Source organism: Vombatus ursinus, unplaced genomic scaffold (genome assembly GCF_900497805.2).
Source record: "Vombatus ursinus unplaced genomic scaffold, bare-nosed wombat genome assembly UNPS02014946.1, whole genome shotgun sequence".
NCBI lineage: Eukaryota > Metazoa > Chordata > Mammalia > Diprotodontia > Vombatidae > Vombatus > Vombatus ursinus.
In genome coordinates this window covers 2,520,778-2,809,135 of record NW_020954724.1, presented here as the reverse complement: position 1 = coordinate 2,809,135, position 288,358 = coordinate 2,520,778, and the positions used below count along the sequence as shown (strand labels likewise).

General features: G+C 37.7%; 1 protein-coding gene across 2 annotated transcripts; it reads left to right on the top strand.

Moving 5' to 3' along the window:
• Window positions 1-90,422: 90,422 nt before the first annotated feature.
• On the top strand, window positions 90,423-287,207 carry CTTNBP2 (cortactin binding protein 2). Of its 2 annotated transcripts, XM_027845036.1 has the most exons (23): window positions 90,423-90,509; window positions 109,176-109,283; window positions 164,620-164,841; window positions 184,351-186,007; window positions 192,115-192,318; window positions 194,581-194,680; window positions 196,822-196,972; window positions 202,439-202,693; window positions 210,311-210,428; window positions 211,552-211,827; window positions 212,756-212,851; window positions 214,257-214,336; window positions 217,585-217,671; window positions 217,766-217,865; window positions 231,036-231,188; window positions 231,360-231,547; window positions 238,082-238,260; window positions 240,622-240,827; window positions 241,270-241,452; window positions 250,582-250,645; window positions 253,028-253,160; window positions 255,071-255,172; window positions 286,248-287,207. In XM_027845036.1, exons 1-23 carry the CDS (start codon window positions 90,423-90,425, stop codon window positions 286,494-286,496), a joined length of 4,998 nt encoding a protein of 1,665 aa, XP_027700837.1. In that variant the 3' UTR covers window positions 286,497-287,207. The 2 variants fall into 2 exon arrangements, with proteins under 2 accessions (XP_027700837.1, XP_027700838.1); XM_027845037.1 differs by lacking the exons at window positions 90,423-90,509; window positions 109,176-109,283; window positions 164,620-164,841 and having other exon boundaries at window positions 185,773-185,844; window positions 286,248-287,205.
• The last annotated feature ends 1,151 nt before the right edge of the window (window positions 287,208-288,358 follow it).

Sequence of the window (288,358 nt, the reverse complement as noted above, 5' to 3'; positions counted from 1 at the left end):
AGTCTTTTCTTGTCTACTAAGACAGAATCCTTTTATTTTTGGTGATACTATTCGGTTTTAACATTTACTACCTTCTGACTCTTCTTTAAAAAATATTTATAACAAATAGTCAGGAAGAATTGGAGGAGTCTGTAGGCCTTTGGCTTCTTTTTCTTTTGTGCTTATCTTTGCATTGAATTCCCTTAGAATTAAGCTTATATGTTGACTTGTTGTGGAGGATCTTGCTGATTTCCTTGTAGCATTTGCCTTCCTTTTCATCCTTGCAACTAGTGTTGGCTCATAAGCTTCAATTATCTTAATGGTTCCTTTCTTCTTATACTCGTTAAGAACACTACAAAGCAAAATGGCCAGTCATCTCATGAAATGAAGCCAAATATGTCAACTCTTTTATTTGCTTCTTAAAGGAGAATCTGTGAACCATCTTTCCATTAGGCTATAATTGTCTTGTCTTTAATGGTATGGTTTAGTTTCCTAGTATTTTGTCTAAAGAATACATTACCTGGTGGATAACCTACTGGGGTAAGAGGGAATGTGAATTTTGGAACAATTGAAATCTGACTTTATAAGTTAATTAATGGTATTAGCTTTGGAGAAATATTGGCTGAGTTGACCCTACTTTGTAATGGAAGGCATGAAAGTTAAATAGAGCTGTGGAAATTCAGACATGTTCTTACTTACTTATGGGGGCACCAATGACATTTATGAAGGCAGACTCTTTTACAGAATAAAATTATTATATTTGATAATATAGATGCAGCCCTAATTTGTGAATTTGCTACTTATTTGGTACCACACTTCTTAAGGGCAACTGATCAGTGGAGCAGGAAGGCAGTACCTGATACCAGTAACCCTAAGGAAGGCATTAACTATCCTCTCTTGCATTCAGAAATTGCCAACAGGGACTATGTAAAAGCAGGAAGTTTCAGAGACTCAGGATTGATATTCCCAAAATGGCTTCTATACTGTGGTTATAAAGCTGTTCAGAATGAAAGGAAGAAAAGAGACCCCAAGTGAAGCCTCTTTGTGACACAGCACCAAGGCTCTGCTGAATCTGTTACTTAAATGACTTCACATTTGTGTTTGTGTTCGTTTCCCCCATGTTTGTTTGTGTGTGTGTGTGTGTGTGTGTGTGTGTGTATTTGTGTTTTTCTGGGTAAGCAATGTACATTAGGCAATGCTGTAAGAAACCTGAAGTCTTAAACAGAGAGTATACCAGAAGATAGTATAATAAAGATTCTGTTCCTCCAAATCAGTAATAGCTCATCCTTGACCTCAGCTGGGCCTTCACTGAAACATGGCATTTCTTTTTCTCCTGCCTCATTGATTTCTTATTCTAATTCCCACAGAGACAGTTTAAAACCTCCTCTTCTCTGCTCAAACCTCTCATGTTTCCCCTTCTCCCACCTTCTCAGCTGAAGAACTCACCTCATACTTAACCGCAAAAATAGAGGCCATTTGCCGTGAGCTTCATTTTCTTTTATTGAAGAGCTGCTAGACACACCCCTCGTTTTGTCTTCTTCATCCTCTGATGAAAAGGTTGTTCTTTTCCTCACCAATGCCAGCCCCTTTTCATGTGCCCTTGATCCCATCCCCATCTATTTCCTTCAGCAGATTGTTCCCTTAACCAGCTTCTCTACCCTGCCCATCTCTTCCTGTGTACTCATTTCTTCCCTGCTGCCTATCAATTAATAAGCATTTATTAAGCATCTACTATGTGCCAGTCACAGCATTGAGGATCCAAAAAGAAAGAAAAGACTGCTTTCACATTTCTGCTTTACAATCTAATGGAAGAGACAATATGCAAACAAGGACATACAGAGTGAGATATATATATAGGATAATATGAAATAATTAACAAAGGGAAGGCATCAGAATTAAGAGGGGTTGAGGAAGGCTTTTTGTAGAAGGTTGGATTTTAGTTGGGACTTGAAGGAAGCCAGGGAGGTCAGTAAGAAGAGAGAGAAAGTACCAGCTATGAAGGTCAGCTGGAGAGAATGCCTGGAGCTGAGAGAATGTCTTGTTTGTGGAAGAGTCAGAAAGTCTGTCTCCCTCATACTTAAAAAACAAAAATGTAAAAATAAAAACTATCACCAGGTCCCACAATCCCCCCAACCTATAGTCCCATATATCTCCTCTCTTTCTCAACTAAATTCCTACTTAAAAGCTGTCTACACTCATTTCCCTCACTTCTTCACCTCATACTCAGTTCTGTGTACTTGCAGTACTAGCTTCTCACCTTACATTGAATTGAAAATGCTCTCACTAGTTACCAAGGATATCTTAATTGCCAGATCTTATGGGCTTCTCTCAGTCCTCATCCTTTTTGAGCCATTCTATACCATTTGATGCTGGATATTCTTTCTCCTCTGGGATTTTGTGATACTACTCTCTCCTGTTTCCTCTACTAACAATCCCACTATTCCTCTTCTCAGTCTCCTTTGATGGCTCATCATCTATATCATGTCCCTTCACTATGGATGTGCTCCTAGGCTGTGTCCTGGGCTGTCTTCTCCTCCCTTGCTATACTCTCTTATTTGGTGACCTCATCAGTTCACTTTGGCTTAATTATCATCTGTATGCAGATGATGAGAGAACCACAGAACCTTAGAGTAGAAGAAGACCTGAGAGGCCAACTAGTACAACCCAAAATGGAATGAGCTCCCTCTAAAGATACCTGAAAAGTGCTCATCTAGCTTTTCCCTGAAGACCTCTAATGTGAGGGATTGTCTGATGTTGGCTACGTGCCACGTGGGGGTTGTGGCAAGATGGGGCAGGGACAAGATATTAGGAAGTAACTGGAGCTTACGCTCCCGAGGCAGGGGGCTGTGCCATGTGGAGTTGTGGAACTGGGGTAGGAACAGGATATGGGGAAGTAGCCGGAGCATGTGCTCCTGAGGCAGGGGGCTGTGCCACGTGGGAGTGGGATGGCAGAGAACGAGCTCCCTTTGTCTAGTCCTCTCCCTAGGTGCAGCGCTAAACCCAGGCGCCTCCTTCCGGTATCTAGGCCTAGCTTCCTTTGTCACGTCCTCTCCCTTGGTGCAGCGCTAACCCCAGACGCCTCCTTCCGGTATCTGGGCCTAGCTTCCTTTGTCACGTCCCCTGCCTTGGTGCAGTGCTAACCCCAGACATCCCCTTCCAGTATCTGATCCTACAATCAATCACTAGTAGGCGGGCTGAGGAGGAGGGGCTAGGAAGGTATATAAGGGGCGGTAGGGGTCTGAGCTCGCTCTCTTGCTCCTGCTTTTGCTTTCCTGCTTGGCCTTGCTGTGATGGTCTCTGAATAAAGTTCAAGTGCTTGCACCTCCCGATCGGCTCGTCTCTATGTTTATCCAGGTGGCCTCCGAGGACTGGTGAGTATGACCCTGACATCCTGCTCCTGTTAGAAGGAGAGTGCATGGCCTGACCCGCACAAGTGGCGCCCAATGTGGGGCTAGAGGAAATAGGCCAGGGGCCCCGTGGATCAGCTGGTCTGGTCGTGGGAAGAGAGACGAGACCCATAGCCAACAGGGTGAGGGAAGGAAGATGGGACAGATGTTTGTTAAGGTCCCAGATCGGGAGGTGCTAGGGAAAGAAGTATATAAAACAGTGAAAGAAGCGGAAATCAGTGGTGAGGAAGAATCAGGGAGTGAGGCAGAGGACACCAGAAACAGGAAAGGGGAGAATAAGTGAGGGAAAAGAAAGGAAGAGCGTAGCAAGGAAAGCTCCGCCTATCACGCAGAGGGGTGGCCCCCTCCCCTAGACTTCCCTTTTGAGGAGAACGTCCTGTCCGCTCCTCCGGCTCCCTCTTATGGGGCCATGGGGGACACCCCAACCAGGCTAGGACAAATGCTCCAGAAGGCAGTGGCAGACGGAGACATGGACGCCAAGGCATGGCTAGATGCCTGCCCGGTGTTTGAATCTGACGGAGGGAGGACCTGGGCCCCTCTAGAATGGAAGAAATTTAAGGAGTTAAAAGAGGCAGTAAGTACTTATGGAGGTGAATCCCCCTATGTCAGGGAATTGATGGTCCTCCTGGCCAATAGTCAGGTACTGACCCCGAATGAGTGGAAAACCATTGCTAAGGTATGCCTTAAGCCAGGAGAAACCCTGCAATGGATGACTCTGTTTGCAGATATCGCAAAGAGCTTTGTTAGAGATATGCAGAGTCGCACTCCCCAAGATGACTTTCATAAGATAGTGGGGGCAGGGAAATATGAGAAAAAGGAAGATCAGATGCGATATGATGCGACAGTGTATGCAGCTGTCTCGCAATGTGCCCAACGGGCTTTTAGTAGGATTCAGGCATCGGGGAAACAAAGGCCCTCCATGACCCAGATTAAACAAGGTCCTGATGAACCCTTCCCGGATTTTGTGGCCCGCCTATAGGCGGCTGTTGAGAGATCTGTGGGCAGGGGAGAAGCCGCCAGCCTCCTTATACAGAGGCTGGCACAGGACAATGCCAATACAAATTGCCAGAACGCTATGCTTACATTAGATAATGAAGGTGAACTTCAAGAATGCCTTCGTTGATTTATTGCATTCATGGTATGGTGACATGACAACATGCTTCTGACCCAGGTAAATTACCTTTGTATGGACCTTCAAAATCACCTTATCTGCAAATAAAAATAAGCATCCTTAAATGACCTATGCTATTTTCTTTCCTACTTCAGATGCAATCTTAATAGATCAGCTTCTACATTTCCCCATAATAATAATGATGCTGGCTAAATGAGGAATCCTTAATTAAATAATTATATTATCACTGATACTAAAATAAGACAGATAAAGTACATTATAAATGAAATACACACACACACACACACACACACACACACACACACACACACACACGGGCCAACATTGATAATCCAAACATAATGTTGGATTGTAAGGTGACAGAGTTGATTCTCTATACAGAGCTGAGGCTCTCCAGACGCTCTCCAGCATCTGACCATGAAAGTTGTAACGATTACTCCTCAGGATTCAATCTGAAACAATCCATCTATTTTGAAGCAGAGCTTCAAGAATCTCCCTCAAATACCTCTGCTGATTTATTTTCCAGATTGTATTCGTGGTGTGGTAACATAACATTCCTCTGATCTACAGTAAGTTACCTGTGTATGACCTTCAAAATGACTTTATTTCCCCAGGCCCTCATTTCTCATTTGTTAAAAAAAAAACCATAAATCATATTTAAATGATCTTTAAGATTCTTTCCCGCATTGGATATAATCTAATTATTGGCTTGACTTCTAGCATTGCTCCATAACAACAATGCTAGTTAAATAACGACTTCTTAATTAAATAAGTGATTCTTAATTAAATCATTGTATTATTACTGATATTTTAAAAAGACAGATAACGTGTATTAATACCACAAAATATGCACACAAGGGCTAAAATTGATAACACTCAAGAATTTTGGGTGGGAAGGCAACTAGATGTGATCCTGAGATTACAAAGCTCATGCTTGTTAGAATGGCCGGCACCTGATCCATGAAAGGTAAAGACTGAGTTATATCCACTTGCCACCATTGCCTCTCAGGATTTAATCTCAAATATATCCCTTCATTTTGAAGCTGGAATTCAAGAGTCTCCCTCAAAGATCTTTGTTGGTTTATTTTTCAGATTAGTGGTATTGTAACATGACAAACACATTCTTGACACTGGTAAAAATTACATTTGACCTGTGTGTCAACACAACTTATTTTAACCTTCCTCAGAACTCATTTCTTGATTTGCAAATATGTGTGCATATGTGTGTGTGCATGTACACATATGTATACATGTGTGTCATGTACACATATGTATACATGTGTGTGTGCACACACATGTGTGTCCGTGTGTGTGTGTGTGTGTGTGTGTGTGTGTATTTGATGTTTCTCTGATCTCTGACATTCCACCCACTTTGGATGAAAATATCATTGGCTCAGATTCTATCGTTTCTCTATAATAATAATCTGGCTAAATAGGGAAATTCTTAGTTAAATAAACAATTTCTTTACTATTTGAATTATTATTGATATTTAAATAAGCCAGATAAAGTGTATATACCAAGAAACCTGACCCACACATATAAAACATACACACACATGAATGCAGGGCCATCATTGATAACCTAAAATTTGGGGGCTGAAAGCTACTAAATGTTATCCTATATGTAGTAAGATAGAGCCGAGGCTCTCCAGAATGTCCGGTATCATGACTGTTGAAAGGCAAAAGTCATTCTGTTATATAGTTGTCAGTTACCTCTCAGGATTTAATCCCAAATGTCCCTTTATTTTGAGGCCTGACTTCAAGAATTTTCCTCAAACATTTTTGATTTGTTTTTTAGGTTGTATTAGTGGTATGGTACACAACATGCTTCTGACACAGGTAAATTACTTTTGTGTTACTTTCAAATCCCTTTACCTCTCTAGGCCTCCATTTTTTCCTCATTTGTTCCTCATTTGTGAAAAAACAAAAGAGAACATGCACATTTAAATGGTCTGTTCGATTCCTTCGCACTTTGGATGTAATCTTATGGGTCTGCTTCTAGTGATTCTGCATAATAATGCTGGCTCTCTCTATATAAAAATAAAATATATAAACTATATAATAGTTTAAATATATGAATATAGTTACTGTATTTGTACATATAGGAATAAAATTGTTAAGCTATATTTTGATGATAAATATAGAACAGTTTATGTTAAGTATTATATCAAATCACACATACCCTATACACATATATAAACTATTTCATCATATAATATCATTTGATAAACATCATATAATATCATTTGATAAACATTTGATAAAAATATTTTGGGGTTGGAAGTTGCTAAATGTTATTATAGTAAGTCTGAGTGAGGTTTCTAGAATGTTCTGGATCTTGACTGTGGAAAGGTAAAGAGTCTGTTGTGTCCTCTAGTTGCCATGGTTACCTCTCAGGATTTTAATCCCAAGTGTCCCTTTATTTTGAGGCTGGACTTTAAGAATGTCCCTCAAAGAGTTGATTTGTTTTTTAGATGCTATTATTTGTATGTAACAAGACAGTCTGCTTCTGACACAGGTAAATTACCCGTGTGGGCCCTTCAAATTACTGTTACCTCCCTGGGCCCCCATTTCCTCATTTGTAAAAACAAACAAACAAAAAACAAAGACACACAAAAAAAACATAATCATGTTTAAATGATGAGACCTGTGAAACTCCTCATTTTGGACATAGCTTCTAACACTGCCCAATAAAATTTATAAGGCATATTAAATAAGAATTCTTTCTGAAATAGTAATTTTTAAAGAATTGCATTATTGATATTAAAAGAAGACACAAGGGATCTGCTTTATTTCCTTTATTTCATCATATTTGTACTATAGGATGATGAGCATTACAATGTATTATCTTGACGTCCTGAAGAATGCTGAATTTCTTTTTTGAACCTGATTTTCAGGCACAGTCCTGTGCCCCGATAATTCTGGAAAGGAAACTGGCTTGGCAAAGATTTACTGCCGTCACATCGAACACACACACATTTTGCTTCTTCTTGCTATCTAGTAGATCCAAATACTTGAGGCTACTCATGACTTTCTGGAAAACTACGCTTGTCAGTTTTCTGAACTCAGTGAGTTCAGGAGTGCTAGCGCTATCCATACTGCCACAGTTTAACTTCATTTATTTTTTGTCCCTCTGGATGTGAAGGATACATGAAGGGGCCAACAAAAGCCATGGCCATTTCCCCCCAGCTTCTGGGTCAGAAGGAGGTGCTAGTAGTTTTCTGAGAAGAGTAAAGGCCCTGTCCTGCAGACAAGCTCGAATAAGGCTACCAAGGTTTAAGGAGTCACTTTACAATACAAGAGCATTTCACCCTAAAGGGTATGTATGAACTTAAGACCTGTGCTCTAAGGAACCCTTGAGGACATTGCCATTTCCTTCAGCACAGAGTTTCTAGGGCATCACTCCCTTTTCTAGTGGAGGAGGTGTTACAGTGCCCCTCACTTCTGGGATTATGTTCCCACTGGGCTCCAGGGCCTCTATATATACCTCTCAGAGGGTGACATGCCAGCTTGCCCAACAATGCTGCTACATTGTGACATGATCATTACCCGGGACAGTCATTTTGACCAAAAATGGTCATCTTAAGTTTTACCAAAAATATGATCTGACCTTTTAACCAAAAATGGTAATAATACTGATTTTAAAATATATTCCCACTTGTGAGGGACTGTCTGATGTTGGCTACTGCCAAGTGAGGGTTGTGGCAAGATGGGGTAGGAACAAGATATTAGGAAGTAACCGGAGCTCACGCTCCTGAGGCAGGGGCTGTGCTAGGCGGAGTTGTGGTGAACTGTGATGGGAACTGGATACGGAGAAGTAAGCGGAGCTCACGCTCCTGAGGCAGTGGGCAGTGCTATGTGGAGCTGTGATAAGCTGGGGAAGGAACAGAATACAAGGAAGTAGCCAGAGCACGTGCTCCTGAGGCAGGGGGCTGTGCCATGTGGGAGTGGGACGGCAGAGAAAGAGTTCCTTTGTCTAGTCCTCTTCCCTAGGTGCAACGTTAACCCCAGACGTCTCCTTCCTGACTTCCTGGGTCACGTACTTTCCCTTTGTGTAGCACTGACCCCAGACGCCTCCTCCCGGTATCTGGGCCTGACTTCCTGGGTCATGTCCTCTCCCTAGGTACAGCTCTAACCCAGACGCCTCCTTCCTGTATCTGGTCCTAGCCTCCTGTGTCACTTCCTCTCCCTTGGTGTGCTAAACCCAGACATCCTCTTCCAGTATCTGATCCTACAATCAATGACTAGTAGGCGGGCTGAGGAGGAGGGGCTAAGTAGGTACTTAAGGAACAGTAGAGCTCGGAGCTCGCTCTCTCTTTTGCTCCTGCTCTCTTGCTCTGGCCTTCCTGCTTGGCTTTGCTGTGATGGCCTCTGAATAAAGCTCGAGTGTTGGTACCTCCTGATCGGCTCGTCTCTGTGTGTTTATCCGGGTGGGCACCGAAGACGGTAAGTAGTATGACTCTGGCAGCCTGCTCCTTATAGGAGGAGAGTGCACAGCGCGGCTGGCACAAGTGGCGCCCAATGTGGGGTGGAGGAAATAGGCCAGGGGCCCCGCGGATCAGCTGGTCTGGTCGTGGGAAGAGAGACGAGACCCGTAGCCAATAGGGTGAAGGAAGGAAGATGGGACAGATGTTTGTTAAGGTCCCGGAATGGGAGGTGCTAGGGAAAGAAGTACATAAAAGAGTGAAAGAAGTGGAAATCAGTAGTGAGGAAGAATCAGGGAGTGAGGCAGAGGACACTGGAAACAGGGATTGGGAGAATAAGCAAGAGAAAAGAAAGCAAGGCCAGGCAGGAGGGCAGGAGCAGGAGAGTAGGAGCAAGAGAGCAGGAAACCGTAGCAAGGAAAGCTATGCGGAGGGGTGGCCCCCTCCCCCAGACTTCCCTTTTGAGGAGAACGGCCCGTCTGCTCCTCTGGCTCCCTCTTATGGGGCCATGAGGGACCCCCCAACCAGGCTAGGAAAAATGCTCCAGAAGGCAGTGGCAGAAGGAGATATGGACGCCAAGGCATGGCTGGATGCCTGCCTGGTGTTTGAATCCGATGGAGGGAGGACCTGGGCCCCTTTTGAATGGAAGAAATTTAAGGAGTTAAAAGAGGCACTAAGTACAGTGTATGCAGCTGTCTCCCAATGTGTTCAACGGGCTTTTAGTAGGATTCAGGCTTTGGGGAAACAAAGGCCCTCCATGACCAAGATTAAAAAAGGTCCTGATAAACCCTTCCCGGATTTTGTGGCCCTCCTACAGGCGGCCGTTTTGAAAGGACTGTCAGAAGTGCTGAAAACAAAAGAGACTAAATTGTGCTATCTATGTGGCAAAGCTGGTCAGTTCAAGGCGCAATGCCACCAGAAACCTGGTGGAGCCCGCCCCAAGGTAATTTGTTACAATTGTAACAAATCCGGCCATTATGCTAAGGAATGCCGCAAGTCGAAGTCGGGAAACGGGGCAAGGGGCCCCTCAACAAGCTTACCAGATGGAAGCCCAACCCCCTCAGAATGCGCCCTCGGGGCTGCATCAGGAATATCTCCGACTTCTACCCTGTGGTTCGGACTTCCCCTTTACAGCAAAGGAAATTTCCAAATAGACCCCGGAGATACAACCATAGTGCCAGTGACTGGGCTTAATTCTGCCCTCCAAGCAGCCCTCATGGTAGGCCTTTCACTATATACCCCCGTTATTGTCCACACCACGGTTATTGCTCACCAACCCCAGCAACAGATTATAGTAACTAACCCACATGACTCGGCAGCTTACATAGAAAAAGGGGAGGTAGTGGCTCAAGCCCTCCCCCTGTTGGATGGCCACAATAATGATATTAATTGGGTACAACATATAGAACACAGTAAGCCATGGGCAACTATCCAAATTAAGGGGCAATCCTTCAAGGGATTATTAGACACAGGAACTGATCATTCTGTCATCTCACAACTATTTTGGCCCCCATCTTGGCCAGTCCAAATGGATGCCACAACGATCAGTGGGGTCGGAGGGGCACAACAAGCATGGGTATCAGCAGAGGATCTGCCCTGGCAATTCGCGGATAAGCAAGGGACCATCTGACCCCTAGTGGTTGCTGGTTTGAGATACAATTTATGGGGAAGGGATATTTTGAAGGCTTGTGGGGCATCTGTTTATATACCACCCCTGCAGGATTTTTAATTGGGGCCGTTGGGCAACAAGAGAAATTTTCTTGTATCAGACCCACTCCTCTAACATGGAGATCTAATAACCCAGTCTGGGTACCCCAATGGCCCCTCCCTGCAGAGAAAGCCCAGGCTTTACGTGATATAGTGCAGCACCAGTTACAGGTGGGGCAGACCCTGGAACAGCCCAGTGTTTGTAATAAAAAAGAAATCAGGGAAATTTTGAATGTTAATAGATCTCAGGGTGGTTAACACCACCCTAGAGCCCATGGGAACCCTACAGCCTGGCCTCCCCTCCCCTAATTTAGTGCCTTCTGGATGGCCTGTGACAGTCATAGACATCCAAGATTGTTTTTTCTCTATCCCATTATCCCCAGAAGATAGAAAGAGATTTGCCTTTACCATACCCACTACCAATAATGCAGGACCAGATTTAAGATATCAGTGGAATGTCCTGCCCCAAGGAATGTGCTGCAGTCCCACCTTATGCCAGGCTTATGTGGGGAGAGTGCTGGACCCTATCAGGGACAAATGGCCTAAAGCCACAATACTTCATTATATGGATGATATTTTATTAGCCACTAGCACTGATGAGACACTAGCAAGATTGGTAAAAGAAACCGTCTCTGCTCTTGCTCATTATGGTTTGGTGGTGGCCCCTGACAAAGTCCAGCAAAATTACCCACTCACATACCTTGGCCTTTGTATGGAGGCTGTTTCTATTAGCAATCAAATTCCTGAACTAGGGCTTGATAAGATAACCACCTTGAATCACTTCCAAAAGTTAGTGGGACAAATCCAATGGCTCAGGGCCCGCACACCCATTCCTCCTGCTGTAATGCAGCCTTTATATGATATATTAAAAGGAAATTCAGATTTGAACTCCCCTCGGGCATGGACTCCTGCTGCTAAGGCAGCAGTGTCCCAAATATTCTCACTTGCTGCCCAGGCCCAAACCGCCAGATGGGACCCCAAAGGTACAATAGAGGTCTCCTTGGTCAATCAACAGAGCCCTTTTTGTGTTATACACCAAGGTCCCAAATTATTAGAATTTGTATACGCAAAAAAGGCTCACAAGGTACTGCCAAATTATTATGAGATGTTAGGGGAACTAGCCTTAGCTGCTGTACAAAGGGCTGTCCACTTGTCTGGGCAGCGACCTTTACTTTACTCAATTTTTGAACCTGGACAGTGAGAAGCCATTATGCAAACCTATTGGTCTTGGGCATGTTGTTCCCAATGGGCCGAGACAAGTCCCCATTCCTCCTGCCTGCTACTCCCCATGCTAGAGCAAATAACCTTAGTACCCCCCCCAACGAAAGGTTATGGGAGAACCTGTTCAAGGCCCAAATGTTTTCACTGATGCTACAAAAAACCGAAAGGCCTCTATTTATCATGAGGCCTCCAAGGAAATAACAGTATTAGAAACCCCCTATGGCTCTACCCAGAAAAATGAGCTCTTTGCCATCCTCCATGCTTGCCGTAAATATCCTGAGCCTATAAACATAATCTCTGATAGTCTATATGCAGTAAAGGTTCTTAGATGCATAGAGGACGCTGTCCTCCAACCTCATAATTCCACCATATCCTTTCTCCTGAGTGAGCTACAGCAAATTTTGTTGCAGGGAAACAACCCCCTCTATATTCTCCATGTTTATTCTCATCAGTCCACCTCAGGAGGCATTTTTGAGGGCAATGATGTAGCGGATCGTGCTTTACAGTGCTCCCTACTGCCAGTCCTCACCCCTCCTGAACAAGCCCATGAATTTTTACACCTACCAGCGAGCTCCCTGAGATGCCTGTATGGTTTAACTTGTGAACAGGCTCGACAAATTGTGAGGCGATGTGTACGCTGTGTTCCTTTTCTCCCCCATCCATCCAGTAAGGGGATTAACCCACGAGGTCTTTTTCCCAATGACTTGTGGCAAATGGATGTTACTCACCTTGGCTGTGTCACTATCCACGTCTGCATTGATACTTTTTCCAAATTTATAATGGCCACTGTATCCAGTAAGGAGAACACCCCATCAGTTATTAAGCATCTGTACCATTGCTTCGCCTCTGTGGGGATCCCTCGTGCCATTAATTTATCTACACAAATGACTGCCTTTTTTACATCCTTTGGCATTAAGCATGTTACAGGGATCCCCTATAATCCCACAGGTCAGGCTATTGTTGAGCGAGCCCATCGTACCTTGAAAGCTACCCTCAGTAAACAAAAAGGGGGAGTAGGAGGTCGGGGCTCTGGGCGGTGGCCTACCCAAGCAGACGTGGATAAAGCTTTATATACATACAATTTTCTCTGTCTAGATAGAGACACGGGCCTATCCCCTAGCATGCTACAGCTAATAACACCACCCACTTGCAATTCAACTGGCCCCTTAAAAACAGCACTACATGCACCATCCCTTAACCAGAAAGTCCTCTGGAACGACGATGAGGGAAACTGGCAAGACCCGTCTGTAGTGTTGTGGAGAGGGCCGGGGTATTTATGTCTTACAGATCCTGATGGCCAGAGCCGCTGGGTACCAGAAAGAAGAACAAAACGAGTTGAAGAAGCCCCGGGAGAGACAACAAGGACGGGAGAAGAAACACAGTCAACAGAAAATTCAGAGAGAGCAGAAAGAAAAGACAGTTAGGATGACTAAACTGAGTAAACTGTTTTCACTTTTTGCGCAATCAGGACTTTGCCACAGGTTGCGTCAGCTCCAATGCCCTGGGACACAAGAGAGAATGGCTGGGGGCACTTGGCGTTGGCAGCATCCATCTTCGAGGAGTTCCAGATACAGGACTTATATAGTGGACAGCAATTGCTTGCCTCAAAAATAGAGGAACTGGCCAATAAATTCGCCCAAGCCCTCCAAGTGCAGGCTGATATTGATCAGCAGCTGGAGGAGCAGATTCATAAAATAGCATTGGCTACTCAGGACATTGGGAATGAACTTATGTGGCTGGAATTGAGACAGCAGTTGCCATGCGATGGCTGATATTGATCCATTTGTGTAACACCCTTAAACCATAACGCCACTTGCAACGCCCTTTCACAAAGCATAAATGACACTCTCCCTTTCTTTTCTATTTGGTGTAATGATACCCGTGCCCTTTCCCAGATCCAGGCTACAAATCTTTCCTCTGTACTCCAGGCTTTACGGGTGTTAATTAGACTGGTGCGGAACATATCTGACACTTGGCACCAGCACGAGACTGATGATATTGTTCATCACCTTAGTGATTGGATTAAGCATACCTCTTTCCCCATCCCCTCCCTTATAACCCATTGGGCATTTATAGCTCTTTTTGCATTTATACTGTTATTGTTACTACCCACTATATTAGGGTGTTTCCTTAGGATTCTTAGAGGTTCATTAGAGGCACTCAAAACCGAGGCCCTAGTCTTGAGACCCTGTCTCCACCCCCTCAATTAAACAAAAAGGGGGAATTGTGAGGGATTGTCTGATGTTGGCTACGTGCCATGTGGGGGTTGTGGCAAGATGGGGCAGGGACTAGATATTAGGAAGTAACTGGAGCTTATGCTCCCGAGGCAGGGGGCTGTGCCATGTGGAGTTGTGGAACTGGGGTAGGAACAGGATACGGGGAAGTAGCTGGAGTATGTGCTCCTGAGGCAGGGGGCTGTGCCACGTGGGAGTGGGACGGCAGAGAACGAGATCATTTGTCTAGTCCTCTTCCCTAGGTGCAGCGCTGACTCCAGACATCTCCTTCTGGTATCTAGGCCTAGCTTCCTTTGTCACGTCCCCTCCCTTGGTGCAGTGCTAATCCCAGACATCCCCTTCCGGTATCTGATCCTACAAGCAATCACTAGTAGGAGGGCTGAGGAGGAGGGGCTAGGAAGGTATGTAAGGGTTGGTAGGGGTCGGAGCTCGCTCTCTTGCTCCTGTTCTTGCTTTCCTGCTTGGTCTTGCTGTGATGGTCTCTGAATAAAGTTCGAGTGCTTGCACCTCCCGATCGGCTCGTCTCTATGTTTATCCAGGTGGGCTCCGAGGACTGGTGAGTATGACCCTGGCAGCCTCCTCCTGTTAGAAGGAGAGTGCACAGCCCGACTGGCACACTCTAAGAATATCCTAGTATGTCCCTGAGTCTGTCCATTTTACCTCTGGGATAGCTCCAATTGTTAGAAAGCCTTTCCCCACATCAAACTGAAATCTGCCTCTGTAACTTCTACCCATTTCTCCTAGTTCTACTCTCTGGGTTCTCACAGCAAAGTGGTGTGCTGGATAGAGTGTTGGACCTAGAGTCAGGAAGACCTGAGCTCGTATATGGCCTACTTCACTTAGCTCTATAACCCTTCACTTAGCTCTGTAACCCTGGGAAAGTCACTTAACTGCCACCTGCCTCAGTTTCCTCATCTGTAGAATGGGGGAAATAATAGCACCTACCTCCCACTGTTATTGTGAGGATAAAATGAGATAATATTTGTAAAGCATTTTGCAACCCTTAAAGTACTACATAAATGCTACTATTATTATTATAGATTATTATATTGAGAATGAAAGATTCCTTATATATGTCTAGCTCCAGTGACTGTCCTGAGCTCCAGTCTCCCATCATCAAATGCTCTATTGGATATTTCGATCTGGATGTCCCATAGACATATCAAACTCAGAATATCCAAAACAGAATCCAATATCTTTCTGCAAGAAACCCAACTTTTTTTCTAAATTTACCTATTTTTGCTAAGAAAATCACCATCTTTTCCATCTCCAAGTTTTGTAACCCCAGTGTTACCCTTGACTCCTCACTCTCTCTTACTCTACCCTAATCTAATCAGCTGGCAAGTGTTACTATTTCTACACCCCCAACTCTTCTTACTACTCCCACAGCCTCTACCTCAATTCTGCTCCTTATCAGTTTTTGCCTGGACTACTGTAATGGCAAAGGCAGCTAGGTGGTACAGTGGATAGAGTGCTGGACCTAGAGTCAGGAAGATCTATGTTCAAATATGGCCTCAAATGCTTACTAGCTGTGTAAGCTTCACCTCAGTTTCCTCACTGTAAAATGAGAATAATAATAGCACCTACCTCCCAGGGTTGTTTTGCCTGTCACATAGTAAGCACTATATAAATACTAGCTATTATTACTATTTTTATTATTAGTAGTAATAGCTCTTAGTCTCCCTGCCTTAAGCCTCTCTCCACTCTAGACGACCTTTCATATACCTGTCAAAATGTTTCTTTTTAAAAGCACTGACCTGGGGGCAGAGCCAAGATGGTGGAGTAAAAGCAGTGACTTGCTTGAGCTTTCCCCCGAACCCCTCCAAATACTTGTAAAAAAAATAACTCTGAACAAATTCTAGAGCAGCAGAACCCACAAAAAGACAGAGTGAAACAAATTTTCAGCCCAAGACAACCTGGATGGTAGACACAAAAGGTCTGTTGAGCTGGGCTGGGAGAAGAGCGTAGTTCAGAGTGGCCCCATTGGCAAAGACCGGGGCCCAGAAAACCAGAGCAGGCCTCAGGGGACTGAATTAAGGGGAGCTGTGGCAGTTTCTAGGCTTCTCAACCCACAAACGCCAAAGACAAGCTAGAAGATCAGTGGGAAAGGTCTGTCTAACCTGGGTGAAAGAGGAGCACAGTCTGGCCCTAGTCCTGGCTCACCCCTCGGGAAGGGATGGCTGCTTCCAGAGCTCTTGGCCCACAGAGAGTGGGGAAATTGAGAGGCTAATCAGAGGGGGATTACAGGGATCTCCTTGCTGGTGCTGAGGCAGGATTCTCTTGCTTTGCCTGTACTTGGATCTGGGTCCCAGTCCTGGGGTAAGGAGGAGCACTGGCATAGCAGAGTTTGTGGCAGCAATGGAGAGGAAGTCCTCCTCTCATTTCCAGGGTGGAAAAGAGTGCTTGTGGTCACTCACAGACCAGAACACAGGCCTGGAAAGGAATAAACAACTCTCCTTAGAGCATACCTCCTTGGAAGAGCTGAAAACTTACAGGTCCCTAGAAGTATCTCTGAAAATAGCTGCACAAAATCCCTGAAGTTTGGGACAGTACACCTCCACACTGGAAGCAGAGCCTACCTTAACAGAGAGTTTAAAAGTCAAGTAACTGACTGGGAAGATAAGCAAACAGAGGACAAATACTCAGACCATAGAATCTTACTTTGGTGACAAGGAGGATCAAAACTTACATCCAGAAGAAGACAACAAAGTCAAAACTCCAACATCCAAAGCCCCCCCAAAAATATTGGTCTCAGACCAATGAAGAGCTCAAAAAGGTTTTTGAAAATCAAGTAAGAGAAATAGAGGAAAAATTGGGAAGAGAAATGAGAGTGATGGAAGAAAATCATGAAAAACAAGTCAACAGCTTGCTAAAGGAGACCCAAGAAAATAATACCTTAAAAAATAGACTAAATCAAATGGCAAAAGAGGTCCAAAAAGCCAATGAGGAAAAGAATGCCTTAAAAAGCAGAACTGGTCAAATGGAAAAGGAGGTCCAAAAGCTCACTGAGGAAAATAATTCCTTAAAAATTAGAATGGAGCAAATGGAAGCTAATGACTCTATGAGAAATCAAGAAATTATAAAACAAAACTAAAAGAATGAAAAAAAAATCTCTCATTGGAAAAACAACTGACCTGGAAAATAGATCCAAGAGAAATAACTTAAAAATTATTGGACTACCTGAAAGCCATGATCAAAAAGAGAGCACAGACATCATCTTTCAAGGCATTATCAAGGAAAACTGCTGTAATATTCTCAAACCAGAGGGCAAAATAGAAATTGAAAGAATCCACCAATCATGTCCTAAAAGAGATCACAAAAGGAAAACTCCCAGGAATATTATAGCCAAATTCCAGAGTTCCCAGGTCAAGGAGAAAATATTGCAAGCAGCCAGCCAGAAACAATTCAAATATTGTGGAAATACAATCAGGATAACACAAGATTTAATAGTTTCTACATTAAGGGACCAGAGGGCTTGGAACATGATATTCTGGAGGTCAAAGGAACTAGTATTAAAACCAAGAATCACCTACCCAGCAAAACTGAGTGTAATCAATGAGGAGAAAAAAAGTTGATATTCAATGACATAGAGGAATTTAATGCATTCTTGAAAAGCTAGAGCTAAATAGAAAAATTGACTTTCAAATACAAGACACAGGAGAAGCATGAAAAGGTAAACAGGAAAGAGAAATCATAAGGGACTTATTAAAGTTGAACTGTTTACATTCTGACATGGAAAGTTGATATTTGTAACTCATGAGACCTTTCTCATTATTAGAATAGCAGGAAGGAATATATATAGAGGGCACAGGGTGAGTTGAATATGAAGGGATGAAATCTAAAAAAGAAAATTAAGGGGTGAGAGAGGAATGTACTGAGAGAAAGAGAAAGGGAGAGGTAGAATGGGGTAAATTATTTCACATAAAAGAAGCAAAAAAAAGCTTTTACAGTGAAGGGGAGGGGAGGAGGAATGAGTGAACTTTATTCTTATTGGATTTGGCTTAAGAAGGGAATAACACACACCCAACTGGGTATGGAAATCTATCTTACCACAGGAAAGCAGAAGGAAAGGGAATAAGAGAGGAAGGGGTGATAGAAGGGAAAACATATTGGGGGAGGGGGTAATCAGAAGCAAACACTTTTGAGGAGAGAACAGAATAAATGGGGGCCAGGATAGGATGGAGGGAAATATAGTCTTTCACAACATGACTATTACGGAAATGTTTTGCATGGCTGAACATGTATATAGCCTATGTTGAATTGCTTGCCTTCTGAATGAGGGTGGGTGGGGAGAGAGGAGAGGAGAGAATTTGGAACTAAAAGTTTTAGAAATGAATGTTAGAAATTGTTTCTGCATGCAACTGTGAAATAAGATACACAGGCAAAGGGGTATAGAAATCTATCTTAACCTACAGGAAAATAGAAGGGGAAGAGGATAAGAGAAAGGGAGGGTGACAGAAGGTTGAACAGATTGGGTGAAGATGGAAATCAGAATGCAAGCCGTCATGAGGCGGGGGAAGGGGAGTGCTGGGGAGAAAATTTGGAACTCAGAATCTTGTGGAAGTGAACATTGAAAACTAAAAGGAAATTAATTAACTTTTTAAAAAAAGTACTCATCACATCACTCTCCTGCTCAATAAATTCCAGTGGCTTTTTCATATTACCTTTAAGATAAACTATCCTCTGTTCTCCTTGGCTTTCGCCCTGCACAGTCAGGCCTCAAGCTACTTTTCTATCCTAATTATGTATTACTTCTCTTACCATATTCACTGGTCTAGGCAAATTAGCCTTCTTGATATTCCTTTCACACAGTATTTCCATCCTGTGCAACCGCCACACTTACAATGCTTTTCCTCCTTCCCCCTGCCTCATAGAATTCCCAGTTTTCTTCAAGACACAGCTCAGATATCATGAAACTCCCAACTACAAGTGCATTTCCTCCTTGTATTACTGCATATACTTATGTATGTACATGTTATTTATCCTAATAGAGTATAAGCTCCCTGAGGGGGGGAAGATTCCAATTTTTGTCTTTGTTTTCTCTAGCTTCTAACACAATGACTGACACATAACATTTGCATGTTGATTGATTGATGTCTTGAGCCCTTTCCTAAGTCTCTTGAATGCCAGTCAGAAGTCATGGAATCCTGATGTTAGTCACACCTTTAAAAGACAGCTATGGCCAGGTGGGTAGAGCAGTTTACTCTATATATAACCTGGATCTACCTACTTGTTTGCATGTTGTCTTTCTCATTAGATTGTGAGTTCCTTAAGGGCAGAAATTATTTTTGCCTTTCTTTGTTCCCCTAAAACTTAGCACTATGCCTATCACATGGTAAGTGTTTAATAAATGTTTGTCAAATTGACTTGACTTGACTTGACTTGAGTAGGCCTTGAAACCAAGAATGACCTGGGTTTAAGTTCTGCCTCTGACACATCCTGTCTGTCTGACACTGGGCAAGTCCCTTACCCACTCAGTGCCCTAGGCAACCCTCTAAGACTATAAGTTGTAAAGAATATATATATATATATATGTATGTATGTATATATATATATATATATGTGTATGTATATATATATATGAGTGAATGAATAAAAAAGCATTCATTAAGCACTTGCTCTAATGCCAAACATGGCACTAAGTGCTGGGATTATAAATTATATACAAATTATAAAAGGTAAACAAGGAGCTCACATTGGGTTCAGGGAGATAAATTGTATAAAAGAAAGTTCAGCTTCAGGGCAAATGGAAAGGTCTGGAAATCCTAAGGGTGCTTCAGTGGAGCAGATGGCAAGGCCCAGAACATTAGGCTATTAAGCAGTTAAGATGACAGTGTTGGGGCACTGCAAGGCAAGGCAGGTAGTAGTATCTGTTGGTCTTCCATCTCATCAGAAGACTTCCATCTCATTTCAAACCCTGTGAGTAGTCAAGCAACCCAGGCAAAGGGGAAAGAAAAAGGGTAGGCACCCTCAAGGGTTTCTCCTATCTGTCTAACCCAGATATGTTCTGGGATAGCCCCAGGAAAGAAGATGAAAGAGGAAAGCCATCAGTGAGATGTAGTAGGGTACCTCAGTGGTAGCAGTCGTTCCAAATGCCCAGTGAAATAACAGGTCTAGTCCCTATCTCTGTCCTTCTGAGGATATTACAAGATTTTTTCTCTTGGCATGTAGAGCAACCAGAAATATAACAGGACAGGAACTTCAAGGAATTTGTCAGAGGGAGACTCTCAAAATAGAAAAGACACCAGTATTTAAGAAGCATCAGAAGAGACCACATTAAAATGTGTATGCAGCTGTTTCAGTTATCCCAACTAATATGTTCAACTGAATTAGGTATACCACATGAACCATAGTGTTTGAAGGATACTGAGACAGCCAGTGAATTATCATAAACAAACAATCTTTGTCCTTAACCTTAATATAATCACCTGTCACAGTGGCTGGCACAATTTCTGTTTCATGTCTGGATCTGAAACAGATCCAGGATGCCACATCAATACCAATCCATCGTTCCAGGAAGAATTTTGAAAAATGACAGTCATTGGCAAGGTCCTGCAGTCCTCAGGGTTGTTACTTATACAAAACAGTGTGGGATTCATTCTGTCACCATCTTTTCTGATTTAAATAATCACAGAGGTCATGTTCAACAAAATGATATTGATTTCCAACAGTTTGCTTTTGATTCAGACATTCCACACATCCATTTTCAGTGAGAAAAAGCGACATTTCTGGTTTGGTATTAATCTGCATGAATCACTGCTGCATGCTCCCGATTATTTTTCAACAATGGAACAAAAACAAGTATGGGTGGAAAGGTTGATTAAAAAACTAGCTGTTAAATAAAACTATCATCCTCAGCTGCTATGCTGAACCACCTTAGTGAAGGTTGAACCAGCAAGCATGTACATACAGAGTGGTCTTTTAGCATCAGGACCATCCAAGAGTACATTTTGCAGCACTTACAGAAGCAAAGACCCTTCCTTTTTCCATTTGTGTCCTTGGTCTACTCCTATCAATCTACTCCATCAGTCACTGGTTTTGAGAAAGGCACAGTAACTCTCATGATTCATATATCTCCTTTCTCAGTAATTAAATCAACATTACCATTCCTGGAAAAGACATGTGAATGTGAATCCTTTGTCCTGTAACTCTACTCATTATCCCTGTGACTTTGAAGCTGCCCAAAACACCTTTTCCTAATGACCCTTCCCATATATGTAGGAGTTTATTGGCAAATATTTAATAACTGGGGAGGGGGGCACAGCAGAATATACATATGACATACTTTGAAGTTTATTCTTCATTATTAACTCCATCAGTTTCTTAAGTCTAGACAGTCAAAACAATAAATAATGTCTCGATTTATAGCCTTTGTTGATTTCTGAGATACAAATGCTGACATTGAAAATTTATCAATCAGCTCCCCAGCCTGTGTGAGCTAGCTCCAGCACACTCCCGTATTGTATTCTCTTTCCCCATTTTAAGTAAGCTCTTTGAGGGGTGCTGTCCTCTTTTTTTTTTTTAATTTGTATCCTTGATAAAGTACACAGTGCCTGGCAGACATAATAAGTAGTTAGTAAATGCTTTTGCATTCATTAATTCATTCCACTGGCTACCCCCCGCCCCTGTCCATCTCCTCCTGGATTCTCTGACTTCCTGCATGATTGAGGTCAAATTCTACAATCTGCGAGAGGCCTTTTCTGGTCCTTCCCCACTTGCCTAGTGCCTTCCTGCTAAGATTACCTCCAGTTCTGTGTGTGTCTCTGTCTCTCTCTGTTTCTCTCAGTGTCTTTCTCTCTGTCTCTCTCTCTCAAAATACATATGTACATATATGTCTGTCTGTTTGTCTGTCTTTCTGTCTATCTATCTATCTATTTATCTATCTTGAGGTTTATAGTTGTTCACATGTTGTCTTCCCTCATTAGAATGGGAGCTCCTTCAGGACAGACTGGTTTTGCCTTGCTTTGTATCCTCAGCACTTGGCAGTGTCTAGCACATAGTAGGCACTTAATAAATGTTTTTTGACTTGATTCCATTTTTATATTATATTTCCATGATTCTGTGATCTTACCAATATGAGTACCTTGCTTGAGTGATGCAGATTATCATCCTTTCATTCCTGGCCACCATATGTAACTCTTGCCCACTTCCACTTCCTCCTATAAAAATCCTCCCCAGGGTAGGAGATTGGACTGGAGGATGGGGAGAAGGTCATTCAATGTGCTCTTAGAGACTTTGCAAGTAATTCAATGAGCATATATGCTATACATCAGGTATACTTTGATTTTCCTAGCCTAGACTAGCCAGTCTCGTTTTTCCCTCAGTCTTTGATGAAATTCTTTATGCTTTTTTCCTGCTGATTTTTTTTATTTGTAAGATTCTGCAGCCTTCTCAGGCCCACTATGTACCTTACCACTTCCCTCTGGGTGATCCTAAATTTTAATCTAGTTAGGGAGCTTGTTCAGGGTATAGAGTGAAGGTCTTAGAATCAGGAAGACCTGAGTGCAAATCTTGCCTCAGACACTTACTAGCAATATGTCCCTAGGACAAATCACTTAACCTCCCCCAGTCTCAGCTCTCTCTTCTATAAAGTTACTGGACTGGACTCAGTAACCCCTTACGTCCATTCCAGCTCTAAATCTAAACTCCATTACTCATAGCCATGGTATTCATATATCTTTTCAATATAAGAATTTTAAATCATCTCCCATTATAGATATAGAAAATATGGCAAGGAAACAGGAGAGAGAATTTTAGTCTTTTGATTCAAAATAAGATAGTTTAAGGACAGGATCCTGACTGGTATTCTCCTTGACACTCAGCTCCCAAAACATACAAGAATTCTGTTATCTATCCTTGGGGAAACCTAGACATGAATTATACCTCAAAACTTTCTTGGAATAACTCTAGGTGACAGCAGTTAGCCAAAGTGACATAATGATCCTCTGGGGATAAGCCCTCAGAATCAAACACATGGTATAAATGCATAGTTTCAGGGACAATTGACCATGGGTATGACAACCAATATAGAATTCATGCCTTCTATCCTTCTATTAATTTAGTCTCTTGTAAGGCTATATTTATGGCACATTTGTTGACTATGGTGTGGAAAGCTTCATAGTCTCTACTTTGGCTTGGATTTATCCAAGAACCCCAGCAATCATTTGTTTGAGAAACTTCTGTCCTTTGCCTAAATGAAATGTTCTTTTAAAATAAAAAAAAAAAAAAGGAAATACCTTGTTATTTCCAGCATTGCATTTTGAAAACAGTCTGTTGTGGGAGGATTATCATTGGAGTGGAAGAAGGGGAATCATCCATCTCATGTAAAATTATTATATACAGTGCCATAGCTATGAAATATTTTTAACAGGAACTTCAACCAAAATAGGCCTTTTTAGGCTTGAAAAAAATAAATCAAGTCAACATCTTTCCTTGAACTGTATTTCAGAATCAAAAGCAGCCCCTGAATGTTTAATTTCTCTTTTTTTACAAGTCTTAAGGCTCAAGAATATAATTAGCACTCCTGAGCCAAGGAGCCAAGTAACTTCCTTTCCAAAGATAGGCAGGCTAAACAGAGAGAAAAATAACTCTTTGGTCCAAGTGTCTCTAAATTCCCTGTTGAAGGAGAATGAAGGAAACAGATAGAACAGCAAATTTAGATTTGTAAAGTCAAGGTCAAGAAACTACAGTTGAACCTCTCATGCTCAGTTGCCCAAAAGTGAATATGACCTGAGATTTTATCATTATGTGAAGGCCCTGGTAGCAGAGATATTTACATAAGTGATACAACTTTACCATGGAGTCTATTGGGCAATCACCTATGCTCACATAAGAGTTCTAGATGCCCTGTATTCAGAGTGCAGAGAAGGAAGCTATTTTGGAGGGAATTGTCTCATGTTTCTTTGAGCTGCTTAAAGGAATTGCAGAAAAGTAGATATAACCATACATTTCTATGAATAGCCAGTGGATTCATGAGCCTTAACAAAATTGCTTGGCTTTGGAATGGCAGAGCACTCTAAGCTGGCTGGTAAATTAACGTTAAAACATTTTGATCATTATTTTTATCCCTAAATTAATTTCAGTTTAAGATGTTTTTACTTATCCTCAACCTCCCCTCAAAATATTCATTATACATAATGCATTATACGTATATAGACATAACTAGGAAGCCACTGGGGCTTTGTCCTATGTCAGAAAACTTAGAGGGTACTGAAAGCACTCTCCCCTCCTTTCTACATCACTACCTCTGGCAACAGCTGTGGTTAGGTCTTCTAGGTTTCAACTCTGAAGTTGTCGTTTGAAATTTTCCACCCAATCTGAATCATTGCGACCATAGGATACTGCCTCCAAGGTCATGTTCCCTCCTTTCTCATAAAGTCCAGAACCTGACTAACTGTCTTGTTCTCTTTTCTAGCTCCTGCCTCTATAGTAGAGGACTTCAGTATTCACATTTATGCTTCCTCAGACTTCCTAATCTCCCAATTCCTCAGCTTCCTTAAACATATGATCTAATGTTTTACTCTACCTCAGCCATGCATGTGAATGGTCACACACTGGAGTCCACCATTACCCACAGGTGCTCTACTTCCACAATTAAAAACTTGACATTCCTCTGTCGGATTATAATTTCCTATAGTCCACCTTTCCTTATGCCTCATTCTTCTTAAACCTGTTCTCAATCCTCATCAAAAGTTCTAGTCCCTCCACACCCTTAGAACTTTCTTACTCCATTACCACTGCTCTGACTTACCTTTCCTCCCTTTCTAATCTCAATGCAAAAGTTAACCATCTAAACTCAACACTGTCTTCTGTTCTGAAACCTCAGACCTCTTGTCCTATTAGTACTCATCTCTAGCCAAATCTCATTTGTGGACTACTCCCAACATCCTTCTGCCTCCTGTCCAACTCACAGGCTGCTGAACAGAGCTGGAGGAAGTTTTGTAATCATTTCAATAAATGCATATTCTCCAACTTCAACGGGGCTCTCACTGCAGGAAGGCAATCCTTTTATTCCTTCTTAATTGATTCTCTGTCTTACTCCCCATATAAACTATTCCAAATTCCTTTCTCTCCTTAAACTTCCTATGCCTCTTCCTCCTTTCTCTCTCTCAAGTGTAGTACTTTGCCTCTTTATTATGTAAGGACACAAGCTTCCTGTCGTCTTATTTTCCATCTCAAAACTCTTTGACATCATTTCTTTTTCTCTCTCTCTACCTTTCCCCCAGTCTCCAAGAAAAAAGTGATCCTTCTTTCTAAAACCTACCCCTTTACCTGCACACTTGAATTCATTTTCTCACATTTCCTTTAACAGATTGAAACCTTAATCATTCCCCCCCAATCTAATAACAATAGCTAGCTTTTGTGTGCCATTTTAAGGTTTGCAAAGCACTTTATATGGCATCTCATTTGATCCTTACAATTATTATTCCCATTTTACAGATGAGGAAACTGAGACTGAGAGAGATTAAGTGTCTTGATCAGCATACAGCTAGTAAGTATCTGAAGCAAGATATTGGGCTTCTTGACTTCCCCTGAGTCAGGGCTTCCTGACTCCCAAGTCCAATACTCTATCTATCCATTGTGCCACCTACCTATCTACCATTTCTTTCCCTACTTCCTTCAAACAGGCCCACTTCTTCCCTATTCTTTCAAAAAAAAAAAAAAAACAACTTCAGTAGACCATACCATTCCCTCAAGCTATCACCCTACTTCTTTCCTCTCTCAACCAAACTCCTTGGAAAACCTGCCTTTATTTCCTCCCCATTCATCACTCACCTAAAATTGCTCTCTCCTAAGTCACTAATGATGATGCTATTGCAAATTCAAATGGCATCTTCTCATCCCACATCCTTCTAGACCTATCTATTGCATTTGACACTGTTGATACCTGTCCTACTATATTTCCTCTCCTTTTTGGGATTCTGTGACCCTGATCTTCCCTGGTTCTCATCCAATCTGACAGCTACTTCTCCATCTTCTTTGCTGGCTCACTTAATGCCTGCTAACTGTGTCATTAGGACTCAGGGTTCTGCCTTTAGCCCTCTTCTTTCTCTTTCAGCTCCTGTGGGTTTAACTATCATTAACTATGCAAATAACTCCCAGACTAGGTATCCAGCTTAGTTTATTCCAACAGCCTTCTGAATACTCTCTGCCTGAAGTTTCTCACCAATTCAGTTCGTCCTACATGCTGTAATCAAAGTAATTTTCCTTAAGCACAAATCTGACCATGCAACTTCTCTATTCAGTCAGTCCCACTGGCTTCCTGTTGCCTCAGGATAAAATAGAAATTCTTCTGTTTAGCTTTTAAAGCCCTATATAAGCTTACCCCAACCTATCTTTCCAGTCTTACTGGGTATTAGTCCCCTTCTCACAGTCTGTGATCCAATCAAACTGGGTTTATTCCTCACACATGCTACTCATTACCCCTTCTTCATACCTTTGCACTGGCCATTCCCTATGCCAAGAACATACTCCCTCCTGAGCTCTTTCTTACATAGTCTCTGTCTTCTGTCAGTAAGCAGCCTAAGCACCACTTTTTGTATGACATCTTTCCAACTGCTATTGCCCAGATTCCCAAACTACTTTGTGTGTAACTACTTAATGTACTTAGCACAGTATATATACAGTATATATAGTAAGCACTATATCAATATTAGCTATTATTATTAACTTTACATTCATGCTGTTTATACATGAATATATGCATATACATATGCACACACACACACACACACACACACACACACTTATATTTATGCGCTCATTGTCTCTCCCGTTAGAATGCAAGTTCTTTGGGAATAGGGACTGTTTCATCGGTATGTTTATAGCCTTGGTAGCACTGGACTCTACATGATCCCCTGGACTTTTTTTTTTATGTCCATGGAATTTTCTTGGTAAAGCTACTGGAATGGTTTGCTTTTTCCTTCTCTAGTGTGTCCCCATTTTTCAGATGGCGAACTGAGTTAAATAGAGGTTAAGTGACTTGCCCAGGGTTACACTATTAAGTGTCTGAGGCCAGATTTGAACGTAGCTCTTCCTGACTCCAGGCTCTGTGCTTTATGCACTTTACCACCTAGCTGCCCCTGCCTGGTACCATAGTAAGCTCTTAATAAACGTTTGTTGCTCTTGTTGTCCAAAGGAATGTTTTCTCCCCTCTCAGAAATACAGAAACATCCTGGTGTTCAAGAATTAGCTTCCCTAGCTCCAGGGGCCAAACCCCAAGTGATAGCCCCTCCCCAGCTTATTCCCAAAATCAAGAATGACTATATATAGCACTGTTTAAACCATTGCTTGTCCTCAGTATTTTTAGATAGAATTCAATAATTTAAATTCAGATGATCAATTCATACTTTTACTCTTTGCCTAATCCAAGTGACAATCCTCGTTCCACTTTTCCCACCCCATTCCCCTTCCTTTGAACTCCTGGGAGAGCCATACAAAAGCTAGGAATACAAAATAAAGTGGGGAAAATGGGACAAATGTTTGGATAATTCAAACCTCAGTCAAAACAAACAATTTTAATTATATGGATACATCGGACAAAAGCATTTAGGGGCTGAATTGTCTAATTGTTTCAATAGCTCTGGTTAGTTTTTGTTTGGATTTGTTTTTTGTTTTTTGTTTGTTTGTTTTTTGTGCACATTAAATATCAAATACGTTCAGGCAGAAATTCTGGTTTTGGGTTCTCAGTATTGTTCAGGACTTCTGCTCTTTGTCTCTTGAATTTCTGTGGCTTCTACTGGGAAAGCTCAGGTGCAGTGATTTGTCCTCTCTCTATAAGTGCTGGGGCTTGGCTTTCACTGTCTTTCTTATTGCTTCTCTTTTGGCCACCTTTAGTTTCAGTGAATGCTTCATCTTCCAGCTGCTAAAATCCCTTATTTGAATCGTTCTTCTGTGGAAAGCCCTTTTATTGCTCTGTCTTCTCCATAATCTGCTACTTGTGTTTTATAGCTGTCAGGGCATGAGAGTCACATTGGGAGTCACATTGGAAGTACTGATTTGTGTTGGATTCCATTTCTGCCGACTATAGTCTCTGTTTTCCATCTGGCACCTACTAGCAAATGTGCCTAAGAGGGACAGATGGCTGCCTCCTTTTTCCCGCCCTGTAAATGGCATTTGGGGGAAGCTCTCTGCTCAAGGTCTAAGTCTTAAAAACAACTTCCCATTTATGAACAGTGTTGACTAATAGACCTTTCCATGATTTCTACTTTGATTGGAATTTAGTTCCTGAGTATGTCTATGTTTGAAAAGTCCTAATTTTATACCATGAACCTATTTTCATACTTTACATTTTGCATACTGGAATCACAATTTGTATTTGGCAGTTGCTTAGGCTTAGCATAAAAACAGTCTACAACTAGAAGAAGCAACTTGGTGTTATAGGAGAAATATCTCCTCTTTGAGTTGGTGAAGTAGGTTACTGCTGCCAAATAAATCTATCACAACACAGATATAATAGAGGCAAAAACCTATGTTTTGTTATGCTTAAGCACAGGTTCAGGAGGTAGAAAAATAAGCATAAACAAAAATTAGAATTCTAAAGAGGCTTTTTATAGGCAAAATTACAGCAAAGAGACAGAAAAGTAATTTTTGACACATCTTCTTCGACCAGAAAAGTGGAACAAACAAATTTAGTTAAAAAGCATTATAATCCCATACATGCCTTAAGGGAACAGACCTAGTTAAACAGATTCAATAGGTGAGTTAAGTCAGTTTACAGGTTAAACTACATTTAGAGGGTTTACAATGGGTTGATTGAGAGAAGATTTACATGTGATAAAGATAACCAAAATTTCAGAGCCAAGAGAAAGAATCCTTCCACAAACAGCTAAATCATTTTGGGAAGCTCAGACTCCCCTTTGACTTCTTACTTGAGAAATGACAAAAGTCTTCCCCTAATACTATCATTCCATGAGTCAGGATTTAGCCAGCTGAAGTTAATATTAACAGAAAACAGGCTTCGGTTAGTCAAAATGTTCCAAGAGAAATGATAATAAAACTGAATAAAAGGAAATCTTTAAAGTTCCCATCACATTGATATGATGTCAAGAATGCCAGCTTTGGAAATAGAAGACCTCGGTTTAAATCCTATACCTGCTACTTACCTAGCTGGGTGAACTTGAGTAGGCCTGATTCTTCATCTTTAAAATGAGCAGGTTGAACTCAAACAATCAATCACTAAACATTTATCAAGTGTCCACTTTGTGCTAGGCACTGTGCTAAGTGCTGGGCATGCAAAAAGAGGCAAAAGACAGTCCCTGTCCTCAAGGAGCTGTAATGGACTTCTCATCTCTAAATTTGTGATCCTTGTGGTTTATACACATTGATATACATACCCTTATCCTACCTTTAAGACACTCGACTGAAAAATATGAAAATAGTAAAGAAACAAAAAAAACTTTCAAAAATAGGCATCGAGGTCATATTTGTGTAAGGGCATTATATTTGGTCTTGGGGCCAGGTTGAAAAATGTGGTTCCTTCTACTCTTTGAAGCATGTCTCTAGGGTTACATTGTGCGGTAGAGATCCTAAAAAAATCACCATATGTCCCATTTAGAGTTAACGGCAGCCTCCAGAGAACTCCACAGACCAAGGACACATCTATCTGGAAAAAGAAAAAAAGAAAAATGCAATGTTTTTCAGTGACTTTGATGGTTGGATATGGGTAAAGGAAGAATTGTTTGGTTCAGATTAGGGTGGGCCTGTGTAGCCCACAACATTTAAATGCACATGTTGCCTCCTGGTCCAGGGCACATTGAGTTTGTGTTCATTTGACTTTTTATGGATTGATATAATTTTTAATAGGTCAGTTCAATAAAGTTTTCAAAATAGCTTCATAAATGCTTGGTCCTATGTTTGAATCACTGTAAACTAGGTAAGGGAAGACATTTAGTCACTATGTGGAAAGTGCCTTTAAAGAGAAATATAGATGATTAGAATCTCCCTTAGAATGGAACAGTAACTGGCACACAGTAGGCACTTAATAAATGCTTTTTGATTAATTGATCTACTCGGACTCTATTGGGTAAACAGAGGAGATTTAAGAAACTCATTTCCCTTTGTATTTAGATGGTCTATGAGGTAGAACTGTATTCCTTTAATCATTAGTGATTTGGAGCATTTTTTCACCCACTCTTACACCATGACTGGCTCACCTTTTCTGTTATACATTTATTGAGGATGGCTTTTGTATCACTCTCAAGTCATCATTGATAATATGATGCAGCCTACTCATCCTCACCATATGTCTCCTATCACCTTTTGGTTCATGTTCAATTTTGATTCTCCAGAAATTGTGACAATTCTTGATTTGAAGCCATGTAACATCACTGGAAGGATATTGATTATTTTTCAAAAGCTCTTGACATAGTTGAACACAGTTTTACTTTAGCTGTAGAAACTCTCCTCCAACAATGTACCTTCTGTGCATATGTTAAGATAATGCAATGTTTCTTTTTACTCTTTAATTTATACTGTAGTAAAACCGTATTGTTGAACTGATATTAATACAACCAACATAGACCCTTATCAGAGATATCTGATGCAAAGACGTTCCACTTCCCTCAAATTGACTACTTCTCTTTTTATTCTAGTGATGTCCATTTTGTTTGTGCCAAAGAGAGTGTGTTTTAACATTGGTCATCTCATACTAAAATTAGAAATTACATTTGACCTGAATTTCGTCGTTTCTTACTGTTATCTTTAATTTTATCTTTGTAATCACTCTGTATGGATTCTTTGGATTCTGTTTTCTCTCATTGCTATCAGTCAACACAAGTCTTCATGTGTGGTCTTTATATTATTCTTTATAGCTCAGTACTACCCCATTATTCCATTCCATTTCATTCCAGTACTATTCCATTATAGTAGTATTCCACTACACCACAATTTTTCAAACATTTCCTCAATAGCCAAACACATAATTTGTTTCCAGCTTTTTCTGTATAATGTTTTATGCATGTGTTTATATTCTAAACTGGCATTGCTTTGGATGCATGTGTCTTGCTGCAAGGAAAGGAGATTAAGTGTTTGATGGCTAAAGTGGTTTCTGTGCTCTTTTGGACTCTTTATTGTGGTAATCACTTTTTAACAATTAAAGTTCTTACAGCCTATGGGGGCAATATCTTTTCCTTTATCCATTTCCCATTTGTCTGAATATTGTTGTAAATGCATACCTTATCTTCTTCTTGTCATTATCCTTTCTTATAATTTATTATCAATTTTGACCTTTGTTGTAAGTTTTGTTGACTTGTAAGTCATTGATTTGATTGAATACATACAACTGATTCTAAAATGACTCCCATGTAGGTATGATGTTATCTGGAACTTATTTACTATGTTCATAATCTTCTGACTCTTTTTAAAATTCATTACGCACATATATACCCATATATACATGTGTATGTATATGCATGTGTGTGCATATGTATATTATTTACACACATACACTCTCAGAATGGTTTCTTTTATTAATCTGTCCTTCCCACTTCTGCTCCCTATTAAGCAAATTTTTTAAAATAAAGCTCTCAAAACATAGATGCATAGTTTGGCAAAAACTGTGTCTCTTACTGAATTTTTCTTATATCTGACAGAAGTTGAATGGTATGTTACATCTTCATTCTTTTGGGCTTGTAATTTATCATTGTACTGATTAAAGTTCTAAAGCCTTTCATAGTTGTGTTTCTCTATAATATTATCTCTGCATTAGTTCAAAGAGGTCTGCTTAGTTTCTTGTCCATTTTATAATTTCTTATGACACAATAATCTTCCATTAATTCTCATACCACAATTTGTTTAACAACTCCCTAATGGGAGGATAATCCCTTGGTTTCAAATTTTTGACTGTAACAAAAAGGGATGCTATAAATATTTTTGTGTATGTAGTTCCTTTTTCTCTTTTTGGATTTATTTTGGGAGTAAGCCTAGTAGAGGTATAACTGGGTCAGAGGATATGGACAGTTCGGTAACTTTTTCAGCATAGTTCCAAATTGCTTTTCAGAATGACTGGACCAACTCATAGCTCCACCAATAGTACACTAGTGTACCTGTTTTCCAACATTTGCCTTTTTCCTCTTTTGTTATCTTTGATAGTTTGATAGGTATGAGGAATACCCTCAAAGTTGCTTTAATTTGTATTTCCCTAATTATCAGTGATTTAGAATATTTTTAGAATTATTATTAGAATGTATTATTATTTATTATATGTTATTTATTTGTTACATATTATTATTAGAATATTTTTTTAAAATATGGTTGTTGATAACTTGGATTTCTTTAATTGAAAATTATGTGTTCATATCAATTGGGGAATGGTAGTCTTATCAATTTTAATAATTTTCTTATATATCTTAGATATGAGATCTGTATCAGAAAAAAATTGTTTCAAAGATTTTTTTCCAATGACCAGTTTCCATTCTGATTTTAAATTTTTTTTGTACAAAACCTTTTAAATAAAAATTGGCCATATTTTTGCAATTCTCTCAATTACCTGTCTAGTCTTTAAGTCTTCCTCTATCCATAAACCTGAAAGGTAATTCCTTTATCATTCCTCTAATTTGTTTATAATATGACTTTTAATATCTAGTTCATGAATCCATTTGAAACTCAACTTGGTGTGTGGCATGAAGTGTATGTCTAAACCTAATTTTTGCCCAATTGCTATCTAATTTTCCTAATGGTTTTTTGTCAAAAAGTGAATCCTTCCCCAAGACTTTGAGGTTGTTGTTGTTTTTTTTTTAACACTGTGCTACTGTGTTTGTTTCATATTGTGTATCTAATCTTCCATTGATATACTGCTCTCTTTTTTAAACCAGTACCAAATCACTTTAATGATTATTGCTCTCTAGTACTGTTCGGAATCTGATTTTGATAAATCCTCTCTCTTCCCACCATTTTCCATTATTACCTTTGAGATTCTTGACCTTTTGTTCCTCTATATGAATTTCATTATTACTTTTCTAGTTCTATAAAATATTCATTTGGCAGTTTCATTGGTACATCACTGAATAAATTAATTTAGGTAGTATTGTATTGTACAGTACTGGCTCAACCTATCCATGGACCATTAATGTTTCTCTAATTATTTAGATATGGCTTTAGTTCTGCAAAGAGTGGTTAATAGTTGGATTCATATAGTTCCTAGATTAATCTTGGTGAATGCACTCCCAAATATTTTATAGTTTCTGTAATTATTTTGGATGTATAGAATTTCTCTTTCTAGTCCTTTCTGCCTGGTGATTCTCTTCTTGAAGCAAGTGTTCATGATATGTGTGCATGGAATTTCTGAGTAGTCTACATGTCCTTGGATTTTTTTTAGTCAGTCAATAAGCATCTTACCTGCTGTGTGCTGGGCTACAAAGAAAAACTAAAAAGAGACCCTACCTTAAGGAGTTCAGAGTGTAATGAGGGATACAACATGCAAACAACTATGTAAAAGCAAGATGTTCAGGATAAATTAGATGTAGTCCCAGAGGGAAGACACTAAACACTGGAAAAGGCTTTTTGTAGGGATTGGGACTTTAGCTAAGACTTGCAGGAAGCCAGAGAAGACAACTGGGGAAGGATTCACTTTTTGACAAAAAACCATTAGGAAAATTAGATAGCAATTGGGCAAAAATTAGGTTTAGACATACACTTCATGCCACACATCAAGTTGAGTTTCAAATGGATTCATGAACTAGATATTAAAAGTCATATTACAAACAAATTAGAGGAATGATAAAGGAGATAGCTAGTGAAAATGCCCAGTCAGGAAATGGAGTGTCTTGTTCAAGGAACAGCAGTGCTACAGGAATCCCAAATTATATGGGGGAGAATGAGATATAAGATGACTGGAAAGATAAGAAGAGGTCAGTTTTATAAAGCTAAACAGAGGATTTTGTATTTCATCTTAAAACTAATAGGGAACCACTGGAAGTTATTGAACAGGGGTTGACATGTTCAGACCTGTATTTTAGGAAGATCAGTTTACTAGCTGAGTGGAAGATGGATTATAGTAGGGAGAGAGGAGGCAGGGAAACCAACCAGCAGTCTACAGTAATAGCATGAGGTGATGAGGACCTGTACGAGGGTATTCATGAATCACAAAATATTAAACATGGAATCTGAATAATGAAATAAGCTCTAAGCCCAAGTTTGCTGCAAAGGGAAAAAAAATTGAAGGATATGTTTAGAACATGCTGGTGAATGGTTCACTGCCATTGCCTCCTAAGAATATACTGTTGCCTACTGAAGTAGGCAAAGAACAAACAAACCAATTGTTTCCTTTTTTTTCTGCATTTAGAGAACTCATGTGCTCTCTCTCTCTCTCTCTCTCTCTCTCTCTCTCTCATTTTCCCTCACCTACTTCTGTATTGTCTCTTTGCATTGTGATCAGGGTTTTATTGTTGTTAATTAAACATACTCTTGCAAAAGTGCAATATTTCTCCCTCAAATAAATTCAGCAAAAATGTATAGCAAATTTATTTAATTTAGTTTAGATAACAGTGATTAAATAGTGTTACCAGAGAGCCCTAAGGAGGACAACTTCATTTTCTTTCCAACTGAAACACTTCTTATAGAGTCCTGGTAATGGATGATTGGACATTTCAGGTAGTCATTTATGCATCATACATTTAGAAGTGCTCAAAAATGTCTAAACATTGTTTCAGTGTGCAAACTATTCTGCCTCCAACCTTGTTACTTCCAACATCTCCCCCCATAATTTTCAAAGCTCACATTTTAATTAAGCTACAGAAGAACAAGAGGAAAGAGAGCATGCATGATAACATACCTGGAAAATCTCACTACTATTCACCACAAAAACGGAACCTTAAGGTTGACTCATGAAATCCTTATTTGAGCCATTTAATGTGTCATTTTAAGAGGAGGGGAATATGATTTTTTCAAACTTGGACAATAACTCACCATGCACAACTTCACTAATTGTTAAAGTAGTATAAATTAGCATCATTTAGATTATCAACACTTGAACAAAAAGCTTGAATCCACCTTAAAGAATTTAATTTTAAAGTGTTCTGAAGATAGTTTAGTTATCGTTAGAGTTTTGTATGAGATCCTCATTTGAGGGAGAAGCATTTACATAGTGCCTACTATGTGCTAGGCACTGTAGTAGGTGCTTTACAAATATCTCATTTCATCTTCACAGGAACCCTGGGAAGTAGGTACTATTATTATCCCATTTTATAGTTGAAGAAATTGAGGGAAATGGATGGTAAGTGACTTGTCGAGGGTCACACAGTTAGTGAGTGTCCAATGTCAAATTTGAACTCAGGTCTTCCTGATTCCAGGCCCAGCACTTTATCCATTGCACTGGCTAGCTTCCTCAAGTTTCTAGAGAGCCTACTTTTTAAGATGCTGTATAAGTCTTGCTCTTATTAATCTTTACATAACCATTTTAAAGAGCAAGGCTGTGTATACTGGGCACAAGGAAATTTGGACATAAATGGAATCACATAGCCATGTGTCTATGTCACAATACACAGGCTAATGACAGCATAAGAATATTCCAGACGTATTGAAGAGTAGACTTAATGCAAGTTGTAATAAATAATATGAATAATACTGTTCTCACAGTTATAGAGAGGCAGCTAGTTGTCTAGGTGTTTAGATCACTGGACTTGTTGCTTTAAAGACCTGTGTTTGAATCCTGTCTCAGATACTTACTATGTGATATTGGGCAAAATATTTAACCAGTCTTAGTCTGAGTTTTGTTATTTAGAATCTCTTTTTTTTTAAGCTGATTTTACAGTTATAAATAGTTGGGATTATAAATAGTTTTGGGATTAATCTTGTTAGATACATTCCCAAATATTTTATAGCATCTATAGTTATTTTGAATGTACATACATTTCTCTTTCTAGCTCTTCCTGGTGGGTGATCCTCTTCTTGGAAAAAAAAAAAGTTCATGATATGCATGCATGGGATTTCTGGGTAGTCTGATTTTACAGAATTAAAATTCTTTTTAAAAATCAAATTCTACCTACTTACCAGGATTTCAATGATCAACAATTCATTTAACCTGGTATACCCTTATCTATAAAGTAAAGGATAATTATAGCACCTACCTCAGAGGTTTGTGGTGAGAATCAATTGAAATAATATATGTAAAGTGCTTTGTAAACCTTAAAGTGCTATGAGAATGCTAGTTATCATTATTAGTGGATAAAGTGCTTGGCTTAGAATCAGGAATAACTGTGTTTGAATCTTGCCTCAAATACTCACTTAGCTGTATGACCCTAGACAAGTCACTTAACCTCTCTCAATCTCAGTTTCCTCATTTATGAAATGGGGATAATAATATCTTTTTTTTTTACAGAGTTGTTAAGATCAAATGAGATAAGATGTAAAATGCTTTGCAAACCTTAAAGTCCCAAATAAAATGCCAGCTATCATTAACCTTGTTTGTTACCTTATAAACTGCATTTTACATTGGTGGGAATTCCTATACCCAAAAAATCACAGATCCTTGGCATTTTGACATATTATTATTATGCTTCCCCATCCTGGCCATTCATCTTCCTCACTTCTTTACCTTAAAGGAGGCCAAGAAAAAGGCAGAAAAAAGAAGGGGCAGGTGGAGGAATGTGGGAAGCATAATTACTAAGTAGTCTAAAGAATCAGTGTACCATTCTCCCTTCTTACACTCCCTCCTTCAAATTTTGGAATTCAGGACTGCTTCCCTTAGAGGGTGGTGGAAAATTTTCTAAAGCAAACATGGGACACTTTTTAACCAAAGTTATTCCATAACTGAAGGGTTTGTCTATTTATTTTTGAGTGAAATGGAATCTGGAGAACATACAAATGTCCTGGTAATACTAGGGACTTGTTTCTAATCCCATGTAGGGGAAAGGGTTATGAATCCATCCCTATGCATGTACACACATATGCAATAGCCAATTTTATAAGCAATGGGAAGCATATTTATGTTTGACTGGAAATGAGACCTTGCTGAAAAACACATTGCTGTGATGGAGTCATTTTCCCTTATTTCCTCATAGGAAATAAAATCATGTTCTTTTTGAGCTTAGAGACCTGTCGGCCTCTCTGAGCACAGATATCAGCTCGTAGCTCATTTGATGTGATGATTTTCACCTTCACCTTGAGACATCTTAGATGGAAATTTAGACATGCTCTTCAGGCTGTGTCTACATGCATACACACACACACACACACACACACACACACACACACTCCTAATTTGATTGAAAATGTTTCTACACAGAACTACATTTTTATTATCAGACTCCTTGCCAAAAAAAAAAAATCCTCTAGGATCTTACAAATACTGAAATGGTACAAGATATTTTAATGGGCATTTGATGAAACACAGAATATTTTTGAGTGCCTTCTGTCTTCCAATACATTAAAAAGCAATAGCGAGAGCAGCTATACAGCCTCAGACAAATGTCTCTCCTGGCTGCATACTCTATACTGTATCTTATTCATTAAAACTTCAGTTGATTACATATGCTGTCACATGTGATTCATCTAGGAGGCTTCTGTGCTGACAAAAGGGCTGAACCATCACCCTAGGGGCAGGATAGATCATGGAGGGTTGGTAATTGGCACTGGTGGAGAACATATCAGCATAAGTGATTCATAGATCATTGAAATGCTAAAGTGAGTAAGGAGAATTCAGGTTTTTTTTAAGAGTTTAATTCTGTAAAATCACTTTTTTTTAATAACAGGATAGTCAACATGATTTTAAATAAGTTTTCTACATTTGTCACTTCTAGTTGGCCTTTTTGAAATAAAAGAAATCTGCATTCAGGATTAGATTTACCGGGCTGATGGGGCTTTTGTGTGATGGGATTTCTTTTAGTAAATGGAAGAAATTAATGGATATAAGCACTTTTTATATGTTCAAAGGTCAGTGAGTCATGAAATTGGAGAGTTGGAAAAGACCTCAATGATCTTCTAGTCCAACCCATTGCAATTTGTTTTAATTGATTTAATTTTCAATTTGTCAGTATCTTTTGAACCCTTATTCTATCATCCAGATTTCTAGATTTATCTCCAAACTTTATGTAATCTGAATATTGGAACATCATATAGTCCATACTATCTTTTCCACAAGAATGGTATAAGATATTTGATCAAATGCTTGGCTAAAATCTAAGTAAATTGTATTTACGGTGTTCCTCTTATCTATACATTTAGTAAATAGATCAAAAAAGGGTATGACTAGTCAGGCATAATGTTTCTTTAATGTTCACTAGCTATCCCTCAAATGATCTAGAATCTTCCTTGGAATTCAAGTTAAGCTCACTGGCTTACAATTTTCAGGTCCTGTTCTTTTCCCTATTTTGAAAATTGGGATAATATTTGCCTTTTTCTAGTCCTGTAATATCGTTCTCATTTTCCATGAGTTTATTGGAAGGATACCATGACAGTGACCCATTTCAATCTTGTCAATATATGAACAATTCTCTTTGATAACAGAGCTACTGAATCTTAGACAAAGGGATAAATGGGAGACATGCAGATTCTGAATATTAACCAGGTAATCAACTGTTCTTTTCCTCCCACTTCCTAGGAGTGGTCTGTTAAGAAGGTATACTAAGTCACCCCAGCTAAGAGTTGGACTGAGGACTTAAAAGGACAGCTCCAAAATCCAGTGAACTTTCTTTGAGAAAGTCAGAATTGAGCCCAGGACTCACAGGACCTGACATCCCAGGGCAAGAACCCTGTTATCCTGGCTCCAATCCATTCAACAAAAAATCTTCTCAAGGACCAACTCCCCTGACCCAGGAACTTTGCATAGAGCAAGGCCAGAAGCACCTAAGTAAAGATCTACATCAGGGATAATTCTGAGTAGTTTCAGGGCCCAAAGGGAATTGGTAGCTTCCCTTTGTAGTAGAAAGGCTGAAACAGAATAAGTAGTAGAAAGATAAGGTAGAAAAAGGACAATAGTGACAAATTAAAACAGAAGGAGAAAGAGAAGCCAGAGAAGACAGTCAGCGTTCAAAGCAAGACCACTGAGGATGAAATGGCCGTGGAGCCCAGGGGAATGCATTTATATAAGTTTTATACTGAGCTTTAATGAACATTCTGTAAGCAAGTTGTTAATCAATAAACATTTATTAAGAGCCTACTATGTACAAACCACTGTGCCAGGCACTGGGATTGTAAAGACAGAAATGACACAGTGATTGCCCTCAGGGTGCTTACTTTCTTGTAGGGAGACTACGATATATACATAGATAATACATGACAGAGAATGTTGGCAGCAAAAGGATCCCCCAAAAAAGCGTTCTAGGAATGTTGGAGGAGTGAGAGAGACATTTTCTGGTGAGAGGAATCAGAGAATGCTATATGGACAAGAGATGGCTTCTAGAAAGAAAGTAAGTAAGTATTCTCGAAGGTAGAGGTGAGTAAGGAGCATTTGCCAGGATGGCCAGCTTATGACAAATGCACAGAGGTAGGAGAGGGCATATCTAGCTCTACTAGAGTACCATCCTTTTGTAAATCAAAGAGATGACTTAATTTAAAAGTTAAAGGAAATCCTGACTTTACTTTTCATCTTTTCCTATGCCAACATAATATATTTTGTAAATCTATATTTTTCCTCTTCTTAATAATAACTAATGGCAAATGGACTTTTGTTGTTTAACTGTTGTTTCCATCATGACTCTACTTGGGGTTTTCTTGGCAAAGATACTGGAGTGGTTTACCATTTCCTTCTCCAGCTCATTTTACAGACAAGGAAACTGAGGCAAACAGGGTGAAGTGACTTGCCCAGGGTCACACAGCTTGTAAGTGTCTGAGGCTAGATTTGAACTCAGGTCTTCCTGACTACAGGCCCAGTGCTCTATCCACTGTGCCACCTAGCTGCTTTAACTGTTTAAATATAGCCAGTAATTATTTTCTGTTGCAAGTATGATTCCTTTCACACAGCAGAAAGAGAACAATTAATACCCCTACCTTCTATCCTCCTCAAAGCAACTGTAGTTTGATTCTATTCTATATAATGGCATTTGGAAAATCTGTGTACATCTATCTCTCTTAAAATCAAATAATCTTCTAAAAAGACTTTTTAAAACCCCTTTAGCTACCATTTCCTCATTACATTTTGTTTTCTGGTTGAGCTAATGTAGCCCAACAAAGGACTGGCAGGATCCATCTTACCTAACAATATTGTTCACTACAGATGGAAAAAAATCCTCCATTGCAAAAGTGAAGAAAGCAATTTTGTCAAAGGGAATATGACTTATTTTGTGCTCTCAGTGGTAGGCAAATTCTACTTTTTTTTCTATTAAATTCAAAAGCAGTATCATTTATGAGGAGACCCAAAAGCAAGAGGTATTAAATTCACATCCCAGGTTTCCTTCTGTAATCTAGGATTCATCTTTTCATTCTTTACATTTAGAGGACAAAGTGAATAAATTATTCCAGGCTGTCAGGAGAAGCAGCTAAAATGGTAATTGGCATTTCTTCAACCTAGGAGCACAAATGTGAATTGTTCACATCTGCTTTCCTGAAAGCATGGGCATAAACACAAAATAGGGAAAAATAATATGATAAAAGATATTAGCCATTTTTTTCAGAACATTCATTGTACCTACTATAAATCATATCATTAAGATGTTTTCACTTCTGCATGGTCTGATGATTTGAACATGTGGGAAAATTACTCTAATTAATGAGATACTTCAAAGAAAGTCACTATAATAACAGCAAAAAAAGTTATTCTCCCCTGTAGGTCATACCACTCAATGTTATCTCATGGATTAAACACACAAAAAGCACAGAATAAAACAATATTCAATTAAGGATATGGGGATCGTTTTAAGTCTCACTAAAGGTTACTAAAGCAATGCCAGCACTTACAATACCAGGATTTCTTGCTTGTTAGATCATCAGGACCTATTTTGTTCTTCCATACATTTTTCCCATCCTGGTACGCAGAACACATCAACATTTATTGAGTGGGGAAATGTGTATGCTTTGATTCACATACTACAATGTCATCCTTCTTCCTATAATTTTTTTTCTTTTTCTGAAAGAACTAGTATGTACTTTTGGTCTGTACAGCATGGCACAGCATGCCCACCATCCTGGTAAGAAACATCTCCATGTTATCTCTCTTTCTAAAAGCTGTCTTTGTTTGAGGCACTTGACTTCAAAAGCAAGTAGTTTAACACAGTCGCTTTCAGTTAATGAGATATACTGAAGTGGTCTCAATAGCTGCTTGATAACATTTCTCAATAAAATATGTATTAGACACAAATTTTTCTAGGACAAGAGAAGGAAGGAAGGAGGAAGATTAAAAACATTTGAAAATTAAATTATGGTATATCAACCCACCAAATCATCATAACACATGACAGATCTCAAAGTTAGTATACTATTAGTATGCCATCTTTTTAGGGGACACTTTGATTGTTAGAGAATCAAGTAATTATCTCATAACATTAAATTGTTAGGTATAAGCCTGCCCTTTGCATCTAGACGTGATTTTCAGACTGAACAATGAGATAAACCCTGCCTCTGTGTTAACTAGTTCACTGCCATTCTCTTCCTTTGAAAATGGTGTTCTAAGTACCTATATGTCCCACAAGTCCATCCAGTGGCTTCATTCCATTCAATTCCATACGCATTTATTAGTTCCTGTTAGGTATAAGGCATTATGCCTAGTGCCAGGTGTACAATAGTAAGACAAAATAAAATAAAATAAAATAGCCCTTGTCCTTAGAGCTTCTGTTCCAATTGGAGGAAATGGCATACATTCAGAGAAGTAAAAATGATCTGAAGAGGGGGAGGGCACTAACAACTAGGGAGATGAGGAAAGAATTATTGGCATCTGATAGGAATCTTGGAGGAAGCTAAGTATTCTAAGAGGCAGAGGTGAGAAAGGAGCATGTAACAAGCATGAGGACAGTTTGGTAAAGGTAAGAAGGCAGGAGATAGAGTGCTGTGCATCTCTCTCTGTCTCTTTCTCTCTCTCCCTTCCTCCCTCCCTGTCACTCTTCCCCTCCCTGTGTCCCTCTTTTCTACGGGCTTCAGAGCTTCATCTCTTCAGTTCTCCCTGTTAGCAGACTCAAGTCAAGTCTGCTAGATTAGAGAGCTTTTTCTCTGATAAGGGCAAGCTCTTTAGTCATAGCCAGAGGCTACAAACCAACCCACCCAGCAAACAAAAGCCAGGCAGAGTACAAGATTAAGTACTTTGTTTTAACCCAGGTGTCTAGGTTTGAGATAACAATCCTTTTACCGGAAAACTATCTAATTGAGGGTTATAAATTCCCGAGATCCTATTCTAGTTTAGCATGACTAAGATCTAAAACAAAAGGGAAGGAAAGGAGACTAAGTCATCCAGTAAAATGGAAAGCCTTGAGGGCAGGAAGTATCTCACTTTCATATTTGTATCACTAGTGCCAAAGTGGCTTGGTGGCTAGAATGCTGGGCCTGGAGTCAGGAAAACCATCTTCCTGAGTTCAAATCTGGCCTCAAACACTAAACTGGATGTGTGGCCCTTGGCAAGTCACTTGACTCTGTTTGCCTCAGCTTCCTCATCTGTAAGATGAGCTGGAGAAGGAAATGGCAAACCACTCCAGTGTCTTTGCCAAGAAAACCCCAAGTGAGGTCACGAAGAGTGGGACATGATTGAACAACAATAGCAACAGTACCTAGAAAAGTTCTTGGGACACAGTAGGCATTTTAATACATTCTTGTTGGTAGATACATCCGCCTGGCCTGAACTCATACAAATTTGTCAACAGCAAAACCTCCTAGGTTTGGCGTCATGTTTTGGTCAGGCAAAAAATGTTGTCATCTCCATATGCCAGTTTGTGCTGAAGTTTAGTTTTGAATAGCCCAAAATGGTCCTTCCAACTTAAGCAGGATACATATAGCCATCTGAAGTGAGGCACATGAGTCTGCAAATGGACTGCTTCCCATGAATAGAGAGCAGGACAAGCAGACCACAGTTTGATCAATCTATTCATCCTGGCTGTCCTCACCATGGATATTGATTGATAACCACCGCCAAACCAAATCGTTGAGGACTCCCCACTTCACTGAAGGCCATTGAAATGAATGGCGTCATTGTGGTCTGTTGATTTCCCGGCCATGGATATTGCTTTCATTTTCTGGCTGTTCTTGAATCAGTAATTTGCCTAATAATGCAGGACCATTAGATGGTAGCCTAAATAAGTAAAAACTCAAATCAAGAAAGATTTACCAAATACAGTTTTGACTTTTGACTGGAAGTGTGCTTTTCTTGGACATTGAGGCACTCTTTGGGGATCAGAGGGAGAGTGGGGGAAGAAGAGGAGTCCAGGGATTTTTATTTAGTATTATATATCTTCAGGTAATTTATTCTAAAGCGTAGCTATCCTTGGCCATATCTGAATTAGAAATAATTCTGGTTATCCATAAATTGAGATAATGAGATTACAATATATGCATAGTTCAACATTCTAAAATTAGGATATTTATATTTGGATAGGTTCTTAAAAAGTGGCTTCCCTGTGGGACCCTCATTGTGGTTGCTCTGTGGTTCACCATGCCATTATGTATGTTTTACTATGAATGCTAAAAGGAGAATTTTTCTTTTTTTCTTTCTTCCTTTTTTTTTTATTAGAAGAATTCTCTTTGGAGGGAATTTAAGGATTTTATTGTGACTCTCACAGTAGTCAGTTGCTCTTTGCTGGTAGCCTTTGTGGTTCACACACAGGGTGCAGCATGGAGGTGGGAATTTCTATGAGAATGTACAGGAAAAAGAATAACATACCTAATGCTTTCAGCATCAGTACATTTTAATGCTGTCAACTTTTTATGTCAATGTGCTATCACAAGTTTAAAGAATGAGATGGAGTGGAGGAAAAAGAGAAAAGTAACGTGAAAGGGTGATCAGACATAGTACCACATTTTTTCACATTTTCACATTTCACATTTCAGCTTTGACCTGCAAACACATCACACACAGACAAAATGGGGATCTGTAGGATGACTGAATCCCATAGAGATGAAAAAGGCACACAAGAAAAGGTACTTATGTCACATTGTATGTATGTGATCTAGATATGCAATTTGACAGTTGGACAGAAACACTATGGCAAAATTTTCAAAGACATCAGTGGGAAGTCTCAATACTATAATCTAAGGAACCGACTAATATGGTTAGCAATTTATTCTAAGCAACTGAGAAGTTGTTTAGGAAGAAACACATTTGTCTGTGTTTAAAATTACATATTTCTATGTAAATATCCAATTTTGTAAATAATTAGGCTTCTTTAATGAGAATGCCTAACCACACAAAACTTAAACTCTCAATGTAGCTACCTCACTGGGCATGTTGCCCGTGCATGGATCCAGGAATTTAATTAGTGCTTAAGGATTTTTAGAAAACTGGTTTAAGCCAGTTCAAGTTCCCATTTCATCTCATCACACAGATGAACAATGAATAAAATCAACATTATACCTTGAAGAAGGAAGGAAAAAATGGAAGAAGCCCATATCTATGTATATATTGCCTTGATCTCTCTCACATATTAGTCCCATTTCGTCACATTCTTATTGGATATTTTGAACTGGATGTCCCACAGGCATATAAAACACAACATATCCAAAACAGAGCTCATTATCTTTTACCCCTAAACCTAGCCCTATTCCAATTTCTCATCATCCTTCCAGTAACCTAGGTTCACAACCTACCAGTCATCCTGACTCCTCACCTACCTTTACTCCAATCATAGTCATAACTAATCAATTGAAAATTTGATCAGTTTTACCTGTCCAACATCTTGTATATTTTTTCCTCTATTCATATCATACCACCCTAACAAGGTCTGATCACCTTGATAACAAATAATTGTAATAGCCTTTTGATAGTTTTACTTAACTTCAGTCTCTTCTCTCTTTAATCCATTCACATACAGCTGATAACATGACCTTCCTTAAAGCACAGATCTAACCATGTCACTCTCCTGCTCAAGGAGCTCCATTAATTTGGTCTCTATAATCTCTATGATCAAATATAAACCTTCCTTGACTGGCATTTAAAGTAACTTTTCGGGGGCAGCTAGGTGGTGTAGTGGATAGAGCACCGGCGCTGAAGTCAGGAGGACCTGAGTTCAAATCCGGCCTCAGACCAAACACTTGACACTTACTAGCTGTGTGACCCTGGGCAAGTCACTTAATCCCAATTGCCTAAAAAAACCCAAACAAACAAAAAAAATAAAATAGCTTTTCACAACCTGGTTCAAATTTATTCTTCCAGACTTATTACACAGCATTCTCCTTCATACCTTTTATGGTCCAGACAAACTGACTTTCTTGCTGTTCCTCAAACATGACAGCTCTATCTCCCTTCTTAAAATGCATTGCCTTCTTATCTATGCCTTTTAGAAACTCCAGTTTGTGTTAGGACTCCGTTTAAAAGCCATCATCTACAATCCAGAATTTCTTGATAACCCAGCTGCTAGTGACTCTCCCCAAAATTACTTCATATTTACTTTATGTATGCTTGCAAGTATGGACAGCTTGTGTCCCCTGATAGAATGTAAGCTTCTTGATGTCAGAGACTGTTTTGTTTTTGTCTCCTCCATCCGTAGTATTCACATTATTTATATGTAGTGGGTGCTTAATAAATGATTATTTATTAAAGTAAGGGAGGAAAGAAGAAAGGAAAATCTGTGATCTACATGTCATAATCATATGCAATCTCTTTAGTCAGCTCTTCACCATTATAATTTTTCTCTCACATAATTATTTTTTGTTTCTATGTTTGTTCTTTGACTTATTATTTAGGATTTCATTGGTAAGTCTCTATTTGGGTCTGTATCTTTATTTGTGGTCCCTGAACCAATAACTTTTTATTGGATTATGGTGTGTCATACATACATATGTATATGTGTGTGTGTGTATGTGTGTGTGCATATATATATATATATATATATATTTACTATTTCTTCCTTTTTTACATTTGTTTGTAATATCTCTATGCCTTAATATATGGTCAATTATTGCAAAAGTTCCACATAGTACTAGGAAATATATACATATCTGTGTGTGTATACATATATATATTCTTTTTCTGTTCTATTTAGAAGATGCCATAAGTCTTTTAAGTCTTTTCAGTTCAGTTCTTTATTTTCACAGAACTGAACTGAAAAGACTTAAAAGCCTTACTTTTCTTATCTTTCTGTTAGACTTAATCTAAAACTGAGAGAAAGATTTTGTAGACACAGCATTCTCCGTGTCATCAACTATTGGATCATTTTTCTTTTTTTGCACTATTTATTCGTAGACATTTGGACTTTCTTCCTAGATCTTGAGGCTATATTACTTTCTGCTAATTTATTTGCTTATGTTTAGTTCACAGTTATGTTATATTATTATTATTATATTATGTTATATTCAAAGTCTTTGAGTTTTCTTCTTCCCAAGAGCTTTGGTAATTTCAGACTATTCCCTACCTCCCTTATCTTCCCCTATTACTCATTTTATTACCCCTTACCCTCTGATTTTCAGATTTCCAAGGGGGCTGCATCTCAAAGCATCTCAGCCTCTTCCCATGCTGGGTAATTTGCAGTTTACCCACCTAAGTCTCTAACCTGAGTGACTTTTTGGGGGACAGAACTGTCTCCAGTTAGATGCTGGGCTCTTTCCCTTAGGCTTATTGGAGTGTCACATAGTGCTCCCTGTCCCAGTGTCCTGTCCCACTCCCTCTGTTCTCTGGTCTAGAACTGGCAGTTCAGAGAGTTGCCACACTGATGCTATGGGGCTGATTTCCATCATTCGGATCTCCAAGGCTCTGGGAGGAGGAGGAGGAGGAGAAAGGTCAAGGTGTAGATGTTGAGCCCTATTTCAAGTCCAGACACATGGCCTGCCTCTCCCTCTATTCCTTGCTCTCCCACTTAGATCTTTTCCAACACAGAATGTTGTTGACTGGCTGTTATAGCTCCAGAAAACTTCCATAGCTTAGAGCTCAGATCTCTATGGCACTAGAAAGAGGAGGTATGGTAAAGAGACCAGAGTATGGAGTTGTATTTTTTTTTTAAGCCCATGGTTCAGGTCCTTGGGTCAACCAGTGTAGCCTTGTTGCTGGTAGTATGATGAGCAATAAAGGAGAGATTACTGAGTAAGCTCAAAGTAGCCTTCAATTCATAGTTTTTTTTAACCTTCCTTTGTGTTCTGTGTGTCCTAGATCATGGACAGAGATGATGTGTCTCTTTGAAGCATAATTTCTGTTTTGGAGAGGTTTGAGAAGTCATCCAGACCAGAAAAGATGTCTAGTCCTCCATTTTGCTGGTCCCATCTAGACAGCTGTTCATATCCATTTTACTTTTTGGCTCCCTCTACCTTCAACTGGCAGGTATGTTAAGAAAACTCAAACCCATTATGTGCCACTAAGGTCTTTAACTTCTTGCTCAGTACTTAGTAAGCTCTGTTTTCCCGTTCCTCCTGGTAGTATCATTAGTCCCCCCGTGAATCACCAGAAGTAGATAATGGTCATTAGATCTGACAGTTTTGGGGAGGCTCTTCGTCATGTCTCTGATGAATAGCCCAGGAAGATCCCGCACTTCCCTATGTCTCATGTCAAGTAGATAAATGACCACCTTCCAGTTCCCATCTCTGTGCTTTTGCACTGGTTGTTCCCTGAACAGGAAGTTGTTATCTACTATAATTCATTTTTCTTTGCTCCGGCCAGTACTGGATAGCTTAACACATTGGTGATGGAGTGAAGAGCTAAAAAGATCTAGAAAAGCTACATGTATGGGTCATATTAAATAAGACACATTATAGTAGAAATAAATGTTAGGTTCAAAAATCAACTCTACAAATAAGACCTTAGTATTTTATCACAGTAATATAAGTCAACTGTGTGATATTGGCCAAAAAAAAATCTAAAGTAACCTTTGCTGATAGAGGCAAAGTATTCAGGAAAAATTAAGAACAGGGTGAAAAAACCACTGATACTCTATCTAGTTATACCACATTCAACGTATTCTTTTCCATCCAATTAATCAACCAGTAATATTTATTAAACAGTGTGATGTATCATTAATACAAGGCACTGTGCAAGTGGTTGAAGATATAGGGATGAATTAATAGCTAGCATTTAAATAGTGCTTTAAGGTTTACAAAGTGCTTTATAAATGTTGCATTTTGCCATGACAACAACACTGAGAGATAGGTGCTATTATCTCCATTTTACAGATAAGAAAACTGAGGTAAGTAGAGGTCAAATGACTTGCCCAAGATAACACAGCTAGTATGTATCCAAGGCAAGGTTTGAATGGAGGTCTTTGTATCTCCAAGCCTAGCACTCTATCCACTTACACCATCTAGGCTAGGAGGGCATTGACAAAAATAATTGCATCTAAAAGATGTTTGAGGTGGTAAGAAGACTAGAGAACATACCATATAAAGTTGAAGGAACTGAGAATGATTAGAATGAAGACTTAAAGGTCAGGTGATGGCTAGCTTCAAATATTTGAAGAGCTGTCTTGTGAAAGAGTGTTCAGACCCGCTCTGGTTATCTCCTAAAGGCAGGACAAGAAGCAATGGGTAGAAGAAGTTAGCAGTGTGGCAGGTTTCTGTTCACTCTAAGTAAATACTTTGAAAAGCTTAGAGTAACCTAAAAATGAGATGGGCTGCCTCAGAAGGTAGTGAGCAGCCCATGAAGGGAGTTTCTCAGGCAGAGGGTGACTGACCACTTGCCAGAAATGGGGTAGAGGGAATACCTGTTCAGAGAGGAGCTGAAATAGTTGTCTTCTGTACCTTTGAAGTCTGAAGTTCTGCCTGTCACTTGGCAACTGAAGGAGCTGGTCATATTTACTTGGATAAAACAAGAAACTTTTTCTCAGAGGGTTCAGGTCTACCTTCTAAGTAAAGAAATTAAAACCGGAGGATTCTAAAGTTTCAGGGGTCTTTTTTCAGTTTCTTCTTATAGTCGTAGACCATAGGTCCCTAGATTAGATCTAGAAAGGGCCTTAAAAGTCCTTTAGACCAGCCTTTCATTTTTTCAGATAAAGATACTGTGTATCAGACCAGACCAGACCAGACCAGACCAGACCAGTTCAATGACTTTCCCAAAGTCACAAAGGCAATAAATAGTATAATGGGGATTAAAAATTAGGCCCTCTGGCTCCAAATTCAGTGTACTTTGCACTACATCACATTGCCTAAGCTCCCAACATAGGAAGAGATTGCTTCTTCCAATTCTTTTTCTCTTTGCTTTCCCCTTGAAGCACTTTCTCTCCCCCCTCACCCCCACCCCCCATTTTTTCCAGGAACACTTCATTCTCCTTGATAAAGCAGAAAGCAGAGAAGCATTCCCCCTTGACTGTCACTTCCATTTTTTGTGCATATAGCTGTTATTGGGCACTGGCAGAAAAACAAATATAACTCAGTCTCTGTGGGTCAATGGAGAATTCTTTTTGGTCTCCATACTTTTCTCTGTCTCTTTTGTTATGGATTCTTGTTCCTAGCTCTACTAGCTAACTGCTTTTTTGCCCTGCTTGCAGTTGGTGGAGTTGGTATGTGTCCTGAAAAAGGCTTTACCAGCAATGAGCTTTCATGAATGCCAGACTATTATTCTCTGGGCAATACTGGGTCATACCACACCTCTTCTCAAATCTTTTAATGGTTTTTGTTCAGTTGTTTTTCAGTCATGTCTGATTCTTCATGTCCCCTTTTGGGGTTTTCTTAGCAAAGATAGGGGAGTGGTTTGCCCAGGGTCACACAGTTAGTAAATGTCTGAGGCCAGATTTGAACTCAGGAAGAGGAGTCTTCCTGACAGCAGGCCCAGCACTCTATCTACTACACCAACTAGCTGCCTTCTTTTAATGGTTCCCTACTCCCTTAATGAGGAAAATTCATACACCATAGCCTTGCCTACTATTTAAGGCCTTTCAATATGCCAACTGATTGTTAGAAGATTAGGATCCTGTAGGGCTGGTAGGAGGAATGGGAAAATTCCATCCATAGCCCTCATCACTGATGGTGATGGGGTGGGGATGGTTCATTGCAATATCGTTAGGGTATTTAGGAGTGCCGTGAAGACTGTGTATGATGAAGTAATAATGAATACGATCAGCCTTCATGTGTCCAGATCAGACTAACTGTTAAAACACTGCAGAATAATCAAGGAATATGTTATAAGTACCAAAATAAGATCAGTGTGAGGAGTGAGTAGCGTGCTTGCTTGGTGGGGGGGAAATCTGGAGAAGCTGGGAAGCAGGTGGGACGTATTGTAAGTTCTCAGCCTTTTGTCTCATCTCTTCGAGTTATAATTTTGGGGCACAGAGGTTAACCGCATTGTTTGTGTTGGCCTCATGAAGCTTAGAGAGAAAAAGCATTTTTAAGTGTGGGAACAAGTGGTGATCAAACTCTAATACCGAATCCCGTCTAGTACTGCTTATCTGAACTGTATCAGCTGAGCTTGCTCCCAGTTCCCTTCCCTTGAGGGGAAAGTGGGGGTGGAAAGGCACATTGGGTAACCATACACACCTACCTGTCTAGCTTTATCTCATCTTACTCTCCTTATATTCCGTGACCTAATCATATTGAACTACTTACTGTTCCCCAATATACTTCCACTCCCCATACTTTCCTATCTCTGGGTCTTTGATCAATGTTTCTTCTTCTTGGAGTGCTCTTCCCCAAGCCTTCCCACCCTCCACCTGAATGTTTTCTCATCCTTTAAAACCCACCTCAGTGCCTGCTGCTCCATGAAGTTTTCCTAATCCTCCCCATCCTGTCAATAGTGGCTTCTTTTCTGCCTTTTGTTTGCACCTTTCATCCATTTATCAAATATTATTATATGTTGTAGTCATTTATGCATATCTTATAGTCTCTAATTAGAGAAAAAGCTCCATGAAGGCAAGGGCCCTCTCCTATCCAAAGAGTATGTCCTGTAGAACCAGCATATCCCATACTTAGTAAGTGCTTAATGAATGTTTATTGAATTTGTTGGATTGATAGGCAACCCTGGCTTATTCTGGGGATTACTTATCATGGGCTGGGAGGGCGCTAAGACCAGTAAGCAAGGGGCTTAATATAGATTCTGAAATCCATAAAACTTGCTTAGCCCAGTGCCTGGAACATAGTAGGAGGTGCTTAATAAATGCTTGTGGATTGGTTGAACAGAATTTTCATTAATCACTGTCTGTTGTTGCTGTTCAGTCATTTTTCAGTTGTGTCTGACTCTTCATGATCCCATTTGGGATTTTCTTGGCGAAGATACTGAAGTGGTTTGCTATTTCCTTCTCCAGCTCATTTTATAGACAAGGAAATGGAAGCAAACAGGGTTAAGTGACTTGCCCAGGGTAACACAGCTAGTAAGTGTCTGAGTCTGGATTTGAACTCAGGTCTTCCTAAGTCCAGGCCCAATGCTCTATCCACTGCACCAGCTAGCTGCCCTAAGCACTGTCTGACTAGCTCCAATTAGAATAATAACTCACTTCTAGAGCACTTGGTCTTCCCCTCACAACCACCTGGTGAGGTAAGTAAGTACAATGATTATTTTACAGATGAGGACACTAAGATTCAGAATGGTTAAATGGATTGGTCACATTTCTAATGAACAGTAGAGTTCATACTTAAACCTTAGTCTTTTAGTTCTAAGTTCAGTACTTAGCACAATGCCCAGCACATAGTAGGCACTTAATAAATGTTTATTGAATGACTAACAGTGTTCTTTCTATTAGATTATGCTGCTTCTCCATTTTTAAATGAATGAACAATTAAGAAAAGGAATGTATGTGCTAACAGAGCTATCTTAAGTCCAGAGGTAGGTGGGATGTAAATTATAAATAAACAAATTATAGGGTAAATGTATTGACTGCTCTTGCTGACATTCTACCTTCCCTGTTGGTAGTGGTTAAAGTATCAGAACAGCCGAGGCATGTTAAAGGCATACCTTGCTTTACATAAAACATGGTGCCAAAAAGTCATATGTAAAGCTTTTTTTTCTCTAAATTGAGTCATGTTTTCAGTGTACTAGAAAGCTCATTATTTTTGTGAACTCTACTAAAAGAAGTTAGTTAAATCCTTTTATATAGGGAATAATCCTCATTATGTCTCAACCTTTACCACCACCTCAATCCCCATTGATCTAACGTTCTAACCCTGCCCCCATGTCATCTACTTTCAGATTGCCATCATCATCATCATCAGTCTTTCATATAAATATATATGTAAAATATATATGCCTGTATATCTATATCTTATGTATACCTAGTGATTTACAGGTTATCTCCTCTCATAAAATGTTTTGAGGGCAAGGACTATTTTTTGCCTTTTGTATCCATAGCATTTGCCCTCAGTGGCAGACACAAAGTAGGTGCTTTATAAATGTTTGTTAGTTGACTGGTCAATTTGGTGTATATTTTCATAGGTCATGTTTTCTTGAAGTAAAGCACACCTGTATTGCAGATAATACAATGGGGCCTGACCACCCCATTAGTAACCTATTTACATGAAGATCACTTCAGGTCAATAACGTATGCAGGTATCCTTGGCCCAAGAACCTCGAGGCTCTTCTAGGACCAAGAAAAAGCAGAAACCCCACATGATTATTGTGAAATCTTTAGAATGCTACTTTTGAGCATAGTTTAAGAAATATCATGAAATTATGTGCCAAGAGGTCAGATGCCTAACAAGCACTACTTGGGAAAATTGAATTATTCAGTCCACACAGGAATCTAGTGTACAAAGGCCTTCAACAAACTCACATCTATTTCTGTCTCTAGCTTTTCCTCATACTAGGTCAGAAAGCTGCCGAAAGCATAACGTTCTTGCTCTGTCAACCCTGGCATTCTCCTGTTCCTCTGACAACAGCCACTGAAAGCTGTTATTAAGGGATAATCTTATAATTCCCAGAATGAGTTAGAGCAGAAAGCATGTACTGTTTCTCTCTGTTATCTAGTTGGTTGCAGCAGGTTAATTTTCTTTCCATTGTTCTGATTCTATAGTTTCCCTGTCAAAAAAAAAAAAAAAGAAAGGTTAAGTCACAAGCCATACAACTAGTTTCCTTTCTGCTGAAAGGGCAGGATGCCTCATTCTTCTCACAGAAAGTTAGTTAATTAGGAAATTCAGAGAAGTAATTTGATGTGCCGGATCTTCAAAACATAAGTGATTTTTTTTCAAACATTTCCTTTTTCATCATCAAAAAAAACACAAATATATTAATGTATAAAAGGGGAAGAAAGATTTTAAGAGGCAACATGGCACAGTGGATAGGGCACTGCTCTTGGAGTTAGGAAGACCAAGGTTCAACTCCTGCCTCAGACACTTACTGGCTGTGTGAATCCAGACAAGTCATTTAGCCCCTCTCTTCCTCAATTTCCTAGCAATAAAAAAAGGAGTTGCGCTAGATGGCCTCTAAGGTCCCTTCCAGCTCTGACTGGGTGTCTTTATGATTGTATAAGAAATCAAGACCTTCAGGCAGGTAGGTGGTTCAGTGCATAGTTTTGGGCTCGAAGTCAAGAAGACTCGAGTTCAAATTCTGCCTCACTCTCCTACTTTTCATTGAACTTTGTCCAGCCTGTTTCCAAATCGATAAAATGGGGATAATAATAGCATCTATCTTACAGGGTTGTTTTGAGGAACAAATGAGTTAACATGTAAAGTGATTTTCAAACTTAAGCACTAGATAAATGCTAGCTATTCTGTTACATATAATTTGGTTTCTTAAGTGTCTATTAAATTTAACAAAGATGTAACAAAATTGCCCTTTTTGTGTCCTCTTCTGAACCTTTGTGTTTTTCTCCTTGTATTTTTAATGTTTTTCTCAGTGTTCTTTTATTTCTTTATTTTAATCCCTGTCACTACCCATTAACTCACCCCCACCTCAAATAAAAGCTTTCCCACATAACAACTAATTTATACCTTATACCCAGCAAAGCAAATCAGCACCTTGGCTAGGCATGGAAAACATGTCTCATTTGGCTTCTCTAGTCCATCATCTTTTTGCCAAGCAACAGTTTTCTTCATTATTAGTTTTCTGAAGTCATGACTGGCCACTGTATTGATCAGAGTTCTGAAAGTCTTTCAACATTTCTTTCCTCTATATTCTTATGGTCATGCTATAAGTTGTTCTGGTTCTGTTCTTTTTTTTTTTCAGTTCATACAAGGCTTCCCAAGTTTCCCCTGAATCCTTCATTTCTTTCTTTCTTTTTCTTTCTTTTTCTTTCTTTTTTTTTTGGTGGGGGGGGGCTAGGTAATAGGGTAAAGTGACTTGCCTAGGGTCACGCAGCCAGTAAGTGTCAAGCTTCTTAGGTCATATTTGAACTCAGGTCCTCCTGACACTAGGGCCGGTTCTCTATCCACTGCGCCACCTCGCTAACCCTCATCCTTCATTTCTTAAGGCACAATAATATTTCATTAAATTCCTAAGCTACAACTTGTTCAAATCCCCAAGTGATGGGCATCCATTTTGTTTCCAGCAAAGTTCATAATAAAAAAAATAAATTTTTACAAAAGAAATAAACTATCTACATTTAGCAGTCATAGTTTTGCATTTACTAATTAACTGACAGCAAGAAAGAATAGCCATCTTTCCTTTTCTTTAAATACAAAAAAGTACTGCTGTGAATATTTTTCTATGTATGGCTTACTGCAATAAGCCTATTGAGTAAGTGGAAGCATGGTAGTAGGTAGCATCATGATATGATTGTCATAATGTCATATTGTCTATGTCTATGGAACACATGTTTTGCTTAGGGTCATTTTTTTGCCAGCCCTATCACACGAATTGTTTCTTTTTACCATTTGCAATTGTTAATCATAACACCGAAGGTTTCTTTCACTTCTGTTTACCTAGTGGTCAATGGCAGATATTCTTATTCAAGTGAAAAAAAGCTAGTGCTAAGGTGTCAATGACCAACAAGTTGTTGTTGTTCATTTATTTCAATCTTGTCTACCTCTTCGTGACCTCCTTTGGGGTTTTCTTGGAGTATTTTGCCATTTTCTTTTCCAGCTCATACTACAGATGAGGAACTTAGGCAAATACGGCTAAGTGATTTGCTCAGGGTCACACAGCCAGATTTGAAGTCAGATCTTCCTGACTCTAGGCTCAGTGCTCTACCCACTGCTCCCCCTAGCTGCCCAAACAACCAACAGGTGGGTTAATTTTAATTATAAGTATTTTATTTAAATCAACTCATGTATGATTTTTAGGAGGGTCTTACATTTCTAACAAAGGGGTTGCTGTAAACTGTATGTACTGATCCAACCTTCTTACCCTAGAAGTTTCTAAAGTTTCCAGGACACTTTTTAAATTCTAATAATTCTGCTCCTATATTGGAAAGAAACAAGGAAGGGCCATACACAATAGTGAAGTTTAAAAACGTTACAAACAGAGAAATATAAACCAGAAGGTAGTAAAGAAAAGACAGTTTCATTTCATTGAATAAATGTTTAAGGCAAGACAGAGGTTTGATTAAAAACATAAAAGGTTTCTCATACCAAGAGATTTTTTTTCCTTCTTTTTTCAACCTGTTGTTGCTGTTGAGTTGTTTCAACCATGTTTGACTCTTTGTGACTCCATTTGGGGTTTTCTTGGCAAAGAAAACCACTAGGGTGGTTTGCCATTTCTTTCTCCAGCCCATTTTACAGATGAGGAACTGAGGCAAACAGTATTAAGGAACTTCTCAGGATCACACATCTAGTAAGTGTTTGAGTGCAGATTTGAACTAATGAAGATGAGTCTTCCTGATTCCAAGCCCAGTGTTCTTTCCACTATATCACCTAGCTGCCAACCTATTAGGGGTTATGTAAGGACTCACAGCCCCTGCTTATTATAACTTGTTTATATTACAATTATAGGACTAGTATGATGGGCTAACCCATATTTTCAGTGTCAGTCAAGTAAACCCTCTCTCTGTCTTGAAATTAACATACTTTGTATTTATTTACTTTCATACATGTATCCCTCAAATAGAATATAAGCTCCTTGAGGTCAGGAACTGTTTTGCTTTTGTCTTTCTACCCCTCACCCACCCCAAGTCTAGTGCAGCACACATAAGATAGGGATAGGGATTGTATCTGTGGTTCCATTCATTTACGGAACTCTTACATGAGGAAAATTCCTCTACCAACATTGGTAGACTCCATCTCTGCAATGTTTAGTTTTAGAGAGTTGCCTAGATCCCTGAGATGTTCAGGTACCTGCCCAGGTTACTTACACATAAGCTAGTAAGAGTCAGAGGCATAATTTGAACCCAAGGTTTGCTCATTTCAAGGCTAGCTCTCTGTCTACTATGTCATGCTGCCTTTAACTTAGCAAGTACTTAATAGACATTTGTTGAATTAAACTATATTCTGTGGTTAAACCACAGTGTTCTAATACTGTGCAGTAGGGGAAAAAAGCCGCCCCTAAATAGACAAATCAGTAACTGTAAAGATTAACTAACCCCTAACAATTAACACTAATTAGCACTAACTCCTTCAAGTGTAAGATCTTCAGTCTTCTCACCAGTATCCACTGCATGAATGTGTACAAGACATGACTATCAAGTGTTGAAACTAATTTTCATATTTGGGTTTATGGAATCAGGGGTGTGACTTCATAGTCATACTTCTTATACTATGATCCATTAAAATAAAGTAATAATAGGCTACGAATGCCTTTCATATATAGTGATTGTTTCATAACTAAATTTTTCAATACAATGTAGTACACTAGAACCTTCTTATAGAATAATGAGCAGGTATTTATTGAGCACCCACTATTTACCTAGTACTCTATTATATCCTGCAGTTAGTCACTAAACATTTATGAGCATTGACTATGTGCCAGGTATTAAACTAAGTGCTGGAGATACAAGGAAAACAGTTCTTACTTTCAAGGAGTTCACAATTTAATGGGAGAGGCAACATGTAAATAATTATGTACAAACAAGCTATATACAAGATAAATTGGAGATCAACAAAAGGAAAGTACTACATTAAGAGAGATCAGAAAAGCTTCTGGATCTGGGACTTTATCAACTGCCATATTACAGCCATCTGTATTTTCTTATGCTATGTGACCCATGTCCATGTCTTATCATAAATTTCCCATGGGGGCTCCATTCTACATGCTGGGGATATGCCTCTAGATCTCTTGATTCTGTATCTTCCTGCACTATCTCTAGCTCTTGCCACATTACCAGCCCCTCATCCACTTACATGGCCATAAGTTTCTCTGATGATATCCTTTATGTCTGCCCCCAAAAAATTTGGTTGATGATAGGTTGCAGTCTATTCACAGCCACCATGGACCATACTATTGTCCAGAGGGTGACCCACCATTTTAATTCTTCAGAGTCTGTAGCATTCCATGATATATAATCATATAGCATCGTTGTTTCAAAGCGAAGTTTGGACTTATTAGAAACACTATGTGGTTTCCCAAAGGCAGTACAACCCACTGTCTTCCTCTTATTCATTTCTAGGTCTAGTTCAATGTCCATCCACTCCATCAAATATATATATGTATGTATATATACATATATATGTATATATACACACACATACATACATACATACATACACACATATATATGTCTTTTAACTGAAAGACCTGGGATATTTAGAAGATATATGTGACACAGTCTTTGCCCTCAAGAAGCATGTATTCTATTTGAGGAGAACATACTAGGCCATGATTATAGAACAGTTAAGTATTAAGCTATATGGTAATGGCTATAAAGGAAAACCACTCCAATATCTTTGCTAAGAAAACCCCATGGACAATATGGTCCTCAGAGTCATGAAGAGTTGGACACAATTAACAACAGCAACAACATAAGTATAATAGGAATTTAGAGAAGGGAAATATCACTGGTGTATTTGAGGTTTCATAGAGAAGATAGAACCTGAGATGAGCTTTGAAGAATGCATATAGAAGAAGGAGGAATGGTGACATTCCAGGTACAATGAACAACTCGAAGAAAAGCATGCAATTGAGCTTAGTTTAGGGAAGGGAATGAGCATGTGTAGTGTCTACTGTGTGCCAGGCACTATGCTAAGTGCTTTTTTTTTTTAACAAATATTATCTCATTTGACTTTATAGGGGTAAGAAGTAAGAAGATGAGTCTGATGAGAGCAGACAGGATATGTTTGATATGGCCGTTTGTAGACTCTGTAATGGTCAGGTGTACAGGCAGGATAAAGCACCATTATAGTGAGACTTAGAAAAATGGATAGGGAATTTGTTCTTGATACATTAGGCAGTAGGAAAAAAATGATACTTCTTGAGCAGAAAAGTTTTGATTTCCTCATTGAAAAAAATGGGACAGGGAGGTTGAACTAGAGGATCTCAAAGGTCCCATCTGGTCCTAAATCTGTTATCTTAGTCAATTTCATTTTTGTGATGTTGTTCAATGCTTGTCACATTCATCACTTTCCTATGCTCTTTTTGAAGAAAGTAATCATAATAGACAAGCATGACATCTGAATACAAGGTTTTGATCATTCATTTCTTAACTCTGAATGTATTTCCCAGCTTAATTATTTTTAATCATCTCCTTTTCTCACCTTAGCACTGAAATAACTGAGTATCAAAGCACATACTGATTGGATTTAGAACATCTTGTGGGTTCTTTATAGAATTTTTTCACTTCATCTTCCCCAATAATTGGTGCCCATAAATTACAATTTTTTCCATGGTGGTCTTTTTGCTTACATATATCACCATTACTGTAAGCTGAGATAAGCACAGGCCATGAATTAGGCTTTTGTGCCATAGGGCACATGACGGCATCAACTCCACCAATTCCTTCATTCACCTCTCCAAGAAAAATTGTGAACCATCGTTCCATTTAGCTGCAAATTCGTTATGGTTTCAGGTTTCATTTTAAGTGAGAATGTCAAAATTGAGGGTTTTTTTTAGTTATTATAGTGCAGGGATTCTTAACCTTTTTTTGTGCCATGGGCTCATTTGACCATCTAGTGAAGCTATGAACCCCTTTTCTTTTTTTTTTTTTCAGCCAAAGACAAGGTTTATTACTACATCTGTCATATTGGGCAGACTCTTAAGGAGTCTAAAACCTGGGTAAGCAGTGTCTAAATTATAAGAATCTAAGCCTGAACCCCTTTTCAAAATATTGTTCTTAAATGTATAAAATAAAATACATAGGATTAGAAAGGAAACCAATTATAGTGAAATAAAGTTATCAAAGAATAAATAAACAAGATCACAAACCCCCTGAAATATATATATGGAACTCTTGTGGATTCCATCGACCCCAAATTAGAAGCCCCTGCTCTAGTGGCATATGAGTTCATTGGACATTGGATAAAAATGTCACATTTGAAGTAAGAACAATTAAATTACCATTTTTCAACAGTGGAAACTGGGTGATTCTTAGTGTCCTCTCCTTCCTTTTCTGCCACTCTACCATCATCACTGTGGAAGGTGGAGGAGTTGCACAGGACCAAAGACCATTTTGATCTTTTTGTTTGTTTTTGGTCTCATGGATGCTCAGGTCCACAGAATCCATATCTAATGTCCTACTGTAGACTTAACTAGACTGATCCTTGAACAAGCAGGTATAGTCTGTTATCACACAGTACATGAAATGTTTCTAGGTTGGTTGAACCTTCCAGGGCTTGTGTGTGATTAGGGTACAACATTCAAGAGCTCAGATTCGCCTCTACACATCATGAGGCATCAGAAGAGGGTTTGTTGTTTTTTTTTTTTTTTAGTGATAGACATGATATGTTTGATACTTATTGAATCAAATATTTGATGTAATCTCATCTCCAAATTTTTAGGGTCTTATAAATAAGATGAGTTCTGCCTAAATTTAATAACATTTTAAAACTAAGGGTTCTATAAATTAAGACTCCCTTCAAATACATTCAAGTTATGGAAATGTTATGTTTTGATGTAATGACATTTAAGTATATTGTGAATTATTATGGATTTTTTCAGTTAACTTGGTTCACTTTATCTAGGCTTTCCTATTTTAATTAAATATGTATTATACTTAAAAGTAATAGAACTTCATGTCATAAAAAATTCTCTAACTCAGATTTCACATGTGCTAAATCAAACTGGCCTTTCCATTCATAATTCTAATTTATTGATACCTTCTATGGTCTCTTTCCTAAAAATTCAAATTTCATATAAATTACCCAATCAGAGCCTTATAACTTTCCTCCAAGGTATGGAATGCCAGCTACTATAAACCCTTTTATGCCATCAAGCATAATGTAGGTGTTGTAATAGAGGGTTTTGATACAAAAATGGAACCAACCTAATTAGGCTATAATTTCAGGGGATGATTTGACTTGTAAAATAACCAAATCAATGAAATAATGAGCCATGTTATAATGAAATTCTACTACATTAATTTATTATTTCAAAGGTCTGAGATTTTAGTGGTACTAATGGTCCACTAACGCATATCACAGCCCTTCAGTGCTTTAGTAGACAGTCTTCATGAATAGCTTTGGCAAAAACAACAACAATAATAACAATAACCAATCCCACCACCACCAAAAACAAACAAACACATAAATCCTGTCATCACCTGGTGGTCAGCCTTCTCATGATGTACTTAACCAAGCTGGTCCTTGAATGACAAACAAATGGGAATTCTAGACTTTCTGCTATGGTGTTAAAATCTTCAAGGACTTTGCATAATAACCTCAATGCCACAATGGAACATCAGTGTAGGAAATTAGTCCAATTCTATTATAATTCAACCTCAACTTTATAGATTGGAAAATTGAAATAGAGATGAAATTATTTGCTTTTGGTTCCATAGGTTTGGAACCCAGGTCATTTGATTTAAGCCATGTGTTGAGTTAATCACAATTGTGTAACATAGTAGAAGAAGCATTGGACAAGTAGTCAGGAGATTTTGATTTAAATCTTAGCTCTGCCAGCTGTCTGACCTTGGGAAGGTCATTCAGACACTCAAGGGACATTTATAAAATTAGGGATTTTGACTAGATCAAACCAAGGCCTCTTCCTACTCTAAAATTATCTAATCTTACCTACTTCTTCTGTATTATGAATTGACAAACAATCAATGAGCAAATATTTATTGAAAATGAATTTTATTCAAGGAACTGTATTAGGTGCTTTGTTGTTCATTCATGTTTGACTCCTTGTGACCCTATTTGGAGTTTTCTTGGCCAAGATACTGGAGTGGTTTGCTATTTCCTTCTCCAGTCCATTTTACAGATAAGGAGCTGAGGCAAATAGGGTTAAGCAATTTGCCTAGGGTCACACAGTGTCAGAGGCCAGATTTGAACTCAGGGTCTTCCTGATTCCAAGCCCAGTGCTCTGTCCACTTTGCCACCTAGTTGCTCCATACTAAGTGCTTTAGGTAGGGATAAAAAGTAGAAGATATAGTGTCTGCCTCAAAGTAGTTTACAATCTAGCTGGGGAGATAGGACATAAGCACATGGGAATTTATATAATACTTTAAGAAGTAAAGAATAGTTTGATATTCAGTTCCCTAAGCACTGGGCTAGGCACTGGAGATATAAAGACAAAAACAACATAATCCGTGCCTTCAAGGAGTTTAGGGTTCACTAAGGGATACATGTATACAGATGCATAAGTACAAAGCTTATACAAAGTAAGCATGTTTTGGTGGTGGAAGACTGGAGAGCAAGAGAGAAATCAGGACCAAGTATGGAAACGTGGTAATCATCTGCATGGAAATGACTGCTGGATCCGTAGGAGGTGATTACCAAAGGAAAGAGTGCGAAAAGAGCAGCTGATTTAGTACAGAACCCAGCCCCCTCTCCCCACCCCTGCTTAGGGGCAGGACTGAGATGACAGTAAACACCTACCAAGGTCATTGAGGAAGAACCATCAAATAAGTAGGAAGAGAATAGCCTCACTAGATCCAAATGAAGAACAAGTATGGAGGGACAGGGGGTGGTCGAAAGTGTCAAAATCTTCAGAGGCAATAAAAAAAAAAGAAGAAGAAGAAGACTGAGAGGACTGGATTTACCATTTAAAAAATCTTGGTAATCTTGGAAAAATGTGTTTTCGGACCAGTAGTTGGGTCAGAAGCCAAATTACAACGGAGGTAACTATGTGGTTTAGCTGATAGAACAGTGGGCCTGGAATAAGGAAGACCTGAGTTCAAATCCAGTCTCAGACATTCACTAGCTGTGTGACCCTGGGCAAGTCAATTAACCTATGTTTGCCTTAATTCATTGAAGAAGGAAATGTCAAACTGCTCTGGTGTCTTTGCCAAGAAAACCCCATTAGGGTCAAAAGGAGTTAGATATGACTGTACAACAACAACAAAAACCAAATTGCAAAGGTTTGAAAAGTGAGTGTGAAATGGAGAATTACAACTGTGATTATATAATAATGATGATGATGATGATGATGATAGTTAACATTTATATAGTGCTTACTACATGCCAAGTACTACATGTACTAAGTGCTTTACAATTATTATCTCATTTGGTCCACAAACAACCTTGGAAGTAGGTGCTATTATTACCTCCATCTTACAGATGAGGAAAGTGAGGCAAAAGTTAAGTGACTTGCCCAGGGTCACACAATTAATAAGTATCTGAGGCTGGATTTGAATTCAGGTCTTCCTGACTCTCTTCTCCAAATTTTTAGGGTCTTATAAATAAGATGAGTTCTGCCTAAATTTAACAACATTTTAAAACCAAGGGTTCTATAAATTAAGAATCCCTTCAAATACATTCAAGTTATGGAAATGTTATGTTTTGATATAATGACATTTAAGTATATTGTGAATTATTATGGATTTTTTCAATTAACTTGGTTCACTTTAGGCTTTCCTATTTTAATTAAATATGTATTATACTTAAAAGTAATAGAACTTCATGTCATAAAAAATTCTCTAACTCAGATTTCACATGTGCTAAATCAAACTGGCCTTTCCATTCATAATTCTGATTTATTGATACCTTCTATGGTCTCTTTCCTAAAAATTCAAATTTCATATAAATTACCCAATCAGAGCCTTATAGCTTTGAACCCAGCAATCTATCCCCCTGTATCACCTAGCTGCTTCAATGAGTACAAGGAGAAATGAGTATAGTGAGCTTTTTTCTAGAATTAGGGTGTGAAGAGGAAGAGGGATATAGAAGGGTAGTTTGAGATAATAGCAGAGTCAAATGAAGGTTTTACAAGGATGATGGTGTATTTTTTTGGCAGCAGGGAAGCAATCAATGAATGAGGAGAAATTTAAGATTGGAGAGATAGAAGGGGCACGCTCCTAGAAGGGATGGGAGAGGATGAGATAAGACACAAATGGGGCAGATGAGGACTTGGCTAGAGAAGAGTCATCTCATTATTAGAGACTGGATCAAAGTAGAAAGTGGAAGAAGATGTCAAAGAATTTTGAGATTTAGAATTGGTTAGAGAAATGGTCAAAGTACATAAATAAACAGTTTTCAAAGGAAAAAATCTAAACTACTCATATGATTATAATCAACAATCATATGAAAAAATTCTCCAAATCACTAATAGAAAAATTCAGATTAAATTAACTTTGAGATTTTGCATCATACCTATCAGACAATCAAAAATGACAAAAGAGCAAAACAACAAATATTGGATGAGCTGTGGGAAAAATTTTTGTTTTAGTAGTGCATTGTTGGTAGAACTGTGAATTGGTCCAGACATTCGGTAAAACAACTTGGAACTATAATCAACAACTTACTTAAACTGATCATACCCTTTGACTCAACTATATCACTACTAGGCCTATAACCCAAAGAGATCAAAGAAAGGAAAAGGATCTACATATATAAAAATGTTTATAGCAGTTATTTTCATGGTTGTCAAAAAGGAAACCAAGGGGGTACCCTCATATTGGGAAGTAGCTCAACAAATTGTAATATATAAATGTAACAAAACACTTGTGTGCCATAAGAAATGACATGAAGAATTTCAGAGGAAATTGGGAAGACCTCTGTGAACTGATGCAGAGAGAAATGGGTAGAATTAGGGAAACAGTTTATACAATGGTAACAACATTATACAAAAAATAACTTTGAAAAACTTTAAAACTCTGACAATGCAGGGATAAAACCACAAATCTTAAAGATGAATCATGTCCCTTACCTCCTGCCAGAGACCTTATGAATTTAAAATGCAGAAAGAGGCATACATTTTCAGACATGGCTAATGTAGGAATTTGTTCTGCCAAACTATGTAGCTAAGTATTGAAGGCATTTTGTGTGTGTGTGTGTGAGGCAGTTGGGTTAAGTGACTTGCTCAGAGTCACACAGCTAGTGAGTGTTATGTGTCTGAGGCCAGAGTTGAACTCAGGTCTTCCTGACTTCAGGGCTGGCGCTCTATCCATTGCACCACCTAGCTGCCCCCAAGGGCTTTATTTTTAAGGTTGTTTTCGTTGGTTGTTTGTTTTGTTTTGCTCATGGTGGGTAGTAGGAGGAAGAAACAAATTTTTAAAATGCTTATTAATTGAAAAAATTAAAATAAAAATGAACCTTTAAAATTACCTTGTAAACCTCAGGATGCTAAATAAATGTGTTATAATTATGAAAAAAAATATTTAGAATTGAGAAAGACCTCACTATGAGTGACTTCTATCCAAGAAATGTCTTGAGAAAAAAAGTGAATAATTGCCAAATGAATTATATAGACAATAAGTACTATAGGAATTGATAAGAATGAGAGATTTTTGTGGGCTTCGGTAGACTGAGAAATTATCAAAACTAAGAATTTGATTTGTCTTTTGAAAAGGGAATAGAATTTAAACACCAAAAAAAAGGAGGGGGTTAAGGCGTGGTGATAAGGAGCAGGGAATAGAAAATGATATGAACAAAAGCAAAGGCGTCATATTTAAAGTCTCAGCCTCTCTTCAGTTTTCCTTCTGCATAAGAAAGGGGAAAAATATATACTGGGGCAAAACAAGCTGAAAGCAATTACTTGTTATAAATTATTCTGTTTTCCTCATCAATTTTTGACCACACAATCCCCTAACTTCTATTGCTCAAAAGAGACTTGATAATTCAGAATTCTCTTGGAATGAAGCCCTAAAAATGAACATTAATGAGTTTTCCCCACAGAAGCATGTGGTATTAATGCAAAACATTTTTAATAACTGAAATTTTGTGATTCAATATTAAGGCAATTAGTAGCATTGCAAGAGAAATTAAGGTAGAAAAGTTAATGCAAAGTCAGCCAGTATTTATTGCATTTTGATAGAGACATTGCATTTATTTCATAAATGAAATCTACTGACAATAGGCTTTATACATTTGTTTTTCCATTGAGATATAAAAAAGTGGTGACCTTTTATTATTTGGACAGTTTTATTAATACAAAGGAAAAGGAACAAAGACAATTGTGTAAGAAACAGTGAAAAGTAATCCCACAGAGAAAAGGTACTCTTCCAGAATAAAGGTGGCCAATGTCCAGTTTTCCAGCCTCTAATTCTTATGTGATAGATATGAAGACTTTAAAATGGAAAGCTAGGAAACCCTGATACCTAGACCTGTTTGGTGACTATGGGACAACTGTAAATTGCCTATTTGTGTTATGGCTTACAGAAATGTATATTTTATTTTCTTACCATAGGATAAAAGCGAGCCATTTCTCATAAGAGATCCTGCTATAGAATAGTAGAGTTGAATAAGACTATAACCCAGAGGGACAAGACCAGACTTTCCCATGGGTCTAATAGACCTCAGATCTGGGTTCAAGAAGCAACTTCAGATCTGGGTCACAACAAGACTACAGAACCTACCCTGCCAACTGGCTGCTTGAAGGAAAAGCTTTGCTGCTAGGAATTGATAATTGAAGGAAAGGCTTTGGTGCTTGGCAGAGGTTATTAGAGGGGGGAAAATTCTACTTTTGCCTTTCTCTGCTCTGTGATTTAGTGCCTCAGAGGCAAAAACCCAGCAGAGCTCAGACGAGAGGATGGACCTGGAAAACCTCTACAATTTTCATATGGAAGGTTCCAAGCAGGGAAACAGCCTTACCCAACATGAGAGCAGAGAGGCCCAGAAGAAGAGCAGCCCCTCTCGTCAGTAAATTGGAGTGCTGACTGTTCCTGAAAGAAATCAAATACATAGAGACCTGCAGTACAAATTTGTAAGTTACCCAAGGCACATGTGCTCTGTATGCATGTGCCTCTGTTCTATGTATTTGTAAGTTTGTACCCACTCTCCCACACAAACATTGTGTGTGCTGGGGTGGGGTGGGAGAAAGGGAATGCAATCCCGGTTTACGGGTAGAATGTCATGTTTTAATTATTCTTGCTTTGCCTTCACTTTAATAAACATTTCTGATATAATTAATGCTATGTTGACTGATTTGTTAAATAGGAAACATACCAGTGAGGACTCAGTGCTACAGCTGTTAGCAATAAAATTATATGTCTTCCCCTACATCAGGGTTACTTCAAGAGCACTGAGATTAAGCAATAGTAGTTGTTAGACATGCTTCTCCTTGCTGAGAAACCCCAACCTATCAGCATGCAAGTGAAGGTTGCAGTGATTAAACTAAAACTCAGAGAGAAAAAAGAGAGAATAGGGAATTGGGGTATTCAAGCTTTCTGCTTGAGTTAGATAAGCTAAATTCTTTTGAATGATTATAAATATCATTCAGGTGGTTCTTCAATGTTCAAGAGATTGAATTCTTCATTAGAAAGTAGGCTCCTTGATGGCAAGAACTATTCTACTTTTGTCTTTATATTACCAGTACACACAACGCCAAGCAGATGGAATGTGCTTAGTGAATTTGTTGACTGATTAAATAGATAAATGATCAAGGGATATGAACAAACAGTTCTTAAAATAATTATAAATTATTAATCACCATGTTAAAATTTACTCCAAATCACTAATTATCAATAAGATAATTCAAATAATTGAGTTTTACTTTTTACTCAGAAAATTGACAAAGATGGAAAAGGATAGAAATGATCAATACTGGAAAGATTGGGGAAAGACAGGGATACTGATACTATATTGGTGAAGTTATTAATTGGTCTGATTGTTCTGAAAAACATTTTGGAATTATGTTAAGCAAACCACTAAAATGTCCATGCCCTTCAACTCAGAGTCCTTGCTGCTAATCGTATACCTCAAGGATGTAAAGGATAGAAATAGAAGTCTCATATGTACACAATATTCATTGCAGCACTCTTTAGTGGTTAAGATCTAGAAATAAAGTGGGTGTCCATCATTTAGGGATGGTAAAACAAACTGTAGCACATGAATGTAATGGATTATTAATGTGCCCTATGAAATATGAAGAATATAAAGAATTCAGAAAAAACATGGAAAGACATATGAACTGAAGAAGTGTGGAGTAGTACCAGGAGTAGTACCAGGAAAATTGCAACAATGAAAACAGAAAGAACAATAATGCCCAGTCTTGGTCCTGGAAAACAGATGAGAAAATGTACTTTCTTCCTTTCATTGGAGAAATGGGGTATTATGGGTCTGGAATGTTGCATATTGATGTGTAGATTGGTTTTGCCAAACTTATTTTTATTTTTAAATCTTTTAAAATTTTTTATTAATATATTTATTTATTTTTAGTTTTCAACAATCACTTCCATAAGATTTTGAGTTCCAAACTTTCTCACCATCTTCCTCCATTCCAAGACAGCATATGAATTGATATAGGCTCAACATATACATTTATATTAAACCTATTTTCACATTAGTCTTGTTGTAAAGAAGAATTAGAACCAATGGGAGAAACTATGAGAAAGAAGAACCAAAAAAAAGAGAGAGAGGGAAAGCAAATAATATGCTTTGATCTGCATTCAAACTCCATAGTTCTTTTCTGGATATGGACAGAATTTTCCATCATGAGTGTTTTGGATTTGCCTTAGATCCTTGCATTGCTAAGAAAAGATAAGTCTATCAAAGTTAGTCATCACACAATGTGACTGTTACTATGTGCAGAGTTCTCCTGGTTCTGCTTACTTCACTCAGCATCAGATCATATAAGTTTTTCCGGGTTTTTCTGAAGTCTGCCTGCTCATCATTTCTTATAGCACAATAATATTCCATTACATTCATATATTACAACTTGTTCAGCCATACCCCAATTGATGGGCATTTCCTCAATTTCCAATTCTTTGTTTTTTTGCACTGGATTGTGAGGTTTTTAAGCCCTAGTACATGGTCAATTTTTGTGTAGGTGCCATATACCACTGAGAAAAAGGTATATTCCTTTCTATCTCCATTCAGTTTTCTCCAGAGGTCTACCATATCTAACTTCTAAAATTCTATTCACCTCCTTAACTTTTTTCTTGTTTATTTTATGGTTAGATTTATCTAGCTCTAGAGGGGAAGGTTGACGTCCCCCGTTAGTATGGTTTTTTAGTCTATTTCTTCTTGTAACTCCCTTAACTTTTCCTCTAAGAATTTTGATGCTATACCACTTGGTACATATATGTTTAGTAATGATATTACTTCATTTTCTACAGTGCTTTTTAGTAGGACATAGTTTCTTTTCTTATCTCTTTTAATTAGATCTATTTTTGCTTTTGCTTTGTCTGAGATCAGGATTGCTCCTCCTGCTTTTTTTTATTTCAGCTGAAGCATCATATATTCTACTCCAGTCTTTTACCTTTACTCTGTGTATATCCCTCTGTTTCAAATGTGTTTCTTGTAAACCATATATTGTAGGATTATGTTTTTTAATCCATTCTGCTTTCTGCTTCCATTTTATGGGAGAGTTCATCCCATTCACATTCACAGTTATGATTATTATCTGTGTCTTTCTCTCCATCCTGTTCCTACCCCCCCACTTGTTTATGCTTTTATTTCTCCTTTTTCCTCCTCACTAGAGTTTTGCTTTTGACCACTGCCTCCCTTCTATCAGCCCCCTCCCTTTTCCCTTTTCCCTTACTACTTCTTCCCTCCCTTCTAATCACCCCCTCCCTTTTCTTTCCCCTTTCCTCTCCTACTGCCTATACAACAAGTTAGATTTCTGTACCTAACTAGTATGTTATTCCCTCCTTGAGCCAAATCTGATGAGAGTAAGGTTCAAACAATGCTCATCTCCCTCTCTTTTTTCTCTCTACTATAATATGACTTTGTGCCTCTTCATGTGATATAATTTACCCTTTTCTGCCTCCTCCTTTCCTCTTCTCCCATTACAATCCCTTTTCATCACTTAATTAGATTTTTTATCATCACATCAAAGTCATTTTATTCCCACACCCTCTGTTTATATATATTCCTTCTAAAAGTCATAATAAAGATGGTTCTCAAGAGTTACAGGTATCAACTTCTCATGTAGGGATGTAAACAGTTTGCCTTTATTGAATAACTTTTTTTTCTTTCCTGTTTATCTTTTAATGCCTCTCTTGAGTCTTGTATTTGAAGATAAAAATTTTCCATTAAGCTTTGATCATTTCATCAGGAAGGTCTAGAAGTCCCCTATTTCATTGAATGTCCATCTCCTCCCCTGAAAGATCATGTTCAATTTTGCAGGGTCATTGATCCTTGGTTGTAATCCAAGCTCCTTTGCCTTACAGAATATCATATTCCAAGCCCTCTGATCTTTTTATTTTTTATTTTTTTATTTTTTGCTAGGCAATGGGGTTAAGTGACTTGCCCAGGGTCACATAGCTAGTTAAGTGTTATGTGTCTGAAGGCAGATTTGAACTCAGGTCCTCCTGAATCCAGGGCTGGTGCTCTATCCACGGAGCCACCTAGCTGTCCTCCCCCCCCCACCCCATCTTTTAATGTAGAAGCTGCAAGGTCCTATGTAATCCTGACTGTGCTTCCATGATATTTAAATTGTTTCCTTCTGTCTGCTTGCAGTATTTTCTCCTTGACCTGATAATTCTGGAATTTGGCTATAATATTCCTTGGCATTTTCAATTTGGGATCTCTTTCAGGAGGTGATCAGTGGATTCTTCTGATGACTATTTAACCCTCTGGTTCTGGGACCTCAGGGCAGTTTTCCTTGAGGATTTCTTGAAAGGTGCTGTCCAGCTTCTTTTTTTGATCATGGTTTTCAAGTAGACCAGTGTTTCTCCAATTATCTCTCCTGGATCTATTTTCCAGGTCAGTTGCTTTTCCAATGAGGTATTTTTAAAAATTTTCTTCTTTTTTTTTTCATTCTTTTGATTTTGTTTGACTGATTCTTGATGTCTCATAGAGTCTTTTGCTTCCACTTGCCCAATTCTAATTTTTAACAAATTGTTTTCTTCAGTTAGCTTTTGTACCTCCTTTTCCATTTGGCCAATTATACTTTTTTTTTAATTTTTTAAATTTTTTTTTTGGTGAGGCAATTAGGGTTAAGTGACTTGCCCAAGGCCACACAGCTAGTAAGTGTTATGTGTCAGAGGTCAGATCTGAACTCAGGTCCTGCTGATGCCAGGGCCAGTGCTCTATTCACTGAGTCACCTAGCTGCCCTGCCAATTCTACTTTTTAAGGAGTTGTTTTCTTCAGTGTACTTTTTTTTCCCATTTTGTCAATTGTATTTTTAAAGGACTTGTTCAATTTTTCTTCTACGTCTTATTTGAGTTTTAAAATCCTTCTTGAACTCCTCCAAGAAGGCTTTTTGGACTTGAGGCCAGTTCATATTCCCCTTTGAGGTTTCAGGTGTGGATATATTGACAATTCTATCCTCTTCTGAAATTGTGTTTTGATCTTCCCTGTCCCCATAGTAAGAATCTATGGTCTTTGTTTTTCTTCGTTGCTTTTTGCTAATGGTATTTGCCTTTTTTCTGGATTTTAAACTTGATCTCTGCTTCTGGGGCACAGGGGGAACTGTCCCACGTTTCTTGTGCTGGGGGCTGGGGCCTGGTTACTGGCTTTGTGTGCTGGGGCCTCAGGTGCTGGCAGCTGGAGGCTATAGGGGTCTGATAGCTTACCTGGTGCTGAGCTGGAGCTGGTGGTGGTGGCTGATGTGTGCTGAGGGCAGGTGGGGTCTGGTCTTTGGATGCCTGTCCTCCAGCACGTGTGGTGGTTCTCCATGTTGGCACTTGTCTGCTCCAGCACCCTAGGGCTCAAGATCTCCTGCTGGTTTGCTGAGGTGGGGCTTGCCAGGACACCTCCCTTCTTGTACTGGTCCCCTTTAGCCACAGCAAGAGGGACCTTTTCCATTAATCCCCCTAGCCTCACAAGCTACAAGACTGCATACCCCATCTTTCTGCTGGCTCCACTCTTCCAAGATTTTTCTGGGGGTGGTATTTTTTGGGTTTTTCAGGTTCAATAAGGGAGGGTGAGAGCGACTTACTGCTTCCTCTGCCACCTTGGCTCCTGGAAGTCATTAAAATCTTTTTTTTTTTTAAGAAGGGAAATTTTAATAGGTAACAGAAGGAGAGGGGTATATTTGGAAATGAATGAGATGTAAGAACAAAAGGCATAAAACCAGTAAAGTCTAAAGGTAGCTTCTACTCCCCCTTGCCCACAAATGTTTAGGGGCTTAATACAATCTTTAAGATGTCAGCCCTAAACAGAAACATGTGGGGGACCTCCTTGTATATTGGGAATCCCCTTTTTGCCTTGTACTTCATATTATACCTCTCCAACAACAGAAGCAAACACATTTTGTGAGCATATCTCCCTATTTTATGCTTTCCTTGATATTAATAATTAGAGGGTCTTTGTATGAAGACCTTCATACAAAGTTATCTTTGCTAAATTTTTCAAGGAATCTCATGATTTTTAATCAATCAATTCCCCTGAGATTACCTTTCATCTACTTGGCATATACTTGTATGAGCTATTACCATGTTGTCCTTTATGCCACGCACCATCCCTGTTATAATGTAAGTTTCTTGAGGGAAAGTACTGATTTTGTCTTTTTTGAAGCCATTGAGCATAGCATATAGTAAGTACTTAATAAATGTTTGTTGCATGACTTAGCTGACTAATCCCTCCAACTGTTGGTACCTTTCCTCCTAAAATACCTTGTACATGATGTCACAAAAGTCTTAGTGCAATTCTAAGCATCAGTAGTTTTAACCTTAAACTAAGATTTTTTATGACATCTGTATTTAACTATTTTGTGTTTACTTACATATTCACATCTTCGGTGTTCGCATATAACTCCTTATAAGTAGGTATTTTTTTTATTCTTTGTATTTGGACCCTTAAGACCACAGTTCCTGGCTTATAGTTCATACTTAACCAAATACCTATTGACTGATTGATTGAGTACCTACAACAACGAGCACCTACATTCGTCACAGATCCAGTGGAATATTGGAATATTAAGCTAAGCAACATTAATCTAAGAACATCTGTGGACTTTCACTCCTTCATTCTTCTCTGAGCTTGAAGTTTCATTCTTCAGATTTAAAACAGTTGGCTTGGGCAAATTTCTGCGTTTCTTTAGCCTTTTACCCTGGAAGATCATACCACCTCTGATTGGCTAGTTCCTCCAGGAAAATGCTCAGGCCCCCATGGTCACTCCTCAGCTCCTCTCTTGACTTCACTTCTGACTCTCCAAATTTCTTTCTCTACTGTTGGATACCCCTTGATCTCATTATGTTTTGGCTTTTCAGTAGAATATAAGTTTCTGGAGGGATTGGTTTTATTTTTTTTTCTTGTGCTTGTACCCTGCTTAACATAGTGCCTGGTACATAGTACGTACTTAATAAACTGCATCTTGACTTGACTTGTAGAGAAATGTGAATTACTGAAGTTGCACATCGTAATAATTTCCCACTCTTAACCAGGATAAAGAACTAATGAGTCTTTAATGAAGGCAACCCTTAGTAAATATTGGGAGGACTGGGACCCTCTTCATGGTTTTAAGATATTTAGAGACCCTTAATGTAAGAACGTCACAACCTTCCCTCCCTGGAAAATGTTACAACATTGGTATCCACCCGGAACTTTATTGGCTGTAGTTGTTCAATTCGGTGGCAGGCTATGGCTAGTATCAGCACCTATCGGCTTCCCAGTCACAACTTGAAAAAAGAATGGTGACCAGGACTAATGAACTCAGTGATCCCTGCCCATTAATCCTGTTCTGCCCATCTTCCTATTAATGACCTATGATTTTGTACTTAAATTTCAATTCCTTGCATTCTTTTCAGTATTGTTAACTTGTATATGGACTCTCTCTTGGCCTAAAGGACAAGCATCTCTGTTTTTCTAAACACATAGAATTTTTTTTTATTGTTTCATGGTTCAGAATATTAACTTCCTTCTGCTCTTCTTCTATAGGATAGACTCTACCCCTTTCCACTCACTCCCACTAATATACCCTGAAGTCAATACCCACCATTGAGGGCAGCTCATAGGACCTCAGCTATGGCCCTTCCCTTGCCCCTAGATGAATTCTAGAGTCTGTCTCATTTCCTACCCTAGCAATCTGCTGGGTAACAATGATATACTAATCTAACAAAGATGAAATAACCTGAAGGATGGCATTTATAGAACTGAAGTGACTAACCCTTGGCTATACATCTAAGTAGTATATTGGAGCCCATGGGCTTTGAATCTTTGAACACCTTGAATCTAAGGTCTATGTTCTTCTATGCCAGGTTGTCTCTCAATTATATAAATATGAACAGTCTTCAGATTCTTGAGGGGCAAAACTAGTCATATGAATATTAGACATTGGGGCAGGTCAGTGGTGGTGATATTTTGAGACAGGGTCCTCTTAGTGTCTTTCCAAGGATGTTATATGCAGGATAGGACTGTCACTGTAGCTTTACTCAGTTCAGTAGGCACTAGAAATAAAAAATGGGATTGAAACCAACTGAAACATTTTCTAAATCTAACATTTCTAGAGAGCTTATCTAATAGAAATTCACACACATACCCACAAATATATAGGTATATACTAGAAGAGAAAGCCTTTCTCAAATATATACATATACATACATATATGTATATATGTGTACACACATATATATATGCTATACAAACATGCACATGTGTACATACACACATTTTTACATATACATATACACGCATATATCTCACTCAACCCAAAAGGGGCTTCCTCTTCTTTTTTCTATGTGTGTATGTGTGTGTATATCTTTGTGCATGTGTTTAAGGGTCCTATGTACATATATGTATATCGATACATATACATATGCATACATAATATATACGTGTGTGTGTGTGTGTGTGTGTGTGTGTGTGTATAATTTGTCTCCTGTACTTTAACCTAAGAGGGGGTTGACTGAGTGAGAAGAGGTCAGAATCTAAAATGTGTATTGGATAGAAGATCCCAGATTTTGGGACCCGAATTAAGTGGTGACTCTAGTCAAGAGATAAATATATTCCTGATGATTTGCCCATTAGAATTAAGGTTAATGGTGTCAAACTCTGCTGACTGAATCTGACCTTGTCCCCATTCCCAGACCCATGAGTTGCCTGAGGCTAACCAGACATTATCACTCCCAGCTTCTATCTATTTTATAAAGGTCCCAAACTCTCCCCTCCAGAGATTCCCAAGTTTTCTCTATGGACTTTTGCTTGTTATGCAAAACAACTTACCTTGCAAAACTGTGAGATCCACCTAACCCCTCCCACCTGCAGCCTGGCCATTCCCTCTGCCTAAATACCTTCTATAAACTTTCTTCCCACCCCCCTCCTTGGGTACCTGTGCACTTGCTATGCAGCACCCTGAGAAGAAGCTCATTTGTCCCCTTTAAAAACCTCCATTTTGCTATGTTGGCTGTTTTCTCTTGAATTCAGGTTGACAGTGGCAATGTGTTCTACCTGCTGACCTCAGCTGAAGGATTCATAGAATCCTAGAGTCTGGAGAACTCAAGGTCTTTTGTGCTTTGGTTCTGATTTATGTTCATTTCAATTCACATTTGCTATTACTGAGTGATATAAAGTCACTTAGAGGAGGTCAGGGTCTGACAGAATCCAATGTTTATCATACTGAAGGATCTATTGAATTTAGCCTTGGACTGAATTGTTGACATGGATTTTGAAGATGCGAGGAGCCAGTAGAGCCCTGCTCTTTGTAGGAGTCTGGGATGCTTGGAGAAATGAGCCTCTTCAACTTTTCTTTGAATTAGATAAGAGATTTCTTATCTTTTAGAGCTGAGTTATGTTTTAAGCCGTTCCTGTTTCTGTCCAGGGGTTCTGGGAACCCCAAAATTCAAAGGCAAGCGGGCACAGGTCTGCCTGGAAAGAATTCTACCACTCGAGCCTTCTTTCAGTCAGAGACAAGGTTTATCGTGTTGCCAATAGAAGCGGGCAGGATTTTAAGAATCTGCACATTTGGTAGGGACAAAACTGACCTTTTTTATAGGGAAAAAGATTGCGGGAAGATTTGGGTGGGATCTGGAGGTAACAGACAATGGAGGGCTGGGCTGGGTTAGAGATAACAGAGAATTGAAGGTTGGGCTGGGTTGCATTTTTGGGGTCCAGGTCCTATACCCCAGCATTCCCAGTGCTGTTGTTATGGTTGACGTGGGATGCTACTAGTTAAAATGTTTACTTCCACTGGGGGTAGAGAAATTTTCTGTGAAAGTAATAGAAGGCAACTAGAATTTCCAATCCATTTCAACCATCTATTGTTAATGTTATGACTTTTACGTATTCCTCATAAAGATTTTTAATATTTACTCATGAGAAGTGGCTTGACTTAGCAGATAAAGAGCTAGAATTAGAGTCAGGGAAGACCTGTCATCACCTCTACCATGGTCAGCATGACATTTTGCACATAACTCTTGTATCTACTCATTTGATCTTCTTGCTCCAGGGTTTTCAGGGTTCTATCTGTACTCTTGAATTTAGGAAATCCATTGAAAACTCATCCATAGGATCCTTCTTCCTTCTTATCACTGTGGCCTTTGGTAATGAATAGTCTTGATCATTGTAGGAGGTTATTTCTGTCTCTCAAGTACCTCAATTTATTTCTGGCTGCCCAGAAAAAGAACTCTGAGGGGGACTATTCCCTGCATTCTGTACTTGGAATACTTCATGAATACTTTCTCTGCATGAAGTTTCTCATTGCCAACTGTCAGTTCCTTCCAGTCAAAGTTCTGTGTCTAGGTACAGGTCTTATGGGGTTCAGATGTCCTGGGGTTTCCCTCATGAATGGTAGCTCTTTTGCCTCAGCCATCATAAATAAGGAGGTGGGATGGATGTCGGCCCATATTGGTTACAACCTCTGTGCCCCGTTATATCACTATTGAACTTTGTAATGGTCTAGTAGTCTCAGTGTCAGTGAGCATAAAATATAGTAACTGGTTATGAATGAGTGAATTTCAAAGGATTTATTAAGTGCTTTTGTTGCTTCTGTTGTTGCTGTTGTTCAGTCATGTCCAACTTTATGATCCCATTTGGGGTTTTCTTGGCAAAGATACTGAAGTGATTTGCCATTTTCTTCTCCAGTTCATTTTACAGATGAGGAAACTGAGCCAAACAGAATTAAGTCACAGAATTAAGGCTCACACAGCTAGTAAGTATCTAAGGCCAGATCTGAACTCATGAAAATGAGTCTTCCTGACTCCAGACCCACTGTGCCACCTAGCTGCCCCATTAAGTATTTACCAGGGAAATTTTGTTAATTGAGTCATTTCCATTGTATCTAACTCTTCATAACTCCATTTGAGGTTTTCTTGGCAAAGATACTGGAGTAGTTTGCCATTTCCTTCTTCAACTCATTTTACAGATGAGGAAACTGAGACAAACAGAGTTAAATGATTTGCTCAGAATCACACAACTTTTAAGTGTCTGAGGTAGGATTTGAGCTCAGGTCTTCCTGACTCCAGGCCCAGCACTCTATCCATTGAGCCACTTAGCTGCCCTTACCATGCCAAGCACTTTTCTAAATACTAGGGATACAAATAGAGCTTAGTGAACTAATATAAAGTAGTAGATAACAAACTGGACTTAAAGTCAGCAAAGACCTGTCTTCAAATCCTAGCTCTGAAGCTTATATACTGGGTGACCTTGGACAAGTCATTTACTCTCTATGAGCTTCAGTTTCTATATCTGTGAAATGTAATGTACTAGGAGGATCTAAGTCACAGGACTGTCATTAGAACCAAATGTATACATATGCACATATGTCCATAAAAACTTTTGCAAACTAAGGTACTATATGTAGTAAATGTCAGCAATTGTTAATTATTGACCATTAACTAAAATAATTGGCTACTTTAGGGACACAGCTAGGGGAAAAGGGAGATATTTTCAGTTACAAAGGGCGAGGTATTCTATAGGTAGTCTTTCAAGCACCAAAATAGACCCATTATGAATACTAGGCAAGTAATGACCTTTGATAAGTTTTGTAAAATGTTCTTTGTTGAATTTTCATAAGTATGTATTTGTGAAATGATTGAAATTTGAGCTTGTCATTTTGGGTCATTATAAGATCTATGTCATGTGGACTTTACTGACATTCTTTTGTATAGTATGGGGGAAAGCATTCAAAAAGTTTAAATGATTGAGTCTTCATGGGACCTCAGAGACCTGTTCTGGATTGGGAATATGGACAACTAGTTCAAACGTATCTCAGCTGATTTGCTGAGCACAGGACATTTTTAACAAGGGAGGGGTAGGGAAGAATGTAATGAAGGGTGGAAAGAATGAGAACTTAGGACTTGAAGCCTGCACAGATATTTCCCTGCCTGGTCAAGTCTGAGTGGCCTTGAGGAAGGTTGGGAGTGGGAGTGGAGGTAACAAGGTGGGGGCGGAATTGTTTCCAACCATGCATGATTGAAGGTCTGGTGCTGTGTGGTGATGAAGCTTTCTAATTGGCTGGAAAGCTGGAATTTCTGATGACTCAGAAGTTTCTGAGCCACAGCTCAGTTTGCATACAAAGGGGATAGCTAGAAGATTTCTAAGTCTCTTTCCTTCCTTGTGGAAAGTGAGAGAAGAATTTCTGTGATATACCAAGCAGGGAAGCAGCAGCAAATTGTATTACCCATAAGTTCATGACCAAACAGCACCTTGTTTCTTTTGTGTTTGTTATTCTCTGATCTAAGACAACTAGGCATCCATAGACAGAATTGTTTAGTAGCAAGCTTGTGTGTTAAGGAGATCCGTCAGCACCATCAGAATCCCACTGTTAACTAGAATTAGGTAGCAGAGTCTACCAGAGGCAGGAGCAATGGCCACGGAATGATGGTTGATGACAGAAGAAGTGCCTGATGGAGGATATGAAAAGGCGGTCACATGAGGATAGGGGCAGCTTCAGGGAGTTCACAGAAACTTTAGGGGAACCCCATGAAAGGACAAAAGAATTTCCTGTGTCAAGAGTCAGAAGGTAGTCCTTTGCCATTCATTCTCTTACATATGTACAATTATACTTTATATTTAAATCTATTTTCTCTCTCTCTTTTTTTTTTTGGCTAGGCAATGGGGTTAAGTGACTTGCCCAGGGTCACACAGCTAGTAAGTGTTATGTGTCTGAGGCCAGATTTGAACTCAGGTCCTCCTGAATCCAGGGCTGGTGCTCTATCCACTGAGCCACCTAGCTACCTCTAAATCCATTTTCTCCAGTGACCCTATATGCACAGGGGGAGAATATATCTGAAGTTTGGGGGTGAAGAATGTTTTTGTAATTACTTTTTTTGGTACAGCTCAGTAAATCTCTTTTCTAAAAGCATAATGGAATTCAACCAATTCTGTTTGATAATGGGGAGCATACTAATGGGGGCTTAGGAGCTACAGTGTTAAAAGGTACAACTCTTTAGGGTTATCTGTAGAATGCCCAAGGTAGTTATACTTAACTACTCTCTGAGAACTCAACCTGCCGGGGCCAGTGGGAGTTGGGGAACTGTGTGTATATGTATGTGGGGAATACTCCATGCGAAATTGTCAACATGGTAGGACTGAAGTAAAAAGGTGACAGCCTTTGGCTCCCACTGTCAGCATTGAGGGTTATGGAAACAGATGCCCTGAGATTTAGGCTCAATATCCTTGACAGCTGAATACAAAGAAGACTAAAATTGAGCTAATACCAAAGATAAGAACTTGCAGAAAGAGGTCAATCAGGAGGGAAAAGGAAACAAAGACAAATTGACCTAGTTGCTATGTTAGGACATTGCATGAGGGTTAAGGCTTAAGAGGCTTTGAGATTTGTAAACTTTACCCAGTTTCACTACTGCCTCTCTCAATTCCCACCCTGCCCTGCCATATATTTCCCATAGAGTGTGCTCCATAGTATATTTCCTTTTAACTGGGAGTTTAAAAGAAATGGATATTCAAGGTAAATCTGACAGATATTCAGAAAGCACCTAGCTGCTCTTGTTGAGTTTAAGGCATCAGATCCAAATGACCTACAGCCTCAGATACTGAAAGAAATGGAAGATGTAATTGCTGATCTACTGTTAGTGATCTTTTCAAGATTATAGAGGGGCGAAGTGGGCCCCTGTCGGAGGAAAGTGCAATACAATCCTGCTCTGGCCTTGAAGTGAAGTCTGTAAAACCTAGGTTTGAATTCCACCTTAGATACTTACAAGCTGTTGTAATACTACACAATTCACTTGATTTCTCTGAGCCTCAGTTTCCTCATCTGTAAAATTAGGAGTTTGGTTCCTCAGTGACCTCTAAAGTCCATTCCACTTCTATATCTATGATCCTGAATGGTCCTGGTGCCAGGGGAGGGACTTGCTAGTTTTCAGAGAGTGAGACCCAAGTGGGATGGGGACTCTCTGTGGTCCCTTCTATGGGTCGTGCTTACTGAGGCCCCCTGCTTATCTTGCAGCTTTTTGCCCCTCTTTAAGAGGAAGGAGTGGCTGTGTTCTAGCAGCTTTGGGGGTGGTGGGTAGGTAGCTGATATTCAAACCTTGAGATTCATGTCTTGGGATAAGCACAGGGCCTAAAGAGAAAGAAAGTTGGTGCTTATAATTTTGGTGAGGATGAACAAGGCATTTTGAGATTTGGATGTTCTTAAAGTTCAAGCCAGAATCTCAAGTAACAGAAGCTGCTCAAAAGAAGGTATTAACCTCATTACACAGGAAGTTAGAAAGAAGCTTGATATTCTAGTCAAGGAGAATCTAAGAGACCAGGAATTGGAGGTTTGTGAATAGGTAAAATGGAAGCTTTGGGAAAATCTCTATGGTATTACTGAGCAGGCTAGTGCTACTCATCACCAAATAATGCAGAAGCCAAATTCCTAGGCAATAGGCCTTGTGCCTATTACAAATTCAAGTTTCCCCAGGCTTTTCCTGTAGAGAATAGCACAGGAGCCAAACTGTTATTTTTCAAAGTGCTAGTAGGAAATGGAAGTCTCTCTCATGCAGGAAGGGTCAGCAAGAAGGAACTGGGTGTCCACTTGAAACCAAAAAACCCAGCAAACGTTAGGAAATTTTTTTTTTTTCTGAACAGTTGATAGACAGAAATGCCCTTAGCACAAACCCTCTAGGAAGCACCTGTATAACTCTGGACAGTCCACTTAACTACTTTCATTTTTCTCATCTGAAAAATGTAGGGATGGGAATTGGTGGCCTCTAAATTCCCTTCCAACTCTAAGTGTAGGATCCTAAAATAGCAAAAGTCCAAAGTATAGAGTATGTAGTCAACTCTTATTGATCCCCTACCCCACCCTCAGGAACTGGCAGGTTAGGTCCCTGGAGGACTGGAGACTACTTCTCTCCTTGGAGTCTTAGGGGACTCTGAGAGGTTAGAGGGGGGTTTCTCTACTATCTCTCATGAGGCCCTCACAGGTGTGTTTTCCCCAACCCCCATGATTACCAGTCAATTAGTTAAATATGCTTAATTAACCTTTAGAAAGGGGGTATTTATTAAGGAAGAACAGTTGATACAAAAAGCTCCCCCCTCTACCCCCCAAACTTTGTGACTTATTCTTCTACAGTACATACAGAGTCTAGGAGAAAGTGGGATCAAACTTAGAGACCATATGTTGCAAAGGGGCAACTGACAGACCCTGTTTGTTGGAAACCCCCTTTCTCCTCATTGTAGATACTCATGAAGCTCTCCTTAGGCATGGTATATCTTCTCTCCTGGACTCCTTGTAGAGTCTTGAAACTGCCTTTCTCCAGTATGTCTTATTTGTCTTTGGCTCCCAATGTAGACATTGATGCATTGGGAGCCAAATCTGTAGACAACTGCTGCCATTCCAAGGACACTAGTAGGATGTCAGCCAAGAAGTCCAAATTCTCTAGAACAAGGTCCTCTTCTTATTAAAATGGGGAAAGAAAGGTTAAATCTTCTTTTCTTCTGCCTCTTATATTTCCTGTTAAGGGCTTTGTAGGAATTGCTCTCCCCTCCCTTGCCTCTGGAATTACCAAAGTTCTGAAATGGACCACTATTTTATACAAAACCCATTGGATGAGTTTCTGCAGCTGATCCCAAAACAGCTCTATCTCTGTACAGCTTGACTCCATTTCATCCAATGGCTTCCAAGGACTTTTCACACATAGCCTAATATCCCTGATTGATTAATTAATTGTTTCAATCTAGATCTTCCTCACTTGATAAAGTTACTAGGGCCAGAGAATTTTGTTAGTTACTTTAAGTGAAGTGGGAATAACTGATCCATTGATTCATTCTCCTCCCTCACCCTTACACTATAATTTGACATGCTGTGTGTGGATCATCAGGTAATAAGCAACTTTTTCTGGAAAAAAAAAAGATGAAATTGTGGAACGGAGAAGGACAAATGTTATCCTAATTTAAGGAGGGAAAAAAGGAAGAGAAGGGACTCTGAAAACTATAGGCCAGTGAGTTTGACCTCAATTGGGAGGGGGAAATTCTAGAACATATTATTAAAGGCATGATTAGTGAACATCTAGAAAAGAAAGTGGAGATCACATAGAGCTAGCATGGCTTCATCAAGAATAGATCATGTCAGAATAACCTCATTTCCTTTTTCAATAGGGTTATTATACTGGAAGATTGTGGGAATGTTTTGTAGTTTACCCAGATTTTAGCAAAGTGCTTGATTATGGTTTTTTTAATGCCATTTTTATGGAAAAGATGGAGGATATAATCTAGAAAATCATATAATTTGGTAGATTTAGAACTGTTGGAATAATTAAGCTCAAAAAAGAGTTCCATGTCCTTTTAGGAAGTCTCCAGTGGACTTCCCTGGGGATATGTGCTTTTGTTAAAAAAAAATGGATAAAACTATAAATAAAAGTATCTAGTATGCAGATGACCCAAATATGGAAGGAACTGCTAACATTGGATTACATAGTCAGGATATTAAAAAAAAAATCCACTGGGAGTAAGCACTAAATAAATACTTATTGATTAATTGGATTAAATGTAATAGCATAAAATAGAAGGACTATAAATGTAAAGTCTTACACTTGGTTTCAAAAATCAGCTTTTTTTTAGGGGACAGGATGAGGAAACTATGGCTATATAGTAATTCTTCTGAAAAAGGATCTGGGACTATTGCTGGACTGCATTTCAATATGAGTCAACAATATAATATGGCAGCTACAAAAGCTATTAACATCTTAGTCTACAAGAAGAAAGACCTGGTGGCCAGAGCAAGGGAGGTGAGCATCCCACTGCATTGTTTCTTGATCAAATCACATCTGTTTTATTGGGTTTAATTATGGGCACCACATTTTAGGAAGGATGTTGCTAAGTTGGAGAACATCCAGAAGAGAGCAATCTGAATAGTGAACCCTTAAGGTCATCTCATGTGAGGGTCAGTTGAAGGAATGGGAGAAGAGAAGACAGATGTGGGAGGGGAAGGTGACAGTAAAAGTTGAAATGTGGAAGAGGGATCAAACTGACTTAGAGGATAGGCTTAGGAATAACCAAGGTCCTGGGGTCACTTGCCCCAACAAGACAAGTATCAACACTAGGCACTTCTCACCTGGACTATTGCTATAGCTTCCTATTTGCTCTCCTTGCTCTAAGTCTCTCCCATTTCCAGTCCATCCTCCACATCACGGCCAAAGTGATCTTCCCAAAGTGCAAGTCTTACCATTTCTTTCTGCCTACTCTAAGTCCTGTCTCGTTTACCTTCGTTACCCAGTATGATATGGTTTGGTGGAAGTCTTCCACCACAAATACAATTTGGTATATGCACAGGGAATACAAAATACTTTTAATATTAGCTTAAGCAAAACATAATTGGAAAAGTAAATCTCCAGCATATAATGCAAGCCAGAGTCTCTCCTTTCTAGGATCAGATATGAACTCTTCTGTCCGGCATTTACAGCTCTGCTCCTACATTTCCAGGCTTGTTTGTTACATTATCACTCCTCGCCATGCATGCTACAGTCCAACCATAGTGAGTGTCTACTTTTGTCCTTGTATCCCTAGTGCTTTGAATAGTGCCTAGCAAATAGTAGGCACTTAGCAAATGCTTATTAGTTGATTGATAAGTTGATGTGTAGCTGTGATTCTGGCTGGTAGCTCCCTTATAGGGAGTGAAAAAAAAATGTGATCTCAACACAACATTTGAACAAGAAGTTATATATGTCTTCAGTAATGCCAGAATATCACAGTACAGGGCAGGCTGCCTAACATTAACCATAGAATTAATTTACCACAAACATTTTGACATTAGCTACTACTGTTCCTCAGTAAATGATTTGACCTTGCTCAGAATGAAAATGACATCACAGAAGCCCTCCTTTTATTTTCTAATCCTAAAAAGGAAATTAATTCTTCAAGGCTGCTCAAGTCTTTGTTTTGCAGAATTCTTAAATGTATGAAATGGGTAGCTAAAGTGAGAAAATGAGAGTAAAGTGTATATCTAACTGGCAAATTGAATCATGTAATGTGCTGCCTGTGATATTTTAGAGTGATATTTGAAGCAAGGATCAGCATTTCTAGCTGATATTAAATAGTTGCAGTTTTATCAAACTGACACAAAAATGGCCTGGTCCATGTAAAGGAATTTTTCACAGGTGAAGTTTGGGGTTATATAAAATGATAATAAGTGGGCTCAAGTGGAACAGAGGCATGTCAGGTTTTGAGAGGTAGTTTCTGATGTATTGTTATTGCTTGTGTTGGGCTGGTTGATGCTGATACATTAACTTTATTTCACAATTTTAGACTGGAGGGACACACATTTATGGCCAATCTCCTTTCAGTTGCAAGAGAAATAAATCCTCAGTGAGTCAATCTTGAAGGCTGTCTGCTTGACCATTGAAATTGAAGGGCCCAATTCTGGTTTTCCTCATTAATGCTTCGAACATTATACTTCGTCTTATAATTGAAAAAATATATATCTTCTAACCTGGAAGGCAAAATCTTGTTATCTGACGTTGTTTTTAAAGACTGAACTATCTTATCAGGGAGGAAGAATGCCTAATCTTATGACCTGACTATTTATGTAGTTTTTAAACTTTCTAAGAAAAAAAAAAGGCTATAATTAATGCCTAATGGTATAAACACCATTGCTTTAGTAGTTGCCTAGCAACCAACATATTGCAGGTCTGTTGGATTGCTAAAGAGACCCAAATAAATGAAGATTTAGATTAATTTAAAATTCAGGTGGATGAGAGACAGTTCTGGGCCAGACTGCTGTGTAAAATTTTTATATTTATTTTTAAGTTCAAGATTGTACTTGTCTCACATTAAAATAAATATCCCTTGTGGTCTATTGCTTTTAAACTACTTAAATAAAGAGAGAAAACCAAAAAGCACTAGAATACAATTAAAAAAATACACATGATGACATTGAACAAACCAGTGTATTCAGGACCATAGGAAAGCCTTTTCTATTAATAAAATCCCAGAAATGTTTTTGGGACACATAAAATTGCAGGTAGGGTGTTTTCGAAGGGAGTCTAGGCATTCCCAAATTAGGCAATGCCCCGAAATGTGTTATAGCTTTGATTGTGTAACAGGGATAAAGGGGCCAGAGCATTTGGGTCACCAGATGTGGCAAGGTCATGAGTGGGCTCTGATCCCTCCACCCCCTGTTAAATTAGTATTATAGTTTTTCAACAGAAAGTTTCTTTACTAGGAATGGCCATACCCACACCCAGAATATTGGCACAGATGATAAAAAAAAATAGAAATAGGCAATATTGCAGGGGTTGTAGAAAGAATGGCATAGTAATATATTATTGGTGGAAATGTGAGTTAGTATAACTATTTTGGAAAGCAATTTGGAATTATACAAAATAGCTAAAATGTCTATATCCTTTGACTTAGAGATTCTATGCCTAAGCATATACCCCAAAGAGGTCACTGATAAAAAGAAAGGCTCCATATACCCCCAGATATTTATAGCAGCATTCTCTCTGGTACCAAAGAACTAGAAACAAAGTAGGTACTCACTGATTTGGGAAAGGATAAACAAATTATGGTACATAAATGTAATGGGATATTGCTAAGCTAAAAGAAAGGACATGATGAGTCCAGAGAAGCTTGGAAAGACTTAGTTAGATGAACTGATGCAAAGTAAAGAGAGCCAGGAAAGCAGATTTTTATATTTTATATTTTATTATACACAATGACTACAACACTGAAAATGGGGGGAAAAACTACTATAAAACAGTTGAAAATGAATGTTGTGAAATGATAAAGAACAAGCGTGGTTCCAAAGAAGAGCTAAGAGAAGATATCCCACAACATTAATATAAATTCAATTTTTTAATGTATTGATTGGTTTTGCCAATTTTGTATCTCTTTTTCTTTTCTTTTTTAATAAAATTCTTTGTTATTCAGGATGACTTTCTGGGAGGGAGGAAGGAGACAAATACACAGGAAATCCATGTAATTTAAAAACAAAAGCTATCAATAAAAATCTATTGAAAGAAAAAAAAAGAACAGGCAGACCATGGAAGCAGTTCTCTCACTGTATCAGGACACATGTAACACTGTGTTCTTCTTGCCCACCATTTTGACAAGTCTACTCTCACTTTTCTGTATTATTAGAAAGGAACATTGGTGGTAATAATAGATTATCCAAAAGTCATTTGTAATTGATTCTGGCTTGCATTATATGCTGGAGATTTACTTTTCCAATTATGTTTTGCTTAAGGTAATATTAAAAGTATTTTGTATTCCCTGTGCATACACCAAATGATATTTGTGGTGGAAGACTTCCACTAAACCATACCATACTGGGTGGCAAGGGTAAATGAGACAGGACTTAGAAATTTTCTAAGTAAAATTTACCAAATATCTAAACCACATGTGGATAACCAGTGGTTGACTGTTGGGGAATTATGGATATGTCATAAAAATGAAAGTGGGGGAAGGAACTTTATTTTTTCCACAAACAAAAATGTGTGTATGTATAAATACATGTATATTAATTCCTAGTGCTTTGGGTTTTGCTCTTATAAAGCAGATACAAGGAGCTCAGGTCTCAGATGCTTTCTTTTTTAATAATGAGAAAAGGAGTGGAACTCTATCATGTCAGATAATAGGAAACAGAGAAGAATGACAGTAATCTGGTACTTTCTCAATTTTATCACTAAAGCCTAGAGTTGATTTGATAATCAGTAATTTTGTCCTATGACAAGCACAAAGTCTGAGTAAAAAATGGTTTACTCTATAGAGCTAATAACACCTCCTCTCCCAATTTAGTGAGACCACAGAGACCACAATGATTACAGTGTTTTTTATTCAGGGAGGAAAAATACTCTTTAAGATCAGTGGAGAGTCTTTATCTCAGCATAGGATATTGGGAATCCTAATGGCTTTATCATATAAAACTCTCTGGGTTGTTCAGCTCATTTAAGTGGAGAATAATGCCAGTTAGGTCAAGGTCTCGGGTTCAGGGAAAAACAACCAAAAAACTGTTCCTCACTCCCAGACTGAATTCCTGACTCCAGCCTGTCATCTTATAGGTCACAAGGAAGACTGGCTCAATAGAAACTCATCACTACTACAAAAACAAATCCAAATAACAAATCCCAGTCATGTTGGATACACATACAAGAGAGACTAGTTGGTTCTCCAGTATGATAAATAGAATTCATGATCTTTCCATTTTAATGTTAAATATAATTGATTTAAAAATAAGATTCGTTCTTATTCATTGCCTTTTCCTCCTCCTCCATTTTTGCCCTACTATCTTTCCAAACTTGCCAGCGGAAAATTTACTTCCTTAGCTTTGGGATGAACTTTCTATTTAAGTATTTAATGAAGCTTCAGAAGATTTAATTTACAAAACCAGCCTGTTGCTGTTGCTTGTGGTTCTGTGCTACCTCACACTAACAGAAGTTGTGCTTTGTGCAAAGACTCTTTCTGAGAAAGGGTTAATTTTCAGTCTCCACACAAGCTGATTCTCAGAAGAGAGTTTAAACTAGTAAGTGTCCTAGTGGTGATGCTGCACTGACTAGGCCATTTTAGTAGTAAGGGCCTTAACTCATAGTGGTCTGGCTACTGGGTGAGCAGAGCAAAAAAGTTGTCAATTAACCAGTATACAAGTGGTATTTTAGAAGTGAAATTACCTTTATTTGTAAGTCTTCTCCTCTCCTCTGATCAAGTTAAGCCTCTTGAACTATCATTGTGGGGATAATTCTGTTTTTATAGCCTTAGCACTAATGAGTCTGATTCACAACATTGGACATTTTCATTGGGGTCATTAGTGAATCTGCGAACATTTAGTCTTAATAACAACAATATAAACTCCTCAGATGCTACTTCCTGAAGAAACCATGTTACAATATTAGACTATTTCTAGTTCTTAACTCCTCATTGAAGGTTTTCCATTTCAGCAGTGAGATAGTTAACTCTCTGGTTTATAATCCAATAGCAATACAAGAAAATTCACTCCTTTTTGTTTTGCAAGAAAATGTTTCTTGAAAAGAAAGAGCAAACTTCTTTCATTTCTCTTAATTCCAAGTTCTTCAGCATATAACTTTTACTTATTAGGTACTGTTGTATCATCTTGTCAGCAGAGTTAGGATTTTAGGGGAAGGCATCAATTTAAGAGGAAGATTTTTTTTCTTTCTTTTCTTTTTTTTTTTGAGAAATAGAGATGGTAAATCCAAAGAGCTAAAGGAAGAAGTACCTGTCCATGCCTCAAAGAAAAATAAAAAACTTGTATTTATTTAAGAATTAATTGTGCCCCAATCTCTTCAGTGAGAAAGTACCCAGACCATTTGACTGATCATTAGCACTGAAATTTGGTTTGAGAATCTTCCAGAAGGTTGAAATTAAAGAGTTAACATTTCTTAGGCAATGAATCAACTTCATTTCAGGACCCCACAGGAGATATTTTCCCTGCCCTGGTTTGTGTCACATTTGGGCCCAATTTGTAAATTGAGTGATTAGAGTGTGAAGAACCTATAATTAGAAGTCCCAATATGGATATGTACCTGTCTAAAAAAGGAACATTGGTCCCAGTTAGTCAGAGCCCAGGGTTGGAAATTATAATCTAATGATCTCTTAGAATTTCAAGTCTATTTTTTCCTAAGGAGTCAATAAATACTAGTTCATTGCCACTTTACTGAAACACAGCTTGGATGCTTGGATTTGATTTCATGCTTTCAACACATTTTTAGGATATCTAGCAATTCTAGAAGGGTTTGTACCATATGGTCCTGATAAAGGGATAGATTTGCACGACATGGTAGTTGGCAGGAAAGGGCATGAACTGAATCAGGTGTGAGTGGGGGCAAAGGAGTATGGGGCAAACTCTCTAACATTATGCAAGATTCCTTGTGAATTATATAGAAAAAAGTGATCTTTTTAAAAATATTTTGTAAATTCATATTTGAAAAATCTCATAAAAATGCCCCCTCCCCCAGTTGTTAGTATTTCAGATTACAAGGTTAATTCCCCCAGGCTTTTTTTTCAGCAATACTCGTTTAATGATCAGAATAGAGAGACTAGTGCCTGGCACAAGGTTGAGACTTCATAAATATTTGTTAATTGTTTGGTTGACTGGAATATTAAAAAAAGGTACCCCATCATCCCCAGGGAAAGTCAATAGGAGCATAGTCATAGAGGGACTAAATCTCTTTATTATGTAGGTAAGGAAATTAGGGGCCAGAGAGGTTGTAACTTGCCCAAGATCACTCAGTTGTAAGAAGCAGAACTGGGATTAGAATCTAGATTTTCTGACTCCAAATTTAGTGCTTTTCTCACAATATCACACTTCTAAGAAATGTTTAAGAAGTAAGGTAGACCAGTGTCTTGTCCCCATAAGAGGACTCCTTTGCTAGGGCTGGAATCATCCTCATAAAAAAATTAACATTCATATAACACTATAAGGTTTAGGAAGCCAATTGTCTCATTTTCTATTGACTGCTGGTCACACCCTACAATAGTATTATCCCCATTTTACATTTGGGGAAAATAGCGGCCAAATAGCTATCAAGCAATAGTGTAGTAGACACTAATAAGTATCTGAGGCAGAACCAGAACCCAGATGTTCTCGGCGTCAAATCTAGCACTCTATCCGCTGCAGAATGATAGAAATGGAAAAGACTTTAGAGGTCATTTTTCAGATGAGAAAACAGAAGTACTTGTCCAAGGACAGGTAACCAGTTCTTTAAAGTCTAAGTGACTGCAGCACAGTCAAGAATGAAGTGGGATGGGCAGCAGTGGAATGGTTAATCAACGCAGTGGAAAGTCCACTGGTTTTAAAGTCGGAGGACCGTGGTTCAAATTCTTCTTCATTTACTACCTGTGTGACCTTGGGCAAGTCACTGCATCTCTGGGCCCTACTTCTTGATCACTAAAACGAGGGGGTTGGAATAGATGCTCTCTGAGGGTCCTTACAGTTTTAAATCCAAGATACTATGAATAGGAGACCAGGAGAGAAAATCTTCGGTTTAAAATTGGTGGCCATTTGGAATAGGGAAATAGTCGATCGTTTGAGAGATAGGAGATTTGACAAGTGACTTTTGTCGGAAGGATAAAAGGAAATTGCTGAAGATGAAAACAGTGCTTTATCCCAGTTGGGGACGGAAGGCGATTACTCACGACCTAGCTCGGAGATAAGATTTGGGAGACCTGAAACTGAGTTTTCACTCTGCAGCGTTGTCGCGTAGGGATGTATTGACAGTTTATATTCCGTGCCTCAGATTCCCCCATCTGCCTAGAGGATAGACCCATAACCCCAGAGCCCTGCTTATCTCCAATCTGTTTCACTGCGAAGAGAAAGGAGTGGGGGTGTGCTTTGGAAAGACTTGGATTGTCTTTCAAACTGAGGAGGCGGGTATACGATCAAGGTCACCCACCCTCCCCAGAGACCCTTCCACCGGGATGCCTGGCGGCGTGGTTTTCTGGAGCCGGAAAGAAGTGAGGCTCGCAGCACGAGAAAGCGGGGGTGTCCGCCTGCGCCCTGCCGCGGGCCCCTCCCTGGCACAGGGTGCCGCGCTGGGCTGGACTCCAGCGCGCAGCGGGTTAAAGCGCGGCGGGGGCGGGCAGGCGAGGGGAGGAGTGTGCTGTGCTTTGCGGACTGGGGGTGCGGAGCTGGGGAGGTGTGCAGAGCACGGCGCTCCCGACTCTTTCCTCTCCTCTCGGCTAGACTGAGTGCCCGGCTCTCCGGCGCGCAGGGGGTTAAGCACCTCCCGTGCAGAGCGAGGGGGCTGAGCTGGGGAGCTGCAGCTCGGTGCTTGCATTCAGATCCGCTAGAGCAGGAAGATGGCGACGGACGGGGCGAGCTGCGAGCCCGACTTCTCCCGCACCACGGAGGACCCAGCGGGAGCCCCGGCAGCGGCGGCGGCGGCGGTAACCAAGCTCCTGGGGCTGGCGCGTTGCGGGTGGCGGTGCGGGGTGCTGGGGCTTAAGGTGGCGGGTTCCGCGGTATACCAGGCTCTGAAACCTTCCTCCCTCCCGGGAATACCTTTCGTCCCCACGCCACACCCCTGCAACCGGAGGGATGGGGCGGGAGGTGGCCGAGGGTTGCTCCCGATCTTCCCCTGCAGCTGGAAAGCACCCCTTCCTTTCCTCCTGCCTTCCTTGGCGAGCCTCCCCTGCGGGGCACCTCTCGGGAGCCCTCCCCTCAAGCCTTCTGCACCCTTTCTCTAAGCTTGCTTTCCCGGGTCCCACCCTCTTTGCACGCCCTCCTCCTGTTCTCCCCCAACTCTTCCCACTCCCCCCAACCCCTGCTGGTTTGGGCGAGGGTGAATTGTGTTGTATTTCCCAGCGAACTTGACCCCCTATTGTTTGTATCTCTGCCGCGCGTGTTTGTGGTGTGTGTATGTGTATGTGTATATGTATGTATATGTATGTATGGGCGAGCCTTAGATGTGGTCGCTTGTCACCTAGCCAGGGATCTTAGAAATCTTTGGAGAAGGAGATGGGGAAGAGGACGATCCATGGTTAGGTATAGGACAGGTGTGCAGCTGCCTATTGTGTGTTTGAGGATGCTTGGAGATGCCTCTGGGGAAAGTCACTACAGAAATCCACGGGTGGGTTGGGCTTGGGTCTGCCAGTGCCCGGGCATTGGCACTTCCTTTGACTCCTTGAAACCCCCTCCTCACCCTTCCCTATTCCCCCTTTTTGAGTGCTGACAAGCTGGGGCGGGGGAGAGACTAACAGAGACAGAGACAGGCTTTGACGGTCTCAGAACGAGGTTTTGACATTAAATCGCCTTCGTTTTTTTCTACATGCCCCGTGATACCTGCCCCTCTCCTCCTCCGTCTGCATCTTTTTACCTTGTGGGTGGAAATCAGAGCAGGTGACAAGCCCCTGCGGTTGAATAGAGCTGAACCCCACGTAATGGGTGGAAAATGTTTTCAATATTTGAGGAGAGCAGCATGGAGCCTGTTTAAAAAAAAAAAAAAAAAAAAAAAAAAAAAAGGACGGCTCTGCCTGCTTGCCTTTCGCCCCTCTCTCACTTTAGTTATTTCTAGTGTGGGGTTCTGATTAAGTGAAGGAAATAAAAATCTCTGTCAACTCTTCTGTTTTGTACCATGCAGTCTTCCTTCTTGTTTCTTACTTCTTAAACCGAGCTTACATTTCAGTCAGAAACAGGGGACGGGGCCAAGAGTAAACAGCTAAAATCTTTTCAACTTTCCCTAGCTAGCCTGCTCAATGTTATTTCACTCCCTTAGAATCTTACCACTGGTGTAGGGAGGGATAAAGGAAGGGGTGGGGGTAGCGGGGGCCTGGGAGGTAGTGGGTGCACGGCGGTAACAAGGACTGAAAGGAGAAATATGCAAGAGAAGTGAGGATTTGGGAGAGAAGTAGGAGGATTTCTACTTCTGCAGTTGCTAGATTTTGATCTCTAGGTTTTTATGGACATTGGAAATTTTTTTAAAAGGCATTAAGATTGCAAATGAAATAGTCCAATTTATGATGTGGAAAGCAAACCAGTAGCCCTACGTGAAACACAATCGAGACTGCTGTTAAGCCAGAAAACATTATGTGTTACTGAAAATGACCAGGGATCTTCCTGCTGTGATGATGGATAAGGTGAGGTAGTGAAGGTGAAAAAGATTTTTTTCTTTTTCTTTAAAAAAAAAAAGGTTTACTTTGTAGGTCTCATTGCATACTTAGAATGGGTTTCTTTGTTATGACCCCCAGGACTTTAATCACCTGCTGAAAATAAAGCAAAACGTAAATACATGATTTATGGACTCTATCTGATTCATTTATTTGTTTAGGCCATAAATCCAGATGGGGATGGTTAGGTTGATTTTTGTGATGTTGATGTTAGTTCTCTTTTTTATTGTTTAATAATTCATAAAATCCCAGGAGCCAGTTTGTGTGTGTACCTCTGTGTGTGTTCAATTAGTTTGAGGTTTAATCCTGAGACTTGTCAAAGAAATCTTAACCTGCTTTTTATTTCCAGAGATTCCTTTAGGCAAGATATATTTTGGTGAGGTTAATCTTTTAGCATTTTGCAACTTAGCTTTTAAGTAATCCCTCTTTTTTTTAATAGCTGGGAAAGCTTTTTTTCTTTAAAAAATGTTTTTTTTAAAGGTTTGTTTACTCATTATGTCAGCCGCTCTCCATTGTCTGTTTAGTTGATGCCCTGAAAGCTAATTTTAAATTAAAGTAAGAAGAGCTGGAGAGGTGATATTTTCACACAAATGCAATTTATCACCCAGTGTTTAAAAGCAAGAGATATTTTCACACTCCTACATATTCTTGGCTGATTGAATTCTTCCTGCTAGGTTTTAAATTCTGTATATTTTAGAAAGTATAGCTTTTTATATCTTTTTTTAAAAAAAACATAGTTTCCATTTTATTTCAAATTGGGTGTGTATTTCATTTACTATTGAGGATTTAAATGATCCTTAAAAGCAAAGTAGGTTATTTTTTGGAAGTTTTTTTTTCTGAAAGTTAATCTATTTGGATGGTTGCCTGGAAACAAGTTGAATTTATAGTTTTTCAGTTTAGTATGATTTCCAGGGGAGTGTTCTTAATTCAGGTAGTGAAAGTTTTGTTTAGCTATTTAAATCCTAAAAGCATAGCCAGTGCAATGAAAGGAATGGTAACAATTAAGACAGCCAGTATTATTGGTGCTATCATATCAGTTATCAAGTGCTGTCAGCCATACCAGGGGTCCAGTAGTGTTTTCAATTTCTTAGCCAAATATTGTGATTCTGGGAATTCATATTATTATTCCACAGTGGAAATAACTCCTAATGTATAGGATAGCATGGAAAAAAATGCTTTTTTTATTGTCACCAAGAATTTGAGAAGCAGGAGAGAGAGAGACCATTCTGGGCTTTCCTGGACCACATGCAGGAATCGGTATATGTGCAAAAGATTTAGTGTATATTCTTTGTTGTCATAGCGATAGTGCCAGGGGAAAACTTAGGCAAGGATTTCCTTAAAAAGTGCTAAATATCATGAATGATTTACACCTGCAATGACAGTATTAATAAAAAAAAAATAGCTGTCACATTTTATAAATTTTCCTGATGTCTTGCAGGTGAGTTTTGGGGTAGAGCCAGTGATGAAAAGATGTGTCTTAACTGAAATGAAAATTATTGCTAAGCCATTTTCTTTCAAAATACAGCAAAAATATAGCTATCAAATAGCTGTATGTGATGGATGCCTTACCTCTTATCACTTTTTTCAAAGGGGAAAACAAAGATTTACTGGATTTAAAGCTGTGGAATTACTGACTTATATTCTTTCCTAAAGATGGGAAAGGCATGATATTTAGCATTTTTTTTAAGGTTTGACATTTTCCTTTTTAATAATCATAATTGACACTTCCATTGCATTTTAAAGTTTGAAAAGTGCTCTGTGGGATGTATTATCTCCTTTTCAGACAAACATTTATTTAAGTGGCTGCTATATACCAGGCACTGTGCTAAGATCTAGGGATACCAAGAATGACAAAAGACAGTCCCTGCTCTCAAGTTGTTCATACAGACAACTACGTAAAAGCAAGATGCATACAGGGTAAATTGGAATTAATCAGCAAGGGAAGGTACTAAAATTAAGGGGATCACCTAGGTTTCCTATAGAAAATGAGATTTTTGCTGGGACTCGTACGAAGCTAGCAGGTAGAGATGAAGAAGAAGAGCCTTCCAAGCATGACAGATAGTCAGTGAAAATGCCTGTAATGTCTAGACAGTGTATGCTAGAGAAAAGGAGAAACGCTCACTTGACATAGTCATATATTTTATTGCTTGAAGAGACCTCAGAAATAATTTTATAGACAAGGAAACTGAGGCCCTAAGTGTCTGATTTGGTCAGTCACACAATTAGTGGAAACATCTGGGATATTGTTAAGTATCCTTAGGTTCTATAACTGGAACCCAGATTAGAATTGTTTTCTTACTCTATAAACTTTACCAGCATAATAGAGTGGCAGTAGGTAGGCAGCATGGTACAGTGGAATGAGGGCTGGAGTTTGGAGGAGTAGAGTCAGAGAACACCATGGGTTCAAATCTTATGTCTAATACTTATTATCTATGTGACCTTAGGGAAGTCACTTAATGTCTTTGGGCCAGTATCCTCATCTGCAAAATAAGGGTGTTGGACTAGATGAGCTGAAATGGTCCTTACCACTCTAAATCTATGATCCTTTGAAGAGTTTAAACAATAGAACTTCAGTGCAGTATTGAGAATGTGGTTACGTAAGTATCTTTGTGCATACCTTAGTACCTTCATGGTCTGTTGTGAGTAATTTCTCAGCTGGTAGAAATCACAGCCCATCAATGCTTTCTTAATCCTGTGTGATTTTTGTCCATACCCTCCCATAAATTTCCAAGGAAAATTTAACTAACATCCCCCTCTTGATTTTTAACATTTCATGAATACTAGCTTCGAGCTTAGGTTGGCCATATATTATTATCCCTCACCCTTCATACTTGACCAACCCACCTTTTCCAATATCACATTGCCTTGCTTACATCTTTATTGCTCTTTGATGTCCTCAAGTAATCTCTAGCTGCTTTTGTCTACTTACATGCACCATTCATCTCTCCCTTGCCTTTTACATCAGTCTGTATTTTGATTCTTTAGCTATCCTTAATTTGAAGCCATCTGTGGGGGAAATATCAGTGTGTTTTTAAAAAAAAACTGAATTTTTATGTCAGGGGACATCTTAGAGGATATTGAAAGTGCTACTTAATTATTCAAATATAACCCAGGCCACACTCTTCCTTGTATTCTGTCCTGGGACTGGCTCATTGCTGAGCTGCAATGCTTGCCTGATATATTCATTGACTAACACAATGGGCTGTCCATCTAACCACCTGTCTTCCTCTAGACAATATCTATTCTTCATCAACTTGTTTTTTTCTTGTGTGACTTACAAGGCTAATCTTTTTTGAATGGTTATAGATCTCATTAAGGAGACCTGTAGTGTTGTAAGATGATGCCATCAGTGCACTATCTATCATCTACAAACAGTAGCATGTAGATGACACCTTGCCATCTACAGGAAATCTGTGCCTTATTTGGACCCTTTGCCGGGTGAACTCCATGACAGTAGTGTAAACCTTGGTGAGCATGCAAAGGTGTAGTGTGCTCCCTCATCTCTGACTTGTTTATCATCGATAATCAGAGCGTCACTGAGCAAAATTATCACTGTGGTTGCAACTATCCAGGCTTCTTGTTATCATCTTAAAATATGCTTGAAGGACACCTTGTAGAAATAGAGCCTGTAAGGCTATAAATTGCCCTACCAAATCAAATGCTTTTTTTAATCAGAAGATAATAAATACATCTTGTCTTCTTTGTACCTGCTAGACTGCTTAGTGATTGGCAACATGTGGTCTGCTGCACAGAATTATCAGCAAAAGCCTATCCCTTCCCTTCTCATACTTTAACAAGGATATCCTCTATATAGACACAGATCATTCTCATAAAGATTTTATAGACATCAGAACATAGTAGGCATATCTGTCAGCTTAACCAACAACCTCTTATTCACTTTTCCTCTTCCCTTTCATATTAATTCTCCCCCCCCTCCCCATATTGTTTTTCCCTGTATTATTTGTTGCTGTTTTGTTAAATGCTCCTGTCTCGTACCTTAAACCAGAAGTGTCAGATTTTCAGCCCACTGGCCACAAGCTGCCCCAAAACTACAAATGGAGCCAAAACAGGTTAAAATGTAATTGGGAAATGCTTAACAAAGTAAATAAAAGTGCAATACAACATAGATTATGTTAATTTGTGGCTTTCTAAATCATTATGCTGCCCAGCAGGATCTCTTTCTATTTGACTTTGACACTACTGCCCTAAATTGTCATGGAGCTAGGATACTGTGTTGCTTTGCATAGCACTGGAGTCCAAGAATCTAGCTGCAGTGGTTTCTGGGATTTTTTTTTTTGGCCTCCATTTTGTGCTGCCTGTTGTATGTGGGTTGAATTTTCCTCAGAAATAGTGAGAACTACAGTCATTGTATACATACAGGCAGTATGGTATAGTGGATAGAGACCTGGCCTCTCCCCAGTCAGGGAGAGCGGAGTTCAAGTCCCTCTTCTGACTCATATTGATTATAGTGTCCTAGGCATGTCATTTATTCTCACAATACCCCTAGACAACTCTCTGATCATACACTGCTGGAAAGGTACTGATCTGCATTGGTCAAAGAAATTCTTCCCTGGGAGCTCCCTATAGCAATGCAATCATAGATCTGGTTATATATCTGTAAAGCTGTGTAGGTATAGTACTATGGAAGCTAAGATTTAGTCCCAGTAGAGGCCAGATCATTTTCCACAGTGAATATGGTTCACAGGCACAGATCCTTATCGGCAATTTGAAAGGTACACACTGTTCTACCCAAGCACAGAACAGATGAGTATTAGATGAATTAGTACAACTCACCTGATTATAGAAAACAGGGAGTGTGCATTCCTACTGATTTCTTAGTTTAACTTTGTGTATTTATGAGTATATAAAGAGAAATATTGACCAGCAGGTTAACAAATGATTGACAGTGGATCATTGTAGCTAATTCAGTGAACGTCATAATTGGTCTTTCCCTGCCTTTTCCCAGGTGATACTCTTATCATATTTAAAATTTCCCCTTTCCCATGTCTGACTTTATTTCTTCTCTTTTTACTTGGTTATTTTCTGCCTGCCTTCTGCCTCCCTTTTCATTTTTGTTTATGTGACTACCAGTTTTCCCCTTTTGTTCTTTTATTAAGAACAGGGATGGATATGTGGGAATGACAATTCTTCCTTTTCACCCTCTTCCCCCATTGCCTCCCAAGGGTCTTGAATTCTCCTTTCAGTCTTGGTAGGCCTTTTGATGGGTCATGGTTATCACTGAGATATTGAGATTTGGGAAAAATACAAATAACAAGAGGTGGAGAGAAGTCATGAAAAGTTGGTATGAATCATTCAGGAGACATTGTGGTCCAGTAGAAAGATTTGACTATGAATTGACTAAATTCAGAAGTCCTGGGTTCACCTCTGATGCTTACTACCTATATAACCTTGTAGAAGTCACTTAACCTCTTTGTCTCCCCTGTAAGATGAGGGAGGCTGGACTACTAGGGGGCTATTGAGGTCCTTTTCAGTCATACTTGATTTGTGGTCCTATGTTCTAATTCATAGTGGGGCAAATTTAATTAATTAAATGGACTCAAAGCAGAAGTTGAATAATACCCTCCTTCATGTCTTTTCCGTGTTTCTAACTTATCACAAGTACTGGTTCAGAGGCTGGATTTCTCTATCTGAATACCTTAAGCAAGGCTGACATAACATTAAATTTCCTGTATTGGGTTGTCCTTTTTGGAAATGGACAACAGCAGAAAGAAGATAATTTTGTTACAGTCCTCAGCACAGTGAAAAGAAAAGAAGCAATTTATCAGTCAAGGAGTATTTATTAAGTACCTACTGTGCTCTGGGCACTAGAGATAGAAGTAAAACAAGTGTGTTAATGGTAGTCATTCTGCTGTCATAATTGTGACCATGACCTGACTGTTGATGTTAGTAAGAACTATGTACACAAGTATTGAGAACCATCTTAATGCCATGTGATTTCCAGTAGGTAGCCTTTTAATTCTTTTTATTTGCTCACGCTGAAGGCATTAAATATTTGCATTCATTCAGTGGGCTAAGTGCCAGGTAAAATGTTATGTCCAGCAAATGCAATATAGCCGAGTTAATATTGCTGTGGGGACTGGATGTTTGTTTCCTGAGTGCCTTTGTTTTGAAATTTTAATGTTCTATTTAAACAACGACAGCATTTCTTTAGAAGGTCTGAGTTTCAGCTGAAAGTGCATCATTTAATCTCTAGGTATCTCGGGTTACTCTTTTGAATATTAGTGTTGGGATTTGCCATCTCAAGCTGGATCTTGGAGAGAATATTTATAAATGCAATTTGAGCTTCTTAAATAAACCTTTATTTCATCTGATTGCTGACTCCTGCAGGTTATTTTAAACAAAGACCCTCTACAGGGCTCTTGTAACACTGAAAGACAAAAAACAGAAATAGGCACATTGCTTTGTGCTATCTGAAATACCCTTTTCTAAAACAGTGATGAGCTTAGGGAGAAAGGAGGAAGTAGCCCTGGTTGTCTGAGACTGGCCCCATCATTTGCTTGTTCTCTGGTTTTCCTTTTAGTTTTCTCTTAGTCAAATTTAATCGTACCCAGCAGCAGGTTCTGGTCACTTTCTGTTTCCTGGTCAGTTTTATTGCTTAATGATCCTGTCCTGATTACATACAACGTGCTGCTTTGCTGTCTTAAATATAAGTGCAAATTGTGTTTATGTGCATGTATATGTGGATGTATTTTATCAGAAAGAGGAGTTTCAGAGGAGATCAGAGAAGAGCTAACATGGACAAACTTGAAATATTTAGATTTATTCATTTTAACCCTATGATTTTTAGCATTGTAAAGCTTATGTCAATTGTACTAATTTCTAATGGAGACACAGTTTTCATCACTTTGTAGTAATAGAGGTTGACCACTTAGTTGCTTCTAAGAATCATCCATGATACTATGAGTGTGGCTTTGAAGTGTATGAAGACTGCCACGCTGTTCACTCTGTTTGCATAGGCTTTTGCTTTATACCAAAGTGGATAGACAGATTATACCCTACCTTGCACAAAGGAGGCAATAATATAGTTTTCAATGGACCAAAGACCTAGGTTCTAATTCAGCCTTTGACCTTACTTGACTGCATATCATTAACTAAGTCATTTAGTCTCCTTGTATTCTAGTTTCTTAAACTTAAAAAAGAGAGGATAGAGGTATTAACCAATGAAGCAGTGTTAATGTGAAGAGGGATTGTGTGGTTTGAAAGTGCCTGAAAAGATCTAGCATTTTAGAAATATTCAATGCAGTTTTCCTCCCCACATTTTTCTTGAAATATTAATTCTACTAGAGCACCCCAGCACTGTACTTGGATACAATGTAAATTTTGTGACTTAGAGAAAATGTATGCTTGATCTCTCTGGGAAGGTGAATTTGGGGATGTTAATATTTCTCCTTATTCAAAGTTTTCAAAACTTCATCTTTGCCCACACATTTCAAAAGACTCATTATTGCTTTCTTCTCTTTTTTTCCCATCAGTTCTTCCCAGTTGCTACAAAACCACATATCCTTAGATAAAAATATTGAATCAGCCAGAAGAAAACAATGTGGGCAGTTTCTAAATGTTACAGTAATTGTTAACACCACACGATCACAGATCGTGGAATTTTAGAGCTGAAAGGAAGGAACCTTAGTGATCACTCTCGTTTCACAGATGGCAAAATTGGGCCATAGAAAGATGAAGTGATCTGCCTAAGGTCACACAGGTTGTAAGTGACAGAATTCAAACCCAGGTCTTCTGACTCCAAATCTTGTGGTCTTCCACTGTCTCATACTTTTTACCCAATAATCATAAAATTTATAACAAAGTTTTAAATACTGAGATGAAAAGATGAGCTGGTAGAAAGTGGCTTAAATGAATTTTCTAGGCCCTTTAGAACAATGTTTTAGGCACAGATAATTATGTAAGAAGTTTCCTGCAATCTAGTAGTTTATCTGGGACAGTAGCCCCAAGGAATGTTCTACAGGTCAGCTGCCACTCAAATTCTCTTGCGTATTGCTTTTGTATTACTGGGAGGAGGGGCAGTGAGCTCAGAAATCCATATTTTAAAACAACTAACAGGCTGTGTGTCATTGTTAGTTGTTTTTAAAAGGATACAGACTACACACATAGATTTCTAAACATGTGGGAAAAAAAATTGGATGTCCCTGATCTAGCTCAACCCATTCTAATTTTACAGATGAAGAAATTGAGATTTAGAGTGGGTGTGACACACCCAGATTACACAACTAGCCAATGGCAGGCCTGGTACTAGAACCCATGCCACCTAACTCCCATCTATTTCCTTTCCACTACAACATGATGTTTCCTGTGTTAACTTTCAAGAACAACTAACTGGGTTCTGAATTGCTTTTTTCAGAATTCACTGTTGCAACATGTAGAAAGATGCAGTTCATTCTTTTGCTTTGAAGTGCAACCTTGCTTCATAGTTTCTATTCATACAACCAGTGTTTCATCCTAGGAGTAGACCTAAGAGGTGATCCCCTTACTGTGCGGTCTCATAACTGTACTTTGTGAGGAGATTGGTTTCTCAGCTGGCAGACTTCAGTCTTGCCATGCCATGTCTGACAGAATGCTTCCCAAAGTAAAGAGGCAGTTATAGTTTTGGATGAACAGCCCTAACTTTGTAGTCAGTGTACCCTGGCTTCAGATCCTACCTCAGAGGCTCACTGGTTTTTGTTGCCTTGGACAAGTCAGTAAGTCAGGAAACATGTATTAAATTGCTCTAATGTGCCAGGGCTTCTGCTAAGTTCTGCGGATACAGAGAAAGGCAAAAGACAGGACTTACCCTCCAGGAGCTCACTTTCTAACCGGGGATGGGGGGTGGGGTGTGGGGTGGGAGGACAATAGGCAAACAGCTATGTACAAACAAGCTATAAGCAGGATAAATAGGAAATAACCGAGGGAAAGAGCTAGAATTAAGAGATTTTGAGGTAGAAGGTAGGATTTAAACTAGAAAGTGAAAGAAAACCCCGAAAGCTAGGAAGGGAAATGGAATGTTTTGCTCAAGAAGCAGCAAGCAGGCCTTTGTCACTGGGTGCAGTGTAAGGTGTAAGAGGATTGGAAAGGTGGGGAGGGGGAAGGTGTTTAGAAGGGCTTTGACAGTTTAGTCTCCCTGGAACTTCATTTCCTGTGAGTTAAAATGAAGAGATTAGACTATGTGGTTTCTTAGGTCATTGCTGTCTGCCGACCAGTGATCCTCATCCTCTGACACCACATGGCTGGAGCAATAGGCTGTTACCATTGCATCTGCTGGCACAGTTAGTGCTTTACTTTCACCTGGGAGGTGTCAGCTTGGTTTTTGCAGAAATTCAGCAGTGGCAATTAGAACGTACTTAGCTCTGTGACTTTTTTTTGTCAATCTGCTCTGGATATGTGTCTACCCAGAGAAAGCCAAGATAGAGGTTATTTTTTCCTTCTCAAATGATCCAAAGCAATTGAAAACAGAACTGTCCTGAATGGTTTCTGTGGGTTTAATGGACTGCTTTTTCTTAAGGATGTACTTTTGTACATAAGTGCTTTGCTGTATGGGTGCGTTTGTGTCCCCTGCTTGTTTCTCCAGAGGCCTGCTGCCAGAGTACCTTTAGTTTGCTACACACAGGCTTTACAACTAGGTGATAAAATAAAAAGCTTCCCACCCCCCCAGTATTTTTCTTGGTAGATGTTATGGGCCACAAAATATGAGAGTGCTTTTTAGGCCTCTGTAGAATTGAGAAGTAATTTTTAATTGAAAGGAAGTGGGAGAATCAAGCACCATCTATAAAGTTTATTCTTTGAAACTTTCCACTGAGATTCCCTTTAATGTTTCACTAAGCCTCTTCTTTTTTACATCACTATCGCCTTCCAATGATGGATCCCTCCACCTTAGCCACCCCTCCTCACTTCCCTGATAACAAATAAATACAGCCTAGAGAAACAAATCAATAACTTGACTGTGACAGAAAATGTATACTTCATTCTGCCCATATAATCCACCATCTCCTTGCCAGGAAGTGGGAGCCATGCTTTACTTTACCATAAGCCTGCCTAAGTGACAGTTGGGCATTGCATTCATCAGAGTTGTGAGGTATCTGACTGTGATTTTCTTTTACAATGAATGTGGTCATTAAATATATTGTTATCTTGGTTCTACTGATCAATGCCATTTTGAATGATTTAGTATGCATTCTGTTTTAATTAATTCAGCAAGTGCAATTAAGATTAAGAATATATATGCCAGACACTGTGCTAGGTGTCAACATGAAAAAAAAAAAAAACCTCAAAAATTAAATAGTTCCTGCTCTTAAAAAAGGTATTTTGTTGGGAGGAAACATGTAAAAATTGATAACTATGCAAGCAGCTGCAGGGGTCCAGATGGGATATACTTAAGGAAGGAGGTTGGCTTCTGGACTGTAGCTCTGGTGGAAGCGAGGGATCCTATGAATTAGAGGTGACGAGAGAGTGCATTTCAGGTTTGTGAGACAGCCTGCTCAAAGGATTAGAGATGGAAGATGGAATGAAGTGAATGGGAAGCAGCAAATTGTTCAGTTTGGCTAGATCATAGCATCCTTGAAAGAGAGTACTATGTGGAAAAGTTAGCTGGAGGCAGATCAGAAAGGACTTTAAAAGCCAAAGTAGTTTGTTTTTGAGCTTGGAGACAACAGAAGGAACCACTGGATTTTCATGAGCAGGGGGAATGAGATGGTGAAACCAATGCTTTGAGAATACAGATTTGACAGCTGTGTGGAGGATGAATTGGAAAGGAGAGACTGGATCCTGAGGGACCAATTAGGAGGCTGTTGTAGTAGTCTAGTAGGGTGGTGAGTGTCTGATCAAGAGTGGTGGTAGTACAAATGACAAGAAGGGAATAAACAGGTCTTGGAATCATAGGCTTAGAATTGGAAGAGACCATTGATTCCAAGTCCTTTATTTTAGGGATGAGTACACAGAGGTTCAGAGGGTTAAGTGACTTACCCAGAGTTTTATATAGCAAGTAGTTGTGAGAGACAGGATTTGAACCCAGGTCTTTCTTAATCCAAGTCCAGAACTTTTCAGACACTACTCAATGGTGAGTTTGAGAAGTGTTACAGGGCATTCAGTTGGAGATGTCCAATAGGCAACTGGTTATGCAGGAAGTTCAGGAAGGATATGAGCTGGAGAGATACAGTTTTGGGAATCATCTGCATAGAGACAATCGTTAAAAATATGATGGTTGATGAGCTCTTCTACAAAGGGCAGAGTCCTGGGGAACTCAAAACAGGGATGTGGAAGTGGCATAGGGATGATCCAGGAAAGGAAAATGAGAAGCAGCCAGATAGGCAGGATAACCAGGAGAGAGCCACGTCATGAAAACTCTGGAATGGGAGTTTATTTAGGAAGAGGGGGTAATCAGAAGTGTCAGATGTTCCTAAGAGCTTCAGAAGAGTAAGCACTGTGAAAAGGCCATTTGCTTAAAAAAAAAAAGTTTTTTATTGTAAACCAACCAACAAACATTTCAGTGTACAAAACACACACACACACACACACACACACACACACACAACATGAAAGAGGATTATGTAAGGTGCTGTGAACTATTGCAATTAATAGATCATTAGTAATGTAGAGAGCAGTTTAATGAGTGATAAGGTGAGAAGCCACAGTGCAAAGGGTTGAGAAGCCTAAATAGCTTTTTCTAGCTCTTTGTTGAAGGAAGACAGGATAAAATGATAGCTTAAGAGGATGGCATCTTCAAGTGAAGGGTTTGGATTTTTTTTTAAGAGAAATGGGGACAATGTATAATGTTTTTCCCTTCCAAATTATAGACAACATTATACAATAACTCTTGTCTTATATCTCTTCCTATGTAGATAAAATTCTTTTGAGAATGCTTAGGGGAAATGAGGTTAAACAGGTTTTCTTATCATCTGAAGATACAGAAAATTCATTTTTATTTGAACTTTTCTTTGTTCTTTTCTGAATGTTTTAACACTTTTTTTCTTGAGGAACACAAAAATATATAATTTGAAAAATAAAGTTGGAGAAGAAAACTCCCAGATTTAATGGTAACTGTAAGAACAGATTACAATCAACTTCTCTTCATCTGGCAATTCTGTTTGTGCAAAAGTAAAAGGATCAGCAGGACAGAGTAGATGGAAGGCTGGCCTCAGTATCTTGATGACATGAATTTGTGTGACTTCCCATATACACTGAGCTTGTGACACTGGACAAGGCAGTTATCCCTCTTGGGATCAACTCCCAGGCAATATCGAAAACTACATTTTTAAGTTTTATCAGTTTTATATCCACAACTTCTCTTATGTCTTTGTTCATGGCCCCAGTCCTCTTTTAGGCCCTCATCACCTTCACCTGGGCCATTCCAATAATCTTCTCATTAGACTTCTTTGGGTCAGGTCTCTTCCCCAGTTGACCTTCCAAAGTTGCCAAAGGAATTTTCCTACAGCATAGGTCTGACAATATTATTCCCTTACTCAATAAACTTCAGTGGCTCCCTGCTACCTTTAGAACCAAATACCAACACTTTACAACCTAGCTTCCAATTGCCTTTCCAGATTTGTTGTGCATTATGTCCCTTCTTACTCTCTAGAACCTTCTTGTTTCTCTTCAGGCACAACTTTCTATGTCCCATCTCTGTGTATTTGCATGGGTTAGTCTCCTGCAGGGAATATCTTCATCTCTACCTTTAAATTCTCAATTTCCTTCAAAATTCAGTTCCAGTGCCACTTCCTACATGAAGTCTTTTCTGATCCCCTGCCCAAGCTCAGTAGTGTGTCTCTTTTCATTCCTCTTTTCCCCCTCCCCCCAATTATTTATGTTTTATTTATTTTGTATATAGTTATCTATGTACATATTGTCTCTGGCTAAAATGGAAGGTCCTTGCAACATACAGAATGTGCTTAATAAATACTTGTTGATTGATTGGTAGAGGATATTTCCTCATCATTTCCTGTCTATACTGATAAAACCCATGTCCAAGAAAAAAATTTTTAGTTATATTTCTCTTTTTTTGCACATTTCTCTTTTTTTAAATATATTTCCACATTAGTTGTGTTGTAAACAAGAATTAGAACCAAAGGGAAAAACCACAAGAAAGAAGCAAACAAACAAAAAAGAGAAAATAGTGTGCTTCGATCTGCATTCAGACTCCGTAGTTCTTTCTTTGGATATAGGTAGCATTTTCCATCATGAGTCTTTTGAAATTGTCTCAGATCCTTGCATTGCTGGGAAGAGCTAAGTCAGTCATAGCTGATCATCACACAGTGTTGCTGTTACTGTGTGCAATGTTCTCCTGGTTCTGCTCACTTCACTCGGCATCAGTTCACTCAGGTCTTTCCAGATTTTTCTGAAGTCTGCCTGCTCATCATTTCTTGTAGAGCAATAGTATTCCATTACATTCATACCACAACTTGTTCAGCCATTCCCCAATTGATGGGCATCCCCTCAATTTTCAATTCTTGGCCACCACAAAAAGAGCTGTGAAGTTATATTTCTTGCTGATAGTTTGTGGTGCAGGGGATAGAGTGCTGGGCTTGGAGTCAGGAAGACCTGAGTTTAGATTTGGCTTCAGATATTTTTTCTGTCTGTGTAACCCTGGGCAAATCACTTAACCTCTGTTTGCCTCCATTTCTTCAACTATAAAATGGGAATAATAATAGCACCTATCTCACAGGGTTGTTGTTAGGATCAAATGAGACAATATTTGTGAAAGCACTTAACACAGTGTCTGGCATATTGTAGGTGCTATATAAATGATTATTTCCTCTTTCCTTCCCTTCCAGTTTGGTGAAAATACCTTGAATTTATTTGTAGAATACCTTGAAACTTTTAGTTATTTTCATATACATGCTTTTTAATGTTGATAGCATGTCTATGGGGGTGGGAATAAAGAGTTTTAAAATTACATACTCTAATAAATTAGAATAAAGTATAATTTATTCTAATATGAGCATGTCCTTGAAAAGACAAGGAATACAGTAGTGGTTTATTCTTGGGATACATGTGTAGTATATCACTTTGTTCATAGGCATTGGACTTGTAGTATGTGTGAATTTGTGGTGTATCAAGGTTAATTATGCCAGGATTCTATTAATGTTCCATCTTATTGATAGGAAACCTTAATCATATAGTGATATATATATGTGTGTGTATATATATATATATATATATATATATTATATATATATATAATGAGATATAACCAGGTCAGATGCCTTGATCTCCAATACAAATTAGAATCCTTGTAGTACATTATATTATTTGTCATTCCTTTATTCAATAGACGTTTGTTAAGTGCTCATTCTGTGTAAGGCATGGTGCTAGGTGCTGAGGGTACAAAGACCAGAACTGAAATAGTCTATGCTCTTTTTGGCAAGATATAACATATAAACAAATAAATAAAGCCAATGTATATATAAAGTAATGCAAAATAATTTCAAGAGAGAATGTAAATAAATAGGGAGATCAGGAAATGCCTTGGGTAGGAGGTGGCCCCTGGAAGGCAGAGATTCTATGAGGGTGAGGTGTGTAGGAATTATATTCCAGATATGGTAGATCACTTGTGGAAGAACATGGAGGAGGGTTGTTAATGTCTTGTACATAGAGCAGCTAGTAGTAGGCTAGTTCAGCTGAACAGAGAATATGAGAAGTGAGTGTATTGGTGTAAGATGGAACATTTGGTTTATGAAGTTTTGGAAAATAATTAACTCAAGTCTTTAAAAGAAGCTGAAGCAACATTAATTAAACATGACAATCTAAACAACATATAAATAACAGCTCCTTCTCTTAGCTCAATGGGAAAAGCAAGTATCTGTCATTTTACTATGGTCAGAATGTTGAAGTTATTGGACCAGACTTAAAAAAATTTCCCAAGAAATGGGATCTTAGGAAGATCCTGTCTTTACCTGTCAGCAACACATTTTCCTGATTTTAGCTATTTTCACATGTAGAGGGCAAGGCTCTAAGGTAGATTGGGAAATAGTTGAGCACTAATGCTACACATTCTTTTTTGTTTCTGCCAACAGTACTTATTTTCCTCTTCTTATTTCTCCAAATACCTGTTGTTGATCCAAGAGCAATTAAAAAAAATGACCCAAACTTACCTTAAGAACATTAACAACAGGGGCAGCTAGGTGGTGCAGTGGATAGAGTTCTGGCCTTGGAGTCAGGAGGACCTGAGTTCAAATGTGGTCTCAGAGACATGACACTTACTAGTTGTGTGACCCTGGGCAAGTCACCTAACCCTGATTGCCTCACAAAAAAAGAACATTAACAACAGTTAACTACACCTTAAAGATTAGTAGCCTGTGCTCCTCTCTTTACTTTAAATATTTCCTTGTTACAGCAGTGTGTAGTGCAAAGTGCTGAGATTGGAGTCAGAAGACCTGGGTGCAAATCTTGCCTCTGTTTCCTATTACTATGTGACCTTGGTCAAGTCCCATAACCTCTCTATGACTTAAGTCTGCACAGGATCACAGGGAGATTTGGTTCATTATAGTATCCTTTACAACTCTATGATCCTATTGTGGGAGTATAGTTTCATGTATAGATGGCAGGAAGGGTCCAGAGAGATACTAAGGTTAGATTAGAAGCCACTTGTGGGCTGGGAACCATATTCCCTGTTCCACCATAGCATAATGCTATGTTTTAGAGCAGTCACTTGTTGGTTGATAGAAACACTCTCTTGGAAACTTAATAGCTCTATTTATTCTTCTTCTTAAAAATCTTATGTAAGAGCATAAATGAAATGAATTTAATGATCTGAAAGATGCCTCCTGTAGAGAAGATGCACTAACTAGTCCCATTAAAATAGGCATCTAGATGGTGCGATGGGTAGAGTATTGGACCTACAGTCAGGAAGACCTGAGTTCAAATCATTTCTTAGGCACTTAATAGCTGTGTGAGCCTGGAAAAGTCACTTAACCTCTGCTTTTTCAGTTTCCTCAACTGTAAAATGAGGATAATAATAGCATGCTAATCCTTGTAAAGCATTATGAAAACCTTAAAATGCTACATAAATACTAGCTATGATTATAATTATTAGAAAAATTAAGTTTGCCACTTTTAGACATTATGTGGATAAAAAATGAACTCGGCATAAAAATGAGGGAGTATTTATTGGCTTTATGAAAATATCCACTGCAAGGCTTTAAAAAATCTGATTTAGAAATATTCAGATTATATACTGCGCTACATGAATACATGTATTGTATTACTGGTGGCAGGTTCTGTTCAGGTCATGGGAGATCCAGGGATTGAATAATCTTGAGGATCTTTCCTATTGAGTTCATTCTGGAAATCAAACTCAATCAAACTCAATGAACATCATGAAATGTGCCGGCTCTCTATATGCTTCAGCCTATTCTACCTCTATCTTCTAACAAGAAGACTTGACAGGTCACTTAGTCTTTAAGAGATTTAGTTTCTTCATTTGTAAGAATGGGGTTAATAATACTTGCAAAATTTGCCTCACAGTATTGTTGTGAGGAAATGACTTTGTAAGCCTTAATTAAAGTGATGTGAGAATGTGAGCTTACTATAGTTAGGCTCAGTGGGCCTGAGTACTCGCCTGGGCTCTGGGACCCTTGAACGTGCCTGAGTGGTGGATGTATGCTGATATCGTCCAAATAATCCCATTTAGAAAATATTGTCCATATGCTGGGGAAGCTCCTTGGAGGGGGGGCTTTTGATGATGATTGATGGATTTAAGGGCAGAAATGGAGTTTGGCGGCTAGCCATTCTGTTTCCACCTTCCATTCCTGAAGGATGAGGACTACCCAGCTGCCACCGGGCAAATATCCAAATGCCTGGTGGGATAGTCCAGCCATGGATGTGCCAAACAATTGGAATAAAAATTGCTAAGCTATTTTTATAACATTTGGAGAGTGGAAATGTTGAGCTGAGCCACATAGTTCTTTTAAAAAGTGGTGTTTTCAACACTTTGCTTCTCCTTTGCAGAAAAAAGAATTTGATGTGGACACACTCAGTAAACCAGAGCTGCGAATGCTCCTCAGTGTAATGGAAGGAGAACTGGAAGCTAGAGACCTTGTCATAGAGGCCTTGAGGGTAAGTTGCTTTTAAGATTCTAATGCCATGTTAACATTCAGATATAATTAATCCTTCCACCAAGGGTAGTCTCCAAGGTTCTATGATTTTTATTTGTTCAAACAGCTCCAAGTGTCATATTCCATTTATGATAGTTTTGGGGTTTTTTGAGTAACAAATTTTATTGATGGCTGTAGTTTTCACATCACATTCATTTCCTAATGTATCCCTCCTCTATCTTACCCAATGAATCTTCCCTTGTAACAGAGATTTTTTTTTAAAACTTGAAGAATTTGAAACTACCAAACACATTGACTCTGACAGCATGTGAAATATTCCATGCCTCTTCAGGGAAGGGAACACGGTATGTTTTCTCATCTCTCCTTTGGCCAAGATTGGCCATCATTATTCTTTCCATTTACATTGTTGCAGTTTGTGTGTGTGTTGTTTTCTTGATCATTATTCTTTCCATTTACATTGTTGCAGTTTGTATGTGTTGTTTTCTTTCATCACTCCATATCAGTTTATATAAATCTTTCTTTGTTTCTCTGAATTTCTTATACTTGTTGGCTTTTATTATGGCACAAAAATATTCCATTATATTCTTGTAGCAAACGTCATCTGTCCATTCCTAAATGAATGGGCCTCTACTTTGTTTCTAGTTCTTTGCTACCACAAAAAGTATTGCAATGAATATTTTAGATGGACTCTGTTTCTGTCTTCGACCTCCTTGGAATTATATTCCTAGCAAAGGCATTACCTAAAGGGCTTAGATATTTTGTATATTTGTGGGGATAATTTGTGGGAAAAGGGGAATAGCTCCATAGACCCAATTCCCTTAGCATGTATGAGGCTGAGAACAATGAGTCCTGAAAGCCCCTGCTAGGTTTGACAAAGGTCTTAAGGGGAAGGGAAGCTGGCTCAATCAGTTTAGATGATTGATGGCTCAGCTGGTCACCTTCATCAATGTCCCCTGTTGCTTATTATTGTTATGTTATTTTAAGCACATAGTAAGTTTTAAAAATAGTGCTGTATTATCACTTTGTGGCATTATACCTAAGTAGATAGCTGCTTGATAATTCTTTATTTCTTGGGTAATTAGTCCCCAAAACTTTGAATTGGCTGCCCCCATCCGTGGGACTCTCTCCTTCCTTGCCTCTGCCTCCTGGTTTCCTTAGATTTCTTCAAGTTTCAGTTAAAGTTCCACCTTGTGCAAAAAGCCTTAATGTCTTCCCTCTGAAACTACCTCCAATTTATGCCCTATAGATCCTGTTTGTACATAGTCATTTGGAAGTTGTTCCACTTTCCCCACCCCACCCCACCCCCATCACCACACCCATTAGATTATGAGTTCCTAGAGATCAGGAACTGATTTTTTTCTTTTTCTTTTCTTTGTATTTATAGCACTTGGTATGTTGCTTGGCACATAATAAACACTTAATAAATACATGTTGCCTTGAATGTTCATTTCATGGCTCAACATGTAAAAGCATATGGGGAAGACAGTGTGCCTTGTGAGCCAAAAGTGAGCTTTCTTCTCTAACTAGTGCTGAAGGAAGGCAGGTGAGAAGATGGGCCAGGTGGATAGAAAGATATGGATTATAGCAAACCTTAGAATGTGCCAACCTCTAACTAGTGGAACATGAAGAAAGCAAGCATGGAATTCTGAGAAAGTAGGTACCTCCTGAAATTGGTTGCAACAAAATCTCGCCAGAGTTGGTGAACTAGAAACAATAGTGTTGGTAGGAGTCATCCAGTTCAAAGAAGGAAGTTAAGATGCTTCAGGAAAGAGTATCAGAGTAGTGATACATGAGTCCAAAATTACAAGGATTTTTTATGACAGGTCTTGCTGAACATTTACATTGTTGACTTGGCACTGTGGTCTTCATTCTGTTTCCATGTCAATGTGTAATGATCACTGAGTAAAGATATACTTACTGGAATGTTTAATTTGGGCACAGAACAGAATGATGACCATCCAAATAACCATCATAGATTAGATTGGAGAGGGTGCAAATGCACAGCTCCCTATGGCAGCTGATTGAGTCATTTGTTCTGACCAAACAAAAGTGGAATAATCTGTCTGTAGCCTAGTCTTTTCTCTATCCTTTTCACAATTATCCTGGGAGATGTTGTCTAGTATGTAACTAACTCCTTGGGATAACTTATTTCTGTATCTGGCATACAAACCTTAAGGGAACTTAATGGGGTTTGTTTATTTATGCATTTTGTAAGCAATTGCATGTAATTTTTGGTAAACTTTAAAGGGCAATGTTGTCATGTACAAATAGCAGTAGGGGGAAAAAGCATATGATTAACATGCTCAGGGACGTAGGAGATCATCTAGTCTGACCTCTCCATGTTACAGATGAAGGAGTGGGAGACCTTGAGTGATTAAATAACTTGCAGTGGGTTTATACCTACTGCTGTAACTGGGGTTAGTTGGATTTTTTTCCCACTGTGCATACAGCTGCTTCTAAATGATGGTGATTTTTCTGAATGATGGTGATTATAGGTATTTAAAATATGTTTATACATTGTGTACTTTCTCCCATTTTCTCTCTATTATGTTCTGTTGCTTGTTGATCATATCAGCTTCCAAGAGTTCAGCTCTCACCTCCATGGAGATGACTTCCAAATCTACTTATCCAACCCTTATTTCTCAACTGAACTCCAGTCTCATATTGCAAACTACTTGAAGGGTACCTTCACCTAGACGTCCTTTCAAATTTAAGTTATCCAAAACAGAACCCATTAACTTTGTTCCCAAAGCCATCCCTCTTTCTCGCTTCTCTGTTTCTCTCTAAGGCAATACGATCCTTCCAGTCACCCAGGCTTGCAAGCTAGGATTTACCCTTATCTCTTCTTTCTCACATACTCCCCCATATCCACTCTGTTGCTACATCTTTTTTGATTTTACTTCTCCAACATCTTTCTCCCCGATCTCTTTCTTTTCATGCACTTGGTTACTACCCCATCACTCACACGGCCCCTCCCCAGTTCAGATTGTTATTACCAGTCACCTGTAGTATTACAGCTGCTTCCTAATTGGCCTCCAGTATTTCCTCTTCAATCACCCCTCCAATTGCTGATAAATTGATCTTCTTAAAGATCAATAAAGACTATCTCATTCCCCTGTTCAGGAAACTTTAGTGGCTCCTTCTTGTCTCTAGGATAAAAAAAATGCATCTGTTTAAAATGTAAAGCCCTTCACAGCACAATTTCATCCTATCTCCTCAGGCAGCACTACCCCTCATGCACTGTGTGTTTTTTTTCTGGCCCATTTACTGATTTCCATACATGATGCTCCATCTCCTACCTTCATCTCTTTACAAAGGCTGTCCTCCATCTCTGAAATGGTCTCCCTTCCCACTTCTTCCTCTGGAAACTCCAATCTCCCTTCAAGTGTCAGCTCAAGTTCTAGTTCCTTCCAGAGGCCTTTCCTTTTCCCCTAGTTTTTTTTTTTTCCATAACATGGTATAATAAAGAAGATGATTGCACGTGAAACTGCAAATCTATTATGTGCAACTTGCTATTCCTTTTAAACATATAATAAAATTATTATGTCCTTATTTTACTCACCCCTCCAACAGTCCCTTCCTATCTTCTCCCCTCTCCTATATCTTAATCTATACACCCTTCTAAAAGTCCCTCCCCAACCCCATCCCCCAGTTTTCTCACCTCTCCACAAGTTCAGGAGACTTTTACGCCCTTCCAGATGTACACATTGTTTCCTCTTCAACTGAGATGAGAGTGAGGTTCCAGTATTACCAGCCCTCCACCCCTGCCTGCTTCCTTTATTAGGTCTTCTTTCATGCCACATTTTTATGAAATAATTGTTCCTTTTTACCTTTTCCTACCTTCTCCAAAATACTTTGTATTTTTAAGTGTTTAATAAATATTATACGTGCAAAAATATGCATATGTGGTGTACATGCGTATGTGTCTGTATATATGTGTGTATGTAGAGAGCATATATAAGAGCATATATATGTGCTCTATATGCATGTATGTAAAATATGTATTTGTGTGTATATGTGTGTGTATATATATGTGTGTATATATGTATATACATATATATATACATAAATTTGCATATCTGTGAACATCTCCTTTTCCTCAGTATAATGTGAGCTCCTTGAGGGCAAGAACTGTCAGCTTTTGTATTAGTATCCTTGGCACAATGTCTGACAGTTACTAAATAAATTCTCGTTAATTGATTTATGAAGTAAATTACTTAAGAAGAGAGGATTTTAGAGGTTGAAAGAACAATAGAGGCATTCAAATCTAATGTTATCTAAAAGCAGTTGGGATCTTCATCATATCATGAGTATTTTGGAAAATATAAGTAACAGTTACAGAAAATTCAGTTTTATGATTTAATGACTGTTTTTCATTAACAATCAATTCTTTACCATTGAGGAGTACTTGGAGCCAGCAAAAATACTTGCTCTATGTCATTTTAAAGGCTCTGTGCCTTTTTTCTTAGGTAAAGAATGCCATTTAGAGAAAAAATGATGTCTGTGGAGAAAGGAAGAATGATATTAACCTTTATTATTATTTAGCATTAGGAGAAAAGAGATAAAATCTCTAAAGTAAGAAGTGAAATGTCCTGATTTCTGATCAGTCACCAACCAGCCCCATAATGAACCGTTTTTATCTGATAAGAATGAAAAAAGTTACATATTTTTAAAATCACTAATAAATTTTCTTTAAATGCTCATACCATTCTGTACTTGTGCAAATAGTGTTATTTCCACTTGTCAAATTTTCACACTATGTACTAAAGTGGGATAGATAAGTGGGCTAGCAATCCAGTCATGGAATACTGCATCAAAGATTCACTTTTTATTTTACAACAAAAGCTGTGTTGATCCCAGCAATAGCACAAACGAATGCTGGGCATTTGTAGTAATGATGATTCTTTTCAAAAATATCAAATTTCAGAATTATACTAGATTCGCAAGTATGAGTTTACTTTTTCTAACTTCTAAGGGTTTTCATTCCTCCAAGTACTAAAAAGACCTTGTTATCTTGCAATCTGTTGTGCAACATTGTGGTATGGACCCAGAAGACAAATTTGTAGTAAAGCTTTGTTGAAACTTAAATGGCTTTAGTTTATTACTAAATTCAAATTGTGGCCATTAAAATTTTTATGCATTTAAAACAAATGGTTTTGAATGGATGCTTTAATCTTGAGTTAATTCAGATTTACTTACTGGGTTTAGACTCTTTCTCTAAATCAGTGCTTTTAAATATTCATGTGAATACATCTTTTTTTTTTCTACTTGCAAAATCTGAACTGTTTTTTTAAAAGTTTAAAAAAAGAAAAAAGGTTATGACTTCATTTCAAGGTAATGTCATTCAAAGACAGGCACATCTTCAGACTAAATTAATAAATCTGGTACAATTTTATGATGCTGACAACACAAGTCATTATTTTCCCTTAAGGGATATTGCTTCTTTCCTTCAATTACATTCTCAAATTTAGCAATTCAAGATTCCTCATGTTATCAGTTTTCACATATTTTTCAGTAAAAGCAAAATGTTTTAGCATTTAAGTAGATAGGAAGATCTAGGAAACACTTGGCTTTCTCATCTTTCACATTAAACCTTAAAACTTAAAAACCCCCAAAAATCTTTGTTCCAGGATAGAACAAAGAGGTCATCTTGGAAAGTTCACTGTATCTCACATAACAGGTCACCACAGAGAATTAAATACACGTTTTTCTCTTATGTCATGTCTCCTGAGTAGCTATAAAATGATATGTCATTCTGTTGTTTTTATTTGCTTACTGGAAAGTGTGGCAGTTTAATGGTTCCAGGGGTAGGGAACCAGCAGCCTCAGCAGATTCAGTCAAAGAGCGGCTCCTGAGGACCTAGAGGGCCACATGTGGCCTCAAGGCCACAGGTTCCCCAACCTGGTTACCCTTTTATCAGAACTGTAGAATCCCTCTCTTCCTGTAAGGCTTGTCTTATGTGCTGCCTCTGATTGGAAGACTTTCCTTTTCCCTTTCCTTATTAATGCTTTCTCCATTTCCCCCAGTTATCCTGTATAGTCTTATATATTTATATATTGTCCTCATCTTAGTTTCATCTGAAAAATGAGGATAATAATGGCACCAGTCTCACAAGATTGTTGTGAGGCTCAAATGAAATAATGTGTAAAACACTTTGAAAACATTAAAGGACCATATAAATTTAGTAATAATATGTTATTATATTGTGACATGTTATAATATAATTATAATTAATATATTATATCATAATAAAATTTAGTATTACTATTATGTTGTTGTTGTAGTCTCCCAGAAAAAAACTCAGTTAAGCTCCTTGAAGGCAGAAACTCTTTTTTTATTTTGTTTCTGTTTCCCCAGAACCTCACACAATGCTTCACACGCAGTAGTAGATTAATAAATACTTACTAGGTTGAATCAAGAAATATATAGCCATTTTGTAATGCTGAAATTCTCTTATAACTTCAAAAGAAATCATTTTTTGCTGAGCAGATCTGAATTTATAGAAATGTAAATTGCTTAAGTTTGCATCTCTGCTCTGATAGCCCTTTTGTTCTCTTTTTGGGAAAAGGAAAAGGAGGGTCAAAGCTGGCCACTCCATTGTTTCACAGAAACAAACCAATGTTTCCCAAAATGTCAGTAGCTGGTTTTTGAAAGCAGTGTTAAGTTCTCCTACTCTGCAGCCCATTTGAATACAGGGAGTGAGCATTCTTTCTGATCCTTCTTCAGCATTAAGGAATTTGCTTTTGCAAAATTTACAAAGCTTAAAGCACTCTGTAATGTGAAGTGATTATGATTGTTATTTTTGCTTTTAGAAGTAAATAAGTAGCAGGCACAATAGCTACTACATCTATCCTAGTGAAATGAGACTGATGGCCCCATTAAAATTAGTAATTGGTCCTGCCATTTTGGGCTGGTTGGTGTGTGTAAATGTTGCTATCCTTCTTCTCTGTAGCAGCAACAATAACTGAATTTTACCAGCATTTTCCTTTTGGCCATTCATGACAAATCTCACTATTAGCAGGATGGCTGTGAAGAGGGCAAGCTATGGAAATCATTTTTCCCAGATAAATGACATTTGTTATCTGATATCCTAGAGCCTCTTAGGTACATGAGACATAACTGTGATGGCAAATGTCATTCAGACTCACATTAGTCCTTTGCCTGATTATAGACCAGCCAGCATATTTATTTTCATTGTGTAGCCTTTAGGGAGATGCGTCCTTCTGTTTAGAATTACCCTAGGAACAACAGAGCTGCAAACCAAGGGCCACTTACATCCTTCTTCTTTTTTCAGTTGGCCTGTATTCCCAGTGAGGTTTAAAGCATGGTTAGCATGATGCCTCCTCCCCTCTTACACTGAGGTACTTTTGATTTCATTGTGCTTCCTGATTTCCAGGTTCTGGTGAAATGAAAAGTATCTCTCTCAAAAACTTTTGTCCTGAGAAGATTTCAGTTCTCTGCTGGGCCATGTACTAAGTGGATCTCCTGAGCATCTGAATCCTTTTTCTCAAAATGATCAAAAAATTCAGAAGTTCCCTGGAGAATTCCCTGTCTAGAACTGGACCAGAGGTTCCATTATATTTTTTCCCAAAATATACTTTGCAAATAGTTTTTTCCATCAAGACATTCAGTTGCATGTTCACCTACACTTGACTATAAGATAAGCTAAAGGTTCCAACAGAATAAAAATGTGAAGGGCATATTTGCCTAATTGAGTGGCATTAGTCAAATTAAGTCAACTAGCATTTATTGAATGTCTGCTCTGTGCCAGGCACTGAATTAAGTTCCACTGGGCATATATAAAGAAAGGCAAAAAAAACCGGTCCCTTCCCTCAAAACTCTGATAATCTGATGCAGGAGACAACTTGCTAACAGCTATATACAAACAAGATTTCTATGTCTATATAATATATTAGAGAACAGTCTCTAACTTTTATTATGTGATTTTAGAAGGAATTGCACAATCTGTAACTATGCCCAAAGGGCAAACTGTACATGCTCTTTGATCCAGCAATACTGCCACTAGATCTGTATAAAGAGATCATAAAAAAGGGAAAACATGTACAAAGATGTTTATAGCAGCTTTTTTGTGGTGGCCAAGAATTGGAAATTGAGGGGATGCCTATCAGTTGGGGAATGACTGAACAAGTTGTGGTATATGATATAATGGAATACTATTGTACTATTAGAAATGATGAGCAGGGGAGGCTAAGGGACACAGTGGATAGAGCACTGGCCCTGGAGTCATGAGGACCTGAGTTCAAATCCAGCCTCAGACACATAATACTTACTAGCTGTGTGACCCTGGGCAAGTCACTTAACCCCAATTGCCTCACCCCCCCCAAAAAAAACCCCAAAATAAAACAAAAAAGAAATGATGAGCAGATGGATTTCAAAAATATCTGGAAAGACTTACATGAACTGATGCTGAGTGAAGTAAGCAGAACCAGGAGAACATTGTATACAGTAACAACAACATTGTACAGTGAGCAACTATGATTGAGTTAGCTCTTCTCAGCAATACAATGATCCAAGACAATTCCAAAAGACTCATGATGGAAAATGCTATCTATAATCAGAGAAAGAACTGATGGAGTCTGAATGCAGATCAAAGCATACTAATTTCACTTTCTTTGTTTTTTTTCCTGTTTTTTCCCTTTTATTCTGTTTTATTCTTTCACAACATGACTAATTTACAAATATATTTTACATGATTGCACACGTATAACCTATTTCAGATTACTTGTCATCTTGGGGAGGGAAGGGAGGGAGGGAGAAAATTAGGAATTCAAAAGCTCATAAAAATGACTGTTGAAAAAAATAAAAAAAATAAAAAGAAACATTAAAAAAAGAGATTACACAATTTTTAAGGACTTAGATGCTTTTAGTCACTGTATTTACAGTGGTTAGAGTATTAACTCTACCTCAAGGCTAAATGGATAGGCTCTATAGAGATTGCTATAGGTACCCACATAGGTTGAGGAGCAGCCTAATTTGCTTTGCAGCATATGCCCATGAGCAGGAAGCACTGATCAGCTGAAGGAACCCCAATATCCCCTCCTTTTGGTGTGTTAACTTGGGGAAGACATTTGCCCTCGCTGGGGAACTGGTTTTCTCACATAAAATAAGTGGGTTCAGAGGGAGTCAATCTACAGCTTCTAGATCTAACACTTCAGCCTACACAGCAATATCTACACCAAAAACTTATACTGATAAAATGCTTTAGAATTTGCAAAATACTTTCCTTACAGTTCCTTTGAATTGTGTACCTCTACTGAAAGTGTAATTATTCCAATTGGCAAGTTGGGAAACCAAGGTTTTCATAATTCGAGCAATTTGTCTAAGGTCACGTAGCTAGAACTTGGCAGAACTGGGTCTAAAACCCAGGTATTTTGATCAATATTCTTTTAATTCTACCATCCCAGTTTTTAAAATTATGTTCATTTAAAAATCTATTCTCCCCTTCTCCGGAAAAACAAAAAATCCCTTTTTGTTTATTGTAAGAAAGAATAAAGTAGGAAGGAGGAGGGGAAAGCCATTCAGCAAAATTAGTCAACAAATCAATAGTCTGGCCATATACACAATGTTCCATACCTGTAGCTCTCCAGCCTTTTTGTAGAAGTGAAGGAGGTATATTTACTCATCTCTTCCCTAGAGCCAAGTTTGATCATTATAATTTTTAAAATTTCATTTACTTTTTAATTAAAAAAACGTTTTCTTTCTTTCCCTCCTCCCAATCCAGCCCCCAAGAAGAAAAAAATGAAATACAAAGCTCTTGTAACAAATATGCATTGTCAAGTAAAATCCCACGTTGTCCACATCTGCAAAATATGTCCCAGTCTGTGCTTGGAGTCCATTACCTCTGTCAGGTGGTAGTTACCATTCTTTGTCACTTGGTCCTCTAGCATTATGGTTGGCTATTACATTGATCAGAGTTCCCAAGCTTTTCAAAGTAGTTTGTCTTTACAGTATTGCTGTCATTGTATAAATTGTTCTCCTGCTTCTGCTCACTTCCTTCTGTATCAGTTCATACAAGTCTTTCAGGTTTCTCTGAAACTGTCTCTTTTACCAATTCATATAGTACAATAGAATTCCATTACTTTTATATATGATAACTTGTTCAACCATATCCCTGTTTCTAGTTCTTTGCCACTTCACACGGAGCTTCTATAAATATTTTTGTTCACATGGATTGTTTTCCTCTTACTTTGATCTCTTTAGAATATGGGCCTACTAGGGGTATTGCAGGGTCAAAGAGTGATGCACAGTTAGGAGCTTCTTGGGTGTGGTACCAGATTGCTTTCCAGAACGGTTGTACCATTTTATAGCTCCACCATTAGTGCATTAATAGGTCTGTTTTCCCACAGCCCCTTCAACAGTTGCCATTTTCCTTTTTTGTTAGCTTTGCCAATTTGGTGAATATGAGTTAGAACCTCAGAATTTGTGTTTCTTTATTAGTGGTTTGAAGCATTTTTTCATATGGCTATTTTTAGCTTGAATTGCTTTCTTGGAAGACTACCTATTCGTATCCTTTCATCATTTGTCAGTTGGGGAATGACTATTAGTGTTACACATTTAAATCAATTCCTTATGTATCTTGGAAATAAGTCTCTTATCAGAGAAACATTTATACAGTGTTCATTTTCTTTTTTTGTTTTTTTTTTCATTTCATATTGTAGTTTACATGTTTATGCTTTTTGGTTCTGCTTACTTTATTCACATTAATTAATGTTGGTTTTTAAGTTTTTCATATTCATCATTTCTTATGGCATAATAATATCCCATTAGTTTCACGGATAAGTGTTTGTTTAGCCATTCCACAATTGATGGGACATCTACTTTGTTTCTAGATCTTTGCTACCACAAAAAGTGATGTTATGAATAACACCATGCTGTATTTGGGGCTTTTTTTTGTTTTTCATTTTCTTGGGTTAAATGCTTAGTAGTTGGATTATCTGCTTCCAAGTGTGTGGATATTTTAATAATTTTTTAAAAAGCATAATTATATATTTCTTTTTTCAGAATTGTTAGACTTATTCACAGCTGCACGAAGAAGGAACCACCTTACTTGTCTTTTATTCAGCCATCCAACATTAGCTATTTCCATCATTTATTTTCTTTGCCACTTTGCTGGTGTGTGGTGAAAACTTATAGTTGCTTTTGATTTTCACTTCTTTCATTATTAATAGTTTGGAGCAAAATTTCATAGGTTGTGTTTGCAATTCTTTTTTCTCTCTTTTAACAAGTTTTATTGATCTTTTTAATGTAATTTTCAAATCTACTCTTCCCTATCTGCTCCCTAACCCCATTAAGTCCTTCCTTGGAAAAAAAAAAAAGAAAAAAAATTTTAAACCAGTTTGATAAAACAGTTTCATTTTGAAAATCGTTTGCTCATAGTTTTTGACCCTGACGTCAATCTTTGTCTTATATGTTTGTGTTAGATCCTCATATGTGTTTGATATTAGACCCTTGTCATAGGGGTTTAACACAAAGTTTTTTCCCCAAGTGGCATCTTCCTTTTGTATTCTGGATGCATTGATTTTATTTGTGCAAAACTTCTCAATTTATAAATTTTCTATCTATATATTTCTTTTACTTACTTGAAACATATGCTTCCTCTTTTCTTTTTCTTTCTTTTTTTTTTTGCCTAGTTGCTGAAAGCTTAGAGGATAACTTTGTCATGAACTTCAATAGTAATTTTTGAAAAAATAGAATATCTATGAAAAATGTAAATTCCTCCCATTTTGGATAAAATAATGCCTTAATAGGGAGCCAGAGAAGAAATCAATTATCAGTTCTATCAATGTTCATTTTCAATTGTTGATCATAGCTAGCAAGAAAAAATTGTTTCCTCAGCTTTCATACTCCAGTTAATTTGCTATGATGAAGTAAAGAATTAGTAATAAAAAGCACTATTCAGCTTAAGGTTAAATAATATGGAATCTAATACATCGAGAATTTGTATATTGTTTAAAAAGTTATTATCCTTTTCCAAAGCAAAATTTTAATTTAAAATCATATGGAAAGTGTCATAAATATGCATCATGTCTTTTTTCCTTCCATTCAAGTTCATTTCCTTATGTTAATATAAGTCCTTCATTTTAAGAGTTTCATCCTTTTAAAACACATGAAGAGAAGTGTTTACTTTATTGAAATTCTCATTGACAAACTAATTTAAAATAATGAAACTAAATGTTCTCTGTGCTGTGGAGAAACCAGGTACACTCATTTAGTGCTGGTGGAATTTTGAACTTATGAAGTCTTTTTGTTTGTTTGTTTGTTTTTTTCTTTTTAGGCAATTGGGGCTAAGTGACTTGCCTAGGGTCACGCAGCTAGTAAGTGTCAAGTGTTTGGTCTGAGGCCGGATTTGAACTCAGGTCCTCCTGACTTCAGGGTTCTATCTGCTGCGCCACCTAGCTGCCCCCTGAAGTCTTTTTTAGAAAGCATTTTGGCAGTAATTAGTAAAAGTTAAAAAAAAATAATAGTTTTTGACTCAATAATTCTATTTGGGAAAAATCTACTGAAAGTGTTAGCAAAAAAAAAACAACAAACAACAAAAGCTGCCTATAAAAATTCATAGTGGCTTTATGTATAGCTCTTCTCAATTTGGTGGCACAGTGCACTAGGCTCGGAGTCAGGAATTGGAATTGGAATTGGAATCCTGCCTCAGACATTTGTTAGCTTTGTGACCCTGGGCAGGTCACTTAACCTCTCTGTGCCTCATTTTCCTCACCTGTAAAATGGGAATAATAATAGCATCTACCTCCCAGGTTGGTTGTATCAAGTGAGATAACATTTATATAAAGCACTTTGCAAATGTTAAGGCACCACGTACACGCTACCTATTATTTATAACTAAGGAAAAGTGAAAGTAATCTAAATGTCCAACAAAAGGGTAATAGTTAAATAAGTTGTGGTACATTGATTGAGTAGTTGAAAGAAATCCGGAAAGACCTTTAAGATATAATATCCTAGTAGGTCTGTCACCTCATCAATTTGGATATACTCTACTAAGTGGATCACAACCCATCTATACCTGTCCATGCTATTTTACTTTTGACCCATGTCTACCTGTACCATAGGCACCCATGCTAAGAACCTTATTTAATTTTTTCTGACATGGAGAGGATGCCATTGTAGTACTCAGGATCCCTTTATTATCTCTTATTCTTGCTTTGTTACCAGCCCATCTTCTTTTTTAATCAACCTTTTCTCGAGTGATGTCCTTTACTCTAGTTCATCTTTGAAATAAATATATATATGTGTGTATCTATATGTTATATATAATAACCTTATCTCTGTTTTATATAATGATTATCTAAAATGTTGCATATACATACATATTAACATAGATACAAAGACACACACACACATAATATATATTCACATGGATATATTATAGTCTACTCACACACATCATGTACTTCTCCATTACCTTCTGGATCCTAGAATCAAAGATGGAGAGCTGGAAGGGATCCTGATGATCTCAGGTCTAGCATTCTTATTTTGCAGAGGAAGAAACTGAGGCTGAGAGAGATTAAATAACTTTCCTGGGGTCATATAGCTAGTAAATAACTGAGGGAGCATTTGAATTCAGATCCTTCTGATTCCAAATCCAGTATTCACTATTGCATGATGTGATACTTACAGACCGTAGTATTTCATGACTCACAACCATAAAAACAGTAGTAGGATATTGGTTTTTAAAAGTTGGGCATTTGTTTCTAGGAGAAGTTTGGAGTCATTAAAAGAACTTTATAGTTTCCTGAAAAGGACAAAGTACACACTGTAAATACAATTATATAAGAAGAAAAGTGAAAGAGAATGAATGGATAAACAACAATACCAATAGAGACCCAGAGGGAGTGACTGAATATTATGCATTAAAATTTAAATATATTTGCTAAGCAAATTTACTTGTATAGATGTTGAAAATCAGGTTTAAAATAAATAGTTACTATGTTTTGCCCACAGCTTAAATTTAATAACCAAGTTCATTTCTCATGCTATTTGAAGTATGATGGGTTGAAATAGCAAAAGTAGGACATACATAGTTTTAAAATGTCCTGATAAGATCAAAAAACATAACTCAGTGACAACTGAAACCATTCTATGCTAATAGCCTCATGATGGCACATCTTAAATGGATAGCTGCAGTGCTGAAGTTCACCCAATTACTTCTTGTTAAGGAAAAAAAAAAGATAGGATCTAACAATGTCTAGAAGCACAGGACTCAGCAAGTCCAAAAGCAAATAAAGAACTTAGAGAACTCAGTAAAATGGAGAAATGATGACTCTGGAAAGTCAAGGAGTGTGCATGCCCTCCAGATTCTTAAGGTTCTTGAACCTTTAAAATTTGGCATCTACATTGACACATAATGAATATAGATGGGCATTCACTGGTGACCTTTGTGGCAGGCATGAAACAGTCCAGGGACTGAATGCAATAGGAGAAAAACCTATTGAAATTCAGGCAGCTGGCTCAAGTTTACCATCCACCACTTTCCCTTCCTTTTTCCTTTTTGGTTTGTCCTGAATGGAAATCTGTTTATTGGAGGACTCCTGAGTTTGATAGCTTCAGCTGTTGCTTGCTGCTAAGATGTTATCTTACCCAAGATGATAAGGCTGTCTGTTTTGGATGGAAGGAGGTAACAGTGGTAAATGGTCACAGGACTAGTGAAGTTTTAAAATGATCTATCAAATTTTGGTGGGCTAAGTGAATTTTGAACTTTTTCAAATAGTTTTAAGGAAGATTTGATTTGGAGGGTCTTGTGTTTTTCCTAGAATTTCTTCACTTTCATGTCATTGGTAACCAGTGTTGGTGCATGAGCTGAAATTATTTCCTGTTTTTTTTCCCCAATACTTATCATGAACACTATAGTACAAGATGACAAAATGTCCAATGAAATGGTATTTCTTGTTATTGTTAGGTCTATGATAAAAAACAAATTCTCCTTTATTTGCCTTCTCCAAGAAGAACTTGTGAGCCATTCTTCCACTTAACTATAACTTTTTCTCTTCTAGTTTAATATCAAGATTGGTGTGATTCATTTCTTCTAATTGTGTGGCTGTTCATTTGTCATTGGAAGAATTAGATTACTAACAGCCAAGTTAAAGTATATAGACAGTTGAAAAACTGTTATTCTTAGTACCTTCTATACCCCTTTTTTGACATTCTGCAACTATAGAAAAGGAAGTGGTCTGCATCTTTCTTTTGTTCATGAGTTGTCATGGCCAAAGAACTCATCACCAAGTGGCCAACCTAGTGGTACTGAACCTTTTTATATTTATCTGGATGGTGCTTGCCAGCACTGTTAAGAACAGTGGGGCCTCTGCATATGGAAAGCAGACACAGTTTATCACCAGCACTTTACTCAGAGCCCTGGTGTAGGAAAACATGCTGGACTTGTTCTTGGTTGTCATAACCTTTGAGAACCAAGGGTCACCCCCACAATAGTGATGTTTCAGCATAGGATTTTGATGCTTGTTGACTTCAGTACAAAGGTAGGCATGAGGAAGAAGGCCAAAAAAAGTTGGAAAATATGGTTCAAGACTAAGGAATAGGAAAAGTTGGAAAATATAATTCAGGAGTAAGAATTGGAAAAGCCAAAGACTTATACACTGAGTAGAAGCTTCATGCATATGTACTGTTAATATTTTCTTTAAGAAAAGAGTTGTGATGTGCTGGAAATGGCAAGTACCAAATATCTGAAAAAGAAAAAAAATATATTTCAGTTGGTCAAAATGATCCATTACTGATGTAGGAGACATCCCTGAGTTAACTGTCTGGCAAACTGTCTATTTGTTAGAATAAAGACCAGAATTAATGCTGAACAATCAGTCAGTAAACATTTATGAAGCACCTACTATGTGCCAGGGACTGTGCTAAGGTGAGAAAATATATGATGTACATTTAGAGTAATTCCAATCCAATGTATTTAATTTTTTATGACAAAAAAGGTAACTGGATAGATGAATAGACATTGACGTTGATTGTAATAATTTTCTGAAGTTGAGCAAATGTAGATCGCCAGTGAAGAGGTGGAGAAAGATACAAGTAACTACCTGATCTTGGAATACTTGATGTCCTTCAGCAGAGAGATGTCAGTTTTTAGTCACATCTATCTCTTTATGACTCCATTTGGGGTTTTCTTTGCAAAGGCACTGGAGTGGTTTTTCATTTCCTTCTCCAGCTCATTTTACAGATGAGGAAATAGGGTTAAGTGACTTGCCCAGGGTCACACAGCTAGTAAGTGTCTGAGGCCATATTTGAACTCAGGAAGATGCCAAGCCCAGTGTTCTATCCACTGCACCACCTAGCTGCCCCAGATGGCAGGCGTGGGCAAAATCAACCAATGGAGAAGGATGGTAAATAATTCTGAGCTAGACTGTTTTATGGGGGGAAAAATGAAACATTGTGTAGAAAAAAAAAAATACATTTAAAGAAAGGTTGGGGAGAGACCCAATGAAGCCAGGCCATCCAAAGGACATTTAAAGATGAAGCTGGAAAAAGGACAACAGACAAAAAACCAGATATGACCTATAAAGGTGTTTATAACAAACATTTCATTATTAAATACAGTGGATCCTCTACACTTGTGTTTCTGGATGTATTACTTGAGGAAGTGGAGATGACATCACAGAAAACAAATGAGAAAAGTAGTTAAACTAGACCAAGTACATATGGAGAGGAGTTTGGTGCTAGAGGCAACACAATTTTGAGGTCATTGAGGTTCTGAGTCTCCAATTCTAGGGAAGAGGAGAGGACACCAAAGACGTCAAAAAGTTTCAAACCTTATGCCTCTCCCCCAAATAAAAAAGTGACCAAGAGGATAGTAGTAATTACTTAGTCATATGCATGATTTCTCATCCGTACAAAATGTTTATGGTGATGAGTTACGTGGACGTTTAAATATTCCATGATGGGACTGAACTAAATCACCTTTAAGGGCTCTTCTAAAACTAAATCTATGGTCTTACTGCTATTTTTATATCACCTAGAATTGTCATAATGAATTCTTAAATAATTGGATATAAAACTTGTAAAATGTCATCTTATGTGGGTAATCTAATCCACTAGGATGCTCCTTTCGTATACAATCAGCTCCAGCCGAAGTGGGTGGGGGGAGGAACAGTGCAAAGGATAATTCAAAATGGTATACAATCTACAATGTCATTTTAATGTCCCTTTAAAAGTGTCCTTTATCTTTAGCATTGATTATGGATATGTTTGAAAGCCATTAGCATAATGAAGAGAAGTATCAGTATCTTTAGTTTTCTATTTCCCCCTCCCACCCTGCCCCAGCTATTTTATATTATCACAAAAGAAGTGGATTGATCCTATCTATAAGGAGAAGGGCATGACGGTGTATGCCTGTAATTGATTGCAGCTACTGAAGAAGCTGAGATGGCCGATCTCCTAAGTTTGGGAATTCTGAGCTGTAGTGGACTATGCTGGCCCAGAATCCACACTAAGTACCAATATGGTAAGGAAGGTACAGCAGGCCGCCTAAAAAGTAGTGAAATAGCTCAGGTCGGAGATCCCATGCCAGTCAGCAGTGGAATTGAACACGTGAATAGCTCTTGCATTTCCAGGCTGGGTGTCACTGGGAGGCCCAATCTCTCTCTTTTTTTCTTTATTCAATTTTATTTTGTTTTTAGCTCCAATTTTCTCCTCTCTTCCCCCGATCCTCCTTCCGTTGAGAAAGCAAGTAAAATTAAAAACCCTTTACAAACAACAGAGTAAACAAATTTGGCCTAGTTTTAAAAACAGTGTGTGTGAATGCGCGCACGCACATGCATGAATGTACACACACAGACATACATACATACAGACTGACGGAGAGAGAGAGCACATCTAGGTGGTACAGTGGATAGAGTGCCAGGCCTGGAGTCAGAAAGACTCCTCTCCCTGAGTTCAACCCTGGGCAAGTGACAACTCTGTTTGCCTCAGTTTCCTCAAATGTAAAATGAGCTCCAGAAGGAAATGACAAACCGCTATAGTATCTTTGCCAAGAAAACCCCAAATGGGGTCACAAAGAATCGTACATGACTGAAACAACTGAACAACAATGATACATATATGCACAAATGTGTGTGTAGCATGAATTTTTTTAAATAAGAAAATGTCTATCTTGAAGCATAAGATGAGTAGCTGTTGAATTACTGGGACTGTCCCTTTAATACCCAGGCCTGTTAGAGGTAGCCCTAATAATTTATGGACTGGGTTTATGTGTTTATGTGGACTTAAACAGAAGTAGCCAGTAGAGTAAGAGTTTAAGGAGGACGAAAAATCCCAAGCAAAGAATGGCTTGGAAAGGAGGAATGAGGAATTTCTGTGGCACTGGTCATCTCCAGAGTCATTTATGGTGGTCATTAGTTGTATGAAAGTGAGAAATTGCCTATACATTGTTTCTCTGGGAAAATAAGGCTAGATATTCTTTTGAAATGTAGCACTCGTTGCCAGTTACAGGAATGTAAACATGAGTAAGTGTTTGGTTGCTTCTATAGGACACTTTGTATAGTGTATTCTTCATTTCTTTACTTTTTTTTTCTATCAGAACATTTTCAATAAGCAGTATCAAATTCCAGAGGAAATATGTACCAAATTGCAAAGGTAAATTTCTCTGTGTACATGTAGGATTTTTCATTTAAAATTGTATCAGAATATACCCATAAGGTGAACTTCTGAAATATACTCAATATGGCAATGCCAAAATTGCGTGGAAAGACCATTGAATGTGGAGCCTGAGAACTGGGATTCAGATCTTGATTTTCATGACACTGAGCAAGCTATTAAACCTTGTGGGGCCTCAGTTTCCTCATGCATAAAATGGGACAGTTGGAAGTAAATGACCTCCAGGTCCCTTCCACCTAGAAATCCTTGGAATTTATAATTCGACTTTCAGTCTTTTCCCCCATGTTATTTTCCTTATTTGGAACAATAGGTCCACCTTCGTCACCAAGGAATTGCTTTGTTATGCCCTACCCAAATGAATGTGACCCTTGCCTTCAACCATTTGTGGGTTTTCTGTTTGTTTTAAATAAAGGAAAATGACAAAAAAACCTGAGAAATGGTGTTTGAATCATTATAAGGGGCATATATCACTACCAGGAAAAGACTTGGGGAGACCAAAAGGAGTCATTAGTACACACCAGCTTGTGGGAGGAGCGTCTCCTTAAACCTGGTCTCTGGCAGATAAGATGACCTATTTCAGAGAACAACTTAGGAAATTTATTTAGGAAATTATTTTCTGACAATGTCCAGGCAGACATTTAAGGCATATAGTTTTTCAGTAGCACAGTAGTAGCTAATTCAGACTATTAAGAAGTGTTTGTAAAGCATTTGTGCCAAGTGATGGGAGCACAAAAATAATGCAAAAACTGTCACTTTTCAAATGTAGAAAGATTGTAATTTTACCAAGTGTATGTTCCACTTTCCATTCATTTGTCTTTGTCCTATCAAGCTGCATCTATTATGGACTTTTTTTTTCCCTTTGAAATCAGTTTGTCATAATATCTTACCTGTGGGATACCTCTAATGTATTTTTTATGAACCAAAAATGGTTTAAGATGACTCAAGCACCTTTTTCATAATGAAGAGTGTATTGATTTTGAAGAACTATATTACTTCTTTTAAAAAGATGGGTGGCTCAAAGGATTAAGGTGCTGGACTTGGCATCAGGAACACTTTGAGTTTGAATCCTGTCACTTCCTAGCTATGAGGCTAGGCAATTCACTTAACCTCTGTCAGCCTCAGTTTCCTCCTCTATAAAAAAATCACAGTTTTTATGAAGATCAAATAAGCTAGAACATGTAAAGCATTTTGCAAACCTTAAAGAGCTAAATCAATGCTAGCTGTTATTGTTATTGTTCTTAATATAGCTGTCCTTTTATGAGAGAGTTGGTCTGCAAACAATAACTGTAAGTGTAAGATAGCTGCCTTTCTACAGAATTAATTAGCACTGTATGGGTCCAAGGAGCCTTTTCCCCAAATAGTTTTCTTTCTCTCCACAGAACTGGAATCCTTTCCACCATTGCCCCCAGCATTCTTTACCCATTCAGAATAACATCTGGGATTTGTGCCTCATTAGCAGAGCAGGCCTTTGGCTCTTCCATGTCAGTTCACTCTTATGGCTGTATCACCAGGTCATGGTTTTCTTCATGCTCTCTGTGGTGTTTGACTTTGAACAGAATTTGAGACATAAGCAGAATTAAAATGTATGTATTGTATTAGGATTACGAGTCCTGAATAGTGCCAGTAGGGTCAACTTAGTCATGAGATTTCTTCTGTAATAACATTTTATGTTTTGAATGAAAAGTTGCTCTACAAGTTGAGTTTGACAGTTGTCCAACAATAGAATAATGCCCCTCTCCTTAAATAAACTTGTGGTTCTAACATGATCTTTCATGGAAGCTACAGAAAGGACCAAGCATCTTTATCATTTACATGCCATAAACAACTGGTAAATATGTGGCACCTTCAAAAACTCTTGGAAGATGTAGTTTTCTACTGAACAAAGGTTTTATTTAGTTAGAGTCTGTATCATTAGCATATATGAAAAAGACTCAATTTGTTCTTATTCTCCTTCTGCCTAAGGAGATTTGATTTGCTGTCACTTGACAGGTTAGAAAATGGCAAACATCAATTTAGACCAATTCTATTATTATAGCAAAAAATATTCTGAGGGCAGTAAGAAATAGCTTCCATGTAAAAACCACTCGCTTCTTCTGTAGGGTTATAATTTGCAAATTCCTTTCACTAGCTCTGTCTAGCCTTTTAATGCTTTTTTTTTCACTTTGAAATACTGAAGCCACCCTTGCAGAAATGTGCCTCTGTCAACTGAATTTGATTTCAAAAACCCAGCAGCTTTTTAATGAACATTGAGATAGGGGTACCCTCAGATCTTTTCACTGAAAACTATTTCTAAACACTTTGGGCTGAATTCATTGCAAGAGGGGCTGTTTCATACCTTCACATCTCCCAAATCCTGAATCGGTTTTCCAACAATTGTCCTTTCTTAGGATACTGTTTAATATTTCCCTATGTTCTTCCATTTCAAGTCATGTATGGGCCATCTACCTTTTATTTATGATTAGCATCAACTTTTAATTATTTTGCCCTTTGTGTTACAAAAGAGGCTGATTAGAATCTTTGTCATAAAAATAGATTCCATAATATAGGTAGTTTTGTTGTTTTGCTTTTATGTATGCAATCTTGGAGGCTAAATTACTTTATTACATTCTGGTTTAAATTGTTCAATGGTCTTTATAAGGCAAAACATCCCTGACAATATTGGTCGGAGTGCCTTTGGTAGGGCATATTGGCAACTTTGGGCTACTGAGGTAAAACTACAGTTCCCTCCACATTCCTTTCCCCAACCACTTACACAATTATTCTTTGCCTTTAAGGGCTAGAGCACTGAAATGTACATAGGTGGCTCTTTCTTTCCCCCAGGCAGACTGCAGAGCTGTTCAGTCTTCTGTCCCTTCATCATTGCATTTCTTCCACTGCCAGATTTTTTTTGCCACTCACTTTCTGTCACCTTTTCTGATCATCACCACCACTGCTACTGTGGATTCCTGTACTTTTCTTCATTTTTGCATCTCTGTCTCTTGGTTGCTTCTTCTTTTTATTCCTATTCAGTTTTCTCCAGAGGTCTGTCATATCTAACTTTTCTAATGTTCTATTCATCTTTTTTTTTAACTTCCTTCTTATTTATTTTTTTTGTTAGATTTATCTAGCTCTGAGAGGGGAAAGTTGAGGTCCCCCACTAGTATGGTATTACTGTCAATTTCCTCCTATAACTAATTTAACATTTCCTTTAAGAATTTGGATGCTATGCCATTTGGTGCATATATGTTTAATAATGGTATTATTTCACTGTTTATGATACCTTTTAGCAAAATGTAGTTTCCCTGTTTATCTCCTTTAATTAGGTCTATTTTTACTTTTGATTTGTCTGAGATCGTGATTTCTACTCCTGCCTTTTTTTTTTTTTTTTTTTTTTGCCTCAGCTGCAGCACAATAGATTCTGCTCTAGCCCCTTTCTTGATTGCTTCTCCTAAGCTTCTTGGGATCCAGAAAAAAAAATATTGGTAATTTTTAGACATATATAACCATTTGCTTTTTCCATGACAAACCTAAAAGCCATAGCTTAATTGAAAATGTCTCTGATGTCAGCTTAGTATCACTTATTTACAAAATGGGAGAAAGCAGCTACATGGTCCTATGTAAGCTTTCAGCCTTTGACTTTTCTCATCTATGCTCATTTGTTTGTGAGTGCTCAGAGGTGACTGTTCTACTCCCAGAAGCTTATGTATGTACTTTTCTGGCTACTTTCAGACTTAGAACTATTCCAGGATATACTGTTTAAAAATCTTTAAATATTTAAAAAAATTTTAATGTAAATTTTAAAGATTTAAAAAATTCTTAAATATAATTCTCCAATTTCTATAAGAATCAGACTACAAGTCCTTGTTGCTTTACAATCTTTTCACCCATATGTCAAACTTGGAAATTTAATTGGTTAATACTGCATTATTGACTAAGTGTTTTATGAAGAATTGCTAGTAGATATCAAAGCAATTTACAAATTCAATGTTAGGTAAGGACCTCATTCAATTTTCCACAGAATATCTTTGATTCAAAATTGTAGAGTTGTAGAGACCAGAGAACTGTAGAGATAAAAGGGATTATCAAAGCCAAGCTTATCATTTAACAAATTAGGAAACTGAAACCAAGAGGAGTTGTGGGGCTTTCCCAGAATTGCGTAGCAATCAAACAATGACTAGGATTTATGTTCCTGAGGGCTAGTCCAGTTCTTCCCACCATGCCTTGCTGGTTCTTAAATTTAGAGTATATTTCTTTGAAAAGAAATAACTTTGAGAAGAAACAGTTTTTATTGCTTCAGACACATCTTTTAGGTTTTAATCTCCTAAAGGTTAAGACTGATGCCTTATTCATTTGTATATCTCCTTATAATGCCTGGCATTGTACCTATAACATAATTGTGGAATTGGTAAGTGGGTCAGCTGTGTGGTGCAATGAATAGAATGCTGGGTCTGAAGTCAAGAATACTCATCTTTGTGAGTTCAAATCTGGCCTCAAATACTTACTAGCTATATGACCCTGGGCAAGTCAGGTTGCCTTATCTGTAAAATGAGCTGGAGAAGGAAATAGCAAACCTCTCTAGTATTTTTGCTAAGAAAACCCCAAATGGGGTCACCAAGAATTGGACGAGATTGAAGTGACTGAACAACAGCACAACGATGGAAATGGTAGGTGATATTAACGTTTGTAAGCTAGAAGCTTAATAAACATTTGTTGAATGGTTGTGACTGTATCAACAAGAATGAAAATAACTAAGATTAAAATGTTGATCTCATTTTTAGATAGTGTTTCTTCAAATTACATGCATATCTAGATTCATTTTAGTTTATTCTTGATGACTTTAACCAACATGGATAGAGTTTTTGTTGTTTTTCTTAGAAGACACATAGTGTTAAGCAAATTCTGTGAGTTTTTTCAGAACTTATAAAAAGATACATATATTTTTAATCTAGGTGTCTTTTATTAATGCCATTAAAGCCTATGTTTATTACCCTTAAAATGCTTGTGGGGGTTCCCCCCCATATTTATCTATAGGACAATTATAGTTACTCGTTATTTTAAATTCTCAATTATAGGACTAGAAGAATTCAAGTAGAGTCTAGCACAGAAACATGCACACTTAGGCATTTAGTAAGTTGAGAGAATGGTTGAGTAATAAGACAGTTGCTGCTTTATGTAAATTTACCCTAGACAAATGCACTCTCCTGTGGCTGGGGGTTATAGCCCTGTGCCAGGGGTCTTCCTCCAGGCACTGAAGCCACTCTGTCTGTGGGACTGCGGGGCTGGGGAGGGGGCAGGGCCATGCTGAGGCCTAAGAGGGGAGGGAGAGGTCTTCAGAATCTTCTTAAATTAAGCAAGAATTGGGTTTATGTCACAAAATGACCGTTTAGTTTGAATATTACTAAATATCTCATGGAGAATGTATATTCATTAATTAATAGAACTTACGGAATCTTGAATTGTAAGGGACATTAGAGGTCATCTAGTCCACTTCTACAGAAACACAAAGAACACTAGACTTGGGTCCAGAAGATCATGGCTGAAACCGCAATTCCATCACATATTTATGTGACTTAAGAAATTTGTCTGACCCCTCTGGGCCTTGGTTTCCTCATCTTTAAAATAAGAGGATTGGCTAGATGATTTATAAGGTTCTTTTCAACTCTAAATCCTGTTAATCCCTCCCTGAATCATGAACATTTATTTTTTAGTCCTACTCAGGGCACACACATGCATTCTTGACCAAAGTGGAAGGAAGAGAAATGTTAGATGCTAAATAACGACTAGAGCATGTGATTACCAGCTGCTAAACAAATACCACAAAAGACATTTTGTCACTTGAAATTGCCGATAAACCGTAATAAGATATGGAATCCTTATCCTTCATATAGTTTTTTAAAATGTGTGCTGTCATGTCTAGGTTTTTCGGTAAAGACATTTTGACCAACAATCGGATGTAGAAGATTTAAAAATATCACTACTTAAACCATATAAAAAGGCAGATTTCTGAATCTGTCTTTCTAGAATATGTCATGATTGGCATTTGATGGATTTCTTCATTAGATGTCTTTCAATCAATAAGCTAAGTGCTTACTATAGGATAGGTACTGAGGATAAAATGAGAAACAAAACCAGCCCCTGTCCTCATTGGGCTCACATTTTATGTGCCACATTCAGAGCTATAAACCTGTAAAAATGGTGTGAAAGGTTTTCAAAAGTATGACTAGTGCTGCTAGGTTGATTCTGTTCTTTTGAAAGAATATTACTTGAATTTCTTCTAAGGTGCTCTAGACAGCCTGGAAGAGAAAAACTTTGAGAATCTTAGAGTCCAGGTTGTTTGGAATTGTTGCATAAAAAGTACTAAAATAATCTGATTTATGAAAAGAAATAATCCTATATCCTGGTGATGCTACACCTGTGTTAATTTTGACTGAGTAACTTACATATTTGTGGAGGTTGAGCATGGACTATGATATCCATCTTGCCTACCCTGTATTTCCAAATCACCGTTTTTGCTTGACTCTGCCTATTCAGTTATTGACAGGCAACTCATAAAGATGCTGTGTCAAATGAATGAGAGCTAAGTTACATGGCTTGAAGAAACCAGGGTAGAATATAGAAGGGAAATGAGAAAGGATATTAGATATCATGATACAAACATTCACAACATTAATTCACCATTTATTAAGCATCTACTAAGTATGGTTTCTCATGAGAGTCAGTGAGGAAGATTTGATTGCTAGCTAGCCTTGAAATCCCGAAGAATGGGTTAAAGTCTTGTCTCTGACACTCACCAACTGAGACTCCATGAATCACTTCACCTCTCAATGCCTCAGGGGGTGCATGTGTGTACACACACACACACACACACACACACACACGCACGCACACACTTGCATACACACATACACACGTACAGCATGAGAGAGTGTACTACGCTGGGTTTGGGGATGGATAGAACAATAAATCTGCCCTCAAGGAACTTACAATGTAATAAGAGAGGTAAAACATGTATACAGATAAACATAACACAAACTATCCATTTAGGAGTACAAAGTACTGTGAGATTAGATGAGAGAGCAATCATTTATATCCAGAGAAATCAGGAACAGTTACAGAGAAAGTGGTCTTTAACTTGGATTTTGAAGGATGGGTAAGATATCAACAGGTAAGACAGGTAAGAGAATGTGAGAAGCAGGGAATTTTAGAAGTTATAAAGCATTTAATTTTTTTCAGGCAGATATTAATAAGTAAATATTTAGCTTTCTATGGAAGAGTAGAGCAAAGTCCCCTTGAAAGATATGCCATTGGAAGGACTGCCTGATTCATTTGATACTACTACAATTATTCATATCAAAGATAATTATGTAGAGATTTTTTAAAGATGTAATGAGAAAAGTGTGTGGAGGTAGCAAGAAAATAAAAATCAGTCACATTTAGTCATAATAATAGTTTATGCTTAGCAAGAATTAATATACAAGAGAACTTATAAATAAAAGTTTGTTATACTGCATTAGTCCCAGACTACTCAGAAATTTTAATTCACAAGCAGATCCATCCCTGCACCTGTTTCCTAAAAACAACCCACCTGAAATATGTAGTTTTCCATCCTTAAATTCTCTAGTTTCCTTCCTACTTCTCCTCATGAATTTTGCCTTAAGCTACAAGATAATGAGTAAACAGAAATCATGCCTGTTTTTCAAGATGTGATGTGGACAAGACAGACTAGTGATCATCAAGCTGTCCTCAAAACACAGAGGAAGGAGACTGAGTCAGAAACACTTGAAAGATGTTCGTGTCTCAGCTCTGCCTAATTGGGAGTTTTACTTTTTCAACTAATTTATGTAGTGGGCATGCTTTATTAGGAAAAGCACTTCAGCTCAGAGCACCAGTATTATAAACTATTTTCTATTTACATACTAGCAAAGTAGACAAATGCAAAGAATGCTCTTCTCCATGTAGCAGAAGAAAGTTGAAACACAGTCACATATAGCTGAAGGGAGTTCAGAGAGTTTTTTCTAGAGAAACAAGTCAAACCTGTTCTGGTTTTCTTGAATTGACTTTTGAAAAGCCAGGACCATCTTATTTGTTTTTGAGAGGACAAACAAATCTAGCCTTCCCTCTTCGATAAGCACTGTGCTACTGCATTTTCTTTTTACACAATCAGAGCTGAATTAAACAAAATTGGAAAATTATCCTAGTATCTTGAATAGCTAGCATCCTTGAAGTGTTCATGTGAAAGTTTTCTTTTATTTCAATAAAGTTGGGATAGTTCAGGTTGAATTTTCTCAAAATATGTCTAATCTTAAAGTTATAGATATGATTGAGTGCTAAAAACATAGTTTTTAGACCAGCTATACATATTAATTTTACTTAATATTCTAAATAGGAATTTTATCCATCTTTTTTGCCTTTCTTTGTATCCCTATCACTTAGCATAGTGCCTGGCACATAAGGAGTATTTAATACATACTTTGTTGGCTGAGGACAATTGAAGAGATATACAACTGAATCAGTATTTATAATGTTGTTGCAAATTGATCTGAAAGACATTGGGAAAATACACCTAAATGGAAGGAAGGCTCATTAGTTCTCTTTGGAGAAGCAAATGCAGTTGTTCACAAAATTAATTTCATCATGCCCTAAGACAACATGAAGCATCATTGCATGGGCTACCTATTCATCTCCCCTTCTTTGCTTATAACTGGTAAGCAAAGTAACTACTCTGATGATACATGACATTTGTGTTGCACTTTAAGCTTTATTTTTATTTTGTCCTTTGAGCCCGAGAAGACCCTGTGAAGAAGTTAGGAATTGTTTTCATGCAACCCCAGCACCTAGCCCAGTGCCTGGCACAAAATAATCACTTACCAAATGTTTATTGGTGCATTCATTGATATTATTGATTCCATCTTGATATACTTGGAAATTGAGATGTAGGGAGATTAAGTGGCTTGTCCATGGTGACGGCTACTAAGTGTTACAGGCAGTATTCGGACCCAGGTTTTCATGACTCATTTCTTGTTCAAATCCAACATTCTATCCATACTGCCATGATACTTCTTCAAAATGGTTATAGCTTATAGACCAACTTATGTTGCAGAGGATTAAATTGGCACCTTAAAGTTCATTTTTTTCTTTAAAATTTTTACTCAGCTAGAAGCCCAGTAGACTGTAATACTTTGAAACCTGAACACACATCCCTATTCTAGGAAAGATGATAGCTTTGCTTGTATTGGTGCTTTCATTCATTTTGGCAATTTGATACTACTCATTCCTGTAACAGCACGAACAGGTAATAGGAAGAGTTGATCAGGAAGGTAGAATGGAAAACTGCGTAGCTTCTCATTTCTGCCTATCAGGTATTAATTGTGTACTTTCATTTTTTTTCCTTAAGAGGTCTAGTATTTTTCATTCCTTTATCCTAGAGAGGAATCTTATTTTAGTAGTAGAAATACTGGATTTTGAATCCATAGATTTTAGGTTTTAAATCCTGATTGTGACATTTTACCTGCAATATGACCCTTAGTTTTCTTATCTATGAAATGTGAATAATCCTGTTCAATCCAGTAAATAGAGCACTACCTACCTCATAGATCAATTGTGAGGAAAATGTCTTGTACACCTGGAAGCATAAGCTACGCAAATATGAGTAGTAATCAGAAAGATATTTAAACATAAGTATAAAAGAATGTTTCTAAGTCAAATATAAGCGATAAGTGATTATCTGCTATTGGGGATCATCTAGGCCTCGAATGTTCTCTCTTAACATATGATTGAACGTTGATTGTGTTCTTAGTTCTTTTTATACACAATAGATTAGAATGTTTTTTAACAACAACAACAAAAAAGTTCTTTTGAAAGTCCTTTTCTAAAACTCTGAGGAGAGACTTTTCCACCACTGGGCCTGGAATTAATCACAAGCATTTCAATTTATGGAAAGTATCTCATATAATGCTAATTTTATTTGGAAGTTCTTATAATTGTCTTTCTGTATTTGAATAAAACCAGTAATTAGCATAAATGATTTTTTAAAAATCGTAGCTGGGATTAATATACCATTACCTACCCAGAAACTTTTTTATTTTGACAAAATACAATTTACGTATGGAGCCATCATTACCCTATCTCTAGCCAGTCAGATCCTTAGACTATTAGGATGTCCCTGTGGCTTTACCTACAGAAGAAAATTGGAATATAAATTCAGATTGTAATCTTGCGAAGCAAAACCAGTTGTGAAATTCTCACTGATTCAAACTGAGAGGCCTTTTAACTTCCTGTGTAGATAGAGCCTACAGTGTCATACAGCCAAGGAAGAACAGTGTTTATTCAACTGAGGGGACATTCATACTGGAGAAATAAAAAGCAAATGCTGTAGCAAAACAATCCGCTATTTAGTGAATCTAATGCCTCCCTTGATCTTCCCTTTCTAAATAATGTAGCTGTTCTGTAGAAAAAAAATTTCTCAGAGTGGTAGTATTCTAGCTGTCTAATTGTATGCTCTCATTCCCAAATCCAATCTTTACATGAGGAAAGTGAGTGGAAAGAAATCAGAATGCCAGATACATATTGGGCTTCAATCTCTCCCTGCTGTGTTTGACTCAGATACTAACTAATTTGGTTAATCCTAGTTGAGCTTCTGTGCTGTGCTTTGTATGGTGGTACCAACATGGTCCTTCCTCAGCAGCAGAGTTTTGTTGTCAGCGGAGCAGTATTAAGATCTTGCAAGCCAGCCTTCTGGTGTGGCCTTTTGGCTCAACAGAACATATAATGTAATTAACACAGCCAAAGCAAACTTAGAGGATGGGGGTTATTAAAGTTTAAGTACATTTGTTGAATAACTCATTTATTTAGTACTTTTGCCTATACATTATGGGATAGTCCTGGTGTTAGGAAGACCTAGGTTTGTGTCCTGCCTCTGACACACACTGTCTGTGTGACCCTGGATAACTTACTTAATCTCTTATTGCTTGCTGTCTGGCAACTCCCTGAGAAATGGCTTCTTAACCTGAAGTCTGTGAACTTGATTTTTAAAAATATTTTGCTCACTGTTTTTCCACTTATTTGGTTTTCTGCAATCCGCTTGATTTTATTTTATACATTTAGAAACTTTATTCTGAAACAGGGTCCATAGACGTCACACTACACTACCAAAGGGAATAAACACTTTCATCAGTCATGGATTACTCCCCTAACTCTGCGTAGTCTTCCTGTGAATGTATGGCTTCTCTCAGTCAAATGGGCAGAAATGTTTAGATTCCTTTTCAGCACTGCTAGAGAAACAACTCAAGTGGATATATCTTCAGAGAGGAGTTAGTATCAATATCTTTCTTTATGCGTAGGACAACTCTGAGACCACAAATAGGACAAATTGATATTATCTCCACAATGCTATGGACAATGGAATTAGGAATAGAAATATGAGGACTGATTTTCTGGAAATATTCTTTTTTCCCCATAAATGACCCCTCTAAAACCATTTTGTTGAGATATTTGTTAAGCTTGTTGCAAACTTTAAAGTGCTATATAAATGCCACCTATTATTCTTTTTATCATTTGAGATATATGGAACAGATCCATTGCACTATTTTAGGGATGATCTTCGTTTCTATTTTTTACTCTGCTTTTGTGAGCCAGGACTCTCACTGGGAGTCTGAGGATATTCAAGTACATAAACAGATGCCTCCATTCTAGGGAATAGCTGATCCAGGATAGTGGGGGAGGAAATGGAAGGATCCTGAACTTCCTGCATAGGATTCCATCGAGAGCTGTAATGTGCCACCTACACGGAGAAAATGCTGTCATCTGGGCTGATGCCACCAATGCTTTCAGACTTTGCACTCTACTTTCTATTATAAAGTGGGTGTTAGAACTTGAAGAATTAAAAACAGATTCTTGCTTGTAAGGCTAAAAAAAGCTCTATTCAAGGTTGTTGGTTTTTTTTTCTCTCTCCAGAAATGTGTAGCCATTAATACTTCTGAGGAAAAGAATCAAAGGAAAGGTTAAATATTTTCTAATATGGAAGTGCTAAGTCGCTATCATGTAGTGTAAAGAATACCATAAGACAGGAGTTCTTAACCTGGGTTCTGTGACCTCTTTTTAAAAATTTGATAACTGTTTCAGTGTAATTGGTTCTTTTTAACCCTGTGTATATAAAATGTCACTCTTGAGAGGCATCCATAGGCTTCATCAGACTGCAGAGGGGGTCCATGACACATAAAAAAGGTTAAGAGCCTCTTCTGTAGGAAAACGAAAGATCTGAGTTTGAGTCCTTGCTTTGCTACTCACTAGGTTTGTGACTCTGAGCAAGTCACCTAGCCCTCCTGAGCCTCATTTCCAAAGTGATGAGGGAACTGGACCACACAACTTTTTCCAATTTCTAAAATACTACTATTCTTATTATATACTATTATTATCGTGACATTTTCCTGTTCTGCATTGTATTCCACAAGGTATCAATAGTAATATTTTGATATTTTGGTTTTTCTTTACATAGCAATCACTTCTCAATTCACATCCAAATATCCCCTCTCCAAAAAAAAAAAGTTTCCAAAAAACAGCTAAGCAAAACCATGTGGTAGAATAATTTATTGCCACTGATAGTACATATAATTTTCTGTTTTCATATTTTACCTTTGGTTGAAAGAAATGAAGGATCAGTGCCACCCTTGTCCATCATATCTGACATGACTTTTGTTGTCTTCATTTACAATGTCATCATTATTGTGTATATCGTACTCAATTCTGCCTCACTCAAATCCGCTTCACATGCAAATCAAGACATCATGATGTCTGTTGATGTCATTGGTCCTCTTAGAGAATGAAGGGTAAACAACAACAATACCACTGTACATCCTTCAGTCTGCATCACTTAAAATATCTTCTCATGTTTCTGTCAGGTCTTCATATTTGTTATTCTTTATAGGGCATTGTGATATTACATTCATATACCACAATATGTTAAGCCATTTCTCAAATATTGTTTCTAGCATTTTGCTATTACAAATACCGCAGTGAATATTTTTTGTACATGAATGTTTTTTTACTTTCGTTGACCTCCTTAGGTATTAGCCTAATGGTGAGATTGCTGGCTCAAAGGACATAAACAAGTTAGTGACATCCTATTAATTGAAATTCAAATTAATTCAAAATTCACAATTTTGTGAGCCCTGATTTGTTGTCCATCTCTCCTAATAGGTCCTCTAACTTTAAAAAAAAAGATCAGTATTTTTTCATATTACCAATTTGATGGATATAAGGTGATAATTCAGTTTTGCTCTTCTCCACTTTAAATATTTTTTCAGCCGGTCACTGAAAGCTTCCCCCCCCCAAAAAAAACTGTTTCTTCATATTATTGACTATATCTAATGAGGAATAGATCTTAGTTTTATATAATTATATAAATTCACTATTGATTTTGTATATCACACTATTATGAGTGATGTTTAATGAAAAGATTTCCCCCTAATCTATTCCTTTCCTTCTTATTGTAGCTGCACTAATTTTTTTGCAAAGCCTTTTCATTTTAATATAATAAATCATGTTTTGTCTTTTATAATTTCTACTTTCTCATTTGATTATGAATTTTCCCTCTATTCACAGTTGAATGGAAATAGATAATACAAATTGTATTTTCATCTCAGTTTTTAGTGCTATAATTTAAAATAAAATCACAATTTTTTTATCCATTTGGAACTTTTTATAATATTTGGGATATACTCTTACAAACTCATCTTGTGCCAAACTACTTGGTTTTCTAATCAATTTTTGTCAAATAAAGTGTTGTTGAGGTAATCAGAGAATAGGATTTGGTCCACATCTATTCCTATATCTTGCTTATCTAATCTATTTCAGTTGTGGGATTGTAATTGTTTTAATTCAGTATCAGATTGGCTTGATAATTACTAATTTAAACATAATTTTAGATGTAGTAATTACAAACTGTCTTCCATTTTACTTTTTTTATATTATTTTTACCCTTGATATTCTTGACTTTTTATTTCTCCATGTAAATTGTTATTTTGTCTAATTCTATAGCATATCTCTTTAGTAATTTGATTGGCATAGCCCTAATAAGTTAATTTGGGTAGCATAGTCATTTTACTGTATTACTATGATCCTGCTATGGGATATTTTACTATCTCTTCAATTGTTTAGGTGTTCCTTTATTTCTCTTAAAATTCTTTTGTAGCGGGGTAGGTAGGTGGCACAGTGGATAGAGCACCGGCCCTGGATTCAGGAGACCTCAGTTCAAATCCGGCCTCAGACACATAACACTTACTAGCAGTGTGACTCTGGGCAAGTCACTTAACCCCAATTGCTTTAAAAAAATAAATAAATAAATAAATTGTTTTGTAACTGTCTCTTCAAAAGGCTTGTGGGTATATTGCAAGGTTAACTTCCAGATATTTAATGAATTTTGTATTAGTTTAAATATAATTTCTTCTTTTTTATTTCTTTATAATTTTTTCCTAGCAGTATGGTGATAATATTTGTGGATTTATTTTGTATCATTTTCCTTGCTGTAGCTATTTCCTAGGTTAATATTTTTGTTCGCTTTCTAGGCTTCTCTTAGTAAATTATCCTATCATCTACAGATAGAGATAATTTTGCCTCTAATTTGCCTATCCTGATTGTCTTAAGTTGTTATAAATAGCACTTCTAATACTATATCAAATAATTGTCAGGGAGAGTGAACATTCTCACTTTACCCTTGGTTTTTTTGGGAAAGCTTCCAATATTTCTACATTGCCAATAATACTAACTCTCGTTCTTGAATAAATACTTTTGATCATATTAATGAAAGTTCCTTTTAAACACTTTGCTCTTTACCATTTTTAAAATAAATGATTGCTCTATTATGTATAGATATTTGAGGGGGAGGCATTTGTGATCCTAATGGTATGATTTTTTTGGTTAATATTATTAATTATAGCCATAGTTTTCCTAATATGTTTTTATTATATATTTTTGTTATTATTCCTTTCTCCTGAATCTTTTCCTTAACTGTCTTTACCCTGTAATGTTTGTTTGTAGTATTAGAGCCCCTTTTTGCTTTCTCATTTTTTTTCCAGTCTATATATTGGGGTTGGTTTTTTTTTCCTTGTGAGGAAATTTTTTTTCCTTCTCTTTCATGTTGTTTTATTTCATATGGATCACTTAATTTTTAGTGATAAGGGGAAACTAGATTTAGTTACAACCATTCATTTAGTTATCTTCCTGGCTATGAGTTGCTTAATTCAGTGCTGAGAGAAAGCAGGGCCCTGAGAATGGGTAGGTAAGGAAGTAGGAAGGTAGAGAAAAGTCTAGGTCCTAGGACAGTGGTGGAGAGGGGAGGACTGACCTGTACCTGTGTCATTCCTACCCCATCAGCAACATCCTTTCCAGTACACCTAAAATTAAATTAAAGAAGCATCTCTGGATGAAGGAGGGGGCAGGAAAAGAACCACACACAGTTAATTTCAGGAGTAGCAGATACATAAGAATTGTTTGTTGGGAAAATATAGGTAAAGAGCAATTAATTAGCCCTGCGACCTTGGGCAAGTCATTTTTCTTCCCTGGACCCTATTTTCTTCTGTAAAGTGAAGTTTTTCTTAGATAATTTAAAAAATTCTTTCCACTTTTGATATTCTCTCATTTTATGATCTAATTGCATCAATGTGACTAGATACTGACAGATTAGTCAAATGTAACCTATTGATCAATAAAAACAATGAGGGAAAAACAAAACCCCAGAAATCAGCATATGATATTTAACTCTTGCCAGGTCTTCCACCTGCAGAAAAGTTCCACTCATTCTCCACTTCCGCCACACCCCCCAACTCTGCCTTCATTTTTTAGGAGGATGACAGCTATAATAGTCACTCCAAGAATTGGGTCATTCACCCAGTCTGTGTAAAGTATTCATCTCCCTAAATTTAATACAGTGAGTATTTTCTCCTTGAGTGACCCTGCTATCAGTGCAGGGCCCAGAACCCCTTCAAAGGATCTACAGATTCTATGCTGTGTTGTACAGTGTGGTACAAGGTGTGGATTCTTTCAAGAAAGGGGAAGGAAGTGGTGGTGATAAAACCCCTGGCAGGGGTTGAATAAAAACTGCACTGAAATCATTGACTTTCCTTTTCTCCTCATTGTTTTGATGCAGAGTGAGTCATCTTCAGCTGGTAGATGGAGAACACTTTAAACTCTGTTTATTTTTCCAGCTGCTCAGCAATTCTTGTCATTGGTGAATTATTCCTTGGTAATGATGGCTGGATTCTGTAAGGAAAATTACCAAGAGTAAAAACCATCTAACCCACTCTTATTTTTAAGTCCACATCTAATTTTTAAAAGTTGTATTTCCTGGGACAACTAAAAGAGACCATGGTTTTAGATTTTCATCAGGATTAATGACAACTTCTGCCCACAGAGATTATCTGCTATATTATCCTCAATGGATTAGATACCATCTTGACATTCTTGGTTTTTCATTTCAGCGTGGAGAGACTTAATGTCATCACTGTTCCGACGTCCTTGTAATTTTCACATTCATTTTTTTATGTCACAAATAGACAGGGCTTTCCAGAATTATGCCCTGATGAACCCTCTTTAGCCCTAGAAGACTGATATATTCCCAGAAAAGATACTTATCATTCCTTTGAGATTCTATTGTGCTATGCTCAAGATACCTCATCTAGGCTGAGAAGTTTGTCAGAGGTTAAAAACAAACAAATCGTGACTACACAAATACAGTTTTTAATTCCAGAAGGGCCAGGTACCTTAACTGATACAAAAAATATTACTTTGAAATAAAATTTTTTATCCTATGATCTCTATTTGCTTTAAGGGTAAAAAGAAATGCACCACATCAATTGACTTATCTGAATCCTTCAAGGTATTATTAAATTCTGGTCCCTTTAGTAAAAATAAGAAATGCTTTTGTTTTTTTTAGGAGGTAATACCTGTTAAAAAGCTTTTGGCTTAAGATTTCATCAAAAGAAGTAATCTAAAAGTGTCCACCATCGGTGATATCAAACCACCTTTTCCCCCCAAACCCTCTTATTCAAAGAGACAGGTAGTGGAAAGGTGGTCATCAGCCTTATTGGAAAAAGTATTCCCATCAGTCAGATCACACATACATTGGAGTATTATTCAAAAACTTTTTACATTTTAGAATCAAATCTAGGTTCATTCCCTACTCAGTTATTATTAAACTGTTGAGTTCAATAAATGCTGAAAATTTTTGCCTTTGTCAGGTCATAGGATCCTAGACATAGAACGAGAAGGAAGCTGTGAGGACCTCAAGGCCAACCCCCTCATTTTAGGTCCGAGGAAACTTACAATCTAGAAATGTTAAGTAATTTGCCCAGGATCACACAGCTAGTGTCCAAGGCAGAAATTTGAAATCCAGTTTTCCTGCCTCCAACCTAATATTACACTATGCCACTCTAGTTGCCTCTATAGTAATTTTTATTGATTTATTTTAACAAAAATAATCATCTATGGGAAACTTAGTGGTGGGGTTTGTGTTTTATTCCATTTACACACTATTTGTTGTCTCAGTGATTTAATCAACGTGGATACTCCCCATATTTGTATAGAACTCAATTCCTCTGTGATATAGAATGCTGGATTTGGAGTAAAGAAAACTTGAGTTTTAATGCCACCTGAGACACTTACTAGTTGTGTGTCCCTGGGCAAATCATTTAACTTCTCTGCACCCCAGTTTTCTCATCTGTGAAATGAAAATTTATAGTCGATGTCCTCAAAAGTTCCCTTTGACTCTAAATGGGTGATTCTATGGTCCTATGGTATTCATAAATGGCTAGGGCTGAAAGAAAAAGAAAGAAAGAAAGAAAATCATCTTGTGGCCAACTTTTTGGTAATAAGACTCACTGAACTTATCAAGACTGGTACATAGCTATCACAGAAGTGGCCTCCATGCCCATATTCTAACCCTTTTCAGCTTGAGACTATCAGTAACAGCTTACGCTCTGCTGACTTAAAGTTCCAGAATTCATGTTAACTTCATGCCATGAGAAGGCATCAGAGTAGTGCTTTAGTGGAAAATTTAGGAGAATTAACCAACTCAAGACTTTGGTTTGGAACTGACATGGGGTTTGAGGAAATTTGTTGTTTTAGCTAGAGGAAATGGGAAAATTTCTGATTGTCTCTTTTTTTTCTTCTCAAAGAAAATCAGGGTATTTACTCAGTAACAGGTAAGAACAGGTAGTACTTTAATTACCTAGGATCTATTTTGTAATACTGGTTTCCAATGTTAATTAGGCCTTTTCTATATATAAGCAAGAAGTGGTGTTTAGTTTATGGTAACCTCTCCTGTCCCTTCTATGTTCCATCACTGATACCCAGGGACTCTGAAGATCTCATTAACTCTGTACCCTTTGTCTGACTATATCTATATCACCAACAGTAAGCTCCTTAAAACCTCCCCCCTCAAAGTTTTAAGCTATATGAATTTTTATCTGTAATGTGTCTTAATCTACATGATAGCAAGTATTACTTTTCAAAAGTCTTTTTTTTCTGCTTTGCAGTCTCATCCTTTATTTTCTGAAAAAATATTTCTTTAAAGTCCTTTATTGAATTTTATTATATTTGTTTCAGTGATATGCCTCACGGTGGCATGGTAATGACCCTGGGTTCTCAATGACCATGTCAGGAGACCATGTCAAAGATTTAGAAGATTCTACCGAAGAGGAAAGATTTCATATATGGGCCAGTGGCATATTGTGTGGCAATCATCCACAGATTAGTCTGGTGTTTTAGAGAGGCAGATTGCCAAAGGGTTGACTATTTTGTAATTGTTTTGGGGTACAGTAATTCACAAAGGCATGTACTAAAATATGGAGGGGTTGTAGTCTTTGTCAGTGGGGTGACTTCCCACACAAATGAAATCACAGATCCTTGTTACATGTAATTACCTCTACAGTACCATATTCATATGGATTCATAAGATGTAATGAAGGATTATAATAGACTTGCATCCATCACATTTTGATAGGTATTTAAACCATTAAAAGTTAATTTGAGTCTCTCTGCTGTGTATTCAACACTATGTTGGTCTCTCTAGAGAGTTATGGGAATTAGGAGAATCTGTTCTTGTCCCTGAGGGGCTTGTGGTCTGGCAGAAGAGACTGAATAAAGATGAATCTTGCAAGATCTAATTATTAGCCTTGCTACTCTTGCCCCTGCACTCCTTTTCAGCTTTCTTCTTTGCATTGTCTGTCAGCTCCTCGAGGGCAAGGACCGTATTTTGTGTGTGTGTGTGTGTGTGTGTGTGTGTGTGTGTGTATCCCCTGCACTTAGTACAGTACATGTAATAAATGTTTACCAATTATTAACTATTTACATCTATATACACTCATGTAGAGCATTAGTGCCTAGTACATTCCCTTAACCATGTTAAGTAACGCATAAATGTTGATATTGAAAGATGCTAACACTGAATAGAGCTACAGAGAAATGTTTGAATTGAAGAAAAGTAAAGTTATGTAAGTACCTGAGTCAATATTGATTTAGTCTGGAAGGGTTTCATGAAGGAGGTACACATGTACCATCTATATCTGTCAAGTTGTTACTGACTTCAGAGCTAATTCAAGGAAAGTACTACATTCTTGGAGCAATTCCTTATTATAAACTATGCTTAGATGTTCTTTATATAGCATTGTTTTTAGATTATAGGCTTTTATGAGAGTAAGAGTCTGTTCTTACAGAAATACGTACCACACCAAGGACAACCACATTCTTTTCCAAGAAAACTCTTCAACTTTGTGTCTTATAGAATTTATGGTAACTTCTCTTGCCCCTTCTATGTTCCGTCATTGATACCCAGGGACTCTGAAGATCTCATTAACTCGGTACCCTTTGTCTGACTACATCTATATCACCAACAGTAAGCTCCTTAAAACCTCCTCCTCAAAGTTTTAAGCTATATGAATTTTTATCTGTAATGTATCTTAATCTACATGATAACAAGTATTACTTTTCAAAAGCCTTTTTTTCTGCTTTGTAGTCTCATCCTTTATTTTCTGAAAAAATATTTCTTTAAAGTCCTTTATTGAAGTACTGTTCATTCAAATGGAATGTCGTCTAATCACTGTCATCCCACTTCCAGGTAATATGGCAGTATTTATGGCTTTCTGAGGATATAGTGTCTAGCATACTGTTTTGCACATAGGTGACTTTCAGTAAATGCTGAACTGAATTTGTTAAATAACAATACAGTGCCTAATAGGAAGTGATTTATTTTGCTTATAGAAGTGTTATGTAAATAACTGGACAAGCATCAACATTTTAATGGTTGGGGTCCATTGCTGGTATTAAAAAGGGCTTTTTGAAAGCAAATTCAAGGAGCCATTTGGTGCCAAAAGCAATCGTTTCTTTTGCTTGGAGCATTTAAAAGGAAAACCATGTAATAAAAACAGAAATGCTAAATGAAACACGGAGGAAGAGAAGGGGCACCAAAGAAAAAGCTTTAGGGTAGCCTTCATCCACAAACTGAGAGAGCAGCTACCACCTCCAAAACTAGACCCGTGGATTGACATTTGCACCTTAAGGCAACTTATCAACTTCCCACACGTTGGTACCTAAGCTGAGACTTCAAAAGAAGGGTAGGGAAGAGCAATGAAGGGAATCACCAGGGATATTTTCAGGGAGCCTTGAGTACAGTGTTTTTCAAGCCATTGTGTGAGAAAAGGAAATTCATGATGGCATTTTGACATACTGCTCCTATGAATGGACTTTTGCTAAGACTTCTGGGCAATCATCATTCCATGCATCAGTGCAGCTCAGGATCAGGGCATTTTATAGGGAGAGTTGGTTTATTTCCCACTCATGACTTCAGAGAGGTGTTAGTCACCTAAGAAACTGTAAATTTCTAGCTTGGATGGTTCCAAGCCTGGAAGATTCCAGAGAAGGAGAGTTCCTGAAAAGAGACAGCAGAAGATGAGCCTGGATTATAGATGGCTTGTTGGACAGAGAAAGATTAGACCAGAAAAAGCAGAGTTGTTGTTTTTTTTCCAAACTATATACAACAGGAGGAATATTTTTTCCCTTTTTCAGTGTAATGTCAAATCACTCTGTCTTTTCTAGTGATATATTATAGTTCCTGTCCATCATATGTAACTCTTAGAACTGTGAATATCAGAAAAATAAGGCATTTATGCATGGTGCTGTAGAAAGAACACTGATCAGTGTTTTTTCAAAGGATAATTAAAGAATATAAATTTTGTTCAAAGTTCTTAAATATTATATATATTATATTTATATATACATATATATATTATTAGTCATATGTTTGTCTCAGCCGGCATTTATTGAACACCCAGAGAAAACTTTGTGTGTTACAGGGACTATAGAATAAATTAAAAACTTAAAGACAGAAATGAAACACACAGACCACAGTTAAAAAAATTTCAAACCAGTGTGTAAGTGAATGTAAATTAATATCCAAGTTGACTATAAGTATAAAGGATTGATTAGATGGGGCTGGTCAGGGAAGACTTTTTGGAGAAGACAGTTTAAATGTAGTTTTAAAAGAAGAAAAGCAAATGTATTGAGAGGGAATATCAAAGGATAAGAAAGATGATGTCTAATTCCACATGATAGGCTGATTAGTTTGATTGGAATAGGGATGTTTTATAATAATATTTCAAAGCTTTGGTACATGTAATAGTTTAATGAAATTTAAAATTAATTTAAATTTTAATAAGATTGAAATAGCCACCTATTAAGTATATGTATGCTTATGTGCTATTTTATTAAAAATGTTACAAGTCAAGCTTTCCTGATGGTGCTAAAAATCTAGACTTGATTTAATTTAGAAATTTAGTAATATTCACTTTTTACCATAGGCTTCAGCTAAGAAGACACAAGCTAAGAGACACAAGAAGACAGTTGTTTCATACTTGGAGTAATAGTGTTTGGGGATCTATTGATTTATTTTGCAATATGGATGTGGTAATTATGGGTACTTATTCAAATCAAAGATAGCATCTTTTAACTGGAGAATATAACAAAAGCAAGAAGGCCCTTTTGGATGGAATGTTTATGGCACATAATGGTAATAGCTTTAGGAAAAAGTTAGCCTTGTTTTTGTTATCATTTTGCAACTTCTTTGGGAAAATCATTTGTATGTATAATTAAGTCTTATAGTAGTTATCTTTTCCAGTTCAAATAAGCACAGAGCTAAGGAGAATGTAATGGGATCGCTTACACTTTTGCAAATAATCTTATTCATCAAACTTGGGAGGGATGTTTGAAGTAGAAAGGGTTGTATTAAATTGCTTGTTTTTCCCAAGTTAGCGAATTGTTTCTCTAAAAATGGAATTTTCAGTGAAATTTAGTTAAGTTTTAAATAGTGAGAATATTGATGACTGCAGTAGTTACATCTGTCTGACTATATGTTTGCCTTTATGTGCTTAAGTAAAATTATTCTGTAGAAGGTATGTAAATCATTTTATTTTTGTCCAGATTAGACAGAATGGGTAAAATGGCCATGTGCCAGTCCCCAGTCATCATTGCTGCTTATCAGCAGGATGTCTTAACAGAGTGATCCCCCTTAGGTCTATTCAAGGATTTGTACAGGGTGTTTAATGAGCAGGCAGCCACATGGTACAGTGGATGGAGCATTGGGCTTGAAGTCAGGAAGACCTGAGTTCAAATTGACCTCTGAAGTTTATTAGCTATGTGATCCTGGTCAAGTTACTTAATCTTTGTTTGATTCAGTTTCCTCAATTGTCAAATAAAGATAATAATAACACTTACCTCCCAGATTATGAAGATCAAATGAAACAAATGTTTACAAAATTCTTAGTACAGTGCCTGGCATATTGTAAGCACTATAAATATGTTAACTATTGTAATTTTTATTGTTGGTGATAAATCTGACTATATGGGAAAGGAAATCAGGTGACACAGAGTTCTCAAGCATTTCTTTTTTCATGCTCTAGACTCTTCAATTACAGCCCAGGACAATTTGTTAAATACTTCAAAGCAAAATTGCTTTTAACTCAGCCACCCTAGCTAAATGTTAGAGGGATCTGGGAGTAGAGTTCCCTTCTCCCTTGATCCTTGTGATGGGAAGGTATATGACTCCATTTCACTCCATTTCATCAGATTACATTCTTGCATCCAGGGGAGTAATTTAATAATCACAAATTACCAGTGTTTAGGACAATTAATAATCATTTCAAAACATTTATGTTTATGGATCTTATTTCTTAAGAGGACAACCTTTTACCTTCCAAGAATCTCTTCACTCTTCCATTATCTATCTACTCCTCACCCCCATCTACCTCCATCCTACTTTATATATCCCTTCTCCATTAATCAGAATGTAGAGGTCTAATCATGTAACTTGGCATTCAGAGCTCTCCATAATCTGACTACTACCTTGCTTTCCAGTCTTGCCTGGAATTACCTCTTCCTTACTTGATGTACTAACCAAATTCAACTATTTGCTGTTACCTAAGAATTCTTTTGGTCTCCTGCTGCTTTACCTTTGCTCACATTATTCCTTATGCCTGGAAAGCAGCCTTATGTTCCCATTTTCATTTATTGACAACCATTCTTCCAGGCCTGGCTCAAATGTTGCCCTCTCTGTTAAGCCTTCCTTCATCCCATCTCTCCTAGCTGATTTCATAGTTCACTGTTTTTCTCTTAGAAACACCTATTCTGTTACTGAATTACTTGTGCCCCATTCCAGACACAAATTGACTGTGACATGCTGGCCACATCAATTAACTTGTCAGTTTCTGGGCATGTCTCTAAGGCTACAAATGGCAGAGAATATGTGAATCTGCGGTAGTATCAGGAGCTTCTTAATTCTGAGTTTCCTACACAAATGAAAACAGAGACCTAGTCCCTGTCTCTATTAATTTTGTGTCTCTCCCTGTCATCTGAATCACATCATCAATCCCTTAAGGATAGGGATTGTATTCTACTTATTTTTATATTTTTCCTAGCCCCAGCATAGTCCATTGCACAGAGTAGGTATTCACATATTTAACAAATGAATATGTAGTGAAATCAGAGTTTCATTCAAGAAACACTTGAAAAATAAAGATTCGCACAATTAAAATAAAAGGCTGGAGCAAATTCTGTTATGCTTCAGGTAAGCTAAGAAAACTCAGGAGTTGAAATTATGATCTCAGATAAAGCATCAGTAAATTTGTAATTTGGTATTTTCTGATTTGCTATTTATCTAGGTGTGTGTTGGAGGAACCATGGCCTCGAGGTCACATGTGGCCCTCTAGATCCTCAAGTGCAACTCTTTGACAGATAAAGGCAACAGTAAAAATAGACGTGAATAAGAGAGATAACCATGGAAACTATAGTATGCTTAACAGTACCATGGATAATGAAAATCAATATTTGAAATACTTAAAGGGGAAGTTGATCAAATTACTGGGGAAAATAAGTAATGAAGCCATAATAGTAGAGGATTTTAGTGTAACCCTTTTAGACCTGAGAGGGAGGCTAAGAGGGGAAAGAAAAATCTAGTAAGATAAATAGATAAATAACAAAATTAGAACTTGAATATAATTTTAGAAAAATTAGATATAATGGATTCCTGGCAATTACTGAATGGGAACAAAAAGGAATACACACAATTCTCAATTATAAGTAACACCTTGACAGAAATTCACCGTGTTTTGGGACATAAAAAGCTCACAAACAAATATAGTAAAGCAGAAATATTAAAGTATTACTGACCATAGTGTAATAAAAATTATAATCAACAAGAGGCCTTTGAATATAGGATTAAAATCAATTGGAAATGAATTAATTTAATCCTAAAGAATTTGTGAGTCAAAGAGAAATCATAGAAACAATGAAGTAATAAAAAATAATGACATCAACATGCCTAAACTTTTGGCATGTAATGAAAAGTCATTGGGGGAAGATTTATATATCTAAATGCTTTTATCAGTGAATGTGTGTGTGTGTGTGTGTGTGAGAGAGAGAGAGAGAGAGAGAGAGAGAGAGAGAGAGAGAGAATGAGAAAAGAACAATGAATTGGGCACACAACCAAAAAAACCTGAGGAACCTGCAGCCTCGAGGCCACATGTAGCCTTCTAAGTCCTTGGGTGCAGCCTTTTGACTGAGTCCAAATTTTACAGAACAAACCCTTTTATTAAGGAGATATGTTCTCTGAAGTTTGGATTCAGTCCAAGGGCTGCACTTGGGGGTCATATGTGACTTTGAGGCCAGTTCCTTCTGATGCGGTTTAGGGGTTCAGGGGGTCCTGGCACTCCAAAATCACAGCACGCAGGTCCCGCCCAAAAGAATTCTATCCAAGCCTTCTTTCAGCCAAAGACAAGGTTTATTAGAACATCCATCATATTGGGCAGACTCTTAAGGAGTCTGAACATGGGTAAACAGTGGCTAGATTATAAGAATCTAAGCAGTGGCTAGATTTTAAGAATCTGAGCATCTTAATGGAGACAAGATGGACCTTATATACAGAAAGACTGTGGGAGAGTGGCCAAGTAGTCCATGAGGTAATAGAATTCCCAAGGGTGGGAAATGGAGTCTAGGTGGGACCAAGGGTGGGAAGTGGCCTGGAGCCATAGGCAGGCAAGACTGTGGAGGGGAGATTGGTTATAGTCACAATGAAAGACCAGTTGATGGGACCATAGCCTCAAGGGAACGCCGGGAGACCTGGCCATGTGGGAAAGTCCAGGGCTTTTCCCTTCTGGGGCCCAGATTCCAACTCCGTCATTCCCCCCTCAAACAAATGGGACCCAAATTCTTTTGGAGTAAGGGGCAAAGGTCTCAGCTTCTGAAACTGCTTCCTGTTGGCAAGGGGCGTAGAGCTGTCCCTGCCTTGAAGGGGTCCCAAAGAGGAGGTTGACTGGAACCGAGCACAGGCTGCATCCAGGGAACGATGGGGGGTCATTGGCTGGTATTCGCTGTTTGCTACCAACTGTAAGTGAATGGCCCATAGTCTGGAAGACAAATCTGACAGAAAAAAAGTGCAGGACCCAGATATAAAGCAGGGACTAGATTTAGGGCCCAACCTTGAGAGGATAGAACATCCTTAGCTCTGCTTAGATTCAGATAATTCAGTTTACAGTATCAAATCCACCTCATAGCCAGACTCAGGAATAGCCAAGTAGGTAGCATTCCTTTTCAAAGGAACATAATGGGGAAACTGAGCCAGGAGGATCCCATCTTAGACTGAGGCTAAAATTGTCCTCTCAGCTTTTCCCAATGCTGACTTCCCACCAGTGAGTGTCACCTTCTCTGAGTAGCTTGTGGCATTTCTCTCAGATGGTGGATTATTAATTATTGATGGATTATAACCCATCAGACAACTCAAAATAAAATCCTATGACCTTTTACCTCAAACAGCAAGTTTTAGTAATGACAACTTAGGAAAAACTTTTCCAAGATTTACATCTCAAACTTAAAATTTATCCAATCATTAGAGATTTCTATACACTTGAAAATTCTCAGCAAGCCATACATAACCCAAACAAGCTTTTTGGCTAGTTTACACATTAAAACGATAACCAACAATAACTAAATTATTTTAGCGGTAACCAAATTATGAAAAGTTGCTTGGCATAACTGATACAGAAAGTTCACCAGTTTGAAACTTGAAACAAACCCATTACCAATCAGGTGACTTCAGTTTTGTTAAATGCACTTCCAAATTACTTTACACAGAGAATCAACATCTCATCATTAACGGTTAAAACTACAAATTTAAAAGAGCATGCTTACCCAGGTTTGGAGGCTAGCTTCATTACCTTGAGCAGGATGTGCTGAACCTGGGTGATGCTTCCAGGCAAAGGTTGCCCTGGGGCCCAAGGTCATTGCCAGTGAGGCCCATGCTGTAGCTGCTGCCCCTTCCCCCTCCTTCCTTTTCCCCAGGTGAGGGAGGGCAAAATCAAAAGTACTCAAGCGAAGGGAGTGGAAGAAAAGAGTGACCAGGGTTGTAAGGAGGAGTTCTAAACTCCTTAATGATCAATCACAAAACCTCCAGAATCTGCCAAGATATTTTCAGGTGTTCTAACTTTCCCCTGTAACCTCCATGAAGGAGAATTCAGGGGCGTAGAGGGAAAGGAGTAAGTGAAGCCTCAGGGAACCAAAAAGCAACTGCAGTTTTCCCCAATTCACTGGTGCTGAGGGAATTCACAGATACACTTCAGGATAGGGCCTCCATCCTTGTCCTCTATGCTGCAGAAGGTGTACCCAGGTCCATGGCCTTGAACCTACCCAGTGGACCGAGAGCCTAAGAGCATCAGGCCAAGTGCAAGACAGTCTCATAACTGTCTGCCTGAAAAGCACCTCCAAGCCTTGGTGCTTGGAGAGTGACCCCAGCTGCAGAGCAAGAAAGGGAGGGAGAGGAGGCTTACATACCTTCCAGTCTTGGCTGGAGAAGAATTTGGGGTTAGTCAGTTTTCCCGTATGGGCCACTAAAATGATGCGGTTTAGGGGTTAGAGGTCCTGGAATCCCTAAATCACGACACCCGGGTCCTGCCTGAAAGAATTCAACCCAAGCTTTCTTTCAGCCAAAGACAAGGTTTATTAGAACATCCATCATATTGGGCAGACTCTTAAGGAGTCTGAACATGGGTAAGCAGTGGCTAGATTATAAGAATCTAAGCAGTGGCTAGATTTTAAGAATCTGAGCATCTTAATGGAGACAAGATGGACCTTATATACAGAAAGACTGTGGGAGAGTGGCCAAGTAGTCCATGAGGTAATAGAATTCCCAAGGGTGGGAAATGGAGCCTAGGTGGGACCAAGGGTGGGAAGTGGCCTGGAGCCATAGGGAGGCAAGACTATGGAGGGGAGATTGGTTATAGCCACAATGAAAGACCAGTTGATGGGACCATAGCCTGTCCAGGGCTTTTCCGTTCTGAGGAATCATTTCAGATTCCAACCTCCTTACTCCCACATACGCACACCTAAATAAATAGCAAATCAGAAAATATCAAATTACAAATTCTGAAAATCAAAGAAGAGTTAGCAAAATTGAAAGAAAAAATGAATTGATAAATAAAACTAGAAGATTTTTAAAAATAGTATGATTTTTAAAAAAGAGAAGAAAAATTGTATCAAAATTGAGGGGAAAAAAGAATTCACAATTGAAGAAGTAAAGGAAACTCTCAGAAACCATTTTGCTAAATTATATGCAAACAAAAATGATCACTTTAGTGATTTATGAATATTTGCAAAAATATTAACAAAAGTAGAAAATTCAACTTTAGCAAAAGAAATTGAACAGGCCATGAATGAATTGCTAAGGGAAAAACAAAACAAAACAAAACCACAGGACCAGATGGATTTAAAAGTGAACTCTATTATTCAAAGAACAGTTGATTCCAATGTTACATAAACATTGCAATGATGAAAATAAGGGATATTTCCAAACACCTTCAATAATACAAATATGATTTTGATACCCAAGCCAAGGAGAAACAAAGCAGAGAAAGAAAACTAAAGACTAATATCCCTTATGAATATCAACATAAAATATATTATAATAAAACATAAACATAGAGGCTCTAACAACATATTTAAAAGATTTCACATAACAACTAGTTTTGGTTTTATATCAAGGATGCAGGATTGGTTTAATTTAAATAAGACTAAAACACAGTGTTGCATAATAACAAAAATAATAAAAACCGCATGATTCTATCAGTAGATGCTGAAAAGCTTTTGACAAAATTCAGTATCTATTGCTGTTCAAAAAAAATTTTTTTTAAATGTTAAAAAGCATAGGATTCAACAGACCTTTCCTTACTATGGTAAAAAATAGCCTCTCAAACCATATACTAACCCTGTGAGGAAAGTAGTGCAAGTATTTTAAATCTTCATTTTACAGGGTTGTGAAGCAAGCATTTTTCTAAAATTCGAAGTACTCTTTAAATGTGACTGAGTAGTTGATGCTTAGAGCAAATCTGTGGGATACAAGAAAAAGACCATTTGCTGGGTTTGGAGATAGAGGTTGCTATTCAGTTGTTTTAGTCATCACCAATTCTTAATGATCCCATTTGAGGTTTTGTTGGCAAAGATACTGAAGTAGTTTGCCATTTCCTTCACCAGCTGATTTTACAGATGAGGACACTGAGGCAAACAGGGTTAAGTGACTTGCCCAAGGTCACATAGCTTGGCAGAAGATCAGGGTTCAAATCCCACCCCTTTCACTGAACTATGTATGTGATCTTGAGCAAACTGTTTAACCTCTCTAGGCCTCAGTTTCCTCATCTGTAAAATGTGAGGATTAGGCTGGATTTACCTCCATGATTCCCTTCTAACTCAAAGACTATGATCCTATGTGATACAACAACAAATATTTACGCAACGCTTTTAAGGTTTTGCAAAATCCTTTTCATTTGTCATCTCATCAAATGAGATCAAATGACAAGTGGATTACTCAGCCAGTTATTCTTGCTTTTAGTCTCTTTTTCTGAGAAAATAAATGATTTGTTGAATATAATATGGGCAGTCAGACTAGATGCGTGATGCAACGAATGGTCCATATTTCTGAGTGAAAATTGGATGATTAATCTCAGCTAGAGTTCCATTTTTTGTCCCCAATGTCTGAGTGTCCCTCAGCCTTGATATATAGCTCTTGCTATAAACTTTGTTTATTTCTGACATGCAAATCACTGCATGCTGACAGCCTGGGTATGGGGTGGGGGGTGAAGAGGGAGTGACCTCAGGGGAGAATGGAGCTTCCCACAGATAGAAGGGAGAACACCCTTTTTTTGACCTACCTTCTACTGCCCCTCCCTTTGGGTGAGGGCCTGCACATCAAAGGGTCGGTGGCTAAGCAGGTTAAGCATTGGTGGCTAAGCAGGTTAAGCATTGGCGCTCCCTTTCATTTCTGTCCTCCTTACTTTGAATTCTAAGCATACAAAGGAGGTTTTGAAATATGCATGTGGGAGGGAAGGATGGTTGTTCTTTTCATTCACTTGGCAGTCATAAAAATTAACTAAAAATATAGAGAAAATCCAGGAGTTTCTAAATTCCCATCAAGATTTTTCTCAAAAACTGGTAAGCTCATGGGTTTAGTGTTTCTCACATGAGTGATGGTAATCTCTTTTCCTCTCATCTTCTCCCACTTTTGTACTCTCCAACTCAAGCTCATCCTGTTCTCCCCTCCTAGGAGCCTTCATTCTTTTTGTTTTTGTTGCTTTTAAACATTGAATTGATAAGATGTAAACAAATAGATCCATTTAGATGTGTGTGTATCCAGGCAGGCACACTAACACATCCACACTTAAGAAGATAAGATAGAAACAAAATGCTAGGAGAGCCTAGAGAAAGAAAGATCACTTTTGCTTGGGGCTGGAATCATAGGGGCTCATCAAAGACTTCCTGGGAATGATGCGGTTTAGGGGTTCAGAGGTCCTGGGACCCCAAAATCACAACATGCGGGTCCTGCCCAAAAGAGTTCAACCCAACCCTTCTTTCAACCAAAGAGAAGGCTTATTAGAATATCCATTAGAACAGACTCTTAAGGAGTCTGAATATTAGCAAGCTATTGGCTAGATTATAAGAATCTAAGCATCTGAATGGAGACAAGGTGGACCTTATATACAGAAAGCCTGTGGGAGGGACCTAGAGTGGCCAGTAAAGGGGGAGGGGGGTGAGGGGTGGGGGGGTGTGAACAGAACTCCTGGGCCTGGATTTAGTGGACAAGGTAGAATGTAGCCTAGCTAGGATTAAGGGTGGGAAATGGCTGGGGGTCATGGGGAGGTAAGACAATGGAGGGGAGATTGGGTGTAGCCATAATGAAAGGCCAGTTGATGGGATTATAGCCTCAGGCTAATGCCAGAAATTTGGTCTTGTGGGAAAGTCCAGGGTTTTTCCTTTCTGGGGCCCAGATCCCAACCCCATCAGGAGAAAATAGCTTTGGACTTGAATCCTTTTGGAAAAGTAGGATTTCAGCAGGGAGAGATGAAGGAATGGATTAAAAGCTTAGAGAATGACTTGAACAAAGACAGGTGGCAAAGTATGGGACACATTAGGGTGTACTATGTATTTTGATTTGGTTAGACCAATTTGGTGTCAGGAGATTTTGAGGTTTGGTACTGGCCAAAATCTCAGTGTCTCTGTTCATTAATCTATGTCTCCTCTTGGTTGAATGGAGTTGTAATCCCAGAGATTGGTCTATGTTCAATGAATTTGAGGAGCTAGGCAGTATGGTAGATAGAGCACTGGCCTTGGATTCAAGTTGGACTGAGTTCAAATTTGGCCTCAGAAACTTACTAGCTGGAAGTCATTTAACCTCTGTTTGCCTCAGTTTCCTCATCTAAAGAATGTGAATAATGATAGCATCTACCTCACAGGGTTGTTGTGAGGATCAAATGAGATGATATTTGTCAAACGCTTTTGTGAACTTTAAAGCTCTACATCTATGGTTGTTATTATTATTATTGTCATTATAATATTTGCTTTTATCCTTAACAGTTTTTTGTAAGACATTTATTCTCAATTTTCCTACCTTTTACTTGCCATAAGCCAGACATTGTTTAGGGAAATCACAAAGGTTTCATTTTTTTAACATTTTTTGTTGGCTAAAGATTCAAGGGGAAAAAACTGTCTGCATTTGTCTGAGAAAATTAGGTTAAAACAATGTTAATGAAGGTGAAATTACAAAGAAAATCAAATACTACACCCAAGGGCATGAAGTGACCAAATGATCCCCCCCCTCCCTTTTTTTTTTTTAATTTGTAGCTCTATGAATTGGACTCAGTGAAATAACTCTTAAAAAATCTTTTCAACTCACTAGTAATTTCTGAAATATTGCAGTCATCATTTCTGATTTACAGATTGTCTGCATAGGGACCTAATCATATTCTAAAACACTGTCATTTTATTATGGTAACTTTCCCTTCATTTCTCGAGAGAAATTAACATCAATTTTATGTTTGTGTATTTTAAAGGAGTTTTCATGTATGGATGGAATTATGTGTTAGCATATACTTTTAAGCTTTTGCCTTTAGGGAGAATTACATAAAAGAAAACTGACTGAGTATAGTGGGTTGTTTTTAATTGTATTATTTTAATAGCAGTAATTGTTCTCCCAACCTGTCCAAATACTTTTATTACATAAAAAAATTTAAAAACCAAAGGCTAGAACTCTACCTCTTCTCTGAAAATCCTTTCATTTGAGTGAATAATTTCCATGTGAAGTCTTATAACAGGTCTTTAAATAAGGTCTTTAGAAGACCATTATTTGTAATGAAAATCCCCTTTTTAATGGATAGACACAGTGTTTGAGAAACATATAAGGTTACCTTGAAGAACCTATTTTTATGATCATTAAAATAAAAAATCTCTCTTTCATAATGACTTGTTTTCCTTAATGAATATTTTCATTCTTAGCCCTCTTCTGGTTCATGAATTAAGAAGTTATCTGTAATTTCATTTATCTGCTTCCTTAGGGAATATCTTCTTTGTGTTCAAGATGATTACTTCTCAGCATTAATAACTCATTTAGTTTGAGACAAATGAACTCACAAATATCAAGCTAGAGACATAGAGCATTTATTACGCACTTAACTATGTACAAGCACTATGCTGAGTGCTGGGAAAAGAAATATAAGCAAACAAAATAATCTCTACCCTCAAGGAACTTACATTTTAATGGAGGAAAATAGTAGGGGAACTGACAGATGGCAAGGAGAAGTATGGAGAGTTGTCTTGAATGAGGAAAAGCATGTCTGGGATCCTTTCTGAAGTCGTGGTCTGGAGGAGTTGAGTCACCAGTTAGTTTAGCTGAATCTCAGGGGAAAGGTTCCTCCAGAGTGATAAGGCAGGCATAAAATAACATAAAGGAACAAAATAAGTCCAGAGAGTGGGTTGAAGCAATGAAATTAATGTCCTTATTAAACATATCCTGTATTATCAGGCAGAAGCCCTCTGGAAAGTTGAAAGATGAAATTGCTGAAAACACCTTATCTTAGATTACAATATGCAATTCATTGAGGTCAGGTGGTTTGGATACTATTTCAAAGTTTTAGATGCTTATTTGACCCAAAATGAATTCAGAACCTTTTGAATAAGTAATGACTTGAAGAAGAAAAAAAACAAGATTTATTAAAGTAAGTCCCTGAAATCTTGTTAGAAACACCAAGAAAGAGTGTAGAGAGACAAAAGAAGATGACCTTGAACAGAGCCTTGGGAGATGCTCATGCTTAGTTGGCAGGAAGAGGAGGATCCCAAGGAGGATGCTGAGAGTGGTCAGACAGGTGAGAAGAGAACTAAGAAAACAACATTGTTTTGGAACCCAGAAGAGGAAAATATATCCAATGGGGCGGGAGTGATCAACTATGTTGAAAGCTAAAGAGTAGTAAAATAAAATGAGGACTAAGAAAAGACCATTGGTTTCAGCAGTTAAAAGATTATTCATAATCTTGGAGAGAGCAATTTCACTTGAGTGATGGTATCAGAAGCCAGTTTGCAAGAGAATTAAAAAGTGCTCAATATGTGCCAGACTGTGCTAAATGTTAGGAATGCAAATACAAGCAAACAAGACAGTGCCCTTAAGGAGCTTACATTTTCAATGGGGGAAAGATAGCACATAAAAAGGATGGTTGACAGGAGAGGAAGGATACCTATGTGGGACACATGAGAAGAATACAGGGAATATTATGGAGGCCTGATTCCTGGCAAAAACAGAAAAGCTTAGCAGATAGTAACAGTTATTATTCCTTTTATAGTGGGGAGAAGCCAAGAGTGAAGCCAGAGTTTCCTTTGGGATGGAAATGAAAGCCAAAGTATAGACAACCTAGCTAAAGATTTGGCTTTGAAAGGGAGAAGACATGTAGGATAATAGCTTAAAGGAATAGTGAGAACAAATAAAAGCATATAAAAAGGAAGGGGGAGAGCTACAGAGAAAGTGATGGGGTTGGGATCTGGACCCCAGAAAGGAAAAACCCTGGACTTTCCCACATGGCCAAATCTCTGGCATTCACCTGAGGCTATAATCCAACCAACTGGCCTTTCATTGTGGCTACACCCAATCTCCCCTCCATTGTTTTACCTCCCTGGTCATTTCCCACCCTTAATCCTAGCTAGGCTCCATTGTCCAGGTCCCAGGAGTTCTGTTCACCTCAGTTTACTGGCCACTCCCATCCAGATCTCCTTAGACCTGTCCTCCAGTCACCCCAAACTACTTGACCACTCCTAGATCCCTCCCACAGTCTTTCTGTATATAAGGTCCATCTTGTCTCCATTAAGATGCTCAGATTCTTAAAATCTAGCCACTACTTAGGTTCTTATAATCTAGCCACTGCATGCCCATGTTCAGACTCCTTAAGAGTCTACCCAATATGACAGATGTTCTAATAAACCTTGTCTTTGGCTGAAAGAAGGCTTGGGTCGAATTCTTTTGGGCAGGATCGCGTGCTGTGATTTTGGGGTTCCACCACCTCTGAACCCCTAAACCGCATCAAAAGGAGCCAGTAGTTAAGGAGAGATTCTAGATGAGAGAAGTGATGATGGTTATTTCATAGGAATAAAAAAAGTACAATAATAATTACGTGAAGATTATATGGTATGAATAAAATTATCAACTCTTCAGTGGAATGTATGTGAGCGCATAAGATGTAATACAATATGTGTGTATACTTGTCTTTACATTGGAACAACAAATATTTTAATTTGTGAATTCATCAGTTGTTGAATACTACACTTTTCTAATTATTTTGTGAACTCTGAAACATAAAGTAACCTTTAGTTATGTCAGTATGGTATATTAGAAAATATATTGTTGGTTGTCAGTAGATGGATGTCTATGGTAATTAAGGTCAGAGGATTTAAGAATGCTGGGGCTTGTAACTCAGTTGATTCATCCTTTAAAAGTCAGCAGAATTTCTCTCATTTTTGTTATGCAGTGGTAATGGCTAAAGAAAAAGATATTAGATTTTCCCATTTGCTATATGGAATATGAAAGTGGCTAATTATTGGTTTTCTGATCTTGGCTTAAAGATGGAAGCATAATTTGTTTAATACAAGTGCTAATAAAATGCCCAATACATCTTTACAACACCTATTATTTAACGTTTTGAACAACAAAAAACTTGGGGTTTTTCTTTGGTTTTGGTGTTGGAGTAGTTTTTGTACTAGAGATGTCAGTATAACATTTTCATTTTTATATATTCAATTAAATTTACTTCTATAGTTAGGTCCTGATTAGTGGGAATGATGAATCCCATGAAGTGGTCCTGTTACTCAAATTCGAAATGCATATTTCTGTTGGGCTAGAACCAGTTACCCTACTTTACATAATTATAACTTCAAATAATGCAGCCACTTCATAGGATTAATTATTCACACTAATTGATGCCTAATGTTATATATCTATTCTAGAAATATTTGGACCAGGAAAATCTTGGTAATATTTAGTTCTATTCCTACTGCTATCAGCTAATCTCTTATTGTTCAGTGGTTCAGTCCTGTCCAATTTTTCATGACTCCATTTGAGGTTTTCTTGGCCAAGATACTGGAGTGGTTTGACATTTCCTTCTCCAGATCATTTTGCAGATAAGGAAACTGAGGCAAACAGGGCTAAGTGACTTGCCTAGGGTCACACAGCTATTCAGTATCTGAGGCCAGATTTGAACTCACAAAGATGAATCTTCCTTACCTCAGGCCCTGCACACTATCTACTGCACCACCTACCTGCTAATCTCTAATTTACCTTTTATGTAGGAACTGTTCTGGACTAACTACAGAAGATTGCATTTGGTGGCCACTGAGTAGACGTGAAATGGACTATGACTCCGATAGCTTGCCACCTTTCAAATCAGACAGAGATTGTGTTCTTTCATTTAATTTAGAGAACTTTGTCACAGAATCTTGACATTCTTGGAAGTACTGAACTAGTGAATATGAATAGGGTGGTTTCCCATCATAAACCATATTTTTATAAATATCTTTCTTCTTTGGTAAAAATGAAAATGCTTGGAATCTCTGTCTGGGTTTATTTCAAGCCGTTGTAGACAATTTGTTTTGAGCTTTGTTTAAATTGTCTTAGAAAACTTCAAAGTATTCTCAAGTAATTTTATGTCTTTGTGTAGTAAGTTTGTATCTCATTTTGCTTTGTGATTAATGTGTTTTTATTTTTACTTTCCTATTAATTTCAAAGAAATATTGACTTTAAAAAGTCCTTTACAAACCTCAATATTTTAAATTGGCATTTTTGATTAATTACAAGGGCAGCAACTATTTTTGCCTTTCTTTGTGTCTTCCATGCTTATACATAGGGCTTGACACATAGTAAACATTTAATAAATGCTTATCAATTAGGACTAGGTATCGTCTTCAAAGAGTAGTAGAGGGTTATGGAAAAGCAACGTTTCCAGGCAGAAATAAAACATTTCTATACAATTTAAATAATGATTTTTAAGCAAATAAAATTCAGTGACAAAATGAGTGAGATAATACCCCCAAATCCTCACACCTAATATAATATTTTCTTAGTTTCCCTCTGGTGTAATCCAGAACTGATATTAAGGGCTGTTAAGGGGTCCCTTGAACTTGTGTCTTTGAGTTGCTTTATTTTCCAGAGACTCTGGACTCAGAGTATGCAGGAGGCCCTGAATGTGTCAAGGACAAAGACCGTTGACACTACTAACAGCATTCATTTTGAATAGCTTTTGGAGATGGGCCAGGGAAGCCACCAGTAGTCTATTTGTTAATGATGTTTTACAGAAAACTAATGGTTTATTAAGTTGGTCCTATTTTTCTTTCAGGCACGAAGGAAGGAGGTGTTTATTCAGGAACGATATGGAAGATTTAACCTAAATGACCCATTCCTGGCTCTGCAGAGGGATTATGAAGCAGGTGCTGGTGATGCAGAGAAGCCAGTTTGTACCAACCCACTCTCCATTTTGGATGCTGTCATGGCTCATTGCAGGAAAATGCAGGCGAGAATGTCTACACAGCTGGCTGCTGCTGAAAACAGACAAAAGAAGGTACTTCAACTCTTTAAACAAATTTCTATTTCCATTCCCCCCTGCTCCTTAGTCTAAACATTCACTTTCAACTACTGGTTCTCTTGTCTCCATGCAGCTGAGTGTCTTTCCAGGTCTGCTCTAGCAAACCAAAAGTGGTAGAGGTAATAGACTCTTAAGTATTAACACTTCTGAAAGGTAACAGATGGTGGTATTGTGTATCTCGGCAGTGAGAATAAGCATCGACTAAATGAAACTGAACCCTCTCATACCATCATTTATGTAGTTCAGATGTAGCTTTTGCATCAGGATAGAGCAACCTTCTAGTGGTGTGTTTTGTTTTTAAAACCAATTCTTAAGTGATCTCTTTGCTGTGGTACATGTGTTAGAAACTGATTTTACATAATATTCATTTGATTTGTTTTCATAAATGTCACCTAATGACAAAATCCATAATTCACAATGTTTCTAGAGGATTTCTCAGTTTATTTTTTTAATTAACACATTACAACAATGTATTTATTAACTAGAATAATACTAGAACAGAGGAAACTATGATTAAAAAAAAGCTACAATATGCAAAACTTTCATGCAGATATGGAAGAATTAACCCTTATCTTCTGAAATCCTGCTGCTGATCTGCCATTTGAATGCCACTTCCTGCCTTACTTGTATTTATTCATTACATTCATATGTAATAGGCCAGCCAGAGTAAATTCTGCCTTATGCCCAAATTCTCCAGTAATATTTAAGGTATAGTAGAGCTGCTGATAGTTTTTCTTGTTAACTGACAAATACTGGCAGGCAAGGCCTTGGAAGTTTCTTTAGTATTGTTCATTAAGATCAACTTTAGGCCCCTCCTAGTCTAATCCCTGAGGTAACTAAAACTGATAGCAAGCAGTATGTATTTTTAGATAAATGGTAAGTAAAATAGAAATCCTGGAGACATTTTTGCAAATTCAAATTTTGTGAAATGCCTTTTTTATACAGAAATTATATAACTGCTGAAGTAGTTATATTCTGAGTTGCAGTTTTATTCCTTACTACTTTCTTTGCCCTGCCTTTCTGATTTAAATAACTCAGCATCATAGTACCTAGTTAGGCTCCTGGATTTACCACCCACCTTCTATCCTAGTTTTCAATCCTGGATTCCCCCCCCCCCCAATTTGTTGCTTCTATTCCTGTCCCTGCTGTGTTAGAGGACAAATCCAAGAACCATGCTTTCTCATCATGATATGTGGCTGAATGAATGATTACTCCTATGAATTACAATATATGAATGAATGAATAAAAAGCAATTATTAAGTACCTATAACATACCAAACACTGTGCTAGGTTCTGTGGGGAGGTGGGTGGCATATAAATACAAAAATGAAGCAATCCCTGTCCCTGTAACGTGTGTATTCTAATAAAGTCTAATGAGGGAATGGTGATAAAGAAAGGAGTTTCAGTCTGGGGAGTTATACAAATGGTGAGTAAAGACATAAAGTAGTCAAATGTCTTTCCCTTTTCAGAAAAAATGATGGTATTTATTCTATTACCATTCAAAGTAAAAATTGGAAAAAGGGTTTGGAGGTTATGTGTGAATAGCAGAGAGGATGACAAGATATTTAGGTCAGATGAGTGGAATGTGAAGCAGAGTCTGGGGTGAGCTAAGTAAAGTAGGTTGGATGAATTTATACTCCTTTGGGCATTGTAGCCCCAGGGAAGATCACCAAAGCTAAGTGGATTATCCTCATCAGGGAATAGTATTAGAATGGTCTCAAGAAGTCTGGTCTGAAGGATCACTGGTTCAGATGGGGAGGAAAGGGGACAAGTAGCAGTAGGTGTCATGGTACCTGAGGTGGATCACTGGATGGGATCTGATGAGCACATGAGTATTTGTCAGCCTTTCTTTTGTACATATCACTCTCTGCTATATATAATGAAAAGATGAAGAGTTATCCTACTTATTTGATTTTTAAGTTCCTGGCAGGCAGGTTTAGGGTCTTCTTCCATCTCTGTTTCCCCAGATCCTATGTGTCTTGCACATAGTAGATGTTTAATATTTGCTGAACTGAATACTCATGTCCCATCTCTAATATAGACACTGCTTTGAACCACTACTGTTTCTTCATCATTGATTACCTAATCTGCAGTTCACCCTAACTGCTTTATAATTGCTTTTAAAGTTATTTCCTTCACAGCTGGTATCTAATTCTTGGAAAAGATGGAGACCAGGAGACATACATTCCTCTGGCTTTAAATCTCTGTATTCTCATCTTCTTCCCTGCCCCACTCCTGTCCCCTTATATCATCTAATCTTATTTCCCAGGAGCTTTAGGTCAGAATATTTCTTTCATTGCCTTCATGGGAACACTCAATAGCTATACTCTAAAAACGTATCTTCCGCCTCCTGAGAGAACTCATGCCCTACTTTATCTTTATCTTCCTTGCCCTTATCAACTTACATTGTTTTTTCAGACTTATCCCTCTAAGGATATATCCCCAATTTTGAATGTCTCTTCTTCCTCCCTGCCCTCAACCCCAACATTTATGATTTCTTTTCACTCCATTTCCTCCCTTCCTTCCTTTCATCAAAGTTATCAATTAATTACTCCTGGACAAATCCATTGACTTCTCTGCTTTTGGCAAGACTTTTCATACCATTAGTCACTTTTTCTCCTTTAAAGCCTTTTGTGGTCTTGGTTTCAGATATATTCATTCTTCTTTCATTTGTTGGGTTCTCCTCTTTTTCTAATGTTAAATTTTGAGTCTCTGTGATTTAGTTTTGAATTCTTTTCTCTCCTGATGTACTTCATCTGCTTGCATAGTAGCATGACATTACTTTCCTGATGTCATGGTCCTCTTTGAGAACAAAGGACAAACAACAAGAGTTTTAGCTACTAGCTATGGTGGATGATACCCATTTTCTCTACTGATCAGAGCCAGAAGGGACCATAGAAGGTGTGTGTGACACTATACCTTTCAACTTCGCTCAGTCATCACCTCCCTAACTTATCTAATGCTCCATATGCTATTTCAGCTATTGCATTCTAGTCTTCAATTATTGTCATTTTTGTCTTCCCCTTCCCCCCTCCATCACCTCTTCTGTTTTCAATTTCTGGCATTTTTTTCTATAATATTTATGATACTCCAATAAAGTCCTACTCCATTGTCCAGTCACAACATGGAGAGTAACCCTGGCCTCTTAAAGAATTTGCCAACAGAACATCAACTCTATTAAGAAGTCCTACTGAGCTAGCAAAAACTTCTGGGTATGTACCCAGTGATAGATTATACTCAGTGGCAAGCCAAGGACCATATTTATTAAATTCAGAGAAGCCCATTCCTTTTTTGTCCTCAGAAATTCATAAAGACATTATATTAAAGTGTAGAAGGTGGAAGGAGTACCTAAACTGATAAAGTTATGGATTTTTGAAGTGTATAAGTATTTATGGCATCTATTTTTTTCTTTTCATTTCCATACCTCTCACCTAGACTTTCACCATTCTATGCCCAAATTTGGTGATAGTTTCCTTTTCCCCTCTTCTCTGAGTTGTTGCAGTATTAGTAGGCATTTTTATTTTTTTGCTAGACCTGAGATTTCACTAATGAAGAAGTCTTGCAGTAGGGAATTTCCTCTCCCAAGGCAGGTCAGCACCTTCTCTGCAGCTTAAAATATTAAAGAGTTTCCTGGGATACTAAGAGACTATTTGACTTGCCCAGGGGTCAAAACCTGGGATGTGTCAGAGGCAAGACTGGAACATGGACTTCAGAGGTTGGCTCTATCTCTACTACAATCCATCACCTCACTAACATGTATATAGCAAATTAAAGCTTGCAATTATATATACACAGGATCATGTAAGCCTTATACCAACCCTGTGAAGTAGGTTCTCTAGGTACTATTATCCCATTTTACATTTACAGTTGAGTAAAATGAAACCGAGAACTAGATTTGAATTCCTGAAGATGAATCTTTCTGACTTCGGGCCTACCACTCTATTCATTGCACCACCTAGTTGTGCCATGGCTCTCAGTTACGTTTCAAATAAAGTAAAAGGCCTCCATGGGTAATAGTGAGGTCTGCTTCCTTATCTCATATTTAAGGAAAGGAAAAAAATAGGTATTTTTACATCCCAAACATATTTTCTCACTATTATGTAATTATCAATCTAATATATGTAAGTACAGACTAAAAATTCTTGTTAACCTCATGACTGTTTGGCTCTCTCATTTCTGCTCCAATTAGGAAAAGCATTCTTCTGACCTCCATTTGCTTTCCTGATTAATTAAAGCATCCAACCCATCCTTTCCCTTCAGGCAGATAATATAATGATCATTTTATAGATGAGCAGAAGTTAAATGACTTGCCTAAGGTCTTCTGTCCTTGTATAGTATTGTCTGCTATGCCATACTGTCAAACATGTCCCTCCCACTACTTGTCTGCAAATATGGCACCAGTACAATACTATTCTCTTCTTCCATGCACTACCCTCCCCTCTTCACTAACTCTCATATTAATCACACTATCGTGGCAGAAAATCTCTAGTCCTCCTATATACTTGTACATTTTGGGCTACAATTATTAATGTATGAATATTTGTTATGAGGATTTTAGATCTATCTGTATTTAGATCTAAAATTCTTATTAAATGGCTAAGTTCCTTCAAGTGTAAGGACCAGGTATTCAAATTCCTTCATCACTTTCAGAGGGTCTAATACAATACTTGATACATAGCAAACATTCAGTCAAGGTTGTCATTGACTGCTTGGAAAAGTTTGGAATTATTATGTTGCATATATTATGTTAACATATTAATATGATACATTATATTAGTACATTATAGTTTCCTTGTAAGATTCTGCCACTATTGTAGTCTGTAGCCTTTTCTGCCCACTAAAATTAAGTTTTTGGTTGACAGCTGTGTGACAGTCCACTGGGCTTTGCTCTAATTCCTAGGCATATATTCTAAGGTCAGTGATCTGCAGTAGCACTTGATTAGAACAGAGAGTAAATTTAGTGTAGCATAAAAATATACAAAAGAATAATAATGGGAAAACACTTTGTTTTAAATTTTAATAAGATCATCAATGAAAGGGAAAGATACTTCAAGGAAACTTGAAAGGAAAAGATTGTGGAATTACTTGTGGGCCTTGTTAAAACTTGGTCCTTATGCTTTTTTTTTTCAAACTTTGATATCTTTGTCTTTTTTTTCATTTGTTTGAGTTTTTGGACATGGTCTTCTTTGTGGCCCATAAACTTATTACATATATAAAATTTGAATTGTTCTGCTCTTGCTGTTCCGTTGCTTTAGTCGTATCCAACTCTTTGTGATCCCTCTTGTGGTTTTTGTGGCAGAGATACTACAGTGGTTTGCCATTCCCTTTTCCAGTTCATTTTACAGATAAGGAACTGAGACAAACAGAGTTAAGTGACTTGCCCAGGGTCACACAGCTAGGAAGTGTCTGAGGCCAGATTTGAACAAATGAAGATGGGTCTTCCTGATTCCAAGCGTAGCACTCTATCCACTGTGATACCTAGCTGCCTCTTGAATTGTTTTACAGCGTAAGAAAACAGGTTTTGGCGTTGTGGTAGGTGCTGAATATTTATTGACCTTCCTTTAGGAGAAGAAATAATCTTAGTTAACATTGAGTCAGTGCTTTACATTTTGCCATGTGCTTCACCTATATTATTTAATTTTATTTCCAGAATAATCCTATGGAATAGATACTTAGATTATCTCCATTTTACAAATGAGGAAACTGAGGCTTAGAGATTAAGTGACTTGCCATGGGTAACATATGGGTAAAAAGGCATTTACCATGGGTAAATGTCTGAGGCAGGATTTGGACTTGGGCCTTTTTGACTTCAAGTCCAGTACAATATTTATTATGTCACCGAACCACTTCAGTGATGTAATAAGGTCAGAAAAGCTAAATGTGCTTCCTTTAATTATTTAGAAATCACTGAACTGTTAACTCTGATGCTTCCTCATGGCAGCTTGGTAAGCATAATGGATAGAGTGTTGGGCCTGAGGTCAGGGAGACTTAATTTCAAATGTGGCCTGGCCTTAGGCACTTAATAGCTGTGTGACTCCTGACAAGTCACTTAACCTCTGTCCTCAGTTTCCTAAACTATAAAATGAGGATCATAGTAGCACTTACTTCCCAGGGTTGTTGTGGGGATAAAATGAGATAATTGTAAAATGTTTAGCACTATGCCTGGCACATAGTAGGCGCTTAATCAATGTTTATTCTCTTCCTTCCTTCACCCATTTTTAAAGTATAATAGAAATAGTTCTTCTGTTTTTCCTTTTCAGAAGACTTTAACATCTCATATTTAACATCCAGGCAAAAAATTGACCTAAGCATTACACTGAATATTAAGGACTTTGTTTCAGTTAGCTTCTGGTGTCATGTTTGTACATATACAAAAACATATATAAATGTATTTAGGGGACAGGGCCAAATTTCATTTAGTTTAGGACTGAGTAAAGATAGCAAAGGGGGCACTTCTACGATGAGGTATATCTTGGGAACTTAAAAGAACCAAATAATGTATCATGTAGTATAATAATGTATCATGAAGTGCTGTCCAATGAAGTTTGGCATATTCATACAAATTTTACTCTGGACTTTTCAAAACCTCTACAAAGCCTTGTAGAAAACCACTAAAGTCTCCAGAGGTTTAAAAAAAAACAAACAAACCCACAAACCACATTGACAAGATCCAGTGCATTTCAGCTGATGTCACTGAAACATACTTTGTATTTCTTGGATATAGTACATTTCAATTATGTTCTTAAATTTTTAAATGTCCTATTTTATAATAACTTATTTTTACTGGCTTTCTAAGTTGTACAAAGCACTGTGTCAGGAACTAAGGATCCAAAAATTCAGAAAGGACATTATTCCTCCAGCTGTAAGTCAGGTGAGGTGGAAAGATGTTTACTCATCACGGATATTTATCACTGAGATGGTGGCGATGCAGTGTCAAGTTCAAAACAAGGAGGGATTTCCAGTGGATTGTGAGGCTCTATAACTGTTCTTATTTGTAGATAACATTGTGTTGATAGCGTCAAGTACTAGGACATTGCAAAACTACTTGGAAGAGATCTATAATCATTTAAAAGTAGTTTGATATATCTGTCCATCCACACAAGAAAGACCAAATGGATGAAAAATGTCTCTTGTCCATATTCCACATACATCTGACTGGATATCTTTCAAAGTTTTCCAATAGATGGTCAGTGATCTGGGCCCAGAGTTGAAAAGGAGAAGATGAGCAGCCTGGAGATAGATAGATAGACATATATGTATACACACACACACACACACACATGTGTGTGTGCATATGTATATATGTGTATATATGTATGTACGTACATATATATACATATTGTTTATATACATATATATACACACTATATACATATAGTCATTTTTATCAGTTTTATTTTATGGCAGTGAGACCTGAAACACTACTGCCTTTGACATTTTAAAGATAAGCAATATATAGAGGGCAGTGGAAAGATATATAGTGAATGTTAAAAGGCTGTAGCATACAACCGATGAGGAAGTCTGAAGAAAAAGAAAAAAGGTTGTCATGAAAGAATTGAAATGAGTAATAGGCCCTTAGTAAATGCTTATTTCCTTCCCACTGAATGACAGAAAAAAAAGATAGGCCAGTCATGTGGTAAGAGGGAAGATGGACTAAGGTAGACGGACTAAGTGTTCCTCTGGTACTCTCACAATGTTGAGAGTAAGTGATGAAGACTTCAGGTACATCGGGTGGGCCCTCTGTGGTGACCTTTTGGGAGGACATTGACAGAAGTTGTGCAGGATGGGCAGACGTGGATTGGTTGTCATCTGCATCTGTGGTAGGAACTCCTGAGTTTGTGAGATCACAGATCCATTTGAGCATTTTTAAGATCATAAATGAATCAAGAGATCAATATTTGAAAAAGTAATATAGGAAAAAATCCCTCACAAGATAATTCCCATGAATGAATAAGAAGATATAGCAGCATTACTGGTTCCCCATTGTATTTGTCTCTACTTCCAGGGTTCAGGAGAGCACTGCATAGCTGTTTATTGTCTCTCTACTTATCATTCCTACCACAAACTTGACACTGAGAACTTAGGGCTTCTTGTAGCTGGTGTCAACACCCTACTCATGGCTCTACACTAGAGATCTTCCTCTGAAAGCTAAGGGCTCTCTGCCTACTGATGGCTCCTTGATCACTGTCCACACTCTGAATGATACATAACAATGGCCATTAACACTTTCCAGCTCACCATCCACACTATAGCCCTCTGTTCTGAGGACTTTTCTTGACAGATGCTTATGCAGCTTCAGAGGCGAGAGAAGTCGGAAAGTAACAACAGGTGGGGTGCACCTTAACCAATAATGTTTAGTATAAATGCTACCCAAAAGTGACTCAACTACAGCCTTCCAGTTTTCATCAGGGGAAAGCTCAGAAGTTAAGCTTCATCATGGTGGGGGTTGGGGTGGAACATGAGAGAGAAGAGAAAAAGATACTGAAGAAATAAGCCTACAAAGAGAAATTCCAATTAAAATAAAGAAATACTAGTTGTTAAGAAAATCCCAGGATTAAAGTTCAGAAGAAGAGAAAAAGTATAGATTAATTATTTGTGGTCCTCCAGAAAATAGAATGGATGGTCTACAAGAAAGTCTAGGGTAAAAGGGCAGAAAACGAACACACACACACACACACACACACACACACACACACACACACACACCCCACCCTCAAAGAAGAATAAGGAATGGGATGACAGGTCTTGCTGGAAAAACAAAAACTGGAAGAAAAAAAAAACCTTAACATAATACCCTGAAAAAGAGAAAGGAGGAAATCCATCTCAGAATTTCAGTGATGCTACTAGATATATTAAAGTTTAATTTAAAAATAAAATGTGAAACTAGGCAGATCATCAGGCTGCCTGAAAGGTATGATGAAACAAAATAACCAAATAGCATTGTTAAGATAATCATAAAAGAAAATTGTCAGAACCAGAGGGCTACATTAAATTGATAGATTCCAAGGTTACCAGCAGAGAAAACCCCCCAAAATAATGCATTTAGGAACACGATTGACAAACTGCAGGGTACCCCAGGTTGGAGAACAAAAACTACAAATGAAAGAAGCTGTAGGACTAGGCATCAAATACCAGAAAGTAAAGAATTGGCAAGGATATATATATAAAAAAAAGGCAAAGTATCTAAATCCAAGAATAACTTATCTTGTAAACCAAATTGCAATATACAGATGTGTGGGAGGCTAACTTTTAAGAGATTTGATGCCTTCCACGTATTACTTTTGAAGAAAACAGAACTGGACAGGATCTTGACGTGGCAAATTCAGTGAAAAAAAGATACTTAGTGATTTGTGCTTAGAGACTGATGCAGAATGAAGAAAGGAAAACCAAGAGAATAATATACTCAGAGATCATAACAATATAAAGGAAAACAACACTAAGAGGCATAATAATTCAGATTAATGACCAGTCTTGATTTTAGAGGACTGATGATGAAACATTTCCCTTCTCTAGATGTGTGATTGGCAAAGAATGTGGAATATTTTATCTGCTGTCATATAAGGTTGATGGTCTACAAGACCATCATTTCTTTTGCTGAACTATTTCTCTATATTATCAGAGAGCATTCCTTGGTAGTAGGAGGTAGTGTTGTTGGGAAATAATGGTGGTGCAAAACAAAACAAAAACATTGATATTTTTTTCAAGAAAATGACACTATAGAGAAGTTATAACTCTAACTTAGTTATAGCTCTAACTCTCGCTACAATTTGAATTAGTTGTTAACCCTGACTGATGGCAAGTATATATAATTAAAGACATTGACTGTGATATTTTCTGTTTCTTTGATGTGTGTAACAGATCTAAAAAACAACCATTACCACAAGGTCATCAAAATAGCCCAGAAACTACAACATACAGCAAACTATTGATCTCTTGCTTAAGAGGAAAGACAGACCTGTTTAATGCAGTGCTGTTTTAGAGTATATGCCCATAAAAAAAAAACACATTAAGGAAGAAGATTGTTGAGGATTACAAACAGCAGCATTTCACAAAATGGAGAAAGTAGTGGAGAACATAAGAAGCCTTAAGGTCGTTTGGCACAAGATCTAATAAAATTAGATCATCCTGAGAGCATTTATAAATGAAACTAGATGAAAGATTCCTCTAGGTGATGAGATTCCTAGTTACAGATGATAACTTGCTGATTATATTGAACCCTAGAATATAAGTTCTACTAAATATTTATGATTTTGATGACTTCATTTTTGAGCTTTAAATTTTTTTTAATAGTTTTTATGTTGATGATCCTTGGCCTTTCCAGGGGATGGTCAAAGATTCTGGCAAGCAATAGATGTTGCTGAAAGCAATACATTCATTTATCCTCTGGCCTCAGTAAAACCAAATAGAAGATTTCATGTTACTGAGATTATGGCATGCAGATTCATGGACAACTCACTGATTTAGAACATTTTTGGCTGTTAGGTAGGTCCTGGCTTTGGAGGAAATTGTGTGATTAGATTTCATTTGGAAAGTTGCATGTACTTTTAATAATTCAAAGTTGTTCTGTGATCCAAAAATCCATCTTTTAACACTGGAATCTTCCTAGTGGTGCTACAGGGGTTCAATAGTGGAACATTGTTATCTCTGAGGAATTAAAAGAAGGTGGACCAGTCATGTAGTGAAAGTAAACGACTAACAACATATCTATAAAATACTAGGAAAAAAAACCCAACAACCTTCAATAAATTGATTAGATAGGTCTTCTGTGGCGGATTTATTGAAAGACATAGATAAGATTAAAAAAAAGATACATAGAAGGGGCTTGCTTGGTGCTAGTGGAAAGCATACCTACACTGATGAGATTACAAATCCATGAAATGAAATGTAGATTGAAGAGAGAAGAGACTGGAGGTAAAAAGACCAGATAGGATGCTCTCACGAAAGCCTAAGTGAGAGATGATGAGTTCCCAAAGCATTGTGTTATAGTGTGATTGAACAGGAAGGGATATGAAAAATTACAGATAATACCAGTGTTTCACATTTGTATGGCTAGTAGTGTGGTGCTGACCTCCAGAAACATAAACATATTAGGAGAAGAGGCAGATTTGGGGGTGAAAGAGAGAGATGATGATAAGCATGGTTTTTTACTTTCTGAGTTTGAGGTCATACCAGGACATCCTGGTGGAGGTAGAGAATTTGAGCTGAATGGAAATAACTGGGCTTCCTACATAGATATGGGAATCACTGCATAGAAATTTTATTTGAAAGTGGATAAAATTACCAGGGAAGAAAGTGTAGCAAGAAGAAGAAGACTGATAGGGCATTAAGGCATGCATATTTCGGATGACAGCAAAGGAGGCTGAGTAGCAGTTCATGAAGAAGGCAATAGAAAACAGAACCGGTAGAAAGCACAGGTGATCTGTGACAAATGTTACAGGAGTATCACAGAAGATAAAGACTGAGAACAGGTCATTAGTGACCTTGGAGAGAGAAATTTCAGTACAGTAGTAGGGGCCAAATTGCAGCGAATTGAAGACTGGTTTGGATGGTAAAGATGTAGAGCCAAGAAGAATGAATTATACTTTCTAGAGAAAGAGAAGAGATATAAAACAATAGATGGAAAACTAGGAGAACTGTAAGACAAGAATTGATTGGGTGGGAGTAGGAAGGAGTCTTCTTTAAAAACCAAATTTGCTTGCTCATTGTTGCCTGAAAGTAAATACCTGACCTATATATTTTCATTTTTATTTGAATTGCAGATAAAGATGTTTATTTACTATTCTGGAATACTTGAATTAGAAAATATAATTGTACATTAATTCCCTCCTTGCAGCCTATAACAAAATGAATGACTGAGAAAGTAAAGTCCTCTTCATCTGCTAATGAAGAGTCTCAGCTGAAGCTTTGAATCCCTCTGCTGTAGTTTCAGGACATTTACCTTGAACTCTGACTTCATTGCCTAGCTTTAATGCATGACCTTCTATGTACTCGTTTCTGTTAAGGATCCTAAGAACAAGGTTAACGATTTTGGATTTTTCTGTGTGTGGTGCTAAAATTTGTACAGCAGTCAATTTGGAAATGAACCAAGACTGTTAATTACCTAGGAACTTTGTCCCTCTTAACCTACTAGGGATTTGTCAGTAACCTAAAGCTTTGCCATTCATTTTTTCATCTTCTTTAATAGATTTCTTAATTTAATTTGAAGTTGAAGCTAGGCTATGTATTTTTCCAAAACATATGAAAAATACCTAGCCTCTTTTCTAACCTTTACTGAGTAAAGGGCCTTGAAAGCAATATTTTAAAATAAGAAGGCAAAACATTCTTTTTCTGCAGGGAAAGAGCTAACGGTAGCTTACTGTATCAGACACAGCTTTTCCTCAGTAATAGCTCTGTGTAATTAGGTCAGTTGCATGACAGAGATTCAATTTTGTTTTTCCTTTATACAGCATGTTTTGCCACCTCATTTAAATAAGTGTGCTTTATTACGGTATACTGATTTATATTCATTGTAGTCAGCTGCCTTACAGTATTCAACTCATAAGGTCTTATAAAGATTACCATGGAGGTTTATATGGAGAAATAGCATGGCACAAAACCTTGTGTAACAATGACATTTTTGGGGGGCAGCTAGGTGGCACAGTGGATAGAGCCCTGAAGTCAGGAGGACCTGAGTTCAAATCTGATTGACACTAGCTGTGTGACCCTGGGCAAGTCACTTAACCCCAATTGCCAAAAACAACAACAGCAAAAAAAAAAAAACAACTAATGACATTTTTTTGCGAAAGTATTTGTGGCATTTTTTACATTTGCAATTGCTTTTAGCTCATTCTCAAGACTTTTTTGTGTAATTCGTTGTTATAAATCAGACTTTCTCAAATTGAATATTGGAATCCCAACGGATTTGGTAGATTTCCTTTGAGGGTACAGCAGAGACATCAGGTTGTACCTCTAAACAGGGACGTGTGCTATATGAAAGAAGAAAGAACAACTTCTTCTACCTCCTGACCCTTTCTCCTATATCTCTCCTTTCCATCCCTGAAATTCCTCAATAATAGCAATACACAGCCTGCGAATGGTTAGTTCTGACCTGATTGGCCATAGTCCCTATGCAAACAACTGCGAAATTGTTGTGCTGCAGGAAAAGACCAACAGTTATAACATAAATACATATGAATAATAAAATGAGTTTGTTAAGAATCTTTTACAGTTATGACTTACTTTTAAGAGTATTCTTCACGTTTTCCTAGTCTGTCAATGGCCACATCATTTCACATTCTTTAGTTTGTCTATAGTTTCTCCTTTGTATTTCACATTGAGTTGAAATTAATTGGCTTTGCATTTACTGCTATACATCCACCCACATAGTTTTCTTTCTTGGTTTTGCAACAGCATGTGTTCAGTGTTCCTCTTCATTCATTTCTCCCACTTTGGCTTTGTGAGCTATTCTTGAAACAACCACCCACTTCGTTCCTTCCAACCAACTTAACATTTATTCTTGCAAATTCTTCTGCAAAATCTCTTTCTTTTGTGAAGGCCCATACCACAAAAACCACCCGAAACCACTACCTAGAAGTAGTTGTGGGTAGACATACATCAGTGAGACATTAATGGTACAGTGTAACAAAGGCAATTTTCATCTCTTTCTCCTGACTTTTTTCAAATCCCAGCTAATATCCCATTTTCTAAAAGAAGTCTTTCCCCTCCCCTTCCCCTTTAATGCTAGTGTCTTCCTTCTCAGGTTATTTCCAGTTTATCTTGTATGTATGTGTGTGTATGTGTGTTGTCTGTGTGTAGTTTTTGTATGTTGTCTCCCCCGTTAAACTATGAATTCTTTGAGAGCAGGGACTGGTTTTTTTGCCTATATTTTTATCTCCAGTTCTTTGTACAGTGCCTGACATAAAGTAGGTGCTTAATAAATGTCTCTTGACTTGACCAGACATTGCAGGCAGTCATACGTCTAAGCTGTAGTCTCGTTATGCCCGTACCTAATGACATTCTGCATCCGTAGGAAAGTATTTTTTTAATGTATATTTAAAGAACCAGTGCTTCCCACTATCAATGTCATAACTTTCCTTGCTCCCTCTCTCCATCCAAGTAACCTTCTATGGTGACAAGTTTTTTAGGAATATTTTATAGCAGTAGTGTCAAACTCAAATAGAAAAAGGGGCCCTTAATCTGTACATAAGAATCCCTGAATACCACATATTGACTTAGTAATGTTATCTATGTTCTATTATATTTTTATTTATTTTGTTAAATATTTCCCAATTACATTTTAATCTGGTTCAGATTGCACTCAGGTATGCTGAGGGCTGCATGTGACCCAAAGGCTGCATATTTGACGCATCTGCTAGATCGCATAAACTGTACAGGAAGACACTGTAATGAGGTAGAGCTGTTAGCACTAATCCATACCAAGTTTGATAGTTCTGGCTCTTTGAAAATAGAATGGTAAGCATGTTGTTAAACAACAACAACAATAACAACTAGTTCTTCTAAAATCCCTTTTACCATCTCTCTCAAATATAGCAGTGAACTCTGTCACTCACATACCACATTGGACTGCCTCATTCTTATATGAGTATATGTTTCGTTCCCTCAACTAGATTTTAATACTCCTGGAGGGCACTGACCATGTTTTATTCATCACTTTATCCCAATATTGTTGTTCATTTTTGTGTTTGTGTGTACCCAGTGCCAAAAGTGCTTTGCACATTAAAAAAAAAAATTGGTCCCATGATTAAACCAGTGTAGAGAGTGCCTGATGAATAACTCCCTCTACCAGTACAAATCTGCACCTTCTCCATAACTTAAAGTCTTAGAGGGTTACCGGGGCATTGAAAAAAGTAAATGACTTTCCCAGGATTACACACCCAGTAGAAAGCAAAAGTGGAACTTGAACCCAGATCTGTGGAACCTCTTTGTGGCCATCTTTCTGTTTATTGTGCTACACTGCCTTTCACTTTGCACATGGTGAATAGTGGATGAACTACTAGTCTAATTAGTGGATAGACTGCTAGCATTGGAAGAAGGAAGACTTGAGTTCAGGTCTGTCCTCGGAATTACTAGCTGTGTCACCCATGGCAAGTCAGTTTAAAAACTCATCTGTAAAATGAAGATAGTAATAATAGCATCTACCTTCCAGGGTTGTTATGAGGGTCAAGTGACATAATATTTATGAATCATTTTGCAAATACACTGTAAGTGCTGGTTGTTAACATCAACTTCATCATCATCGTCGTCATCATCACCACTCATGCTTACTGAATTGAAATGAAATCTCCTGACTTACTTAAAATGAGGAAATAGGTATTGAATGAATGGAGCAAATATTCCTTTTAAACATTGTTCAGAGGGTGTATAAAAACATAACACTGAAATTATTTGATCTGAACCAAATGTAGATAGCCTCCTAATATTTCACCTGAACAGTACAACAAAGAAATGTGTTCATGACAGTTATGAAAAGAGAGCACTTTGAGCTTTTGCCTCTTATGCTCCCTATTTTTATTTAGTTCTTTGTCCCTGTGTCCTGCCACTTGTTCTCTCTGGGCCCTCTTTTCCATCCCCCACACCCCTATTCCAGTTACTTGGAGGTAGGAACTGTATGACATTTTGATTTTGGTATCCTCACTGCCAGCAGGATGCTTTACACATAGCAGGCACTTAAATACACGTTGAATGACTTGAATGCTGGTTGATTATTTCTAGGAAAGATGAAATAATAGTTTATGAAATCATTGAATGTCAGAGGTAGAAGGGATCTCAGCAGTCACCTGCTTATGGGCTTTGAGAATTGGAGGAAACCTTATTGATTATCTAGGCCAACCTCATCATTTTACAGAAGAGGGAACCAAAGCCCAAAGGAGTGAATTCATTTGTCTAATTCATATAGCTAATTAATGTTAGAACCAAGACTAGAGCCTCTGGTCTGATCTCCTAACTTTGTCTTTTTCTTGTATTATTCTGTAACCTTAATGCTAGAAAAAAGTGAAAAGAATACATGAATAATACATACTTCTTTCTACTTAAGAAACTAAGCTGTTCTTTTAAACGTTTGCTCCATGCTACATGACTCTTTCATTTCTCTACAATCAAATTAACCCTTGGAATCTTAGAAAAGTTAAAATATATTAAAAACTGTCCTACGGTGCATTTTGAGGGATCATCTCCTTAAATAGTCTTTAGCAAGAAAATTGGCCTCTTTTAATTACACCCTATATAAAAAGTACCTTAAAATGGTGACTTCTAGCATTCAAGAAAAGAGAAGTAGATATACATCTGAAAACAGTGCTAGAAATAGTGATACTGGAGACTGTGTTAAAGTACTAATATGTACATAGCACTATGGTAGACAAACATACAGGAAATTAGCTATTGTGTCAAAATTAAATAGGCAAAATTGATTATCAGCACTTGACTATAGTCAAAATCTCTGACCTACAAGTACACTGTCTGCTTCTGTCTCCCTTCCCTCCTACTTCCAAATAGTTTTCAGATCAGAATGCTGCTTTTTATGCAACAATTTAAAAATATGTACTTTGGAATGCATAAAGCTGGGAAACAATTTTTACAGCCAGTTTGTCTGATAAAGGCCTCATTTCTGAAATATATAGAAAACTGAGTCAAATTTATAAGAATACAAGTCATTCCCCATTCAATAAATGGTTGAAGGGTATAAATAGGCAGTTTTCAGATGAAGTTAAAGCTATATATAGTCATATAAAAATGCTCTAAATCACTATTGGTTAGAGAAGTGTAAATTAAAACAACTCTGAGGTACCACTTTACACTTATCAGATTGGCTAATACGACAGAAAAGGAAAATGATAAATGTTGGAGATGTGGGAAAATTGGAACACTAATGAATTGTTCCTGGAGTTGTGAACTGATCTAACCATTCTGGAGAAAAATTTGGAACTATACTCACAGGGCTATAAAACTGCATACTCTTTGATCCAGCAATACCACTACTAGGTCTGTATCCCAAAAAGATTGTAAAGAAGGGAAAAGGACCCGCATGTACAAAGATATTCATAGTAGCTCTTTTTGTAGTGGCAAAGAATTAGAAATTGAGGGGATGTCTATCAGTTGCGAATGGCTGAACATGTTGTGCTATATGCATGTAATGGAATACTATTGTGCTCTAAGAAATGAGCAGGCAGATTTCAGAAAAATCTGGAAAGACTTACGTGAACTGATGTTGAATGAAGTGAGCAGAACCAGGAGAACATTGTATACAGCAACAGCAACATTGCGTGATGATTAACTGTCAACAGACTTAGCTCTTTTCAGTGATACAGTGATCCAAGATAATTCCAAAAGACTGGTGATGAAAAATGCTAACCACATCCAGAGAAAGAACTGTGGAGAATGAAAGCAGATTGAAGCATACTGATGGGAAGGAGGGAGAAAAATTTGGAACTCAAAATTTTACAAAAGTGAATGTTGAAAACTATCTTCACGTGTAACTGTGAAAAAAAATAATATTAAGGAAAAAAAAAACACAATAGCACCTACCTCCTAGGGTTTTTGTGAGGATAAAATGAGATGAGATTTGTAATGTGCTTTGTGAACCTTAAAGTTCTACATAAATTCTAGCTATTACTACTGTTATTATCATCATCATCATCATCATCAAATAAATCAAAGACAGTTTGTCCATGTAAAAATAAACAAATAGATTTATAGCATCCTTTAAAGAAAAAAATATGTGCTTCATTCTCTACATGTACTGTAGAAATACTTTTCCATGAATTAAATGTCTCCTTTCAATGTACTGGACAATTTCTGCCTTTTTTTTTTTCCTGAAAAGATTAGGAAGATTATTCTTATCTGTAGCTTGTAAAATTCCTGGGGCTGCCAGGTGGCTCAGTGGGTAGAGTGCTAAGCCTGGAGTCAGGAAGACTCATCTTTCTGAATTCAAATCTGGCCTGAGGCACTTAGTAGCTATATGACCCTGGGCAATTCACTTAACCCTGTTTGCCTCAGTTTCCTCATCTGTAAAATGAGCAGGAGAAGGAAATGACAAACCACTTCATTATTCTTGCCAAGAAAACCCCAAATGGGGTCGCGAAGAGTCAGGCACAACTGAATAACAACTGAACAACAACAAATAGGTACTTATTGGGTTGAATTGAATTGATCAGAGTAACTGAACACATTGACTCCTTTGACTGTCACAAAGTTAAAACATACTGAATATACAATTCAGTAATCTTGTCCCCTTCCTCACCTTCCCCAGTTCTTTTTTTTAAGACAAACCTATCAAGCCATGTCTCCTCCATCTTATACTTTAGTTAATTTTTAAAATTCGTGTTATACTTCATTTTAATTCAAGACCTTATATTTGTCCCTGTTCAATATAACTATAAGACCTAGCTCAGTGATCTTTTTTGTGTCCAGGCTTTGTCCTTCAGGGTGTTAGCTTGTATAGACTTTTGATAAATGTGTCATCTTTGTTTTCATCTAAGTAATTGATAAAAAAAAATTTTAAATCACACAGGGCCAAACATAGATTACTGGTGCATTCCACTGAGGACTTTTTTTCTCCCAAAAAATTTGACATGAAACAATTAATTATTACATTTTGAGTAGATCCAATACTCCTTGTGGTTGAATTAGCAGTCAGCTAACATACACCTGACTGATTTGTAGTGTGGTGGAAAGAATACACAATTTCAGAGGATCTGGGTTTTCTACTCAGATTTTATATTTCCTTGCCATGTGATGATGTGTGAGTCAGTTAAGAGCTCTCTGAGCATGTTTCCTCATCCATAAAATGGGATAATAATATCCATGCCACTTCCCTAGCAGAGATGTTGTGAAGAAAATGCTTTGTAAATTTTAAAGTGCTATGGAAATGTGAGAACTTCTTTATTTTTTGCTGTTGTTAATCATAGGGCTATACTCCGAACCAGCTGAGTGGATTGCTCACTCTTTTCCATACCAATATTTTCCTCTAACATTGGCTAGAGAATAAACATCACATAATACACTTAGGGTGTAAACATGTAGTTAACAGGGAAACTCTCCTTTTTATATCTCTGTCCAACCAGTTTTACTTTAAAACGTTTACCTTTGAATCAGTTGTTTGTTTCGCATGGATATATGCTAATACAGTAAATCAGCCTTCACCTATACTAAGACTATTCCATAACCTACAATGATCAGCTAGACAATATAAAATATGTCAAAGTGAGACAGAAGAATCCTCTCTGTATAGCCACTTTTTAAGTTAGGAGTGAGAAATACATTCCTGACCTCGATTTTTTACTTTGAAGTTGCCAATTAATCTTGTAGGTTTTTCAAGAGTTACCCCAGTAGCAAAAAAGAAAAAGGAAAAAAAAACCCTTCAGTCTACCAAAAACACTCATACCACGTAAAAAAAATTATTCATATACAATTATATAGTCCTTCCTACACATTCAGCTGCATAATTTTCTATACTTTAATTAAAAAATCTACTTTTCCCTTCTCTTTCAGCTGGAAATGGAAAAGCTGCAATTACAGACATTGGAGCAGGAGCACAAGAAGTTATCTGCTCGCCTCGAGGATGAACGTGGCAAAAATAAGCACGTCGTCTTAATGCTGGTCAAGGAGTGTAAGCAGTTATCTGGTAAAATCATCGAGGAAGCCCAGAAGCTGGAAGAAGTCATGGCCAGTCTTGAAGAGGAAAAGAAAAAGACAAACCAATTAGAGGAAGCACTTTCTGCAGAGAAACAAAGAAGTGCCGAGATGGAAGCACAGATGGAAAAACAACTCTCTGAATTTGACACAGAGAGGGAGCAGCTCCGGGCCAAGCTTAACAGAGAGGAAGCGCACACAGCTGACCTCAAAGAAGAGATAGACAAGATGAGAAAAATGATTGAGCAACTGAAGAGAGGGCATGATAGCAAACCTAGCCTTTCTCTTCCCCGCAAGACAAAAGACAAACGTTTGGTTTCCATATCTGTGGGAACGGAAGGATCTACATCAAGGTCGGTTGCTTGCCAGACCGACACCGTGGTGGATAGTACTGACCATGTTAAGAAGTTGCCTTTGACTGTACCCATAAAGCCTTCAACAGCAAGTCCCCTCGTTTCTGGCAGTGCAAAAGGGAGTGTTTGCACCAATGCCACTTTTGTAAAGCCAGTTATCGACAGGCAGTCTTCCTACAGTGACTTGATTCCTCCCCCTACACCTACTATCACACCTCCGAGTTCGAACAGAATGGAGGAAAATGGACCAAGTACTGGCTCAACACCAGTTTTACCAAGTAGCACATCCCCCCTTCCCAGTAATGCTGCCCCTCCCACCTCTCCAGCACCAAGCATAGCTTCTCAGAACTATTCACTAGCTTCATCTATGCACAGTTCACATTCACCATGTGCCAATGCATCTTTGCATCCAGGTCCAAACCCGCGTGTCCAAGCAGCTAGATTTAGATTTCAGGGCAATGCCAATGACCAGGACCAAAATGGAAATACTACCCAAAGCCCTCCATCAAGAGATGTCTCTCCCACGAGTCGTGACAACCTAGTAGCCAAACAGCTAGCTCGGAATACTGTAACCCAAGCACTGTCAAGATTCACAAGCCCTCAAGCAGGGGCTCCGGTGAGGCCTGGAGCACCCCATCCAGTAGAAGCTGGCACCTGTCCCCCTGCTGGTAGAATGAGTTTAAAGACTCCCAGTGTACCAAGAGTTGACCGAGGAAATCCTCCTCCCATCCCTCCAAAAAAGCCAGGGCTCTCCCAAACACCTTCACCACCACACCCTCAAATCAAAGTTATTATGGATAGCAGCAGATCCTCTAATTCAGGGGCCAAAGTTGATAACAAAACCACGGCTTCATCTCCTTCCAGTTCACCACAAGGAATTAGGGTAATCAATGAGGAAAACCTCTCTAAGTCACCCTCCCCTCAGCTGCCACCAAAACCAACCATAGATTTAACTGTGGCACCTGCAGGCTGTGCCATTTCAGCCATGGCCACTTCTCAGGTGGGTGCCTGGCCTTCTGAAATCCCTGGACTGAGCCAACCTGCATGTTCAGAAAATCCCCTTGTCATTCCCACCACCATTGCCTGTAGCTCCTCCATAAACCCCGTTAGTGCCTCATCCTGTAGACCATGTGCCTCAGACAGCCTCCTGGTAACAGCATCAGGTAAAGGGATTGAAATGTTGCAACCTCTCCTGAGAATGTTTTCTGTCCTCTACAATTGGTCTCTCAGTTGCTTCAACTTTCTTTACAATGTCTTGAAATCTTTCCTTTTTGATTTCAGTTGACATTTGTGATATTTCTTTTTCTTTCCCTCCTTTTCCTTTTCTTATTTCTTCTTATTTCTTTTATTCCTTGAAGGTTCAAGGATATGGTGATTCATCTTGCCAAATAAAATCTAGTTTTCTCATAAACTTTCTCTTTTTTAAAAACAAAGATCTAAAAATAGTGTTTGGAGCACACAGAGAAGCTTGTTTTGGGTACTTGAAACAGGAGGAAAGATGAGAAGTTTTCCTTAACACATATTTATTTTACAAACCTTGAATTTTAGTAGGATACCTTAAGTTAATATTGTCTTTGAATTCTAAAAGTGGATTATAATGGCACTTTCCAGTATTACCAACTAGAAAATATCAACTAGACTTGTTTAGAAATCAGACTAGTTCTGTCTTTATTTATTTTTTGTCTAAGGTTTAATTTTATTGCTTTAGGGTGCTTATGGTTAGAAAACTCCTTCTACCAATGCGTATCAACAAGTAATAATATTAAAAAATTACACAGTGGGAAATGAGAGGTTAAGAGATTGTCCAGGGTCTCAAAGCTTGTGTTAAAGGCAGGGTGTAAACCCAGTTGTTGTGTTTTTTTTTTCCAGACCCTGAGGCCAATTCTCCATAATTTATTTATTTATAGGGTAGTATTAATGTTTTTGAATATTTAAGTTTCACTATTCTTTATGGTAATTTTTATATTTTTTAAGAAGGAAGTATAATATATTTATACATCTTTGATTTAAGTTTAGATTATTTCAAATGCTGTTTATCTAACTTGGCACTCCATCCTTCCCAACAATTCATCACAGATGGACTTCCTGATATTTTGGAATATATCAAGAAAATTACCATTTCTGGGCAATTTGTGGGGTTGAAGGAAAGTTAGGATTCCATCTAGTCCCTTCCAAACTCATTATAGATTATTGTGGGGACTTGGGGGAAAGACTGAGGATAACCAGATGGCCTTGGAATCAGAAAAACTTACATTCAAATCTTTCCTCAGACACTTTTGAGCTGGGTTTGTTTGGCCTTGAGCAAATCAGGTGACCTCTCTGGGCCTCAGTTTTCCAGTCTGTAAAATGAGAGAGTTAGATTCAGTTGTTTCCAAGGCCCTTCTCATTCTAGGTCTATGTTGTCCCGTGTTGATCCTTTAAGAAAAAATAAGGTGATGAGATAGTGATTTCAAAAAGTATATCAGAATTTGTACATCCAAATGAATATTACCCCTTTCAGATCTTGGGCAGTAATATATTTAATGCATTGATGCCATTGTTCACAGTGCTTTTTGGATTGACTCTTTGGAAAAAATGTCTGCTAGTTAGTGATAATCCATAAAAGAAAATCTGTCTCTTTTTATGATAGCATCTCCCATTTTTGGCCCCAGCCTACATTGCCTGGATTGATCTATAGTATGTGTCAAACATAGTTCTTGTTGCCGTTTTGCTGTTTCTCAATATCTAAACCCACCCCCACCTCCTACCCCATTCCCCCGGACCTTGAGTATGAAAATTTGCCACCAGTGAGATATGTAAAATAAGGCACTAAGACTGTGGGGGCAGGTTCCAAAGAGACATTCTGAAAATACTTGGAGCAATGGTAGGTAGCATTTTTGGAAGAAGTGTATAACTTCTTAAGAAGCAGTGTGATATAGTGGAAAGAGAACTGTCGTAACACTCAGAGGACCAGGGTTCAAATTCCTCCTCTGACAGTTATTAGCTATATGACCTAAGGCAAGTCATCTTTACTTTGCTAGGCCTCACTTTGTCAATTGGTAAAAAGCAAGGTTGATCCAGAAGGCTTGGGATCCTTTCCAGCTTGAGAATTATGATCCTAAATATCTACTCAATTTATTTAGCCAGGTGGCTAAATAACTGCTCTTTTATGTTCTTTGTAATTTAAAATGTATGTATTTGTTAATAATTACATTTATAATATTTTTAAATGGTACCTCTTACCCTTAGAAAAATTGCTTAGCTTCCCAAGATTACCACTTTAAAGGATAATACTCACATGTGTTTAATTTTCTTAACATCATAGTTTTAGAGCTAGAAGTTACCAAAGAGGGGGCATCTAGTCCAGCAATGACATGTTACAGGAAGGACATGGGGTCTTTAGAATTTAACTGACTTCCCAAGGTCACACAGATATTAAGTGTCATAGCCTGGAATCAAACTCAGGGTTCTTTCCACTGTGCCATATAAATTGTCCCATTGCTCTAGTCACATTTTGTATTTTTGCCTGGTCTCTCCAGTGTTACTCCTGTGGCTCTGGGGGATAGCAACGATGTGCCCAAGTGTTCTGAGATCTGACCTCACAATGTAGAAGTGTTTTTTTAGCCGGGTCTCAAGAGCTATAAGTCTTTGAGTATTTGTTCTCTAAAAGTGATGACTTTCACCAAGTGGTCATTAGGTTCTAAGAATGGCTTTTGTAAATGATAGGATACAGCACTGGACTGCAGACATTACCTACAGTGCTTCAATTCTCCATCCTTTGAAAAACTACCTCAGTTATAGCTGAAGAACAGAACTTATAAAGGAGAGGGCCAGAGAAGCAACAGTGGCAGCAGCTCAAGATTATCTCAACTAGTTTCTCCATCGATGCCCTCCTTTTTTTTTTTTTTTTTTTTTTGTATTCCCGAAGGACAAGATTGCAAGGCACAGAATGGCAGTCTTTTGTTGTGTTTAGTTCTGAAAGGATGGGAATTACTCTTCTTGCCACCATGCATTATAGGATAGAAATCATCCCTGCATGTAGGCTTACTTGAAATTTTCTGTATAAAATCCAGATTTTTTTCACATACTACCCAAATAGGTCAGTCTCTTTCTTACTGCTCCAAGAAACAAGGCAGCATAGCTAGTTTCCTCCAGCCTACTGTTTTAACAAGGGAACATTCTGCCTTTTCCCTTTCCCTTCCCGAAATGGTAGTCATGAGCCTGCTAAATACTGCTTATGAGGTCATTACTGAGAACAGCTATTCCACTACACTTCATTATATATTGATCCTAATTAGTATTTTTTAGCTTCAGAAGGTCATTTTACAATGGGATATAGTCATATTTATCATATGGCCGGATGAAATAAAACTACAGCATTTGTAATGACCACAGTGTACTACAAATTAATGTAATTCTTCATTAGCAATATTCTCAGGGGGAAAATAGTTGAAGCATTTCTGAGGAGAATGAAAATTCTCCTCATGGTCAGGCCCCCCAATAATCATGTTTCATTTGACAGATGAACAAGTGTTTAAAGTGGAAATTACTCCAGGCAGATGAATTTCCATACCCTTGGCATTTTTTTTCTTTCCATTTTCTTTGTTCGGTATTCTTCTGTATCTCAGTTTAGTTCATTATGATTTCTCTATTATTTGTATGCGATTGGCTTAGGGACTAAATCAGAAAAAAAAAGGGGGAGGGAATTGATGTGGGCTATGAAATTAACCATCTCCACATTCTGAAGCTGGTGCCAGAAGCTGTTTTCTGTCCTCATGCCCTTCCTCATTGCATGCTTTGCAAGCTTTCACAGTGGCTTCACGTTTACTAACTTTCCAGTATGAAACTGACCTTTCCTAACACTACTAAAATATCCTGGATGAACACAGTCCTATTCTGTCATTTCCTAGATATTATTTACAAATCAGTTAAGGCCTACCATTTTTTATCAATGTATAGGAATTTTAAATGAAAAATAAACTTTCTGTGGTGGTCTTTTACTTTATTCTTTAGAAGGGTTGCATCTATTATATTTCAATGGGTTTCCATTTATCTACTTTTCTCAAAAAAAAAAAGTAAAGATATGACATTTCACCTTATGTTAAAACATGATAGTCAGCCTGGATATTTTTTAATTACTTTGTAATTAAAATTGAAAATGTGCTTCTACCTTCAAAAAAAATTAGAGAGTATGATTAAAATATATTCGTCTTTCAAACCTGCCTGGCTGCTAATTGTGAGACTGTTCATTTATCCAAAGACTCATAAAAAACACTGCTTCTTAAAACAAACCAAAAAAAAAACCCTTTTATCTTTCTGATGCTTACATTTTAAATGCACTGTATTCTCAGGAAACCACAACTAAAAGGCTCAGAGTAGTTTACATTAAAAGGCCGTTGTTAAAATGTTTATTTTGTTGTAGTTCAAAAAAACTTAGCCTTAAAGTAAAAGGCAAATCAAGTAATGTTAGTGCTCTTGAGGCGCCTTTGGGTTCATAACAGGCCTTCAGTAATGAAAGCCCCTTGGATTGATGCCAAGCTCTCTTGGACCAAATTCTACAATTTATTAAAGATGATTATAGTGAGATAGTCTAAGGAATCTGGTTTGGGGCCAAGGTACTGCTGCTATTGTTTGTATCCTGTTTCATAGTTAATGTCTCTAGTTTGTAACTTTCATCTCTGCAAACTTTGTGAATCAGTAAAAGTTCTACCTGATTTAATTTTGTGGTTTTAAAAAAATATAAATAGATAACTCCACAAAAGGGAGAATTCTGGAGAGGCAAAATAGTTAAAGTATGTATATGGAGAAAGGACTATAGTGTTTTCATAAATATTTAATTTTATAAATGCATGGGTTGTGTATGGCTCTGTAATCTAGTAAAGATTAAAGTCATACATAATTAATATACCTAAATTAATACCCAGATTTTAATTTGAAGCAGTACAGTAGCTTAAATTATACATATAGCTTCTGTTTCTTTGTGTTTACTAGCTAGGAAAATAATTTAGTTTCAGCTTTGCTATTTTCTTTTGAAAATAGAAACTATGTTTTAAAAAAATTCCACGTGGGAAGCTAGTTAAATCAACTAGTCGAATGTAAGAACCAAATAGATATAATGTCTGCATACATAGGCATACCATTATCCTAGTGTTAATATAATGGAAGCATAAAATTTGCTAATATATTTTGTATTTTGTCAGGGTATCACAGTCACACATATGAAAATAACATACATATACATATTAGTTAAGGGTGTGGTTCATTGAGTTTTCTAGGAGAATAACTGTAAAATTATTCATTTGGAAGTTTGCACAGAGTTCATAAATACTAATTTCACATTAAGCATTTATACTTTCCCTTTTTTTTTTTTTTTTACAGCCTTTTGACCAAGGAAGAGTTCAAAAAGTTTTCCATAGCATTTATGGCAGGCTTCACACACTCAACAAATTCTTTTCTAAGGCTGCAAAATACTGATAAATACTATCTAACTAAGATAACTCTTGAAATTTCTATTAAAATTCTTTTCTATACTCTGTCCTATTTTGTTGGGTGACTTAAGCTTTTTCCAGACAGTGATCAGCTGACAAAGTAATTCTTTTCATATATTTTTGAGATATAGTGAATGTATGTTCTATTAAGTTGTAGATCATGTATATCTTCCATCAATCATTGCTATGGTATCATATCTTACGTCAATTAGATCTTACTTCCAAACTGAGAATTTAAAGTCATATGTCTGAAGTCCTTAGCCATGCTTGGACTTTTCATGGATAATATCACATTTCTCAATTTTATTGTGAGGGGCTAAGGCAGAGGGGGAAAAAGGCCCTTCATTTCATATCACAATTATATTTTGATATCTGCAATATCACTCTTGAATTAAAATCTTGAATTAAAAAAATAGAACACACACAAATGTTCTGTTTTTCATATTTGATTAGCACTGGAATTTGGAAAAGGAATTTTAGAATTAGCATCTGTGATGTTTTCTAAAATTGCTCATTACATTAACCTGTGATAATAATAAACTGAGAGACTGTCTTAACTAAAAGTAACCTATCATCACTGTGTGCAGATCAAATTAATGACTGATAGAAAGGAGTGAAATAACAATAGAGACTAAATCTTAACAGATCAATTAGTGTTAGAAATTGTGTACCCCCATGTGGGTGTGTGTGTGTGTGTGTGTGTGTGTGTGTGTGTGAGTGTGAGTGTGAGTGATTAAAAGAGAAGAGGATAATATTCATTTTCTGTCACCTCCCCATCTAACTTGGGTCACTTTAACTCACAGGCTGGTCACCCTCCCTAACCCCTTTGCTAATGAGTGGTGGTCCTGCCTCCCTGGCTGGCAGGTCCACCCTTCTTCAGCAAGCTGCTGCCCAGGGAAATGTCACTTTATTATCAATGCTGCTTAATGAAGAAGGACTGGACATTAATTACTCCTGTGAAGATGGCTCTTCTGCCTTGTATTCTGCTGCTAAGAATGGACATACAGGTAAAGAATGTGTTATCTCAGTACTTCCATCTGGTACTCGCCTCTCAAAGGAGTGGAACAACTTAGATAAAAAAGAACACTTCGTTACTACTTTCGTGCTGTTAGTTTAGTGTCCATTTATATACTTGATCCTTGTAACAAATTCTGTGGAAGAGAATCAAATTGAATATCTATATATACATATATATGTGTGTGTGTGTGTGTGGTATATACATATGCATACATGTCCCCAAATATCTTTCCTGATGAGGAGATTTGTCAGTTAATGAGAAACAAGTTCTGTCCTCTTAATTCCCAACACCAGTGAATTCTGTATGACTAACTTTAGTTTCTCGTCAATGCAAAGTGCTTTTCTAGCTCAGTAAATCGTTCCATCTGGGATATCTTTGGTTTAGCATGAATAAATAGGCAGAATTTAGTCTACATAACAAGCAAAAGAAGAGGCTTTAGGCCCTCACTAACTTCTGATTCAATTACATCATTTTTAAAAGTTAGAAAAGGTCCTAGGTCTAGAATCTTAGAGCAGCTTGGCAAAGTGGATAGTTAATTAGATGTTTGTTTGGTATTTTTTTTTAAGAGGATTGAATGCGATGATTAGTTAAAATGGCATAGTGATAAAATCTGTGAATTATTTTTGTTCTTAAAATAAGAGTCTCATAGTCAAGTATGTCACACCATACTGTGTTAGTGTGTGTGGGGGAGCAGTATTTGGCTACTGATGCAGCATTCATGGATATTTAAATTAGCATTAACTATCCACTTCAAATGATAACATTATAACTCAGATAACTGGGAGGTTTTTGGTTTTTTTTTAACTTTACCCCCCACCCAGTACTTTAGAGCATTCAACCAGGAAACAGCTTTTGATAATGTTGGAGCTCATCTATGCGTCATAAACTGGTCGAAGAGACGTCTCAGAATAAATAAGAGAGTTGTTATTAAACAGAGCTTTAGACTAAAGGAGCAAGGCACCTGCCTTTTTTAGTTGTGCCTGACCCAGGTGATCTTATACTTTTTCTTGTTATGAATAAATTAACAAAGCATTTATTAAGCATTTACAGTGTGCAAAGCACTGTGCTAAGCTCTAGTGTTGGAAGTAGAAAAGCAAGACAGTTTCTGTTCTTAAGGGAGAAAACACAGAAAAAAAGGTTTCAGCTATGTGTCAAATGGAAAGGCCCTAGGGTCCTTAGGGTGGAATGGCAAAGTAGACATTAATCCTTCTTTAGTGTCATTTCCACTGATAAAATCCCATCGGCTTATCTTGTTGAACTATTTTAACAGTGCCTAGGACTTTGTTGCAACACAGTTATCAACAAGTATTTATTTAAAGAATGTTTTTATTTTATTTTTTCCTCAATTACATGTAAAAACAGTTTTTAACATTTTTTTTATATTTTTTGAGTTCATAATTCTCTCCATCCATGTCCTCCCCCCTCCTTGAGAAGGCAAGTACTTTGATATAGAATATACATGTGGCAACAAGTATTTATTAAATGTTCACTCTGTGTAGTGTGATGTGGGAGTTAACTGAGGGAGTTAGAAATTTAAGAAGCCAGTCCCTGACTAGGCAGCTCACAGTCTGGTAGGGAAATAAGACATAATTTAAACAAAAATAAGAAACAACTCCAAATGTTTTCAAGATAAATGTCAAATACTTCAAGGAATGCCGCAATAATATAAGATGATGCATAGTACTTAGACTTATTGCAGAGGTTTAGTTGTGTACGCTAAAACATTTTCAGTGAGATGATTGTGATAAAATCTACTAAACCACTAAGTGAAAGGAGGATTTTTCAGTTTAGGTGACAGCTGTCTATACCTAGCCCTTCCCAAAGCAACTGAAAAAATATGTCGAGATACGGGGGTGGGAGGTAGGGAAAGGGGAGGCAGGGTTTGTTAGTTGAGCCTTTTTTATTTTTTTGAGTCCTTAGTGCTTTCAACTTTTATCATAATCTTCAAGAAAAGTAATTAAAACCAGAGGGAATTGTTTCAGATTTAAACAGAACACTCCCATTTTGATTTAATGCTCAAGTCTGTCCTCATATTGGGGAAGAGAATTTGGGTGACCCTGGAAACTACTGCTAAGTAGATTATGAGAAATCCATCATGACATGTTTATCAGACCAACAGCTCATCCACCTGCCCTGTGGGTTTTTAGAAAATATCCTTAGTTTGGATATCATTTGGGGCAAGGGGAGGGGTGTTTTTCTTTTTAACTACTGAATTAGAGGCATTAAAATGGTTTTCTGTTAAAATCCTTAGACTGTGTGAGATTGCTGCTGAATGCAGAAGCACAAGTTAATACTGCTGATAAAAATGGCTTCACACCCTTGTGTTCAGCAGCTGCTCAGGGACATTTCAAGTAAGTGATATTCTAAGATTTCTCTCTTTTATGAAAAGAGCCCCTTCCTTCAATTTACATACACATTTGAGTTCTGGCCAAATGTGAGTCAATAGCAAACAAATATGTTAACTAAAGGAGGGCTTAAATTCAAAGAAATAAGCCCAAAGGAACCGAAACTCCTTCTACTGCAATATTTGAATAACAGCATTATGTACGGAGCACATAAATGTCTTAGTTCAGAAGTTAGTATGAATTAAACATTTCTAGAACCATACCTACCATAGGTATTTTATGTTAGCACTTTCTGTTTTATAGTGAGCACTGAAAGATGTTGAGAAGACTTGTCAGGTTAAAATCACTTGCAGTATCTTTTCTATTAAGAAAAAGAAAGATTTATTTGCACTGAATTTGACCTTCAGAGTACTTGTGATTGTGGGGTAGTAGCTGATGAGCACTTATGGTAATAGATATTTTATTCAGAATTACATCCCGAATACTCATCCTATTTTGAGCTTTTATTTTTAAACCATGAAACAGGAACTTGACTGTTCTGAAAGGGGGTCAGCATAAAGCCAGAAGCAATAATTATGCATTCCCCAAAATACATATGACCTTAGGAGTGATTGCCTCTGTAAGCTTATTAGGCCAGTTGAATAACTGGTGTAATTTAGGGTACAATATTTTCATGTTGAAAATAGAATACAGTTCTTCACCCAGCTTTCTCTATATATTCTGGCTCTAAAGCTGATGGTCCTTATTATGAGAAATAATGGGAACATAAGCTTTTCTGTTCTTTAAGTTTGGTAAAGATTGCTTAGAACCATTTTATTTGTACAACTTGAAATTTTGAATTTGATGTTCAAATTTAGTTAATATCTTAATGTCATGAAAATTTTAAAAGATTGCTCTTTTAAGGTATATCTTTAGTCATTTTTCAGACCTTCTAATATATCTTGTCCTACTGAAATCAACCTTAAAGAGACTTTGAAAATCAGTCACAGAGGAAGGTCATAGGGATGTTAGGGGTATAAAAATTTAACTCAATTTTTAGCAAATGTTTTTTAAGCTTCTACTATTTGCAAGACACTTCTAGGTCTCTGGGAATACAAAGGCAAAAACCGAAATGGCTCCTACCTTCAAAAAGCATACGTTCTAGTGAAGGGGGATACAGTAAGGCATGGAAGTAGAAAGCAATTTCCAAGGGGAAAGAGAATTAACTATTGGGCAGATCTAGGAAAAGGCTAGGAATTTGCATCCCAAGTGGGACTTTCTCATCTCCTCTAGATTACTCTAGTTACTGCCTCCAGGTGGCCTATGATCTCTGTAGTAGGCACAGTATCCTCGGTGCAGTTACATTTAGGACTAGAGAAAAACGTGCACACCCCATTGTGTTAAGGAAATAAATATATTTATAATAATACGATATTAAAACAGCTTACAAGCCAAGCATTAATCAATAAACAATACCAAGTAAAGGGGTTTGGCCGGGGGTGGTGGTGGTAATTTTCAACTTTATAAGAGGCATCCCATCTAGAATTTACTTGGTATTATTCTCTAGATTCTCAGAACTCAGCCCTACTCTTTCTAGAGCAAATGTCCCCTTTCCCTTTTCTAGTGGAGTCATATGGTGTCACTTCTTATCCCCCATCCCCATCTCTCAAGTGATGTAATCAGCACACTGACTTCTTAGAGGGTTTACTATTTTGAATTACAAACCATGGACTATTTCACATAATAATCATAAATTAAACATAAAAAGATTTTTTCCTTCAAAGACTACTATTTTAAATATTGGAAAAAATGCAAAAAAAAGTTGTGATCCTAAAGTTTTTGGCCAGATTGTCACACTTTATGAAAGCTACTAATTTCACAGGTTTTTTTTTTTTTAATTTTCACAGCTCTAATTTTTTTTTGAGATTTTTCCCCCCAGTCTGCAAAAAATACATTCTCCAGTTTAATTTTGTTTGTAACTATTTTGAGCCTATTAACTTGTAGTATCAATTTAACCATATTGTATATCTGACCATAAGCATCATATTATTAATGAATACATTTTAATACATCATTACTTGACATTGCTTTTCCATTTTAATGCCCTTACCATATAATGCATTTGCTTTCAAAGACAGAATTTTTTTTCATTCCATTTTTGTGTTTAGGTGTGCAGAATTACTAATTGCATATCATGCTGACATTAACCATGCTGCTGAAGGAGGACAAACACCTCTATACCTGGCCTGTAGAAATGGAAATAATGAATGTATTAAACTGTTGTTGGAAGCTGGAACAGACCGAAATGTAAAAACCAGTGTAAGTAAAAATTGTTATTACTCTTATTTAATAATAGAAACAACTTTCATTTACATAGGGTTTACAAAGTTCTTTTCTAATAAGAAGGTGAGAAGTGCAAATATTATTCTCCTCATTTTACAGATGAGGAAACTGAAGCAAATCACTGTTAAGTGACTTGCTCAGGATCTACCCAGGTAGTAAGTGTCTGTTGGATTTGAACTCAGGTCTCCCTAACTCCAGCCTCAGTGCTCTATCCACTACATCACCTAGCTGTCCCTGGGATGAGTGTTATAAAATTTTTTGAATTGTAGGAGGTACCACCATATCCCCTTACCAAGAGTTTAGTAATATGTCTTGGGCACTTCAGTGCTAGAAGGATGTCATTGTGCTACACTAATTCAAATAAGAAAATATTTATTGGATACCTTCTGTGTGCAAGATAGAGTGCACAAAGATCAAACAATACTCCAGCCCCCATACCTCCACCTCCACACTTTAACAAAGCTGACAGTCCCTTCCCAAAGTGGGTAAAATTGCCCCCTGGAGGATCCTGGAATGATGGGGGAGCGGAAGTAGCCTCAGGTGCAATTGAGGAATGTTGGATAAAATAAGGGAGTGGTTGAAGCATAAGGAAAGAAGAGAAGATAAGAAAATTTTGAAAAACCATTTGTAATTTGAAAAACCATTTCATCTGTTGTGTAACAGAATTAAAGTCTAAAGCCATAGTGATTACATTATTTTCCAAAAAAACATGCAAAATTCAAGTTGTAACTGATCAGTGGTCAAGTCTGCCAACAGGTCTTAACAAGCAAGTGTTGGCAGGTGAGCATGTCATTCATTGTTGGCAAGTCTAGTGTGCATTGGCAGGAATATGTGCATGTGATGACTTGTTTACAATACAATACTATATAGTTACATGATGCAATATTGTGTCGTCAAAATTTCAGTGCAGGAAAAAACCCACACATTTACAATAAATTATTAGATTTAAGGTGCATCATTTTAAAAAAGTATATTTTATTATTTTTGAAATTATGCAAATTAAAAAAACTGTTGAAGGGTTAAAGAATAGTTTTCTGGGGGCTACCGAGTAATTTTGTTTTTTGAAAGGGGTATGTAGGCCAAATAATTTTGGGAATCTCTAGTGAGTATACAACATGAAGGCATCTATGTATGAAACAAGATAAAATGTAATAGAGGCAAAGAAGAGATACATAGAGTAGTGTTGTTGTTAATTGTTCTGAGAAAATTCAATGAAGGACAGATCCCCTTCAGCTGGGGTAATCAGGGAAGATTTCATGAAGGATGGCCTGAGCTGTCCCTTTAAGGAACAGAAGCTAGAGAGGAGGGAGGGATGATTTCCAGGTAAGATAACTTCCCTAAAAAAGGAAAAAGGAGGCAGAATGATACATAGGAGTAGCTACCAGAAGTTCACTATTACAGGAATGAATAGTGCACAAAGTATATGAATTAAGGCTAGAATTGTTGGTGGGAGAGAGAGACTAAAAAAAGTGCTTAAACATTAGCTTAGAGATTTTGTTCCTGGCCCTAAGGGAAACCAAGGGTGTAACCCATGAGCCTGGTATGTGATGGTTAAGGCAGTGGTTGTAGAATTGAGAAGACCCAGATTCAAATCCTGTGTCAGACACTAGATGCGCAACCCTAAGCAAGTTATTTAATCTCTCTGGGCTTCAATTTCCTTATCTGTCAAATGAGAGACTAGGACTCAGTGGTCTCTTCTTTCCCTTCCAGCTATAAATCTATGATCCTATGATGTTACATGGTCATGCATGTACATTCGGGAGATTATTTTGGTAACTGTGTTTGTGAAGGATGAACTGAAGAAAGGGAGGCTAATTAGCACACTATTGCAGTAGTCCAAGCGATGAGACCCTAAGCTGATGAAGTGGCAAAGGGAGGTGGGGAGTGGAGCAGAGATGAGACATTAGAGGCAAAATTGACAGGTCTTGATAATTGATCTAATGTGGGAAGTGAGGGACTAAGAAGAGTCCAAAGTGATTATGTGGTATCGAGTTGTAAGCTAATGGGAAGTGGGGGGTGCTGGGGAGAGAAGTCAGGGCTGAACTGTGTATGTCAATTCACATATCCTGTAGATGCCTTTCAATAGGATTTTTAGAGTTTTGGTGATTTCGCTTCACTTAATTCTTTTTCTTTTGTAATCTCGTCTGTGACGTTTAATTCAGGAAGTTGTTGTTCAGTCATTTCAGTCTCAGTGACCCCGTTTGGGGTTTTCCTTGGCATAGATAATACCATTTCCTTCTCCAGCTCATTTTACAGATGAAGAACTGAGGCAAACAGGGTTAAGTGACCTGCCCAGGGTCACATAACTAGTAGGTGTCTAAGGCCGGATTTGAACTAAGAAAGATGAGTCTTCTCGAGTACCAGGCCTGGTACTCTATCTACTATCTGTGTGACCCTGGGCGAGTCACTTAACTCTGTTTGCCTTGCTCCATTATCTTTGCCAAGAAAATCCAAATGGGGTCACAAAGAGTAGGACATGACTGAAAAACAAATTCCAACAGCAGAGAACTCTATCCACTGCTTCACCTGGCTGCCCTATTCATTCTGCTTTACAAAAGGAAAGCAAATGAACTGTATGATGATTATATGAAAATTTATGCACTATCAAGCTTTCTTAGTGTTGGATAGCAGGGGGTCAACCTACACAATGACGTAAGGTATTAATGAGCTGTTGTTCGACAACTTGAAGGTAAAGAAGCTGAAGCGTCCAGAGAGATGAGGCAGTGTAAGCAATGGGGCTTAAAGGAAGCAATGAACTTTTATGTGGCCTTTTAATGTAAGGACATCAAAGGATATTGGAAGATGGAATGTTTTTCTAGGAGCAGCTATGTTACCTTCAATATGGGAATTTAAGGAAGAGTTAACATAGTACCTTTTTGAAAGAAAAGTGCTAATGAACAAGGACTGATCTCTCACCCCCCCCCCAAAATAGCTTATCTTTCTATAAATCTTGAGGGTTTACGAAGCACTTGGTATACATTATTTCATTCATGTAACAACTCTCTGCTGAGGTAGATAAGGCAGATATTACCTGTATCTTACATATAGATGAGGAAAATGAGGCTTGGAGAAAGGACACAGCTTACTGTTGCTCACATTGCCGTATGTGCAGGCCTAGAGACCGTGTCGCTCCAGATGTCAGGTACAGTGCTCTTTGCACCGTGCCGCACTGCTCTGAACAGTATTAGCAACTTGACAGAGACTGAGTCATGAAGTTTTATTAATTGCCTGGAGCATGAGGGATGTTGATTCATTTATTTAGTTCCCCTCTTGCTTTGGTCTTTTCTTATCTGCTGACTTCATCTGGGATTATCAGCTGAAAGGACAGGGAGAGGTAAAAACATCCATTTTCAGTTTTTATTAACAAGCATTTATTAATCGCCTGATATGTACTGGGTGTTAGAGATTTTTTTAAAAAATAGTTCTTTCTCTCAAAGAACTTAGATTCTACTTTGGGGAAGAATACAAGATGTGTCCAGATAAATAAGAAGTTATTGTGAATGAAGAGGTGAAGGTGAATCACAGCATTTTAGAGTCTTGGAAGGGGCCTCAGAAATCTTCTGCTCGAACACATTCAGAGATAGGGCACTCACTCCTTATTCCAGCTGCTCATTCCAGTTGAATATAGCTCTCATTCTTGGGGGGCTTTTCCTTATGCTAAAAAAAAATATATTCATTGCTTTTAATTCTGTCTTCTGGGGCAAAATAAAATCAGCCAAACCCTTCTTAACAACCCTTCAAATACTTGGAGGTAGCTATCATGATCTCCCTACCACATGTGAATACCATCTTTTGTTCAGGCTGAACTTCCTTAGTTCCTTCAACCGCTTCTTGGGCTGCATGGTTTCCAATGGAATTTCCAATTCTAATCCAATTCAGTCCTGGTTGTCTTCTCATTTGAAAATGTTCATGGCACGCAGAACTGAACAGTTGTTCTTGTTTAGTCGATTCAGTCATGTCTGACTCTTTGTGACCCCATTTTTGGGATTTCCTTGGCAAAGACACTGGAGTGGTTTGCCATTTCTTTCTCCGGCTTGTTTGACAGATGAGGAAATTGAGACAAACAGGGTTGAGTGACTTTCCCAGGGTCACACAGCTAGTAAGTGTCTGTGGCTGGATTTGAACTTAGGAAGATGAGCCTTCCTGACTTCAGGCCTAGTTTTCTATACACTGTGGCACCTAGCTACCCTCAACTCAATACAGCAATGCTAATTGAGATTCATTGTTCTCTCTCTTTTTTTTTTTTCACAAGGCAATTGGGGTTAAGTGACTTGCCCAGGGTCACACAGCTAGTAAGTGTCAAGTGTCTGGTCTGAGACCAGATTTGAACTCAGGTCCTCCTGACTCCAAGGCCGGTGCTCTATCCACTTCACCACCTAGCTGCCCCCTCATTATTCTCTTGAGACAGTATCTGTTTTTCTTGTATAGGTACATTATCCCCTTAAATTCTGGTATACCATGTCAAAAGTTCTTCATACTTAGAATGTTATGAGAAAGCAATCCATTCCCTGTCCCCTGGAGCTTGACGTGACAGTTGTGTAATCTTATATGGGTGCCCTCTCCACCAGTGAAGCACGATCAAAGCCCGTAAGAAGCATGTCTTCTATTCCTGTGTAGTTATTGTCCACATCCTTCCTCAAGCTTCCATTGAGTGTCCACCTGATATGCTCCCAGCGTCCTTCACCTAGGCCTTCTAACATTTTGTGTATACTACTTAAATGATTGGACTGACTGTAATCCTTTACTTTTACCGGGAGCCCACCTCCTTTTCTTGTCATACTGGCCTCAATGAAATATTTTATTCCAGTTCTCACATACAAATAATCATTGACAATATGGGGCATCTCATCTTTGCCCTTTGGGTTGCCTTTAGTTTCAGTTGTGAAATTTACCGTTACATAGCAAATCAAGTATATGTATATAAATAAATCAAGTGCCTTGGAATTTTACTATAAAATTGTCTTTGGGGTCCATTCCCTGTTACTCACTACTCTTTCTAGAGGGACTAGCTTATAACAATGGAGCATTTTCATATACAAGTAAATGAGAGAAATATCCCTTGGATGGAACATAATAATCTAGCATTAATACCACATTTTGCTTTCTAAGTAGGGTGAGATTCTAGTATGCCATATGCAACATATACCAGACAAACACAGTGTCAGAAAATGCCTTCGCTCATCAGATTGTTCTCTAATAGGCCTCTTTATCTAAAGTGGAAATAGTAGACAACTTTTATCATAGCAAAATGGGAAATAAAACTAACCAAGGTCAAATCACTTTCCTTTAGCCCATCCTGCTAGACATGATTGGAACTCATGCTTTTTCCAGCTTGCAAACTCATCCTAAAAGCCCACTAAAGGTGTACTTGGAACAGATCTGTTATAAATATCATAATACACTATTTTATAAATTTTCCCCACCTTGAATTTTTGTTTGCAGGATGGTTGGACCCCAATTCATGCTGCTGTGGATTCTGGCAATGTGGGTGGCCTGAAGCTCCTTATGTACTATAGGGTACCTGATAATGGAAACCTTATGAGTGACATGGAGCCCCATTCAGGCATTTTTGACTTGGATTGCAGAGAGGAGAATTCCGACTGTCAAGCCAAGCCTGTTGTTCCTACAGCTCTCATCAACCATGCTGACAAAGAAGGCTGGACTGCTGCCCACATAGCTGCATCCAAAGGCCTTAAGGTGTGTTCATTTAAGCCCGCTTCTTTTAGACGCAAGTGAGTTGTTGGGGAGAAAATATTTATACATGTTTATATTAAATAATTAGAGAGAGTGTTTTTGAGGGTTACTCTTAGGAGTTAAAGAAAATTTCCCTTCTTGGCATCCAACAGACATTTGTGGAGGTGTGAACATGGAAGAAAGGGAATAAGAAGCAGAGCCCTTCCTTAAATCTCCTCCTCTTCTTGGAATTTGTGGGTAGAGTTTTCAGTAGGAAATGTGTGGGCTATTTGGAAATATTTCCTAATGTTCATAACATAGGAAAAAAATACCCAAATCAGACTGGGGTTGGTTTTTAGAAATTGAGATTCCTGACAATAGGATTATGATGTGGCCAAATAGAAGGATTCTCCTTGGGTTGGAGGCTTGTATTTTCCTTCCTTTTCCTCCCATCACTTCCTGGTTGTGTTTCTGAGCATAGTTACATACCTTTCCTGAGATTCAGTAAAAATGTAGATAATCTCCCTTCCCAGGTGAGTTGGTGTTGTCATGGGAAGTTCCATGAGCAATTTGGAAGAAAAGCAGTGGTTTAGTTTAAGGTGTTGGTATTAGTCAATAGCAGTCCATTCTTCAGTCATTCTTTAAGATCAAAAGTCATGAAATAGTAGGTAGTCAGTAAATGTCGAAAGAATTGAATGTAAAATAATTCAACTGTGTAAATGTCAGAAGATCCAAATGAAGTTTTTTGGAGGAGGGAATTAGTATGAAAATACATATTGATTCAGTGATGATGATCAGTTCTACTCACATGTAGCATTTTCTACAAGTCTGTGAGTGCTCCTTCATTAGAGGGTTACTGTTTTTGTAGTCTTGGGGGCAGAATTTTAAAACTATTGTTGTTCACTAGTTTTAGTCATATCTGAGTCTTTGTGATCCTATTTGGCAGTTTCTTCTTCTTCCTTTTTTTTTTTTAAGGCAATTGGGGTTAAGTGACTTGTCCAGGGTCACACAGCTAAGTAAGTGTCAAGTATTTGGTCTGAGGCCAGAGCTGAACTCAGGTCCTCCTGACTTCAGGGCTGGTACTCTATCCACCGGGCCACCTAGCTGCCCCCTATTTGGCAGTTTCTTGATAAAGATAATGGTTTGCCATTTCCTTCTCCAGTTCATTTTATAGATGAGGAAACTGAGGCATACAGGGTTGAGTGATTTGTTCAGGGTCACACAGCTAGCAAGTGTCGGAGGGCAGATTTAAACTCCAGGAAGGTGAGTCTTTTGACTTAAGGCCCTGCACTCTATCCACTGTGCCACCTATTATCATTGCATAAATCTTCAGATGCTGATACATAATAACTCTTTTACTGTGAAATATTTCTACTTCAACATCAGGAATTCTTATTCTTTTTGGGGGATGGAGTGGGGGATAGGCCCTGAACCCGTTTTATAGTCTGCTGAAACCTCTGAGCTCTTTCTCAGAACAAATGTTTTTAAATTCATAGGGTTATAAAGTATATCTACCTTGTAATAGCTATGTAACACAATTTTGTAAGACAGAGAAAGGAAGGATATAAATAGTAGAATTTGAAGACCCTAAAGCATAAAAATTTGAAGCATCATAAAATTTCAGAGTTGGCAGGAACCTTGGTGATCATTTCACAAATGAGAAAGCTGAAGTCCAACAAGGTTCTCACTTGCCTGAGATCTCAGTGGCAAAGCTAGAGCTAAAACTTTGGCTCTTTCCATGATGATTTCCATCGATTCTCACTGCCCTCCATGTTGATTTAACTGCTTGGGGGAAAGTACAAACACACTGCCTCTCCTACGAAAAAATTCTGACTGGGTCGAAGTGAGGAAGCTTTATCAGCTCAAGAATAATTTATCTATAACTAAGTGCCATTCTTCTGGAAAAATTAAATATCTTACATTTCTGACTAGGCATAACTAAAATATTTTAGCTGGATAGCATGGGCAAGTTGAAAACATTATTTTTCTATGTAGCATGGATTCTTTCATATCTATCAGGTCTTATGCTTTAAACCCAGGAAGCAGATTTTCAGGTGATTTAGTCTCTAAGTTACTCTCCGCTCCTCTCTTTTGAGACATTTTTTGCATTTCTTGGGGTAAAGTTATGGATGTACCAAATAACAGGATGTTTGGTAATAGGAGTACTCTCCTAATATGTGGACCATTTCTATTGTAGAGAGATTGCTGATCTGATATAATGGCATCCTTTACCTCACTTAAATGGAAAAGAGGCACAGCTGTGTGATTATATGTTTAATTACCAGTACTCTGATAGCATCATTTCTAGCAAGAGAAGCAGGTTGGGCAGATGCTTTAGAGTTTTAACTTCTCCATTGAGGAAGTTATGGTACATTCTGTACCTTCTGATTTGTTAGTATGTTTCCTGATGTCAAACCATGGACTGGAGTTCTCAAGATTCCGTTTTGCCAAATTCCCTTTCATCTTCTCAGTCTTGGGTCCTCAGACTTCTAAGGCCTCAGAGACATAGTAGATAGAACAAAGGACTTGGAGTTAGAAAGACATGAGATCAAATCTGTCCTAGACCCTTATTAGCTATATGACCCTGGGCAAGTCCCTTAACCTTTGCCTGCTTTAGTTTCCTGAACTGTAAAGGTGAGGATAAAAATAGCACCTATCTCCCAGGCTTGTTTTGGGGATCAAATTAGATAATATTTGTAAAGCATCTAACAGATAGTAGGCACTTAATAAATACTTATTTCCTTCCTTTCTTCCTTCTTCTTTCCCCTCTTGTTTCTACTGATTAGATATGAAAGAATACATGTTACCTCAGACTCAATATGCCCAAAACAAAATTCATCATTTTTCAAAACCCCTATCCAACAAGGCAGAGCCCTACCCTAACTTCCAGCTTTCTGCCAAAGAGGGCATTGTTGTTTTGTTTTTTTTCCCAGCCTTCCAAGTTAGAAACCTTGAAGGACTAATAGTAGTGGGCATTTTTAGAGTGCCTTACAAAATGTTTTACATTAGCTATTGCATTTCATTCAATTCTCTGAGTATAAGTAGTGTGATGTGATAGAAAGAGTAGGCAACCTAAGGTTCTAGAGACTTGAGTTTGAATTTTGGCTCTGCCACTAACTAGCTGTTTCACTTCTCTGCATATCAGTTTACTTTTCTGAAAAACCCAGGGGTTGGATTAGATGACTCTAATGTTCTTTCCAACTCTAAAAAGCTATGAATTTATATTTTGGATTCTGCATATATGGAAATTGAGGCACAAGGATGTTCTATGCCTAGAATGCATTCCCTCCTGATCTCATAGACTCCCTAATTTCCTTGAAAAGTAGGTTTCAGTGGTATCTTCTACATGAAGTTTTCCTTGATTCTCCCCAGCTGCCGGCATCTTCTCCTTAAAAAATTACCACATATTTATTGTGCATACATTTTGCATGTTCTTGTGTATATGTTGTCTCCCGCAGTAGAATGTAAACTCCTTAAGAGCAGGGACTATTTCATTACTGCATCCCCAGTACCTAGCAGGTATGGTAGTAGGCATTTAATAAATGCTTAATGATGGGGAGATGAAATGCCTTGTGGAATTGATAAGACCAGTAAGTGGCAGAGGCAGGATCTGCACCCAGATTTTCTGACTCCCTAGCCAATGCTCTTTCTACTATACTATAGCTTTCTATCCTTTGACTTTCCTCTTTCTTTTATCCTTTACATTCAGCCTTGTCTCCAAATGTTCTTACTGCCCCCCCCCCCCCACAATGTATCTTGGACCCACTTCTCCCTTTCCATTCTGGATCTTTTTTCTATCTTATATCTCCTAGTAGAATGCAAAGTTGCTGATGGTAGGGACTGTTCTTTATTTTCTTTTTGTCTTTCTATCCCCAGGGCCTATTACACTGCTTGGCACATAGTAGGCATTTAATAAATACTTGTCAGATGCTTATCAAATTGAATTAAACCAGCTTAGATCAGCCTTTCACTGCACATCTAAATTGCTAGAGCAGCCCACTAGCAGACCTCACGGGTTTTTTGTCTTCTCCCTTCCACCCCATCCTCCAGATCACTAATAACCTAAGATTTATTAATCATTGTTTTCACTATGTTGCTCTTCTCCTCCAGAACCAGCTCCTGGTACATTACCTTACCTAGAACAGGTTTTTGTTTTTGAATTGAGTCTGTGGTTGTTCCTGTTGCCTTGTGTACTGAATCCATACTTCTCTGTGTAGTCTTTAAAAATCCTCTGTAATTTGTCCCCCGACTATCTTATCTAAACTTATTTCCCACTACTGCACAATATTATACCTGGAGTCAAGAAGACCTAAGTTACAGTCTTCAGAGTGACCCTGGGCAAGTCACTTAGCCTCTGTCTCCCTCAGTTTCCTCATATGTAAAAACAGGGATAATAATAGCTACCTCCCAGTGTAGTTGTGAGAATAAAATGAAATAGTGGCTATAAAGGACTTTTCAAACTTTAAGCACTATATGAAATTAGTAATAACAATATCATCATCATCATCACTTTGAATTCTTCTTAAGTGTAAAGTATTTCTGACTGATTAGCACATAGCAGCTTGTATGACCTGTGATTGGCAATGATCCTAACACAATGACTTCAAACACACTTTGCTGAAAAAAAAAAAAGAAAAGAAAAATCTACATTTAAAAAAAAACAGTCTTCTCTGCATGTTATGCTCATTTCCATACCACACCTTTGCTTTAGAATCTGTCACCACCTGCAATGCTATCCCCTTCCTATCTGTCCACCAAAATTCTACCTGTAATGCAAATCTTGCTTCTCCTATGTAACAGTCACCAACTATTTGATCCTATACTGACTTCCTCTTACTTCCTTAAACTCCTGTAATGAATCAGTGTCTGAAGTTTAGCTCATGGTTTTTTTTTTTCTGTTTCATGTGTTAGCATTGGTTGTCCAACTAGATCGTAATATTGTGAGGGCAGATAGAGATAGCTTGTGGAATTTTTGTATATTCAATAGAGCCAGGAGAGATGCTGGGTACATTAGTGCTACATCCATCAGGAAATATTTGTTAAGCAGCTAGATAATGAGGTGGATAGAGTCAGGAAGACTCATCTTCCTGAGTTTAGATATGATCTCAGATGCTTACTAGCTATGTGACCCTGGGCAAGTCACTTAAGCCTGTTGGCCTCAGTTTCCTCATTTATAAAATGACCTGGAGAAGGAAATGGAAACCACTTTAGTATTCTTGCCAAGAAAACCTCAAATGAGGTCATGAAGAGTTGGACATGGCTGAAAAACAACATTTGGTAGATAACAGTTGATGACAATAACAAGTTTTGAAATTTGAATGTGTTTCCATCTCTACCACTGACTTTTTAAACTGCATCTGATTATCTGATCAATAAATTAACAAGAAACTTTTTATGAAATAACTTATTATATGTCAGAACTGAGCTCTGGGGGTACAAAGAAAGGCAAAAACAGCCAATTTCCCTCAAAAAATTTAGATTCTAATGAGAGAGACAACATTTAAATGGAAGGCACATAAAAGATAAGTAGAGAGCAGATAAAATATAAGCTTAGAGGGTAAAGCTTTAGCAGCTGGGAGAGAGCAAGGTATTTATCCCTCTCTGACTGTTTATCAGACTGTAATGAGATCTCTTCAACCTACTAGAATTTTATAAAAATGAAAGTTAAACACTTTGAAACTTAAAGATGTTAAGGTCCTCATATAGAGGTTCATCTTCCATTCTTTCCATTTGCATTTTGAAAGGACACCACTCAGGACTATCTTCAGCCTTAAATATTAATTAAGCAGCTACAATATACAGATGCGCAGCTAGGTGGCAGAGTGGACATAGCACCAGGCCTAAGTTATGTAGACCTGAGTTCAAATCCAATTGCAGACACTACCTCTGTGACCCTGGGCAAGTCACTTTATCCTCTTTGCTTCAGTTTCCTCATCTGTTGTTGTTTGTCCTTGGTTCTCAAAGAGGACCATGACATTAGGGAGGTGATACCATGACATGCAAGTGAATTAGATTGTGCAAAGTCACCAGCCTCACTTTCTCCTCCCGAGCCATCTGGGTCCAGTGGCAAGATATAGATCAGAATGACTGTAATGACCCTGGATACAGTGGGAGACCTTGGCTTTTTTAAGCTAAGGTCTTCAACAGGTCTCAGTTTGAGTGAGACAATTCAGTGATTGAGGCTAGGTAAGAACTGAAACAGAGAATGGCCTCTTTAACTGGTCCCTCCTCCCCACAAAAAAATCAGTCTGGGAGGGAAAGACCCTCAGGGTTTCTGGCCAAGACACAAACAATTGCTGTTACATTCACTCTGAGCCAATCAGGGCCCAAACGATGACCAAGTGGGGCTTGGCTTGGGCCCTTTTGTTGGTCAATTAATCAACATTAGCTATTTTTATTAGTATTGCACTACATCATATCTAAGATATCTTCCTGCTCTAAAGCTAAGACCCTATGATTTCTAAAGGAAATAAAACATATGGAAAAGAAAATTTTTCACTGGAATCCTTCACTAGAAAACTTTCACAAGAATCTCAAAAAAGATGATGCATTCCCCAAATTGCCATCCACTTACAAGCCTTTTTACCATAGAGATTGTGGTCCATTTGTGGAGAAATTCCAATGATCATCTAGTCACTTGAAGAGGGACCTTTTTTGGGGGGGAGTGGGGAAGGTACAGCCATAAAATGCCATCATGTAAGTAGTCACTTACTTGGCCTATGGATAAGATTAAACTTGTGCTGTTGCTTCAGCATAATACCAGAGAAAGATAATGTAATTCATTGTAATTCACCAAACATTCAGAGTAAATGTGTAATTCATGAAATTCATAGCATACTGGTATCATAGATCCAAAGTCATGAGATTTTAAAATGTTTATCAAATTTAACTGCCTTCTTATCTGTGAAATGAGCCAGAGAAGGAAATGGCAGACCACTCCAGTTCTTTGCCAAGAAAACCCCAAATGGGGTCACGAAGAGTCAGGCAGGACTGAAACGACCAAACATCAGCACAATATACAGAGAGCATCCTTATAAGTGATGGGGGGAGCACAACTAATTCAGTAAGACACAGTTTATCCCTTCATGAGTACAAGCAACGTCTTTTGTTTCCAGGTCTGTTGTGACCTTCAGAAGGCATGCAAATGGGAAGCATAGTGTTGTTGGATTTTGTCTGACAAATGCAGATATTTTTATAACAGTTGTATGGAGAGCTACCACGAGTCAGGTAGCAGGGACAGTGGCGGTAGAGGCATATGCTGCTGCCACCAGCCTTCAGCTTTGTGTTGCTACAGTACCACAGAACTAGAGAGTTCTGCCTAGAACCTTTATTTGCTTTCTTCACTTCAGTTTTCTCATAAATAAATTAGTAATTATTCTCAATCTTTTTTTTTAATCACTTGACACCTGAGAGACTTTTCTTGCCAAATTCATTTGATCCAATAATTCACATCCCAGTGAAGTACCCCCTTTCCTTCTCACCTCCAGCCTTTGTTGGCTCTGACTTAATCTGCATATTTTGGCAAGCTGGAAATGAGAGATTATCACAGTGACTTCCTGCAAGCAACCAGCACTTCTCTTGGGAACATAGCTGAAGCTAATTTCATTAGACTAGCAAGTAATTGAGCTCTTATCATTGCAGAACTGCCTAGAAATCTTATGTAGCCACGGTGGACTTGAGGCTGAAAAGAGAGATAAGTGCAATCGGACTGTGCATGATGTTGCTACTGATGACTGCAAACATCTCCTAGAGAACTTGAGTGAGTGACACCTTATAGCTTTCTCACAATGAAGTATTTACAATCCTGGGGCCTAGGGGAGAATGGAAAGGATATTGATTCAACCACAGTTTTCTTGTATGCTTCTTATTGCCTGAATAGGTTGTTTGAACCCTAAGTAATACAAACCTATTTCATTGATTTTTAAATGCAGCAATTGCTTTCCATTTTGAAATTATAAAACGACTCTATTAGAATAAGTTCCTGTTGTTCATGCTGGGCTAGGTTTTTGGTTTTTTTTTTTTCCAGTAATCCAAAAATTGACATCAACATAAGTAACTACTACTATTTATTTCCTCTTCCTATTCAGATTTCTTAATAAATGTTTGGGTTTATAGTGTGACAGCAACTTGCCCCTAACTCACTTTGGGCAAGATGCTTGTCTAAGCCTCAGTTTCCTCATCTTTAGAATGAAAGGGTTGGACTGGATAATCTCTAAAGTCCCTAATAGGAATACATGAAGGAACTGTGATCTCAACAAGCAGAGTCCCAGTGTGGAAACTCCCTCCACCTATGTACCTCAGAATCAGTCTTTGATTTAGTAAATATATCCCTAGGGAATTGCCTTCAAAGATGAGAAGTTAAGTGACTTGACCAAAGTCTCTTAACTGTCAACATTTATTTAGTTACTTATTTTAATTATTTGATTTTATTTAACATGCTTATTTAGGCTCTTCAATGCCAACATTATACTTGCATATCAATGTCTGAACCCTAAGACCTGTGCTAGATTCTATTTTGAAACTCCTTCCAGCTCTAAGATCTATGATTTTGTAACTGGAACAGAGTGAAATGATGAGGAAGACAATATAGATGAGTCATCTGTATGTAAGCAGTGGTGTGCCCTACAGATTTAAGTATAGGAGAAGTAACTCTAGAGAGAAAGTCAGGTTTAAAGGGAAGGAGGCAACCACAGTACACATAGTTCCATATAAATTAATTGAAAAATGAATAAATAAATTGAATAATAAATTAATTGAACAGTATTTAAAACCTTGTGATAGTTAATTTTTTTTAATAACCAGTTTTATTAAGACTCAGTCTTTTTCACTATTATTTTTTTCCTCTCATATTTTGTCTTTACATTCTCTGATTGTCTTAACAGATGCTCTTAAAATACCTTTAAGGATCTCAATTAGTGAAAAACAGCCAGCCAACTACGGTTCTGATGATTTGGAAACAGAAAACACGATATGTGCTTTAAATATCCGCAAACAGACAACATGGGATGACCTTTCGAAAGCAGTGAGTCAGGCTCTGACAAACCATTTCCAGGCAATCTCTTCTGATGGATGGAGAAGTCTGGAGGACTTGACATTTAATAACACTACTGAATCCAGCATCGGCCTAAATCTGAACAGCATCCAATCCATCAAACTAGGTAGCTGAAGTCTTGCAACAAGAAAAAAAGTTAAATCTGGGGCCTCCTTGGTGTATGTGGGGTATGAAGTACAGTGCCTAATTTGTTAATTAAGTACATTCAGTGCCTGTTTAGGGCAGCTGCTAGCTTTGAGCACCTTGAGCTTATATGATATATGTCAATTACATAAAGTAGCTTCTTCATATTAAAGATGTTTTTATACCTCAAATGATACTTAAATACTAACACTTTTTGAAACTTTGCAGTGTATTTGCTTTTCTAGCTGATGGTAAACCGAAAAATCACATTATAGATGCCATCTTATAAACCTGAGAACAAAGTCTCAAAATCTAGCTCCAATTTTAGATTTTGAGGAGCTTCATGGTAGAAGTAGGGTTCTGGAATTGGAGTCAGGAAGACCTGGTTTCAAAATCTGCCTCCGAGCACCTCTCATGCTTTGCCCACATTCTTGTAGAGCCATTCATACACCAGAGTGAGTGCTCCTCCGAGCCCTTTACCTCTGGCTATTAAGTCTAGCCACAACCGTTTGTGCCCCATCTAACTGAAGTTATGGAGTCACCATTATTAGCATCCCCCACCCAGCAGTGGTTAATGGGGCAGAAAATATAGTGCATTACTGTAAGCACTATCTAAGACTTCAGGGTCAGCTCATTCAGTGAATAATGAGTATTAAGTTATCAGGAAGCTGAAGGAGCCAAACTTAGTGACAATGGCATCACCTAAAACCTTGTTAGGTGGGGATGTCATTTGCTTACCACTTAAGAGAGTTTATTTTTGTATGACTAAGAACTTGACCATTAGCCTGCCTTCAAATGTCATATGGATTCATAAATTTGATAACATGGTAAATAATAATAATAACAATTGATGATGAAAACAATAGTACATTTTCCCTTTAACATTTGTTTTATTTTATTTTTTCAACCAGGAAATATGTCATGGTCAACAGGCCAGATTTTGCCCCAATCGCCATGGGATTTTATGAGGAAAAATAAAGCTGACCATATAACTGTGTTTTTATCAGGTAAAGCCTCTTGACACAAATTGAATGGTTGAAAACTGTTTCCTACATGACTGTTTTTGCAGCAATTTGTTAATAAATCAGAAAGCATTCATTAATTGCCAGTTACATACCAGGAACTGACTGGGATACAAATACGAAAGTAAGATAGTCCCTGCCCTCAGGGAGCTTACACTCTATAAGAAAGCTTTTAATCTGAGTTTTTGTATTATATCTGACATGTTTCTTGTGGTTCTTCTATGGAAAGGGAACATCTGAGATATTTAGTTAAAAGAAAGCAAAAAGGAAAAGCCTGCAGTCCTGAGACCTATGCTTTACTCTTTAATCTCTGATTACAGTAAAACTTCTTTCATTTGGGGTCATTAGAGGAAAACCAATAGGTCTTAGTGAAGAATGAATCATAGAACATATTCTTAGAAATACCATTTGTTTTTACCTCCATGCATATATGTACTAAGGTTAATAACATTTCCAAATATAATACTTTACAGTATTATTCACAAGTTAATTTTTAAAATGCAATTCACAATAATATACCACATTCAGTTGCTTTTGTCTATATCTAAGGTACATGGCATATAGCAGATATTTGATAACTATTGATTGGTAAGCAATAAGAATTAATTACTAGACTCCAAAAAGTGAAAGCACACTGATAAAATCGTTAATTTCTTGAGCCTTAAAGCAGCTCCTCATTTCAGAATAGATTCTTCACTAAGACCTTAAATAGTCAAAGAATCAGAAATACATTTCAGATTCATTATAAATTTTAGAGTTCTACTTAATGAAACTTCAATATATTTCTTAAAAAAATCACCTAAATAAACAAATATTCTATAAGACTCTCCTGAAATAGGATTGGTTTTTAACCTTAGGCCCTTACGTCAAAGGAGCAGAAGTACCATTATGAAAATCATGAAGAAAATTAGTGTTGAGCTCCCTATTTGTGTGGCAGATCCTGAACTCAGACCTTCTAATGGAGCAGCAATGCTTGTTATGAAATCAGCATTGTCTGATATAAGGAAGCTCGGTAGCACTGTAGAGTGACTTGGAATTGGGGTGATTTTATTTCAAACCTGGCCTCAGAAACTTGCTGGCTGTAGGACCCTGGACAAGTAAATCACCCTCTCTTTCTCTCAGTTTCCCTTCCCTATAAAATGGGATTAACAGTAGCACCTACATCACAGGGTTGCTGAGAGAATGTATGTAAAGTGCTTCACAATGTTATGATGATGAAATTCTTACATATGTATGTACACACATATATATATGATTGATATATATATTATATATATATAGGGGTACCACTTTTGTTTGGGAAATGTTTAAAGTCTTTTGTACTTCACCTAGTAATTTTTTTTTATATCAAGAAAGAATTGCTATCCCTGTTATGTATTATTTCCCAAAGGACCTCAAGAAGGCTGCCTCAGCAGTGTGACTTATGCATCCATGATTCCTCTCCAGATGCTACAGAACTACCTCCGACTGGTAGGTGTGCTACACAATGTCATGTACGTAGTTCTTGTACTCAGCTTCTGCTGCTAATGAAAGAAAGCATTTTGGAGTCAGAAGGCCTGGTGTTGAATTCCAGTACCGATATTTAGTAGCTGTGTGATCAAAGGCAAGTCACTTCATGTCTCAGAGCCTCAGTTTCCTCATCTATACTAGTACTGTACTAATACTTCAATTTCCTACCTCATAGGGTTATTTTAAGGGGAAGTGCTTGATAAACTTTAAAGTGTTGCAAAAATGTGAATTATTATTTTCACACTGCTCAGTTACATGGTTACTCAATAAACATTAAGTGTCTACTATGTGCCAGGCACTGTGCTAAGCACTGGGGATACAAAGAAAAGTGAGAGGCAGTCCCTGCCTCACACTCTAATAAGGGAGGTAACATGAAGACAGCTATGTAAAAACAAGTTATAGACAGGATAAATTGGAAGTAATCAACAGAAGCAAGGCACTAGAATTAAAAGGAATCAGGAAAGGCTTCCTATAGAAGTTCTGATGACAGTACTTTATTCACAATGCTATCTTGCCTCAACATAAAATGTACATATAGGACAAAAAACAACTTTAAAAAAAGTGACATTAAAGAGTAATTGTTGTTGTTCAGTCATTTCAGTTGTGTCCGACTCTTTATGACCCCATTTGGGGTTTTCTTGGCAAAGATAGTGCCATCTCCTTCTTGTCTTTGAATTCTGTGATTGTCTTAATGGATGCTCTTAAAATACCTTTAAGGATCCCAATTAGTGAAAAACAGCCAGCCAACTGTGGTTCCAATGACTTTGGAACAGAAAACACAATATGTGTTTTGCCATCTCCTTTTCCAGCTCATTTTATAGATGAGGAAACTGAGGCACACTGGGTTAAGTGACTTGTACAGCTAGTAAGTGTCTGAGGCCAGATTTGAACTCAAGGAGATGAGTCTCCCTGACTCTAGGCCCGGCACTCTATCCACTGAACCACCTAGCTGCTTCAAAGAGTGACACATTAGCTGTAATAATTGTAAAGCATTTAATTGATAGTTTTGTTTTGCCCTTTTAGAATTTTGAACGGCCTCAGGATATTATTAGCAGTGCTGTAACTAGAAATTCTGGTACCTGTGACAAATGAAGTTGAGGGAGAGGGGATGTGTGAGGTGGCAAAAGGTGGCTAGCAAGATTTGTTCTTATCTTCCAATTCCCATGATTCAAAGGCCTAGGTTACCAAGGCAGAAACTTGTTAACACTCCACAGTGGCCAGTCATGCTAGTTTGCCTTTGTGATTGTTTAATAAATTGTAAGCATCTTGAAGGCATGGATCATTCAATATTTGTCTTTGTATCTTGAAGACCTGGAATCATGTCTTGCATGGATAGATACTTAATAAATGTTTGTTGGATGAAATTGGATTCTCAGATGCAGAGATATGGCTTCAGCTTTTTCAGATGTAAGGCATTCTGTTTGTTTATTTCCTAAACTCTAGCTGTTCTGATTTTTCATTAAGGAATTTTACATGAATCCATTGTAATTTTATGTCTATGTGTAGATTTCAAGTAATGAATAAATTAGTTCTTTAAATTGTAATGTCAAACATGTTTCAAATGAAATTACTACATATGAAACATGAGACATTTGGTTAGTTATCTCACTTTTATTGGCTTTGTAAAACCCATTTTCTGTTATTATTTTTCAAGCTTACTTGTTCATCAAAACTCAACCTAAATCTGCCTCTTGAACAGGAAAAATCCTAAGGGAAGAATCAAGGTTTTGTTAAAAAATATTTGGAGTCCTGAAACATTGTGTACATGAAATCCCAAATAGCTGCAAACGTGTTATGTTCTCTAATAGCATCTATTCAAAAGAAAGCCATTGATTGTAGGGGAAGAAGGAAAACAAAACCAAAGAGAACATAGTGTTAGTGTCAACCTGTTCCTTTTATTCCAGAAGCCATTTGACTCACAAAACCAACTGAAATGTGATAAAGTGTTTGTGAATAGATTCTAAAGTTATCCAAATAAAAGTAATCAGTACAATCATGACAATGAATCTAGCCATAATGCACAGAATAAATGGAAAACATGCAGTGTGTTACAGACATAGAAGCATGTCATCAGATAGATGACAAGACAGTTGAACAACAGGAATTCAGCTTTTTTGACATGATCATTTGTATAGAGATACAAATCTATTTGAGGATGCAATTAAGGCATCCAAATGCTTAATCATAAGATTCCCTCTGCTGGCAGCGTGAACTGTTTGCATTCTGTGTGCCCAGTATATCAACCCTTCGGAAGTAATATGGTTATTACAGATCTGTTCCTTGGTCAGAGAAATAGAATCGAGGACATTTTTGTGGCAGGAAAGTAACTGCCCACTAGTTATTTGAGGTCTCTAAGTCAGATCTTGAACACTGTTCGACATACATACCTAGATGTTTGATAAGAGAGAAGGCACTATTCTGTACAACAATTGAGCTGAGTTGAAGAGAGTGTCTGATAATAGCTTGTGTGACTTAGGGAGTGTTCTGAAAGTGTATGCCCTTCACGTAAACACAAAGGGCTTGCTGTTCCTCAGTGACCCTTTTATTGAAAATCTGAATTGAATGTTGCCAGCCTGCAATACCAGCCAACCTACAATCTGAGAACAAATGAGGTGTTGAAATTGAAGACATCTTATCTCTGAGATTGGATGCCTTGCTGTCATATCATCTCAGCATCAATCTTCAGACTCTGAAAGCAATGTGACAGGATGGCAATAATGAATGGAACACTCTTGTTTTCTGTACTGAGACACCCTCATCAATTCAGATAAAGGGCAACCAAGATAAGCTAAGCAATATAATTGTAAATCTCAGGGGTGAGCTATTTAGCAAGTCTTAGAAACCTTAGAAATCCAAGATTTCACTTGTTGACATTATTTTTATTGTGTTTGCCTCATACTTGTAGGATACCAAAGTAGAATTTCTTATGATAATTTGCAATTAGGTCAAGAAATATTTGTTCAGCTCCTGAAAAGGACATTGGATTGAACCACGACTCATGTTTTGCTCTTAAAAATAGGGTAAAAAAGGAAAAATGAGGCAGGCTCTACTTTTCTTTCTATCCTTGTCTGTATCTAAAGACTACAAAGGGCCAATATTACACATAAAAATAGATATTTATAAATCTATGTATATATAACACAAAATGCTTTGTTTACATACATACATGGGATGTTTTCTTAAGTGACTTTCCCTTAATTTCTCAACAGGTTGAGCAATATCATAATGTTATCTTTCATGGGCCGGAAGGAAGCTTACAAGACTATGTAGCCCATCAGATTGCACTCTGCATGAAGGTACTGATAGTGCATATCCTTGCCATCTTCCTTCAGAAATTAGAGGCTACACAGCTTCAATGAAACTCGATGTGTTTTTTGTTTTTTACCATAGCAAAAGCAAACAGCTGCAGGATTCACCTGTGAAATAGTGAGAGCTGAAGTGGATGCTGATTTCTCCAAGCATCAGCTAGTAGAATTATTCATCAGTAGTGGTAAGACCATTTCAGTAGATTTCAATGTTTTGGGGGTTTTTCTAATGACTGACAGAAAAACCTTCTGTAGCCCTCAGCAGATTTTAATAACATTTTTAGCTATTCAGATACCCTTGAGATGAAGAAACCTGTGTCAAGTGAGCTCTTAAGAGAAATGGCAGACCAGATCTGTGTAAATATAATTTTGTTTACCAATTAGAAGCCTATTTTCCTTTTCTTTATCTTTGGCCTTTTCAAATCTTGCTGATTAATCTCATCCAGGTTTGGGTGGCAGTTTCCCCATGGTATTTCCATTCTATTGAAATAAATTACATTGTTTATCTTTTTTTGATAAATAACACTGTAACAGATGTAGGGCAAGTATATGAATGCCATTTTAAAATTGAAGAAACTGAGGCTCCAGTAAGTCCTCAAAGACATATAGTTATTAAGTAACCAAGCTAGAATTCGAACCCATATCTTCCTACTTCAAAACCAGTGCTTTTTCCCCTGTATAATGTTGCCTCTTAAGTTCAGTCACTCTGAATATTATTTTTATAATAATATTCACTATTGCATTTGGCTTCCAAAGTAGGCTATTTATTTGAAAATTGAACTTAGATTCCTTTCAGTGAAGAAAAATGCTTCACTTATTCTCTTGTTAGTCCCTTAGTTCTTTTATTTAACATTTCTTGAATAATTAAAGTATTTACAAAGCTGTCATAGCAGACACATTTAATAGTAATATCTAACAGTTCCATAGATGAGAGTTTTTTTGGAGTTATGGGGGTATTATGATATAGAGTGTGACCAAAACCTCTCAGGTATTCTCTGGACAAATATGCCAAATAGCCTCCCTTCATTCTGCTACTGACTTATTACCTTATGCATCTTTTTTTTCTCTTAATGGGTTCTTAGTAAATATGATCTAACATTATATCAGATATTTCTTAAAATCGCTCATTAATTAATTAGCCTCAGGCTCAAACTGCAAATACCCAGGCTTAGATAAGCATATAAATCAGCAAACATTTATGAAGTATGTGCAAGACATTGTGCTAAATGCTGACAGTATGAAGAAAATGCAAAAACAATACCATTTTTTAAAAAATAGTATTTTATTTTTTCTAATTACATGTAAAGACAATTTTTACCATTCATTTTTTTAATTTGTTCAAAATTTTCTCCCTCCTTCTCTCCCTCACCTCCCTCCTCTGTGAGTGTTAAGCAATTTGAAATAGGTTATATGTGTGCAATCATGTAAAACATATTTCCATATTAGTCATGTTGTGAAAGAAGAAAAAGACAAAAAGGGAAAAAAAACATGAAAAAAATAAAGTGAAAAGAGTATGCTTCCACCTGCATTCAGACTCCATTAGTTCCTTCTTTGGAAGTAAATAGCCTTTCCATCATGAGTCCTTTGGAATTGTCTTTGATCGTTGTATTGCTGAGAAGAGCTAAGTCATTCATAGTTGATCATCACACAATGTACTGTGTACAATGTTCTCCTGGTTCTGCTCACTTCACTCAGCATCAGTTCATGTAAGTCTTTCCAGGTTTTTCTGAAATCCACCTGCTCATCATTTCTTATAGCACAATAGTATTCCATTACATTCATGTACCACAACTTGTTCAGCCATTCCCCAGTTTCCAATTCTTCACCACCACAAAAAGAGGTGCTATAAATATTTTTGTATATGTAGGTTCTTTTTCCTTTTTTATGATCTCTTTGGGATACAGACCTAATAGTGGTATTGCTGGGTCAAAGGGTATGCACAGTTTGATTTTAACAATGTCATGTTAATGATAATAAATAATGTAAAAGCAGAAATAAATGTTGAAATCATTTATCACATGTGAGAAAAGTCCAGCCAGAGTCTTTGTGCCTTGGAAAAGTAGGCAAAAGAAGTTGTTGACTAGAATTCTCTCACCACTGGCTATCACTGCCGACTCCTCCAAAACATTGGGACTGCAGTCAGATAATTCATTTTCTTAAAAATATAATTAACTCATGTCCTCTCAAAATGCCATTATACTCAGTTTTGTGTAGAATTGTCAGTTAACTGCACCTCTCTCCTAAGAATATAGCACTTAGGTTTGTTTGAATCTGGATAGAAGTTAATGTGTCTTGGTTTCCCTCAGAAATTCCACTCAGAACATCTTCTCCATAAAAATGTCTTCCTCTTCTAAGGAATAAAAATTAACTCAGTTCAGTTCTCAACAGAAATGAAAATGTTACATCCACTTTCCTCAGAATGATTCCAGATGCTTTCAAGGATGGCAGTAAATTTCCATGTCCCAACAAGACTCATTCTCCAATGTCAGTTAACTGTCAGTCTCTCACAAACATTTTCTCTTAGAGGGTTAACTGTTCAAGTCTCTCACATATTCTTTCTCCTTGACAGTTAACTGTCTAGGTCTCTTCAGGAATTAATTTCTTTTCTCTCTCAGTGACTCATACAGATCCCCTCAAAGATAACATATAATTATCAGTCCCTCGATTCTATATTCTTAAAGGTACAATAAAAAGAAGGGCTATTTAATTTGGGGTTATACTATCATTTGATGTGAATGACTGGTGGTACTATAAAAGAGTAAATTTTTAAGTCTCAATTGTTTTTAAAAATATGTTTTAAATCCTATGTGGGAAACATGTGCTTTTAATATTCCTGATACTTTTAAAGGAAAATGCATAACATACTTGTCCAGTACATTTCAAGTAGATAGAAGAGTAAAACACCATCTAAGTCGATAAGGACTTCAGACGACATCTAGTCCAACTGAAATCTGAACAAAAATTCCAGACTCTAACATTCATAATAAATGTCTATTCAACCATTGCTCAAAGAACTCCAGTGAGGAGAAGCCTACACTGCTTGGATTAGTAGGGGCTTATTCTGTTTTGTTTTTTTCTTAAACTTGCCTCTTTTCAACATCCATCCATGGCTCTGGTTCTGCTGTCTGGGACCAACTACAACAAACTAATGATCCCTCATTTACAGGCCTTTTGATACTTTATCCTTTGTCCATCTAAGTCTTCTATTCTCTAGGCTGAACATCCCCCATTACTTCAATCTTCTTATGTGTGATCTCAAGGCCCTTCAACATCCTGATCACACTCCTATGAATGCCTTCCAGTTTATTTACCTTCCCCAAGATGAATTTGAATCTAAAAACTCTCCTTGTGTCTCAACCTAGCACAACACTTTGTCTTCCATCCTTGTATATATCCCATCACAGCCAACTCTTCACCAATTCATTCTCATGCCATTTGGAAATGATCATCTGCACATAATACATGTTAACTTCACTTGGGAGCTCAAAAAGTCCAAGCAAGCTTAGCAGAAATAGGCAAACAACGTATTTCATGTGGGAGCTCTGTTTTCCATAGACAATTAAACTTGATTGTCTCTCAGCTACCACTAAACCAATACTCTTTAGCAAAATTTGGCCATTGATACCACAGTCTTTTTTCCATGATCTAACCACTTTTTCCAATCACTTTTACACTTGCCATCACTTATTAAGTATTAAGCTTTTATTCCATATCTCTTCTCCCCAATTTCTGCCAAGTTGGGCCTTCCTTAACCTCTTTTAGTAATTCAACAGCATAAGCAAAAATAATACCATATTTTTTCTTTTTAAATAGTATTTAATTTTTTCAATTACATGTAAAGACAATTTTTAATATTCATTTAAAAAAAATTTTGAGTTCCAAATTTTCTCCCTCCCTCCTTTCCTTCTTCCCCCAAGACGGTAAGCAATTTGATATAGGTTATGGATGTACAATCATGTAAAACATATTTCCAAATTAGTCATATTGTGGAAGAAGATCAGACCAAAATGAAAAAAAAACAAAAAACAAAAAAATAAACAAAGTGAAACTAGTATGCTTTGACCTGCATTATTACTGTCCAGTCTAGGATATGCAGTTGGATGAGGATGTCCAATGAGCTGGTTCACTGATACATTAATTTTGAAAAGACACTTCAGGTGGGCATAAATCTAGCGTTAAAAGGAAACTTAGCAATGTGGTTTTACAGATGTGGACATTGAGGCCCAAAGAGATTAAGTAACTTGCCCAAGGTCATATAGATAGTCAATAGCGGAGGCAGAATTCACACTCAGTTTCTCTGACTCAGAATTTGAGTGTTCTTTTTTCTGCATCATGCTCCCTCCTCTGGATAGGAGGAAGAGAGAAGATTAGAAATTACATAGTACTGCCAACAATCTTAAGTTGTTTCTTTAAAGCAGACCCTATCTTTTTAACACCAATAGTGTTTGGATGATTCTATATGACTACTAATTGTGGTACATTATAATTAGTCTAAGAATCAAAATGCAGAAAACCTAGAGGTAATTGGAGAAAAGTATGGTGGAATCAGCCTGAAATATATGACCAATGATAACTTCTGCATAAGAAGTGATAAAAAAGATAGGATCCAAGAAGTTTCTGATTGGAAAAGGAGGTTGGTCATGTATTGAGAATGATCAATAATAAATGGATGACCCTAATGGTATACTGACAGTTACATGTTAAAAGAACAAGAAGAAGACATCAAATACATTGAGAAAGCCACGTAAGCAAGATTCACATGGTTGAGATGGAATACATAAATATGTTGTGAAATGCACTGTTGGAAAGAGTACTCATTTTGATGGGATTGTTTTTGTTGTTGTATCCCCAGCACCTAGTTTATCAGTGCTTGGCATATAGTCAGCACTAAATAATTGCTTGTTGAATGATGAAATTATGAATCCATTCTGCTATTTAATCATAGAAAAAGAATCTAATGCCTCTAGAGTCCTTTTCAGCTCTCTAGCTATGATCCTATGAACTTAAAAACAATTGCAAAGTAAAACAAAACAGAACATACAAATTAATTTAATTGTATTTCTTTGGGATAGAGTTAACTGGGGACCCAGAATTTGCTGGGGTATATGACTAATAAGCTAAGTTTTAAAGGATTCATTGGATAATATTAGCAAGGAAAATGAAAGAAAAGGCTTTCCAGAAAAAGAATCAGCTGATCACCATTCTTTTTTCTATCTCTAAAAGAAACTTCAGCAAGTCAGTCCTTTGTGCAGTGAAGTTAACTGCAGAGCAAAGAAAGTTTTGCCGAAACTGAGAGTGGTGAAACCGCAGACTGGAATTTTAGGGGCTATAAATTTTAATTGAGGCTCTAGCACAGACTTGATGAGATTCTCAGTATACCTTTCTTTACCTTCCTACAGCGAAAAGGGAATAAATTGGTAAAGCACTTCCAAAGGCTATGAGACAGGAATGGATCATTGATTCTCTTGGTTTATTAAGTGAGCTGTAAGAGTAGGTGTCAGGGACCCATTGCTGTTAGGGGACCCACCGTGAAGCAATAATGACAAATCCAGAGTGGTGGCAGGGAAGTTGAAAGAAATAAAGGGCAAGAAAACAAATGCTAAAGGCAGACGTCTTAGGAGCATTGCAAGCCAGTTAAATTTGAGGGACTATTCGGTGGAAGCTAAGTTCAAAACCAAGAAGAGAATGGGAATTGCCTTCTCCCTCCCAGATCCTGTTGAGTACAGACTCAAAGTGTAGGGTAGCAATGCGCTAATGTATAATAATAAAAATGAATTTCTTAAGGCTGCATAATGAAAATAAAATAATAATAATAGGTAGAATTTATATGAAGCTTTAAATTTGGCAAAGTGCCATACATGTTATTTCCTTTGATATTCACAACAACTCTATGAAGTAGGTCTTTTTATTATCTCCTTTATTGTCTGTTATTAGCCCCATTTCAGAGACGAGGAAGGTGAAGTTAAGTGATGTACTCAAGACTCATTGGAGGTAGAATTTGAACCCAGGACAGGCTTTTTTAGGTCTTCCTGAGAAAGGGGAACTCCAAATTTCCTAACCCACTCTGCGTAATAACGGAGACAGTAAAACCTCATTGTGTTGCCCTATTTTAATTTTTTCCCTCAGTATTGTAAGTGATCAAATCCTGTGGTAAGCAAGAGCCCAACTACTTTTCAAATAATCAGCAAGCATTTATTATGTACCTGCTCTGGGCCAAATACTGGGGATACAAAGAGAGTAGACAGTCCCTGCCCTGGAGCTTACATTCTATTAGGGGAGATAATATGTATGATTATACATTATAGGATTATGCAAAATAGATACATGATAATTTGGGATGGAGGGAATCCATCCATTTTGATGGATCAGAAAAGGATTCATGTAGAAGCGTGGTATTTGAACAGGATCTTAAAGGGAAAAAAAAACCCTAGTGTAATTTCCCTAAAAATCTGCAGTACTTACAGTGCTTAGCACAGTGCCTGGCACGTAGTGGTTGCTTAATAAGGATTGATTGATTGATTACTTAAAAGTCGGTTTATTTGGCTGCACATGTTGGTTTGTGAAGGTTCCTTCTCTTCCTGTGATCTTGTGATTCTGAAGGCACCTACTAAATATTCACCTGTACTGATTGACTACTGGGTTATGCTCAGTAAAATGCCTGGCATCTAGCAGGCATTTAGTAAATGCTAGTTGACTTGATTGATCTTAAACTTTACGTCCCCATCAGATGTGTTTATTGGGAGGGGGTGGTGTATAGGGAAGGTGAAACACTGATAATTGACTAGAAATCCTTTTCACTTTGGTCTTAAGTTGCACTTCAGAGGAAGAGCTAGTCCAGTCTCACTTAGGCATAGCAATGCTCAACCAAAGTTGGAAGTGTGAATATAAATGGATATATTTGAAACCTATTTGTATAAGAAACATCTGGTCTTTACTCTTAATTCATCTAAAGAGGGAGCCTTAGGCTTGAAAGGAGGGAGAGGAAGGGAATGAGTAAGGAGAAAGGAAGAGCCTGGGAGAAAATGGGGAAAGGGACTGGGAGAAGATTAGGAAGGGAAAAAGACCATTTAGTAACTGTATTTAAGGAACTCAGTTTTCAACAAACATCGTATCTATCATGCTCGGTATATTGAGGACACAGACAAAAATGACACAGTCCCTTCCCTCAAGGATCCTAATTTTAATGGGTATAGGGATAAATATACACGTATTTGAAGGTGAGAGCACTCGTATCTAAGGAGTATGGAGAAGACAGCATGAAATTGATAGGACCTCAGCTGAGCTTTGGAGAAAGACAAGGACTGACAGGTAGATACGAGGAGGGAGTACATTCCAGGTATGGGAGATAGCTGGTAGAAATGCAAGCATGCTGGGATCTTAGCATCTAAATTCAGAATCCCCTTGAGGCTTGTTTCACTGCTTCACTGGGTAAGAAAAGGAAATATTGTACTGTGGTGTTTTGTTTTGTTTTGTTTTGTTTTTAATCTAAAATGGATAGAGTGAAGAACTGAGAAAATGAGGGGGAAAAACTAAAAATGGAAAAGATAAACTTTAAGACAGACTTAGCATTTAAGCTAATGAGATTCAATTTTTTAATACATCTAGTTTCTCACATTGCTATTGTCTGGAGATAATCATATGGCTCTGTCATTTAGGGTAAGATGCTAGCATGATAGAGTTGAGTGAAATTTCTACCCAAAGCTAAGTAAAGAATTAGGTTAGTAGGACAGATTTTTTTTTAAATCAAATGCAACAGTGAATGATACTTTAAAAAAAAAATCAGATACAACAGTAAATGAGAAAGGGGCAGCTAGGTGGCTCTGTGGATAAAGTTCTGGGTGTCAGGAAGACCTGAATTCAAATCTGACCTCAGACACTTACTAGCTATGTGACCCTAGGCAACTCACTTAACCTCTGTTTGCCTTAATCCACTGGAGAAGGAAATAGCAAACTACTCCAGCATCTTTGGCAAGAAAACCCCATTGACAGACAGAATGATCCATGGGGTCAGAAAGAGTCCAACACGACTGAATGCCTGAACAACAGCAGGAAGTGAATGATAACTTTATTTTGTTGAAATGCTGTGTGTATGTAGAGTGGGAGAAGTGTGGAAGTAGGGAGAGAAAGAGAAAGGAGGGGAGAGAGTAAAAATTTGAATTTGAACTTATGAAATAACCACATTTTATAAGAATAGTTAATGTTTTAGTAATTATGTATAATTAGATTATTAGAATTAACTTAGTGATACTACATTTTTTTATCCTGCATCAATAGATGTTTGATTCTCTTTAATTTTTTAAGTTTATCCCTCAAAAATTAGTTCACATTCTTAGCACTCTAAACTCAGTGACTACATTTCTGGAGCGTGATTAAAAAAAAAAGTCCACTCCCCCAGTGCTAGTAGAGGTTCCAATGGACTCCCCCCACCCCAGACAAAAGTGGGGTGGAGTTTTCTACTTCACCGATAAGTGTGCCCTTATCAATACTTTTAAAGTTGCCCAACAAGCCAATAAAAGTTGTTTTTGAAATATCAAGATGTAAATCAGTAGGGAGATGTCATAAAAAAGTAGCATTTAAATATACTGTGTGCATGGAACTGATATGCATCTCTCATGAGCCTAGGTCACAGAAATAGGAAAGAGTGTTGTCCAACATGAAATGGATAAAGTTGGATCGGTAGAAGCTTGAAAATTTCACAGGGAAAATAGAACAGGCTAAGGAGGCAGCCTGACAGAGTGATCTTTGTCACAATTCAAAAGTAGATATGGCAGGCACAGGTAAAGAGGTGTGCATTTGGAGTCAGATGACCTGGATTAGAATTTCAGCTCTGCCTTTCTTTCCTCTCTCATCTTGAACAAGTTATCTTCACCTTCTTAAAAAGCAGCAGTTTTTGATGTGTAAAATGAGAAGCTTGGATTATTTGGCATCCCTTCATATCCGTTCTGGATCTGAACAATATCATCCTAGGATTTCAGGAAGAAAAACTCAAAGGGTATCGCAGTGGAAGGTTGGGGCAGGAGAGTAGTCTGGTTCATTTGAGCATAGAATAATTTGAGATGAGGCTACAAAAGGTGGAATAGCCAAATATTAATGGGCGACTTTGACATTCAAGCAAAAGAACTCTCGACACAGTAGGTAGCAATTGAAGATTTTTGAGCAGAGGACTGGTATGGCCAGATCTCCATGGGAGAAAGTTAAAGCTAACAGAAGTTTCAAAGATGAATTGCAAAGAAGGGAGTCAAAGCATGAAGACCTATTGGCCAAATCCAGGCAGATGGTAATGAAGATCTCTTCTGGATTAGTAGGAGTGGGGAAAAGGAAGAGGCAACATATGGAGAGATATTTAGAAGTAGGTAGGACTTGAGAACCCATTAGATATGAGAGGTGAGAGAGAAGGAAATGTAAAAGTTAACTCCAACATTAAGATAGGGAAACAGGCTAAATGATGGTACCACAAGCAAATAGTGAAGGAAAAAAGAGAAACATCTTTAGGAGGAAAGATTATAAACTTATGTTTTGGACTTGATGAGTTTTGGGGTCCCTTCGTACAACCAGGTGGAGATAGCCTATAGGCAGGTAAAGACACAGGCCTTGAGCTCTGGGAAGAAGTCAGCTCTGAGGATAGACTTGGGAGGCATTTACATAGGTAATAACTGAAGTCCTAGGAGTTAATGAAATTGCAGAGGAAAAGAAGAGACAGAGACAGAAAGACAGACAGACACTGACAGAACCTTGGAACCAGCAAAGACACAGAGGAAACAAGTAGAACCAGGAAGGTGGCTTTTCTGAAGTCAAGAAAGTAGTGATAGGTATTGTCAAAAGCTGCACAGAAATCAAATGTCATTAAGTTTGCTGATCTTTGAAAAGTTGATTTCAGTTGAGGGGTAGAGGTAGAGATAATGCCCAAATGTAAGGTATTAAAGGGAAAAGGGGCTAGTAAGGGCATGGAGACATTGGGTATAGACAGCTTTTTCAAGAAGTTTAGATGATACATTGCCTAGAACTGGTAGGCGAGTCAGGAGAAGGCTGTTATTTATTTATTTTGGGTTGGGGACACCAGGGTGTTTGTAGGCAGCTGAAAAGGAGCCAATGAAAAGAAAGAAAACAAAGATGCTAGACAGCTGGGGGATGATTTATTTGATTGCTGGAGCATGACCCAGGAAAAGGGAGGGAGGAGAATGAAGGGCACAGGAAGAAAAAGTAGCCTTAATACTGCCTGCATAGAGAATATCTCTCCTGAGACTATCCAAAAAGAGGAAAAAGAAGGGATTGAGGAATTGAGACCGGGAGCTGAGGGTGTTCAGGTCACACAGCCTCAGTGTTCTCTTAAATAAGATGTCATCTCCTATAATAATGTGAGGTTGGGGTGGGCTTCTAAAGGTGAGAGGAGGTAATTTTAATTTAGAAATTTTTGATTAAACTTGTAGGTCATTGGCAATATGACCTAAAGGTATAACCTGGGATTTGTAAGCTGTTTTGTTTTTTTTTTTTTAATTTGACAACTCTATTTTAGTATAATTGATTTCCTTAGTAATCCCATGTATTTTATTTAATGCATTTAAAACCTTATTTGGAGAATGGGTCTGTGGGTATTACCAGGCTGCCAAAGGGGGTCCATGACACAAATAAAGAATGACACAATTTGTATCCATGACATGAATAAGAACCCCCTGATCTAAGGTTATCTCCCTTCTGTCCTCTATCTTTTGTGTATGCACCTGTTTATTTATAGGTTGTCTCCACCATTAGCATGTAAACTCTTTGAGGGCAAAGACTTTTATGTGCTTTTGCCTTTCTTTGTATCTCTAGCACCTGGCACATAGTAAGCCATTGATAGGTGCTTTTTGATTGATTGTGGTCAGTATTAGAATGACTCATCCATTGCTATGGCTTCTATAGACTTGTTCCAGCTGGGTCTATTCGCCTAGCTTCTAGCAGCTCCATTCTCATTTGAAAATGAACCTGGAGAACCAGAGACATTTGTACAGGGAGCAGAGACCAAGCTGAGACCTCGAGCTGCCAGGAACAAGTAAATAAATGGCTAAATGAACAAATAGTATATACTTGAGTCTAGTCGATTTGTTTTGTCGCTTGGAGGTTTAAAAAACAGTCTGTGTGTGCTTAAAATTAATTAAAATTAATAGCTTATTTATACCTACAGGTTCATTGCATCTCTGTAATGAACGTTATCTTTGGAAAATATCGTGGTCTCTTGAGAATTAGAACCTTACAGCAGCCTCACTGCTGTAGTGTTTATGATGAAAATAATTTAGTCAGGCACATAGCAGATGCTCACATGATGGCCCACTGCAGAATACAAATCAAATTTGGGAGCAGCCAGACATTTTTTGAGATTATGGAAGATTTTTTTTTCTGGGAGCTTGATAAAATTCAAAAAACTATTTCAGGCTCAGGAGTAGGCATTAAAAACACCCAAGAAGTTCTTCTGAATGTGAAGGTGAATTATTAGCACAACATCAAGAATAGAGACTAGGTGGTTATTGGTTTCTTAGAATAATGCAGGATGATCCTTCACATCTCAAATGGATCTTTTCTTTTTTTTAAATTAGGGAACATTAGCTACATAAAGGCTCTCAACCTTCAAAAATTTAAATTTTTCAGATTTTTTCATTGATAAGAAAGTGATTTTATTATATAAATAATAAACTTACATGTGATATTTTTAGCTAATCTATTTCCTACATAAAAGTATTAATTTTGTAATTATTTAACTGTCTCATTTTGAATTAATATGTAGCAAGTTTATCTTCTTTCCTTTTTCTGTTGAATTACTTATCTACATGTGTGTACATATATGTATAAGCATATGTGTTTATTAATCCATACTATAGTGAGAATACCACTGGAATACAAAATCTAATCCTGCCTCCACCAAAGCTAGTTGTATGGCTTAATAGCAATCTCTCTGACTCTTAGTTCCCTGGGATATAAAGTTCAAAGGCAAAAATCAAACAGCTTCTGACTTCAAGGAACTTAAATTCTACCTACTGTCTTATTTCTGCATTGATGCTTTGCACCCTCAGTGCCTAGCCCAATACCTTTCCCGTAGTCAGTGCTTGGTGAATTTAACTGAATGTATTGAAAAGATCATAGATTAAAATGGATTTCATTTTATTCAACTCAGTGATGGATTCGAAGTCAGAGGACCTACTGGGATTTTAATCCTAACTCTGCCACTTACTATCAATAACAGTTTGAAAAAAAAAAATCACTTAATTTTCCACCCCAAATCTCTATTTCCTCATTTGTAAAATGAGACTGAAGTAGTTGACCTTGGAGGTCCCTTCTAGCTCTAAATCTACAGTTTTCACATATGTCCCCTTTTCTCCACTCACATAAGGCATACCTTAGTACTACTAGACTTCATCACCTCTCACCTGTATCACTGAAATAACCTCCTTGTGGTCCACCTGGCTCAAATATTTCCCCTCCTTGAACCATGTTCCATTCAATTGCCAAAGTGATTTTCCTAAAGCACAGGTCTGATGGTATCTCCTATGCTATCCTGTTTTCCCACTCTCACCTAGGCATCTAGATAGCACAGTGTTGGGCCTGGAGTCAGCAACACCTGAGATCAAATTAAGTGTCAGACACTAGGTCTGTGATCTCTCAGCTAGTCACTTAACCTGTGTTTGCCTCCGCTTCCTCAACTGTAAAAGGAGGATAATAATGTCCTCTACCTCACAGGGTGGTTGTGAGGATTAAAGGAGATCATATTTATAAAGCACAGTGCCTGGAACATAGTAAATGCTTAATAAAAAAAATTTTATTAATTGGCTCTGAACTCCATTCATTTTACAGATAAGGAAATTGACACCAGCCTGGTTATGAGACTTGTCAAAGTTTCATGTCACATATGGAGCAGCAGAGCTGGGTATTGAACTTAAGTCTTGTGATTCAGAACCTAATGTTCTTTCTACTACACCATGTCATGGAATCATTTTTGTTGTGTCCTATTCTTTGTGAGCCCATTTGGGGTTTTCTTGGCAGAGATATTGAAGTGATTTTTAGCTAATCTATTTCCTTCTCCACATGTGGCCCTCTAGGTCCTCATTTCCTTCTCCAGCTCATTTTACAGTTGAGGAGCTGAGGCAAACAGGTGACTTGTCCAGAGTAACAAAGCTAGTAAATGTCTGAGCCCAGATTTGAACTCAGAAAGATGCGTCTTCCTGACTCCAAGACCAGTGCTCCATCCACTGTGACACTTACCTACTTGTTTATTCTATGTGAAGGGGGGCAAATGACTGTATTTTTGCATTTTTTTTCTTTTAGATACTTTTTTTGCTTTCTATTTTATTAAATCTTTATTTCCTTTGTTGTTCCTTTTGTCATAGCTTGTCTCATCCCAGTGAAACAACCTTCTATAAGTAAGAAAGTCATCATTGTCTTGGAGAATTTGGAAAAAGCTTCATTATCTGAGCTATTAGGAGACTTTCTGGCACCACTTGAAAATCGTGGCACTGACAACCTCTGTACTTTTCAAAAAGGTAGAGAGAACAAATCAGGAAGCCTTCATCTCCTTACATTTGGATCCTAATAGTCCATGTGATAATTTAAATGTCTGTCCTTATTTTAATGGCTAAGCTTTCATTTGTTCCATATTGTGGCCTATATGAAACTTGATTGTTATATCCCTGTTACTTTTGGTTCATTTTTAGGAAATGGAACCTCTGAATCCTATTACTTTCACGAGAACTGCTTTCTGCTGGGGACAATTGCCAAATCCCGTCTCCAGGGTTCTGATTTGTTGGTCCAGCAACATTTCCGCTGGGTTCAGCTAAGATGGGATGGAGAGCCAATGCATGGCTTGCTACAGAGGTTTTTAAGAAGGAAAGTTATAAATAAGGTAATGGAGAAGCAGAGCTAACACATTGGCCTATCCGTCCAGTGCTCTGAATGAAGTATTTAGTAAGGGCTGTCATCTCTAATTGACTAAATCATAAGAAAGGTTGTACTATATTTCCTTTATTTTAGTATGTGAATTATGCCATGAATATATACATGAATGTATATAGATTTATACATGTGTATAAAATACATTTCTATACATATGCATAAATCATGTAAGTAATTTACACACACACACACACACACACACAACATGAGAACCATTATAGCATAGTTGATAAGGGAGCCAGTCTTAGAGGCAAGAAGATATGGATTCACGTTCAGGTTCTGATATATACTTGCTGTATAACTATGGGCACTTATTATTCACTTAACTCCTCAGTGCTCCAGGCAGATTTGTTAGACTAGATAAGGGTGGGGAACTGGCAGCCTCAAGGCCACATGTGGCCCTCTAGGTCCTTAAGTGAGGTGCTTTGACCTAATCCAAACTTCATAGAACTTGGATTCAATCAAAGGGCCACACTTGAGGACCTAGAGGGCCACAGGTTCCCTACCCCTGGACTAGAAGTTGCAAAGAGATTACCTATCTACATCACTTGATGGAGTTCCATACATTGATAAAATCACAGATTTGGACCAAAAGATAAAAATTTTAAAATACACATTACATGTGTACATTAATTTTTAAGTAACATTTTTATCATGTCTTCATGGCTGTCAATCTGAAATAACTAATTAAGCCAACTAGTTTTGTTTTGTGCTCTGTAGTAATAGGACCAGAAGTTACATAGTCCCTCAATGAAATCCATATGTTATAGAATATCATATTATCATATTCATTAAAAATGCCATTGAATGTTATAGGAAGGGGCACTATCCTTGAAGCTTAGCCTGAGGGCATAGGTCAGGATTTAGTTATATAAACAGTGGAAATAAGATTTTGTTAGATGAGCTAAGAGTTTTGCAGTTTTCTTAGTCTTAGGCATCATAAAAAAGATACAGTTGCTGCTAGAAAATTAGCATTTTTACTAAAAAGTTCTTCCCACCAGAAGATTGATTGCCCAATGAGCATTTTATGGCTTATGACCAAATGCACTACACACCTACAAGCCAGGTGGGCAGAGATTAGTGGCATGTGTCTGAGCTCCTCCTATTATTGATATTTTTACAGCCTCATCATGATTAAAATATGAATTACATTGCTTCAAGTCACATGCCCACATATGGAATAGGCCAGATTTCATCCTGCAGCATTGGCATTATTTCAGGCAATAAGTGAAGTGCTAGCTTTTTTTTTTTTTTAAAGACAGCTCCAAGCTTCATATACTGCTCTCTTTTCCATTGTGTCTGAATGATTAGAGGATGAAAGAGAGGAAGAAGGGGGGGAGAGAGAGAGAGACAGAGAGAGACCAGCAGTGTTTTCATTTACAAAAGAAGCAGATCAGATAGATTAATAAAATTCATTCTGGAGGGAAACATAAGAATGAACAGCAACTGTAACATATCAGCAACCTTAGAGGAAGGTAGGGTTGGGAGGGGGCTTCTTAAACTTTTCTGGGTCTGGAACCCATTAGCAGCCTGGCAAAGCTGGTGGAGCCCTTCTCAGAATCATGTTCTTAACTGCATAAAATAAAATGTATTACAAAGTAAACCAATTATATTGAAATACAGTTATCAAAATTTAAAAAAAAAAAAGAGTTCACAGACCTCAGGTTAAGAACTCTGACTTAAGGTAAAAAGAACAAATCTTAATGGCATTTAACTGCCTCTTGTTATTAATTTCTTCTTTCACCTTCTTACCATCATGTAAGAAAGCTGGGTTTTTTTTTTTTAGAAAAAGATCATTTTTCTCCCTGCAATTCTTTTAAATTTTTCACTTTCACATCTGTTTGCATAGTTCAGTACTACACATGATACTTTTTAGTATTTTATTTTTATTTTTCCCCAGTTACATGTAAAAACAATTTTTAACATTTGTTTTTAAAACTTTTGAGTTCCAAACTTTCTCCCTTCCTCCTTCCCCACCCCCACTCCTCATTGAGAAGTCAAGCAGTTCAATATAGGTTATACATGTGTAGTCATGCAAAGCATTTCCATAATAGTCATGTTGTAAAAAAGAAAACAAAACAAAAAAACTCCTTGAAAAATAAAGTAAAAAAAAAAGTATGCTTCAATCTATATTCAGACACTATCAGTTCTTTCTCTGGGGGTGGATAGCATTTTTCATCTTGAGTCCTTCAGTGTTACCTTGGATCATTACTACACATGATTTTTAATCTTATTGGTTTCTGGAATTCCTTTCAGCCGTGCAGATCAATAGAGCTCTAGACGTGGAGTCTGGAAGACTAGAGTTCAAATGAAGCCTCACACATTTATTAGCTCTGTGATCTGGGAAAGTCACTTAACTTCTGCCTGCCTCATTTTCCTTATCTGGATAATTATGAGAATAATAATGTAAAATGAGAATATGTAAAATGAGAACATATACTTTATGGGTTGTTGTGACCATAGAATGAGATAATATTTGTAAAGAGCTTTATAAAACTTAAAATGCTACATAAATGTTTATCATCATCATCATTACTTCTGCACCTTGGTAGAGAGTTTCATGAGTTGTTATGCCCCCCCTCCAAAAAAAATCACTTGGTAACCAATTTTTTGGTGATAAGCTTTTCTAAAGCTAACTAGTCTGGTCTCGAACTAGAGTTAGTTTCTGGATCTGTTACTGGCTGACTGGCAGATGCCAGAGTTGCTACTCTGAGGGCCAGACCTCTGGGAATCTCAAGTCACCTCCACACCATGGAGTGTGACTTGAACCATAAATTGATTTTCAACAATGTCTGGATGCTGTAATATTCCTCATTTATAAATCTTGATCTCAGAATTCATATGGGAATGTTTCCATGAGAAAGATTATGAAAAGAGTCAGGGGAGCTGTATGTAGAAGCGATAGTTAGAAACAAAAATATTTATAAATGATAAAAAAAACCTGAATTTTCATGGTACCTGTGTTCCTGGATAACCTCCCCCCCAGGTCTCTTATTTTGCTTTATTTCTGCCATGCCATAACTACATTTCACATTTCCTTCCAAAATTTAATCCTATCTATTTGACATTGCAGAGATTTAATTTCATCAAAAATGAAAAAGAAAAGGCAGTTACTATATCATATTTCACAATAGTTTAAAAGTTTCGAGTTCCTTAAACAGTAAATAGTCTGATTCATGACCTCAGTATAAGAAGATATAGATAGTTTCCTCCCTCAAAAAATGATACTACCATAAGGATTATGTAGCATGTTGCTGAAAATTAGCACTTCTTTTCAAAGTGAATATAAGCCACTTTAATCTGGAAGACATGCTTTGCATTCTTATTCATTCTTAACTCCTTAAATTTACAAATATTGCTACTTTAGGTAATTTTAGGTAATTTAGATAAATTACTATGTTAGATTAAAAAAATTAAAAAGTTACTTAACCAGTAACTGTGATACAAGGCCAACGTATTACAGCTACTCAGGAATATTCAATTTTATTACTTCTACCAAAATGAATGTCATTGAATCCATATGAGCTAACCATTAGTTTAAATACTTCCCTATTTAAGAAATAAGATGAATTCCTGAATTCATTGTGCTGTAAATCTATAAATCTACATAAGGTCAGGTTACTTCAAATTAAACATGTTACCTCAAACTTAGGCTACCTATCCTACAGTGAATTTTCTCTCCTTGAAATCTCAGTACTTCAAAAGTTCTGAGATTTTGTCCCTATGGGCATTGCTGACATTGACAAAAATCACAAATCTTTCATACTTAGTAAACTTTTATTTAGCACTTACTATGTGCTAAACACTGGGGAGAAAAAGAAAAGTAAAGGATAGTACCTGCTCTCAAAGACCTCACAATTTAATGGGAAAGAATATATGCAAATAACTAGGGACAAAAAAGGTATATACATGATACATTGCAATAGACTGTAAATAGACAGTTTTTATTCATTTCTTGGGCCAAAAATATTATCCACTTGATAGCTAAGCCTCTATTAATGAGCTTCTATGAATGTAGAGATGAGTTGGTACTCAGCTCATAGATATCTCTGCCCCTGTACTCTGGCCTGTAACTCAGGGTTGCCTCCAAACCACAATGAGGTATGAGAGTAGAACAACAGCTACTACCCAGTAGAAAAAGTGGTTAAAAGTGATTTCTCAAAAGAAAAAAGGTACACCATCAACAATCACAATTTAAAATGCTCCAGATTACTACTAATAATACAAATGCAAATTAAAATGAGTTTGAAGTTCCACCTCACACAGTCAGATTGGCAAAGATGATAGAAAAGAAGAAGGGTGGTTATTGGGAGGGGATAGCTATGTTACCGTCCTGCTGGTAGAATTGTGAATTGCTGGAAAGAAACTTGGCAGTCTGCCCAAAAATGTGATTAAATTGTGCATGTCCTTTAACTCAGTGATATCATTACTGGATATACTTCAATAAGATCAAGGCAAGAGGGAAGGGATACATTTGCACAAAAATATTTATAGCAACTGTTTTTGTTATAGCAAAGAACTGGAAAGTGAATGCTTATGACTTGGGAAATAACTAACTGTACAAATTATGGTAAATGAATGTAATGGAATGTAACTGTGCTATAAGAAATGACAAAATGAATGAATTCATAGTAATCTGGGAATATGAATTAATTCAGAATAAAATGAGCAGAACTATTTATACTTTGACAACAATATTATAAAGGAAGACAGCTATGATAGATTCAAGAACTCCAATCATGAGTCCTGAAAACCCATGAAGAATCACGCTTCTTGCCTCCTGATAAAGGTGGTAGACTAGAGGGGCTAAATGAGACATATGTGACCAATGTATAGATTTGTGTTGCTTAGTTTTTCCTTATTTGTTACAATGAAGAGCTTTTTTTTTTTATTGGGGAAGAAGAGAGACTTATGAGGGCACTTGAGGGAAGTCATGATAGTGATGCAAAAAAAGAAAGAAAATAACATCAATAGAACATTAAAAAGATCAATCAAAATGAAGTTCAGAAGGGGGAAAAGACAAAAATAGAATTTCATAGTATCATATACAATCTTTTTTGTTTTCTTTTTCTTTTGTTGTTTTTTTAGGGTAAGGTAATGTTTATGTTTGTCAAATTTATAATGAAGAAAATTTTTTTAATTAAAAAATTGTTTTAAAAATCAGATGGAAATTACATTCAATTCTATCTCCCCCACCAGAGAATGTGTGGTGTTTCCTAACCACAGAAGAGAAAGAAACACTATATTGTCCCTCACTAATTTTATCTAGGATCTTATCTAGTCAGAAAACTTGAGTTTTGGTTTGAGGAGGAGCTTCAGAGTCTGAGGAGTGCTTTTTCCATCCTGCCTCCCCCACCAGTAGTTCATTATTGAGAGAAGGATCAACACTAAACATCATTCATTTCAGATTGAAAGGGAAAGTATTCATCCAACACACGGGCTTTCCAAGACCTCCCATAAAACTTCATTCTGTACTTCTCTAATGTTCTTGTCATGTAATATTTTGCATTACTATTCTGTACTTGTTTTCCTATCCATCCCTTCTAGACTCTTTAAGTTTCATGAAGACAGGGGCCATGTCTTATTTTAAATTTATACCTCCCTCTATACCTAGTACCAAGTTCTAGACACAGTGGAGACTTAATAAATATTAGTCATTGCCTGCCTTCTACCATCCTTCTCATGTCTGCTGTATCCAGTCCACTTTCAGTCTGGTGATAGGTAAGTTGAAATTCAGCCATGTTTATTTTGCTTTGTTTTCATTTTTTTTCAATTAACAAATATTTATTTTCCCTCCCTCTCTCCAACCCTGTCCCCAATTTAAAAAGAAAGAAGACAAAAACAAAAAAAAAACCTTTAACATATATATAGTAAACAGAATTCACACATTGGACATGTTCAAAAACATGTCTCATTCTCCATCTTGAAACCAAAATTTCTCTGTTACAAAATTTGTAGCATACATCATCCCCAGCCCCCTGGAATTGTGGCTGGCCATTGCATTGATCAAAGTTCCAAAGTCTTTAAAAGTTGTTTGTCTTTCAGTCTTGTTATGGTATAAATTGTTCTCCTGGTTCTACTCACTTCACTTTATATCAATTCATGCAAGTCTTCCCATGTTTCTCAGAACTTTTTTGTCTTTTTTTAATAGCATAATATTATTCCATTACATTCATATACCATAATTTCTTCAGCCATCCCCCAATTGACAGAGACACCTTTGGTCTCCATTTCTTCACTACTACAAAAAAAAGCTGCTATGAATATTTTTATACATATGGGTTGTTCTTCCTCTCTTTGATCTCTTTTGGGTATAGGCACAATAAAGGTGTCACTATATCCATCAAAGGATATTAGCCACATTTTTATTGTTTGCATTTTTTTAACTAATAGTTTTACAAATGTCTTTATAGATAAGTGAAAGGGACTCTTTCGAAGCCAATAAGACTAGATTAAAGCCTGTCTTGTTTTCCTCTCTTTCTAGTTCAGAGGTAAAGTGCCCTCACCCTGTGACCCCGTGTGTAAGGTCATCGACTGGACTCTTACTGTCTGGCACCAGCTGAACTCCTGTTTGTCTCGGTTAGGCACACCTGAAGCATTGATTGGGCCAAAATATTTCCTCTCTTGTCCAGTAGTTCCAGGACATGCTCAGGCAACAGTGAAGTAAGGGACTTTTTTCTTTGTTTTCAAGTTCAAAGGTGTAGATATGGATGGCTTGTAGAGAGAAATTGTGATATTCAAGGTGGGTGGGGAATTGTAGGCAATCTGAAGGCTATGTGGAGATGTATTTGTATGGGAATCTCATTACTACTTACTTTTTACTTTTTTTGCTGAATTTTGAATTTCAGACTCTTCATATATTCAAAAAGAATCATTTTAATGAGGAGAAATGTTTTTTTTTTCTTATCAAGGGATTTAGGGGAAATGTGTCAGTAAGAACCTACTTCTTTTTTCTTTGAGTTGTTAATAGTTATAGGAACTGGAAACAGAAGTAGGAGGGACCTTAGAGGGCATTTAGCCCCCACCTCCTTATTTTACTGATGAAGCCTAGACAGGTAATGTGGCTTGCCTAGGGTGAAAAGTCCTAAGTGGCTAATGTGGGATTCAACCCCAAGGTTACCCTGATTCCAAGTTCAGCATTCCATCTAATACCCTAAACTATCTCTCAATAAACTTCCTTCAGGTTCCTTATTATAATTAAAGATGTGATCAGTTTTTGCATCCAGGTATGTTGTGGCTTTAAAAAGCCATTCAATTTGCATTTAAATATTGGAAGAATATTTATTAGCAAATATGAATGACGTAATATTTAAAGCTTGGAAGATATAGTTAAGATAAACTTAATCTTAAATCTCAGAAAAGGACTTCTTCTCCAACCGTGGTTAAGGTTGAAGATGTTTTCATTATTTTAAAAAACCCACTAATTAAAATCTTTGTGTATGGACCCCTCTTCATTTCCTCTATTCTGTTTTCAACCTATTTATGAACATCTCCAGCTTTCATTATAGACAAAAAAAATTATAGAAAGCAAAATTGATGTTAGTCGGTTATGAAAGGCTATTGTAAAACATTTGGTTGAGAAGGAAATAGAAATAATTGACTAAAACGAAGCTGTAAATGATCTGTGGGCTTAATTTATTCATTAGTTCCCTGCCCCTCTTTACCACGGACAACTGAAGCAAGATACATTCTAATTCTTAGGAATGTGTAACTGTGCAGAGCCATAATTAAGAATTGTTATGCTTTGGGCAACCACCATGTGCTGCTCTTACAGGAAGTGCACATGTGCCCTCTGTAAAGGGTCATGGAGTGATGAGGGAGACACAGATGCTGAGATACTGATGTGAGAACACTGCTGGGTGGCAGTGGGTAGCCTCACCACCCACTAGCTTCCGAATTTTGAACTAATTATTTTTGCTAAGACAGTTATTTCTATACTTTGGTGTCCTCTAAATTTGGCACCCTAGGGAGAAGCTGCATCTTCCATTCCCTAGTGTGACTATAACCGTAAGCAAATCCTACATTTATAAAATCAGATATGTAAAAATTCAGACTTAGAGAAACAGAAAAGGGAATTATAGTATGACTAGTTACCTTGCAAAAAGATTCCTTGTTTTTAAAATTGGGGATTTGATCTGCAAATAAGTTCCCAGTTTAATTCATTTATCTTACAATTATGTGAATGTTTATGGTGCCTGGCACATAGTAAGTGCTTAATAAATGCTCTTTCTGTGGCATTATTTACATGGTTTTTCAAGCCTACATTTGTGTACCATGATGTACCTCTGTATAGTTAGTGTAAAACACTCTTCGATCTACTTCCATTTGGAAAACAGCAGGAACAATGATAATAGCTAACATTCACATAGCACCTATTGTGTGCTAGACACTGTGCTAATATTTACAAATATTATCTCATTTTATCCTGATCTCATTTGATACCCGAAGAGGTAGGTGCTATTATTATCCCCACTTTACAGTTGAGCAAATTGAGGCAAACAGTTAAGTGACTCGCCCTAAGTCATACAGTCAGTAGGTATCTGAGGAGAGAAGTGAGCTCAGGTCTCCTTGACTCCTGGCCTAGAGCTCTGTGTGCTATGGCACCACCTAGCTGCCTCATGAATAAGAGCAAGCCTTTCTTCTCACAAATGAGCTAAAGAAGAAAATTTATCAAGTGATTGTCACAGTCATCTGTTTTAACATTGCAGGGGATATTGGCATTTAAGCAAACATAATTAACCTTTGACATCAAAATGTTATTTGAAATTATGGAAATTGACCATTCATTATGCCATTGTCTTCCTGGTTGCACACTGATAACAAAAAAAACAAAACAAAACAAAAACCACTTATGCAATTTGAAGTGTTAAATATTCCAAAATGAAAGCAACACTGGAAAAGACAGAAAAATCTCCAGAACAACCTGAATACTGTACTGCTGTGGTTTGGAGAAATCATAGCCATGTGAATAAAAAACTATGTTTGCTGTTTTAGCCAAATGGTGACTTCTCTCCGCTTTCCCAGGTGGATGTCCAAATTATGGAATGCTGTCATTGCTCCCAGAGTTCAAGAAGCAATACTGTCAAGAGCATCTGTGAAAAGACAGATTGGCCTGGGACAGACAACTGCTCGAAAACATCCCAGCCAAGGACAGCAAGCTGTGGTGAAGGCTGCTCTCAGTATTTTGCTGAACAAGGCAGTTCTACATGGCTGTCCTCTTCCCAGAGCAGGTACAAGTTCCCATTTATCTGTTCCTATTACCAAATGAATCACAGGACACAATAGCTCCCACTTACCGAACGTGGTCATGGACCTACTTGTGCTCACCATTTCCACTCATCTCTGATCTTGTTGTTTATCTTCATTATAAAGAAATGGCATTTTGACTAGTGACAGAAATTTAATTTAGCTGCTAGACATAAAAGCAAAATTTTGTCAATTGTCCTCTTAGGAGGGAATGAACTCTTTCCTAATCTCTGCCTTTCAACATCCTTCTTTACCCACTTTGCCTATTTCTAAATCACTTCCCTCTTATGTACTCTTGGGGCCCTCTTTACTGTTTGGGTAATATCTGTACCTATGATTTGGGGAATCAAGTTCTTCAGGAAATGTTCCAGAATACTGTACATATGTTGTGAAGAGTTCTTCACATTGCAAAATGTGTTGTTTCAGAGCTAGATCAGTATATAGCTGATTTCAGAGGAGGAAGCTTCCCTCTCTCCATGGTTTCAAGTTATAATTGTAGCAAGAAGAAAGGGGATAATAACTCCTGGAGGAAGGTGAACACTAGTCCCCGAAAGAAGTCTGGCCATTCCACGTCACAAGCCTGGAGCAAACAAGAGATAAGTCCAGAAGGTAAGGAGCTTCCTAAGGGAATAGGACTTGATGTGTTGCAAAGAGCTTCTTTTCTCTATGAAAAAAAACATTCCTTTGTTATTGTAGTTATATACCAACTTAGACAAGCTCCTACAATTTCCCATCTCCTTCATTTTCTTAAATTCTCATCTTATGTATAGAGCCTTTATTATACAGTATTTTTTACATTCTTCTTAAATTTTTAAATAATATTTTAATTTTCTCCAGTTACATGTGAAAACAATTTTTAACATTCATTTTAAAAAATGTTTGAGTTTCAAATTTTCTCTCTCCTTCCCTCACATCCCCCCTCCCTGAGGCAGTAAGCAATTTTATTTAGGTTATACACATTCAATCATGCAAAATATGTTACCATATTAGTCATGTTATGAAGGAAGAAACAGACTCAAAGGGGGAAAAATACAGAAAGTGAAAAATATTACACTTCAGTATGCATTTAGACTCCATCAATTCTTTCTCTGGAAGTGGATAGCATTCATCATGAGTCCTTTGGAATTGTCTTAGATCATTGTTTGGCTGTGAATAGCTAAGTCATTCACAGTCATCATTGTACAGTATCGCTATTACTGTATACAATGTTCTCCTGGTTCTGCTTACCTCACTTTGCATCAATTCATATAAGTCTTTCCAGGTTTTCCTGAAATCCACCTGGTCATCATTTCTTAGAGCACAGTAATATCCCATTACAATTATATACTACAACTTGTTCAGTCATTCCCCAATAGCTGGACATCCCCTCAATTTAATATACAGTATTTTTTTAAATGGTATTTGATGATCTCAGTATTAGAAAATATTCATTCTAGTATTTAAATTTAAGTTGGTTTTTGTTAAATATCTACTCTCTTCTTAACCACTTTTATTTTCTTAGTGCATATAATATCAAAATTATGCAACAGATAAATAAAATATAGAAAGGACACCAGCCTGATATGCAGGAGACCTGGCTTCTAGTCTCAGCCCTGTGATCTGAAGTCGATCACTTAAATTCTCTGGGTCTCCATTTCTTTATCCCTAAATTTAGGGAGAAGGGTAGAGAGTAGGCCTGTGATTTCATTGGTATAGGTAAGTGCCAGGAGAGGAAGCTTGCACCTCCTTTCCATTTTGTAGCATTAGAAAGTTGCCTAGATCACTGAGATAAAGTTTCTTGCCCAGAGTCACACAGCTAGTATTTATCAGAAGGGCTTGAACTCAGATCTTGCTAATTCCAAAATTAGCTCTCTGCACCATTCCATGCTGCCTCTCTGAAAAATAATAGAGTTGGAATAAATAACTTCCACGTGATTTTCCTAAAATTCTGCTTTCCTAGAAAAGAGTTCATCATGTGAATTTGACATTCCATCTCTTGTCTCTGTAGATTCATAAAGCTGTTGCCTATTCCTGGAATATATTCCCTCCTAATCTGTGACCTTCAAGATCCCCATCTTCCTTCAAAGTTCAATTCAGATGCCACCTTGTCTTTGAAGCGTCAGTGGATTCATTGACTATAGCAGTAGGGTCCATTGTGGCAAAGTGTGATCAACTGGCTGCATGGTGGGAAGACTGGCAGCATCTTATCCTCACTAGGATAGCCAATTAATTGTAGGGCTTATCTACAACACAATTTTATCTACCCTTAATCCCCAATACTCCCCTATGCTACCTTCCTTCCCCCCTTCCATTTCTGAGTTAGGTATCAAGAGAAGGAGGAGGAGAAAGGGAATAAACATTTATTAAGAGCTTAACATGTGCCAGGCACTTTACAAATATTATCTGATTTGATCCTCACAACCCTGGGTGGTAGGTGCTATTATGATCCCCATTTTACAGTTGAGGAAATTGAGGAAGGTAGAGGTTAAATGACTTGAGGTTACACAACTAGTAAGTAAGTGTCTAAGGCCAGATTTGAACTCAGGTCTTCCTGACTCCAGGCCCAGCATTCTATCAATTGTATCACCTAACTGCTAACCCCTAAAGGCAGTTATAATGCTGGCCACAGCATCTGTGTAGGTAGCATTGGGAAAACTCCACTGCTACTGTCTGTCACCTGTATCCCTTTGGGGCTGTGGTAGGTGTCCTTGCCTTTCTGGGCAGTGACCTATGAGTAAGAGTCCTGCCGCCTCCTCACTCTTTTCTTTTGGGTGGGACAGCATAAGACAAACAGTGTAAACAGGCATGAATGGATTTGCAGAACTCATTAAATTCTCTTTCCCCCTAAACCCACCATTCTTCAAATCTTCCTTGATGTTGTTTAAAGCATCACCATTCTTCTAGTCACAACCTCCATGTCATCTTTGACTCTTCACATTCCCTCACCCCACTTCCACATTATCCAGTGTTTTCAAAGTTTGTTATTCTTTCTCCACATTTCTTACATTGATCCCCTTCTCTACTGATATAGCTATTGCCCTAGTTAAGTATCTTGTCACCTCTCATTTAGACTAATTGGTCTCCCTATCAAAAGTTTCTCCTCTCTCTAGTCCGTCTTCCATATAGCCACCAGAGATTTTCCTAAAGTATAGATCTGACCATGACATTCTCTTACTAAATTCTTGTGGCATGCTCCCTATTGACTCTAAGGGTCAAATATTGTCTTTTCTGATTTTTTAAAAATTTACTACTCCTAAATATACCTTTTTAAATACTGTACAGCTCTAAACGTGAACATATATTCCTGAGTGAAAATGGAAGCTTGATAAGAAAAAGTGATATTAATTAAGCTGATTTCTTTTCATATCCAAATGAAGATGCAGTCACATGGAAGAAGTCACTTTGTAATGCATTCAAAATAGCCATTTTCAATCAGTTGATCAATAAACATTTATTAAGTGCCTACTGTGGCAAGACAGTGTGCTGGGGATACAGACAGAGGCAAAATGCAGTGCCTGCCCTCAAGGAGCTTACAATCAAATATATTTCATATATTTTCATAAAAATCTACAATGTGATATACTGAAATATTGGACAGTGTCTTAAGCTTCTATAACAGAGCAGAGATTTCTTATCCTTGCAGACATGCTACTGTTTAACTACTTTGAAATTTCAGAGACTTTACTTTGCTACCTGGATGGGCAGGATGGGCAGCAGGTACTAAAAATGTAAATAACGTTTTTTGCCTTCAGATCATGTTAATATGAAAATAACTGACTACCAGCTATGGTGTACAATTTTCATAATTTCTCAGCTTCCCTGGATGACTTTTTTTACTGTTCTTAGAAAGAGCACATAGACTAGCAATTTAGGCATGTGCTAGGTGCAAGGGACTGTGCTATCCAAACCACAACATAGATAAATTCACTAAGAAGTTACCAAGGTCCTATTAAATGTGTATTGGGCTTTATAGTAATAGTTGATTTACTTACTGTAACACATTGGTTTAAAGGATAACAGAATAAAAAAGAGACGTAAAAAAGAAACAAAAATTAAAAGAAAATTACATTAAATGGACATGTACATTGAGAGAGATTCACAATAATACACTGGTTGCTAAATATAAAATGAAAAATAAAACTAAAACATCCCGTGTAAATTCTAGGCAGTTATTTCATTTTAATAAACATATAAGTCATGTTAAAACAACTACAATAGCATGATACTTTTAAAATATTAAAACTCCTCTAATGCATCATTAATTTAGAAATTTCTATTGGTGGAAAATGGTTCTTAACACCTGCTCACACTGATATTGATACATGATCTGTGAAAAATTAATGATCATAAAACTGAAATATTGATTATATAATAATAGCTCACACACACACATATGTAATGTTTTATAGTTTAAGAACCCTTTCCTAACAACTTTAGTTGGGGCAGATTGTTAGATCTGAAAACCAGAATGACAGGTTTGTGTGTTCTATGGAGGTTTTTGTCATATAACCTCTTTGAAGATAGCCTTAGAGCCATAGAACCTGAGAATGGTAGAACTGTAAGAGACCTCAGAACTATTTTAACTGTTCTTCCTATTGTGACTTCACTCAGTACTTTATTTCCTAACTCGTTAATATTCTTGACATGTAATAACATATCTCTATTAAAGCTTTTATCCCCTTCTGACTGTAAGGTCCTTGAGGGAAGGGATTATATCTTGATTTCAACTTTATGTAGCGCTTGACACAGAGGTTCTTAATGTTGGCCCTTTTTTTTTTTGTCTACTCCATCTCTTCCATTTTGCATGTAAGGAGACTGAGGTCAAGAGAGTTGAAACAACTTGTACATTTTAAAATATGTACTATATGTCAGACACTGGTCTAGATGTTAAGGATATAAATGAAACTGTCCTTGCCCTCAAGAAGCTTATATTTCTATTGGGAGAAACATCAAATAAACATAAAATATAAACAAAATAATTACAAATAACTTAGGATGTTTAGCAGCCAAAAAAAATTAGGAAAGGCTCATGTAACAGAGTTCAAGGGCACATCCTTTTGTTCCACATCCAGTATCTCTTCTCATGTCCCTTTCTGATTATGTTCCAATGATCTTATGCTCCCTGCTGACTCAGGAGGAAAAGGGCTGCACAGTCTCTTGCGCCTAGCACATGCCTAAATTGCTAGTCTATGTGCTCTTTCTAAGAGCAGTAAAAAAAGTCATCCAGGGAAGCTGAGAAATTATGAAAATTGTACACCATAGCTGGTAGTCAGTTATTTTCATATTAACATGATCTGAAGGCAGAAAACATTATTTACATTTTTAGTCCCTGCTGCCCATCTGTCCATCCAGGTAGTGAAGTAAAGTCTCTGAAATTTCAAAGTAGTTAAACAGTAGCATGTTTGCAAGGGTAAGAAATCTCTGCTCTGTTATAGAATTCCTAACAGTTTTCAGACAATCTCAGTATTTTCTTGGTGTTGTCTGAACAGTGACTCTGGTGTCAGTTTCTTCTTTTCTATGTTTAATGATATTTTTAGTCATGTCAGTCAATCATAGCTATCTTCTATCTTTAACATCCTCATTCTTCTTGATCAGACTAGGAAACTCAATCAGCCAGCAAGTATTAAGTGCCTGCTATGTGGTAGGCACCATGCTAGGTACTGGGAAGACCAATAAACAAACAAACAAACAAATAAATAAAAAAGTTCCTGCCTTAAAGAAGCTTACATTCTATCTAGAGGAAAAATATGTACATGTATAAGTATATATAAGTACATACAAAGAAAACGGGGGATGGGGGAGCGGAGTTGAGATGGTGGAGTAAAAGCAGTGACTTGCTTGAGCTCTCTCCCAAACCCCTCCAAATACCAGTAAAAAATGACTCAAATTCTAGAGCAGCAGAACCCACAAAAAGACAGAGTGAAACAAATTTCCAGCCCAAGATAACCTGAGTGGTTGATGGGAAAGGTCTGTTGCACTGGGCAGTGAGAGGAGTGCAGTTCAGCATGGGCCTCACAGGCAAAGATAGGACCCCAGTGAATTTGAAACAGGCCTTAGGGGACTGAATCACTGGCAGCTGTGGTAGTTTCCAGACTTCTCAACCCACAAACGCCAAAGACAACTTAGAAGGTCAGTGGGAAAGGTCTGTCAGACCTGGCTGAGAGAGGTCTGGCCCCAGCCCTGGCACAGTTGGTGCGGCTGCTGCTTTCAGGACTCTCGGGCCACAGATGGTGGGGGGGATTGAGAGGCTGATCAGAGGGGTTGCAGGGATCTCTTTGCTGGTGCTGAGGCAGGATTCTCTTACTTTGCCTGTGCTTAGATCTGGGTTGCAGTCCAGGGTGGCGGTTCTGGGGCGAGGAGGAGGGCTGACATGGCAGAGCTTGTGGTGGTGATGAAGAGAGAATCCTCCTCACAGTTCCAAGGTAGAAAAGAGTGCTTGTGGTCACTCATAGACCAGAGCACAGGCCAGGAAAGGAGTAAACACCTCGCCTTAGATCATACCACCTTGGGAGAACTGAAAATTTACAGGTCCCTAGAAGTATCTCTGAAAACAGCTGCACAAAACCCCTGAAGCTTGGGGCGCTACACCTTCTACACTGGAAGCAGAGCCTACCTTAACAACGAGTTTAAAAGTCAAGTAATTAGCTGGAAAGATGAGCAAACAACACAAAAATACTCAGACTATAGAATTCTATTTTAGTGACAAGGAATATCAAAACATACAGCCAGAAGGAGACAACAAAGTCAAAGCTCCTGCATCCAAAGCCTCCGAGAAAAATATGAATCAGTCCCAGGCCATGGAAGAGCTCAAAAGGAATTTTGAGAAGCAAGTAAGAGAAGCAGATAAAAAATTGGGAAGAGAAATGAGAGTGATGCAAGAAAATCATGAAAAACAAGTCAACAGTTTGCTAAAGGAAACCCAAAAAATATTGAAGAAAATAGCACCTTAAAAAATAGACTAACCCAAATGGCAAAAGAGGTCCAAAAAGCCAATAAAGAGAAGAATGCCTTAAAAAGCAGAATTGGCCAAATGGAAAAGGATGTCCAAAAGCTCACTAAAGAAAACAATTCCTTAAAAATTAGAATGGAGGGGGCAGCGAGATGGCTCGGTGGATAGAGCACCAGCCCTGAAGTCAGGAGGATCTGAGTTCAAATCTGGCTTCAGATCAAACACTTGACACTTACTAGCTGTGTGAGACCCTGGGCAAGTCACTTAACACCAATTGCCTAAAAACAAAAAAAATAGAATGGAGCAAATGGAAGCTAATGACTCTATGAGAAATCAAGAAATCATAAAACAAACTCAAAAGAATGAAAAAATAGAAGACAATGTAAAATATCTCATTGAAAAAACAACTGACCTGGAAAATAGATCCAGGAGAGATAATTTAAAAATTATTGGACTTCCTGAAAACCATGATTAAAAAAAAAAGAGCCTAGATATCATCTTTTCAGAAATTATCAGGGAAAACTGCCCTGATATTCTAGAACCAGAGAGTAAAATAGAAATGGAAAGAATTCACTGATCACCCCCTGAAAGAGATCCTCAGAGGAAAACTCCTAGAAATATTATAGCCAAACTCCAGAGTTCCCAGGTCAAGGAGAAAATATTGCAAGCAGACAGAAAGAAACAATTCAAGTATTGTGAAAACACAATCAGGATAACACAAGATTTAGCAGCTTCTACATTAAAGGATCAGAGGGCTTGGAATATGATATTCCAGAGGTCAGAGGATCTAGGATTAAAACCAAGAATCACCTACCCAGCAAAACTGAGTATAATATTTCAGAGGGGAAAAATGGACATTCAATGAAATAGAGGACTTTGAAGCATTCTTGATGAAAAAAACCAGCGCTAAATAGAAAATTTGACTTTCAAATACAAGACTCAAAGAGAAGCATGAAAACGTAAACAGGAAAGAGAAATCATAAGGGACTTATTAAAGTTGAACTTTCCTACATGGAAAGATGATATTTATAATCGTGAGACTTTTCTCAGTGTTAGGGTAGTTGGAAGAATATGTATGTACATACATACATATAGATAGGGTAGTTGGAAGACTGTATATACATACATATATACATAGGGTAGTTGGAGGAATACATATATATGTATATGTATTATATATATGAGTATATATATGTATATGTATGTGTGTATATATATATATATATATATATATAGGGCACAGAGTTGAATATAAAGGGATAGTATCTAAAATTTAGATGATATCTACAAATAAAGGGTGAGAGATAATTGTACTGGGAGAAGTAGAAAGGGAGAGGTAGAATGGGGTAAATTATCTCCCATAAAAGAGGCAAGAAAAAGCTTTTACAATAGAGGGGAAGAGGGTGGAGGTAAGAGAATGAGTGAATCTTATTCTTGGATTTGGCTTAAGGAGGGAATAACATACACATTCAATTGGGTATGGAAATCTATCTTGCCCTACAGGAAAATAGGGGGGAAGGGAGTAAGAGAGGGGGAGATGATAGAAGGGAGGGCAGATTGGGGGAGGAGGTAATCAGAAGCAAATACTTGTGAGGAGGGACAGTGTCAAAGGAGGGAATAGAATAAATGGGGGATGGGATAGGATGGAGGGAACTATAATTATTCTTTCACAACATGACTATTATGGAAATGTTTTGCATGATAACACATGCATAACCAAATCAAATTGCTTACCTTCTCAGTGAGGGGGGTGTTGGGGAGGGAGGAAGGGAGAGAATTTGGAACTCAAAGTTTTAAAAATAAATGTTAAAAATTTTTCATGCAACTGGGAAATAAGATATACAGGCAATGGGATATAGAAATCTATCCTGCCCTACAGGAAAATGGAAGGGGAAGGGGATAGGAATGCAGGGGGATGTGATAGAAGGGAGGGCAGATTGGGGAAAGGGGTATTCAGAATACACACCATTTTGGGGTGGGAGAAGGGGAGAGACGTGGAGAAAATTTGGAACTCAAAATATTGTGGAAGTGAATGTTGAAAACTAAAAATGAAGTAATTTAAAAAAAATATGAAATTAAAAAAAATTAAGGAGGGGGCCAGGAAAATCATTAGCAGCTTAAAAGGACTAACCTCTGCAAAGGCAGAGAGAGGAAAAAAACAAAAACAAAAAACAAAACCTCACAGGTGAACATTTTTTAAAAAATTAGTTAAGATAAAATTTTTTTTTCTAGACAAATTATATTAGGAGGCTGTTTTAAGGATGAAAACTACAAGGAGATTGGGTAATCTAATCCAGCTGAAGGGATCTCATAGCAATCTTAGAGAATCAACTTCAGAAATAACAGATTTCATCAGCCATTAGGTCAGTCACCAGGGAAGGAAAGATTGGTGTCATAAAAAAATTTTATTAAACATATGTTTATGGTGCCATGATCACACTAAAAAAAGTTGTTGGTTGGGAAATGGGCACTTGACTAACAAAAATTATTTGATCAGGAACAAAGAAAGTCATTTCTCTAGTCATTCTGTCCTGCTGGTTTTGAAAATAATGAAAAATAAGCAATAAATTATGATGGGCCCATCACATGCAATATTGATACCTGGTAATTTCCAATTTCTGTTGAAATCTTCCACCACGAGAGGAAACACTCAACTGGAAGAGGCTGTCCATATGACAATGAGTAAGAGGCACAACAAGTTCTATGAGCTTTCTTTTAAGTTCCAAGGTCACCATGATCTGTTTTTGGTGGTGGAGACAAACACTGAGATGCTATTGAAGATTGGTAAATGGCTTTTTTCCCCTTCCCAGGTACAAAAAGTAAGAACACATTGCAGCCTAATTGCAACCGAATTGCTTCTCTAATGAAACAAAAGTAAGTACGTTGTCAAATTGCAGGCCTTTAGCAAAAATGAAAGATTAACCTGGTTTGTCATAGAGTTTGTTTGCAAGATAAAAAAGAGTAAGAAGGCATAGCTGGAGAGGCTGTGTTCCTTCTTGTTACTAATTTATGCTGTAACTATCTTTCATTAACCTAATAATTCTGTGTTAGGACAAATGCAGCATGAAGCATTCAAAAATTTCTTATAGTATATAGTTAATATAATGGAGTATTATTGCATGTAGTCCCTTTCAACCAGGTCAGAAATGGCATTGGCTTTATTTTTTACTGCAAATTTGAGAAATATTCTTAATGCATTTTTAAAGAGTAATATAAGAATTGTATTACCATTGCTTAAGAGTTAAAGTAGGTTTTGGGCAATTGGTTTTCTTGTCATTAGTTTCCTGGAGGCATATGAACTATCATTGGCTTCATTTTTTAATGTCAAATTTGGGAAAGATTCTTAATGCATTTTTAAATGATGACATAAAATTGTATTATATTTGCTTAAGAATTAAAGTAATTTTGGAGTAGGTGGGTTTTTTGGCTGTTATTTTCCTGAAGGTATAAAGGTGTGTAGTATTTTTGTTTGTCTCATGCCAAGCAGAAAGTTCAGAATTTAGGAAAGGGGTTTTTTCTCTACATAAAGCTGTTTTTATAGGACCTCTGGTTCTCAAAGCCTATAAAAGGGAACCTCTGTGTTGGGGAATATGTATACTGCAACCTAAATATATGGACCTTTTACAAGCAAGTTATTGTACCACCTTATACCCTAATTGTGGTAATTTTGATTCCATGTCACATAGTAGATATAATTTTGGATTATGATCAACTTTATTTTTTCTCCAATTTTTTAACATTTTTCTTTAAAGTTGTGAGTTCCAAGTTCTATTCCTCCCTCCCTCCCTTTCCTTCCCCCTCCCTGAGATGGTAAGCAATTAGATAGAGGTTATGCATGTGCAATTATGTAAAACATTTCCATATTAGTCATTTTGTACAAGAAGACTCAAGTAAAAGAAAAAAAAATGAAAGAAAGAAAGTGAAAAAGCCTGCATCAGTCCATATTCAGTCAATATCAGTTCTTTCTCTGGAGGTGGATAGTATGCTTCATCATTAGTCCTTTGGGATTGTCTTGGATCATTGTATTGCTGAGAATAGCTAAGTCATTCACAGTTCTTCATCAAACAGTATTGCTGTTACTGTGTACAATGTTCTCCTGGCTCTGTTCACTTCACTCAGCATCAGTTCATGTAAGTCTTTCCATGTCTTTTTGAAATCATCTTGCTTGTCATTTCCTATAGTACAGTAGTATTCCATTACAATCATATACCACAACTTGTTCAGCCATTCCTCAATTGATGGATATCCCTTTGATTTCTAATTCTTAACTCACCACAAAAAAAGTTGCTATGAATATTTTTGTACAAATATGTCCTTTCCCCTTTTTTTGGATGTCTTTGGGATATAGACCTAGCAGTGGTATTGCTGAATCAAAGGGTATGCCCAGTTTTATAGCCCTGTGGGTATAGTTCCAAATTGTTCTCCAGTATGGTTGGATCAGTTCACAACTCCACCTACAATGCGTTAGTATCACAGTTTTCCCACATCCCCTCCAATATACAAGATTTTACTTTTTTTGTTATGATCAACTTTAGAGAGCAGATGTTTTTAATGTGTTTGTTTCACAGAGGCCACAAAGGACAACTCAGAAGAGAAAGAAGTAGAGGCAGTTGTAACAGGAGTGTCTATGGGGAAAAAATTCTAACATGTCAGAGGAAAAATTTTAGTTAGAATCAGTCATGAAAGGAACCTTCTTGATGAAGCTTAAGATTTGTATTAACTTTTTTGGATGACTTTGAAAGAAGTATAAATAGTCAAGGAAAATAAAGTACCACAATAGCTTTTTGGATCCTGACCCCAGCATATAACTTATTGTCTATCCCTTCTAGCTTTGTTTTATCTGAAAATTCAGTAAGTATGCCAATTTTGCCTTTATCCAAGCCATTGATATAAAGGCTAACACATGGCCAATAATAGATTCTTGCGGCATTCTGTTAAAACCTCCTTTCACATTGTCTTCAAATTGAACTCTGTGTCCAAACCAGTTTGGAATTCAGTTGATAGTACTACCAAGGAAAAGTGATAGGACTGTAGACCACTTGATTTTGTCCTAACTTCTTGCTAGATTTTCTTGGCTGAGCCTGAAGACTTAGGAATAGGTTGATAGGTGATAGATAGAATTTGTAAGATTATTGTAAATAATTTATAAAAGTCTCCCACCTAATACTGAAAAGTGGTACCACTTTCCACAACCTGTATTGGATAGCAAAGCTTCTCATTTTTAGGTCTTTTTTTTTATTTTAAAATTTCTAATAGCTCTTTAGAGAATGACCAACCACAAGGATTGAATCTGGATCAGCGATTGTCTCTTGGCTCAGATGATGAGGTAGACCTTGTGAGAGAACTTCAGAGTATGTGTTCCAGCAAATCTGAATCTGATATCAGCAAGGTAGGTAGTGAATGGATTTGAGTTGCTAAGATTTCATGCACCTAAAAAGATGAATGACTCATGTGATGTGACATCAGCCCTTGGGCATCATTTTATAGGCATAAGAGCCATATTCCATTAAGCATAACATATATGAATTTCTTTTTTAATGTTTACTTTTCCCCTTTGCATCTTTTATCTGTAAGATCTACTTATTAAAGGGGACTGCTCACTTTGGTTTTGTCAATGCATCGATCAATTTCTCCCCATTTTCCCCCTGACATTGTCCTATACTTAGAAACAATGAAGTGTTTGTCATATCAGTTGGTGATTCATTGAGGAAGCCACACCTCTCAAGAATCAAATAGGATAATGAGAGGAATTATTATTAATAATCAATATCTTGAGTTTCAGAGGTTTCCACTTTTTCTAAATTTCTCATTTTGAAAAGTTCAGTTTTCTTGAAGGACGTTACTGATAATGAGATTGCATTGACCTTCCTGATCTTGGTCAGACCCCATCCAACCTAGCAAGAAATTTAATCTAGGGTGAGGAAAGCCCATTGTGTCCTACTCAAGCTTGGATGGAGACAGATCCTTTTGTCTAGATAGCCCTAGGCTGGGAGCAGTCTGGTATAGCTGGGAATGGCCTGGTATAGAGATATTTTCTCTGTCCAAGGGTGACATAATGATGGGTTGACATCAGCTGCTATTGGAAGGGTATATAATCTGTGAGCCCACCACCATGATTATCTCTGGTCTAAGAGAGACGATCAAATGACCTTCCTTTTATTAATAACCTGCTGACCTTATTAATAAAATGATTAAATTACCTAGAAACTATGACTCTCTAGCCTTTTTAATCATCACAAAATTTGACACACAAAAATTATCATCCTTGATCCTGGAATCTCATGAAAGTATGTAAGTGCCACATTTACCCATTGTTTCTAGGGACTGAGATTTTCCATCTGCCAGTCTATCAAGAAAATGTCTTTAAGCCAGGAAGGGAACATAGGTAGGTAGAGCTGAGATAAAATGACTTTGCTGGGTTACACAAAAATAGCTGTTTCCTTCTAACAGATGCAGTCTGCAAACCAGAGTTATCCATATTGGAAATGTTGTGTGAGTTTAACCAAAGCAAGAGAATCTAATGGGGAGAAAAGCTTTTGGTAAAAAACCTTGCAATTTACCAGCTTCATTATCTATAAAGTGAATTTTAATCTTTTGTGTAAATTCTGTTCAGTAGCCATGTAGATGAGTGGAAAGAGTGATGACTTCAGAGTCCCTAGGTTTATGTTCCAACTCTGATCTCTGCTAACCATGTGACTGCGGGCCTAGGGCTCCAGTTTCCTCATCTGTAAAATGGCTTCTGAGGTTCTCTCCAATTCGAAATATATTGTCTTCCATTTAAATCAGAATCTTCCCATGGAGAATGCCATTTGTAAAGTTCCCACTTCAATTCATTTCTTTAACTCACATTGAGCCTAAAGGTCATTAAAATGAAATATTCATGGATCCAAATATACTTTATCTGCACAGAAAAATGCCAAGTGCATTAGGCTGTTAGTAATTGTGAGCAATAACAATAACTAGTATTTACATGCATCTACTATGTGCTGCTGCTATACTAGGAACTTCACAAAATATTATCATTTAATCTTCACAAGAACCTGGGAGGTCGGTGCTATTATTATCCCCATTTTGCAGTTAAAGAAACTGAAAAAAAAAAAAACAGCAGTTTAAATGACTTGCCCAAGGTCACATAGCTAGTAAGTTTCTGAGGTTGAATTTCAACTCAGGTCTTTTTGACCCCAGACCTAGGACTTTATCCACTGAGCAACCTAGCTGGATCAGGTCAATTACCTTTCTTTTAATTCAGCTATTTTATTACATAAGGGAAAATTTTAACCGGCAATATATTTTTTCCAGATTGCAGATTCCAGGGATGACTTACGGATATTTGGTTGCTCACGAAATAACCCTGGATTTTCAGCAGCCATTATTAATCCCAGCACGCCAGTGTCACAAAAGGTAAGGACCCCTTTGTCCCTACCATCACTACTTCTCAGTAGGAAACCTCGAGAATGATTTTAAAGGTTATCGTTAGCTTTGAGTCACAATTTGAAATGGGAGACATATAGACATTTCAAACTCAACATGTCCAAAACAGAACTCATTGTCTTTTCCTTCCAAATCTTCTTCCCATCTTCTCTATTACTGCTGAAGGCACCACCATATTTCCAGTTACCCAGGTTTGCATCTCTTTTCCAAACCTTGTCCTTTCTATCTTCATAATGTATCTCATACACATCCTATTCTTCTCACTCACACAACCTCCCAGTAAGGCACTCATCCTCTTTCACTTCGGCTATTGCAATAGCCTCCTAATTGGTCTCTCCCCACTCAGCTGCCAAAGTGATTTTCCTAAAATGCAAGTCTGACCATGTCATCTCCCACCCCACCCCACCCCACCCACACACTCAACTTGAGCAGCAAACTCTTACATCCAGCATTTGATATAGTTTTCTGAAATTTAAATTTGTTCGCAATCTGGCTCATTCCTACCTTTCTAATCTTTTTACAGTTTAGTCCCCACTACAAACTCCCCAAACCAGCTATGCCAGCCTACTTACTATTCCTTACATACAATATTCCATTTCCTGTCTTTGTTCCAGACTGTTCCCCTGGCCTGGAATTCTCTCCTTCCTTACTTCTGCTTCTTTGTGTCCTTGGCTTCCTTCAAAACTCAGCTCAAGTTCTGCTTCCTATATGATTTTTTTCCCTCAGTCCCTCTAGCTTCTAGTGTCTTCAGTTCTGAAATTACATTCCATTTGGGGCCATCTCCAGTCATCCTGATCTATATCTAACCACTGGACCCTCTGGAAAAACCTCTGGCTCTGGAAAAGAAAGTGAAGCTGATGACTTTGCACAGCCCCCCTCACTTAAATCCAATTCACTTGCAAGTCATGGCATCACCTTCCTGATGTCATGGTCCTCTTCGAGACCAAAGGACAAACCACAACAACAGAATTCCACTTACTGCAGAGAATTTACTAGTTAATTACATGTTGTGTGCTCTGTTAGAAAATGAGCTCATTGCGGGCAGGAACTGTTTTTCCCTTACTTTATATCTCCATCACATATCCTAGTACCTCACACACAGTAAGCATATAATTCATGCTTGTTGATTGCCTGACCAAAAAGAAACACCTCTCTTTGGAGGCTTTAGGCAGAAGGTTGAAGCAGTGTTACACCACGAGAGATCAACTTGTCAGGAAACATCATAGTACAGTGATCACTCTTTAGATGATACCTTGAGTGACGCTTCACGTAGAAAGCAGTAGGACATTTTACACGTCTTCCTTTGACACAGCAGTGGGAGTGTGGCATAATGCATAAAGATCTGATGGCCTTGGAGCCAGTTTTACCTCCTGAGTGATCCTCGACAAGTAACTTAACCTCCAAATATTCTGGACAATTTTATAAAACTACAAATTACAGAAAAGTTGTCAGGCTGCACTGGTAAAGGGCATTGCCTCTCCTGGAAATTCCCTATCACAATGAAATCACAGGTCTTATGATTTATTATCATATTAACATTATAGATTTGTTATATTTATTATTTATCTGAGCTTTTGACAACAAATATAGCAAATATGTAATATAATAATTAATATGATAATATGATGACCTCATGTATCTTAGTATCTCTTAGTATCTCATGGAAAGGTTGTCATGGTAGTTTTAGAGACACCTCTGAATCTGTAACATTGGTTTTAAATGAAGACTGTGTTCAGAGAGAATAAGGGATAGGGTCTGCACCTGTCACTCCATTGATATAGGGCATTCCTGGAAGAAACAACTGCCTCTACCCATTCAGGCCAGCAACTTTACTAGCACTTTTAGAGAGTTGCTTAAAACATAAAAAGGTTGAGTGACCTGCCTAGATTATAGAACCAGTATATAGTAGAGGCAGAATTTTATCCCAGCTTTTCCTGGCTCCAGTCCAGTTCTCTATGCACTGTTCTGTTAGAAAGAATAACCCAGCAATTGTGGGGCGTAAGTGTAACTTTAATGTTAACAGATGACAGAGAGAAACCGGAACTGATCAACAGCTATTTCAATTTCACCCTCTCTCTGAGAGTGGTCTTCAGATTGGAAAAATTGTAGCAAATATGAGTAAGAATGGGACCTATAAGTAGTTAAAATAAATGAATTTATAGTTGGCATGCTTACTGAATTTATGGAAGACATGGGGCTGCAATGAAAAGCTGTGACATTGGCCGACAGAATCAGGATACAAAAAGTTGTGAGAAGGCTAGAGCCATGAGGCAGATCTAATGAGAGGGAACTTAATATAAATATGTGTAAACATATATACTTCTCAAAAGAATTAACTATATATATGCAAGATGGAATAATAACAAAAATAATACCTGAAGTTTATAGCCCCTTAAAGGTTTTCAAAGACACTTCATGTACATCATCTTGTTTGGTCTTCACAAGAATCCTTTGAGGCAAGTATTGGTATTATCCTTTTTTTTTTTTTTTACAGATGAGGAAACTGAGTCCCAAAACTAAAAAAAATATATATCTGTAGAAAGATTCAAAGCCAGCTCTTCCTGTTTCTAGGTATAGCACTCTATTCCTATCTAAACTGCCCACCCTGCAGTAGAGGGTAGGGAAGAGAACTATATGAAAAAGACTAACAATTTCAATTTAATTCAGAAAAATTTGTTGTGCACGTAGAATCCCCAAGATTTATTTTGTTAGGCTATGTGGTTGTGGTTTATCCTTCATTCTCGAAGAGGACCATGACATCAGGAAGATGATGACATGACTTGCAGTTGACTTTGATTTGAGTGAGGGAAGGCTGTGCAAGGTCACCAGCCTCACTTTCTCCTCCAGAGCCAGCTGGATCCAGTGGCCAGATGTCAATTGGGATGACTGGAGATGCACTGGAAATACAAAGGCAAAAATGGAAGATAGAGAGGTCTGGGCAGTCTTCAAAAGAAGAGATGCCTCCTGAACTAATCTTTGAAGAAAGATAAGGAGTCTGAGAGGCTGGGTTGAGAAGGAAGGGGGTGGGGTGGAGTGAGGTGGGATGGTGGTTGTTGAGGACCAAAATGACATCGCTATGCTAGAGTCAAGTTACAGCGTGTTCCACTGTGGCTGATCAGACCAATATGAGATCGGAATGCTCTACCATAGGTCAGGCACAAATAGTCCATGTCAACATTTGGGGTAGATTGTCTCAATTTTCGCATCTCATGTTTCTTTTGAGCTACTTCATTTCTGCTTTGCTCATAGAACACAGAACCTTCTCTGATGAGGGCACGCCATGCTGGGCGTTCCTTGCCAGTGTCTTCCATATAATACAAACAATTCCAAAGTTCTTAAAAGATACCTCGAGAGTGTCCTTGTATCGCTTCTTCTGACCACCATGTGAGCACTTGCCCTGTGTGATTTCTCCATAAAATTGTCTTTTAAATGAGCATACGTGAACAACATGGCCGACCCATTGTAGTTGCACTCTCTGCAGTAGAGTTTGAATGCTTGGCAGTTTAGTTTGAGAAAGGACTGCTTTAGTAAGTGCTCAGAGGCAGGAGATAGCTATAACAGATTACAAAGTAAACAAATTAAAGGAATGAAAAAGGAAATACTATTCACAACTATGGAAAGGGAAGAGTTTACAACCAAACATGAGCTATAGAAGGGGAGAGAAGGGAACAAACATTTAAATACCTACTTATGTTCAGGCACTGTGCTGAGTACTTTACAGATATCTCATCTGACCCTTACAACACCAGAAAGGTGGTGCTATTATTATCCCCATTTTATAGTTGAGGAAACTGAGGCAAACTCAAATTAGTTATTTGTCCAGGGTCACACAGCCAGTCAGTGTCTGAGGCTGGATTTGAATCATCAGGTTTTCCTAACTCCAAGTCCTCTCCACTGACACGAGGAAATACACATCTGAGCCTATCACAAATGTTTATGAGAAATAAAACTAGTTTTATTAAAAAAGTAAATAAAGGTACATGCTTAGGAATGGTCACCAATTGCACCCAGCCGAAAGGGAAAGGATTAAGAACAGTTCAGCTGTGACAGGCCACCACCCATCACAGCTAGTGTCTCAGGCCAAATTTGAACTCAGGTCTTCCTGACTTCAGGCCCAGTACTACATTCAGTCAGTGATAGAGCTGACAGAGATCACCGAATATAAAATAGACAATAGGATATTAAAATATTTTAACACGTACAAAAGAAATGCAGCTAAAATTAGAAGGGAAACAGTGAACTATGAAAAACTCTGCAGAAATTTTTTAAAAATCTCTAGTAAATATTTCATATCCAAGATATATAAAAGGAACTGATTCAAATATATTACAATAACAAGGGCCATTCCCCACTAAACAATCTAAGGATATCTGCAAGCAGTTCTCAAAGGAAGAAATCAAAACTATCAACAACTATGTTTTTAAAATAGTCTAAATCACTAATAATTATAGAAATTCAAATTACAAAAAAAACTCTGACTCCCCCCCCATTAGATTGGCAAAGAAAAGGAAAATGACAATTGTTTGAGGGAATGTAGGACAAGGATCTTAATTAATGCCTTGTCAATGGAGTTGTGACTTGGTCCAGTCGTTCTGGAAAGCAGGTTGGAACTCTTCCCCCACTCCCATATTGCTAAACTGTGCATACTCTTTTATTCATTAACAGCAATATTAGACCTGGATCCCAGAGAGATTCGAGAAAAAGGAAAAGGACCCATATGTATAAAAAATATTTATAGCATCTTACCTGGAAAGACTTATACAAACTGATGACGGACAATGTTGTGAGCAGAACCAGTAAAACAATTTATGAGGCTGAAAAGTGCTATGAATTTTAGAAAGAGAGAGAATTTTGGTTTACGTTTGTGTGTTTGTTTTTGTTTTGGATCATTTTTGTTACTCGTGTTTTAGGGACACATTTAATGGAGCTTAAAAAGCCAAATGGGCTTGTGGATTGAATGACAGACTTTAGAGAGGGAAGCAGTGTAGCTGTCATCATTATGTCTCAGCTGTTCCTTTTTTGGAAATGTACTGTCCTGCTTCTTAGAATTTGGTAAGATTGGACGTAATGTCAACAACAACAATAGCGACACAAGAGTGAAATCATTGTTTTCCTTTTACATTCATGAAATATCTAATTTTATTCTCATTCCTTGCCTTTTTTTTTTTTTTGGTGAGGCAATTGGGGTTAAGTGACTTGCCCAGGGTCACACAGCTAGGAAGTTGTGTCTGAGGTCAGATTTGAACTCAGGTCCTCCTGACTCCAGGGCCAGTGCTCTGTACACTGCACCACCTACCTGCCCCCCTCCTTTTTTTTCCCCTAATTCCTTATCTTATTTCTTTGTCATTTTTGTTCTTTAAGTTTGGTATTAATTCTGATCTTTGTTCTAACACAGTGGTCTGACTGTAAATGGACGGTTTATTCAGAAATGATTCCTACATCAGTAATAAGCTATTTCCTCTCTTTAAAATATGTCTATTTCACGTTTAGTTATTTGGTCTTTGCCATGTCCAACCCTTTCTGAATCTTTTTTAGATGTATTCATGATTTACCAGGCTTCTGTGTATGAGCCTTTAAGCCCGTTTATTACTTCTGAACCATATTTTCCGAGACATTTTTCACCATCCTATTACACACCTGCCCACAATTTTACATTGAAATCACTAAATATAAAAGCATATGTTAATATGTTAACATGCACTAGTAATGGAAGCTTGAATGAAAAGCAGGCAAAGTAAAGATTTAAATAGGATTAACTTGAGGTAGTTTGCATGACTGAGGTGCTAGGAAGCTTTTGGATTTAGTTACTGAAAGGTTAGATGTGATTTCTTAGAGAAACCATGAATGAACATGACACAAAATCACTCATGGGAGCTTAGCCTTAAGAGTCATCTAATATATTTAGATTGCACAGTGGGTTTTGCTAGTTTCAGTTTACATCCTGTTCTACTCTTTTACATCCCCATAGGTCATACACACACACACACACAAAACAACAATATAGAAGAGTAGAACCAACTATGGATTGGTCGTTGGGAGAATAATAATTTATTAATGCTTATCTGTCACCATGACTTCAAAGCACCATGCTTTTTCATTCCCTCATTAGGCTTAAGCCCCAGTAGGATACAACTGAAATGATTTTAGTGAGTTATTTTTAGCATCAGAGTGTGAAGAGGTTTTTTTTTTCCCGTGTTGTTGTTGTTGTTTTTTAATGTAGACTTCTTTTTCCTTCTTTAAATGCTATTTGGCGAGTAGGAATGTGATATTCCATAATGTTCTATCATACTTTGTGTTTTTATTTTTGAATAAGCAAAATTTTGACTAAGGGCACAATAAAAATGAAGTAATTTGGGCAAGGTGATTTCAGAGGATATGAAAATTCCAGAGTATCTAGGCAGCATTTGGAATAGATTTAAAGCCACAATGTTTACATTGTGAAACTCCATCTAACAAGGCTGTTAGCACTTGCTGCCTTTGTAGCATGGAAAAGATGCCCTGTGTGAAATGTCCACCTGGGGCAGTGGAGAGTAACCTAAGTTCTAGTACTAATCATGCCCCCAACTTGCTATGGGACCATAGGCAAGTTTTTTTGACCCTCTGTTTCCTTACCTGTAAATTGAGGCAGTTAGATGATTTCTCAACCCCCTTTCAGCTCCCTGATTCTAAGATCTAAATATAAGCAAACTGGTGGCTTGAGATGGCAGTGTCTAAGGCCCCTAGATTTGAAGGTTACAAATTAGTCTGAATTAACTCTTTGTAGACCCTTGATTTCTGTAGTTACTACAGTGTCCCACATACAGTATTGATTGTGGCTGACTGTGTGACCTCATTTGACAATCTAATGGAGACATTCCATGTGCCACAAATTCCTTTTGAGCTTTATCATGGAATTGCTACAATGAAGTATTGTCTAAATAGAATATTATCGGAAGTGGGCTAAACCCAATGCAATTCAGCACACCTTACTTTGCCTTAAAAGGAAATTTATAATAATGGCCTTTCACCTGCTGGCAATCAGTCCTTCACTTTACCGTCATGGCTATTTTAAGGGAGAAATTGAAAGAATGTAAGCTAAGACAATAATTAATGAACAAATAGCCATTGTATTCTTCCCCCCCCCAAAAAAAATAGGTTGTTTTTTTTTTCCAGAAAAGATTATAGCATGGGTTTTCCCTGTGCCTTAGTCCAGACTTTGGAATGCATAATATCACCAACCAGCAGGTGGCAAAGTGACACTCTTTTGTCATCTTTTTTTGTGTAAGAGCACTCTCTATTACACCTTTGTTTTCCTTTCTTTCAGAAAGTGGAGGTGACTCTGACTGAACCAGCATCATCTTGGTTGAATGCTTCTTTTTTCTTTTGTCCTTTTCTAGTCAAGAACATGAAGAGAAAATAATTTCAATGAAATCAAGTGTTTTTCTTCATGTTCTTGACTAGAAAATTATTATGAACCACTATTAGACTTCAAAAAGAGGAATTCAGTTTCTTTGTTCCCCCGTCTATAAACCTAGTTATTTAGGTCTGGAAGAGAACCTTAAAATTCAAATCACAGGGATTTTTGGGGGGGGGTGAGGATCACAGGATGGATGATGGACTAAAATGATATTCAATTTTCTGCTTCTACTCTCCAGCATCTTCTAGGTCAGTCCTCCAATTTCCTCAGTAACTGTAACACCTGACTCGCATTTCTTTTCTCAAATTCATCTTTTATAAGATCAGCATCTACATTGATGCCTATTCCTGTCCTCATACTTCCTAAACCTCTTCAAGTCTAATGCCTTCCACCTACTCTTCACATTAGTTATTCATAGACATAGCCAAACCTGAGAATTTATCACTCAGCAGTGTTTTGCGTCCAAGATAATCAAACTGAAATTTCCCTTTAATCACAAGCACTCTCATTCTTAGTATACCTATTCTCTCTTTTCATAGTAACCTTAAGTCCCTTCATCACTGTATTGCTCAAATTTGTCAGTCCCTTTCTGAATTTCTTTGACTCTCTACCTAAACTGTCAGTATTTACAAAAATGTTCATATAATAGCATCCTTGAATCTCTCATACCTTGACCTGACATCTTGCCCATTTTGACAATTCCCATAGATTGGTTGGCACTAGTCTACTTTTCCAGACTTATCACACATTATTACTTCCCTTCACACACTATAATTTAGCCAGTCTGGCCTATTTGCAGTTCCTCCTACGTAGAATTCTGTCTCCTATCTATAATTCTTAGCACAAGCTGCTGCTGAACTCACTCCTTCTTCACTTCTTAGATTCTACCACCTGTAAGTTTTAGATGTTTCTGATTTCATAAATGTAAATGATTGACAGTAATCATACAACTTTTAAGAAGAGTATCAGGAAAGGGAGAGAGGTGGATACAGTGACAGAAAGCCTGCCTCAGAGTTAGGAAGTCCTGTGCTGAAGTCCAACATACTGGCTGTGTGACTGACCGAAGTCACTTACCCTTGAAATACCCGTAAGTAGCTCCGTCAAACTGTTAAGAGACAGAGCAGAACATGAGCTCCTTGGCTTTTGTTTGTTTGTTTGTTTGTTTATTTTTACTGTTCCTAGTGCTTCACACAATGATTTTCCCATAGTAAACACTTAAGATACATGTTTTTTCATTCACTCATTAGGAGCTTGCTCATTTAGAGTGTTCTCCACCAGCAACATCTTAAATTCATTCCCACCCACCCCCCAGAAATAGCAAAGGATGAAGGTTGAAACACACTGGATTTAGAATCTAAAGACCCAAGTTTATATCTCAGCTGTGTCATACATTTGTGTGACCTTGAACTAGTTGCCAACTTGCTGGGCCTCAATTTCCTCATCTGCAAAATGAAGAGGTTAATCTAGCTAATGGTGTCAAATAGAAACAGATACCTCAAGAGGGCCACTTATTGACTTAGAAAACCACAAATTACCATGAACTGTATTATGTTATATTTTTATTTATTGTGTTAAACATCTTTTACATTCATCTGGTTCCAGCTGCACTTGGGAGTTTTGCTGGCCTCATGGTTGAAACCTCTGATCTAGAAGATCTTTAAGATTCCTCCTGGCTCTTAATCTATGATCTTATGGTTCTGGTAACATAGTCTTAGGTAGTCTTGAGTCTTAGATCTAAGTATTATTAGGAGTTTTTAAGAAGCATTGTTATTTAACTCTCTCATTTTTGGGTTTTCTAATGACACATCATTCATGAAAGAAGAATTCCAAATGTGTTTTACTTTTCAGCAATTAGTTCTCCTTCATATTGAATAGACAGTGCACTGGTCATATTCTGTATTCCTTTTTACTGTTGCTGTCCCTCACTGACCTAGGCCCAGTCTTTCCCCATGGTCATTCAGGAAGCATTTTCAGTCACCTACAATGTGTTTAGCCCAGGGGATACAAAGACCCTAATGAAAATGAAACAGTCCCGGCATTCAAGGAGCTTACTTCCCTTGGGGTTAACAACATATATAAATTTAAGTGTATGCAAAATGTATACAGAGTAAATATAAGGTAATTGTTGCAGAGCATGGGAAAATAGAAGCTGGAGGATCAAGAAAGGCTTCGTATAGGAGGTTTTATCTGACCTGAACGTTGAGTAATAATGAAACAAGGGATTCTACAAAACAGAAGTGAAAGGGGAGTGTATCCTAGGCACAGGGATGACAGCTTTTTACCCACCATTTATCTTCAGACTTGTGAATCTGACTCAGGAATATAGACACATATACAAGCATTGGGGCCAGTCATTTGACAAAAAAGCAATGACCAGTGGACAGCCTGAATGCTACATTGTACCCATGAAATACAAAAAGCCCATAGCCTTTTAGGTGGACCCTCTGTGGAGGATTTGTTGCACATCATGGACACAAATTACCTAGGACATGAAGGAATGGATGGGTTGTTGAAACATGCCACAGCACAGGGAATACCTACATTGAAGAGGTCATAGATCCATTGAAGAGGGGTGATTTTTGCATGCATTCTCTCATACAAACAGTTTCTGCCCTGGGGAATAATATGTACAGACTGCACAGAACACTTATTTTCCATTTCCTTGTCATCTACCCATACCAATTTCCTGAGGACATATGAAGATAATGGCAGGATTCTTTACCCAAGACTCACCATGCTTCCTGTTGCTCCCAGTGATGAACACCCACCTCAGCCTGTCATTTTGCAGCCCATCATATTTTCAGAGTGTTTTCTAATCATTTTTATTCACCACTTTCCCCAATAGAATTGCAAGTTGGGGTGATACTGCGAAGTCCAAGAGGCTAGTTACATTTTAAGAAGCTGTAATTTCTTATGGGAATTCAAGCACGGAGGGAATTTAATTGGTCTGCTTCTGTACCATCTGTTTCTCAGTAATGCCTTAGCAGATGGGTCATTCCCTTCCCTTTATTATTCACTGTGTCCGGATAATCACAAGACACATAATAATTACCTCCTTTCATATATTTTCACTGCTGTGACCCCCCTCCCCATAATGTCTACATGCAAAATAAAACTGCAACAAATCAGTTCCCTTTTGTCATTCAACTAGTCTGGTTTTTTACAGATATTTGAGAAACATTTAGAAGGACCTACAAGTCATGTTTTGTGCTATCCAGTGAGTTAGATTGGAATGAAGTAATGAATACCCTCCTTTAAAAAAAAAAAGCTTCAATGAAATGGATATCTGACATTTTATATTATGTAGTTCTTGCCTTTATGCTTATAATTATCTTTCTTGTAGCCATATAAACACATTAAATAGCTAGTGCTTAAACACTTAATTTTCCACATTGTTCCATCCCCATTATCAGTTTTCATCTTAGTTACAGTACATATCAGAAGGCATCCCAGCCACACCCTGGAAGACTCTGCTCTAAGTTAGCAGAAGTATGTTGAAGCAATATATTATCACAGAAAGAACAGTGGATTTGCAGTCTACCACTTTGGGCTAATACAGCTGCTGCTACTTAATGCTGTTTGCCTTCAGACAAGCCATTTTACTTTTTGGGCCTTGGTTTCTTTATCTGTAAAATGAGAGAGTGAGACTAGATTATCTCTAAGGTCCCCTGTAGATCTAAATCTATGATTTTATTGTCATATGAATATAAAAAGCCAGGGCATAGTTCTTTTTCTCCTAATTGGTAGTTTAGCCTCAGTTTGTTTTGTTCTATTCACAGAGGCCCTGGTGCCTTTTGTCTTTAGCATTTCAAATAAAACTATCTTTTACAGTCAATTCCCAGTTTAAGAAAAGGTAAAAGGTTGTGAGATATTTAACATCATTATTTATAAATTACTCTACCAAGGTATAACACATTATGGGTCTCATTAATTTGCAAGTTCCCTCCAGTGATGCAAATAGTGATCCATCCTACTTGACTCCAATCTATATTCCTGGTAAGTTCGTCAGTGGGGATCATGCCAGAAGTATTCCCCCCAAAATACTTACGGAGCGCTCTGGTTGTCCACTTTGTCATCCTTTGCTCTTGTCATGTGACCAGCCTATCTTGTCTTCCTTTCATACCATTGTATGATGATGTCTTTTACTTCTGTTCTTCTAAGGAGTTACTTGTCTTTTATGTGTTGAAACCTACCATAAGCCCCTTGTATGTGTGTGTACTGTGATCTTTGGCTCTTCATCAAGAGTAATACTGTTCCTTTGCCATGTTTCTCTGCTATGCAGTAACACTGATAAGATGTTAATAATGCAAAGCTGGAGTTTTTCTTTCATGGAAACCTTGAGATTAATAAAAACTATGATTTCCTGAAAACAATCCAATCCACTTTGCCCATCATTTTCAACTCTGAGCTGACCTCATTCTCCATCTGTACTATCTCTCCACATATACATATTTGGATGGGCTCTGGAGAATGGCCTTCTAAATACATATAGGTATCCTTCATCCATTTGGCATTTCCTTTTAGGATGGAGAAGTTGAATTCCTTAGAATAATTATAGATTTCTTCCAAATTCTCCGCAGTGTCCTGAGGCTTGATGTAACCAATTCAACATCAACTACAAACAGAAGCATCTGGAGAACCTCACTTAGGGAATCTCTCCTTGACTTAAAATCTATGCTAGATTTCCTCCATCACACTAACACATATCTTTGGCACACATATATCTCCCCATTTTATCCCTTGCTTCGAATCAGAGGATTATTGAACAGGGTAATTTCTGTTGTCATATCTTCAAAGAAATTCTGAATTATCTTGATCTTTAGATGGGAGATGCCTTGCTATAGAAGACTCCATAAGATGGTATTTTGTTCTATTAAATCAAGGTGGTTTTTTTTTTGTTTGGTTGGTTGGTTTTTGTAATCAAAGATCTTATTTTCTCCACCTTTTTCCATTAATTGTGAAATGATAAAGATGTGGTCCATTGCTGAATATTTCTTGCAAGTGCTTACATGTTCTGTAGTAACACCGTCATCAAAGTTGCCCTTACTGTATATATAATTGTCACAAAGAGTTTGAATAGGTCAAAGAATAAGTATGTAGGTTAGTAGTTACTGATGTCCTCTGAATCAGTTTTTTCTTAATGAGATTCAAAATTTTTTATGTGTCTTTAGTGTCATATCCTCCTTCAGATACCTTTTATGTCAGTCAACACCCTCCCAAGTGTATCATCTCAAACATGGTTCTCCATATAGCAAAATAATTTAACCTTGAATTATTTTTTTTAAATTATTGAAAATCAGAAATTAGATATGGACAGCAGAATTACAACAGTAATGCTAATAATTCATCCAGAAGTTAAACTAATGTAAATTAGCTGTCACAACAAAGTCACCAAAAGAGCCCAGACAGTGCCTTAGTCAATAAACTTGCCAAACCGAAAGAGATGACTACCAAAAGCAATGCTACATAAGAATATAAACTCCTCTGTAATCTTATAAAGGATGATGGATGGTTCTTAGTAGTACTGACTCATAAGCAGACAGAAGCAATGGAGGGTAAAACAAGTTTAAAGAGTGCCTGACAAGATATCCAACTAAGCAAAGCCATCCCAAAGATAATCAAAAAGGAAAACGGAAAGAAAACTAGCAACAGAAAAAAAATGGAAGAGGTTTATAAAAACCATTTTAACAAACTTTTCTCCATGAATGCAACCACACTTGGATTCTAACATCGCAGTTTTATGAGTACCTAAAGAGAATTGACATTAAAAAAAAAGAAGGGAAAAACAAATTATTATGACTATCAACAGTAAATTTACCCCAGAATTTGCCTAACTTTCTTAGCACTTATGTCCCCATTTTGTCCATAAGGATAGGATGAGCGGTTTTGTTAAATACTTTACTGAAATCTAGGTAGATTTAAAGGTGGGATGGGACATCAGAGGTCGTGTAGTACAATGCCCTAGTTATACAGATGAGAAAACTAAAGCCCAGAAAGGTTATAACTTACCCAAGTCATAAGGGTAGTATGTGAGAGCTGAGATTTGAACTGAGTTCCCTTGACTCCAAAACCATTGTTCGTTTGGTTTCCCTATTGCACTAAGCCACGTTAAAGAAAATACTATCTAAGAATTCATATGTCTAGGGATATATCTGAGAAGATGGTATGTATTTCTCTAATCAACCCCTGTGTTGTTTCCCATACTTACTGCCAATGATTAGCAAATTAATTCCATTGAACCATGTTATCTTTTATAATAGGATATTTAGTTCAAAGATATAGAAAGAACAGAAATACTAGCATTTCCTACTTCTAATACCCAGGGGCACAATGTCCCGTACACTACCTCAGTCTCTGGGAGAGTACTACTCACAACACGGAGGGGCATGTCTGTGCTAGAATTGGGCCTTTTGTGCTTGTAGGGATCTCCTGAAACAATTCTCCACCTAGGCAGATTCTGTACTGGTTATCTGATTGAACTTAAAGATTAACCCTTAATGGCTGATGTTACCTTGGAGGGATGTTTTGTTATTCAATCCACTAGAGCAAGTAGCCATTTTTTAGTCATTTTGTTTTAGGCTATAAATATACAGCTGGGTTTGTTGTTATTGTTGTTTTTCCAGTGTACACTGTCCTCAGTTCTTTTGGAGATGTTTTTTGCATACTTTTTCATTTGTTGATTCACTGAATGTTTATATACTGCTGTTTGCCATATGGGTAGAAGAGTAGATAGGGTGGCAGGCCTGGAGTCAGGAAGACTTGAGTTTAAATCTGAACTCAGACATTTCCTAGCTGTGTGACCCTGGGCAAGTCACTTAATCCTATTTGCCTCAGTTTCCTCATCTGTAAAAATGAGCTGTAAAAGGAGATGGCAAACCACTCTAGTATCTTTGTCAAGAAAACTGCAGATCTGGTCATGAAGAATCAGACACGACTGGTTAGCAGCAAAGACAGGTATAGACATTGCATTGCTCCAGCGCTGGTACGGCCACCTCCAACTGTTCAGTGGACCTTCTTCCCTTGTCATCCTCTGTGTATCATCATATTCTTCCACTGCCCAACCTTCTGACAGGTCACGATTCCCTTCTGCCTCTTAACATCCTTTCTTCTTTGTGTTTACCTTGAAGCTTTTCCATTTTTTCATTCTCTTTGATAAAGTGATATCCTCCTTTAACCTTCTTCTTCCTCTTGTATGACCTTGTGTATACATAGCAGTTACTTGGCAATAACTGAAAGGCAAACATCCGATCAGATGATTGTATATTTAGAGCTCAAGGGGACCATAGAGGTCATCAAGGCCAGCCCCTTCCACCATTTTACAAATGTTGTCTTATACTCAGAACAAGTCCAGCATCCATAGTGACTCAAGGTCTCTGGTATTCCTCTGTGTTAGCTCTTGTTTCCAAACTCTCAGAACATTCACTGCCTCATGGGGAATCCAAGTGAGAATTTATTCATAGCAGTCTTTACACCTTTTCTTTCTTTTTTTTTAATAATTAGTAAATTTATTTATTTTTAGTTTTCAAGATTTACTTCCACAAGATTTTGAGTTTCAAATTTTCACCCCATCTCACCCCTTCCCCCACCCCAAGATGGCATGCATTCTGAATACCCCTTCCCCTAGTCTGCTTTCCCTGCTCTCTCTCCCCCCCTTCCCCTTCTACTTTCCTGTAGGGCAGGATAGATTTCTGTATCCAATTTCCTGTATTTCTTATTTCCCAGTTGCATGTGAAAACATTTTTTTTAAACATGTGTTTTCAAAACTTTGGGTTCCAAATTTTCTCCCTTCCTCCCTCCCCACCCACCCTCATTTAAAAGGCAAGCAACTCAATATAGGTTATATATGTGCAGTTATGCAAAACACTTCCATAGTAGACATGCTGTGAAAAACTAACTCTATTTCCCTTAATCCTATCCCGCCCCCCCATTTATTCTGTTCTTTCTTTTGACCCTGTCCCTCCTCAGAAGTATTTGCTTGTGATTACCCCTTTCCCAATCTGCCCTCCTCTCTATCATCCCCCTACTCTCTTGTCCCCTTCCCCATCTATTTTCCTGTAGGGTAAGACAGATTTCCATACCCAAGTGACTGTGTATGTTATTCCCTCTTTAAGTCAAATCCTATGAGAATAAGATTCACTCATTCCCTCTCACCTTCCCCCATTTCCTCTCCACTGTAAGAGCCTTTTTTTTCTATTTTTTTGTGAGATAATTTACCCCATTCTACCTTTCCCTTTCTCCTTCTCCTAGTATATTCCTCTCTCACCCCTTAATTTTATTCTCCAGATATGACCCCTTCATTTTCAACTCACCCTGTGCCCTCTATCTATCTATATCTATATATACATACATATAATTTTTTCCCCTCCAACTACCTTAATACTGACAAAGGTCTCATGAGTTACAAATATCATCTTTCCATGCAGGAATGTAAACAGTTCAACCTTAATAAGTCTCTTATGATTTCTCTTTCCTGTTTACCTCTTCATGTTCCACTCGAGTCTTGTATTTGAAAGTCAAATTTTCTATTCAACTCTGGCCTTTTCATCAAGAATGCTTGAAAGTCTTCTATTTCACTGAATGACCATTTTTCCCCCTGAAGAATTATACCCAGTTTTGCTGGGTAGGTGACTCTTGGTTGTAATCCTATCTCCTTTGCCCTCCAGAATATTATATTCCGTGCCCTCCGGTCCCTTAATATAGAAACTGCTAAATCTTGTGTTATCCTGATTGTGTTTCCACAATACTTGAATTGTTTCTTTCTGGCTGCTTGTAATATTTTCTCCTTGACCTGGGAACTCTGGAATTTGGCTATGATATTCCTAGGAGTTTTCCTTTGGGGATCTCTTTCAGGAGGAGATCAGTGGATTCTTTCCATTTCTATTTTGCCCTCTGGTTCTAAAATATCAGGGCAGTTTTCCTTGATCATTTCTTGAAAGAGGATGGCTAAGCTCTTTTTTTGATCGTGGCTTTCAGATAGTCCAATAATTTTTAAATTCTCTCTCCTGGATCTATTTTCCAGGTCAGTTGTTTGTCCAATGAGATATTTCAGATTGTTTTATAATTTTTCATTCTTTTGGATTTGTTTTACAGTGTCTTGATTTCTCATAAAGTCACTAGCTTCCATTTGCTCTATTCTAATTTTTAAGGAAGTATTTTCTTCAGGAATCTTTTGTACTTCCTTTCCCATTTGTCCAATTTTGCTCTTTAGGGAATTCTTCTCTTCATTGGCTTTTTGGACCTCTTTTGCCATTTTTTAAGGTGTTATTTTCTTCAGTATTTTTTTGGGTCTCCTTTAGGAAGCTGTTAACTTGCTTTTCATGATTTTCTTACATCACTCTCATTTCTCTTCCCAGTTTTTCCTCTACTTCTCTTACTTGCTTCTCAAAATCCCTTTTGAGCTCTTCCAAGGCCTGGGACTGATTCATATTTTTCTTGGAAGTTTTGGATGTAGGAGTTTTGATTTTGTTTTCTTCTTCTGGTTGTATGTTTTGATCTTCTTTGTCACCAAAGTAAGATAATATAGTCTGACTCTTTTTGTGCTGCTTGCTCATGATCCCAACCAATTACTTGAGTTTTAAACTCTTTGTTAAGGTAAGAGTCTGTTTCCAATGTGGAGAATGTACTGTCCCAAGCTTAGGGGTTTCGTACAGCTGTTTTCAGAGATACTTCTAGGGACCTGAAAATTTTCAGTTCTTCCAAGGTGGTATGATAAGGGGCAAGGTGTTTCCTCTCCACCACCACAACAAGCTCCACCACACCAGTGCTCTTTCTTGCCCCAGGACCGCCCCTCAGAACTGTGACCCAGATCCAAGCATGGGCAAAGCAAGAGATTCCTGCCTCAACACTGGCAAGGAGATCCTTGCAATTCCCCTCTGATCATCCACTGGATTTCTCCTCAGTCTGTGGGCTGGAAGCTCAGGAGGCAGCCGCTGCCCTCAGGGTGGCTGAGACCTAGCTTCTTCTCTTGCCGCAGTCACAGACTTTTCCCACTGACCTTCCAAGTTGTCTTTGTCGTTCGTGGGTTGAGAAGTCTGGAAACCACCACAGCTGCCCGAGATTCAGTCCTCTGAGGCCTGCTCCAGGGTCGCTTCAGCCTGCGCGCCCACACCGAGCTGCGCTCCTCCCCCAGCCTGGCACGATATACCTTTCTGTTCAGCCATCCAGGTTGTCTTAGGCTGGAAATTTGTTTTACTGTTTTTTTTGTGGGTTCTGCTGCTTTAGAATTTGTTTAGAGCCATTTTTTATAGGTATTTGGAGGGGTTTGAGGGAGAGCTTAAGCAAGTCACTGCTTTCCTTCTGCCATCTTGGCTCCACCTTTCACCTTTTCTTTCTAAGGGAGGCTAGCTTGATCAACTCTTTTTGGTTAGCAATCAACACTTTCCTAACAAAGGTCCAAGACAAACAGAAGTTGATCACAGCTGATGTCTGTGCATGTGCCCTTTAATAATCCATAGGCATTGATCTAGAGCTTCAGGGGACCTCAGAGAGAGACCTAATACAACTCTTTCATTTTAAAGATAAGGAAACTGAGGCCCAGGGAAATCACATGATTTACCCAAGGTCACACAAGTAATGAGGCAGGATTTGAATCTAGGTGTTCCCCACCCTCAGCTGAATCCAATAGCTGTCTCCTGGATACCACCTGCTCCCCCTTTCTATAGCCTCTAGCTTTCTAAAGTCTTTCCTGTTTTTCTGCTTCTTTTCTGTATTCTACAATATCCTCCCTAATATCCCTTGATTTATATTCCTTCAGTATTGGCAGTCTCTTTAAGATTTTTTTTCTTAAATTTCACTGGATCTTGCTCCTACCTCTAAAAGAATGGATAAATCACTTTGCCTTCTTAGGTCTCAGTTTTCAAAACTATAAATTAAGGGGGTGGAGGAGCAGGGTAAGTAGGCTGGCATTAGATTATTTATAAGATTTTTATAACTCTGAATCATATGATCTTGTGTACTGTCTTCTCCCTTTAGATTCATAGCTACTAAAGACTGGAAACTTTGCCTTCCATGAGTTGTCATTGGTCTCCTCTATCCTCAGTGAGAACTACTCATCAATCTTAGTGTGCATGGAAGTTATTAGCTATTTCACTATGCATAAAAAATTATCTTAATGTGCAAGACACAGAAAGTGCCTTCAAGATCAGTGGTTTATAAATTCTTTTATATGATGGACTTCATTGGCCATCTGGTAAAACCTGAAGACTCATTTTTAGAATAATGTTTTAAAGTATATAAAGTAAAATACATAGATTACAACAAAGATGAATTTTATTGAAATGGTTATCAAAATATTTATGAAAACAAATTCATAGGTTCCAGACTAATAACCTCTGTTCTAGATAAAGGGAGAGTATATATTTGTGTCTATGACTAAATTACTTTTAACTATGAGAAGCTAAAAATCATTTTGTTTTATTTTTTAGAATAGAATTCTTTTCAACCAGAGGCTCACCTTTCTTCTGCCTCAACCAATTCACTCAGAATATGTTCATTTCTGCTGGAGTGGCTGCAAGCATTTGTAGAAATAGCCTTTACTACAGTATATACATATATATATATTATATATATAATATATATATATTATATATATATTATATATATATATAAACATATAGATATTTAATAAAAGAAACCCTGCACCCATCCTTCCAAGATCATTAAACATCAGATCTTTAACCAGATCATAAATTTAGAGCTGGAAGGACCTTAGAGATCAAGTGTTGAAGACTCTTATTTTAGGCATGAAGAAACTGAGTGCCAAAGATATTGAATAACATGCTCAAATCGCCTAGGCAGAAGCAAAAGAGCTGGGATTAAGTGCCTTGGGTAAATCTTTGAACTCTTCTTTTTAATCTCAACTAGTAAAATCAGTAATTCTGAGTTTTATTTGGGCAAAGGAATTCATTGTCTTGTTCAACCCTGGTTTATCTAACTACCTAATATACTTCTTTAATACTTCCATCATCTGTAATTTCTAGATGTTTTCTTTAGTCAAGCAGATCACACCTCCTCTATAACTTAATTTAGTGTAACAGGTCTGCTTTACAAATGAGAAACTAGGGCACGCTGAAGAAACTTAAGAGTGGAAAGTAAATTCTCCTGCCATCTTAACAAAAGATCCAAGAGTTGCCAGCTACCCCTGGGTTAAGTATTGTGAAAGGGGCTAGGGTATAAATGAAGATACTCCTTCTTCTTGTTAAAATTGACACACAAAAAAGAAGCCTCCTTCTTTTGCCTGAAATTTCATGGTTCTTAGGCAAAACTAGCCACCAACTAGCTTAGCCACTTGATTCTTGCCTCCATCAAAGTGTTCTAACTTCACTGTTCTCACAGTACCAGAGAGAAATTTCCCTTTCTTTGCTTTTAGGCAAAGATATCCTGGGCTTTGCAAGACTTTCTGGATGCCTTTAGGTTTTTTTATATTTTATATATTTATATTTATATATTTATATCATATATATATATATATATATATATATTTATATATATTTGTTTTCAAAGTGCCAGAGAAGTTCCTCCTCAACTTACACTTCTATTTCTGCAGCTGGTTCTTATCTGCCAAGAAGGCACTTCCTTCATGGCCCCTCTTATATAACTCCTAGTGTCCAAAGGCGAGTTTTAGGCCTGTATGAAAGACTTAGACCACCTGAAGGCCTACGATACCATTCAGTCTAGTGCTTCCTCATTCTCCCATTATTCCTTTCTGTTAATTTGGTCTCTCTGTCTGAATTATAAACTTCTTTGGGGAAACGTCTTGCCTCATTCATGATTAGGAGCATTGTTTATGATACCTAGGATAGTACCGAGTACCTTATGTTTTGGTTGACAAAACTGTCATTTATTGTTTTACTTTTTGTTCCCTGTCAGGGGGATAGAAGGATGTAAGTATTCTCATTTCTACCCTTGGATCTTTTCCACTTCCCTTCTGGATCTGCCATATATTGTGTTGACTGCTCTCTCCACCTTGGCTATCCAATAAGTCAGGTCAGCCCTCAGGAGCTTTCCGGTTAAATGTTCATGCCAGCTCACATTTCCAATAGTGTAGGTCTGGGTAAGGTCAGAGCCCAATTTTTTCCAGAAGTTTGATGCAATCTGGTTATTTTCCTTGGCTGGTCTCGTAATTGAAGGAAGAGCTGGGATGACAAGTGTTTAATGACTTTCCTGTGGTGGAGGATACACAGCTTTAGGGATATAGCTGCCCTTCCCCTTAGTTTAGAAGCTGCTGTGCCTAACTTTTACTGTTTAAGTGAAATGAAACATTTCTTAGAAATAATAATGGCTGTCATTTACATAGCATTTTAAGATTTACAAGCTATTTTACATATGTTATCATTTGATCCTCATTAAAAAGTCTGGGAGGTATGTACTATTATCCCTATTTTATAGCTTAAGTGACTATTAGGAGATAACAGCTGCAAATAAGTACATTTAATTCTATGACATGTAAAATAGAAAGGCATTTGCAGAGGTCTACTCCCTGTGGGAAATACAGAAAGACCTTCATGTAGGATATGACATTCAAGCAGAGCCTGGAAGGCAGCTAGGGTTTCTACCAGGTGGTGGAATTTAAAAACAACAACAACAACAAAAACCCCCAAAACAAACAAACAAACAAAAAAAACACAGTGCATTCATACTCTGGGGCAACAGCCTGTAAAAGGTCTAAAGAAAGGAGAAAAAATGTTTGTACAAAAAAACAGCAATTAAGCCAGTTTAAATGTAATGCGGAATGTAAAGAGGATTAATGGGCAATAAGTGTAAAAAGGAAAGCTGAAGCTAAGGGCTTTCAGTGTCAAACACAAGATTGTTTATTTTATACTAGAGGCAATTGAGAGCTTCCGGAGCAACTAAATTATGTAGTCAGACCTGTAGTTTAAGATTATCAGTTTGCCAGCTGTGTAGGGGATGTAGGGAAACTTGAGGTACAGAGACCAACTAAAAGGCTGCTGCAATAATCCAGGCAAGATATGACAAGGAGCTCAGCTAGGAAAGTTGTGGGAACTAAGGTGACTAATGCAAGAAATGTTATGGAGACAGGTATATATAGGCATAAACTGAATGTGGAACAGGTACATGCTCTATGTATACCTCTGGTGAGCTCAAGAATATTGGACATCTGGTTTGATAGCGACAGGGAATAAGGCACAAGGAAGTGTGAAGGATGGTTTGGAGACTGTGAAGCTGGGTATTTGGAAGGACGCTGGTACCTGCAGTACAAATAGGGAAGTTAAAAAGAGGGAAGAGTTCAGGGGAGAGATGAGTTCTGTTTTAGATATGCTGAGTTGAAGATGTCAGTGCAGCCTCTGGTTTGAAATGTCCATCAGAAGAGACATTAGGGCTGGATATATGCTCCAGGAACAAACTCCGGCTTAATGTTCCCTTTAAAATGGTTCCCATAACTGAATGTAATGTTAACTATGTTATATTTTTTATCTTGTTAAATATTTTCCAGTTTCATTTTAATCTGGTTTGGGACACACTTGGGTATCAAGCGCTGTTTTTGGCACTTCTGTATTGAGAGTTAATTGGGAAAGAAAGGCCTTGTGGCAATGTGGACTGTGTTGAGGTTATATAATGAGGTTTAATAGATCCAGTCAGCATGGTTCTGATTTTTTTTCAGTACTATTCAGCAATATACCAGTAAAAGTAGAAAAAGCAAATGGTAGGAGTAATCCAGGGTGAGGGTTTGGCAAGGTATGACTGAGTGATGACAAAGTTACAAAGTGCTTTGCACACAGGGGACAATGTATAATTGAACATCATTGTATATTTGAAGCTTGGGAGGGGAAGAGAAAGAAGCCAGAGCAGAGGTGGAGAGGAGAGACTGGAACAGTGCTGAATAGAGGAAGTGGACATCAAGATGAGGACAGAAATTTATTAAGTAGGAATAAAAGACAGAGAAATGGTTGGATAGGAGGTTATAGTTTAAATAATTTTAGAGTTCTTCACCCTGGAAATGGAATACATATAGACCATGGTGAGAACAGTCCCGACTGTCCCTTGTGTGTGGCTGAGGTGGAGTGAAGGATTAGGTGAAGGGAGATGAGAAATTGATGAACTGGAAGTCCACAGTGCTTGAGAGGAGACATTGACGTGAAAACTAATGTCCTCAAGTATACAGCAAGTATACACTACTCTCTGAACATCTCCACTTCACTAAAACTTGGACAAGAAGGAAAGATTGTTGAGTGATAGGAACTGAGAGTCTGGAAGCATCAGTGGAGGGAAAGGAGTGTGCCTTCTCATTCACTAGTGCCAGTGTGTTGAGGTGGCATGCACGAATGTGCATCCAGGACAGGATTAGCAGAAAGTAATGTCTTCTGTGGGAGCTGGGTCTTTATAAAGGAGAGGCGATGGAAGATGTGCAAGAAGAAAAGGTCTAGGATAAACAGAAATTTCATAATTAAATGGAGCTTCCAGAAGACAAAATGGAAGGAGGGAGAAGAGTCAGATGGAGCCTGGGGAGAGGTATGGCTGACGTGGTTATGGATAAGAGAGTGGGAGGAAGGGAAGGGTGTGGTTTTCATTTAAATAGCCCCCAGTTCTGTATCCCTTGTGTACGTATGTATGTGTGTGTGGCTGCAGCACCCCTGCTGACAGATGAGGTCTCTGTGTGTCTCTCTGACTCTCTGGTCCTGGGCTGGTTTTAGGAAGCAAGTATCTAGGGCCTCAGGCTCTGCTCAGGGGCACAGTCTAGTCCGTTTCACCTTCTTGTAACTTCCATCCATGAGAACTAACTGTATTGTATGAAGCTTCCCATTATTCCAATAATCCCACAAATATGTCTTTACATCCACATTGATACCCCTTCAAGAGGAAGTTTAATGTAGTCAACAAAAACTGAACTTGGATTCTGTAATCACTAGCTGTATGACCTTGGTCATCACTTAAGCTCTCTGGGGCTCAGTTTCTTCATCTATAAAATGACTTGCCCAGGGTCACCCAGCTAGTAAGTGCCTGAGGCCAGATTTGAACTCACTAAGGAAGATGAGTCTTCCTGACTCCAGGCCCTTCACTCTATCTATTGCACCACCTAGCTGCTCCTGGAATGTGATAGCTGTTTTCAAATATATTTAAAGCAACATATCTCCTTTATCAGATAATCCATGCCAGGTTTCTTTTATTCTGCTCTCTGGACAATGGGAATATTAAAAGAGGGATTTCATTTTTTCTTCGTAGCTCTCATGGGATTGCCTTTCTGGAGACTGGGTGAAAAAAGATGGGCCAGTCTCATAGCAAGCTAGAGATGATCCTTGCATGGCCTGTGAGCTGTGCTACATTGGTTTCCACCCAAGTTGAAGGGTGCTTGTGTATAGTCCCTAGCTTGGTGGGAGGATGTCAGTAAGGGAAACCAGGAAGGGGAGGCATGGGTTGGTTGTGACCCATGTCACTGGAGGGTCATTATAGGTTTAGATCTTGACAGAATGATCTAATCCCCTCATTTTACAGATGAAGAAACTGAGGCCCCAGACACTTACTAGGTGGGTGATACTGGGCAAGTCACTTAAGTTTGTCTCAGTTTCCTCATCTTTAAAGTAAACTGGAGAAGAAAATGGCAAACCACTCCAGTATCTTTGCAAGGAAAACCCTGAATGGGATCACAAAGTCAGACACGACTGAAAAATGACTAAAGAACCACAATAATCGTTCTGCCTTAAGTGGTATCCTCTGCAGACTAAACATCCCCACTTCCTCACATGGAGTGCGTTTTAAAACCTTTACCCTCATGTTTGTGCCCTGCTCAACAAACTTCAACTTGATACACCCTTCATATAATTCCCAGAACTGAATACAACACTCCATGCCATGTGACCAGCAAAGACCATCACTCCCCTTGACCTTGGCAGGTTTTAATCCTTGTTAGCTATATAGCTGTGGGTAAGTCACATATGATAACAGTGTTATTGGCTATAACTAGAGATTAGAAATATGTGCCCTGCCTACTTCATAGGAAAGCTATGAGGAAAAGAAATGAGAAAATGTTTATAAAAATGTTTTGGAGTCTTCCAAGTCATTGTACAAGTGTAAGGGGGAGGTATTAACATTATCTCCTGAACTTTGAAACTCAATTGGCCAGAACTGGCAAGAGATTGAGAGCAATAATGCACTTTTGTATTGCAACAGCTGCCCAATTTTCACAACTTTATGCTTGCAAGAAGATAATCAGTCTATCTTGGGTATTGTTCTGAAAGCTGTTTATTTGCATGGGGTGTGCTCCTTCTGGGCAAAGGGCCTGCTTTAGCCAAAGTACCACACAGTATGTATGACTTTCTTCCTAGAGTCATAATCTGGAGGCCTCCTGCCCATCTCCTCCTCAGCCCCGCCCTGGAAAGGAACTCTTTACAGTGAGCATTGACTAACTTGGACTCCACTCTAGAACTTAGAACTCTATTTACTCTAGAACTTCCTTAGAGACTAGACTGCCCCCCCCCTTATGGGGCAGACATTTTAAGGGTTACTAGAACTTCCACATAAATGTTTTCCTTTTCTTTAGGAAAAAAATCACCCTGATTTTGATCTAAGGTATTTTTTTTCTTTTTTGAATCAGATAGTAATAATAATAACTACCATTAATGCAGCAGTTTGAAGTTTGCAGAGATATAGACATAGGTATCTATGTATATATAAAATCTTGTTTGAGTCTCCAAATAACTTTGTGACATAGGTGCTATCCCCATGTTACAGATTTTACTATTCCCATTTTGCAGATAAGAAAACTGAGTCAGAGAGAGGTTAAATGACTTGCCCAGTAGGGTTACCCAGCCAACTCAGATATTCTTAATTCCACGTCCAGTGTCCTATGTTTTTCCCCAGTACTATGTGGAACTCTTGAGGCATTGTGGGTGCCTCCTGCTTGAGGCACAGAGCTTCTTCTAGGACACAGGGCAATTGTTATCCACCTCAGTCTCTGGTTACCTAGTCTGGATAGTTTGCCTGCTGTAACATTTTGTTAGCCAGAACTCAGTTTTCACCCAAAAGTGTCCAGAAAATTGGTCAATCAACAAACAAGCATTTATTATGCTCCTGTGTAGTAGATATGTACTAGATGTTGGAGATTCAGAAACTATAATAAAACCACTCCTGCCTTCAAGGAGCTCACCTAGGGGAGTCATGGTCTCCTTTAGGTCCCTGCTTCACAGAATAGGAAAACAGCACCACACGAACAAACCTCGTTTATATTCATCAATTGAAGAAGGAGGTATCTCTTTTAAGCTACCAAACTGCATTCACAATATGGCGAGCATACAAAGCCTAGGTTCTATTCTGTTGAAAGCTTCCTTGGTGGTGATGAGCTGAGTAAGGAAAATTTCAATTAAGCCAATATAGGAAGAAGGGAGCAATACAAAAAGTCCACCAAGCAGCACAGTGGATAGAGCACTGGGCTTGGAATCGGGAAAACCAAGTTAAAATCCGACCTAAGGCAAATTATTACCTGTATGAGCCTGGGCAAACTTCTGTATGCCTCGATTTTCTTAACTGTAAAATGGAGCATACAGTAGCACCTACCTCCAAGGGTTGTTGAAAAACCAAATGAAATAATATTTGTAAAGGGCTTAGCACAGTGCCTGACCCATATTAGGTGCTTATTAAATACTTGCATGGGGTGGAGAAGGGTGTCATTCATTCATTTATCTATTTCCAAAGCAGTGCCTCCAAAAGATAATGTATTTTTAACATAGTTGAGATTACAGTGAGGCAAATGCAAGCTCTGTATCAGTTGAAAAAGCCTTAGGTTGGTCAGTGGCCTCCCTGTGGAGGCCATTTATATAAGGAAAACAAGAAAGAATCTTTACCTCTGGAAGAGCATCCCTTCGTTATCTTTCAAGATTACCTACCTCTAGCACTGATAGAATCACAGAGCTGAAAAAGGACTGAGAGATCTAGGCTCATTTTACAGATGAGCCTATGGGGGCGAGCAAAGTGATTTGCTCAAAGTCACTCAGTAAATAAACAACAGGGCCAGGATTTAAACCTAGACCTTCTGATTACAGGTGCATTACAGTCAGGGTCACTGAGAACCCAGAACCAGATCATTGACTTTCTATCACTAAAGAACTTTTACCATATCATCAGAGAGGTAATAAATGTAAAATATTCTTGTCCAATCATAGGATTTTAGAGCTGGAAAGGACCTTCAGTCAGTCAAAAGGTAATTATTAATTGCTTACTATATGTCAGGCACTGCAGTGCGTGCTGGGAATAACAAAAACAAATAGGGAGGGCAGCTAGGTAATGCAGTGGATAGAGCACCAGCCCCAGAGTCGGGAGGACCTGAGATATCCAGCCTCAGACACTTCTAGCTGTGTGACCCTGAGCAAGTCACTTAACAATCATTGCCAACCCTCCCCGCCCCCCCCAAAAAAAGACAAATAGGAAACAGTCGATACCCTTATAGGATTTACATTGTTTTTAGGAGTTAGGGAAAAATGATCTTTTAGAGCATCTAGTTTCATCCCACCATTTTATAGATCAGGGAACCAGAGAAATTAAAGGCCATTCAAGGTTATGTTATTTGCCTAGGAACCAACAGACTAGAAGACTTTAAAGGATTTCTCCAAGATCTAAGGTTCTTTGAAGCCCAGGATAGTAGGTGTATTCATATCTCAAATGGAACTGTCTTCCCCAGTAAGGCCACCCCTTTTCCAAACTTTTGTCTTTCTTTTGTAGTCATGACCAGCTTCCTCATCAGCCAGATTCATAACTTCACAATCTTCTTTGCTTCTTTCTTCTCCCTCACTGACCCCATAACCAGTCGGGGACTTCTCCACACTTCTTTCATCTCTTTCCTCTCCACTCACATGGCATTCAGTAGAGACAGTTAAGTAGAGCATTTCATAGAGCTGAAGTCAGTAAGACCTCAGTTCAAATTTGGTCTCAAATATCTAGTAGCTATGTAACTCTCACTTATCCTCTGCCTCAGTTTCCTCACCTATAAAATGAGAATAATGATACACATCTCCCTAGGGTTGTTGTGAGGGCAAAATGAGATAATATTTGTAAAGTGTTTATCACATAGTTTGTTTCCTTCCTTCCTTCTTCCATCAGACTCTAACCATGTCTTTCTTAGACTACTGTAATGGCCTCTTATTGTGTTTCCCGCTTCAGTTTAGTTTTTTTTTCACCCTTCCAATCCAACCTCGATGCAGCTATCAAAATATCCTTCCTGACCCAGAGATCAGTTCTGAACATGTCACTCCCTATTCAGATACTTTTAGTGGCTCTTTTTGGTTTCTTGGATAAAAATACAACCTCATCAGCATAGCATTTAAGACCTTCCATAATCCATATTACCTTTCCAGCCTATTCCATTCAAGAGCTCTATATTTCAACCAAACTAGATCACTAGTTGTACCCCAGATGGACCATTCTGTCTCCCACCTCCATGCATTTGTATAGACCATTTCCCATGTGGGACATGCATTCTATCACCTCTGCCTCTTAGTATTTGTCTTTTTCAGGCTCAGCTTGGCTGTCAGTGCCTCCTTGAAGTATCCTCTCCTCTAGTTACCTTATATCAGGATCACTTGTGCACAGATTGAATCTCTCTTGTAAAGTGCTAAGGAAAGGAACAAATTTGTTTTCCTCCTCTTCTCCTCACCCCCTTGGTAGTGAATGAAGTGTATCTGTACTCAGTGCATAAGTATGGAAGTCTGGAGACAACATGCAAACAGTTTGGCCCTAATGAAAGCAAGTGGTGTGTACAAAAGGGTTCTCAGATGCCCCACTCCTCTTTTATGTTTCCATTTTATTTCGGTTTTCTTACAACAGTGTTTGTGGCAAGGCAGGATGATGCAGGTGAAAGTTTAACTGTAGACTTGGAGTCAGGAGACCTGCTTCAGAATCCCAGTTCTAGAACTTTACCAGCTTTGACCCTGGACAATTCCGCCTCTCGAAACATCACATTTTTTTTTCACCTGTAACAGATAAACATATACGCACTACATATATCAGAGTGCTATTTTTAAGTGATTTGTAAGCCTTAATGTACTATATAAGTATATCTTATGTTATTCGTTGAGGGTGGGGCTGGGGGATGCTTTAGCCTATCACAGGAAAGGAAACAGGGCTAATCAGGGAAGGGAGGGGAAGGGAAGGATAGCAAATGTTAGAACCGTTTTTAGGTCTTGTTATCAGCATAAGTTAAAATCTCCATCTTAAAACTTAACCTACATTTGATAGAAGCAAATACTATACAGATTTTTGATGCATAGCAAAAGTCATTTCTCCTCTAGAATCCCTAGCAAAAGATACTCATCTAAAATGCCACTAGAGGAGATACAGTAAAATGACAGAATATCAGGAAAAAGGGCAGCCTAGCTTCCCAGTGATGTGATTTTAGTTGAAACTTGAAGGAAGCTAGGAGGCAGAGATGTAGAGAGACAGGATTCCAGACATGGGGGACACCCAGAGAGAATTCTCAGAGATGAGAGAAACAGAGGGTTTTGTTCCAGGAACATCAAGGAGTCTGGTGTCACTGATCAAAGTATGTAGAAGGGACTAAGGTGTCAGTCCTCTTGGACTTTAGATGGGGGGAAGGGAAATTGAGAGAAGGTTATATTGGGTTTTGAATGCCAGAGGATTTGGTATTTGATTATTTGATTATATGGAGTAGGGAAGGTGACATGGTCTTTAGGAAAATCACTTTGTGGCTGAATGGAGGATGTTTTAGAGTAGGGAGAAACTTGAGGCAGGCAAACCCCCTGGTGAGCTATTACAATAATTCAGGCAAGAGGTGTGATAAGAGTCTGCACTAGGGTGGTTGCGGTGTCAAAAGAGAGAAAGGAGCATATTGGAAAGATGTTGCATAGATGAAATTGACAGGCCTTGGCAACAAATTGGATATAGAGGATGAGAGATAGTGAGGAGTCACTTATGACATCTAGATTGTGAGCTTGAGGGACTGAGATGATGGTGTTGACTCTAATAGGGAAATTAGGTGGGGGGTTGGGGGAAAGATGATGAGTTCATTTTTGGTCATGTTGAGAATAACATGTATACAAGGCAACCAGTTCCAGATGTCTGAAAGGCAGACAAAGATGTGAGAATGGACATCAACAGAAAGGTCAAGAAAGGATAGGTAAATTTGAAAATCATCATTATAGAAATGGTAATTAAATCCATGGGAGCTGATGACCAAGTGAAAGTGTAAAGAGAGAAGAGAAAAGAAAGAACACTGTGGGACACCTATGTTGAGAGGGCATGATCTGGATGGAGCTCTAACAAAAATCAAGAATGTCAAGGGAATGGATATTTTAAAGTAGGAAAGAAGGGATCGTGGAAGTACCAGATCTCAAATTATACTACAGAGCTGTAATCATCAAACAGTTTGGTACTGGGTAAGAAATAGAGAGACTGATCAATGGAATGCAGTAGAAGGTCCCCAGTATACAAAAACAAATGAGCATAGTAGCCTTAGTGTTTCATAAACCCAAAGATCCCAGCTATTGATGCAAGAACTCATTATTTGACAAAAACTATTGGGAAAATTAAAAAGCAGTTGGAAGAAACTAGTTCTTTACCCACACACTTCATACCATATATACCAGGATAAAGTCCAAGTGCTTACATTGCTTTAGACATAAAGGGTGACAGCATTAAGGGAGCATGGAAGAAATTACCAATCAGATCTATGGAAAAGGGAAGAGTTCATGACCAACCAATATATTGAAAGGTTCACAAGAAGTAAAACGGACAGTTTTTATTACATAAGATTTAAAAAGGTTTGCACAAACAAAACCATTAAAGCTAAAATTAGAAGAGAAGCAGGAAATTGGTATGTGTGAGGTGGGGGAGTCTTTATATGAAGTTTCTCTGATAAAGGACTCATTCCTAAGATATATAAGGAACCAAGTCAAATTTGTAAGAGTAAGAGCCATTTTGAAATGCTAAATGGTCAAAGGATATGAATAGGCACTTTTTAGAGAAAGAAATCCAAATTATCAATAGCCATATTAAAAAAATGCTCTGTATCACTAATAATTAGATGAAATGGTACCTGAGGTACCAGACAACGGGTCTGAGTTACCACCTCATATCCATTGATTGGCTAAGATTATAAAAAAGGAAAATGACAAATGCTTGAGGAACTATAACTCGAAAAAGATAAAAGAAAAAAAAAGGACCCATATTACAAAAATGTTTGTAGCAGTTCTTTTTGTGGTGGCAAAGACCTGGAAACTTAAGGGCTACCCACCAATTAGGGAATGGCTGAATAAGTTGTGAAAAGGAAAGGAGTAGAACCAGGACATTTATACAATAACAGCAACATTATAGAGACAAAAAACTTGGAAAGACTTAGGAACTCTGATCAACACAGTGACCAACCACAATACCAGAAGACTCATGATGAAGCATGCTCTCTGCCTCCAGTTCAAGAGGTGTTGGACTCAATGTGAATTGAGGTGTTTTTTCTTGGACATGGCCAATGTGGGAATTTGTCTTGCTTGACTACACCAATTTGTAACAGGTTTTGTTTTCCTTGCTTTCTCAAGAGGGAAGTAGAAGGGAGAAAATCAGAAACTGAAAAATAAATTAAATTTAAAAGTAAAATAAAATGCTTCTGGTGAATCCTGGTTAATTTTTTTCTCTCTACACCTGACAGTTTCTACTGTCACTAAGACCTTTTTCACTTTCTTCTCTTCCCCCTAGGATGTCTGTCCTCTCAGCAGCGGTCCAACTATAGAATGCAGCAACAGCAAACCAAAAACTGAGTTGGGTGTTTCAAGAGTCAAATCTTTTCTCCCTGTACCTAGAAATAAAGTCACCCAGTGTTCTCAGAGCACCAAAAGAAACAGCAGCAGCAGCAGTAATACAAGGCAAATAGAAGTAAATAACAACTCAAAAGAAGAAATTTGGAACTTACGCAAAAATGTGCAAATAGAAAAAACAAACAAATAGATCTGCCTACAATTTTCTCACCATTTACTTGTTCTGTATATTTCATATAAAAACTAAGGAAATAGATGTAAATAACTTTTTAAAAAACTGCTTCATTGTAACATATTGTATGCGTATGGGACCACAATTCAATTTTTATGTAAAGAACATGTTTATAGCCAATGTTTTATCGCTTTTTTTTCCTGAAAATTCTATAGGATTAAACTTCGATATCAAGAAGTTAAACCAACTTTTCAAGTAGTTTTCTATTATGAAAATTGTAATCGCTTAAATTGAAGATATTCAGGGGTATTGCCACAGAATTATCTGTATACTGTATATACATACTCAATGAAGTTCTTATATCATTGCATACTATGTGGTGCAAAATATGTATAGCATTAGTGTAGAGCAAATGTACATGCAATTTAAAGATGGAGATAATGATTTTATCTTCATTTGATGGGGAGTAAATGGAATGTGGCAATAACAAGTTATTTGAAAATACACTTTCTTTCCATTACAAGCCATATTAAATATTTTGATTAACCACAAACTCTGCCTGTTAAATTCTGGTTTTGTGTTTTTCTTATATTACTTACATTGCTATTTGGTTGCATCATGTATATTAATGCTATGAGTTTGCATTATGACTCCTGTAAAGAATGAAATTCTAATGCAATAAATATGTTATCTTTTTTATAAAATTTCTGCTCTTAAATGGATATGAAAAATGCCTATATTTCCCCAGTCTATTTAAAAAGCAATTTAATAAATAACCCTAGAAATGATCAGCAGTATCTACATTAGATCTAGTAAAAGGAAAGCTAATGATAAGTTAAAGAAAATATGCTAGCTTTTTTTTCTTCTGGAATTACTAATGAAATATCTATTGCATAAAAATTACAATAAATGTGTTACCCATATCCATTCATTAAGTTAAATTATTTTCCTACTTTAAACATGCTATTCTTAGTTCATTTATTCAACAAGTTTTCTTTGTTTGTTTTTTTAGCATCAGCAATGAGAAATACAAAAATGAATTGCACATGATTATGTTTGTTCCCCAGACAGATAATTAACTTCTCATCTTGGCCCATTTTATATCAAGCTTTACTTTTCTGCCAGTAAGTTAACATATATAAAACCCTTTGTACCTATTTGTATTTACATTGAGGGAGCTAGGTGGCACGGTAAATAAAGCATGGGACTGCAAGGCAAGAAGACCAGAGTTCAAATCTAGCCTTAGACATTTATTAGTTGAGTGACCCTGGGCAAGTCACAACTTCTTCCTGCTTGATAAAATGGGGATAATAAAAATGCCTACCTTTCAGGTTTGTTATGAAGATAAAATGAGATAATAGTTGTAAAGGTCTTTGCAGACTTTTGAGCACCATATAAATGCGAGTGATTATTGCTACTATTTTTATTATTTCTCTTTTCACTCTTCTAATGGTACTTCACCAGCTATTCAGGAGATAGACAAATAGACAAGTGAATTTCCTTCCTTTTCCTGGGTTTTTATGCCTTGTCTTAGAACAGCAAAGCTTTCCAGTGGCTTCCTTCCAATAGCTGTCAACTCTGAATATAAAATGTAGAAAGTGAACCACATTCTTTCATGATTTTGCACTTATTTACTAGGAAACATTCAGTTTCTTATTCTGAATGATGCATTCAGTCAGGAGTACTTAAAACCTATTTTCACTTACATGTTCACAGTTTTAATATGCCTCTAGTAACCATATATTTTTCTGTTTTCTGTGCAGATGGAAATCTCATGCCTAATTTATTTTCTCATACTGGTTTCTGCATTTATAAAATTAAGTGTAAAACACATGCAGGAATAATGAATTGTATGTCAAGTTATTCTTGCAATGTTAATA

What these genes read in the sequence shown, in the direction of transcription:
- CTTNBP2 (XM_027845036.1), top strand. Translation starts at nt 90,423, where the DNA reads ATGGCGACGGACGGGGCGAGCTGCGAGCCCGACTTCTCCCGCACCACG. An exon ending in CTGAAAACAGACAAAAGAAG is followed by an intron (nt 164,842 to 184,350) that starts GTACTTCAACTC and finishes CTTCTCTTTCAG; the next exon opens with CTGGAAATGGAAAAGCTGCA. An exon ending in AGAATTATTCATCAGTAGTG is followed by an intron (nt 217,866 to 231,035) that starts GTAAGACCATTT and finishes CTTTTGTCATAG; the next exon opens with CTTGTCTCATCCCAGTGAAA.